The sequence below is a fragment of the Periplaneta americana genome, chromosome 9 (genome assembly GCF_040183065.1).
Source record: "Periplaneta americana isolate PAMFEO1 chromosome 9, P.americana_PAMFEO1_priV1, whole genome shotgun sequence".
NCBI classification, from domain to species: domain Eukaryota; kingdom Metazoa; phylum Arthropoda; class Insecta; order Blattodea; family Blattidae; genus Periplaneta; species Periplaneta americana.
In genome coordinates, this window is record NC_091125.1 from 159547897 (window position 1) to 159775817 (window position 227921).

General features: G+C 35.5%; 1 protein-coding gene and 1 non-coding gene across 2 annotated transcripts; one reads left to right on the forward strand and one right to left on the reverse strand.

The window, feature by feature from the left end:
* Positions 1-20629: 20629 nt before the first annotated feature.
* Positions 20630-221506, forward strand: LOC138706664 (CD109 antigen-like). Its single transcript, XM_069836220.1, has 28 exons — positions 20630-20961; positions 150501-150693; positions 162130-162298; positions 164015-164085; positions 164484-164535; positions 166868-166998; positions 167099-167275; positions 169505-169729; positions 171956-172432; positions 177463-177660; positions 182645-182832; positions 183123-183283; positions 185490-185603; positions 188550-188611; positions 189914-190084; positions 190169-190399; positions 195102-195233; positions 195392-195560; positions 196900-197164; positions 199137-199323; positions 199575-199717; positions 200133-200269; positions 202621-202856; positions 204119-204280; positions 205875-206071; positions 215036-215207; positions 217847-217952; positions 221078-221506. Exons 1-28 carry the CDS (start codon positions 20834-20836, stop codon positions 221266-221268), a joined length of 4845 nt encoding a protein of 1614 aa, XP_069692321.1. The 5' UTR covers positions 20630-20833; the 3' UTR covers positions 221269-221506.
* Positions 55327-55399, reverse strand: TRNAN-GUU (transfer RNA asparagine (anticodon GUU)). The gene has a single exon. It is a non-coding gene; the product is annotated as a tRNA-Asn (tRNA).
* Positions 221507-227921: the final 6415 nt, after the last annotated feature.

A 227921-nucleotide genomic window follows, 5' to 3' on the forward strand; every position in this document is an offset into this window, starting at 1 on the left:
GCCTAAACACTCGGAAAATACAGGCTCTTCAATAATTTGATCAAAGACAAATATCATAATCTGTCTGGGACTAAACTTCCGTATCGGCCTGCAGAGTGAAATCCTTCTGGAAGTCGCGTGGGCAGACGCACAAAGACACCGGAATTCCAGTCACCAGATCCAATCAATGCGGGTCGGAAGATTGAGCACATGTGAATTTATGACGGACGGAACTCACAGCATGCATCAATAACTTGGCGGCCGTAATAAGAGCCCGGGCCTTGTCAACCCTAGAATTTGACTGCCCCCTTCCACTGCATTGTAAACTGACTGTGTCATTTGCTGGATGAGCACTCCGTCGTGTCCTGCGACCTGCTGTTGTTTTCTTTACGTTGTGGATAAAGATAATGATGGACAAAGGATAATACATACTTGTATAAGAACACAAGGCAGAAGCACCCTTCATGCCATAAGCTACCTAATAGAACAAATAGAGAATACCCTAAGACACCCTGGGAAGAAATACCATGTAGTCTTCGTCGACTACTGCAAAGCTTTCGACCTAATAAACAGGGAAACACTAATTAGAAAACTAAGCAACATGATCGGCGAATCACATGCCTTAACAACAATAATTGCAGACATTCTAAGCTGCAACTACATTCAAATATCAGACGAAATTATACTATCTAACAAAATAATACAGACAAATGGGGTACTACAAGGAGATCCTATCAGCCCGGTCCTCTTCAATATCATGACCACAGACATAACAAAAATCACAGAGGACACCACAGCATCGATGATAATGTACGCAGACGACATGGCGATAGGCTCGTCCAACATAGAAGAACTACAACAGGTCCTAAATAAACTCGTGAGATGGGCCGAGGAAAACAGCCTACAGATAAACCACCAGAAAACAAAACAAATGAACTGCAGAAACGGCGGCAAACAAAGAAAAAAAGACACCCTAACACTGCAGAACGAGCCACTTGAGGTAGTGCAAAAATTTAAATATTTAGGAGTAACACTTCAAACAACACTAAAATCATACAGAATCCACATTCAAGAAAGAGCAGCCGCTGCAATAAAAGCTATGTACAATATTAAGAATCTGCAACAACTAGAAACAAAAACGGCAATGACCTTATTTAGGTCAGCTATAGCACCAATAGCAACCTACGGACTAAATATCATATGGGGAAACTTAACAGTCAGCGACATGGGAAAAATTGAACGAGTCAAATCATCCTTCATGAAAAGAGTACTAGGAGTAGGAAGAACAACTCTCTCGAGACTAACATACGAACTAATGAAGGAACGCTTCTTCATCGAAGATATTAGAACACAACTCTGCATGCCGAACACCCCAGCATACGAGAAAGCCCTGGAAGTACTCAGAGGAAAGAAGAACGCCATCTGGAGCGAGTTCTACATAACAGACGCCATGACAACCAGAGACTGGGCAAACACAAACTACGAACTGAGACACATAGTGACCCGTTACGCAGTACATGGTTTTCACCATAAGATCTGTACCACCAAGAGATACCACGAACCCAACGACGAATGTGTGTGTGAACTGTGTCAGAAGCCATGTGGACGATATCACGTTGAAAACTGCCGAGAAAGGAAAACCTCGCTCACAAACTTCTGCAAAGACTAACCTACAAATCCTATGCACATTGTGCGCATTTCATTTCATTCATAAGAACACAAGAACCGATACTACCCTTCACTTTTGTTGAAAGTAACAGACAGTGTACCTGGGAAGGTACATTTAACAATGCTTCACTCGACATCTCTCATGTACAGAGGCTACTGTAAGGCAATAAGAGAACTTTGTGAGATAATATAATGATTACAAAGTGGCAAGTGCGAAGTTGTACGTTAATTTACTTCTTATACATGTTAGTGAAGGGATGACATGAATTAACTACAGGAAAGCAGGAGTGGAAAAATAAAAATTAACCAAAACTTATCTTTCATGTAGGCCCTAAATTACAATTGAATTCGCCACGATTTGACATTCTGTCTCCGGCGCAAAAAGCAGACGTTCTAGGCACCCCCCATTAGTGGTAAGCCTAATTTAGCCGATGTATTATTACTTTCAGTAGCAGACAGCGTATTCCGAATCTCACCGGACCGCAATGAAGTCACGCTGCAGCGAAATAGGAACAAAACTGCTGGAAGGATCGATGGCTGTCATGGCGACTGTATAAGTTGTCTGCGCTACGCTAGCAAAATTTTGCGAAATTTCCAGGGCCCGGATTTCGATGACTTTGCATCTTTTTTCTGATGATGCTAGGACAATGCTCTGTGGAAGATAAATGTAGCTCATATCATCTTCAGTGAAATTAAACCAATTTGATGGGTCATTTTTTATGCATTTTTGAACATTTTTGTCTGATAGGGCATTTTTTACGGATTATTACTTTCTATTAGTCATATTTTAAGAACAAATCCGGGTTTTTGTCATTTTTAGCGATTTTGATTGCATTATTGTTAATATTAATAAAATTATGTTTCTGAAGCACGAAATCTATGAATTCTTGGAAATCTGTTGCATTGTGGCCTCCCCTATTCATGTTCTGTTAAACATTTGAACTCGTCCAACTAACCGGTCATGTCTATTTTAAGACAGACTTTGTCCTCTAAGGGAATGTGGGGGTGAAATTACCTGCTTGAGGTTCGCACTGTCACGGGTTCTTGTGTACTGGTTACAATTCAGTCATTCACACAGTGGAAGGTAGTCGTTTAGAGGTACTGAGAGTAATATTTCTGTTTTGCCATACCGAAATTAAAAACAAGCAATTCCGCGAAATTAAAACAGTTTGTATCGGAGTATGGCGACACTGTATTTTCTAGTTTTTTTAGTAGGTTATTTTACGACGTTTTATCAACATCTTAGGTTATTTAGCGTCTGAATGAGATGAAGGTGATAATACCGGTGAAATGAGTCCGGGGTCCAGCACCTAAAGTTACCAAGCATTTGCTCATATTGGGTTGAGGGAAAACCCCGGAAAAAACCTCAACCAGGTAACTTGCCCCGACCGGGAATCGAAGCCGGGCCACCTGGTTTCGCGACCAGACGCGCTAGCCGTTACTCCACAGATGTGGGCTGTATTTTATAGTGATGGTACTATATTGTACTGTAAAATTTGTGAAGTGAATTTTCAACAGAGAAGAGATTCACCGTGGACCAACATGTGGACAGAGAGAAACATAAACGCGATCTTCAAGCAGGAGAAAGAAAAAAACAACAGATGCTTCTAGGGCAGTGCACTATCAGCGAATTCAGTGTTTTACGAACAGCTATGTCAAGCTTTTGTCTCGGCAAACATCCCATTCCAAAAACTCAATAATAATGCCACCAACTATGATATCTAATGCTGTATTACATTACCATCCACAAGGAAGACGTCTACCTGATCGTCCACAAAAATTACTCTTATACCCTGTCTAGCTGAGACTGAAACAGGTCAACTTATGGCCTAAATTCGTGTTTGGTGAATGACGATGATGAAATTTTTCTGTAAGTGCCAGCTGCTATAAGGGCTCTTAAATTGCCACATCCCCAATTGAAATAATTTAAATGCTTTGGTACCAGACAAGTTTTATTTCATTATATGAGTTGTATTCATATTCAAGAATTTCAGATTTTTACCTGACATTTTGATTTTTTATAACAAGACCCTCCATGATTAATTTTCAAGTGCTATCACTGCATATTATACTTTCGTTTATAAATTTAATTCATTCTTTGATAAAATTTTTACAATTTTTATACGAGGCGAGGCAGAAATATTTCCCCATTTTCAACTGTACATAAAATAGACAATATTGAAGTTAATATAAATGTATTCCTTATGGTATGCCATTTAATCCTTCAGTTCAATTCCGCACACACTTTCAGATTCCACGTTAAGGCGTGTTCCTAGCCGCAAGACCATAAAATTGTGGATTACATCATTTTGGAATACGACTTCAGCACTAAAACACCATTTTCACTTTCAAAAAAATTATCGTCCAATAAACCCGAACTGTGAAACACAACACCAGACAGTGACGCGTTCACTATGAAGCGGTCGCATGTTGATCTCTTTCGGATTTTATTCTGCCCAGTACTGGAAGTTCTGTTTATTTACACTTTTAAACAAATGAAAATGTATTTCGTCTGACATTAACAGAACAATATTGTTGGACAGGATTTCAAGAAACTGTTTAGCAAATCTCAGACGATTTTCCATATCACAATGTTTAAGTTCGTGGACCATTACAATTTCATATGGATGAAAGTTAAGTTTTCCTAAGGCTGCAATTACTTAATTGCAAAGCTGCTGCATGTTTTCTCACCAAATGTTGTGGTCTCCTTACGAATGCTTGACGCAAATTGTAAGTGTTTTACCAAAGGAAACTAATTTATTTCTTAAAACACACAGAAACAGCTTCATCATAAAATTATGAAATCTCGTGTGATATATTATGTATTACATTTTATGCATCATAATCCATAATAATGTCTTCCGAGATTTCCTGCAGAAATACACTGGAAAGTCCATCCCAGATGAGTCGACAATTAGAAAAAATTATATTGAATCATGTTACAACAAAACTATTGATGCCATACGAGTAAAACTGGACGGGGAAAAAATCTGGGTCTCAATTGATGAGACCACAGATTGCATGGGTCGCTATGTTGTAAATGTAATTGTTGGGGAAATGAATGAAGAAAACAGTGGTGACATTTTCCTTTTAAATTGTGAAGTCTTGGAGAAAGGAAACTTCTCCACCATAGTCAAATTATTTGACAAATCAATGAACTACAGTATCTGTGGCCTAGCGGTGTTCAACATGATTCTGTGCTTCTCTTTCTTACGGACGCAACGCCATATTTGGTTAAGGCCGCAAACTCCCTTAAGGCGCTGTATTCAAAGATGGTACATGTAACCTGCTTGGCGCATGCTTGCCACAGAGTTGCATAAGAAATAAGGGGTAATTTTCCAGACGTGGATAAATTAATCGGAAATGTGAAAAAAGTATTTCTGAAATCACCATCTCGTGTGAATATATTCGAAAGTGAAGCCCATGGGATACCTCTTCCACCAGCTCCAATACTCACTAGGTGGGGAACCTGGTTAGATGCCTGTAATTATTACTGTGAACATTTTGAAATTGTGAAAAAAGTCATAGATTCTTTTGATAGTGACAGTGCAGCATCCATAAAAATATCCCAGGACCTTCTCTCTCACTCAGAAATTCAAGGGAAATTAGCCTACATAAGATCTAATTTTGGATTTCTGCCACGAATTATCACTTCCCTGGAACAACGTGGATGTCCCATGTCAACTCAAATAGAATTGGTGAAATCAGTTGTAAGTAATTTAAGTCGTGTGAAAGGTGAAGTGGACAAACTTGCCTTTGCTAAAATGGAAAATGTGTTGAACAAGAACAGTGGATATGACACAATGTGCAAGATTTCTGATGTACTGTCAGGCAAGAAGTATGCATTCGTTGAAGAAGAGCTGGAAGCCGGCGATATTTGCTGCTTTAAGTATGCTCCTGTATTTTCAGTCGATGTGGAAAGAACCTTTTCCAGGTTTAAGTCCTTATTAGTTGATAATCGACGGTCCTTCAAATTTGAAAACTTGCAAAACGTGTTTGTAAGTTATTGTAATGCAGTGTTGAGTGATAAAGTGTAAGTGATATTGCCATATTGCGCAAGGAGGTCGACAAATAAAGGTAATTTTTAAGTCATTCTTTTTTATTTTTAGGTCATTTTTAATTGATTTTAAAGTCATAAAGTCATCATTTTAAGGTCTTTTTTTAGTATTCTTTAGGTCATCAAAATCCGGGGCCTAATTATTACTATCAGTAGCAGACAGCGTAATCCGAATCTCACCGGACCGCAATGAAGTCACGCTGCAGCGAAATAGGAACAAAACTGCTGGAGGGATCGATGGCTGTCATGGCGACTGTATAAGTTGTTGTCTGTGCTACGCTAGCAAAATTTTGCGAAATTTCCGTACTGCCATCTCGTTCAAAGGAAAGAGATCATAAACTATTTATTTCTTGAACCGGTAGTAATAACTGGTTCGTTGACATGTTCGCTCATAAGCCATTAACATATTGTTTTTACGTTGTGCTCATTACAAACAATACAGCAGAACTAAAGCAGAACACACCGCCATGACACAACAGTGCACGATGTCATTCGTCTGCTAATTCTCGCCCCATACAAGAACAAATCAGATTCAATGATGGCGGCTGGTGGAGACTGCCACCTCCTCTGCAAGCTGATGGCCCCGGTGCGACACCGGTGGAGCAATCAGTCACGCCATCGGTGAAATTCGGAACACCGTGATGCCATCGGATTGCTCAGCGCTGAGATTCGGAATATGCTGAGAAGTAATTTTACTAAGAAATAGTATATCAACAATCTCTGATTGAGGTTCTGGCTGATATGTAGCCTACATTTAATCACTATTCAGACAGTACATTTCACTTGACGATAAGTGTCAGAGAAGAGCAATTGAGGAGAAAATATTCAAAAGAGAGTTTGTCCTTGAAATATAATTTTAGGGTATGAACATAGGCGGAGAGAGAACCGTTTCCTTAGGGGGAGGGGCAAAATAAAACCATAGAGTCCCCATATAACGGGATTTTGGGGTACATCATTTACCTCCTCCCCCTGTTATAGCTTAAACTTGGTAATCGGAATACGATCGTTTAATAAAGGTATTTTCGGGGGCATGTTTCTTACAGTGTTACATCCATATCCGCAATGTTTCGGACCGAGATGTATAGCCTAGGGCTTCAACTGTAGACCTACTACAAATTATAGTAGGGCATAATTTAAAACAATCTTTCTTTTTCCCTCTCTCGTACAGAAACACATATACATCAATAAAACTACGTAACTGTGCTAACAGAAACTTTTTTATATGAAGCTTTTCTGAAGATATCGTATGAAATGTAAACTCTAATTAGCCTATTTTATTTTAATCTCGTCTTTAAGTTTACACATTATACCGGGATCACTTTTCTTTTTTCTGCATTGTGCAATATTCAAATTCAAATTTATTTACAATTTACATTTGAAATGAATACATATGAATAGATACCCGAAATGAGCGTACGCTCGTGCTCGGGTACAGTCCAGTAGTCTACATAAATTTTACAGAGATCAACTAATAATGCTGATGATAGAAATAATAGCAATAATAATAATAATAATAATAATAATAATAATAATAATAATAATAATAATAGAATAGAATAATCGTGGCGGAGATGATACAAAGATAGTAACACAAAATAATTCATTAATAATAATAATAATAATAATAATAATAATAATAATAATAATAATAATAGTAGTAGTGATAAAATAAAAATATTTACAATAATAAAATAAATACTAAGACGGATAAAATACAATATAAAACCACTAGCGAGAGTTAACTCAACTTAAATAAGCATATAATAACCGGAAAAAATGTTGTTATATGTTATTCACATTTCTTCTGAATTCAATATTTCCTGACGTTAATAAAAAAAGAGTTTAGACAAGTTTGGATGGGAGGGGGGCAGTGCCCCCCCATTCTCCCCCCATAACTCCGTTTATGGGTATGAACAAAAAAAAAAAAGCATTTTATTACCTTCCAAATGTTAAAATTGTGTACTGACTATTTAATTATGAATATCAAACTGTTCAGAATGTAGTAAAACTAAGTATTCAAATCAATTTAAATTGCAATTGTAGAAATTTAATATAAAAGTTTGGACAGAATTGCTTTTAATTCAACAGATTGGACATTGTTGGTATTTGCTTGTCATAATATCATATTACCTTTTGATTGGAGATACACGCCAAAAGTTTATTGCAGTCGTTTAATGAAGTAGCTTTGAAATCAAGTTGACCTAAGTCAAAGAAGACGTACAAAAATCACCTTCTTCTCGGACGCCATTAATCTCTGTTCCTCTCTCAAAGTGAGAGTCCAAGTTTCACAAACATACAAAACAACAGGTACCGGTAATATAACTGTTTTATAAATTCTAACTTTCAGCTTTCTTGAGAAAGAGATGACAAAATCTTCTCAACCGAATAATAACAGGTATTTCCCATATTTATTCTGCTTTTAATTTCCCTTCTTCAGAAGATAAATTTCCAGTTCTTATATTTCCATTTCGTACTATATTCTGGTCATGAGACATAATCATATACTTTGTTTTTTCGGGGTTTACTTCTAAACCTATGTCCTTACTTGCCTCAATCAAAATTCCCCTGTTTTCTCTAATAATAACTTATTATCAGGGAAAGGATTTATATGTAAATACATATTTACTTATAAAGCTAATATAATTTATATTTTGCATTATCTTTATGTTTCACAATGTGTAGGGTTGAAAAATCCTACTTTTATTTTCCATATTTTTCCATATTTTAGAGTTTAGTACATATTTTCGTTAATTTCCATATATTTTCCATATTTCATATAAAACAGTCCATATTATATTAGGTTTAACAATAAAACAAAACAAAATTCCATTAACTTTTAAAAATACATTTCAACAATAGAGATTTAAACACATGTTCAGTAATCCCTTTAACATCAGAGTTATTTGAAAATTAGCAGTCCTATCAACAATGGGAAAGTAAGTTACAAAACTGTATTAATTTAATTTAAAATTTTTAACAGACTTCAGTTGTGCAGCTCAACAGTTAAATGCCAGTCAGAGTACACATAGGTTCAGTTTTGTAAATCATACTATAAAGACGGTAAATATGCCAAAAGTACGTCATTCAGTCAATTTAAAATCAAAACTAACAAGTTACATTTCAGAATTTAAAGAAGATGGTTTATCAACTGACAATAAAATATTATTTTGTAATTTGTGTCAGTGTGCAGTATCATCTACACAAAAGTTCCTGGTGCAACAACACATTACAACTAGTAAACATCAGGCCAACAAACAACTAAATTCCAAGCAGAGACAATTGTTTTTAACACAACCAACAACATCGAATGTAAGATCTGAGTTTAACATCGACCTGTGCCGTTCTCTCATCTCTGCTGATATTCCTCTCTACAAACTAAAGAATAAGGTCTTCAGGGAATTCCTTGAAAAATATACTCAACATACAATCCCGGATGAGTCAACACTTAGGAAGACGTATGCTCCATCCATCTACGATGAGACAATACAGAAGATAAGAGATGAAATTAAAGATAGTTCAATTTGGGTTTCCATTGATGAGACTCCCGACAAAGAAGGTAGACTTGTTGGTAATGTAGTTATCGGTTTGTTAAGTGAACAATATTCTGAACGAATTCTTTTACATTGTGATGTTCTAGAAAAGTGCAATAACAAAACTATAGTTAAACTGTTCAACGAAGCTATGGGTATCCTGTGGCCAAAGGGTATTATGTACGATAATGTGTTATTCTTTATTAGCGATGCTGCCCCTTATATGGTCAAAGCTGGACAAGCATTATCTGTTGTATATCCTAAATTGACTCATTTTACTTGTGTGGCGCATGCATTTCATCGTGTGGCAGAAGTGGTCAGAGACAATTTCCCTAAAGTAGATTTGTTGATTTCATCAGTGAAAAAAGTATTTCTCAAAGCTCCCAGTAGAGTTAATGTGTTGAAAGAAATGTACCCTGAAATTCCATTGCCACCAAAGCCAATTTTAACTAGATGGGGTACATGGCTAGAAGCAGTTGAATATTATGCCGAACATATAGACTCTATTAACAATGTTCTCCTTGCATTGGACTCTGAAGATGCAGTCTCAATTGATACTGCGAAAACAGTTACCTGTGACATAAGTGTGAAGAATGACTTAGCTCACATTCAGCATACATTTTCATGCATCATAAAAACGCTCAAAAGTCTCCAAAATAGGCACCTTTCACTATCTGAAAGTTTTGAAATTATAAATAGTACTGTGGAACAACTGAATCGTGGTAGAGGTAAAGTTGCAGATGCAGTAAGAGCTAAGGTGGACACTGTACTTTCAAAAAACCCTGGATATGAAGAACTACAAAAGGTTGTTGCTGTGATGAGTGGTGAATCAACAGTGAAGATTAACTTGGACTTATCCCCAGCAGACATTGTGAAATTGAATTATGTACCAGTTACTTCTTGTGACGTCGAACGCTCTTTTAGTCAGTATAAATCTATCCTCAGAGACAATAGAAGAAGATTCACTTTTCAGCACTTGAAAGAAATGTTTGTAACCTATTGTTATGGTAACAGACAATAAAAATTGTGTTTTGTTGAAACTACATTGGAAGATAAGGTACGTCCATTATATTTTTTGTTTAGTTTGATTAAAATGTACCAATATTTAACGTACATAGTCATTTTTTTATAATTTTAAGTCCATATTTAATTCCATATTTTGGTAAAAATCCATATTTAATTCCATATTTTGGTAAAAATAACTACATATATATTTACATATTTCATACATTTTTAGTCCATATAAATCCGTTCCCTGCTTATTATTATTTGATATGGAAGTACAACTTCTAACGGGACTGAACATCATTGTTTTCCCTCACGAGTGAAGTCAGCAGCCTTCAACCCAATTCACAGCTTGAGCGAAGAAGAGGTTTGTTTTTAGACCGTTAAACTGTTTTGATACATTAGGTTATTACGCCGTAAGAACTCACTCTGTCCAATCTTTCTCCCGTATCTGTGCCACCTGAATGCGGGTGTCAACGCATGTTGGCCGATGTTTCATTGCCAACTTTCGAGTATTCGGAAATTTCGTACTAAACTGGCAGTCTTTACCTATCTTCTCTCTCTGTTGCTATGTTACCAGCAGAATGAGAATGAGAGCACTTCCAGAAAAAAAGAAACATTTTGGTCTAGAGACTCTTTCTGAAGGGGAGAAAAATATATTTTAATTATTTTTTTCCTCTGATGTTTAAAGATTAGTCTGCAAAAATTGTATTAGAAAATTCCATTAGGAAATGCTCCAAATATTTATTAAATCGTGGTATCATGCCACCATCTCCGAAAGTTACAATTTTCTACTTACAAGGAGAGGACACGCTCTGTATATCACCGAATTAAATCATATTTTGTGACATGAAAGTGCAAGACACACTGTTTAAAATCATACCTGGTATGGGTGGCCAATGACCCCTCGTTTTGGAAATATTGGCTATTGTTTATGACATACTTCCCTTAGGTGCCTAATAGGGAAGCATTATACTGTTTAAGGGCGTAGCTCATGTGGTTGGATGCTGAGCTCTCATCCAAGCAACCCGAGTTCGAATCCTAATGCCTTCTCATTTTTTAAACCTTGATATTATTATTATTATTATTATTATTATTATTATTATTATTATTATTATTATTATTCACTTTCAGTTGTCAGTTCCTATATTCAAAGCCATGTTGAAATATGCGTGGTATGCATCAAAATTGATAAAGAACGAGAAGTGTTTGTGAATGAAAAGGATATCTGTTTCGCAGCAGAAGTGCGGAAAAATGTGTGTGACTGTGGACAACCTTCCTTCATTTGCTGTGCATGGTGCAGGAAATATGTATGTTTTGTGTGATTTTATGACATCATAATGAATCGGGTACAAAATGAAATGGAATAGCTGCTACACAAATAGAACAGACGCCAGTGACACATCTTACCTTCCTACGTGAGCAGTATTTCATTGTTTATTCTTTACAATGCAATTAGTTAATTAGTAATTTGTTTAAAACATGATGAAACATTCAATACATTGAGAAATGTGATATAGATATGTAAATAGATAACTGTGATCACAATATTAATTATTATCAAAAGAAAAAAATATAGAACCAGTTAAGATTCGAACTCAAATTGCCTGGATAACAACTTAGCATCCAACCATATGGGCTGCACTGTTACATAGGCTAATGCTTCCCTATTAGGCACCTAACGGAAGTATGTCACAAACACTAGCCAATATTTCCAAAACGAGGGGTCATTGGCCACCCATACCAGGTATGACTTTAAACAGTACGTCTTGTACTTTCATCTCACACAATCTTATTCCATTCGGTGATATACAGAGCGTGTCCTCTCCTTGCTAGTAAGAAACATTTCATCAAAAATTATTTAAGATAAAGTAATGACATTTTGCACATCTCTCTATTATTGAATAATGCAAATGTTCTTGTAGAGATTGTTTTTGTGTCTCAATTTAATGTACTAATGTACTTTAATACTTCGGATTTTTTAGATATAACATAGGGCAAACGTGTACAAAATTCTAGACCCATGTGTGTAACAGGTCATCAGAAAATGATCCTTATCGTCTGTAATGTCAGACTAGGATAGGGCAGTTTATAACTAGACTTGCTGTAATGCTGCGATATCTCAAATGATACTCGAAATACACAAATTCACTTCAAGTAACCATACTAGATTTCAAATCGTTAGCTCAAAACTGTGGGATCTGTGATCAATCAAATATAACAGTGCATTTGGATTGACGTCTCCCCTCAAGTTCTGCAGTGGCTCCTACAGTTCTCACTGGACGGAGCTTAATCTACACGCCCCTGCCGAGACACGAAATCAAGTTCCCTGGAAATGTAGCTCTCACCGTTTGAGTCACAAACCGGTATTTAAGCATCTAAAATTAATAAGCAAATAGGGAAAAACGTACCTTAGAAATACAATCTTCAAAGTAGGTCTGAAAGTCAATGTTCCTATAAAACATGACGAACAGGATTTACGTACACACTTAGGCAGCTAGACGATTCGTTGCCGGGAACAATGGCCTTTGAGTTACGCAAGAAAAGCATATACAGAGTGTCCACAGAAAATCTCCGTGATTATAATCAGTAGAACCCGGATCTTTAGGCATTTATTTTGGTTAAAATAGGCAGGCATAGAGGCACTAAAATATTAAAAATAGACAGTGAAATAGGCATTTATTATTCATGGGAACAGACAAAAAAACAGACAAATACTTAATAAACTATCCCATACGGTACTCACTTTCCTTGGTTACATGTCACAACAAGATACTTTTGTGCGAGATCGTGCGTATTTGCTTGGTTTCCGCACAAAACCAATACGCGGTAAGTGTGAAATACCATATTCAGTATTCCCAACGTAACACACATAACAATTTCCCTATTCTTACCGCTTAAGCGTCATATTGATTTTACTGCTTTAGGCTTTTAACATATTATTTTTAGAGACGTTCAATATAGTAATAATTATAAACTGGAAACTTAACACTGCAACTTCACCTAAATTGCACTGTTAATTATTGTTTTTAAATATTTGCAAAAATTAAGTAAACTGTACAACTCCACTAAAGTTACTGCATTTGTAATGCAAGTAATATTAAGGAAGCCGTGAAAAAATCAACAAGATTCCAGACTCATCATAGACTGGAGGAAAAAAAAAAAGACAGACGTATATCACGGCCTGCTGCAGTATAGTAAACACAGAAAACATTTTATAGGTACAATGTTGAAGATAGATATATTTGTTTTCCAAAGTTGCCGTCACTGAACAGAAACCAAGATGGAGATTTCATTGCGACTAATTAGAAATTCCTCTTTCAGATATGTAATAAACGATCTTCGCACAAAATAATGTACGATACACGAGCGGTATGTTTGTTTTCATGTTCTCGGAAATTAAAAAAGCTCAACTACGTTTCGCTTTTTCAATCTTTTCCTCGAACATGAAAACGTCAACATACCGCTCTTGTAACGCAAATTACTATTTTAAGTTGTCATCTGTCATAGTGAGCCGCCTGTCAGAGAGAACTTTTTCATGGTGGAAAAAGATCTTTCTACTTCTACTGAAGTGACTGGAGCAAACTTAAAACAACTTATTTCAGAAGGACTGTCTGTACTTTCTTTCAGAGATCGGAAAAAACAGACTGTGTATTGTCTCAAAAAGAGGGATATGAGAAGGAATTAGAGACTTCAAAGTACGCGTGACTTGTGCGTGCAAGCGACAACAGTAACGGGACCTGGAGACTTGCTTATAATGCTTCCCTCATCCCCTTTCTTTCGCTGGTAAAGCCCGAAGTGACCTGAGTACTGAGGGTTATACTGTTAAGTGACATAAAAGATGGAATCGTTAGGGGAGAAAAGTTTACGACTTGTTGGAAACATATGTATTGCTGGAGAATAAGATTCTCAGCAAATATTTGTGTGAGGTGAATATACATTTTTAATTTGGACAACCGTTCTTTTTTGTTTTTTGATATGACTTATGTGCGGTTTATTTTAAATGCATTAATAGTACATTATGCAACGAGCCTATAATGAAGGTAATTAAGAAGCGAGTATGGATATTTATGAAACGAGCGCAAGCGAGTTTCATAATTTTCATACGAGCTTCTTAATTACCATTATAGGCGAGTTTCATACGACTTTTTATGCTCGACCATATTTCTAACTTGATATTATTAATTTTCTTTGTATCTGACCTTGACCAATGTCCCGTATGTTGTGAGATGTTGGCAGACGCGAAAGTATTGATTTTTTCCCAGGAACAGATGTCCACATTGACCTTGCTAGGCCATAAGAACCTACAGAGATAACATTGAAATTAAATTAGACATTGAAAAACGAGATGACAAATTGAATTTATTTGAATATTATTTACAATTAACGCTAATTATTATAGTAACAGAACATAACCTTCTGCGACAGTATTGGATTTCCAGCCTCCGTGACTTTTCGCTAATTCTCTTTCGATTGCATATCCGAGAATAATCGATACTTGCGGTTTTATAACGGTAGAAAGCTGACCTGTGATTGGCTGAACAGTTGTAACTTGAGTCGTCACTGGCTGAAAGACCTGACCTTTAATGAGTAGGTGTACTTCAATGACATGCATTAAAGGTCTGCTACCAGGTGTATAATTACTACATTTCCGCATGGTCGAGCATAAAATATAAAAAATGTACAATAACAACGCAAAAAGGCTAAAAAAAAAGGCATTTAACCTTAAAATATGCAACGGGAGCTAAAATAGGCAAAAAAGGCGAAATAAAAATTGGGCTTATCGTCCCCAAATGTGTGGAAATGTGTTTATCTCTAGTAGGTCTTTCATACATACAATCAGGTTAAAAAAGGCATTTTGCCTAACATCCGGGCTCTAGTAATCAGATATAGCATCGCTGTCGGTAGTCGCATATACATGAAAATGGAGACACCAGAAAGAGAGACACACAAATGTTATAGTGCGTATCTCACACACACGCAATGTGGACCCCGCGTGTCACACAGCAGACTCAAGGCGACATTCCACTTTCGTCATATACGCTACATTGCCACATGTTTACTGGAGTGAACTCGTTACGATGTCATAGAACTTGTAGTTTCTGAGGAAATCTTGTTCACGGTCCCCCATTAAGGGACAATATCAGTAAACCTCTGGTCATTTTCGAGAAAGAAAGCAATTTTCGATTTTTGCAGGAAAAATAACACTGAACAGCATGAAATTTATCCTTTTTTTTTTAATATATGTGTATTCCATGTATTTTGTGGTAGCAGAAACTAATATGCACTTAATTTCTTGCCCAGCACGTACTATTTCTCCAAAATAAATAGTAATATGCGTTACAAGAGCGGTATGTTGAAGTATTCATGTTCGAGGAAAAGTTTCAAAAAGCGAAACGTAGTTGAGCTTTTTTAATTTCCGAGAATTGAAAGAAAACATACCGCTCATGTATCGTACATTATTCTGTGCGAAGATCGTTTATTACATACCTGAAAGAGGAATTTCTAATTAGTTGCAATGAAATCTCCATCTTGGTTTCTGTTCAATGACGGCAAAATTGGAAAACAAAAATATCTATCTTCAACACTGTTACTTTAAAATGTTTTCTGTGTTTACTATACTCCAGCAGGCTGTGATATACGTCTGTCTTTTTTCCCCCAGTCTATAAATGCCGTCATGATGAGTCTGGAATCTTGTTGATTTTTTCACGGCTTCCTTAATGTTACTTGCATCACGAATGCAGTAACTTTAGTGGAGTTGTACAGTTTACTTAATTTTTGCAAATATTTAAAAACAATAATTAACAGTGCAATTTAGGTGAAATTGCAGTGGTAAGTTTCCAATTTATAATTATTACTATATTGAACGTCTCTAAAAATAATATGTTAAAAGCCTAAAACAGTAAAATCAATATGTCACTTAAGCGGTAAGAAGAGAGAAATTGTTATGTGTTAGGTTGGGAATACTGAATGTGGAATTTAAGACTTTCTGCGGATTAGTTTTGTGCGGAAACCAAGCAAATACGCACGATCTCGCACAAAAGTTATTTAATGTTAGTGAAATATTGCACTACTTTCACCTTATAGGATGCAACATGTCACTTGATAGCCACCTGGTCTTATTTAAAAAAACTTGGTGCTGTAAGTGATGAAGGCGGGGAGAGGTTTCGTAAGAAATATCTACCTTCGAAAAGCGCTTTAGGCCCGTAACACACTTGAAGAGTTTTCGCTAGCGAGAAATGTGTTGCGATAAAATTCAAAGATTGATAACATGGATTCGAATGGACGTTCACACATTGGAAGAGATTCTCGTTCGAGGCAAAAACCTCGCGCGAGTTTCTCGCTGGAATCGGTAGCTCAGCGAATTTTCTTGACACATTTATCAAAGATGTTTGACATTTACACTCTTTATAACGATTGAATGTAGAAAAAGATATCACAGGTGGCGATGAATTGTATTGTTTTTATTTGGAAATGAGGAAAGATGGCTGATAATTGGAGTCAGAAACTTATCGAACTTGTACGATGTCACCCGTAGGCCTATTTATATGATACACGGGATGAAAACTATAAAAACACGAAACTTAAAGAAGAACTCTGGAGACAAACATCAGATTAACTGAAAATAAATAGGGCTATATTTTATTTTGATGACATTTAATAGTTTTAATTAAAAATTTGAAATAATGTATCTATATGTCTTAACAGTTTACATAATTTTAATCAGAACATAGCAAAGAATCCTCTATTATATCATAAATGGCAAAAAAACTGTGGTCCATTCAACCTGAAATAATGCCTAAACGTATCTTCATTTAAATCGAAACCAGTGTCCAAAACTCGCCCTTATTTTTGTAAGATACAATGTGATTTTCAGATATTTTTGGCTTTAATTTTTCGCCTACTTTTTCTTTTCATTAACAAAATATGTTCATGTAACTCCATTTCCTCATCATCTGAATACTCACATTCAACATAGCGTTCGTACGTAATTTGTAAAATACGACAATATACTTACAGGTTATATATTTAAGTACGACAATATACCTAAATACATAACCTATAATATTTCCCCCAACAAGCGATTACTATAATCAGAAAAATGCTTTCTGCATGAAGGCAGTGCATAGATGATCATAGCGAGGTGTGATCTGTGATAGCGAGAACTCGCCAAGTGTGTGGAGGAAGGCTCTTCGCCTCTTTCTCGCAACACATTTCTCGCTAGCGAAAACTCTTCAGGTGTGTTACGGGCCTTAGTGGAAGGTAGAATGTAAGTATGCTGGCTGAATATTGCTGGTCATTCATTAGAGAGACAACAGAAGCTGTCTACAAACGTAAAAGATCAAAAAAGACATTTTGATTTGTGAATTTTGGCCAAACAAATGTTGCTTGATGTGCCAGTGTAACAAATTTGCGTAAATAAGTGAAAAGCGTGTACCAAAAAATGGTATGAGTTAGAAAATGTTCATTTTCAGAAATGAACTCAGCACCTCCCATTTAGTTAAAATTACATAGTTTCATCTGAAGGACAGAAATAAATGTTAAATTTATTGTCCAGTGTAATCATTCACCTTCCATTTACATGTTCACCAAATTTATCACCAGTAATCTCTCTAGAGGTTTTGATTTATCTAGAAAAAATCAAAACTCGAGTTGAAGTTAGCTATTACACGGTTAGAAGAAAATATATAAAGATTAGAAGAAATAAAATACTCTAATACAATAAAATATGTGCCAACTATACAATCTTTATTGAACTCTATAGACGATTACTAGTCAAGAAGACTTTGTTGATTCAGTTTCATTTTTATTAAAATAGTTGTATTCCACTTCGACTATCAATATTTATATTAAACGATCTCTGACAATGAAACAACGAGTCAAAGTCAGGATAGGAAACGAAATGTCAGAAGGAAGTGACATAGGGAGAGGAGTACGACAAGGATGTCCTTTATCACCTAATCTGTTCAACATCTACTTGGAGGATTTAGTGAAGAACTGTTTTCAGAACATGGGAGGAGTGATAGTAGGACGAAGAAGAACCAACTGTATAAGATTTGCTGATGATATGGTGTTGTTACCAGAAGAGGAGATGATACTAAGAGATATGCTACTGGAGCTAAATGACAGCTGTGAGCAGTATGGGATGAAGATAAATGCCAACAAGATGAAGACCATGGCCATAGAAAGAAAAGTAAAGAAGGTAAACTTGCGAATTGTGAATGAGGCAGTAGATCAAGTGGACAGCTTCAAATACTTGGGGTGTACTATAAGCAGTAACATGAGCTGCTGCCAGGAAGTCAAAAGGAGGATAGTATTGGCAAAGGAAGCTTTTAATAGAAAAAGGAGCATCTTCTGCGGACCTCTGGAAAAAGAACTAAGGAAGAGACTAGTGAAATGCTTTGTGTTGAGTGTAGCATTGTATGGGTCAGAAACATGGACATTACGACGAAGTGAAGAGAAACGAATAGCAGCATTTGAAATATGGATAATACATTGCTCAAAACAATAATAAAGGAAAAATATGAGTTATTTAAATATTTTTTCATTGGATAAAGGTGCAGTCATGAAATTAATAAAGTACATTATTTATGGTTATTTATGGCCCCATTTATCTCCATGTCAATAAAAACAAATGAATAATGTCAACAAATAACTTTTTAAAACATTGCACTATATAAGGAATTGAATTGTATTTGAACTTTTCCACCTTTCCAAAAGATAAATTTCCAATTTTGATATTTCCATTTCGAAAATAAATTCATAAGTAAAAAATTCATTAATAAGTAAATAAATAAATAAGTAAATAAATAATAAATACATACATATATAAATAAGTAAAAAATTTATCATCATCATCATCCTTCACGAATTAGGCATCTGTAGACCTGTTTCGGCCCCATCTAGCAGTCTTCTAAAAGGTCTTCCTGGTCGACGATGTTCTCTAGGTTTATACTGCATCATGATTTTTGGGATTCTTGAATTTTCCATTCTTCTTACATGATCTAGCCAATTTAATTTGTATCTGTTGATTTTTTCTTCTACTGACTCTAATTGTTCTAAAATTTCTTCATTTTTCGGTCTAAAAGAGTATATCCTGCTGTCCTCCTGAAAAATTTCATTTCCGTTGCTTTGATTCTGTTCATGTCTTTTTTCTTTAATATCCAAATCTCGCTTCCGTTTAAAAGGGAGGGTAATGCTAGTGTATTATATATTTTTATTCTTGTAGATTTTTGTACTAATTTAGCTTTTAATGTATTGTTTATTATTCCTAGAATTTGTGTAAATTTGGTAATTTTCTTGTTTACATCTTTTTCATTTTGATGAGATATTTCGCAACCCAGATAATTGAAATTTTGTACTTGTTCGAGGCATTGGTTATTGTGCATTATCTTACTTCTGACTGGGTCTTGTCCTAAAAATGCCATAACTTTTGTGCTGAAATTTCCATCCCAAAATCTTTCAATATCTTATTTAATGTATAGCCTATAATCCTCTTTGTAAATTATCCTCTGAATTGGAAATTATGACTTGATCATCGGTATAGAGTAAGGTACGAGTATTTAATGTTACAGCACTGGTTATTTTGATTCCTGATGCGTAGATTTGGTTCCATTTTAAAATAATTTCATTTATATAAATAATAAATAAAGTGGACAACCTTGTCGAACTCCATTATTAACTAATTTTCTTTCGGATATACAGTTATTTATTTGACACTTATTTTGATGTCTGTGTAGATTTCAATTATATTTTGTAATAGCAAATTTGGAATATTTTTATCTTGTAATATGTCGAATAAAACGTCTCTTCGGACTTATCAAAAGCTTTCACAAAATCAATAAAAGCTATGTGGGTTTCTAAATTAAATTCTATTCCTTTTTCTAACAATAGTTTGATACTAAATAATGGATCTACATATGAACTTCCTTTTCTAAAGCCATTTTGACATTCCAGAAGGAAAGTTTCAGCATGTTTTTTTTGTTTTTTTTTTTTTTTTAGTTTTTCATTTAAAATCCTACTAAATATCTTATAAATAAAAAGAAATAAATAGGCCTATATAAATAGATAAACAAATAAATAATACATACATAATTAAGTAAATAAATTCATAAATAAATAAATAAATAAATAAATAAATAAATAAATAAATAAATAAATTCATAAGTAAATAAGTCAATGAATGAATGAATAAATAAATAAATAAATAAATAAGTAAATAAATAAATAAATAAATACATGATTTAAAAGCCGAGTACTATCCTTGAATGAAGGAGCATAATTATTAACTAATGAAATGAAATTCAAACAGCACTAACTCACAGAATACACCAGGAGAAGCAGCATGATGTATTTGCCGCTGCGCAGTTGGCAGCACTCGTGGTTGTGAGGAGCGCCGCGGGGTGTCCCTGCCGACGACTTTCGTCTGCTAGCGTGGCGGGACTTACAGTGTAGTGAATGGGGGGCTGCCCACCGCAAGTGTCGGCTAGGCTCCGGCCGGAATCTGCAACAGTGCGAAAGACGTCGGGTTCAGGATGACCGCCAGCGTGCTCTGACACCTTCGCCCTTCCATGAGACGGATCAGAGACCAAAGATGAGAAATCCGGCGTTCCTCGTGCTCAAGGTGCTAGTGATGGAAATGCTGTGGTGGAGCGGGGGTTGGTCGCAGGATATCAACGAGCTGTCATCGTACATCGCAGCCTCGAGGAACGACGATCGCCCGTGAGTACCACCTTCCATAAATCACGCTCTGCCGTTATTGGAGAGGTCATGTGTCAACCTACTGTGTGAAATTCCGGCCGTGCAGGTACGTGATGACACACATACGAACTGGCGATGTTGCACTGCTTCAAACTATCGTCTCCAAGTACATTAAGTGATTACATACACTTTCTAGGGGCATCGGAACGCAAACATTTCCAATCAATGAACAATATTAAGTTGAGAGGACGGTATTTTTCGGTGAAAAAAATGAGTAAATTAAAAAAAATTAATACTCTGTGACGTGTGGAATACATTGCGTAACATCTTGTGGGTATTTGTGCCCTTATCGGATGTTGAGACGCCTGCGTTATGGATTTTTAAATCACACGCCCTCTTTGTTGTTTCAGATAATTTCATTTTTTTGCTAAATTGCCAGACAAAAATGGATATAATTTCTGAACTATTAACGATACATGCATGAAATTTCGAACGCACATTCTCTACACTATCAGGAAACTTTTCTCTGTAACAAAATTTTGCTAATTGATTTAATTTTAAAAATATGTGTCTGCTTGCAAAAAAAAAAAAAAAAAAAAAAAAGCAAATAAAAAAAGTGTTATTAAATTTTAATTGTTTATTTTACAAATGTAGGGACTAATATCAAAATTATGTTGCAGACAGTTTGTAGAGAATGCTTTTACAAGTAAATTGTAAAAAACTGTTTAAATTTATCTTTAAAAATGGCTTAGATATTTCGGTTTTACTAAAATCCGCATTCGGTACTTTTTTTTTCAAATCTGGGCTCCCAAATAATTTTTTCCAAAATATTTATATCTGGTTGAGTTGCTATAGTCATGAGCTTTCTACATACAAAAATTAACATTTTACATCAAATAGGAAAAACAATTAAAAATACAGTCCTCTCCCGTTAATAAATAAATAAATAAATAAATAAATAAATAAATAAATAAACAAATAAATAAATAAATAAATAAGTAAATAAGTAAATAATAAATAAATAAATAACAGTTTAAACACTTATCTTTCTTATAATAAATTTAATTATTTAACTTTCTTTGTTGTGAGTACTAATGTTTTCAACTAACTGGTAGTCATTTTCACCATGTATGGTGGGTCCCTATCACCACGGCATGGCGCGTCCTCAGGTTGCGGATAGAGGAGACGGCCTCCAGATATGGAGGGTAGCTGCGAATATATTGAATAAGCAGTCGTGGACAGCCGGTAAGGGGTGGTCCTCCAGCTTGGGGGTTGGGCGAAGGGCTAACAACCCAACACCGTAAAAAACAGCTTGTTACGAGTCCCTACAATAAGACGTTTGAGATGGGCAGGGCATGTAGCACGTATGGGCGAATCCAGAAATGCATATAGAGTGTTAGTTGGGAGACCGGAGGGAAAAAGACCTTTAGGGAGGCCGAGACGTAGATGGGAGGATAATATTAAAATGGATTTGAGGGAGGTGGGATATGATGATAGAGAGTGGATTAATCTTGCACAGGATAGGGAGGGCTTATGTGAGGGCGGCAATGAACCTTCGGGTTCCTTAAAAGCCATTTGTAAGTAAGTAAGTAAGGTAGTCATTTTCAGGTCCTAGTTTACATATGCTTGCATAGTGAACACAGGAATGTATGATGTAAGATTTTCATATTAGCACAATGTTGTACAATTAGAAGTCATTAGGTTAAAATTAAAGGTTAAAATTACATGAAGATAAGTGACCACACTCAATGTTGGTTTACCATCAACAGCTGGATAAAAAAAAAATATTTCAATATTCAACGAGTTCTTGAAAAAGATGATAATTAACAAATTACAAACAGTAGAACTTCCTGCTTTATTTTAAAAACGTTACAACGATTTAAATGGAAGGATTAGGTTATTGGGAGATTGTTAATGAATGCAGGTCTGGAGTAACTTGTAATGCATTTTAAATTGTTAATCATGCAGTTACTTAAATTATATTATATTAAATTTAAAACTTGTAATATACGGATTTTAAGGAACCCGAGGTTCATTGCCGCCCTCACATAAACCCGCCATCGGTCCCTATCCTGAGCAAGATTAATTCAGTCTCTACCATCATACCCGACCTCCTCAAATCTATTTTAATATTATCCTCCCATCTACGTCTCGGCCTCCCCAAAGGTCTTTTTACCTCAGGTCTTCCAACTAACACTCTATATGCATTTCTGTATTCGCTCATACGTGCTACATGCCCTGTCCATCTCAAACGTCTGGATTTAATGCTCCTAATTATGTCAGGTGAAGAATAGAATGCGTGCAGTTCTGTGTTGTGTAATTTTCTCCATTCTCCTGTAACTGTATCCCTCTTCGCCACAAATATTTTCCCAAGCACCTTATTCTCAAACACTCTTAGCCTCTGTTCCTCTCTCGAAGTGAAAGTCCAATAATAATAATAATAATAATAATAATAATAATAATAATAATAATAATAGTAATAATAATAATAATGATAATAATAATAATAATATTTTGTTCGCGGTCCCCAATTAAGGGAGGAGATGTGTGAAACTCTAGTCACTTTTCCACGAAAAACTCATTTTCGATTTTTTGCAGAAAAATTAATCATTGACCTTTCATTTGTATGTTGGCCAATTTCATCAATATAATCGTCCTAAAAATGCATGATTCAGTTATATTTCACATTTACAAACGGATTCTCATTACGGAAAATTGACATTTTAAAGTCATTTTCCACCCTTTTATTTTTGCTGCATTTACCCACATTCAAATACAGTAGGCCTACTACAAGTTACGAACAAACTTCATGCTAAAGTTGCGTGTTCGAAATATATAATTAACAAAACAACAGGTCCTTTTTTGGATGAAGTAAATATTTTAAAAAGTAAAAATCGTACGTCCATTGGCTAGATAGCAAGATAATGAAGTTGAAGAAGGAGAAGGAGAAGGAGGAGGAGAAGAAGAAGAAGAAAATATTATATATATTCCGGATACTAAAGAAATTAATTATTTAAACTCACTTTCAAGTCATTTATACATTCAAAATTCAAATTATGGCTCTGCTGCTAAATTATATGCATGTGAAAGACACCGTACAATTTTTTTTTTTTTGCAGTCGTGTAACATTATTTTGTGGGAATAAATACATTTTGAAAAAGTAAAAATTAAAAAAATAAATAAATAAATGTAATAACTCAAAAAAGTATTAAATTTGCGGATATTAATACTAGTAACAATAGATTCTGTACATAAAAAAATTAAATCTCTAGACTGAAAATGTATAAAATAAAAATTTCATCCACCTTAACTTCCCTTTAACTCCCCTCCCCAAAGAGCCGCGGTCCGTGGTTCAGAATCACTGTTCTACTCTACATCGTACGCCCGGGGACTGTACTAAAGTAAACTGAGGTAAAGGGGTCCTCATCATCAAAAAGTTTGAGAAACACTGTGCTATGCAACGTTCTTCCAGGAATGCCAATTTTCAAACCTAAATACATCCTCCAAAAATATTCAGTTTAGTTGTTCTACTAATGCACACCGTCTGTAGGATGTTCCATACATTATTGCACAAAGTCTCACTTTGAATAAAACTGTTTCTTACAACGTTGTTCTCGGGCGCGGGTTCGATTCCCGCTTGGACTGATTACCTGGTTGGGTTTTTTTCCGACGTTTTCCTCAACCGTAAGGCAAATGTCAGGTAATCTATGGCGAATCCTCGATCTCATCTTGCTAAAATATCATCCCGCTAACACCAACTCCATCGACGCTAAATAACGTCGTAGTTGACACAACGTCGTTAAATACTAAGTAAAAAAAACAACGTTATTCCGGAAGACTCCTCAATTTCTTATTTTTTTATAACTTAATTCAGAAACGGCACAGTTTACCGTACCTGGATTAATTTCAAACTAAGTCAGACATTTGAATATATGGCGACAGTTACACAATACGTTTTACTATGTCACGTAAGGCAATTAAATAATATTAAATCTCAACTTTATTCAGATGATATAACATATTCTAGTGAACAAATATGAATATTTATTTTTAATTAATTTATTTGTTTGTTTATTATTTATTTATTTAAATGGTAGAGTTAAGATCATCAGATTTTCTCTTCCACACTACTAGAAAATACATTTATTTATTTATTTATTTATTTATTTATTTATTTATTTGTTCGTTCATTCATCCATTTATTTATTTATTTGTTCATTCATTCATTTATTTATTTATTTATTTATTTTATTGTTAGTAAGTTTAAAATGAATACAAGTTAATAAATACAATGAAAGATAAACTAGCCTAAGTCGACCTGGTTGGCAAGTTGGTATAGCGCTGGCCTTCTATGCCCACGGTTGCGGGTTCGATCCCGGGCCAGGTCGATGGCATTTAAGTGTGCTTAAATGCGACAGGCTCAGTAGATTTACTGGCATGTAAAAGAACTCCTGCGGGACAAAATTCCGGCACATCCGGCGACGCTGATATAACCTCTGCAGTTGCGAGCGTCGTTAAATAAAATATAACATTTTTTTTTTAAACTAGCCTATACATAAAGGCCTATAAGAAAATTCAGAGAAAATAGATTAAATTAACAAGAAAAAGAAAGAAAAGTACAAATACAAATACAAAGATGAAATATATAATTAGGCCTACAGGGATAAAATCACAATAGATACGACAGCAAAATGCACAAGTAGGAAATGCCTAATATATTTTGTGACTTAAGTAACTAAACTTCTAATGCTAAGTAAGTAATTGACTGTACAGTTTTGCAGAGAAACAAAACAGTAGTGATATTATTAAAGCTTTTACAATAAAGTCACAATTTTCAGTCGACTGCTTTGCACTCTCCTCAGTAATAAAATGCTTACAAAGTTTGTTTTTGAATACTATTAAATTCCGCTGGGTAGGATATTCCACAAGCGCGATAGCGAGATAGTGAATAATGATGGATACGTAGGTGTTTTTTGTGTCGGTATGCCCAGTATAACGCTGTTTTGCTTGCGTGTGTAGAGATTGTGATATGATGATATGTAGGCACTGAAACAGGAGGCTAGATATGTGGGTGTAAGTGTGAAGAACCATATTGCTTCCATCTGATTGTTGCATATTTCATCAACGAAATCGAAACAAATTTTAAATAGTTTGATGTATGAAGAATGGGATACAAGAGAACTGAATCACATTTTTTTTTTACATATTCTGTATCTAATAACTTCTTTAATATGGTACTCAAACATCTATCGAACATTTCCTATAACTTGAGAAATTTAAGTAGTTTAAGTGGGGTCGGAAGATGTTCAGGTGGGAGGTTTTGGTTTAATCATTTGTACTTTGAATAATGATTAAACCAAAACCTCCACCTGAACATATTCCGACCCCACTATAGCCCATTGGCTTGTCGTCAGCACGACATCTCATCCTGCTCTAGGTTTTTCCGTGGTTTCCCTTGAGCAATAAGACAAATGTCGGGATGAGCCCTAAAAGAAATGGGCCACGGACCACTTCCCTTCCCCCACTCTTTCTCTTCTACTATCACAAAGAACTTGCTAATTTCTTAGATAACAACCCTGAATTATGATAATAGGGGAACATAAATATATTGTAAGTTCACAGGCCTAACGGCTTCGAAGCTGGGTACCTGGTTCTAATGAAGTGCACTGGTAGCAATCTAAAACATGGGGGCATGAGATAGTTACTCTGCTTGCCATTAAAAATTCATTTCACTAAATCCCCAAGATTAAAAAAAAGTTTATAAAGGTTCTTCCAATAAGAGCATCACATTTTTAAAATGAAATAAATTATATAAACGAAAGAGATTTATTTATTTTATTATATTATTTTGAAACACACTTAATGCCATTACGCATGGAAAGAACGTCAGTTAAATGGCCGCCGCGGCTTCTTTGGATTGGCAGTATACGGGTTTTGCAATTTTCAATAACAAACGTAAACCAGGCTCAATTTCACTAATAACGCAAGTGATATTGTTCCTTAGGTCATTAACTGTTTCTGGCTTGTTGGCATAAACCTGTTATTTAACATAACCCCATAAGAAGTGATCCAACGGCGTTAAATCACATGATCTCGGGTGCCAGTTAACATCACCACCACGCGAAATGATGAAGCCTCTGAACTTCTCCCTCAAAAGATCGACTGTTTCGTGAGCAGTATGACACGTGGCGTCATCCTGCTGAAACCAGACGTTTCTGAGATCCACATCTTCCAACTGAGGCCAATAATAATTCCTTATCATACCCCGATATCTTACACACATTGCACACTTCACGTAATGCACGCAATGCTTGACGAACGGATGATATTTTTTTTAATAATAAATGTTAATAATTTCTACGCGTTATGGAATGGTGTAATGTTCCATGATTACTTGTCTACAACAACTGTAACCATGGAAAAAATATGACTGCTATAGCTTCATAAACACGGCAGCTGTTATAGGTTAAAAGTAGGACACTCTTATTGGCAAACTATTTACTTCAGGCTCTTAAAACTTTTAAAACTTTCTGATGTATTAATTGGATCTCATATAATTTCTAATTTTAGAACAGAATCATATAATTCAGTAAAGGACATTTTTGTGTATTGGTAGTAGATGTTTGGCCTAACAGTAGGTATATTAAAAGACTACAGGAGAAATACATCGTATTACGCATATACTGTTTATTTCGTGAATACAAAAGTATATATTTTATGTTGTCAAAGTGTAGGGCTCTATATCACATTTATTAATTTACTTAAAATATCGATTTTGATGAGATTTTCTTCATTTAGCGCTGTATAAGGAACAATCCCGGTTTTGCAAGACAAAATGTCAAACCTACCTCCTCCAGTTATACTTCTTTCATAAAAGGCGTAATTCTTATTTCATAATTCTATTACTACTTTTTCATTAATGAAAGATATTATTGTGATGGTTTCCTTAATTGAATATTGAAACAGAGATCGAAAATATTTTATAATTAAAACATCAAGTACTGTATCCTTTAGGCTCTAAGCATTTACCGGTATATTTTTAGGATGTACTAATGTAACTTAATACAGGTCTACTGTCGAATTTTTACATACAGTAATAATATTCAATACAGAATATTTTCATAATTTAGGTGTTCTGAGAAGAAAGAAGTCTTTTTTAATTCCTTTATTTTACGACGCTTTATCATTTGCGACAGTTATCTAGCGTGTGAGTGAAATGAAGGTGATAATGCCAGCGAAATGAGTCCAGAGTCAAGCGCTGAAAGTTACCCTGCATTTGCTCTTAATGGGTTGACGAAAAACCCGGAAAAACCTCAAGCAAATAATTTCTCACAATCAGGATTTGAACTCGGGGCCCCCGTGTTTCACGACCACACAAATACTTCTTATTAAACGTGTATTGTTTATTTCGTGAAGGGAGTCAAAATATATTTCTCTTTTCAAAATAATTTTTATTAATTTATTCAAAATTGATATTGTAATGATTTTCCCCTATTTATAGCGCAACCAGGGATAACCTCATTTCTTCAGGATGGATGACAATTCTGCCGTCACCACCAGTACCTCCAACTGTACCATCACGACCATCACCACGACCACTACCACTACTACAGCATAATAATACTGTAACATTAAAATACATTATAATGTTTGTACAAGATGAAGAAAGATTTTAAGTCACGGCATTTGTAGAAGTCAATGTTGCTCATTCAGTTTGCTGAAAAACTCTTTCTTACTCTTTGTCTGTCTGCTTGTCTCTCTCTCACACACACATTGAAGTACTAAATTACACCAATAATGGACTCATGAAAGTTAAATAAAATTATATTAAAATATATTCAATGGAGCAGAAATATTTTTAAGAAAAATCACAAGTTGTACAACGATAAAAAATTAAGAAGTAGGAAAGCTATTATGATTATATTAATTGGGAAACCTAATAAAAGAATTAAGGACCTAATGGCAAAATCTCTTGAATTAATACACGAACATTATTAGTAAACTATGATGGAATATAGGTATACATTGGTTTTTTTTTTACATAAGAAACAATTAAGCAACTATGCAAACAGGAGATTATTATTATTATTATTATTATTATTATTATTATTATTATTATTATTATCATCATCATCATCATCATCATTAGGCCTACTATTACCATTAGTAGTAGCAGTAGTTTTTTAAAATGGTTTATTTAACGACGCTCCCAACTGCCGAGGTTATATCAGCGTTGCCGGTATGTCGGAATTTTGTCCCACAGGAGTTCTTTTAAATTCCAATAAATCTACTGACATGAGCCTGTCGCATTTAAGCACACTTAAATGCCATTCGACCTGGACCGGGATCGAACTCGCAACCTCGAGCACAGAAGGCCAGCGCTATACCGACTACGCTTAAGCCGACAGTAGTAGTAGTAGTAGTAGTAGTAGTAGTAGTAGTAGTAGCGGTGGTGGTGATCGTAGTAGTAGTTTTTTTAGTTGGTTATTTAACGACGCTGTATCAACTACGAGATTATTTAGCGTCGATGAGATTGGTGATAGCGAGATGAGGCAGAGGATTCGCCATAGATTACCTGCCATTCACTTTATGGTTGGGGGGGGGGGGAAACGTCGGAAAAAACCCAATCAGGTAATCAGCCCAAGCCGGAGTCGAACCCGCGCCCAAGCGCAACTTCAGACCGGCAGGCAAGCGCTTTAACCGACTGAGCTAAGCCGGTGGCTCGTAGTAGTAGTAGTAGTAGTAGTAGTAGTAGTAGTAGTAGTAGTAGTAGTAGTATTGCAATAACGGATTGTTTTTAAGAAAAGAGAATTCAGTCCTCAAGTGAATATAGCTATGGGAATATGTTTATCTTAAAAATATATTGCATCATAAAAGTTAAATTTTTTAATGAGCCCTTGAAAAACAAATTACGGATAGAAATACTTCACTGAACTGAATGACGTGTTTCAAACGTCAAGTCAACAACCATTCTTGAACTCTCTAATTATATATACACAAGTCTACTTTTTATTCTTCTTTGAAACCGGTTTATCGTTCTGTGTGACCAACAGAATGAATTGGCAGTGTTCCCAAATTAATTTTACTATCAACGTCTCGTATAACACTAATTTCTTATCGTCTTTCAGTGGTTTTTTTGTATAGAAACTAAAATCTTCAATTTAGGCCTACGGTAAAAATGGAGACTCCGTCATTCTGTTTGTTTTCTTCTCCTGGGGTTTTAAAGTTACTCAAGTTCTATTTATGTGTAGGTTTTTCTTGACCTTGCTTGAGTAAACGAGTTAGGTACAAGCCAGTGAATTAAAAAATACCATTCTTCTCTCTCGGTCTCATTTTTTACATTCTCAATACAGAAATTGCACCAACTCTTTGAAATCAATTCCTGAACATCTATTGCTCAATACATTTTTGAACTCTGCCCATGCCATTAGCATTTCATTTAAATTCAGATTAGTTCAAACACATCTCCGATTTAATTTTTTCTATTGCCACCTTCGTTTCCGAAGTCCAATGTGGATGTCGCATTTTTGCACATTTACATTCAAAGTTTGTTGCAAAATGCGATAAATGTGACTCTGCCTTAAACCACAGTCTAGTCACGAAGCTTGAGTTGTGAGGGTACTAGGAACAATAGACTGTGCCGGTACTATTTCGCATTGTCTGTAATGAAACGATAGTAGCGACCCTAGTAGTTAGCAACTATCTATGGATGCATATTTACCACGTATTGAGCTTCGTGACTATATATACTAGACCATACCTGCACAAACAGCGCTCAACGAGCGCACGCGCTCCTTCGGAGCGGGAGAGCCATGTTTACCGCTCGCTGAAACGGGGAGGAAGATACGTCAGAATGACTTGCTATAGGTAGAGGAGAGGGAAACGACCACTCAGCTATCTAGTGGAGTGCAGTGTGTAGGCCTATTCTCAGTAACTGTTTACGTTGCTTACCTACTGCTACAGTACAGTATGGAGGAATCTAAAAGACGGAACATAACATTTAACATTTAACGATTTACAGCTCGAACTTATTGATCTTCAATGTGACATAAGGGCTAAAGATCGTTTGAATAATACTATTAGCCTGGTTGAGTTTTACAAGACTAAACATTAGCAATAATATCCACGACTACACAGGCTGGCTGTGAAAATGATTGCTATGTTTGGCTCAACATTTATATTTGTGAGCAACTGTTTTCTATAATAAACTTTAATAAAGGCAGACATCGAACATGTGTAACTGATGTTTCATTATGATCAGTAGGCTACTGTTCCTTTCAGCTGTCAACAGCATAAAACCTCGTTTTGATGTACTGATAAATAAAAATACCCATAACAAAATGATGATGTATATTTAAGTAGCTATAGAATTTATATTATTTCTGTAAAAGAAATATTTCTTTATTAATTAATAATAGTCCAAGATAGTTTTGCAACACTGAACGGGAATTCGTTTCATAAACACTGGTAATAGTACTTTCTTTTGTGTATATTTTGTACGAAATCACCTCTTCTTCCAGTCCACCCTTATACAGAGCGCAGCTAATATCTCCATTCCGCTCATGAGCTGAGAGCCGGCTCCGACAGCGCAAACCTTGTGCAGGCCTGTATTAGACTATGCTAAAACCGTGGTTGAAAGCCAGTATACGCTATAAAATATAGTCCCATAAATATTTGATTATAACTAACGTTTTTACACTTAGTGTATTATGTCAATTCTAATCAGTACAATGTAATTAAACATTATGCTAGATTAGAAGAAAAACCTAATGTAGGCCTACCTGTACATTAATGTGTACTTGATCTTTTCTGTTTACCACGACGTAGTGATACATTAGTATGATTCTTGGCTTGGATAGATAATGAACAGTACAATTATTAAATGAAGTAAAATATTTTAATTTTGTAATTATAAAAAATTCGTTTTTTGTCTACAATCCAGACAACTATATTTCATCATTGTTATTTGAGTTCGTATTATTTAACATTATATACAGTATGTATGTCTTTTGAAAAATAGATGTACGCCTGGAAACAGGTTTCACTTAAAACGGCGTCACTCGAGAAGTGACATGAGCAAATAACATCCAGCTTAGCCGTGAATCAGCGCATAAGCCTTCATCAATAAAATCTCGCGACTTATACTTCACATTACAGACATAATTTACTGGCTTACTTTAAAATGAACGCTGGCACAGTCCATTGGTGCAAAAATAGGCTAGTACGACACTTTTTGTACGATTTCTTCATAATATACTATCATAAATGAAGATTCACTATATTAATGTGTACTGCAATGCCACTAAATAAACTTAATTGCACTGAATGGAAGTCAGCTGTATACTAATGCTGTAACCTTTACGTCCCTTCAGCCTGTATTGTCTGTCGACAATATACAACGCCAAATCTTCCCAGGAGAAATTACATACTATTTCCTCATCAGTCGCGATCTATAACAGCAAAATTCCGACGGCATTTATCTGAACCTGGCGAACGCTGTGTAAGTTACTATGTAATGAAGATTCTTGAATAAAAAAAAAATCCAAACTCTCCTTCACGCGGATGATTAAGTCATACTCATATCAACCGAAGATGATCTGCAAAGAGCAGCATACCAATTAAGTTTAATTAATGAAGAATATGGTATGGTCGACTCTACTTCTAAAACGAAGGCTATGGCTATGTGTGGCAAAAATATTCAAAGAGTAAAAAATTGAAATAGATTGCAAAATAATAGAACAGGTGTCAAAATTTATGTATCTAGGAATAATAATAATAATAATAATAATAATAATAATAATAATAATCCGACGCCCTACTGCCCGTGAAGAGTCTAGACTGACCAGCCGGCTGCTGGCCTCACGCCCACATGCCGAAGCAGAGGAGGACGATCATCCAACCAGAATGGAGGTATCGTGTGGTTAGCACGATGATCCTCCCAGCCGTTATAGCTGGCTTTCGCAACCGGATTTCGTTACCTATCGTAGCACCCCAAGTGCATCACGATGCTGGGTGGCACCGGTCCCATACACTGGCCGAAATTTCATGAGAAAATGTCTTTTCCCATGAGGACTCGAACCAGCGCGCATTCCGTAACGCGAGTCCTAGGCAGGATGCCTTAGACCACGACGCCACGGCGCGGGACATATGTCTAGGAAACAATCTCAAATAAAGACAGAGATTTTTATGTCAGATTAAAAATATATTTTAAAACAAATGGGGTTATCGAACGAGATTTCGGAAAACAAATGTTACCTGAAACAAAATTATGATTCCACAACATTACCTCCAAAGCATCATTGTGTTACGGAAGTGAAGCCTCGATACTTAATAAAAGAGGAACTAACTGGGAGCAGCACAAATTAAATTTTTGAGACCATTATTAGGAATTTCTAGACTGGAACATAAAACAAACATAGATGTTAGAAAGACATTAGAAGCAAATAACATAGTAGAAGACATACGCTCCATCAAATAGAATCGTTAAAAACTCATAAAACTCCTGGCGAAGACGGAATATTCCCACAACTTTTAAAATACGGAGGGAATGTAATCACTGAACAAATTAATTTTAAACATAGGGGAGAGTTGGGTAGTATCGGACATCGGGTAATATCGGACAGTGAGTTTCTTTCATCCACCACACGATGATAGTACCTGATTGACATGGTTACATTTCTGTGATGTCGCATACAGAAACGTAACTATGTCGTTCAGGTACTACGATCTGGTGGTAGATGAAAGAAACGCACTGTCCAATATTACCCGATGTCCGATACTACCCTACTCTCCCCTAAGTTATGGCGGAAAGAAGTCGTACCAGAAGACTGGAAACAAGCTCTTACAGTACCTACCGTATCTTAAAAAAGGGGACAGATTAAAATACGTAAATTACAGAGGCATTGTCCTCTTAAACACCACGTACAAAATATTTTCTAATGTGCTCTTAAACAAATTAAAACCTTCAATAATTTCAAGGGAAGAATTGTTACGGCGCCAGGCAGCGAACCCGGGACTTCTGGCTGAAAACTGAACAAAACGTCCCAGGTTCGATGTCCGACCCGGGAAAAATTTTTGCCTTGAAATTATTCAAATCTGCTTTACAGGGAGGCCAGATTTGCATAATACATGTTACTGTTCGTTAACAGAAAACCATAAATTTAAGTCACACACAAAGTGTGCACTCAATGTTGGGTCTCTGACTTCTTGTCAACCCATTTGATATATATGGATATAAATGGAATAACTGAATCGGGGTCTGGTAGAGTTTCTGGGAAGCTCAGTCGGTAGAGCGTTGACGCGTTCAGCCAAAGGTCCCCGGTTCGATGTCCGGCCGCGAAATAGTTTTTCTCTTGAAATTATTCGAGTCAGCTATACCTTAAAGCCAAATTTGTATAAATTAAAACCTTATGCTGCAGAACGTATTGCATACCACCAAGGTGGTTTCATGAGAACAACGATTGGCCAAATCTTCGCCCTCAAACAAATATTATCAAAATACTGACAATATAATAATGATCTAAACTTATTATTTGTAGATTTTCAAAAGCTTATGACAGTGCGTTTATAACTTAAATATGGAGTGGTTTAGGAGGAAATACAATACCAAATAAATTAATCAGATTAATAAAATTGTGCTCAGAAGATTCCCAATGAAAAGTAAAAAATTCAGGACAATTATCGGAGATTTTTAGTGTTAACATTGGTGTACAACAGCGTGAAGGATTATCACCACTTCTCTTTAATTCTGTCTTAGAAAAAACTCTGTAGCACACACATGAAATACAGTTGGGGATAAATTACAAATTTACTTCAACTATTACATTTTTACTACGTCACACTACTTTTGACCAATAAAACGGTACGAAACGATGTCTTTCAACCAATCATGGCTGCTTATCGCACAATTTTATCGCTTCCCTAGCATTTGTTTAATTTTTAATTTTATCGCTTCCTTAGCATTTGTTTGTTTTTGTCACTACCCTAGCATTTGTTTCTTTGCTTGCCAACATTTCAAACTGCAAATTCTTTACAGTACTATAACACATGCTTTGCGATCGTCATTTGTTTACAACATAGACAGTCAACTGAAAATGGCGGTTCCGTTCGATTGTTTTGGTGAAGCTAACACTAGTGAAATATAATTTCAGTAAGTCAATTAATATTTCATTGTATTAGATTACTTTATTTCTTCTAATCTTTATATACTTTCTTCTAATCGTGTAATAGTCAATTAAATCCCACTCGAGGTTTGATTTTCTCTAGATAAATCAAAACCTCTAGTGAGATTACTGTTGAAAAAAACCGCCTCCATAGCATTAGATTACATATATGAATATGGACCGGATTTTTATGTAATTACATATTATATTCCTTTCAACCTAACCGTAACAATACTAACAATACCATCCCATCGCACCTCCTCATACTCATCTTCTTTCACAATAGCCCTGCCAAGACTCTGGAATTCGCTACCTGCTAGCATCAGGGACTGTCGAAATAAAATTGAATTCAAACGAAAACTTACTAGGCACTTGGTCAGTAATTGATTACTTGTAAATAGTTTCTTTAATCTATCACAAAATATTTCAATATTCAGTAATTTCATCACTATACAATTTTGTTATTCTAGATTTAATTTGTAATTCAGTAAATATAAAATATTCTTTGTTTCTCTATGATAAATTATCTAGCTTTAATTATTCAGGTAATCTTTTCGTACTTTGATTTTATTGTAATTGTAAATTTAATACTAATTGTAATATTGTTTGTAATTGTAATTGTAAATTTAATACTAATTGTAATTTTATTGTTGATATTGTAGTTGGAATCTCCTGGTAGAGGGGCAGAGAAGGCCTGACGGCCTTATCTCTACCAGGTTAAATAAATAAATAAATAAATACTACTAAATACTATATAAATAAGAAATCTTTGTGAATCTTTCAATTACCATTAATATATTAAAATTTGATACTACATATTTTTACATATTTATCCCACATTACATATTATAGCTGGGTATTACATAAATCTACATATTTAGGGGTTTTCTTCATTTTTACTTCTCTAAAAGGAAAAAAAAAAAAAAAAACTTCCGCTGGAGAAATTTACAATTTGAAATGCACAGACTTAAAAAGCCTTTTTACCTATCAAGAAAGGATATATTTCGGGACGAAACATAACGTCCTTTTTTCCAGGAAGTAACAGAGGCACTCACCCCATACCGTCCACTATAAATATGAGTGAACAAAAGGCAACCTTTCTCATACAACTACCATGTATTGTAAAAATCACTCAGAAAGTAGCGTTGTCTTCATGCGGTGGAATGAGACGAGGCTGACATGATTTGTCTCGAACTATAATTGTTCTGCACGTCTTAGCAAGTCCTTCCCTTATTTGCGCCCTTACCCACCCTCTTCTTAATTCTTCCAGGGAAAACCCGTGTCAAGTCTGACATGAGCCGCAATAAAGTAGCCGACTTTTGAAAAGAAGCTGGAATAAAGGAACAAACTGGAAAGATGTTGAAAGATAAAAATAAATAGCTTTTCAGGTTATTGCTTGATCTCTTTACTTTAAATTTAGTAGACCTATACGGAAATGGGATTTTCCGAGCGATTAGAAAGTTTGGTTCTCGGCTGGAATAATCTTACCCTTCTGAATGAGACAGGAATGTCACTTTTCAAACATCAGTATGTAAATGCCTATAGTTTGAGGTTTTAGTAGACACTATTTCTTACAGGGAGCAGGTAAAATGGATATGTCCCACATCTCTTATTTTCTCCTAATCTAGTAAAGCGAAACAGTGCTTGCAGTACTGTTGCATCACTCATTACACTCAGTTCTCTAGTTTTAGTACTTACAGTATAAAGTGCAAGTGAGTTTATTTACTGCTTTCAACCAAATGTATACTCAACCCTAACGACAAAAATAAAATCATGAATTGCGGTGGACGAAGCTTTCCCTACAGATGGAAAAATAGTAATGTGTCAAGTGTGCGGTAAAAAGTCGGGTGCTCTATGAAATCACAACTGGAGAGTTTTACCTATCCTATACCTGCCAGATATTGATAATAAATATTTTCATGATTTTACTTATTTTGGTACATATTCAGCTTTTTTTTCTTACATAAATATATACATATTTCACATCTTGATAATACATAAAAATCCGGTCCCTATATATGAATAATATTATTACGACCAAGATAACGTTCCGAAGAGCTCCGTAAATGTTCAAGGGTCACGTACAATAACTGTCGGGGGCAGGATGTTTGCTAGGTGAAATATGCAAATGTGTCATTGCTTGTAAATGTTACGATATTGCGTTCCAGAGATGCCAACATTGGGAGAACAATAGAGACGGAATTGAACACACACACGAACAATCTGCTATGCCAGCATCCAACGCCACACGACTCGTGTACTTATGCAAGCGGTACAAATTTTAAACAAAATCGGCATTGCAGCGACTATTACCAAGTTAATACTGTAGAGTTTAACTCTTTAATAACGTAGTCATTACAAGACCGTTAGTCGGCACGTGGTTCTCCACGCCGAAGGCAGGAATTCGAACCTATGAAACAACTTTCATTATAACTTGCATTCAGAAACTAAATTAAAATGTCAATTTCAGACTTATAAGATACATCACTCTTATTGTTCATGATTTATAAATCGTAGGCCCAAATGTCTATTTTTTTAAGAAACTTCACGAGTTAAATACTTGCTTAGGTATTATAATTAATCGATGGGATAAACATGTGTATTACGTTTAACAGACTCCGTAAAACCATTTATAAATTTGTTATTCTCCGAAACTATTTACCCATTCATAGGCTATTTTAAGAATGAGATATTTAGCAATATTTGAGTCCACACATAGATATGGTAATTAGAAATTTATCCTTCGAAGAGATAGAAAAATTCAAATATCTTGGAGCAACAGTAACAAATTAAGAGTCCACTGCAAGAATGATGGATGTCACTTCTTTGTCGAAAATGAACCAACACTGTCAATGCATAGCTTAAGACATATAGAATGTACATAGAGAGTTACATGGCATTAATACTGACAGTCATTGTCCAGTAATGATCGGAAAATCACAGTTAAGCTTTGAGCGCTAAGCATTTCAAACTTTCAATCGCTTCTCCTGCAAAATGTATTCCAAATGACATCCATATTTCTTGCAGTGGACTCTTCAAATATAAATCACACTCGGGAGCAAATTAAACGCAGAATAAATATGGGAAATACCTGCTATTATTCGGTTCAGAAGCTTTTATCATCTAGTCTGCTCTCAAAAGCCTGAAAGTTAGGATTTATAAAACAATTATATTACCGGGTGTTTTATATGGTTGTGAAACTTGGACTCTCACTTTGAGAGAGGAACAGAGAATAAGGGTGTTTGAGAACAAGGTGCTTAGGAAAATATTTGGGGCTAAGAGGGATGAAGTTACAGGAGAATGGAGAAAGTTACACAATGCAGAACTGCACGCATAGTATTCTTCACCTGACATAATTAGAAACATTAAATCCAGACATTTGAGATGGGTAGGGCATGTAGCACGTATGGAATGGACGAATCCAGAAATGCATATAGAATGTTAGTAGGGAGGCCGGAGGGAAAAAGACCTTTGGAGAAGTCGAGACGTAGATGGGAAGATAATATTAAAATGGATCTGAGTGACATGGTATATGATGATAGGGGCTGGATTAATCTTGCTCAGGTTAGGGACCGATGGCGGGCTATATTTAATTATTATCTTTAAAAACAATTGCTTAGACGTAAAGCTAAGGGATTATTCTCTAGTAACATATCTATATCTTGAAATGCACAAAAAAAATAATAATTGTGGCGTGTCACTTATAAAATGCTCATTTAGTTGTTTTATTTAAGTCTAAATCTACCGCTTATGCCTTATGAAGAGAATAATCCACGAGTCTAAACAGAATCATCACTGTTACATGATAACAAGGGGTCGGATTTTTATGTAATATCAAGGTGTGGAATATGTACATATTTATGTAAGAAAAATAAGCTGAATATGTACCAAAATATGTAAAATCATGAAAATATTTAATATCAATATCTGGCAGGTATAGGATACATAAGATTCTCCAGTTATAATTTCATGGAGCACCCGACTTTTTACCGCATACTTGACACATTACTATTTTTCCATCTGTAGTGAAAGCTTCGTCCATCGCAATCCATGATTTTATTTTTGTCGTTAGGGTTGAGTATACAGGGACCATTTTAGCTAGTTAAAAGCAGTAGATAAACTCACTTGCCTTTATGCTGTAAATACTAAAACTAGAGAAGCGAGTGAAATGAATGACACAGCAGTACTGCAAGCACTGTTTCGCTTTACTGGATTAGGAGAAAATAAGAGGAGACGTGGGATATATGTATTTTAGCTGCTCCCTGTAAGAAACAAAGTACCTACTAAAACCTCAAATTATAGGCATTTACAAACTGTTGTTTTTAAAAGTGATATTTCAGTTTCATTCAGAAGGGTAGGATTATTCCAGCCGAGAACCTTACTTTCTAATCGCTCGGAAAATTCCATTTCCTATAGGTCCACTAAATTTAAAGTAAAGAGGCCAAGCAATAATCTGAAAAGCTATTTATTTTAATCTTTCAACATCTTTCCAGTTTGTTCCTTCACTCCAGCTTCTTTTCAAAAGTCGGCTACTTTATTGCGGCTCATGCCAGACTTGACACGGGTTTTCCCTGGAAGGATTAGGAAGAGGATGGCTAAGGTTGCAAATTGCATGGGAACAGCTTGTTAAGACGTGTGCAGAACAATTATAGTTCGAGACAAATCATGTCGTCCTCGTCCCACTCCACCGCATGAAAGCAACGCTACTTTCTGAGTGATTTTTACAATACAAGGTAGTTGTATGAGAAAGGTTGCCTTTTGTTCACTCATATTTACAGTGGGCGGTATGGGTTTGAGTGCCTCTATTACTTTCTGGAACTAAGGACGTTATGTTTCGTCTCGAAATATATTCTTTCTTGGGTAGGTAAAAATGATTTTTAAATCTGTGTATTTCAAATTGTAAACTTCCCCAGCAGAAGTTTTTTGTCCCTTTTAGAGAAATAAAAATTAATAAAACCTCTAAATATGTAGATTTAGGTAATACCAAGCCATAATATGTAACATGGGGGTAAATATGTAAAAATATGTAGTATCAAATTTTAATATATTAATGGTAATTACAAGATTCGCAAAGATTTATTATTTATGTACGGTTAGGTTGAAAGGAATATAATTAATTACATAAAAATCCGGTCCCTAATGATAACGAACCTATCATTGTTGTGAGAATCGTAAACGCTTATGCTGTCGTGAGAAAGTATGGGTCATGTTAAAATATAAAATCAATGTGATGTGTAAACATCATAATATTATGTGGAAATTTAAGTTACCTATTTTGTGACGATTTCATTTCATTTGGATTAATGTTACTGAATTTTTGGATTGCATCACAAAAGCAAAGTCATTGACATCAGTAGGAAAATAGTAAACATGTTCCGATGCAGAAATTCCAAAGACTCTTCTGATAACTAAATCGCGGCCTTGTGTTCTACTACTTTCACCGACAAAACATATCGTTTCTCCAGTAACAGCACGGTGTGTTATTCGAGTAACTGCCATTTAATGCTAACTGTAGTGTATGAAAGATATGTAGCGTTAATTGCAGGGTCTGCTGGGAAGAGATAGTAATCTTGGGGAAGATAAACTTAGTGTTTCGAGAAATTAGGTTGGCAAGGCCTTCTTGCAATTCAATCTGATAACATAATAAAATCCTTCCTCCGGTAAATAATTGTTGCCTATGAATAGAAACGATCTGATAATGAAACTGATGCAATCGCTTCAAACGTGTTTTTTATGGTACAGAACTGCACTCTTCGATTAAAATTGAATGCTTAAACAGATCGTTATTATTCAGGAATTAAAATGTGTTAAAATTAGTGTAATCGTCTTAAAATGTAACATTTTGAAATCATATTTCGCGCTACACGATTTTCACTTTTTTTTTTTAACACGCAATGTATAACGTAAAAGGGGGATAAGCTCTATTGGTATATTATTATAATTTCTGTTATTTTTAATTGGTGTTGGTTTTATAATAACTATCATTTTACGAGGGGGATCCAGGAAATAACGACAGTTTTGTTGTAATAATTAAAAAAAATATATTTACTTGAAAAAACAAAGTCTGTTACATAACTGAAGCTTCCTTTACTTCTCTACATAATCACCACCTACATTTAAACATTTGTCGTATCTGTTCACTAGCTTTAGAATTCCCGTGTTATACTCCTCTGCCGCCAGTTCATTAAGCCAGGTGTTCACTGTCTTCTTCAACTCTTCATCACTTCCAAAACGCGTACCACCCAGAAAGTCTTTCAGCTTAGTGAAAAGGTGAAAATCGCTAGGAGCAAGGTCTGGACTATAGGGCGGATGATCAAAGATTTCCCAACCGAATTGATCCAGCAATGCTCGAGTTGAAGCAGCAGTGTGCGGGCGGGCACAGATTTTGTGGTAGCCAAGATGTTGCGACACAATTTCACCAAGCAAAGAACGAGAAATGTCAGGAAAGGCAATATGCAATTCGTCGAGTGATGTGCACCTGTCTTGCAAGATTCTGTCGTTCACTTTAGTCTTCAGGTCTTCTGTGATGAGTGATGGGCGTCCGGGTCGAGTTTCATTGTGGACATTTGTTCGCCCATTGTTGAACATTTCGCACCATTTTCTCACATTTCTTTCATTCATTAGAGTATCACCATACACTTCTTTCAATTGCCGGTAAATTTCTGCAGGTTTCAAATGTCGGGCATTCAAAAATCGAATCAAACTCCTCACCTCACAGTCGGCGGGATTATCAATCACGTCGTTCATTTTGAAGTAACACAAAATGCACAATGGCGACTTTTTGCCACCAGTACTCATAACATTATGAGAACATATGTTAAGGAAGCCAGTTGACCTTCAAACATGGAAGGGGAGTCAGCTGCACGGCGGGTTTTCGCGAACGGTCGTTATTTCCTGGATCCCCCTCGTAAGTTTGTTAAAATTTTATTTTTTTATATTTTGATTTACTAATATTTCATTATTTTATTGGAATTTTTTATTAAATTATTATTTATTTGTAATTATGATGAAATTAGTAATTTTTTATTTATTTTATTTAATTTTTGTTAAAATTTTAAAAGGATCTAAGAGTACAGTACAACAGTTATTCATAGATTTCAAAAAGGCATAAGACTCAGTTATAAGAGAAGTTTTATATAACTTACTTATTGAATTTGGTATTCACAAGTAGTTCGACTAATTAAAATGTGTCTCAGTGAAACGTACAGCAGAATCCGTATAGGCCAATTTCTATCTGAAGCTATTCCAATTCACTACGGGCTAAAGCAAGGAGATGCACTATCACCTTTACTTTTAACTTTGCTCTAGAATATGTCATTAGGAAAGTTCAGGAAAACAGAGAGGGTTTGGAATTGAACGGGTGAAATCAGCTGCTTGTTTATGCGGATGAGGTGAATATGTAAGGAGAAAATCCACAAACGATTAGGAAAAACACGATAATTTTTTTATTTCAAGGAAGTAAGAAGATGGGTTTGGAAGTAAATCCCGAAAAGACAAAGTATATGATTATGACTCGTGAACAGAACGAAGTACGAAATGGAAATATAAAAATTGGAAATTTATCCTTCGAAGAGGTGGAAAAATTAAAATATCTTGGAGCAACAGTAACAAATATAAATGACACACTCGAGAGGAAATTAAAAGCAGAATAAATACGGGAAATGCCTGTTATTATTCGGTTGAGAAGCTTTTGTCATCCAGTCTCTTTAAAAAAAAAAAAAAAAAAAAAAAAAAAAAACTTAAAGTTAGAATTTATAAAACAGGTCATATGTTCTTTATGGTTGTGAAACTTGGACTCTCACTTTGAGAGAGGAACAGAGATTAAGGGTGTTTAAGAATAAGGTTCTTAGGAAACTATTTGGGTTAAGAGGGATGAAGTTACAAAAAATGGAGAAAGTTACACAACGCAGAACTGCACGCATTGTATTCTTTACCTGACATAATTAGAAACATAAAATGCAGACATTTGAGAATGTAAGGTCATGTAGCACGTATGGGTGAATACAGAAATGCGTATAGAATGTTAGTTGGGAGACCTGAGAGAAAAAAAAAACTTTAGTGAGACCGAGACGTAGATGGGAGGATACCATTAAAATGGATTTGAGGGAGGTGGGATATGATGGTAGGGACTGGATTAATCTTGCACAGGATAGGGACTGATGGCGGACATATGTGAGGGCGGCAATGAACCTTCGGGTTCTCTAAAAGCCATTTGTAAGTAAGTAATGTATAAAGTACTGCCATTTTGCAGGAAGTCAATTTCTCATAATTAAAATCCTCGATACCCAAAAAGTAGGAAAAATTAGTGTAATTGAAGTTATTTTTCAAATCTGCAAAGAAACAAAATCTTCTCATTCCCAGAGTAAGATAAAAAAATTATTCTAGCTTTCAAAATTAAATTTTATATAAGCCTATCTGTAGACTGAGCAAAAAAAGGCCAAAAATAATAATTCAGATCCTTTCACTAGTTTATTAGAAAATCTGGCATTTATATATCAGTGTTTTCAATGGATATTTTTAAACTTTCTAAAATCTTTATATGTTCAGTACAATATTAAAAGTTGCGGCGAAAGAGATGGGTGACAATGTAGATAAGAGTGAAATAATCAAGCAAGGTATTTGGAAGAATGCCTACGTCCTGGGATCCTGTCAGCACGACGAAGGTCTGCGAAAAGCTAGACACCACCAAGTACGACCAATTATAGCCACCGCCCTTAAAGATGCCGATTACAACACCTTTGAAGAAGTACATGGTCTCTCCGTCACTGGCAGTACACGGCGCATAGATATAATAGCTTTCAAGGAATCTACAAGATCTGGATTCATAATATTGATCCCACTGTGCGTTTCGAAACGAATAAGGAACAGCCAGCAGAAGTGGATAAGGAAAAAAAGAATATCTACAATCCTACCATTCCATATTACCCCCAAAAGTACCAGCTAAAAGAACTTGAAGTAATCGGACTTTGGTTGGATCACGAGGTACCGCTACTCTCTTCATGAAAGATGTGTTTAAGAGGCTTGGAATACCTACATCTATTATTCCGATTGTAACTTTAGCTGCATTGAAAGGATCAATTGCTCTCCTGAAGCATCGCCTATATTCGAAATGAAACCAAGTTCATTAGCATTCTTTACTTTTTTGTAACACTTGCCTCTCTAAAACTAGGTTATATGTCCATCAATCATAAAATGTATTTGCAGTTATGTACTTGTAGGAGTTTCATTGTGAAAACAAAATTAATGGTTCACTGAACTTGTAAACATTTATATGGTTAAGTACTCTTTGTCCCTTGTGGCAGCTCACGAATAGTGAGAAGATTTCTAAATTTCAAAACATACACGCTGTTTATAGCCTGCCTCAGAATAAAACCAGACTTCCCTAAACTAAACTTTTCCAACAAGACATGATTTCAACACCATTAGATTAAGGCCCAATTGTATAAAACTCCCTGACTAAAGATCAACTTTGATCGAAGATCGAAAAGTGAACCGAGTTCAGATTCTTCTTCTATTGTATAAAATTTTTCTGCGATCAAATTACCTTGGTTCAAATGCAATCTAAGTTCACGTGAAAAGGATTTGGCAACATCGCATAAACAGGTGAAATATGTGATGCGCCGACCATGTTGTACAAGTTTGTTCAGTGTTGCCAATCTAGCGACTTTAACTCTTTTTCAATAACAATTTCTTTTAACTTTTGTATTGCTTAAATAGGGGTTTAGCGAACTTTTTAGCACCCCATAGTGACAAAATTTAATCTTTCTTTGTTGATAATGAGAAATCTAGCGACTTTACAACTACTTTTTGGCGACTTTCCGTACACACTGTTGGAGGCACTGGTTTATTTGTGCAATGTAAATAATGGCGAACAATAAGAATAAGGTTGACTGTTCTCCAAATTGTTATCATGTTATGGTGTTTGATACTGCTAAACATAATAAAGCTTTATAAAACGACAAATTGAAAATTTATGAATGTACCTATCACAATCATTAATAATTAATGGTTGTTATAAACATAATATAATTATAGGTTATGTTACTTGATACTGCTGTACACGATAGAGCCTTATAAAATATAAGATTGTTTGTGTATTAAGGCAAGAAATTGAAAAAAAAAAATATATATATATATATAAGTGTAACTACCATATCTATTAATATTAATAACAATGGTTATTCTATTTGCACAGTCTGCCACTCGTATATTTCAAACAGAAAAGAAATAGGCCTAACTTAACTTGGATCATCTAACTTAATCGGAGAAATTTCTTCAGTCAAAGTTGACTTTAGTTTGAGACAAATTAATCTCAGATTAGACTTTATACAACACAAAATTCCAAGTTCAGCTAGAACAAGGATCAATTTAACCTCTGATCTAAGATTAAATGGTTTATACAATCGGCCCTAAATATATATTAAAATTAGCAGGAATATATTCATCTGAGATTTCCTAACCTGTCTTAAAATTGTTAACTTAATAGCTTTAAAAGTTGATGAGATGCAGAACAAAATGTGGACTGCTGTATTTTATAGTTGGCTATATTTACGCTACCTTATGACCTTAAACTTTTCTGTTTGAGATATCTCAAAGAATAACCCCTGAAATAAATTACGCGACGTATGGTTCAATCTGTATATTATCATCTTCTTGCTCGGATTTCTTATTTGCCACTTAAGTTCATTCACCTTGCATAAGTAAGCAAATAAACTTGAAGCCAATAGGTCTACAATTTTATGAATGAACTCTATTTCATACGTCATTATCATTTGATTTCGTGTTTTCATTGTCCATGTACGTCACAGTAAATTAGACCCAAAAATACAATACAAACTTTTAGGCACGCAGTTTAATGTTACACAATATCCTCCTCATTACGCAAATATCTTTTATTACCCCAGCATGTCATTACCCTTGCACCAGCTTTGGTATACTACATTTCCGGCAATGTTGTTTCCCAGAAACAATCTATTATACTCATATTCCCATAGACATACTTTTTTCACAAGTTTTGTAGGAAATTCTTGTTCAGAGAGACAGAATAACATAAGACAAAGTATTGTTGAACCTGGAGCGAAGAAATCCTAGCATTATTATGCACAATAAACTGAAATATTACAAGAAAGAAAGGTGGATTTATTAGATGAAGGTTTAGCGATCGTAAAAGTTATTACCTTGGTTTCGAATCCCGCTTAGGGCATTAAAGTTTGTGCGTTGTCAAGGTGATTCTTTTATGTTGCAAGAGAACTTCCAGAATAGTCAGGTCAAAATCCTCCTTTAAGTGTTATGTGCAAGCAGATGGTGCGTTGCTGCTGTAGGCAATTTTCAGCAAGACGCCAAAATGTGCATGACGAGGAGCGCAGTGGGAGGCCAACCATCATCACAGACGACCTTGTGGAGCAACGCACCACCTGCTTGCTCATTACGTTAGGCCCATAGACCTGGCACAGCTGACGATCAATTTCAATCGGCGCTATGCCCTGTGCATTCAAAAACTTTATCACTGACCACACTTCACGCGGCGGGAGCTGGAATAGGAACGTCCATCTTCAACCAATGCAACGAAGTTATTCAGAGCACTCGGGAAGTTCCGCTAGAGCATGCGCCATGCCAGGACATTACTCTATCACGTACACGCAGTCGCTTCGCGCAGCATATGGTTTGCTAGCTGTAGGACGAGTGGGAAAGTTACTTTATGGACGCGCCTCGTATGTATGTATGTATGTATGTATGTATGTATGTATGTATGTATGTATGTATGCATATAATCCAATTTATTTGTTACAGAAAAAAAATGTCTTCATAAACCTATTGATTTTCCATCTCAAAAATTGTTTTTACACTTTAATGTTCTTAAAATAAGACAAATTTATTACAATGTATTAATAAAATTCATACATAAAAATCGAAATAATTTTGAATTGTATTCTCATAGTTATGAAACAAGAGGTATCTATTCTTTAAGATTGCTTGAACCAAAATGCAACACTGCTACAGTATTTAATCATAGTAGTAATTTAGGCCGAAGAATATAAGTGGAGATTTATCCTTCGAAGAGGTGGAAAAATTCAAATATCTTGGAGCAACAGTAACAAATATAAATAACACTTGGGAGGAAATTAAACACAGAATAAATATGGGAAATGCCTTATATTATTACCGGTTATTCTGTATGGTTGTGAAACTTGGACTCTCACTTTGAGAGGGGAACAGAGATTAAGGGCGTTTGAGAATAAAGTTCTTAGGAAAATATTTGGGGCTAAGAGGGATGAAGTTACAGGAGAATGGACAAAGTTACACAACGCAGAACTGCACGTATTGTATTCTTCATCTGACATAATTAGGAACATTAAATCCAGACGTTTGAGATGCGCAGGGCATGTAGCACGTATGGGCGAATCCACAAATGCATATAGAGTGTTAGTTGGGAGGCCAGAGGGAAAAAGACCTTTGAGGAGGCCGAGACGTAGATGGGAAGATAATATTAAAATGTATATGAGGGAGGTGGGATATGATGATAGAGACTGAATTAATTTTTCTCAGGATAGGGACAATGGCGGGCTTATGTGAGGGCGGCAATGAACCTTCGGGTTCCTTAAAAGCCAGTAAGTAAGTAAGTATTAAATTTAAAAAACCTAGGTATGGATTTTATAAATAATGAAAAATTGTAAATTTAAATTTATATATTCTTATTGCGTAGTAGATATAAGACAAATTGTATTATATACTTCTTAATTTTCAATTCAGAAATCCATCCCTGAGCACGAGTTCTACTCTTTCAGGGGTCAGCTAAAGTTTTTTCTGTTTATATTATATTTTATGTTACGATTATTAGCTAAATAAATAAACAAATAAATAAATAAAATGAATGTATGTATGTATGTGCACTACGTATCAAAGGTTTCTATATTCCTTGCCAATGTTATCCTTGGCATAATTTTTGGTCTTCCGCAGAGTGGTCAAAATTCCAGGACGATGATGATACTCCTCCCACTTTGTTTTCAAATCAAGTACGAGAGTGCAGCGGACTACAACACACAACTCAAACATGTAATAGTCAAGTAGTGGACGATCGACCGAGCTTATGGCAATATCTGCGACGCAGCCAGCATTAGGATCACTCTTTTATCGGTTTATTGATATTTTTTATTGCCGCTGCTTAGCATAATGGCAGTTGTTGCAGTTTTAAAGGCGGTACGAAACGACTACTGAAAGTTATGTTACGAGAATATCTTTACCGGCAAAAAAAGAGAACAGGACTGGCTCAGTGAGTCAGGTACTGACCCATGCATTCTTTCAGCAATTATACAGGGTGCGTCAGAAAGAACGGATGGATTTCACATGGCAAGAAAATTGTAAAGATTCATCAAATCAAAAATTTATTGTTATCAACATATTCACCAATACATGCAGTTTATTTATGGAAAACAACATTATCCATATGATGTCCTTGGCTTTCAATACAGGCATCGAGGCGTTTTCTGATGTTCGCCATCACTTTCACAGTCATAGCTGGTGCAATTGCCACGATTTCATCACGAATCGCTGTCTTCAGTTCGTCCAGTGTATGTGATCGATGTTTACAAACTTACGCCTTCAAATGGTCCCAAAGAAAGAAGTCGCAGGGCGCGAGATCTTACCGTAGCCTCGGACAATCTCAGTGCAATAGAATTTCGTCCAGGTGATTTCTTCTTTAATGTTGAACCTGTGATACGAAATGAAGCCACCCACCGCAAAATTGTATTCCGAGTTGGAATCCTAGCGTGACATCCGATGTCGAAATGAGTCCTGAGTGGCGATCACAGACTCTTCATTTTTCAAAAATGTCTCTACGATGAAAGCACGTTGTACACCAGACCAACACCATATTCTCAACTGAAACTGCATTCTATGGCTGACCCAACAGTCGTGGTCCCCCTCACTACATCTCTCTCCTCGTTGCGTATCGATAGTTTGAAATCCATCCGTACTTTCTGACGCACCCTTTATATATATAATTCTTCTCCTTCTACTTTTCAAATATTAGACCGCTAGGCCTGTTACGGCCTCAACATTTTTTTATCCATCGCTTCAAAGGCCGACCTAGAGATCTTTTCTCCTGTAGACGGTACAGCATTGCATTCAGGATTTTGCTGACACTCATTCTTTGAAGATGGTTTCTCCAGGTAATGGGAGATGAAACTTAAGATGCGTTGAATGTTGATTTCCTTCCTAATGTCTTCAGTTCGTTTGAGATCCCACTTTGTACAGCCGGCTGTTCTTCTCAGAATCTCAATTCAGAATCTGTCAGCCTGCTTTCATCTTCTTCCTAACAGTCCAAGCTTAACTTCCGTTTCACAGTAGGGTCGTGCCAAGGTTTACTATAGGTGTGTTCTGATCTGTTTTTGTTCCAGTGAAGGTCTCATTACATCGTTCATGATTCCCATAGTCTTGTTAAATTGAGTAATTTTCCCCGATATATCTTCAAGGATAAATTGTAACCAAGATATTGAAAAGTACGTACATACACTTTTTACACTGTACTGTTACAAATATTGTAGGCCTACTCTGAATTGGGGATCAAAATAGTAATTTATGTATGAAGGCGAAGTGAAGATGTTTACAGCGATGGCCTCTGGTCCGAGGGTGCAAGTGGCCCGAGATTTAAACATGAAATTTCGCAAAAAGGTTTTCACACATTATTTTGTGGAGCTCTAGTCGATAACTGAATAAGTTAAAACTTTTTGATAAGAGTTTTAAGTTAAAAATTCGCTTTGTGTTTGTATGTCTTGTTTAGCGTGTTTTGTTTTGGTATCTAGGGACTGTGTATACCTGCGAATAGGGATTATAAAGAATGGACACTGAGCGAATTTTCCTGTGTTTTGTTTCTCTGTGCGCCGGCGTTTAGTTCCACTTTCAAGCGCTAGAGTTTAGTGTAATCGAGCATACGCTAAGATAATAATTCAGTATAAAGTTGAGACACAGGATCCAAACATCGCCTACCTTCTTGCATAATCCAGTAACGCTTTGCTTAAAATAAATTCAAGTTAACAGCTTTTCCTTATTTCTCAGTGGCAAACTAGTTGTAATAATAATTTTTTTATATTTAAGATATAATAAATTATACTGTATTATAAAATAATATAATACATTATAAAATTAAGTATCGAATTCGTTTAATATTTGTATATAATATGGTTTTACTTCTCATAAGAGTTTTGTTTTTCCATTTTCAGTGCTATCAAATCATTACATATTTTAATTGTTGTTGGGGTCAACGTCTCAACTCTCATTATGAAGGAACTCTAGATTTTTTTTTATTTTGTTAGGTTATTTTACGACGCTGTATCAACATCTAGGTTATTTAGCTTCTGAATGAAATGAAGGTGATAATGCCGGTGAAATGAGTCTGGGGTCCAACACCGAAAGTTACCCAGCATTTGCTCGTATTGAGTTGAGGGAAAACCCCGGAAAAAAACCTCAACCAGGTAACTTGCTCCGACAGTGATTCGAACCCGGGCCACCTGGTTTCGCAGCCAGACGCGCTGACCGTTACCCCACAGGTGTGGACGCATAAAAGTTTCACGTTAAAAAATATACTCGTAAGAAGAAATTATTAAATTTAACTTGAAGACATGTCAGAAAAAAAAGACATGTCGAGATCCTGAAATGACCCACGCACGGGTCACCGTTTTACAAATACAGGGACATCATTTTATTTTTACTTCAAATTTTATTGTACCTGAATTTTTTAATGTACTTCACTCCCACCCTTTCTACTAACTAAGTTCCAACTGTCCACACAGAACTAAGGCCGCAGTACTGAGTTAGTGATTAGAGTACGTTTCAGAAATATGTTCGCGTTTTCCAGTGACGAAAATTTCCAATATTGAATCATATTTTCGCACAGGTACTGTCGTCCGTTTGCCTACGTCGCATCCCGATTTCCTCCACCTGCTTCTGCTCGCTCCACTGTAAAGACTAGTGGCTGGGCTTTCTTAGCTCTTTTCTGAAAACATTAATTTCTGTTAGAAATAAATTGGATGTCTACATAATATTATGCAACTGTTTAAAATAATTTAAATAAAAGGGCCTCGTTAAGTAATTAACTGTCACGTGATTCTCCCCCTTTCTACGATCCTGCGACGTAACCACTTGGACGGACAGTAGATAGCATGTCTGAGTAATTTTATCTGTGCGGCTCGGGCAGAAGTGAAGATTGAATTTACAGTACGTAAGGTACTCTTTCATAGAGTAGGTACAGAATCATTTCAACATGAGTTACTAAGTATGAAGGACGAAACTGGTAATTGGAATTAGATGCAATAGTCTATAGTGCGATAATAGGCACAAAAGAACTAAAGCCTGTATCGAAATGAACGGCCACCATTTACAAAAATGTGTTTAAATATCCATATTATGATTATTTTTCATTTTAACTTCATTCTCAATATCGTACGCTAATGTGCTGTAGACAGTATAATATACACTGCATAATGAATACGTTTGCATGGATAACTCAGTTCGTGAGTAAAAACACTTACTGTTAATACTGTAGTGTGTTTTGATTAAACAAAACCTAATGAAAACTATCACACCCAAAATCGCGATATTTCCTACTCCCTCCTATACCTAGTAAAGTGATTTGTTTGTATTTTTCCCCAGTACCATCGAACTCCAGTCGTGGAAGGAGGTAGTAAACGGTGTTTCCGGGTATCAATCATTAATCCAAAGGTATAGCCAGGTTAATATTAGAAATGTTAGTAAAAATAAAATGATGTCCCTGTATTTCCTGTAGTTGCAGAAAGAACGTTGAATGAAGATCTGCCAATAATTGTTTGCTGCAGACTACAAGAGGGGAAAGCTCGGCACAAATTGTGAAAGCGTAATAGTTCAATTTATCACTCTTGTTGTACTGTGGAGGCGGTGTGGGCGGAGTTCGAATGCCGACATCTTGCATTCCAGGTCGGCTGATTAATTGCAATGCCAGGCGCCGCGCCGGAACTGGCTTCACGCACTGCCGGATGCGCGTTGTATCGTCGGATCTTTCGCGATCCGGATGCTACCTTCAGTCGCGGTAAACGCGCCGTTATTAAACAACAATGACGCCCCAGCCTATTCAGCTGCTGTCTTTGTTGTGTGTGAAAACAGACATCCATTCAAGGCGCTGCTACCCCCACCTGCTGCGCTGTGACTACAAAGCACAAATAATGTTTTATCGGACATTTTCTCATTTAAGAATCGTTCCGCTATACTATATTGTTGTTAGGCCTTGAAAGTTAGAATTCTCACACACAAACTTGTTGCTAGGAAAAATAAGAAGTGTGCGCACTCCTATCTGTTCAGCATTGTCGACGGTGACCAAGAGAATTAGTGGCGCTGCGATCGGTATTGCTCAGTTGGAAGCGAATATCCATAAAAGAAGCAGTAGAGTGTTCGTTCATTTCGTTTGCTTTTTTAGTGTAATTAAGTGCGTTAAATACTTTAAGTGCCAATACACTAATCTGCAATTATTCGTACACGAGTGACAAGTGAGTAGCTTTCACGATTTATTTATTAAAGGACGAGATTATTATGTTTTTGTCGTGTTATATTTGAAGCAATGCCTTCGTGTTTTCTTCCGGGTTGTAGGGCGTGCGTGTTTCATTTGCTTATGCAAACAGAACAGACAATAAAAGAAAAAAATTTGCGATGGAATGTGGGGCGACGTATTTCACGAGTGCATAGACAGTATTACCTCAATTGTAATTCAGCCACCGGGAACAGGATGCTGCTTGGATCATGCCATGGATATCATACCGAAACTAATTTTTCACTATATGAAATGTCGGTTCTTCTTCCGACGAGAACTCCAAGCTCCGAGAGCCGCCAAATCATCTCGTAAATTCTCCAAAGTGTCGGACAAGTAACTGTTGGTGAGTACATATTGCATGCCTACAAGCAGCCCTAAGTTAAGTTTTACATATTAAACTATTATTTGTTTTACAGTGTGATGTATATGAATGTGTTTTTCTTTCAAATAGTCTTAATGTTGTAAGTAGAATGCCAGTTACGCACGTATATGGAGCGAAAGGTAAACAGTGCAACTTACGTTAAATGTATTTACGTACTTACACACGGAACAGACTGAGCGAACTCTGCACTAGCGCCGCGTGGTATCGGCCGTTTGAATTAACAGAGTGCGACCACTACTTCTTTCTATTCGTTATGATAAAACTATACTGAAATAGACCCCAGTGGCGTAGCGTCAATGTAAGCTAAAAAGCTTAGCTTCCCCAGTTAATAATAATTTCATAATAAACTGCAGTTTATGGAAAAAATTATTTATTAATTTTAATAGAATCTATATTTACGCGTCCACACCTGTGGAGTAACGGTCAGCGCGTCTGGCTGCGAAACCAGATGGCCCGGGTTCGAATCCCGGTTGGGGCAAGTTACCTGGTTGAGGTTTTTTCCGGGGTTTTCCCTCAACCCAATACGAGCAAATGCTGGGTAACTTTCGGTGCTGGACCCCGGACTCATTTCACCGGCATTATCACCTTCATATCATTCAGACGCTAAATAACCTAGATGTTGATACAGCGTCGTAAAATAACCCAATTAAAAAAAAATATATATATATTTACGCGTTAAATATTGTGATGCGGCAGCTCAGGATGATTTGTGATGCAGCAGTAAACAAGATGCCTGCACACACCAGCTTCCAAGCAGACTGGTTTCTTCTGTGTAATCCACCCCGCAGATTTTCCATCCCTTTCTAACCAAACTACCCTAGTCGCAAGGCTCGCAAGAAGCTAGCTTTAACATTTAAAATAAGTAGTTTCCGAGTTATCCCTTTTCGTCAGTTGTGTTCAGTTGAAGTGTTAGTGTGCTTTGTGGCTGATATAATAAATGATGAGCGAAATAACAGTTCCTGACACTAATTTACTTGAATTTTTTTTAAGGACAATTGTATTATCAAGACTGACTTACGAACAAAAGTGTGATTTAAAAAACAAATGACCGACTCCCTTTTTGTCAATAAAGGACACAACCAAAAGACAGAAACATACTTATGTATTTTTTTTTTTATTTATTTATTAGGTTATTTTACGACGCTTTATCAACAGCTTTGGTTATTTAGCGTCTGAATGAGATGAAGGTGATAATGCCGGTGAAGTGAGTCCGGGGTCCAACACCGTAAGTTACCCAGCATTTGCTCATATTGGGTTGAGGGAAAACCCCGGAAAAAACCTCAACCAGGTAACTTGCCCCGACCGGGAATCGAACCCGGGCCACCTGGTTTCGCGGCTAGACGTGCTAACCGTTACTTCACAGGCGTGGACCATACTTATGTAATGGTACTAATATTGTGATTTCTCTAAGTATGACAGGGAGTGAACTAATGTTATACGTATACGTGTCTAATTGTTAGAGATATGTGTAAACTGTGAATTTACTACGTATCATTTAAGGTCATGCCTTATTGGTGTTACGAGGTTCCAACCAATCTTCGACTGTTGACTTGACATTGAGTACTATTTATTTTAAGACTGTATTTTTGTAATACGTTTTCTCATATTGCATGAAAGACAACTTGAGTTAGCTTCCCCTGCTCAAAATTTCATGCTACGCCACTGATAGACCCATTACAGTGCACTTATTCTTACTTAGGGCCGAATTCATAGTCAACACTTATCATAAGGAAAACCTTAAGCAGTTGCTTATAATCATTTCCAATTCATAAATCCCACTGAAGTGAACACTTATTCAAATAAGGTAGCTTGTCAGCTTACTCAAGTGTTTCCGTATATGCACTGTAATCAGCTGATTCAGTGTATAATGGATGATGATTATGATTTTGATGAATTTATTGAGTTCTATAATGAAAATGAAAATGGGTTTCGGCAAAACAAAAGATATATCAGAGATATGGAAAACCCTTTAGAGATGTACAATGACCAACAATTTAAGAGGAGATACCGTTTCGACAAGAACACTTGTGAATATTCTGGTGTCTCTCATTGAAATTCACAATACAACCATGAGGCTTACCGATTTCACCAATGCTGAAAATACTGGTCGCTTTGAGATTTTATGTTACAGCATCATTTCAGATAGGTTTGAGTGGTATTTTTTTTTTCGAACACGTCCCAACAAAGTGTTATTTGCATTTTTCGTTTGTATTCTACCCAAGGAATAAACTGTTAAAATTTGCGTAACTATATAACTTCCACTTTGAATAATTTCGAGGTAAAAATTGTTCCGGGGCCGGGTATCGAACCCGGGACCTTTGGTTTAACGTACCAACGCTCTACCAACTGAGCTACCCGGGAACTCTACCAGACACCGATCCAATTTTTCCCTCTATATCCACAGACCTCAAAGTGGGCTGACAACCGTCAAGCAACCAACATTGAGTGCACACTATCAATTTTTCCCTCGAAATTATTCAAATCAACTTTACAGGGAGTTACACCTGTAAGCTTGATTTGCATAATACACGTCACTGTTCGTTAACAGAAAGCCACAATTTAAGTCACACGGAAAGGAAAGTTCGGTGAAGGAAATTTTATATTTGCCAGGAGACACGCCCGACGCGGTGTTGTACACTGAACGTAAATATAAGGGTCTCAGCCTTTTCAAAGCTCAATGGAAAGCATATTTACAGCATCTCAATATTTGCAACACATTATTGAGAACCTCGAATCCTCTTGTCGTTTCTACAAGGAACGTAGCAGCAAAAAAGAAAGTCTGTTCAAGGAAGTTAAAAATTCCACCTGAAGATCTGGATATAAGTAACATCAATGTCCATAAACTACGACAAAATCTTAGGAAACATAAGAGGGTCTGTCTTTCTCTGAATGGCGGGGCGCAATTAAGATGAATGCTAACGTAGCACCAGTGAGAAGTCTTCATGGAAGATCCTTGGACGGTTTCCGTTGCAGATACTGCAACGAGATTGAAACCTTAGCATACGTCCTAGGATCCTGTCAGCATGGAGAACTCCTGAGAAATTCACGCCATCATAACATCCGAAAACTAATAGTACAAGCCCTTTGAAACAAATCCTTCGAGGTCCATGAAGAGGTGCACTGCGTTGCGTCTGAAGGCTGCGGAATTAGAAGAGCGGACATCGTGGCTCTAGACAAGACTAATAGTAAAGGCTTTATACTGGACCCACCTGTTAGATTTGAGATGAGCCAGACCCAACCATCCGAGGTCAACAAAGAGAAACAACAAATTTATGAGCCTACTATTCCGTATTTTCGAGAAAAATATCAGATGGAAGGCACCTCGGAAGTACATGGTTTAATGATCGGAGTGAGGGGCACCATCCCACGATCAACTGTAAACACTATCGAAACATTTGGAACCCATGACATCATTCCAAAAATAATTACTTCAACCATTAAAGGGTCTGTAGAGTGGATGAATTTAAATACCTGGGATCAACAGTTACTCATTCTAATGATATTTCATATGAAATAAAGCAGAGGTTAATGGCTGCCAATAGAGCTTACTTCGCCTTAAGAAAATTACTTTGTTCAAGAATTTTATCTCGTACCACAAAGATAACTATCTATAAAATACTTATAAGATCTGTACTAGCATATGCTGCTGAGAGGTGGTCCCTAACAAAAAAGGACGCTGGAAATTTGGATGCCTTTGAGAGGAGATACTCCGCAAAATAATTGGCCCAGTATTCGAGAGAGGAAGATGGAGGAGGCGATATAATAATGAGTTGTATTCCATCTATAAAGATCCGCCTATTAGAAGAATGGTAAAAGCAGCAAGATTAAGGTGGGCTGGGCATGTGGCACGGATGAATGACGTAGAAATTCCTAAAAGGATATTAAATGGAAATCCTGGGGGCCAAAGAAGCCGTGGACGACCAAGAATAAGATGGCTGGATGGAGTTGAGGAAGACATATGTAAGATGGGATATAGGAATTGGAAAGCAATTTCGCAGGATCGAGACAACTGGCGGAAAATTGTGGAAGAGGCCAAGGTTCACAATGAGCTGTAGCGCCAAGAAAGAAGAAGATTAAAGGGTCTGTGGCAATTCTGAAAAATCATATTTTATACGGAATATCATGATCCCCCCCCTTTTCTATTCGTTAGTGTGTGATTGTTACAAATATATGTACAAATTTATTATTTATTAAATTTAAGCTCCTAGTTCACATTTCAATTTGACTCATCTATTTTACTGTAATCGTTACTATATGTGTGTTATTCTGTGTTTTTGGCAACCCAGGATGCTAGTGCATTAAAGAACTCATGGAAAATTTTGCTACGTTTTGTATGATACGACAAATTCTTAGTCTAATTTTGCGGACGACAGATAGACACTGAATCCGTTTATAACAGTTGCATTCAACTGGTTGAAATTAAAAAAGGAAAAGACTTATTGAAATCTCTGGTTACTGACGGAAGGTTAAAACTATAATTTTTTCACAGCCTAGATTAGTTTTAGATCAAAAGAATGTAAGAATACCTCGAACTTGCAAAAGAAACTCTTACAATTTTGATAGCATTTGCAAACTCATATTTATGCAAAATAAGTTTCCAGTCTATTTATCAATTTTCTTACAGTCCGTCCGTCATAAACTTATCTTGTATAAAAGTGTGATATTTTTTTTATTTCATTCTACAGCCCAGTTACTTTATGGTGACAGCTCGTCGACGCGAGAGAGGAGAAGGTTCGACTGTGGGAGGGAGACCGATCCGAGACGGAGCGAATGGAGGGAGGGAAATACAGTCATATCAGAAATGAAGTTTCACGTTGCAGCGTCTGCATAATTTTGAGCTCCTGTCACTGTGTTCACTTCATACTCCGGAACAATAGTCACTAATACACACTAATGTGGAAATACAATGATCAGCAATCGAATCACTATATTTAACAGTTAATCACAAATTAACAATGAAATATACTCTTGCGGAAATAACGGTAATGTTCATCAGTGCTTCACTGTTACCTTTCCCATCATCATCATCATCATCATTATCATCATCATCATCATCATCCATGTAAAAGATGGAGCGGCCTTCTTCCCTGTACTTCTTTATTTTACTCAAATACTGCAAACTTTTGGCCCTAATGCAGTGATGCTCCACCAGAATTTAGCGATTATTTTGTGTTTTTTTTCTAATGAAATCCTAATTTCATAATAACTTTCCTCAAAGTCGAGATACCTCCCTGAAAGTAGATAGTCTTTCAATTTCAATAATATATGTTTTTAAGTGTGGGCCGCTGTTCTGTGAAATATAGAACTCGTGCTTTGGTTCGTCTTATGACAGCTTCATTAAAGTTGTTCACAGTTGATTTTGGCGCCAATTATCAATGTCTTTAGTCTCCCTTATTATTTGGCTAACACAGCTCTCAGACACAGCGGTAAACTCTGCTACAAGTTTTCCAACATTTATTACGTTTATTCTTCCGACGCTATCTTCATAAAGCGCTACACGTTGTTCACGACTTCTCGCGACTGCGAATGCAATACCCGAGCTTTCAGTTTACTTCTAACAGGCAGCATTTTCACAAACAGAAAATAGCAGTGAATCTAGACAATAAATACTACACACTAAACAATACAAAACAGAAGCACTACAACTGTTTAAGGGGAATTGGACGTTATCGCATGCAAAGTAATGGTAAAAATAGCCTATCTTCAAGCAGTTATAAATGTAATACTATTTATTACAACTATTTCACTTTTTTAGTGATATATGTATACAAATTAAACTTTAAAATGAAAAAAGAATGGTTAATCTAGTGTAAATCTTACCCTTAAATTAATTTTTGAATTTAAACATATTTTTTTTATATAAATTCACTACATACCTGTGATTAGGTACACTCTATTCACTTATCATAGCACATATTGAATTAAAATTTTTGTCACTTACTGCTAATAGATACTAAAGCATACCCTACTAAAATTATTAAAATATCTGTAGTATTATGGGCATAGGGTTTATACTAATGTTCAATTTTTTTTTAATTTATTGACGGTGATGATTACTATAAGCCCTATGCCCATAATATTACAGATATATGAATAATTTTAGTAGGGTATGTTTTAGTATCTATTAGCAGTAAGTGGTCAAATTTTCAATTCAATATGTGCTATAATAAGTGAATAGAGTGTACCTAATCACAGACATGTAGTGAATTTATAAAAAAAATTGTGCTTAATTAAAAAAAATTAATTTTAGGATACAGATTTACTCCAGAGTCACCATTCTTTTTCATTTTAAAGCTTAATATGTATACACACATAGCTAACAAAAATGAAAGACCACTGATAAATAGTAGACTATCATATTTATGACTGCTAGAAGATAGGCTATTTTTACCATTATTTTGCATGCGATAATGACCAATTCCCCTTAAATAACTAAATGAAATGTACGTAACAAACACACTAAATTGCAACACACAAGACAGTGGTGGTGTAGTACGTCCTTAGCGCGACTGTACACCCATACTAACGCCCCCGAGATGTGACCGGTAACGCAGCCGGGGGAAGACTAAAAGGAACACCCCTTCGAACAAACAGTGAACTCGCCCAAACCACTGCGTCGCCAGGCCAGAGCTGTCACTATAAAGTAACTGGCCTGTACTTGATGAACGTTTTCGGTTTTTATAAACCATCTTCAGATCACATTACCTCTATTGAACTGTTATACTGTTGTGCAATAGGTTACATTAACCATATTATGTTGAAATATAAAATATAAAATACAAGATATCATAATTACTTAGTCATTCTGTAGACGTAACGCCCTACCGCATTTGTGGCACATCCGACTTCAATACAGTACACACCTCTGCCATATCGTAAGTAAAGATTTTCAATTAAACAGCCCTACCCATCTTTTTGATATAATTAGACAACGTAATCATAATTGTTTTTAAATGATTTTAAATCGTTTTCAAAATGTTAATATAATAAAATTTTCACACGTGCTCCTGGGCGCTGCCTAAAATCAAAGCATGACGCTGCATACTCATTCCATTGGATCTCAACGATTCATAATTTCTAATAATTTGTAAATGCAGTTTTCATGACAGTTACTTCGTAACCGTTTACATTTGAAAGACTATATATGCTGCAAAACAACCTTCACTTGAGACTATTTTAATTTAATTTGTTAGCATTTTAAACATGTACATTCATTAACGTTTTATGATAGCTTGTATTTTATATTTTATATTTCAACACTAGCCGTACCCGTGCGATCCGCTGCACCCGTTAGAAATAAATATAGAGTAATTGCATAATTAAAATAGGACATTTTACCCAGGGAAGATTCGTGTTTGATAGAAGGATAACTTATTTAATATGTTTCTTAATTTAAATTGCATCCAAATAATTAAAATGCGATCATTTTGGTCCGTTTAGATTTAATGTGTATATTTTATTTCACTTGTTATAGGTTTCCATTGAATTATGGTAATAACTTAATTTGAACCCTTGTTTTCTACGTATTCAGTAAATGGCGCTTGGCCCACTATGGTTCTGAACCCTTCAAATAATTTAAATTATATTACATATTATATTATATTATATTATATTATATTATATTATATTATATATTATATATCATATATCAGAAGTTACTGTAATAACATTATGTCTATCTAGAGAAACTACACTTTCCAATGGTGAAATAATAATTAATTATACAAATCGGTTAATTTAGCTTCCGATATTACTTCATACAAACACAGAAACATTCTCTGTAGGCTATCTTTCATAGCTTTCGATTGTTGTTGTCCAAGGCCCCTTACAGACGAAGTCATTTGTTTTTTAATTCATTACACGGCCTTAGATGGCAGTTATTTTAGTTTTAAAACTCATTTATCTCATTAAATATTAGTCCTATCAAACTTTTTCAAGGAATAAAACTTATCCCAAATTATTTTTAAAGAAACTTTTGTCATGTAACATTTTTCACAAAAATCAATAATAAGCGAGGTATTTCGATTTATTTAATTCAGATCCCCTTACAACCCCCCTTTTAAATAATGTATTTTGAATGCCATATAGCCTAAAATCTAAGTTACAACGAACTTAATTTATATTCCAATTTTCATCGAAATCCGTTCAGTTATTATCGCGTGAAAAGGTAACAAACATACAGACAGACATACAAACAAAAATTTCAAAAATGCGATTTTCGGTTTCAGGGTGGTTAATTACATATGTTAGGACCAATTATTTTTGGAAAATCGAAAATTACCAGAAAAATTTCGGCTACAGATTTATTATTAGTATAGATAATATGATTAATGTAACCTATTGCACAACAGTATAACAGATCAGTAGAGGTAATGTGATCTGAAGATGGTTTATAAAAACCGAAAACGTTCATCAAGTAGAATAAAATAAAAAAAATATATCACACTATTATACAGGGACATCATTTTATTTTCACCAACATTTTTAATATTAACCTGGCTATACCTTTAGAGAACTGGAAACACCGTTCGCTACCCCCTTCCACGATTGGAGTTCGATGATACTGGCGTAAAACACAAACAAATCACTTTACTAGGTATAGGAAGGAAGAAAAGTACTTCAACCATTTAAGTAAATAGGAAATATCGTGATTTTGAGTTCGTTAATTTTCATTAGGTTTTTGTTTAATCAAATTGCAGTACTGTATTAACAATAAGTGTTCTTACTCACGAACTGAGCTATCCATTCGGACGTATTCATTATGCAGTGTATATTATACTGTCTACAGCACATTAGCGTACAATATAGAGAATGAAGTTAAATTGAAAAATAATTATAATATGGATATTTGAACACGTTTTTGAAAATGTGTGGCCGTTCATTTCGATACAGGCTTCAGTTATTTTGTGCATATTATCGCACTATAGACTATTGCATCTAATTCCAATTGCCAGTTTCGTCCTTCGTACTAGTAACTCTTGTTGAAATAATTCTGTACCTACTCTATAAAAGAGTACCTTACGTACTGTAAATTCAATCTTCACTTCTGCCCGACCCGCAAAGATAAAATTACTCAGACATGCTATCTACTGTTCGTCCAAGTGGTTATGCCGCAGGATCGTGGAAAGGGGTGGAACATCACGTGACAGTTAATTACTTAACGGGGCTTTTTTATTTAAGTTATTTTAAACAGTTGTATAATATTACGTAAACGTCCAATTCCTAACAGAAATTAATGTTTTCAGAAAAGAGCTAAACAGCCCAGCTTTTACAGAGGGGCGAGCAGAAGCAGGTGGGGGAAATCGGGATGCGACGTAGGCAAACGGACAGTACCTGTGCGAAAATGTGATTCAATATTGAAAGCTCTTTCGTCACTGGAAAACGCGGATATATTTCTGGAACGTACTATACTCACTAGCTCATTGCCGTTTACTATATGCGGCCTTGGTTCTGTGTGGAGGACAGTTGGAACTTCTTTAGTAGAAGGGGTGGGAGTGAAGTACATTCAAAAACTCAGGTACAATAAAAATTGAAGTAAATATAAAATGATGACCCTGTATAAGATAAGTTTATGATGGACGGACTTTAAGAAAATTTATAACTTATCGGAACAAAAATGGGTACAAAATTTCCAGTCTATGATTTCCATCGAAGTAAAAGTGAGAAATCTCCTTGAAATTGGAAATGATACAATTGTGTGCATATTGAATACAGATAGAAGATTTCAGAAGCCACTTTCTCAAAAACAGACACATTTATAGCATTAATTATTTTTTAATTTAGGTATAACTACTGAAACCTTTTAATTTTATTTATGTTCAATTTAGTTTATGTTTCTGAATACAACATAAATGTGTTAATAAGGAATGTTTTGTTTTATTTTCTAAATCATCTCGAGACTAGTGATGGAGGAAATAAATTACATACCGATATATTGATATTGCAATATATTGCAAACCTAATTTCGATAGACGATATATATCGTAGAAATTATATCGATATATCGAACGATTATCGATATATCGCTATTCCGTAAGCAAATAGCATTTTAAGGCGTACTTTACTGTATTACAATAAAATTACTTAAATGTTAATATTCTTTTTTACAATTGAAATTAACATCATAACAGTCAAAAGCATAAATCTAAAATTGTAACAATAAACAATACATTTTCAATACTATATGATGTAGATCCTAACCTAAATTAAAATTATGGTGGAGGCAAGGGAGCTTAAATGATATAGTGGGAAAGATTTAAGTGAAGTCTTCATAGTTGAGTATTTGATATTGGAACACAATTCAATTATTCCAATATATAGGATTCAAACCAGGACACAGATATAATGCTCTTTTCTACCTAACAACGTAATCATTTTTAAATGTAAGTAAACAAAACTTTTAATTATTTTTAAATGTAAGTAAATCGTACTTAGTATGTTACAAGTTTTAACAAACTTCACTGTTGATTTGATACATTCCTTCTGTACTAAGTTGCCATTGCAAGTTATTGTTACACTCCAATATTCCAAACAACATAGAATTATAGGGATAGAATTTGTATGCACTAAAATGTACAGGGACATCATTTTATTTTTACTTGCATTTTTATTGTACCTGCATTTCTGAATGTACTTCACTCTCACCCCTTCACTAATGTCCTTGCTCCCGTCAGACACACAAACTTACGGCCGCTGTTGCATTCGAAGTCTTCAAGCAGTGAAGTAAACACTGCAGTGTATAGTGTGTTTCATAAATATGATTGCGTTTTCTATAGAAGAAAGAACCTATATTAATAATATCGTACTAAAAAATTATATTCAAGAAACGATAAATTCAATTTCAGAGAATATGCTTCAAAATGTTTTTAATAATATGCGTACTGAATTGAAGCCTGCATTGTAATGAACGGCAACTATTTTCAGCAACTTGTTTAAAAATTCAGATTAGCTTTTTTTGAATTGAGGTGGCTAGAAGCAAAGGAATGCTAGTGGCATTTGTAATAACATGAGTTGAGTGCATCCAGTGTAAGCAAAAGTATCTAAAATTTTAGTGGCAAAGGGATATTTTAATCGCATCACACATTAAAATTTAAATAAAAATTTAACCGATTTTACGAAAGCTTAAATATTTAAACCCCATTTTCTCAAAAGTAACTTAAGTGCACTTACAGCCCTTTACTTATGACCCCCTCAATTTAAATGCACTCTCTATATTGTATGATAACATCAATAATTAATATGCTAAATAAAGTAGACATTACATAACGAACATAGCCGCCTGAAAAGTTGAGTTAAAAAAAAATGTTACTACTCTACTGTATTTTGATAAATTCCTTAAAAGTGATGATCAAACTGAAAATCGTAATATCGTATTTCCCTACAACAAAAATGGATACACTACTTTTCTCTCCTCCTATACCTAGTAAAATGATTTGTTTACATATTGCACTAGTAACATCAAACTCCTGTAATGGAAGGGAGAAACAGTGTTTCCGAGTATAGCCAGGTTAATGTTAAAAATGTTGGTAAAAATAAAGTGATGTCCCTGTATAAGAAAACAGAATGTTAGCACTAGGTGCATAGAAATCATAGACGTCAATAAATGTCACATCGGTATTAAATCCTTGTTTCTCTCTCCATTTCAGAATACAGAAATAAAAGTTTTGACACCCGTTTTGAGGTCAACGGTTCCCTTTCAGAGTGGAGAACATTAATAGCAATATTAAAACAGTAGTAGATAAACCTCCTGTCTGTCTCAAATTCGCACACGCTGCATTTTGAATTTGGTGCTGCATATTAAATTCGAATTCCAGTCCAGCCAATTACATCAAGATATTAAGTGAGGTTGCACAATTATGTAACTGTCCACCTTCAGTAGCACCATCTCTCGGGAATTATCGGAGTTGTCTAGTGTGGATTCTGTTGTTGATAATGATAATAATTCCACAAAAAAAATCGATAAATGCATGAGAAAACCGATATATTATACGATATATTGAATCAAAATTTCGATATTGATATATCGCTATATCGAAACGAAAATATCGGTATTTCGTAAAAACCGATATATTGTTCCTAGAGATGGGACGAATATTCTGGAACTGCTATTTTGAAACTGTTACAAAAATGAAACTGTTTCGAAATGAAACTGTTTCGTGTACCAACCTGTTCCAACTGTTCAAAACAGATTAAAGTTGCTTTCTATACTCTTTGGTTCCACGAAACATCTTGTTCTTTGTAACAGGTTCATAAAACAGTTTCATGCAACGAGTTAGATACTATAGAGAGGCTAAAGATCTCTGATAAGCGCTCCCTGCGGAGGCCAACAGTACTATGGATCGTTCCCTAAAAAACATGGCGTCTATAGTACCGCCAGCCTCCGCAAGGAGTGCTTATCAAAGGTACACTGTAACGAGTTGGTACATGTATTATATTTTTCAGATACATCAATATTTAATTTAAACATTTCGCTATAGGTTTTGTAAAAAGCTGATTTATAAATGAAAAAGTAATAATTAAGACTTTAAAATTTCCAAAAATGTCTCATTCCCTCGGATTTAAATGAAATGTACCGTAAATCATAATATTCGTTGCTGGATAATTAAACTCTCTCATTACAGGTACCACTGCCGCAGAGAATTATAAGATAAGACGGACTGAGCATAAGCGAAATATCTGTATTAATAAGTTTGTACCCTCAAGAGTTTAGTATTTATTGTGTTTATAGGGCCTACTCAAATTTTCTTTTTATTAATGCGTTAGGGCTCTTTTTGTTACCAAAGAGGAAAGTTAGCACTTGCATCACACACAATTTGTCATTATTGTTCAAAATAATGTAAGAACAGTTTTATTCTGCAAAAGCCTCTGCTTAGTTGTGTAGGTGGTATCGTTGTTGAGTTCCCACGTTGGACGCCATTTGAGGGTGAGTGGTTATTGTGACTACACGTTGGGCGCCATTTGAGGGTGGGTGCGTCTCGGTGTTGCGTGAGATTCACTCAGGGTAGCCGAGGTACGGTTGTGGTGTAGGTTGATGTCGGGAATAATCCCAAGCCGGCTACTTATATAAAAGGCAGTGTAAATTCCAAAACTATAAATTTATTGTCGTATTCACTTGGTAAACCCTAGAGTATGTATTTCCGGCTGACTTATAATTCAATCGTTGGTCGCAATTCTGTATCGACTCAGTTGCAGCTCTGAATAAGCTCTATCCGATACTATACATTCAATACTCTGTCCCGTACACTACGATCGAAGCTCCTAAACGTTGGCGAGTAGTCTCGCCGATGACAAAGTTCAATCTATCGAGTCTTCGCCTGAAGAAAGACTATTAAGTTGGGCCGCCGACACGATGAGATGTTGTGATTGTGTCGACACGAAGCGAAATAGTAGTCCTGTCGACACCAAACGAAGTAGTTATTGTGCCCTGTATGTAGGGCCGCCGACACGATGTGAAGTTGTTTTGATGATCTCCGCTCCCCGTCACCCTTATTTATAAAAACCTATCCTACGCTAAAACTAACTATCCTATTGGCTAACAACTACGTCACTTAACCGGCCTAAAATCTATTCCCTATTGGTCCAAAGTGACCTCATAAGCTGGACCAAGATCTCTTCTTATTGGGCGCGAAATATGTCATCTCTAAATTTAGACTTTGGATTTCCCATAACCTCAAATTAGTTTGTATATCTCACAAGAATACCCGTTCTTTGGAAAACCCAAGCTTGGCAGTATCTTTCCCACGGGTCTAGTCCGACTTCGGCTTTTATGCTTCATCGAGTCTATACGAAACCCCGCTCAAGGTGACCCTAAATCTGTCCGATGCTGACAAGTGACGAAACACCTGTGTGGGGAAGCTAATCCTAACGAAGTCGCCAGAACATCCCCGCGAATACATGTAATAGAAATATGGAGATATCACTTCGCTAATAAATCGGTCTCTCCCTCTCCTAATTACTGCTTCAGTTGCGAGACACGTGTGAGATCAATGCTTGTTTCAAATTATATTAGACACACGATGTCTCCATCACGCGAAAAGAAGTGTAGCTAGCTTTGGCTCCTGTTGTTTCTGATAACAATGTTAATCGTAAGTATCTTATCGTTTCAATGAATGTGGTGAGTTATGATCATGAGTAACTTTCTATTAGTATCATTCTTTAATTATTATGTTGCATGCTAAGAGGTTATTTGTAGTTTTAATAATTTCAGTTTTCAAAAGTTCTCTGTGTTAATTCCAATTTCAAATGAATTTTTCTCAATAACTTAATTACTGGATATTTTTTTTTTTAATTTTCGCCACTACCTTTCCTATATTTTATTCCTATTAGTTACATACGTCGTCTCTCTTGAAATCACCTGGTGAGCACTGAATTACATGATTTCATATTAGGTTAGACTAGCTGTAAGGTAATTAAATTTCTGACGAAGTCAAAAAATTATTTTTCTTCTGCCGATTAAATTCATCCGTCTTTAAGTGCTTTGCTTTGGTTGCATCGAGTATAGCTTGTCATTTAATATCTGGGCTATATTTAGTGAAACTAATAAAACATAGGCCTACAGCTGCTATAAAACGTAAAGTTTTGTGTGTATTTTACTTTTTACTTATTAACATAGTCTTAATATGTAACTCAATTCACAATAATACTAACTTCATCACAGTCATTTCCTACAACATCCGAGCCACGGCCCTTTGTTTTGACTAACCGAAACATGGCGGACCAATGTTGAATTGTCTTCAACTTTCTGAGGTCTTTGTCCTCTCTATAGTATCTAACTCGTTGGTTTCATGCAACATAATGTAAAACGTTACATGCTACGAGCTTTGCTCGCGCTACTTTCGACCTCTGCTTGAAAACGATACAGCGATCTCGTAGGCCGCGAAATTCAATTTAACTAATCTCTTTCATTCCCTCCCCATTAACAATATTAATTAATACCGCGAAAATAAATTATTGGGTACAGATAAAGAAATACAGTATTACATAGGCCTAATCATATATTTAGACGTACACTAAATATTGTTTATACTATTGTAAGTTAAATAATGCGGGAAAACTTAAGTATATGGTTCCCTTACTGACAATTATCTTAAAATAGGTACTAAAAATTGTATTTGTGTTTGTCGAATATGAGGAATCGGTTACTGTAATTTCAACTTTCAAGCACACATTTTTGTGCAACATAACCTAGAAGACTTGGAATGGGTGTCGTGAAAATGTAGGCTACAAGTATTGTACCGGTAAGAAACATTGAAATTGTCTACGAATTTCAACCAATTATCTATATATATATATAATTTGAACTGGTAATGGAAATTACGGGAAAACGGCTGAACGGATTTTAATAAATGGCCCCACATTTTGAAGCTTGGAACCCAAAGTTTTTCGGAAAAGTAGTAGTTTTCAGTGAAATGTCAATTTTCCTATACAATTTTCCTATTTTCCAAAATCCATCTGTTGTCAGTTTTGAGAATTAATTTTATCGAAACACGGCCGACTTGATTGACTTTCAGAACAAAACACACACTACAATAAACAATAGGCTATTACACGAAGGCCATGACCTGCAGGATTGCCGACATATTTAGAGCTGAATTCAATTTGTTATTAAAAACTGATTCTGCAGTGTATAATAATTTTCTGAGTACAACTGTGTATTGGATATTCAAATCTACGAAACTTGAGGTGGTTTGATGACATTATTATCATTAGAAATTAAATATTATTATAGTTAATATCATGATGCATCTATTTTTCATTAATTGTACATAATATTGATGCTATATTGATGACATGAAAGTGAAACGTTTTGAGGTTATGTAAGTAAATGTAGAGAATATCTTAATTTAGATCTTCATTTCTATAATTTACTGAGTGGCTGCTATAGGCCTATATACGAGTAACTACAAAACTTAAGTAAGATAATAATATTGTTATTAGAAATCAAATATTTTTATACTTATTAGTCCAGTGGGGTTGGGTCTTTTTCATATACTTAATGGCGGTGTAGTGTAGATCTTGATATGTGTCATTGCCTTCAGTATTGGCTCGAGAGAGCGCAAAAATTACAGTTCCTAAGGAAAGATAAAAAGGTATTACTTACTGATAAAATAAGAGGCCTAGAAAATTTTGTAGTCTCCAGGTCATTTCAGCAAGATCTCTTAGAAGAATAAAATGATTTTACGCTCTACATTTCAAGTTCTACATGCAGCAGCTATACGAAAATGCTATTGTTCGAAATCTTAGCAAACCTGACATTTTTTTAACTTTTGCCTACAATCCACAATGACCCGAAATAGCTACTGCTATCGTCCTGACATTGATACTTGCGTTATCGCGTTGAAGCTCAAAAACTGAAGTTGGATAGGTTCAAGAAAAAGTATTTGGCCTAAAAAAATCCATTCAGAGGGAGTATGTTTCATTATTATGGAAGCAAATAACTATCAAAAAGAGAAGTATTCTTCATTGAAAATAAATCTGAACAATTTTTATTTGAACGTCTAACGAACATAGTTTGCAGCAGTATTTGCTGCACAAGCCACTAGTTGTATATAATTTTCTGAAACGTAAATGTTATGTTAAATAAATCATGCTGTGAAAGTTACACACGAACTTATAAAATGTGATTTGAGATGTACGCCAATGAACAATGAAAACCTCAAAATTTGAGAATTCCTTGTTTCAACATGTTGCAGTTGTCATTAGAATTTCTCAGAAGTTTGTTGGGATTTCTTGTCCAATCTTTCGAAACTACGAGTATAACACGGAACATGGCCGTTTGAAACAGGTACGCTACCTCGATCAGTGCACTGAAATCGATCGCAACAAATATATAGATGCCTCTTACGAAACTATTTTTTTTGGAACTGTTTCTTTGTCGAAACAGTTTCAAGTAAAAAATAACAGTTTAGCCCATCTCTAATTGTTCCCATTTCTACTCGAGACCCCCTCAGCTCTTTACACGACGCCCCAGGGGATCGCAACCCACACTTTGGTAAACACCGGATTAAAGAAATTTGGTTTAAAGATAAAGGCATGTAACTCAGAGTGTTAAAGTTTGGCCTTAATATTTTCCTATATCTTATACTGAATTGTTCATTTTCGGATTAAAATGTAATTGGTCAACGCGTACTATGCGCAAGTGATAAAAGTTGGACAAACGTTACACATTTTTTGTTATATATACATAGTGTTTTCTTTTATATGGATATCTAATTTACATATTTCTCCACTAAATGAGACTATGCTAATGATCTATTCATATAATCAAAATTCGGCCAAAAATAATTAAATAACAACTACAGAAAATATTTCTTTCTACAAAACTAATTTAAATTAAAGCCTGCTCATCATTTTGTTTACATTAGTCTTTTAAGTCCAAAATAAAATTTTGTATCTCATGTGATCATTTTAATGGCATATATAAAAACAATAAAATATTAAAGAATTAATATCTAATTATACAGTACATCAGTTATTCATAGATTTCAAAAAGGCGTACGACTCGGTTAAGAGAGAAGTTTTATATAATATTCTTATTGAATTTGGTATTCCCAAGAAACTAGTTCGATTAATTAAAATGTGTCTTAGTGAAACTTACAGCAGAGTCCGTATAGGCCAGTTTCTATCTGATGCTTTTCCAATTCACTGTGGGCTAAAGCAGGGAGATGCACTATCACCTTTACTTTTTAACTTCGCTCTAGAATATGCCATTAGGAAAGTTCAGGATAACACAGAGGGTTTGGAATTGAACGGGTTACATCAGCTTCTTGTCTATGCGTATGACGTGAATATGTTAGGAGAAAATCCACAAACAATTAGGGAAAACGCGGAAATTCTTGTCGAAGCAAGTAGAGCGATAGGGTTGGAAGTAAATCCTGAAAAGACTAAGTATATGATTATGTCTCGTGACCAGAATATTGTACGAAATGGAACTATAAAAATTGGAGATTTATCCTTCGAAGAGGTGGAAAAATTCAAATATCTTGGAACAACAGTAACAAACCTAAATGACACTCGGGAGGAAATTAAACGCAGAATAAATATGGGAAATGCCTGTTATTATTCGGTTGAGAAGCTTTTGTCATCCAGTCTGCTGTACAAAAATCTGAAAGTTAGAATTTATAAAACAGTTATATTACCGGTTGTTCTGTATGGTTGTGAAACTTGGACTCTCACTTTGAGAGAGGAACAAAGATTAAGGGTGTTTGAGACTCAGGTGCTTAGGAAAATATTTGGGGCTAAGAGGGATGACGTTACAGGAGAATGGAGAAAGTTACACAACGCAGAGCTGCACGCATTGTATACTTCACCTGACATAATTAGGAACATAAAATCCAGACGTTTGAGATGGGCAGGACATGTAGCACGTATGGCCGAATCCAGAAATTCATATAGAGTGTTAGTTGGGAGGCCGGAGGGAAAAAGACCTCTGGGGAGGCCGAGACGTAGATGGGAAGATAATATTAAAATGGATTTGAGGGATGTAGGATATGATGATAGAGACTGGATTAATCTTGCACAGGATAGGGACCAATGGCGGGCTTATGTGAGGGCGGCAATGAACCTCCGGGTTCCTTAAAAGCCAGTAAGTAAGTATATATAATTATAATTATAATAATTTAATTTAATTTTGGAAAACAAGCTTTAAAGAATACACTAACCTTATTAGTTCATTCCAGGACTTAGTTCACACTTGTTTTAGAAATGGTTAGAGGGAAGATAGAATCATGATACATATCAAATTAAACAGAAAAAAATTTCAAGAATTTTTGCCTTTCCTTAAAGCCCGTTTAAAACGAGCAAACATTCTGATGGGGACAGATAAAAAAGTTTTTTTTCTTCCTCCATGTTAGTAATGTCAAATGAAGTACTTATACAAATTTTGGCTACTGGACCGCAATTACGACGGACGTATAAAAAAAATTAGTTCACTAGGGGCCGTTAACAGAAAGAAAATAAAATTTCATTCGAAAATTTTGGAACAGACACAGCAATTGTTAAGACATTGTTTAAATATTCCCCACCGGAATTGAGACATTTGTCATATCATGGGATCGACAGAGAGATGCAGACGGCTGTCACACATTGGTTCCGATCCCAGGCCGTAGACTTGTGCGACACAAGGATACAATAATTGATCCCATGGTATGACAAATGTCTCAATTCCAGTGCGGGATATGTTGATAAATAGCACAACAATTCCTATATTTATTTCAATAAATCTTTCCATGCAATTGTGTTTTTTTCTGTAAACGACCCCAGGCAAAAATAACTTTCTCAACGGCCTCGTAATTGCGGTCGAGTGGCCAAAATTTGTATAAGCACTTCTTTTGACATTATTAACATAGTGGAAGAAAAAAATTAAATTTTTTGTCTGCCTGCATCAGAATGTTTGCTTGTTAGCGGAATCGAATCGAACAGAATTTCTCTTCACAATGTACTGTATTTAGATGGAAGATAGCAGAAAGCGGCGCGTCGAATCGAATAGAACAGAAAAAATGCATGAGCTAGAATATTTTATTCCACTGCCGAAATAGAATTTCTTGTTTCGGGTATGAATCCTTCGTGAAAAATTAAATGAACCACATCCACTCTTAGTGGCTTAATTCGTTTACTATTGAAAGTTATTGCTGAAACAGTACGTATACAAAAATCGCAAATTAATATGAGCGAAGAAAAATTAATAAACTTTGTTCAGAATTATCCTTTTTTGTGTGACAAAAAACAAAACAAAAATTGTGTTCGGTTTGATTCCACTAGATGTGAGCGGCAGCAGACTTTTCGTTTCGATTCAGTTCGATTCCGCTTCTTCTTTTTTATCGACATTATTTTGTTCTTTTTTTTTCTCATAGCTACTCTGACGTGCTGTACACTGCAATTTGGTATTTTTTAATCTCTTAGCGATTGAAAAATTTACACATCGTTCGGTGCATTAAGGATGCAGCTCAAATATTTAAAAACCCGTTCTACTTTATGAAAAATATATTTGTGCGAGCTCGTGCGTATTTGCTTGTTTTCCGCACAGAACCAATACGCGGTAAGTGTGAAATACCACATTCAGTATTCCCAACGTAACACACATAACAATTTCCCTCTTCTTACCGCTTAAGCGCGACATTCATTTTACTGCTTTAGGCTTTTAACATATTATTTTTAGAGACGTTTAACATAGTAATAATGATAAATTGGAAACTTACCACTGCAATTTCACCTAAGTTGCAATGTTAATTATTGTTTTTAAATATTTGCAAAAATTAAGTAAAGTCTACTACTCCACTTAACTTATTGTATTCCTGATACAAGTAACATTAAGGAAGCCGTGAAAAAATCAACAAGATTCCAGATGCGGATGTTATTACTGCAATATGTTATATAAATAATATTGTTAAAATATTAAAATGAAAAATAAATCATTACATAACCTTACCGTTTGTTTTAAATTCGCATTTATAGACTGGGGGAAAGAAAGACAGACGTATATCACGGCCTGCTGGAGTATAGTAACCACAGAAAACATTTTATAGCAACAATGTTGAAGAAAGATATTTTGGTTTTCCGAATTTGCCGTCATTAAACAGAAACCAACATGGAGATTTCATTGCAACTAATTAGAAATTCGTCTTTCAGGTATGTAATAAACGATCTTCGCACAAAATAATGTACGATACACGAGCGGTATGTTTGTTTTCATGTTCTCGGAAATTAAAAAAGCTCAACTACGTTTCGCTTTTTCAATCTTTTCCTCGACCATGAAAACGTCAACATACCGCTCTTGTAACGTATATTACTATTTTATTTATGAATTTTGCTGAATAATGTGTTATTACATGGGAAATATGTGGACAAAAAATTTTGAATTCAACTTCAATAATGCCCTTATATCATCTACCCTGTTCAACACCTACTAGCAATAATTAGTTAAGAACAGTTTTCAGAACATGGGAGGGGTAATGGTAGGAGGAGAAAAACGAATAAAGCGCGTAAGATTTGATGATGATATGGCGTTGTTAACAGAAGAGTAGATGATACTAAGGGATACGTTATTGGAGCTAAATGACAGCTGTGAGCAGTATGGGATGAAGATAAATGCAAAGAAGATGAAGACCATGATTATCGGAAGAAAAATAAAGAAGGTAAACTTGCGAATTCTAAATGAGTCAGTAGAGCAAGTGGACAGCTTCAAATACTTGGGGCGTACTATAAGCAGTAACATGAGCTGCTGCCAGGAAGTCAAAAGAAGGATAGCAGTGGCAAAGGAAGCTTTTAACAGGAAAAGGAGTATCCTCTGCGGGCCTCTGGAAAAAGAATTAAGGAAGAGCCTAGTGAAGTGCTTTGTGTGGAGTGTAGCGTTGTATGGGGTAGAAACATGGACGACTAAGAGGCATTTGAAAGATGTGGAGATGGAGAAGAATGGAACGCTTGAAATGAACAGACAAAATAAATGAAGCGGTGTTAGAAGGATTGGGTACGCCACTGGCGTGACTCAGTCGGTTAAGACGCTTGCTTGCCGGTCTGAAGTTGCGCACGGGCGCGGGTTCGATCCCCGCTTGGGCTGATTACCTAGTTGGGTTTTTTCCGAGGTTTTCCCCAACCGTAAGGTGAATGCCAGGTAATCTATGGCGAATCCTCTGCCTTATCTCGTCAAATACCATCTCGCTATCACCAATCTCATCGACGCTAAAGTCCACACCTGTGGAGTAACGGTCAGCGCGTCCGGCCGCGAAACCAGGTGGCCCAGGTTCAAATCCCGGTCGGGGCAAGTTACCTGGTTGAGGTTTTTTCCGGGGTTTTGCCTCAACCCAAAACGAGCAAATGCTGGGTAACTTTCGGTGCTGGACCCCGGACTCATTTCACCGGCATTATCACCTTCATTTCATTCAGACGCTAAATAACCTAGATGTTGCAAATCTAGTCCGTCAGGTAAAGCTCCCTGTAAAGCAGATTTGAATAATTTCAAGGGAAAAATTGTTCCGGGGCCGGGTATAGATCCCGAGACCTCTGGTTGAACGTACCACACACAGAGATTGTGTGCACTCGATGTGGGTCTCTGGCGTTTCGTCAGCCCACGCGAGTTGTGTGGATATAAAGGGAAAAGTTGAGACGATGTCGGGTGGAGTTCCCGGGTAGCTCAGTTGGTAGAGCGCTGGTACGTTCAACCAGAGGTTTCGGGATCGATACCCGCCCCCGGAACAATTTTTCCTTTGAAATTATTCAACCTAGATGTTGATACAGCATCGGAAAATAACCCAATAAAATAAAAAAAAATCGACGCAAATAATCAACTAAAAAGAAAAAAAAAAAAAAAGATTGTGTGAAGAACGATTAATGCTGAAAGTGATCAGGAAGAGGAAAAGGAATTGGCTGAAACACTGGCTGAGAAGAAACTGTCTACTGAAGGATGCACTGGAAGGAATGTCGAAGGGGAGAAAAGTTCGGCGCAGAAGAAGATATCAGATGATTGACGATATTAAGATATATGGATAGTATGCGGAGACTAAGAGGAAGGCGAAAAATAGGAAAGCTCTGTCCTTTGGTAGAAAACTATGAATGAATTGAGTTCAGTATATAATTTTAATTAATTATTTCCAGTTTCCGACGTTTAGTAAACCTGGACCTTCCTTCTTTTTCCTGCAATTTCTTCAAGTTGTCGCTTTTCATTTAAACTGTTACTGAACTGTTTTTTCCTTCTATGCCAATATTGCGTGGACCGATTTCTTTATTATCCATTTGTGCGAGATCGTGCGTATTTGCTTGTTTTCCGCACAAAACCAATACGCGGTAAGTGTGAAATACCACACTCAGTATTCCCAACGTAACACACATAACAATTCCCCTCTTCTTACCGCTTAAGCGCCATATTCATTTTACTGCTTTAGGCTTTTAACATATTATTTTTAGAGACGATTAACATAGTAATAATTATAAATTGGAAACTTACCACTGCAATTTCACCTAAATTACAATGTTAATTATTGTTTTTAAATATTTGCAAAAATTAAGTACACTCTACAACACCACAAAAGTTACTGCATTTGTAATGCAAGTAACATTAAGGAAGCCGTGAAAAAATCAACAAGATTCCAGATGCCGATGTTATTACTGCAATATGTTATATAAATAATATTGTTAAAATATTAAAATGAAAAATAAATCATTACATAACCTTACCGTTTGTTTTAAGTTCGCATTTATAGACTGGGGGGGGGGGAAGACATGTATATCACGGCCTGCTGGAATATAGTAAACACAGAAAACATTTTATAGCAACAATGTTTTCCAAAGTTGCCGTCATTGAACAGAAACCAAGATGGAGATTTCATTGCAACTAATTAGAAATTCCTCTTCCAGGTATGTAATAAACGATCTTCGCACAAAATAATACGATACACGAGCGGTATGTTTGTTTTCATGTTCTCGGAAATTAAAAAAGCTCAACTACGTTTCGCTTTTTCAATCTTTTCCTCGAACATGAAAACGTCAACATACCGCTCTTGCAACGCATATTACTATTTAGAGACGTTTAACATAGTAATAATTATAAATTGGAAACTTACCACTGCAATTTCACCTAAATTGCAATGTTAATTATTGTTTTTAAATATTTGCGAAAATTAAGTAAAGTCTACTACTCCACGAAACTTATTGCAGTCCTGATACAAGTAACATTAAGGAAGCCGTGAAAAAATCAACAAGATTCCAGATGCGGATGTTATTACTGCAATATGTTATATAAATAATATTGTTAAAATATTAAAATGAAAAATAAATCATTACATAACCTTACCGTTTGTTTTAAGTTCACATTTATACACTGGGGGAAAAAAAGACAGACGTATACCACGGCCTGCTGGAGTATAGTAAACACAGAAAACATTTTATAGCAACAATGTTGAAGAAAGATATTTTGGTGTTCCGAAGTAGCCGTCATTAAACAGAAACCAACATGGAGATTTCATTGCAACTAATTAGAAATTCGTCTTTCAGGTATGTAATAAACGATCTTCGCACAAAATAATGTACGATACACGAGCGGTATGTTTGATTTCATTCCTCGGAAATTAAGAAAGCTCAACTACGTTTCGCTTTTTCAATCTTTTCCTCGAACATGAAAACGTCAACATACCGCTCTTGTAACGCATATTACTATTGTCGAGTCTGTAAGTGCCTCTTCAATGGTAGCACAAGCAGCGCTTGCCAACCAGGAAAGCGCGAAATGAAATAAGTAGAACTAGATGCGAGAGAGGGAATGACGTGTTTGGAACATGACGCAAAGGTACACGTGCGGGCGGGTGGGAAACCATCGAGATGGTGTTGGCACAGCGTGGCACGGGTGGGCGCAGGTGAAGGGATTGTTCTGACAACACTTGTTTGTCATCTCTCGTCAGGTTGTTCCTTATTTAAACAAATGAATGGAACATTATTTTCAGCAGTTGTGCTTCAAAGTTTCTGTGTTATTAAAATATAGTCAGTTTACATAATAAGGCAGGGATGAGATGATATTAGCTCCCAATCATGGTACAAGAGCCCGACCTTGATCACGAGCGCATAGCGCATCCACTACGTAGCGTCGTAACGTAGACAACAGGGATGCACAGTACATGCACATGCAGCGAATAAAGGCAGCAATTATTACAATAACTTGGGTTACTAAATTTCTGGCTATGTAATAGGGCTAATTACTAAGTTATTTAATATACATGTACATATATAAACAAATCGCAAAGGAAAGGGTTTTTTAGGAAAAAAAAAAGAGAAATAGGAAAAGTTAATTGTATGTAAACCATTTTATTGTTAAAAGCAATTATTTATTATATACATACTTCACTTCATTAGTTAGGAGAAACTAATAGGGTCTACCTGCTCGACGTGTGTGATCTCTAAGTACTTTTGAGTATTTGTTGAAAAAATAATAATGGCAATATTGATTGAAATAGAGTATATTAATTGTGTGATTGTGAAAATGTAGTCCTTACTCTCCAGTCGTGATTATGTAATGAGTTTTCTTATAGTGATTTGTGAGATGCACATAACACGAAAAAAACAAATTGATTAAATTAAGATATTGAGAGCCATCGTAATTTTTGGGGTCAATCATTTAGGGGGATATGTATGACTTTTAAAACTTCCACAATTTCGGCCAAAATTTGTGAAATTTAAAGTATATACACAGATCTATAATAATATCATCTGTACAAAATTTGGTGCAATTAGATTTATTAGTTTTGAAATTATATTTTTAAGTATATTTTATATTGACGTTACTTAAAAGCTCCTTGCATCAAAGTTTTCAAAATGTTTAGTTCATATTTGCTCAAAATCCTGAAAATAGTTATTGGAATAAAAGTGAATTAGCATTTTGAGCTTAGCAATAGTATAAGTTAAAGTGCAATCAAAGATAAAATATTATGTCTAAATCAAAGAAACACGTAGTCTAATAAAAGTAAATATCCAGAAACAAGCAACAAATAAAACATTTGAAATAAAGAAATAAAAGAAATCTAGATACAATCTACTGACCCAAATGTAAATTAATTTACCTTCGATATCAATTCCGAAGTCAATTTATTTCTCTCTTCTCCTGAATAATGCCTATTTTTTTCCATGTTGCGTCTCATAATGCCTTTTATGTGGCTTTTTTTGCAAATGATATTTTTTTTTTACACAACAAACACTGGACTTCATCACCATGTTCGAAGCATAAATATTGTATCTTCCACTCTTCCTTGAAAGCTTTAAGCGCTTCCGTTCCGTCATGATGCGCTGTGTTCTAAGATCTGTACATCCTTTAGCAATGTTTACAGGTAAAAGAGCTCCGCGCGCGCAGCGGGCATAAAAGAGCTCTCGCTCGCAATTATTAGTCACTATCGCAAGACTGTAATAAGGGATGCAAGGGAAAACAGTTTATCACGTTGCGTTTTTATGGAATTACAGTAGAATCTGGTTTATACGTACAGTTCTTGTTTGTAAATTTACAGACGCCGACTTCGGGGGAAGGAAAGGCACTTTCTACCCCCTTAACTTACAGAGCCAGGGGCATCGCCCCTAATAAAAATTAATAGGCCTCATCCCTACAAATAATTCGAAGACCTCATGTTAAAAAATAATTAAATTCCGAACAAATGTAGCATTGCAAAATTACTTTTCAGTACGAAAAGTTACATTTGTTCTGATCAAATTTCTGCACGTTTATAGGACAAAAGTGATATTGTTTCAATCATTTATTATCATAATAGCCTACACTGCTTTCTTCAATTGACTGATCAAAATGTTATGTTTTATTTAACGACGCTCGCAACTCAGCGTCGCCGGATGTGCCGGAATTTTGTCCCGCAGGAGTTCTTTTACATGCCAGTAAATCTGCTGACATGAGCCTGTCACATTTAAGCACACTGAAATGCCATCGACCTGGCCCGGGATCGAACCCGCAACCTTGGGCATAGAAGGCCAGCGCTATACCAACTCGCCAACCAGGTCGACATTGACTGATCAAATTGGAAATTAAATCAATGGCTTTCTCAGAACACATTATGAAATATTTCATATAAAAAAACTGTTATATCGAAAAGCAAGCAAAAATGAGCAAAATTGTATAATTTATTTTTTAATATCTCAAAGAATAATCTCCTCAAATTAATGACAGTATGGTTCACCCTGTATACGGGGTAGAAGTGAAATAGCCTTGTAGAACTTCAGAGCAATTACCTCATGTTGTATATAACAAAAAAACTGTATCATATTAGTGCAATGTTAATACGAATAGTTCTTTCCTCTAATGTTTAACAACCTCTTGTTCGGTAACTTTTGCTAGTAGTATCGAATTTAAGGAGCAACCTGATATTGACATTTTGTAGTCATTGTATGATTATTTTGATATATTTCTATCCATTGATGAGGAAAATAACATAATTTATTTAATATAATATAGGTAGTATATTTGACTTCCAATCAAAAAGTTTGTATAAAAAAGATATCCATAGCCTACCGATAGGAAATAAATAAATAAACGAATAAATAAATAAATAAATAAATAAATAAATAAATAAATAAATAAATAAATAAATAATTTATCCTTCTGGCGTATTTCAATAGCGTGGATGGTTTTCGTGTAAATTTATTTTTAAAATCCTCTAATTTCAAGTCACTGCACGATGCGAGCAAGTTGCAACGTCGCACCAAAGAACAGCCCACCTTGTGAGGCACACCGACTTCGTTGAATTCTTACATCTGTATCACGAGAAGAGTGTGTTAGCGGCGATGTTGCCGGACTGCTGAAACATCCAACTTAATTTTAATTAAAATTTAAAACTTTACATTTCCCTGTTTTAGCTAACAAAAGTATGACTAAATTTAAACTCAAAATTAAAGAAATTTCTAAGGGAACTTAACATACGTTTAGATAATTAATTGGTAAATATTAGTGTTATATTATTATATTTGTGAATATTGGTTATAAACATTTTCAATTGTGAATGTTCTTTATCATATAGACTCTCATTTAATCTGTGTTATTTTATTGCTTATATTAATTTGTTTATTTTGTCTCCTTTCTGCTTATCTACAGGTCAGTTTACTCCCGACCACGAGCGTTTGCTCATACGGAGTAAATTCCTTAATTTTTATTTCTGTTTTATGTAGACAATACCTTCTTAATGTAAATTGTTATTGTTAGAACATGATACTTTAAGAATTTTTAATTAACCGTGTATTTAATCACAAAACGTAGTATAGGTTTTTTATTCATTTAAGTGTACCCTATCGTCCTTTTCAATCAGGAAGGTTATTTAACTTCCACCCTGTATTTATGAAACTTGAGTTCTGACCCTAATGGGATTATACACTTCATTCAATATGTGTGTCTATAGACACACTCACACATATAATTCTTGTAAAGTAAAATTGGATGTTAAACTCAGTAAAATACTACCAACAAATAAAGGAATCCGTCAAGGAGACTCTCTCAGCCCACTCCTTTTTAATATTTTAATGAATAATATAATTTTAGAATTGAAAGGACTTCGTGGTTTTAAAATAGGAAATAAGAACGTAAATTTATTATGTTATGCTGATGAATGAAATTTGTTTAAACAAAAGCCGCCCTAAATAAGGGTTAGATAGATCGGCCTACTAATCAATTCATAAAGAATAATAAGTAAACAAAACAATTCTGTGACATTTGGAAAGAAAAAGAAAAAACATTAAGATAAGAAAACGTAGGAAATCATTTACAATAAAAATTTTGTTGGATACAAATGATTATTAATTATAGTTAAGGATTATTTTAACACGTAAGATCCTATGGCATCAATCATTGCATCAGAAATTTTATATTGTTTAAGTTGATTTAAAGTTTCACGTGGCATCGTGCCACGGGCACCGAACATGAGCCCAAAAACTGTCCAATGTGTAATGTGGTATTGTGCTCCAAGATGCTGACAACAAGGCTCATATATGACTTGTTTTTCACGACACACCTCTTGTGGCTGTTGCTCATGCATCTCAAAACGGATTGTGGGATCAAGAATGACACCCTTATCCTTATGCCGATCAATTATGATGATATCAGCCCGTCTAGTAGAGTCATCAGAAGAGACGCAACCAACCTCCTCATAAACCTCATAGGAAGCATTCTGACGGATTGAAGCTGCGATGAGAGAACGAACCGTATTATGTCTGTTGATTCGGAGCAAATCTCCATGATGGCAGAAACCCAAGACGTGAGGAAGCGTTTCTTGCTCGTCGCATCTTCTGCAACGGGTTGAGTCAAGAGTTCTACCAGGGAGAGTAAGTACAGGTATTGTATTACAGTTCATCTTAATGGCTTGCGTCCACTGACTGCTCGAAAGTCCCTTTTTGGTTGAGATCCACGAATTACCTTTCTTCCAGTGAGAATAGAAAACAACTCCCAAACCTTTACTTTTCAATTTGCTCCATTGATGAAAAGAATCTTCACGCAATGCTTTTCTTAGTTTTTGAGAAGAAATAAGTTCAGAGCAATCGAAGGTAATTGGTAATTGTTTGATGCAATATTCAATTTCGTTTGGAAGATTTCGAGTGGCTGCTACATGAGGGTTGTCAACGTGTAAAAGTCTTTGACAAATATTTACGTGCTGAAGGTAAGCTTCCCACTGGGCTTTAAAGACTCCGAATCAGAGAATTCGCTTCAACGACTTCTCTATAAATTTGGTCAGACATGCGACAAATGTAACTTGAAAATATCTACGAAGAAAACTAAAGTATTAACTGTTTCTAAAGAACCAATCAGATGTAAATTGCAGTTATATGATAAGGTTGTAGAACAAGTGAATCACTTCCAATATCTTGGTGTTATGATAACAAGCTATAAAGACCTAATAGCTGGAGTTAATCAACAGATACTGAAAGCATCACGAATCTCAGGATCCCTGAACGATACCATCTGGAATAATAAATATTGTAACTTTTCATTTCAACTCAACAATAATAATTCCTTTCTACAATTCACATTAAACGCTCTCGGCAACAATGGGATTTGCTCTCCACACCGTAACACAGTATTCGTTAGTGCACTCCACTGGCGACAATGACAATTTACTTGGATTAATACGAACAACAATGAACTGTTAATCTTAACTAATATTTACAAAGCACTATTTACAAATCAGAACTGTCAGTTCTCAGTTCACAGTTCTTCTAGCACAGTCACTCGAGTTCACAGTATCTCGAACCACAGACCTTCAGAGACAGCCCACTGTACTCGAACTCAGGTCCCTCCAACTGCGGTCCACTGCACTCGAACTCAGGCCTTCTGATGCTGACACAGTTGCGGACGCACACTCAAGTCGAACTCCGGTACATAAGACTGGCTGGCTTGCTCTGTTCACTGGCTTACTGACTGAACTAATCATGAATCACACACACACACTCCTTCGCGTCCGTAATTTATAACCACAGCGACGTAACCGAGAAACTTCGAATTCGCGATTTTTCCACTTCGACGGGCTTCTGGAAGAGTCGGGAGGGTCCGTCCCCCCTTCACTCCGCACGCAGCAGTTGCGCGCGCACCCTCCCCTCGTCGCGTTGACGTAATACACCCCCTCTGCCCTTCAGCATGCAGATGCTCCCCGTACCAGCGTTTCGGCTGCCGCGCGCCCTGTCGGACGCGTGTTCAAACCCCGTTGCAGCTGTCACAATATCTACAATTAGAGACGAAAACCCGTATATATAAAACAGTAGTACGGCTAATTTTAACTTATGGTGCCGAAACCACTAGATCAAAACAATTGATAAATATTGTAGAAATGAAAACATTAAGGAAAATTGTGGGAAAAACAAGACTGGATAAAATAAATAATGCGGACATAAGGAACCAATGCCAAATACAAGAAATAGGTGAATGGGTAGAACCACGAAGATCGCAATGGGCAGCACAAGTGTCAAAGATGCCTGAAGATCGTATAACTGGAATAGTAAGAGACAGCATACCAGTCGGCAAGAGGAGTCCCGGTCGTCCTAAAAGAAGATGGAGCGACTCCCTGGAACTAACAAGTCTTTAGGCATACATGAAGAAGAGGAAGAAGAAGAAGAAGAAGAAGAAGAAGAAGAAGAAGAAAAAAGAAGGAATCCTGACAAAGAGTGATAGAAAGAAATTGGATGCAATGTAATGGACAAATAAGGAAATAAAACCAACAAGTAGGTAAAATAAGAGACACTAATTAAAAAAATTGGCAATAGAAAGGTATCCTTTTCTGATCATATATTACGTCATAATTTCTTTAAAATTTTGTTTTTGGGGCGAAAACAAAAGGAAGAACTCTAAAGACTGTTCTTGAAGATACGACGACACTCATAGGATGTAAAGACTATCAAGAACTCGTATAAAATTTTCCATTTCTGTCGCAAGTTCCATTTATAAACTTCTATCGACATCTAGTAGAATGTTGACGAGAAACCAGACTCATGTCACAGCTATGCCAAGTATTCCGATTGGAATGTACCTGAACAGAATGGAAACGTTTGGCATTTGAAGGTTCTGTAATCTTATCGCGCTATAGATTGCAGTGATTTCTTTTATTTCTTGAATTATTGATCTCCTTGCTTTTAATTGGAACGATCTCGGCGCTCGGAATAACAATATAGCTGCAACCTTGTCGTTAATGGCCAGATCGTCTGTGGAAAATCAGCCACAAGGTAAGGAATCTTTGTTTTCTCTTTGCCGATCATGACTCACCGTGTTGAGGGATGCAGGATGGTGAAAGCGCATTGCTAAATCGGTTGCTATGGCGACCTCTTGCCTCGAGGTACGATGCAAAATTGCATAGAATCAAAACCGCAACAGTAATTTATCAATTTTCCTGACCTGCTAATTATTTCTGCAATGCGCCTTTGATTTATGGCAGACACAAAACAGTTTCTTTTGACGTGACTACGGCTTTATTAGGGCTGCAAACTGTCACATGTTTAGATAAACTTTGTTCACTCGCAATTGTTCATATTACAACCCCGTAAACTACTTACTATCTCTCCTAAATCACCCTGTATTTTGTTTCTTCATGTTATCATTTTTCACACTATATATATCTAAGCACAACGTGTTTTTTTTAATCTAGTATTTAACGATTCTATAGCAATTACGAGATTATGTAGCATGGAATTGGTAAGGACAAGATAAGACCAAATATTTGCCTTACGGTTGGAAAAGTCTCAGAAATATCTAATCAGGTAATCAAGTCAAGCGAGATTCGAACCCACAAGTTAGCGCAATCTCAGATCAACAGTACTTGTCGTAACATCGAGCTACGCCACTGACTTGTTCTCTTATTAGAAGAAAATGAAAATTTATAAAAATATTATTTTATTATTTTTGTTATTATATTATTATTATTATTATTATTATTATTATTATTTTCAGTAGGTTATTTTACGACGTTTTATCAACATTTTATGTTATTTAGCGTCTGAATGAGATGAAGGTAATAATGCCAGTGAAATGAGTCCGGGGTCCAGTGTCGATAGCTGCCCAGCATTTGCTAATATTGGGTTGGGGAAAACCCTGGAAGTACCTCAACCAGGTAACTTGCCCCGACCGGGAATCGAAACCGGGCCACCTGGTTTCGCGGCCAGACGCGCTAACCGTTACTCCACAGGCGTGGACACTATCATCATCATCAATTTCTAAAAAAAAAAAAAAAAAAAAAAAAAAAAAAATAGATTCTCCTTCAGATTGACCAAATACCTAAGTCTAGGTCTTCCCAGTGATCTTTTCCCGAAGGCGTTCCAGTTAACATCCTTTTACTGTTCTTTCTTCTGGAGCTCTTAGTACTGTACTTGCCCCATCAATAGCAGTTTTCTTGCTTTAATTCTGGGCACAATATCAGGTGGATTGTAAAAATCATAAATTTTTTTATTGTGTAGTTTTCTCCATTCCATATCTGCATCTCGAACTGCTCCCAATATTTTTCTCAAAATGTGTTGTTTAAAAATATTCAGTTTATTCTCATGTTTTTTTGGGTGTCAAAAGTTAAAAGGAGGATAGCAATGACAACAAAAAATTTTAATAAGAAGAGAAGCATTTTCTGCGAACTTCTGGAAAAATAACTAAGGAAGAAATTAGTGATGTGCTTTATGTGGAATGTGACATCATATTGGGCAAAAATATGGACATTTCAACGAAGTGAAGAGAAAGGATTAGAAGCATTTGAAATAAAAAACATGGAGAAGAATGAAGAGTGTGAAATTAACAGATAGAATAAGAAACGAAGCTGTACTAGAAAGAGCGGATAAATAAAGAACGATGCTGAAACGGATCAAGAAGAGAAAATTAAATTGGCTGGGACACTGATCAAAAAGAAACTGCCTACTGAAGGATGCACTGGAAGGAATAGTGAACGGAAGAAAAGTTCGGGTAGAAGAGGGTGTATTTTTATTTTAGTAGGTTATTTTACGACGCTATACCAACATCTTAGGTTATTTAGCGTATGAATGAGATGAAGGTGATAATGCCGGTGAAATGAGTCCGGGGTCCAGCACCGATAGTTATCCAGCATTTGCTCGTAATGGGTTGAGGGAAAACCCCGGAAAAACCTCAACCAGGTAACTTGCCCCGACCGGGAATCGAACTCGGGCCACCTGGTTTCGCGGGCAGACGCACTAACCGTTACTCCACAGGTGTGGACAAGGAGATGTATAATAACCAGAATTAAGATTTATGGATCGCATGCGGAGACTAAGAGGAAGGCGGAAAGTATGGAAAATTGGAGAATGCAGAGTTTTCAGTGAAAGACTTACCTTGGCAGAAAACCATGAATGAATGAATTCCAGTACCGTAATTCCTGTGTACATTACACCCCACACAATCATAGGAATTTCAAGTCTCCAGTCACTCATTTTTTCGACAGTAGACTTCGATGAGAAAGGATGTTGTGATAAAAAAAGGACTTATATTAGGACTGACTTACTTACTTATTGTCTTTTAAGGAACCCGGAGGTTCATTGTCGCCCTCACATAAGCCCGCCATTGGTCCCTATCCTGAGCAAGATTAATCCAGTCTCTATTATCATATCCCACCTCCCTCAAATCCATTTTAATATTATCTTCCCATCTACGTCTCGGCCTCCCTAAAGGTCTTTTTCCCTCCGGCCTCCCAACTAACACTCTATATGCATTTCTGGATTCGCCCATACGTGCTACATGCTCTGCCCATCTCAAACGTCTGGATTTAATATTCGTAATTATGTCAGATGAAGAATACAATGCGTGCAGTTCTCTGTTGTGTAACTTTCTCCATTCTCCTGTAACGTCATTCCTCTTAGCCCCAAATATTTTCCTAAGCATCTTATTCTCAAACACCCTTAACCTATGTTCCTCTTTCAAAGTGAGAGTCTAAGTTTCATAACCATAAAGAACACCCGGTAATATAACTGTTTTATAAATTCTAATTTTCACATTTTTTGACAGCAGACTGGATGATAAAAGCTTCTCAACCGAATAATAACAAGCATTTCCCATATTTATTCTGTGTTTAATTTGCTCCCGAGTATCATTTATATTTGTTACTGTTGCTCCCAGATATTTGAACTTCTCCACCTCTTCAAAAGATAAATTTCCAATTTTTATATTCCTATTTCGTACAATATTCTCGTCACGAGACATAATCATATACTTTGTCTTTTCGGGACTTACATCTCTTTACTTGCTTGAAGTAAAATTCCCGTGTTTTCCCTAATCGTCTGTGAATTTTCTCCTAACATATTCGCGTCATCCGCATAGACAAGCAGCTGATGAAAAAAAAAAAAAAAAACCTCTCTGTTATCCTAAACTTTCCTAATGGCATACTCTAGAGCAAAGTTAAAAAGTAAAGGTGATAGTGCATCTCCTTGCTTTAGTCCATAGTGAATTGGAAACGCATCTGACAGAAACTGACCTATACGGACTCTGCTGTACGTTTCACTGAGACACGTTTTAATTAATCGAACTAGTTTCTTGGGAATACCAAATTCAATAAAAATATCATATAAAACTTCTTTCTTAACCGAGTCATATACATTTTTGAAATCTATGAATAACTGATGGACTGTACTCTTATAGTCTCATTTTTTCTCCATTATCTGTCGAATACAAAATATCTTGTCGTTAAAACTGAATAAGACATGCAGTGGATAAATGCGACAGCTCTTTGACGAGATTCTTGTTAGTATCTCGGAGCAAGGACACGGAATGCAGTTTGCTCGCTGGGTGCGAGTTTTCCTCCTGCTGTGGGAGTGGCGCGGGCAGCCCACAGACCCGGATGACACAATGCTCACAGCCCGTCTTTTACGGTCATCGAGGAGTTCGCCGCCAACTTCTACAGCATGACATCATGAGGGTGAACTTTCGCAAGTGGATCAGGATAAGTTCAGATCTTGACATTCGCAAACTATAAACATAGTTATATGTGTAGACTTCTCTTCATTTAGTAGGTTATTTTACGACGCTGTACCAACATCTTAGGTTATTTAGCGTCTGAATGAGATGAAGGTGATAATGCCGGCGAAATGAGTCCGGGGTCCAGCACCATAGTTACTCATCATTTGCTCGTAATGGGTTGAGAGAAAACCCCGGAAAAACCTCAACCAGGTAAAGGCTGGTTCACAATTAACCGGGAACGAGAACCAGAATGAAAACGAGAAGCAGAGGACGTGAATATGAAAATTGTTGATTCACAATAAACCGAGAACGTAGACGACTATGCATATCGATATAAATGTCAATAACGATATGTAAAGTCGATATTACGCATTCTGATGTTATTTGTGTATAATTGACCAATGGCGTTCTCTCATGAGTACAAGGCAGCCAACATAAACACAGGTTAAGCAACTTCGAAATTTCAACTGAAACATTTCATTAGACACGGTACTATAAATATGCCCATGCATCTTTATTATCACAACCTATTTTAAGTCTACCATAACGTAAAATAATTAGAGAAGAAACATTTGTAATAGAACAAAAATGAACACAACGGTAGTTATTGAATTGAAGCGTGAATATATAGTGTGTAATACAACCAATACAGTAATAAAATATGATTCGCTTCCGATCGGTGTTCAAAGATGCAGGTATTGAAAGCCACGTATTCTCCTTCATTTTCTCATCTTTATACGAGGCGCGCCGCTTATCGTAAATATGAGGATTTCAATATTAGAATCTCATCAAATAAAAGTTGCTCCATGATGCACAGCACAGAACAAAATAATGCATAGGTTATGTCACGGTCTTCTTGCTACAAAATATACGACGACAAAATAGCTTTTAGATGGCAATAGAATGAATCTAGTGGGCTGTGATCGGAAACGTGAACGCCAAAGTTGAAACTTGGCCAACTCTCCGTTCCCGATCTCGGGATCCGGCAAGCTTTTCGTTAATTGTGAATGCTCACATTTAAATGTATACATTTTAACAATTTTACCGTTTTCGTTTTCGTTCCGATTCTCGTTTTCGGTTTATTGTGAACCAGCCTTAACTTGCCCCGACCGGAAATCGAACTCGGGCCACTTGGTTTCGCGGCCAGACGCGCTAACCGTTACTCCACAGGTGTGGACGATACTCATCATTCACCGTTTCAATTTCTCGTCATTGGAACTCCCTACATCGTACTTTAAGACTTTTAGGGGCTGTCAATTTTCCTAAAATATAATTTTTCTAATATATGACTGTATTTTTAATACGAGTACATAAATCTTCTCTTTTGTTTTAACAATCACTTCGATTCACATTGCTGCAATTTTTTGATTCTCAGAATTACATGTAACGAAACTTGGCTAAATTTTGCTATTATTATTATTATTATTATTATTATTATTATTATTATTATTAAGCTTATTATTATTATTATTATTATTATTATTATTATTATTATTATTATGCACCACATAACTAAATCTCACAATAGTCATGAAAAGTTTTCATCTTTATTTATTTGAATAAAGCATTTTTAGTTACTCGTATTTCCGATACAGGAAGAGAAACAATGAGAAATGAAGCAACCCACAAATTCCATTGGTATAGTCCCGTCGCTCTAATTTCCGGCAGCCAATCTCGTTGCAGGTCGGCTACATTTAAACGTGTGCGTCTTGTGATTCGCTTATGAAGACGTTATTCATTTCTTAAGGCTCGATAAATACTTAATATAATCGCCCACCATTTTGGCTCTTTCGTTGGCGTTCGCAGAAAGCACACGAGGACGTTATTTGCCGCTCAATTATTTGCTCAATTACAGTGCGTTTGATTTATTATCATAGGAGCTACGACATGATAATGTTTAACGGTGTGGCAAATAGATTCCTCGTATGGTAGCTCGCCAACGAAAGAACAAAAATGGCGAACGATACTACCTACCTGGACTTTATAGAGCCTTCACTTCCTAAGACGTAAGCAAAGAGGAGGAGTCACGCCGGGAATAACAGCGTCGCGACTTATAATTTCTTCGCAGAGGATACATCCCACAAGACGTAGGGGAGAGGTGGATAGTATCGGACATCGGGTAATGTCGGACAGTGAGTTTCTTTCATCAACCACCAGATAATAGTACCTGAATGACATGGTTACGTTTCTGTGATCTCGCATACCGAAACGTAACCGTGTCATTCAGGTACTATCATCTGGTGGTAGATGAAAGAAACGCACTGTCCGATATTACCCGATGTCCGATACTACCCAACTCTTCCCTATGACTTTGTGTTTGTGGATATGTTAACTTGCTATACACTTCGAAGTTGTAAGACAATAGCACAATTTCTTAAAATAATATAAGAAAAATGAAAGAGCTTATTTTCCTTGATAACACATAATTGCACGTTTCTTGGAATTCACGCACCGTCTCCTGCTTATAATTACAAGCTAAAAATGTTTAATTGCACGGCGCACTTCCTCATTATGGCTTCAATCCCCTCTCCTTGTTTGTTCCTCCGGAACATGGCATTCTCTGCCACACCGATACCATCACGTCTCAAAACACGGCCCGTACCTCCAAATTACACCATTGTGTCCTCGCATGCTTCTATTTTGGCGACATGATACTATACGGTGCTTTAACAGCTTACTACTTACTTACTGGCTTTTAAGGAACCCGGAGGTTCATTTCCGCCCTCACATAAGCCAGCCATCGGTCCCTATCATGAGCAGCATTAATCCATTCTCTATCATCATATCCCACCTCCCTCAAATCCATTTTAATATTATCCTCCCATCTACGTCTCGGCCTCCCTAAAGGTCTTTTTCCCTCCGGCCTCCCAACTAACACTCTATATGCATTTCTGGATTCGCCCATACATGCTACATGCCCTGCCCATCTTAAACGTCTGGATTTAATGTTCCTAATTATGTCAGGTGAAGAATACAATGCGTGCAGTTCTGTGTTGTGTAACTTTCTCCATTCTCCTGTAACTTCATCCCTCTTAGCCCCAAATATTTTCCTAATCACCTTATTCTCAAACACCCTTAACCTATGTTCCTCTCTCAAAGTGAGAGTCCAAGTTTCACAACCATAAAGAACAACCGGTGATATAACTGTTTTCTAAATTCTAACTTTCACATTTTTTGACAGCAGACTGGATGATAAAGGCTTCTCAACCGAATAATAACAGGTATTTCCCATATTTATTCTGTGTTTAATTTCCTCCCGAGTATCATTTATATTTGTTACTGTTCCTCCAAGATATTTGAACTTCTCCATCTCTTCAAAAGATAAATTTCCAATTTTTATATTTCCATTTCGTACAATGTTCTCGTCACGAGACATAATCATATACTTAGTCTTTTCGGGATTTACTTCCAAACCGATCGCTTTACTTGCTTCCAGTAAAATACCCGTGTTTGCCCTAATCGTTTGTGGATTTTCTCCTAACATATTCACGTCATCCGCATAGACAAGCAGTTGATGTAACCCGTTCAATTCCAGACCCTCTCTGTTATCCTGAACCTTCCTAATGGCATACTCTAGAGCAAAGTTAAAAAGTAGACTAAAGGTGATAGTGAATCTCCTTGCTTTAGCCCACAGTGAATTGGAAACGCATCTGACAGAAACTGACCTATACGAACTCTGCTGTAAGTTTCACTGAGACACATTTTAATTAATCGAACTAGTTTCTTGGGAATACCAAATTCAATAAGGATATCATATAAAACTTCTCTCTTAACCAAGTCATAACAGCTAACCTAATGAAATAGGCCTAATAATAATAAAAAAATGCATACAGCTCTTGTTTGACCTTCAGTCTCTTACGCTGTCGAAATCTCAGCTTCGGTTGTAAATGAAATAAACTTGGTCTGTACGAGAATAATATACAGGGTAAATCGGAAATATGACTACACATTGATCGCTTCATGTGATTGTAAATAGAGATCGTATTCTGGCCCAGGGCGTACGAAGATAAGGTTAAATGTTCATAGACTATATTGACGTGACTTCATATTTGGCGCGTGGCGCAAGTCCTATCAGGGAAAACTTGCATCTTGTTTGTGCTGCAGTTAACGTACTATTCATGATTCAAAACTACTCGTAGATCTCGGAGACTGTTTACAATGCATTATAGTGATAAAAACTGGTACTACTATGATATTATTTGTTAATTTATTTAATTGATTTATTTTATTGGCAGAGTTAATACCATAATTGTACGAAATGGAAATATAATAATTGGAGATTTATTCTTTGAAGAGGTGGAAAAATTCAAATATCTTGGAGCAACAGTAACAAATATAAATGACACTCGGAGGAAATTAAACGCAGAATAAATATGGGAAATGCCTGTTATTATTCGGTTGAGAAGCTTTTGTCATCTAGTCTGCTATCAAAAAATCTTAAAGTTAGAATTTATAAAACAGTTATATTACCGGTTGTTCTTTTTAGTTGTGAAACTTGGACGCTCATTTTGAGAGAGGAACAGAGATAGAGGGTGTTTGAGAATAAGGTTCTTAGGAAAGTATTTGGGGCTAAGAGGGATGAAGTTACAGGAGAATGGAGAACTACACGCATTGTATTCTTCACCTGATATAATTAGGAATATTAAATTCAGACGTTTGAGTTGGGCAGGACATGTAGCAGGTATGGGCGAATCCAGAAATACATATAGAGTAGTTGGGAGACCGGAGGGAAATAGTCCTTTGGGGAGGCCGAGACGTAGATGGGAGGATAATATTAAAATGAATTTGAGGGAGGTCGTATATGATGATAGAGACTGGATTAATCTTGCACAGGATAGGGACCGATGGCGGGCTTATGTGAGGGCGACAATGAACCGTCGGGTTCCTGAAAAGCCATTTGTAAGTAAGTAAGTAAGTAAGTATACTTCGCTTTCTAGATGCACACGTGTCGTCCGTTACAGTAAATATTCCAGTAATACTTAATCTTGTAGCCTCCCAGGACAAAGTACGGTCCTAATTATGACTACGGGATTTTCCCCAACCATAAGACGAATATCAAGTGAATCCTGGGTCTCATCTCTCCAAATATCATCTCGCTATCACCAATTCTATCGATGCTAAATAATCCAGTAGTTGATACAGCGTCGTTAAATAACCAAGTAAAAAAAAAAAGAATAGACCGTCTTGGACTCTGCTGGAACTCCGTTCTATTTTGTAAAAATACTTCATGAACTTCTGGTAGATACCAGTGACGCAAACAGACGAACAAGAACATTGCTTATTTCAACAGGACGATGCACCACCCTTTCATTATGCTATTGTGGAGAGGGAAATTTCGAATCGCCAATTGCCAAACAAGTAGTTGGGAAGTAGAGGACCGACAGTATTGCCAGCCCGCTCTCCCGATCTCACAGTCTGTGACAATTTGTTGTGGGGTTATATGAAGGATAATATTTACGCTTGAAAACTGTGAGACATCGACAAACTGAAAACAGCAAATGAGGAAGAAATTCGTGTTATTCAAGTGGACATGTATCGTAAAGCAATGAGTGACTTTCCAATGGGTTGCCGATTATGCTTGGATGTGAACAAGCAAAATATCAGATACTAAAGTCTGTGTGATATATCTTGTCTCACTGTGAAAAGAGAGAGAAAGGAGATATGTCTTAGTTCGTCTGTATTGTTATGGCGATGGGGGAGTGGAGCGATGCCGTCCATCCATCCAGTGACGGAAGGGACTAGTTGATACATTCTGTAGCGCAAAATAAAATAACAAAATATCTCTCTTCGTACTGTGTACTTCCGTCACTGAGCTTGTCTTTCAAGAAATTGAGTTCCGGAAGCCTGTACAATAACAAGGTTTTGAAAGGAATCCTGAAAATTTATAATCCACCTATAATCTCCACCCTTATTTGAAGGGACTTGATTTTATTGCTACTGAGACAAGATAAACCTTACCAGGTATAGACGCTACAAAATCCATTTCTCTTCCATAAAACGACTCTTCATAGCGAAAGTCACAGTATGGTGTGCAGTCAGTGCGTTTAGCAGGGGCGGCTTTTGGGGTAGTGCCAGTGTGCCATGGCACCGCCAATGAAATAAACAAAAAATAATATCCTAAAAAGCAGTTGTAATAGTTTATTTCTACACTTTTATTCTTATTTCATCTGAACGAGCACACGCACAGATCGGGACGCACTCTTGCAGCGTTTTTCCGAACTTTGGAGCCACTTCTGTGTGGCACTGCTTACGTCCATATAACACTGTACAAAAGGCTACTGATTCTAGTTTATATGCGTTTCTTATGGCAGACTTTGAGCCGAATTCAGTTTGACTCAGCAGTTAATATTCCGCCCGCTAGAGCACAGTAGCTTAATGCAGAAATTTCGCTAGATGGCAGGGTTGTTGGAGACGTTAGGCAGGAACCATCAACCGCAGACTTGCACGAAGACACAAGTTAAAGTTCCGCGCCAAATGTTAATGTAATGTTGCCAATTCAAAACTAATGCACATAACTTGGATTTGAATATGTAAATTATTATCCATTTAACTGTATTGAACGCAGAGATAGTCATGGTTCTTTTTAGAAAGATAAATATTTTTTTCATATTATGTAACACTGTTTGTTAATGTTATGTAATATTTGTTTTATTTTGCGGCAACTAAATATCGCTACACTGTTGCTATAGTATTGATGCTTTTGTTTACGATACATGAGATCTGTGCAGGACATGAACATGTGTTATTCAGGCCTCTGCCTTGGATTCATCGGCCTGTTAAATAAAGTGCAAACGTGTTCGTTTATTATTTATATCACTGTTTATCTCGTGTGTTTTTGCCAGTAATTTTATTAGTTATAAAATTTATTTGTATTTGACTAACAATACTGTGAAAGATTTGCATTATCTGTATCTGTAAATTTCGTTATTAGTTTCGGAAATGTTATTGTAACTGTTACTAGATGCATTATTAACTGTACGCCTGGTAAAATAGCTGGTTTAATTAATGTGTTTTATTTAACATAATGTAAATGTGAGCTGCGATTATCAGTTTCACTAGGGTAATTTGCGTAAAACCTTTTTTCATTTTTGGCACCACCACCAGAATGCCCCACCAGCCGCCACTGGCGTTTAGCGTTGTCGGTCCATGCTTCTTCTAGAATGTTGATGATAAATCAGTGAAAGTAACATCAGATCGCTACGTGTAGATGCTAAGATAATTTCTAAGGAGGGAACTTCGTTAAAGAAGTACCGAGACACATAAAAATTTGGTTCCAACAGGATGGCGCCACTGCCTATATACCGAAGAATAATTCTGCAGTGCTTGGGAAAAGTGACATAAGTCAGTTTCCACAAACCTTTTTTTGATAATTTATTGACAACTTACACTGGTTTATGTCGATATGATTTTTTTTTTTCTGTATGAATTATTGTAATGGGAGAAATACTTATGTATTTTTTTCCAAGCGAGCAGATGTTCCGTAAGTTGTCAGTAATATCAATTAATGATAAATATAACACTAACATTATAGCCTTATAGATAAGAACTTTAATAATGAAAAGTGCCGTCCATATTTGTATAACTTGGGTCAGAGGGCACACTGGGATAGTTGGAAATGAGAGAGCCGATGAATTGGCAAAGATGGCAGCCAACTCTGATGTGCCACTGTCGTACAATTTATGTCCGCTATCCTATATCAAAAAAATAGCCAAAGAACATTATATGCAAGAATGGAACGAAAGATGGGTCAATAGTGATAAGGGAATTCTTACAAAAGAGCTGTATTTTCCAACGGTCTATGATCGTAATAAATGTAAAGTAATAACGCCAAATTTCGTACTGACACAGTTTTTGACTGGGCATGGAAAATTCGGGGAATACTTAAATAGATTCCATATTAAAGACGATGCAACTTGCATTTGTGGGGAGGAATCTCAAGATGTCAAACATGTATTATATGATTGTCCAGTCTTTTGCTGTGAAAGATACGAGCTTGAGTTGTTACTGAACACTTTAAATTATACATTTACCAAACCGTTAACCAATATACTTACGAACTCCAAATCATATAAGTATTTAATATCCTTCTTGAATAGAATATTCATGAAACTGTAAAATGTTAAATTATTACGGGGGAAAAAAATCGTATTAGTTCTAATCAATTATAATGAAACTGTAAGTCTTCAATTTCGCATATTATAATATTGTACTATTGGATTTAATTTTTATTTTAATTATGCATTTGATTTCTAATTTTGAGCCATTTCTTGTAATACCTGATTATTGCCAATTGTTGTTACTAAATAATGTATTTAATTCTTAAATTTTAAGCCATCTCTTAGTATAGCTATTTATTGCTTCTAAAATAACATGTTCAATAGCTATTATATATATATATATATATATATATATATATATATATACACACACATAAAAATATTTCTTCCTATAACCATTAGATATAAATATAGAGACATGCCTTGAGGCTTTATGAAACGACCCATTCTTTCATTAAGGTGCATTCTTGTACAAAATTCATGTGAATTGTAACCGTGACAACAATTTTGTATTATAATTTTATTATTGTTTGTTACTTATAAAATATATTTTGGTGCCAACTACAACCCTAATATACCTCAGGGTGAAATAGGGTTTATTAAATTGGATAAAAAAAAAAGTTGTCAATATATTATCAGGTTTGTGGAAACTGACTTATGTCACTTTTCCCGAGCACTGCAGAATTATTCTATGCTGTCTTTAACAGAAATGTTCCCGCAATACATGATTTCTCGCTTTGGTGACACAAATTGGCCTGCACGATGACTTGATCTATCAATAGCTAATATTTTTTTTTACTTGGTTATATAACGACGCTGTATCAACTATTGGGTCATTTAACGTCGATGGAATTGGCGAGAGCAAGGTGGTATTTCGCGAGATAAGGCCAGGAATTCGCCATAGATTACCTGTCATTCGTCTTACGGTTGAGGAAAACCTCTGAAAAACCCAAACCAGGTAATCAGCCCAAGCGGGAATAGAACCCACACCCGAGCGCAACCCCGTATCAGCAGGCAAACGCGCTATCGCCTGAGGAACACCGGTGGAAGTAGCTGATTTATTCCTGTAAGGCTACCTCAAGCGAAACATATATCAAGAACGACCTTACAGGATTCAAGATTTGAAGGGAAAACTTCAAACCGAAGTTCAAGAAATCCCGCGAAATATGCTACAGACAATGATAGACACTGTGAAGCGCCGTGCAGAGATTTGTGTCAGGTCCGATGGAACTCACCTCAGTGAAGTTATCTTCAAGAAATGAACGTAATAGTAATATGCGTTACGAGAGCGGTATGTTGACGTTTTCATATTCGAGGAAAAGATTGAAAAAGCGAAACGTAGTTGAGCTTTTTTTAATTTCCGAGAACATGAAAACAAACATACCGCTCGTGTATCGTACATTATTTTGTGCGAAGATCGTTTATTACATACCTGAAAGACGAATTTCTAATTAGTTGCAATGAAATCTCCATGTTGGTTTTTGTTTAATGACGCCAACTTCGGAACACCAAAATATCTTTCTTCAACATTGTTGCTATAAAATGTTTTCTGTGTTTACTATACTCCACCAGGCCGTGATATACGTCTGTCTTTTTTTTCCCCCAGTCTATAAATGTGAACTTAAAACTAACGGTAAGATTATGTAATGATTTATTTTTTCATTTTAATATTTTAACAATATTATTTATATAACATATTGCAGTAATAACATCCGCATCTGGAATCTTGTTTATTTTTTCACGGCTTCCTTAATGTTACTTGTATCAGGAATGCAATAAGTTTCGTGGAGTAGTAGACTTTACTTAACTTTTGCAAATATTTAAAAACAATAATTAACATTGCAATTTAGGTGAAATTGCAGTGGTAAGTTTCCAATTTATAATTATTACTATGTTAAACGTCTGTAAAAATAATATGTTAAAAGCCTAAAGCAGTAAAATGAATGTCGCGCTTAAGCGGTAAGAAGAGGGAAATTGTTATGTGTGTTACGTCGGGAATACTGAATGTGGTATTTCACACTTACCGCGTATTGGTTCTGTGCGGAAAACAAGCAAATACGCACGATCTCGCACAATAGTAATATGCGTTGCAAGAGCGGTATGTTGAAGTTTTCATGTTCGAGGAAAAGTTTGAAAAAGCGAAACGTAGTTGAGCTTTTTTAATTTCCGAGAATTGAAAGAAAACATACCGCTCGTGTATCGTACATTATTTTGTGCGAAGATCGTTTATTACATACCTGAAAGAGGAATTTCTAATTAGTTGCAATGAAATCTCCATCTTGGTTTCTGTTCAATGACGGCAAATTTGCAAAACAAAAATATCTATCTTCAACATTGTTGCTTTAAAATGTTTTCTGTGTTTACTATAATCCAGTAGGCCGTGATATACGTCTGTCTTTTTTTCCCCCCAGTCTATAAATGCGAACTTAAAACAAATCCCGAAATCCGTCAAAATCAGTTTCAACTAGTAAAAACTGACTTCAGCAAACAAATACATGAACAAAAAGCGTACATGCAAAATCCACCAAAAGCCCAAACAAACCAAACCTAACCTGTCACTGATTCTAGACCTCACGAAAACTCGCTTTCTAAAGCCTCGCTTTCTAACTACATTTGTTAAAACTAGTTTTTACTAGTTGAAACTGGTTTTGGGTTTTAACGGTAACGTAAGTAATTGGGTTTTAACGGTAACGTAAGTAAACTAGTTTTTACTAGATGAAACTGGTTTTGACGGATTTCAGTTTCAGTTTTAACGGAAACATACGTATCACAATCTTCAATCTTAAATAAAAAGCATTAATTGCTAAACCCGTAAAAAAAACCGGTAAGGTTATGTAATGAGTCTGGAATCTTGTTGATTTTTTCACGGCTTCCTTAATGTTACTTGCATCATGAATGCAGTAACTTTAGTGGAGTTGTAGAGTTTACTTAATTTTTGCAAATATTTAAAAACAATAATTAACAGTGCAATTTAGGTGAAATTGCAGTGGTAAGTTTCCAGTTTATAATTATTACTATATTGAACGTCTCTAAAAATAATATGTTAAAAGCCTAAAGCAGTAAAATCAATATGTCACTTAAGCGGTAAGAAGAGGGAAATTGTTATGTTTGTTAGGTTGGGAATACTGAATGTGGAATTTTAGACTTTCCGCGGGTTGGTTTTGTGCGGAAACCAAGCAAATATGCACGATCTCGCACAAAAGTACATTACATACTTTAAGGTATATTTTCAGTTTTGTGTACAATATTATTTTTCCAATTAAAGCGATGTTTTCCAAACCTTAAGTCGTATAGCTCTTTTTGCCGCACCCTGTACTTTACGGCACAGTTCATATTCTTCTAATGCGTTTCAGAATACAATGGAATAAATGTGATTGTCACATGTTGGTACAGGTTGCGCCGTAAACAGCTCCAGTCCCCAAACTTCCGCCCCCCTCCCCCCATCTGCATAATTGCATGAACATCCCACTGAAATGTGTCTCCATTTTAGAGGCTACTGACCTGCCACCTCGTCTTTCCTTTCAGGAAGGGTTGCACTCAGGAAAGTAGGGCGTACCGGCTGCTGCACTGCTCGTTTACCTTCTCCTTTCACATCACGATTTACTGGCTTTTAATTAGGAGTGAGATTCCGATCGACAGTTGAAATAAATCTCTTGAACAAGCGATATTACCAATAAGTGCAACGAGGCACGCCGCTGGAACAATTATGAGCCCACCGGCGTAGTCAAGGGTAGTGGACTAGAGACCAGAAATTACATATGGGCGTTGATTCGGATCTCGCTTGGATCGATTACCTGGTTGGGTTTGTGCTGAGGTTTTCCCCAACTATAAGGCAAATATCGAGTAACCCCATAGTGAATCTTTGGACTCCTCTCAAGAGACTGCATTTCTGTATCACCAATGATGGAATAAAAAGTTTTGTTCGTAAAACATCACAATATCGTTTTCGTATAGAAGCTCTTCCCCATCCATATCCATCACCAAACTCTCTTCCTCAAGTACTCTGGATATCAGCAAAACTGTTGGTTCTTGTTAAACGCTCAATGCTAAATATACGTTGTTGGACCGGTCACCTATCCATTGCTACAAAATTCCAACATCAATATGCGGTCAGCGCGTCTGGCCGCGAAACCAGGTGGCCCGGGTTCGAATCCCGGTCGGGACAAGTTACCTGGTTGAGGTTTTTTCCGGGGTTTTCCCTCAAACCAATACGAGCAAATGCTGGATAACTTTCGGTGCTGGACCCCGGACCCATTTCACCGGCATTATCACCTTCATATCATTCAGACGCTAAATAACCTAGATGTTGATACAGCGTCGTAAAATAACCCAATAAAATAAAATAAAAAACATCAATATGTCACAAAACTACACTCTCTTGATCACCAGATTAGTTTGTCATCAATGCTTTTCCTATTGTGATTTCTATTTAAATTTCCTTTTCTATTATTTCATTGCATGATATTTATTTTATTCTTCCTTAAGTTTTCCGTCTTAACTATGCGTAGCAATATTTAGTTACTAATGTTGTATTCCAATCCATAGATTTGTATGTACTTTCTTGTATTGTGATATTATTTTCATTTTGTATTGCCATGATGATGTTATTCTTTGTAATATGTTAGTGTTTTTGTCTTTTCGCTTTTTGTTAAATTTCACTGCTTGTGTATTTCGTGATGTGGTGGAGAGTAAGAGAAGACGCTATTGGATTAACTCCGCCAATATAAAGAGAGAAATGAAGAAAGAAAGAATTAAAGAAAGAAATGAAGCAATGAATAAACAAATAAATGAAGAAAGAAACAAAGCTAGAAATGAATAAATAAATAATTAAATAGGCATAAATAATTAAAGAAAGAAATAAATAAATGAATGAATGAAAAATAAATAAATAATTAAAGAAAGGAATGAATGAATGAATGAATGAATGAATGAATGAATGAATGAATAAACAAAGGAAAAAAATGAGTGAATGAATAAATAAATAAATAATTAAAGAAAGAAATAATTAAGAAAGGAATGAATGAATAAATGAATGAAGAAATAAACAAAGAAAAAAATGAGTGAATGAATGAATAAATAAATTATTAAAGAAAGAAATAATTAAGAAAGGATTGAATGAATGAATGAATGAATAAACAAAGGAAAAAATGAGTGAATGAATGAATAAAGAAAGAAATAATTAAGAAAGGAATGAATGAATGAATGAATGACTGAAGAAAAAATTAAAGAAAAAGAAAGATATGAATGACTGGACGAATAAATAAATGAAGAAATAAATAATTAAAGAAAGAATGAAATGAATGAATGAATAAATAATTAAAGAAAGAATAAATAAAGAATGACTGAATGAACGAACGAATTAATTAATTAATAATTAAAGAAAAAGAAAGACATGTATGAATGAACGAAGAAATAAATAATTCAAGAAAGAAATGAATGAATGAATGAATGAATGAATGAATGAATGAATAAATAAATAATTAAAGAAAGGATAAATAAAGAATGAAAGAATGAATGAATAAATGAATAAATAAATAATTAAAGAAAAAGGAAGACATGAATGAACTAATAAATAATGAAGAAATAAATAATTAAAGAAAGAGAGAAATGAATGAATGAATAAATGAATGAATAAATAAATAATTAAAGAAAGAATAAATTAAGAATGAATGAATGAATGAGTGAATGATTAAAGAAAAAGAAAGACATGAATGAATGAAGGAATAAATAAATGAAGAAATAAATAAAGAAATGAATGAATGAATGAATGAATGAATGAATGAAAAGAAGAAATGCATAATTAATTAAAGAAAGAATAAATAAAAATTAAATAATTAATTAATAATTAAAGAAAAAGAAAGACATAAATGAATGAACGAAGAAATAAATAATTAAAGAAAGAAATGAATGAATGAATAAATAAATAATTAAATAAAAATAAATAAAGGATGAATGAACGAATTAATTAATAATTAAAGAAAAAGAAAGACATGAATGAATGAATGAATGAACGAAAAAATAAATAATTAAAGAAAGGAATGAATGAATGAATGAATAATTAAAGAAAGAATAAATAAATAAAGAATGAATGAATGAATAAATGAGTAAATAAATAATTAAAGAAAAAGAAAGACCTGAATGAATGAACGAATAAATAAATGAAGAAATAAATAATTAAAGAAAGAGAGAAATGAATGAATGAATGAATGAATGAATGAATAATTAAAGAAAGAATAAATTAGGAATGAATGAATGAATGAATGATTAAAGAAAAAGAAAGACATGAATGAAGGAAGGAATAAATAAATGAAGAAATAAATAATTAAAGAAATGAATGAATAAAGAAAGAAAGAAAGAAAGAAAGAAAGAAAGAAAGAAAGAAAGAAAGAAAGAAGGAAAGAAAACAAGAAATACATAAATAATTAAAGAAAGAATAAATAATGAATGAATGAATGAATGAATGACAGGTGGGCTATCTGCCTCACCTCCTTGATAGAGCCAGGTCCCATCCGCACACGAGTAGCCTGATAAGACCCAGAGGCCCGGAGCCCCAAGCCCTTCATAACAGCATCGGAAACCGGTACTACACCCAACCTGTTTTACTATTGCAGATGATAGGTGAAATAAAGGGGGAGTGGGGAGTGTTGGTAAAATGATAGAGGGAAACGGGAGTACTCCCAAAAAAACACTGCAACGTTTACTTTGTCCACCACAAATTCCATCACGACCGGCAGAGATAGAACCCGGACCTACTTGATAGAAGACCAGCGCGGTAGCACTTGAGCCATAGACGCGTCTAATGCCTGGGATATCAGGACTTACAAACACAGATTATGTAATCTGTAAAAGTTCACCTGAGCGTGTGAGTTCAGTCTCCCTGCAGGCAACCTCGTCACTTTCCTCAAAACCTCGTCTGGGTATTTCCTCCTCGGTAGTTCTCGGTATAATGCAGCAGCTCATGTCTTATATTCAGACTTGTTCCAAGGAAATTTCCTTATGTGGCCTCTCGACTGAGAAGTCAACGTTCGATGTGAGCAAAGGCTATTCTTGTAAACAACTACAGAAAAGAAATAAAATTAATACAACTATAGAACGATTGTCTGGCACTCCCACACATTTCATTATATATGATCGATGAGGAGACAAGCAGAGAACACCAGGAAGCTTGACAGCCTTGATTTATGCGACTTTTAAAGCAGGGCTAGAAAAATTGAATGAACATTTAGGATCCAGCAATTTTTTTAAGGAGTCAGGCATAAAATAATTTTAAAATTCACTTGGTTCCCTCCAGAATGCAATCTGGTTCAATCTCACTGCATTCAGCTGTTTACTAGTATAGCTTATTTCCTGTTGGTTTATCTAAATATGTATCCACTCCTTTGTTTGGAAACCAGTACTCTACGGTACTATTCGTACTGAATCGAAAAATTAAGTCATTCATATTAATCATCATTATATTAAGATATATGAATCGTATGAGGAGACAAAGAGGAAGGCAGAAAATAAAAAAAAAGACTGGAGAATGCTGGGTTTGCAGTGAAAAACCTGTCATTGGGCAGAACACTATGAATGAATGAATGAGTGAATGATTCATGCCGTCTGTAATAAAGAAAACATGAAATTATTTTTCAATGGATTCGTAACACAATATCCCCTTCCAAATGATGTTGTTGACGTTGGTAACACTGTAACAATACAGATGAGTTTGCTTAGCAAGGGAAATATTTCATTCACGGAGACAATTTCATGAAGAAGATCATGAAATGCTATCTTCTACACATAAGTTATAATCTGAATTCATACCTTTCTCCCATTGTATCTTTCAATATTTCTTTCTTTTCTTCAAAAATCAATTTTGCCTTAATGTAATTAACCAATTTTTTTGTGTTTTTATCAACAGTAATCTCACTAGAGATTTTATATTTATCTAGAGGAAATCAAAACTCGAGTAGAATTTAACTGACTATTACACGATTAGAAGAAAGTATATGAAGATTAGAAAAAATAAAGTACTCTAATATAATAAAATATTAATTGTCTGACTAGAATACTAAACTGTCTTGAAAATGTATTATTGTACCACCTCACCATTACAAATATTCCGCTAGATAGCAGCAGTGTGTTATGATTAGCCGTTTTCTTGTTACCAGTTGTGCCAACTATACAATCTTCATTGAATTCTATGGACGATTACTAATCAAGAAGGCTTTGTTGATTCAACTTAATTTTTATTAAAACAGTTGCATACCACTCCAATTATCAACATATATTAAACAATCTCTGATACGTGACTATCCATAATCTCATACAGCAGAAGCTATAACATAACCTAAATAATATAAACAAGATAAATGATAGAAAAGTTTTAATTAAGGATGATGAAATAAACATGAATTATTTTAAAAGGTACACTTATTGAAAGTATAATGTTGGCAAACAAAGAAACAAATACTAGGGAGATGATAGAAACGAATGCTAGGGAGGTGATAAAAATGGTAGGATAAGCAGCCATGATTGGTTGAAACACGTCGTACCGTACCGTTTTATTGGTCAAAAGTAGTATGACGTAGTAAAAGTTTAATAGTCACCGATATCCGTAAAAGTAGCTAATTAACTTTTATTATAATTTTTGTTGTACTATATCTAAGGAATAAACTGTTAAAATCTACACCGCTGTAATACTTCCATCCTATATAGTACCTATTCCCTAAATTTCACTTCTAATTTAGGCTGTATTTTATCACGTCTCTATGATCTGATGATACTAAAATTATTATGTTTTATTCTGGATCTCGATGTTTAACTGCAAAGGCACTCGGACATCCTAATAAAGGAATTTGTAGTACGAGGTTCCTACAAGAGACCTTTCCGATTTCGAACGCATGTAATTTACAATCTATGGATCTGAGAGGCATTAAAATAATACCAATGGAAAGACAAACTCAAAAAGTTTAGTCCCTTGCTTTAAGGATGTTCAATTTGTCCCCCCTTGGTAACGCGGCACACAACAAGCCTATAGTCAAGTTCCACGTAGGTACGCGGATTTTGAGGTTATGTCTGTTCACCTTACCAGAAAGATGAAAAGTGGCTTCGTCAGAAAACACCATGGAACGAATAAATTCATCTTCGTTTTCAATTAAAGTCTGCATACTTATGCAGAAATTTCTTCGTAGCACTTTGTCCTCCAGTTCTAAGGCTTGCAGCAACTGTAGTCGGTACGGATGAAATCGCAACCGCTTGCGAAGAATCTTGCCTTAAAATCAGTGTACCATTTACGGATTGTAGGCCCACTGGGTAGATCTACACCATACTTTGTTCGATAATGCCGTTGCACATTAATAACCGACTGGTTCACATGAAAATCAAGCTTTTCTGTCCTCTATAGCAGCCATTTCGCCTCAACAATGAACAAATTTGTTTATATGCGCTATTATGAGGCAGTTTTACCAACTAGAAAAACAATGTTGCCACAACTAAACTTTTTGAGTTTCTCTTTCCATTGGTGCCATTTTCATGCATCTCAGATTCATATAACATAAATTACATGTGTTCGAAACCGGAAAAGTCTTTTGTAGAAGTACTGTATAAAACAAGTATCTGAATTTCTTAAAATACACCTAACCTCCAAGATAAAATTACATAGGCCTACTTTTCCTCTTTCTTAGGAGAGCCCGAAGGCTTAGGTCTGAAATTACAGTACAACAAAATAATTACAAAACTATTATAGTTTCAACATTGAAATTATTTCGCTCATTCGTTCACTAAATATTTCAGAATGAAAATATTCTTTCCACAACTGCATTGTATTTAGATATGGCAAAATAGTACTGTACTAGTCTTAACAATTTATCTCATCCAACAGAACATCTGAGAGAAAAAAAAAACATTTGTTATAATTTAGTTTCGTTATACAACTCAAACATATGGTTTGTATTTTCTGCATCTTAAATTTGTCTGTTTGCTGACTTGAGAGATCTTACTAACTGCAAACATACATTCCTCTCTCATGTTACCAACAAGCATTGCACAATCATAACGCCAACTCAGGGCTGTTGCAAATTCTGAATGGATTGTTTTGTGTGTATGCATCCGGCATGAATGGTCGATCAAGGTCTGAATCCAGAGCAATGTCTCTGAAATGCGGTTCATAAACTCAATGGTAACTAGATATTCAAGTTCCCGTTGTGAATAACATAGACTACAGAGAGATACTAACATTATGATATGACGATAATGGAAAATGGCAGGAATAACACGTAGCCATTTTGTTCTAGTTTCACAAGATACGATCTCAGACCTGTATGGCTACAAACACGGAATTTAATTGCTATTTTAATCTTTCATTAACGTCCTATTGGCATTTAAAAGCTGTACGTAAGCGATGAGGCGATATCTCTATTGCAAATGTAATTCTTTATTTAATGTTAGTTTCAAGTACAGAGACGATTAGATAGCAAACTATGTACTTCATTATTTTATGGTTCTTTCTAAATACAAAGGGCACTCAGAAAGCAGAAGATAATAAAATTGTAATTGTAATTATTTAAAGTATCTTTCAAACTTCGGGGACTATCAACACACCATGAGGTAATAACATTAATTCTTTATTAGAACAATTCTTTTTGTACAGACATCTTGATTACACAACTTTTAACACTACATCACTTAGGAATATATATTCTCGTCTTAAATTATATCATACCTGGTTAACATGTTTCGACCTTGTATGGACCTTCTTCAGAATTGATTTTTGCTGGTCTCGGCTCCTTTTGTTTTGTTTCCTGTGGAGGTGTATTTGTGTAGTGTAATATGGAGTCAAAGAGTGTGTGTGTTCTGAAATTGAGTTGTATATTGAGAATTTCATTTGGATGTGTTTTTGTGTGTCTGTATATTTCGTATTGTTCTAGTATGTTTAATTTCTGGTTGGATGTGTAGAATTTCCATGTCTGTGTTGATGTCTTTGTAGGTGTGGTTAGCATTTGTGACGTGTTCTGCATATGTGGATGTGTTTTGTAATTTTGTTATGGCTGTGATGTGTTCTTTGTAACGTGTTTGAAACGATCTGCCTGTCTGTCCTATGTAGAAGTTGTTGCAGGTGTTACATTTGAGTTTGTATACGCCTGTGTGGTTGTATTTGTTTGTTTGTGTTGTTTGGGTGTTGAGATGTTTTTGCAGAGTATTATTTGTTCTGTGTGCGATGTTGTAATTTAATTTCTTGAATGAGGCTGCAATCTTGTGCGTATTTTTGTTTTCGTATGTTATTGTCATGTATGTTTTGTGTTTGTGTTGTATTCTTATGCTTTTTGTGCTTATGTTTTGTCTTTCGTCTTTCTTTTTGACTATATAGCTAATTCAGGCACATAATATGGTAACTGTAGTACGAGTATAAATTTCTTGCAACTTTGTTCATTAAGGAAATACGAGTAATGACTCCACTTGTCTAAATTACATCATGTACATTTTATTCAATGGATCAATTAACCTCTTCAATCCCTGTTAAAAATGTAGGACAATGTGCCATTCTAATAAACAAAACATTGAGGGATAAAAAAGAATACAGAACTCTCAGTGTACTGCACGTTTGAAGTAAAATGTCACTTTCTAGCACTGAAATGTCATTATTAGACCTTCTTTTATGATACACTAAAATATGGCAGATTCTTAAGAACCATCTTCCCTAATATTTTGGAGGCAGTACCTTTGAGGAACAGAATGATTATAGGTCTCGCAAGCAGGGAATACCGACGGCAGGAATGCGAACGAAACTATGCGATAAGGAAGAACGGGTGATAGGAAAGGTCACGAGATAGCTTGAATGATATTCAAGAGTACATTCGGAAGAGAAACGACAACGATAGAATCACTCTTGCGTTGTGATAGTTTCATTACTATTTTATTCCACTGCATCTGACCACACCTCTGGCTGCGAAACCAGGTGGCCCGGGTTCGAATCCCGGTCGGGGCAAGTTACCTGGTTGAGGTTTTTTCCGGGGTTTTCCCTCAACCCAATACGAGCAAATGCTGGGTAACTTTCGGTGCTGGACCCCGGACTCATTTCACCGGCATTATCACCTTCATATCATTCAGACGCTAAATAACCTAGATGTTGATACAGCGTCGTAAAATAACCCAATAAAGTAAAAAAAAAAAATCCACTGCATCTGAATACGTGTGTTGTTCCAAGTGCGTTTATTTTATTATAATATGTAGTGATGAAGCGTTCCCCTCGCAGGTTATCATTATTTTATTAGTAAACATATGCTGCGCCTTTAATTCGCTTCGGATTGTTCTCTTGCTACGCTCTTTATTTCTACAGGCGATGTCCCCATCTGTTCATCTTCTATCGCCCCGCACCTCTCGCTCCCTCGGCGTGCCTACATACACACGTCAAAACAAACAGTAACGCCACCATTGCTTTTCAGTAATCGTTCCTTGCACGAGCTATATGTGGTGCCAGCATCATGGATGCCCAGCACATAACGCTTTAAAAAGCTTGTCGTATTCTGGACCGAAAATATCCTGGTAGATGAATTGGACGTGGTGGAGCAGTGAGTTGGCCTGCTCGTTCTCCTGACCTTACATCACTAGACTTCTTTCTTTGGGGAGCGGCCAAGTAAACTGTCTATTGAAATCTTTCAACAACAATAGAGGACATGCATCATTCTATTTATTTATGCTTGCACATCCTTTCAGCAGGCGACAATAGAACAATTTAGGGAGTCATTCATCTAAAGATTGGACTTATGCATTAATTCCAATGGTCAACACCTGCAGCAGAACATGCAAATGTTCTGTTTCAGGAGAAGTATCAAAGTGCCACAAAGTGACATTTTACTTCGGACTTGCAGAAATTACATACAGTACAAGTTCCATATTTTTTGCACCCTTCAATGTTTCGTTTATCAGAGTGGTACACTGTTATACATTTTTCAACAGGCCTTGAAGAGGTAAATATTTCATTAAGTAAAATGTACAGTAGTGGCAAAAAAAAAAACCGGACCGACCCTTGTAGCTGATTTCCTGCCTGGGAAGGAAACTTTTTTGTTGTTCCTTATTCAAATTTATTCCCAATATTTTTCGATTACTGGTAAAATTTATGTACTGGGAATAATAAGTTAGTTAAGTAGTAAAATATCGCTGCAATCGAAAAGTACTGGGAATAAATTTGAATAAGGAACAACAAAAAAGTTTCCTTCCTAGGCAGGATTCGAACTACGAAAGTCTAGTTACCAGTCTCTCGTGCTCTGGAGTGAACAAGGCTCTGAAATCAGAGACAAGGGTCGGTCCGGTTTTTTTTTTTTTTGCCGCTACTGTACATGACGCCATTTAAACAAAATGAAGTCATTAACTCGTTTCTCCTTAATAAGGTTAGAAGAAAATTATATCCATAGTGTTAATTCGACACTGTACTAAAACAGCTTTTATTTGAAACAATTTTTCATTTGGCGTCTATGAAAAATGTATTTTGAGTAAGCAAGAAAAATGGGACACTCTGTATACCGGCACACAAACATAAATATAAAATTCGAAAGGATGTAGTAACTGGAAGCTTTTCCATTCTCTTTCTGTTATCTGCTCTTCTTGCAGAACGGACTTCCGTATATAATTTATGCACTATTAAATCTGTGTATGTGACAGACGTGAAAACGCGTCTTAATCATAGAGCTGTGACTGTCGTCATGGTGCCGATATTGTCACGCTGTGTGGATAATCGGGAACGTAAGATAATATCATGAAGCTAGCGTGCGAACCAGGATTGTCGCTACTCAGCATTAACAGTTACGAAGTGACTCAGAAGTCTACTTTAGCATGCAGTGATTTTATCTACATACAAGTCTTTGAGATTTTCTCAGATGTAACCCAATGCATTGTTACTTATTTGAGTACATAGGCAGGGTTGCCATATTGCATTAGTTCAGTAAAATCGAAATAAATTCTAAATAGATGACTATCTAAATATATTAAACTGTTTAATACATGGCAAAATATCGAATTTTTCAATGACATCTTTTGACACAGAACTAGATATTTCTCCTCACTACATATGGGAGGTAACTTGGAAATTGTATTATATTCCAATTCTTCTCCTTGCATTTCCCTTGTTCTTCTTGTATCCCCTTCACATTCTTACAGTTACTTTGTTTTCCTTGTATTCCCCATGTTCTTCATGCATTCCCTTGTTCTTCTTATATCCCCGTGTTCTCCTTATAGTTTCTTTGTTTTCCTTGTATTCCCCATGTTCTTCATGCATTCCCTTGTTCTTCTTATATCCCCGTGTTCTCCTTATAGTTTCTTTGTTTTCCTTGTATTCCCCATGTTCTTCATGCATTCCCTTGTTCTTCTTATATCCCCGTGTTCTCCTTATAGTTTCTTTGTTTTCCTTGTATTCCCCATGTTCTTCATGCATTCCCTTGTTCTTCTTATATCACCGTGTTCTCCTTATAGTTTCTTTGTTTTTCTTGCATTCCCCTTGTTCTTCTTGTATTCCCCTTGTTCCTTTGTTTTCGTTATATTCCCCTTGTTTTTCCTGTATCCCCTTCTTCTCTTTATAGTTCCTTTGTTTTCCTTGTATTCCCCTTGTTTAACCTGTATCCCCTTGTTCTCTTTATAGTTCCTTTGTTTTCCTTGTATTCCCCTTGTTTTTCCTGTATCCTCTTGTTCCCTTTATAGTTCCTTTGTTTTCCTGTTTTTCCTTGATCTCTTTATAGTTCCTTTGTTTTCCTTGTATTCCCCTTGTTTTTCCTTGTTCTCTTTATAGTTCCTTTGTTTTCCTTGTATTCCCCTTGTTTTTCCTGTTTTTCCTTGTTCTCTTTATAGTTCCTTTGTTTTCCTTGTATTCCCCTTGTTTTTCCTGTTTTTCCTTGTTCTCTTTATAGTTCCTTTGTTTTCCTTGTATTCCCCTTGTTTTTCCTTGTTCTCTTTATAGTTCCTTTGTTTTCCTTGTATTCCCCTTGTTTTTCCTGTATCCCCTTGTTCTCTTTATAGTTCCTTTGTTTTCGTTGCATTCCCTTGTTCTCGTCTAATTCCTCTTGTTCTCCCTGTATACCCCTTATTCTCCTTACATGTAAATGTATGTATGTATGTATGTATGAATGTATGTATGTATGTATGATCGGCATAGCACTCTTTCATGTTCAAAAATGTGTAAAATGGACCCCCGTCTTCACTTCCACTTCGAAGACTAAAGGATAATTTCGTTGCCTTCCGTGAGTTTCTGAAACCGCTGATTTTATATTTGTAATTATTGTTACATACTACAATGAAAAATGAATAAACTGAATAAACATAGCGCACACCCGTTTCAGAAAGCTCGTTTTCGGGGGAAATTCCCATAAATAACAATCTTCTGGTAAAATATATTTTTTTAGTGTGTTATTTTACGATGCTGTATCAACATTTTAGGTTATTTAGCGTCTGAATGAGATGAAGGTGATAATGCCGGTGAAATGAGTCCGGGGTCCAGCACCGATAGTTACCCAGCATTTGCTTTTATTGGGTCGAGGGAAAATCCCGGAAAAAACCCCAACCAGGTAACTTACCCCGACCGGGATTCGAACCCGGGCCATCTGGCTTCGCTGCTAGACGCGCTAACCGTTACTCCACAGGTGTGGACGTGCTAAAATATAATATAACAAAAATCCAATAAAATTTCGAAATTTAATACAATAATTACAAAACAAGAATTACTAATACAAAAATAGCGAATCAAATCAAGAACAGAATATAAGTTTGAATGAATAAATACAGGTACTCCTTGATATAATGAAAAGAAAAAAAGCGATATTATTTAAAAACTTGCTTAATTTTATTCTTAAATTAAACCAAATTAAAATTACCTACGTAGGTCTGAATTTATTATCAAAATGGAACTGTATAACCTTAGTAGTTGTGTAACATTTAGGTGGAGCTAACGGGCATGTCAAATTTCTTGTGGTACAATAAACACGCGGTTGTTCTTTATATTCTTAAAATAATATTTTATAACGTATATTTACATATTTGTTCCATTTGGAAAACATTGAAATCGAAATAAATCAAATTTGTTGGAGAATCAATTGAAGAACGTGATTTCAAAATGCATTCAGTCCATTTTTATGAAAGGACTGGGCTAGTTCAGTCTACGCACTGAGGAAGTTATGAAGTGTTCTGCACAACTTTTAGACAAGGATTGGCGTATCTTATATATAAAAGTCAATGTGACTATGTATGTATATGTATTCTATACAAATCTACACGCTTTGACCGATATTTGCCAAAGTTTGCACATTTAACCTTCATAACCAGGAGAAGAACATAGACTACATTAAAATCTGACAAATGGACGTTAAGGTAATAAAAAAATAAAAAATAAAATTATATAGGATCGAACATTCATGTATAATATTAAAATGCAATATACTGCAGTCAATTTTGTTCTTTATTATTGTCTGTTATATTCAACATCGACTTTCACGAGGTCATGGAAATTATAACACGAAATTAAATAACATTGTTGATACACATCATGAAGGCTAAAACTAGATAATTCATGCAATAAATATCTTTACTCAGCCCAGGAACGTATTATGAATTTCTCAATGCAGTTGTAGATAGTGAGCAGACTGTTTTATCCAACTGAATTCTTGAATTCTTTGAAATCACAAGGATTGCTGCCATATAATTTAATACTTAATATTGAATCATCAATAGTACTATTGTGAAATACTGACCCACCATTATTATGCAATGAAACAAGAATTGGTGTGAAAAAACTCATTCAGAACGTAGTAATAGAAGTGACAATGTTAACTGGCAAAACGAAAGATGTTTTTATCCACGCATTCTTATGATACCCACTAACATGCGTTTCGATTTTAAGTAACAGCAGTTTCAGTGCGACTAGCATTTGTAATGGTCATATTAAAATTAAGCTCAAGGACAGTCGCTCAAAGTTGCAGACATTAACTTAAAAAATCCGTGTTTTTCACATTCTCAAATATATTTTATACAAAGAAGTAGGAAAAAAAAATTTTACATCAAAAAGAAATCCAATGATACTTTTGTCATATTGCTAATGTAGTACGTAAGCCGACTGAAAATAACACTCAGGTCAGATAGTAAAAATAAAAATAATATTATATGTCTCTCAAAATATTGTTGTTCATGTTCGAAAATGTGTTACTGCGAAATTCTAACTGTATAATCACGTTGCCAATGTAGTATGTCAAGCGTTGTGGAAATAATCTCTTAATTTATATTAAAAAAAAACTGGTATAGGCCTACGTCTCTCAGAATATTAGTCTCTATGTTAAAAAGTGACTTATTTCGAGTTTATATTGTATCTGTATTCTGTGTATGAAATAAGAATTAATGTAGGCCTGGTATGTTCTGAATTTGTGAGATATAGTTTCTCAAGTCATATTAAGGGGACTGGGTAGTGATGCCCGTGCGATTAAAGAATTTAAGTACAAAAGTTTAGTTCAGTATTTCTAGGCTTCTAGTGTTCAGAGTTGAATAAAAATTTTCATAGTTATACAATCAATCATTCTGAATTTAGTGGTATAAAAGACAACTAATTGGTTTTGTATCCAAGTACAAAAGAAAGGCCCTAACTGAAACTCTGTTTTCCCACTTTGCTAAATGTACCTTACTCTTCAGGTTCACATAACTTGGTACAATCTTCGCTCATGTGCCTTCTATTTTTTTCAGTTATCAAGTAATATATATAGTAAATTCTAAAGCAAAATTCAGTTAAATATTTCACCCTTAGTGAAACAGAAAAAAATATATTGAATTTTGATTGACAATTTTTGTCATTTTTTAAATGCATATCTATTTTTTTTTCGTGTTATGTATATGATACTCATAAACCCTTAGGTCTACTTTGCATAACACAACTTGCAGAAAACATTGTAAAAATTTCATGTAAATTGATTCAATAGATTCAGAGAAAAATGCACTTAAGTTTGAAAAATATGTACTTATGGAAAACTGCATTTAAAAAAGAAGGATGTATGATTTACATGTACCGCCAAATTTAAAGTGGCCATTTAAAGGCCTTATCTGCAGAGATACTCCCACAATCTATATATTGTTTTAAAGAGCAAGTTTTTGTACTTAAAAAAAAAACAAAATAAAAATTCGAATTCTTGACTCCTATTCACTACCCAATTCCCTTAAAAAAAATAGGCCTGCAGACGTCAAGGGGTAAAAAATCTTCCAATATAAATTAAATGAATATGTATATATTGATTCTTTGGTACGACCGAAAAGTCTAACAACCAGTTTAATTTAAAAAAAGAAGCAAAAAGAACAACTCGGGCAACGCCGGGTGCTTTCAGCTAGTAAATCTTAAAAATGACCAAATGGACTAAACGAGTTACGGGATCACACTCTCCAATTGACTTCAAGCAAATTTTAATTATCCACAATATCAGTGGAGAAAATGTAAATTTTGTTATTCCTCCCAAACCGACTATACCATATTGGACGACCGATTGAACCAAACCCACATAAACTAATCGCACAATATTTGTATTTTTCTCGTGTCTAATGGCAGCACTGCAGCAGTCATCAGCTGACTGGTCGAATACAGGAGCGAGTTCCACTGCATTAACTGTACTTGGAGTGCAACCCACCCCGCGTCGGGCTGTTTATCACAACAAGATCAATCTGCATGACCGGCCGGCCGGCCGGGTGTACAAGAAGCCAATTTACCGCTGCATGCATCAGGAAGTCGTGCAAAAACTGGACTTCGACCTGAAAACTACTCCATTTTACTCCTTTTTGATCGGTTCTGTCTCCGCGTATAATGCCACTTTCCTTGACACGAATCGAAGACGTGCAACGGAAGCAGAGTCTGATACAGAGGAGATGAAGTGTGAATCGACTGATAAATCGAAACTGGCCATTCCATTACCGAGCCACTTTTATAACTACAGGGAGTTTCAAAGCAGAATGGGATGACGCCATATTAATGTATGTAATTGTGGAAAGAAAGCTTTGATAGATTACTTAACGGTTATGAGAATTTTTTTAGAACGAAATCTTCATTGCAATAAGTTACATTTTAGTTGGAAAAAACACAGACATATAGGGTGTAACAAGACCTTACCGACAAACTTTCAGGAATTATAGGTCACACAGAGAGGATCATCCTATGTTCAGGAGCATATTTCCGTTTTCTGTTCTAAAGTCTTTATTTAGTGTGCTCTAAAGCCTTTATTTTTTTTGTGCTTTTTGTATTTGTGTTTTGTATCTGTGTTGTTCCTTTGTATTTGTGTTACTGTCTTGTAGTTGCATTATTACTTACTTACTTACTTACTGGTTTTTAAGGAACCCTGAGGTTCATTGCCGCCCTCACATAAGCCCGCCATTGGTCCCTATCCTGAGCAAGATTAATCCAGTCTCTATCATCATATCTCACCTCCCTCAAATCCATTTTAATATTATCTTCCCATCTACGTCTCGGTCTCCCTAAAGGTCTTTTTCCCTCCGGCCTCCCAACTAACACTCTATATGCATTTCTGGATTTGACCATACGTGCTACATGCCCTGCCCATCTCAAACGTCTGGATTTAATGTTCCTAATTATGTCAGGTGAAGAATACAATGCGTGCAGTTCTGCGTAGAGTGTCGTCTTTCTCATCTGTAGGGGCATGAGCATTTATGACTACGATATCGCACCATCTACTCTTAAGTACTAAATACGATAACCTACCACTGATAAATTCGACCTTTTTTACTGCTGATTTTATTCTTTTATGAATAAAGAATCCTGTTCCTAATTGGTGATTATCGTTTCCTCCCCATAATACAACAAATAATCTCCTATTTGTGTTATGCCATTCCCGTCTAACCTAACCTCCTGTACTCCCACAAAGTCTATTCTATATCTAGCTAGTTCTTTTGCTACTAATGTTACCCCTCCTGTTTTATATAGACTTGTAACATTCCAAGTACCAAATCTCAAAACCTTATTCCTTTGCTGTGGTCGTGCCAGAGAATCAGTCCCATTCCGAGGCTTATTTGAAGGATTCGTAACAAGCTGTTTTTTACGGTGATGGGTTGTTAGCCCTTCGCCCAACCCCCAAGCTGGAGGACCACCCCTCATCGGCTGTCCGCGACTGCTAATTCAATATATTCGCAGCTATCCTCCATATCTTGAGGCCGTCTCCTCGATCCGCAACCTGAGGACGCGCCATGCCGTGGTGATAGGGACCCACAATAGATGGGTAGTTGCATTATTGTCTTTTTAATTGTGATGTTTGATTTGTTTTGTACTGGCGTGTCATTTTGAGTCTTGTTTTGCATTGCGATTTGTTGTGTTCTTTTTGTTTTTAATGTTACATTTTGTATTTATTTTTTGTGTAAATTGCGTTCGTTCCCTTTTGTATTGCATTAACATTACCACCGGGTATTTGCCCATTTGTAATGAAGTGTACAAAATGTAACTCAATTCAATATGTTTCATGACACGTCCTTAAGGAGCTATACATGCGAAAAGTTAGATATTTTATTCATAGTGTACTGCTCAATGGCAGGTCTTTCAATGCAAACTCTCCATTCTCCAATCCTTCCTATTTTCTGCCTTGCTTTCCTCTTTGTCTCTGCATATGACCCATATATCTTAATGTCGTCTATCATCTGATATCTTCTTCTGCCTCGAACTTTTCTCCCGTTCATCATTACTTCCAGTACTTCCTTCAGTAGACAGTTTCTTCTCAGCCAGTGACCCAACCAATTCCTTTTCCTCTTCCTGATCAGTTTGAGTATTATTTTTATTCAAAACCACTCTTCCTAGCACAACTTCATTTCTTATTCTGTCTCTCCATTTCACACGCTCTATCCTTCTTCATATCCACATTTCAAATGCTTCCAATCGTTTCTCTTCACTTCGTCGTAATGTCCATGTTCCTGCCTCCATACAATGCCAGACTCCACACAAAGAACTTCACTGGTCTCTTCCTTGTCCACAAAACATGCTCCTTTTTCTATTAAAAGCTTTCTTTGCCATTGCTATCCTCCTTTTGACTTCCTGGCAGCAGCTCATGTTACTACTTACACTACATTCCAATTATTTGAATCTGACAACTTGTTCTACTGCCTCATTTAGAATTCGTACGTTCACCTTCTTTATTTCTCTTCTGATAACCATCGCATTCATCTTATTTCCATTTATCTTCATCCCATACTGCTCACAACTGTCATTTACCTCTAGTAGCATATCCCTTAGTACCATCATCTCTTCTGCTAACAACGCCATATTATCAACAAATCTTATACACTTTATTCTTCTTCCCGTCGGCCTGGTTGGCGCAGTTGGTATAGCGCTGGCCTTCTATACCCGAGTTGCGGGTTCGATCCCGGGCCAGGTCGATGGCATTTAAGCGTGGTGATATAACCCAGGCAGTTGCGAGCGTCGTTAAATAAAATATAACATTTTTTTCTTTCTTCTTCCTCCTACCGTCACTCCTCCTAGGTTCTGAAAACAGTTCATTAAATCCTCAAAGTATATGTCGTATAGGGCAGGTCACAAACTGCATTCTTGTTGTACTTCTCTCTCTATTTCACTTTCTGGCATTTCTTCTCCTATCCTGACTTTGATTCGTTGTTTCATATAAAGATTACTGAGCAGTCTTCTCTCTTTCCAATCCACACCAATTTTCTTTCAGGATCCCCATAAGCTTATTCCAATCCACTCTGCCAAAGATTTTTCTAGATCTATAAATACTAGGGGAGAGTCGGGTAGTGTCGGACAGCTTGTAATATCGGACAGTGAGTTTCTTTCATCTACCACTCGATGATAGTACCTGATTGACATGGTTACGTTTCTGTGATGTCACATAGAGAAACGTAACCATGTCATTCAGGTACTACCATATGGTGGTACATGAAAGAAACGCACTGTCCGATACTACCCGATGTCCGATACTACCCGACTCTCCCCTATATACCTTCTTTATTCTTCTCTAGGTGTCTTTCGCCGATTGTTCGCAGCAGTCCAATTGCATCTCTCCTACGTTTTCCTTTCCTGAAGCCAAATTGCTCTTCTTCCAACTTTCCTTCCATCTTAGAATATAAACGTAGATTCAATATTCGAAAGAGAATCTTCACCGTATGCGATATCAAGCTGATAGTCCTGAACTCCTTACATTGCTTGACATTATTTTTCCTCGGTATTGGCAGCAATACTGTCTCTGTGAAATCTTCAGGACATTCGCCTTTTTTTATTCGGTTATTTTACGACGCTGTATCAACATTTCTGGTTACTTAGCGTCTGAATGAAATGAAGGTGATAATGCCGGTGAAATGAGTCCGAAAGTTACCCAGCATTTGCTTGTATCGGGTTGAAGGAAAACCCCGGAAAATACCTCAAACAGGTAACTTTCCCCGACCGGGATTCGAACCAGGGCCACCTAGTTTCGCGGCCAGATGCGCTGACCGTTACTCCACTGGTGTGGACCATTCGCCTTTCTCATATGCTTCGTTGCATAATGATAGAATTTCCTTCTTGTCTTCACCCAAGCATTTCATTAAATCAATGTGGATTACATTAACTTCTGATACTTCTAAGCACTAACTCAACTTCTTCCCTTAGAATAAAAAATCCTTTTTCGTCTTCTGCTTGAAATCAGTGTTGAGGTTTAAAATGAGGGATACGACTATGGAAAAAGTGTTGACTTATTCTCAGGAGAAATCTTGAGGGTCGTCAGTCCAAATGACCCTTATTTCCATCCCGTTGTGTGTAAATATTCCTCAAGGTTGAGGCATTGTGTTGAAATGTACTGCAGGCTGCCGCCAGAATTAGCATAACAACGTACCATTAAACACAGAACAGATCTGTTCACAGATACCATCGTTACGCATGCAAATCATCCACTTACTACGGTCCATGAGCCCCGCTTATTCTGTATGTATTGTTTTTGTCCAACAGTATGCCTCATGCCACACATCTCTATGAATAACAATTGCACGGGATCTCCAGTAGGCCAATAAGCTGAAAACGAGTCTTACGGCCGGTTCCTCGAACAATATTTAAGTGTTCATTAAAGATAATGAGTTTGTAAATATTATAAACAACTCTCTAGCGTTCACGATATATAGGACTTTCATTTCAAAACTTTTTTTTTATTTTATTGGGTTATTTTACGACGCTTTATCAACATCTAGGTTATTTAGCGTCTGAATGAAATGAAGGTGATAATGCCGGTGAAATGAGTCCGGGGTCCAGCACCGAAAGTTACCCAGCATTTGCTCGCATTGGGTTGAGGGAAAACCCCGGAAAAAACCTCAACCAGGTAACTTGCCCCGACCGGGATTCGAACCCGGGTCACCTTGTTTCGCGGCCAGACGCGCTGACCGTTACTCCACACTGTGGACTCCACTGTGGACCATTTCAAAACTTCCCAGTCTGAATAACTAATTATTTAAATTGGATTCAATTTAAACAAAAAACACGTCAATTTAGATATTGATGGGGAAGTCTGAAACCAGGCTTAATTGCATTTTAGATTTCACCCCCACCCCCTGCCACCCCTTTAGAAATTTCAAATGGCACCCCTATATTTTTATACTTAAATATGAAAGAGCATTCAATTATTTATACACTTCATTCATTTATTTCACATATTTTGTTTTATATCGTTGCCTGGCAACCTGGATTGTTGTTACTGTTGATTAGAGCTGAAGCTACAAATACCAGTCCACACCTGTGGAGTAACGGTCAGCGCGTCTGGCTGCGAAACCAGGTGGCCCAGGTTCGAATCCCGGTCGGGGTAAGTTACCTGGTTGAGGTTTTTTCCGGGGTTTTCCCTCAACCCGATACGAGCAAATGCTGGGTAACTTTCGGTGCTGGACCCCGGACTCATTTCACCGGCATTATCACCTTCATATCATTCAGACGCTAAATAACCTAGATGTTGATACAGCGTCGTAAAATAACCCAATAAAATAAAATAAAATAAATACAAATACCATTGAACATTCTTGTAAAAGCTGTGTTCATGTATTAAATTATTGTAAAATGGTGTATATCCTTCAAGAGAGAACAGAAATGATATTTATTTATGGAGCTGAAAACCGTTATGCTCGCCAGGTTTTCTTCAATGAAAATCGATCCAACAATATCATCCCCAAAAATTCCAACCCACACATTTATCTTCTGAGGAAACTGGGTATTATTTTCTCGAAACACATGAGGATTTTCAATGTCCCAGTACCTGTAATCATGTTTGATGACAAAACCCATTTGAGAAGAAAGTCGCTTCATCACTAAAGCAAATACTTTTTGTCAAATTTGGATCATCTTCAATTCTCTGAGACATCTATTCACAAAATTCTACTCCTCTATCAAAATCGTCTTCGCTGAGTTGTAGATGACTTTGTCTTTTGTAGGAGAAAAATTTTGTTCATTTTCAGCACTTTATGTATGGAACCAACCGAGATGTTTGTTACAGCAGCTACTTTTGGAATGGAGGTGGTGGGTTCATTAATGAAATGACCTAGTATGTCATTCTGCTAAGTTTCATCGAGTTTTCTAGGTTCGCCATTTGCTTTATTGCACACAGAATCAATTTCTTCAAACTTCCGTATTAGATCGATGATATATCGGTGACACATTTTTCTCAGGATGCCTCTCGTTTAAAGCTCTAGCAGTTCTACGAGCACAACGGTCTCAGCTCTATAAATAAATATGATTTCTGTTCTCTCTTGAAGGGTATAGACGAATACAAGAGCTATAATATATGCACACAGTTTCAACAAATAAAGTTCAATAGTTAATGTTTACAGTATTTTTATTTTATCCATGCCCAAATGGATCACCCTGTAATTTTTTTATTTATTTTATTGGATTATTTTACGACGCTGTATCAACATCTCAGGTTATTTAGCGTCTGAATGATATGAAGGTGATAATGCCGGTGAAATGAGTCCGGGGTCCAGCACCGATAGTTACCCAGCATTTGCTCATATTGGGTTGAGGGAAAACTTCGGAAAAAACCTCAACCAGATAACTTGCCCCGACCGGGATTCGAACTCGGGCCACCTGGTTTCGCGGCCAGACGCGCTGACCGTTACTCCACAGGTGTCACCCCGTAAATCTCGACCACTTTTAGCTAATGTTTTTATGAAACTGTTGGCAACAAGTCGTTTAAGTATTTTGTCGTTTATGAAATTAAAAAGTCCCAAATAAAAATAAAATTCCAAAAATAAGCAATACTAAAACAATTTTACATAATTACGTATCTGTAAGTTTGTTTTTCCCATAATCTTTACCACCAGCAGCACTGAAATGACGTCTTATATTATAATTTTTCTATTGTTTATAAATGATCTTGCCCCCCTTATAAAAGATGTAGGTCATCCCATATTATTTGCAGATGACACAAGTATAGTAATTACAGCTAATAACTCCAACACATTCCAATCTTCAACAGAGGAAATCCTCTTCAAAATATGTGACTGGTTCTCAGTCAATAAATTAGTATTAAATTGTAACAAAACTAACATAATTCAATTTAAATCCTGTCCAAATTCAACGTCGCAAATTTCTAGGCAATAATTAACAATAGATCCCTATTAAAAACAACAACAACCGAATTTCTTGGCTTAAAAATCGATAATGTGTTAAATTGGAAAAATCATATTAAAGAAATTACCCCCAAACTAAATTCAGCTTGTTTTGCTATTAGATCTTTGCAAAAGATAGTAAATATCAATACCTTAAAAACAATATACTTTGCATACTTCCACTCGGTAATGAGTTTTGGAATAATATTCTGGGGAAATTCCACAGATAGTAACAATATATTTCTATTACAAAAAAGAGTAATTAGAATAATAGTAGGTGCCAAATCTAGGGAATCGTGTAGGACTATTTTAAAAAAACTACAAATAATGTCCATGGCTTGTCAGTATATCTTTTCATTAATAGTCTTCCTCGTATGTAATCGTGAAAACTTTGTAACTAATTCAACAGTTCATAGCATAAATACACGTCAAAAAATTACTTTCATACTCCATCGGCAAGTCGATCGTGCTATCAAAAAGGTGAATTCATGACATTCAATAACACTTCATGAAATTGATACTAAAATTATGTGTTGTACTAGTAGACTATATTGTAAATCTCGTGTGTATATATTTCATCTAGACTGTGACTATAAATTAAGATTTTATAATAGTATTAAGTTTTTTGACTTGAACCATATTCTAGCTGTAAGCATGTATGAATACCATGGAATGTTAATAAATGCAATACAATACAATACAATACAATACAATGCCGTATATAACAAAATTGAACGGAACATAATCGTCAATTAGCTTTATTGTCCCCTTCCACAACAAAACAACCATATTCCCATTTCTCACTGAAGTTGTATCTTTTCAAATATTCTGTAAACTGCTTGAAACTGATTGTTTACGTTCTGCAGCTAACGACTGACTGAACAAAACGAAAATAGAGTCGCGGACAGGGGGTGGAGAAAATAGGGGTTGTAAACATTGCGCTCTAGGGAGCGCATGTTTGACATCTCTGGTTTACCTACTGCGATGACCAGTAACTTTGATTATGTTGTTAACAAAACTCCCCCAAAACATGTGCTGTATCAGGGATACTACGTCATCCCCTTTCGGAAAAGAAACTACAGTTATGTTGGTTTGGATGTTTTATTCTTGTTTCGGCTTACAAATTGAAAAAAGACCTATAGGTTTGTGATAACAGAAGTAATTAATGAAGGGCATGCAATATATCCAGAATCCAGAAATGCATATAGACCAGGGGTCGTCAGCACAGAGCACGCTGGGGCTAGCCTCTCTTACCCGCGGAAAACGCAGTGCACTATACTGCTCTCGTAGCTGCTAGCGGGTATGCTCTCTATCTCTCTCTGTTGCACGACAGTGCACACGGGACGGCACCGAGTACCCATTGCACATTTCAGCGAGTGCTGACGACCACTGATATACGGGATGTTTCAAAAATACGGAGCATAATTTCAGGTATGTATTTCCCACATGTAGACAATCAAAATAGTTCATTACAACATGTGTCCGGAAATGCTTTATTTCCGAGTTATGGCCTTCACAACATTGAAATTCACCGGAATGTTTTTCTTTCCGCAGGTCGTTGCTGTCAAAGGAGACATTAAGAGGGCACTCTGACAGTTCATTCCGAGGCGAAGGTTACATTCAGTGTTGTGTAGGCGTTAGACTGTGCGACATGTATTCAAATCAAGAGCTGGCAGAGATACACTTCATGTACGGTAAGGCGGACGGCAATGCTGCGCTGGCTCGTCGTTTGTACCAGGAGAGGTACCCACAACGACAATGTCCAGATCGGAAGACATTTGTACGTCTCCATTACCGTCTGTGCGAGTATGGAAAATTTAACTCTCCTGGTTTGGGAAGGGGACGACCAAGATCTACAACTCCAGAAGTACAGGAGGAGATTCTGGAGGCGTGAACATGACTCCTTCTATCAGCACACGAAGGGTAGCGTTGCAAGTCAATGTTCCTCATACGACTGTCTGGAGACTGTTGAAAGAGTATCAACTGTATCCTTATCATTTGCAACGTGTACAGGCCCTGTCACCAGCAGATTACCCTGCACGAATTAGGTTCTGTCAGTGGTTCTTGCAGCAGTGTGGTGTAAATCCGAACTTTCCTGCCTTAGTATTAGAGAGGTCTGTATTCAAGCAGGAGGTGGACATTTTGAACATCTTCTGTAATGACAACGACCTGCGGAAAGAAAAACGTTCCGGTGAATTTCAATGTTGTGAAGGCCATAACTCGGAAATGAAGCATTTCCGGACACATGTTGTAATGAACTATTTTGATTGTCTACATGTGGGAAATACATACCTGAAATTATGCCCCGTATTTTTAAACACCCTGTAGAGTGTTAGGTGGGAGGCCAGAGGGAAAAAGATCTTTGGGGAGGCCGAGACGTAGATGGAATGATAATATTAAAGTTGAATTCAGAGAGGTGGGATATAATTGTAGAGACTGGATTAAACTTGCTCAGATTAGGGACCGATGGCGTGCTTAGGCCTATGTGAGGGTGGGGTTGCCAACTATTTTTCAAGAAAATGCGGGAGACTGAGTGGTCTATAACATTTCACATAGGAAACTGACAAATTATTCAATTCAGTTAGCGGTACTAAAATAGTACATTATGCAACGAGCCTATAATGGCAGTAATTAAGACGCGAGTATGTTTGTTTATGAAACGAGCGCAAGCGACTTTTTATGCTCGACCATATTTCTAACTTGAAATTATTCATAAGTTTTCATGTTATGGTTATGTAAGTGACGAATGGAACTGACCTGAATTGTGAGATGTGTGCAGACGCGAAAGTATTGATTTTTTTCCGAGGCACGAATATCATTGACCTTGGTATAACCTAGAGAACATTAGTCTTGATATAACCTGGAAATTGATTTAGAATTGAAAAACGAGATGACAAATTGAATTTATTTGAATATTATTTACAATTAACGCTAATTATTATGGTAGCAGAACATAACCTTCTGCGACAGTATGGATTTCCAGCCTCCGTGACTTTTCGCTAATTGTCTTTCGATTGCATATCCGAGAATAATCGATACTTGCGGTTTTATAACGGTACAATAAGTAAAAAGGTGATTTTTCATTGGCTAAACAACTAAATTTTAATGAATAGGTGTACTTTAATGAGGTGCATTAAAGGGCTACTACCAGGTGTATAATTACTACATTTCGGCATGGTCGAGCATAAACAATTTTATTGTATATTTAGGCAGTTAAGGTTAAATTAAGAATATTTTGAGACATTTTGCCTCGCTTAATAGTTTCAAACAAATTGTAAAAATTTCCTACATGAGTAGTTGAAGTTGACTGTGATTTGCAGTTCTGATTTGATTAGATGTGTCGTGTTCCTGTGTCGAACATCTGTTCACTTACTGTTCATAAGAGAAAACTCTCTCTGCATGAGTTTTGCTGCCTGGTATACTTACAACACACCTCACTATTTTCTTTTTAATTTGCGACTTTGACATAGATTTTAAAGTAGTGAGCCTTGAAACTATTTCTGGCAAGTATTACCTTCTACAGAGACTGCACATTTCAGAGCATCTCTGGAACAACAGAATCCATCACATAAATCACCTTCAACCAAGTAAAATTTAAATGTTCCAAATAAATTTTTACATTATGCAAAAATAAGGGAGAAAAGAGACTCGAAGAGAAGGAAAATATGGGAGTCGGAAGATTGTTTAAAATTAGGACTAAATACGAGAGATCCCGGGAAATACGGGAGAGTTGGCAACTCTGGGTTCCTTAAAAGCCGTAAGTAAGTATGTATGCAATATATTTTCTCTTCGTATGTAGTGATATTCCAAAATTAGCCACAGTTCTCAACAAATTTTCACTATAGTATCGTAGATATAAAAAATGCATATATTTATTAACATTAAAAAATTAGTTTAAGGCTGGATCACAATAAACCGGGAAGGAGAACCAGAATGAAAACGAGAAGCAGAGGACGTGAATATGAAAATTTTTTATTCACAATAAACCGAGAACGTAGACGACTATGCATATCGATATACATGTCAATAACGATATGTAAAGTCGATATTACGCATTCTGATGTTATTTGTGTATAATTGACCAATGGCGTTCTCTCATGAGTACAAGGCAGCCAACATAAACACAGGTTAACCAACTTCGAAATTTCAACTGAAACATTTCATTTAGGTACGGTACTATAAATATGCCCATGCATCTTTATTATCACAACCTATTTTAAGTCTACCATAATGTAAAATAATTAGAGAAGAAACATTTGTATTAGAATGTCATCAAATAAAAGTTACTCCATGATGCACAGCACAGAACAAAATAATGCATAGGTTATGTCACGGTCTTCTTGCTACAAAATATACGACAAAATAGCTTTTAGATGGCAATAGAATGAATCTAGTGGGCTGTGATCGGAAACGTGGACGCCAAAGTTGAAACTTGGCCAACTCTCCGTTCCCGATCCCGGGCTCCGGCAAGCTTTTCGTTAATTGTGAATACACACATTTTAACAATTTTACCGTTTTCGTTTTCGTTCCGATTCTCGTTTCCGGTTTATTGTGAACCAGCCTTTACACTTGACCTTCAAGAGCACAAAATTTATCGCCTATTATGATTTTAATATTGCAGAAACCGCGATTACAAATTAAACCAATGGTCGCAAAGGTTTGTAGCTGTTATCGATGGTTTGTGTGCGTGGGTGTCCATAAACTGTTCCCTCCCCTATAATATACCATACCTATTATAAATACGTATAGCAGGGGAAGTTAAAGATACAAACTGTGTACCAATTCCGCTGCCTACCGGTAATCAATCCCCTGATCCGTTGGTGGGAAGCACACTGTTTGACTTAAGATCTGCTATCAGTCATAAATACAAGTCCTCTGTCATAATCTATCATGCATCTCATGTTTATTTCATTAAACGTTTAATGGCCAGTTACAAAGGATAAATTTAACGAGGTAACGCATACTATTTCCCACGCCTGTCTCAATGCGCCGTGTCCAGTTTATCTGATCCACACTTAATTATTATCATTAAAACACAAAGCGAAAAGCGTAAATAATGAAGTTACGTAACAGTCCCCGCCATTCATTTGTTTTGCCTCCCTTCCCAGCAGAACGCTAGAGTGCATGTTGCGTTATTTTCTAAGTAAAATATAATTCAGCATTGTAATTAAAAGAAAAAAAAAGAATGATGAAAAAGCGGAAAGCTTCTGTAACCAAGGATACTTTCATTAATTACAAGATACTGTAAAAAAAAGAGTCAGGAAGGTGACATTATTATACATTCCCACTGCACGTTTTACGTGTTTCATAACAATTCACTTCCTTCAACAGGTTGCGGGTGATATTGTTTTCATTTCTAGTGCAAATGAAAGGCGCTTTGGGTTTACTATGTGCAATAGATCGGCCAAAGTTCACTTTAGTAGTATTGGCAAATGGTTGTAGACTTTCTATGGGTAGGTTGCTCTTAATAAATGGAGCTATTCACATAGCAAACCTAAACCTCATCTCGCAGAATAGCATCTCGCTAATACCAACTCAATCAAGTCTAATTAACCGAATAGTCGTTAAATAACATACAAAAAAATAATTAGACAGTACTACATCATAAGAACACGTACAGGGACATCATTTTATTTTTACTAACATTTTTAATATTAACCTGGCTATACCTTTGGATTAACAGTTGAAAACAGAAAACACCGTTTGCTACCCCTTCCACGAACGGAGTTCGATGATACTGACGTAAAATACAAGCAAATCACTTTACTAGGTATAGGAGGGGAGAAAAGTAGTTCGTCCATTTATGTAAACTAGGAAATGTCACAAGTTTGAGTTTGATAATTTTCATTAGGATTTTGTTTAATCAAAATACAGTACAGTATTAACAATAAGTGTTTTTACTCACGAACTGAGTTATCCATGCGAACGTATTCATTATGCTGTATATATTAGACTGTCTACAGCACATTAGCGTACAATGTAGAGAATGAAGTTAAATTGAAAAATAATGATAATATGGATATTTAAACAAATTTTTTAAAATGGTGGCCGTTCATTTCGATACAGGCTTCAGTTTTTTTGTGCATATTATCGCACTATAGACTATTGCATCTAATTCCAATTGCCAGTTTCGTCCTTCATACTAGTAACTCATGTTGAACTAATTCTGTACCTACTCTATAAAAGAGTACCTTACGTACTGTAAATCCAATCTTCACTTCTGCCCGATCCGAAAAGATAAAATTACTCAGACATGCTATCTACTGTCCGTCCAAGTGGTTATGTCGCAGGATCGTAGAAAGAGGGGAAATCACGTGACAGTTAATTACTTAACGAGGCCCTTTTGTTTAAGTTATTTTAAACAGTTGCATAATATTACAACAGAAATTAATGTTTTCAGAAAAGAGCCAAGACAGCCCAGCCACTAGATTTACAGAGGCGCGAGCAGAAGCAGGTGGGGGAAATCGGGATGCGACGTAGGCAAACGGACGGCAGTACCTGTGCGAAAATATGATTCAATATTGAAAGCTCTTTCGTCACTGGAAAATGCGAACATATTTTGAAACGTACTATACTCAGTAACTCAGTACTATATGCGACCTTGGTTCTGTGTGGAGGACAGTTGGAACTTCATTAGTAGAAAGGATGGGAGTGAAGTATATACAAAAACTCAGGTACAATAAAAATTGAAGTAAAAATAAAATGATGTCCCTGTATAATCAAACTTTATGGTTTGAATGTTTTAGGACTGAAAAGCAAATTTCCATATACAGCCCTTGTTATGGCGTCATCAGCATCAATATTCTTGGAACAATATGTGTGAATAATTAATATGTAAGCCTACTTAATTTTGATCTTAATGAGGACAGATGACACAAACTGTTAACAACTTGAGCACTGTAACCGTCATTAAAGATTAGTATTTCAACGACCTCTACAAAAAATAATAATAATAAGGAAAACAAAGAATTTGCTGGCCATCTCCTACAAACAAGAGATCTTGATAGAGTACACAGTTACGTAATGGAATTAAACGTACTCCATACTCCACAACACATGCAAACACAATCTTGTTCCTAGCGTGTCTAAGAGCTTATATAAAAGCATGGATGACCACAAATTTGTGTTTTGAAAATTCAAGCGTCAGTAAAATTCTGATTGAGCATTTCCTCTAGCATGTAAGATAACAGACGAAGGTCACATCAGAAATGACCTGCATTTTCATATCACGATCAAAGGAGGAGCCCACTGGAACAAACCTTTCGGAGTCAAAACTTGTACGTTCCTCTTTTGCCTTCTCACGATATCCGCAGAGATTGATGGGGCTGGAAACGGTGCACAGATCATTCGGCATCCAGTATTAGGAATGATTCAATGAGCCACTGATGCTTAACTATCAGAATGGGAAATCATATCCATCCCCAACCTTTCACGAATCCACGATTCTAACCATTTCCCCTCAATTACCAGGAAAGACCGACGGGGCTGGACTTGGCACATGGCTTCCGCGGCATCCAGCATTGATTTGAGGCGCCACTGGACATGGACCGTTGAGACTGTTACGGACTTGGCTAGAACTGACTTAAATCGGCTGGGCTGCTGATCCGGAGCTGCGTTCGGGCTTGGGTTGGATCCCCCTTTGGACTTTGGTTTCTTCGGAGGTTTTCCCCAGCCGTGGGACTGAAGCCGGATGGTCTATGGCGAGTCCTTGGCATCAACCCCTTTGATTTGATTACCTGGTTGGGTTTTTCCGAGGTTTCCCCCACCGAAAAGGCAAATGCCGAGTAATATTTTGGCGAATCCTCGGACCTCATCTCATCTCACTACATCTCGCCAAAATGTAAAAAAATGTAAAAAAATTGTACAAAATTGTAAAAACTGTAGAAAATTACTAAATTGTAAAACTATAAAAATTTGTAAAAATTGTAATTGTAATATTGTAAAATGTTGACATGTTCCACATCTTAAAGCTTCATTGCTCATGTAAGATCTATGGAATAAAATAAATGAATGAATGAATGAATGAATGAATGAATGAATGAATGAATGAATGAATGAATGAACTGACCTTACGGTAATCCAGATATCATAAAGAAATGTATAGGTGCAACACAAATTTAGTTCGACCTGAACTCAAAATCTTCAGAATCTGAATATTATTTTGTTATAAGGAGTATCGTATTGTATTGTATTTATTAACATTCCATGGTATTCATACATTGCTTTACAGCTAGAATATGGAACAAGTCAAAAAACTTAATACTATTATAAAGTCTTAATTTATAGTCACAGTCTAGATGAAATACTGTATATACAGACGAGATTTACAATATAGTCTACTAGTACAACACATAGTTTTAGTATCAATTTCAGGAAGTGTTATTGAATGTCATAAATTCACCTACAGAATAGAAGGCGTGAGAAATTAGGCACTTCTTTAATTTGGCCCTAAATAATCTTATGTTTTGAGTTTCATTTTTTATATCGATAGGGATGCTATTAAAAATTTTTACTGCCATATAACGCACTTCTTTTCGATAGCACAATAGACTTGCCGATGGAGTCATGACGAAGGGAATACGATGGTTAAATCCGTATATGGAACAACAAAAAATACATAGGCCTACATTACTGAGCTATTTGACTGGATAACAATTTAAAGAAGAACTTCCGAAAAAATAAAGACGATTTAATTATCTTCGGAATCTGATAGCTTCTTAAAATTGAAAAACTCGATTAGAACAATAGCTAATTTAGCTGTACGTTTCGGAAAGATACATAAATTTGTTAGATATACAGGGTGATTCACGAGGATTTACCGCCACTTACGGAGCTTATTTCTGAAGACATTGTGAGCAAGAAATGTTATATAAACATGTGTCCTAATCTTAATATTTTTAGAGTTACATTAATTTGAAGTTGTTAATAAAATACCTTTTTTGTTTAGTTTTAAAGATAAAAGAATATTACAAATAGAGAATGAACTTTAATTGACTAGTGTTCTGAAACTAAAAATGTGTTGTCAGTTGCTTTGCACAGATTTTGTTTTTCAATGTTTAACTAAAAATTACATTATTCTTACGTACGACAAAAATTGTTTCAAATCGTACGATTTTAGGAACTTAATTCTTTACAGTTTAATTACGCATCTTAATGTACAGTCTTGAAGAATTTACAAAAATGGCGTGATTTGGAACAATTGTTGTTGTTGTTGTGTTTGTAGTTAAAAATCGGCAAAAAAAATCTGTACGAAGCAACTATGGAATTCACAACACATTTTTAACTTCAGAATACTAGCTAATTAAAGAAATGATACTCCTGAATAGTTAATTCTTTATCTGTAACATTCTTTTACCCTTTAAACTAAAGAATAATGGTATTTTACAAACAACTTCAAATTAGTGTAGTCTGAAAATATTGCGATTAGGACAAATGTTTAAATGACATTTTTTGCTCGGAATGTCTTCCGAAATAACCTCCGTAAGTGACGGTAAATCCTAGTGACTCACCCCGTATATATTATTATTATTATTATTATTATTATTATTATTATTATTATTATTATTATAAATATTATTATAAATACCTTTGGGAAGGCCGAAACGTAGATAGGAGGATAATATTAAAATGGATTTGAGGTAGGTGGGGATATGATGATAGAGACTGGGTGGGTAGGTAGGTAGTATCGTTCGCCACTTTTGTTCTTTCGTTGCCGAGATACCAGACAAGGAATCTATTTGCCACACCGTTAATCATTATCATGTTGTAGCTCCTATGATAATAAATCAAACGCAATGTAATTGAGCAAATAATTGAGCGGAAAAAAATGTCCTCGTGTGCTTTCTGCGAACGCCAACGAAAGAACTAAAATGGCGGGCGATTACATTAAGTATTTATCGAGCCTTAGAAAATGCATAACGTCATCAGCAGCGAGTGACAAGAAGCACACGTTTAAATGTAGGCGACCTGCAACGTGATTAGCTGCCGGAAATAAGAGAGACGGGACTACAGATAACTTCCTTTAGTTTTTTTTTTAACTACTGATTTCATTAATCCATATTGTATATTTAGTATGTGGATATGGAGAAGAATGGAGTGTGTGAGATGAACAAACAGAATAAGAAATGAAAGTATACTAGAAAGAATGGGTGAAGAAAGATTGATGTTGAAACTGATCAGAAAGAGGAAAAGAAATTGGTTGGACCACTAACTAAGAAGAAACTATTATTATTAATATTATAGATTTATTAATTTGTCCTACAGAATATTCTCTGTAATAATGACAATTAATATTTGAGGAGAAAAATTCGCTCCGGCGCCGGGGATTGAACCCGGGTCCTTGGTTCTACGTACCAAGCGCTCTGACCACTGAGCTACGCCGAATTCAATCCACAGCACCGGATCTAACTCTCCTCCTTCAATGTTTCCCTTTGTGGCCTGACTCCAAGTTAAGCATATATGTTGACGTATATGTCCAGTGTCAACTGCCATTATACTAGGAGCGCACCCAGCTGAGTGACTTGTTTGGCCGGGAATCCGCCTACTGAGGGAGTCACTGGAAGGAATGGTGAACGGAAAAAAAGTTCGGGGCAGAATATAGCAGATAAAAGACAACATTAAGATACATGGATCGTATGCGTAGATTAAGAGGAAGTGTGAAATAGGAAACATTGGAGAATGCTGAGTTTGCAGTGAAAGACCTGCCCTTGGGCAGAAAACTATGAATGAATGATTTGTACTATAGTCCCGTCGCTCTAATTTCCGGCAGCCAATCACGTTGCAGGTCGGCTACATTTAAACGTGTGCGTCTTGTGATTCGCTGAGGAAGACGTTATGCATTTCCTAAGGCTGGATAAATACTTAATATAATCGCCCGCCATTTTTGCTCTTTCATTGGCGTTCGCAGAAAGCACACGAAGACGTTATTTGCCGCTCAATTATTTGCTGAATTACATTGCGTTTGATTTATTATCATAGGAGCTACGACATGATAATGTTTAACGGTGTGGCAAATAGATTCCTCGTCTGGTAGCTCGGCAACGAAAGAACAAAAATGGTGAACGATACTATCTACCTAGACTTTATAGAGACTTCACTTCCTAAGACGTAAGCAAAGAGGAGTCACGCCGGGAATAACAGCATCGCGACTATAACTGATCCTTTAATGCCTGAAATTTTTATTTAATGTTGGAAAGACAATATTGGTTATAAATATCTTGAAGACTGTATCTGCACCATGCAGTTTCATTTAGTTATCCTTCCCGCAATAGCGGAAGAAAGTCCTGTCACCAGACTTCATCTCATTCTGCGCAGGCGTCTCAATTATTCATTTGAATGTGTATTTTTTTAACGACCGGCATTACAGACTTGATACGATTTCTGTCAACTCATCTTTGTAATGAAGCTTTTTTTCGTCTGTAGATCATCTTTAATTCTGTACGCTCTGTCTGAAACTTTACAGAATACCCACAAAGAGGCCAGACTGTCTTAATGACTGAAGTTTTCTCCCGTGACCTATGCAACCGCTAAGGCTGAATTTAACGTTGGGTATTACAATCTCGCACAGGTCCTTCACCAAATGCAGATGACACAGTTTTACTTTTTGGTGGAAAAACCTGCTATGATTCATGTAATAATTCAAATAATGGACTTAAATTAATAAAAAAAAAGTGGTTTGACATAAATTATCTTTCTTTCAACGAAAATAAAACCATCATTATTCCATTCTCATTATCTGAAAAATGTAACAAACCTCCTACATCTATATTAAGTATTAAATTACATAATTCTGATTGTTGCCTTATACAGTGTAAATGTCCGATTATTAAGGAGTCCTCTGAAGTTAAGTATTTAGGCATAATTTTCGACAGTCATTTAAAATGGAACCAACACATTAATTACATTTGTAATAAATTACGTAAAATAATATAATATTTTGTTTTATTGAGGAATTACTTGCCATTAAGTTTATTACGTACAATATATTTAACTTTATTTCAATCGGTAATTATATATGGAATTATAGGATGGGGTAGCTTACTTAAATCGAATTTTAATCCACTTTATTTATTACAGAAGAAAATAATTAAAATATATCTTCATAAACCTGTTGATTTTCCATCTCAAAAATTGTTTTTACATTTAATGTTCTTAAAATAAGACAAATTTATTATAATGTATTAATAAAATTCATATATAAAAATCGAAATAATTTTGAATTGTATTCTCATAGTTATGAAACAAAAGGTATGAATTCTTTAAGATTGTTTGAACCAAAATGCAACACTGCTACAGTATTTAATCATAGTAGTAATTTAGTCCCAAGAATATATAACACATTTATATTTAAATATCCTAATCTTGTCAATTCTAATAATTCCAGTATTAAATTAAGAAAGTTATGTATGGATTTTATAAAAATTGAAAAATTGTAAATTTAAATTTATATATTCTTATTGCGTAGTAGACAATAAGACAAATAAATTGTATCATATACTTCTTAATTTAAATTCAGGAATCCGCTCCTGAGCACGAGTTCTACTCTTTCAGGGATGAGCTAACGTTTTTCTGTTTATATTACATTTTATGTTATAATTATTAGCAAAATAAATAACTAAATAAATGAAACAATTCCATCTGAGAGAACAGGAGCTGAAGTGGGAAACTTCTGTAGATTCGATATAATAATAATTATTAAGGAGAGATTGTACGTCCATATCTTACAATGTGAAATTCCTCAATTTTGAGTGCACTTTTCTCAGAAGTTATAAAAGATACAAATGTAGAAAAAATAGGGCATATGTAACATACCTTTATGTATTCACCCGGTTAAATAAATTTAAAATTTTACTGAGCAGTTGGAAAAAAAAATATATATATATATTATTTTCGTATATAACATTTTTTGCATTATGAATTGCTACAAATTATTTTTTATTTTTGCTGAAAATAGAAATAATCTTAATTTCTTAACCTACTGTGCAAAATGCCATCGCATTGAAATTGTATATTAATTTCAGCCTTCTGGGTACAATACTTTCTGAGAAAAGTGCACCAATGTCACAAAAATAAGAACGTGCTGAAAATGGTGTCAAAGTTTCCATATCATGCAATGTTAAATTTCTCAATTTTGGGAGCACTTTTCTCAGAAGTGATAAAAGATACAAATGTAGAAAAAATAGAGCATAAGTAACATATTTTTATGTATACAATCGGCATCCAAGATGAGCCTCGTAGCGGTCGCCCTCGAACTGCCTCCACGAAACGCAACAAGGAAAGAGTTGAAGAGTTCTGGGATGCATTTTGGTTGAATTTCTTGAACCTGGACAGAACATAAATGCTATCCGCTATATTCAGACAGTTTTGAAGCATTGCGCGAGAAACGCCCTGGAAAGAAGATCATTCTGCAACACGATAACGCGTGGCCTCACACTGATCGTGTCACTGTGGAAAAAATCTCGTAACACTGCTGGCGCCCATGCACAGATCTCCGTATGCACGCTAAAGTCTGAGGTGAATTTCAGCAGCAGATTTTTCTTCTTTAACAAGAAATTAATGACAGCACGCTGTCGAAACGAACCATCGTTGTCGACCATTTTGCAAACATTTCCTGTGGTCACATGATAGAAGTTAATGACGTCACAATATGTCAATACATGTTGTAAAGTCTGTAGATTATGATCATATAATCGTTTTTGTTACATTGTTGAAATTGAAATTATAGCAATATGTTGCTCATGACTTTCAGTACGACCCTCTACACCAGCCATCAACTGGCCTGCATACTAGTTCGGAGCGCCAAAACGCTGGCTGAGGAGGTAGTAGCACAGTCTACTATATACAGTCGCGAAGCTTGAGGTGTTTTTTTGCAAATCTCGTGATAAAGCGCTCCAAGCGGTTAGCAACTAGAAACAATAGACTGTCCATGGTCGACTTTGGACTGTGTCGTATTTCTATCGAGTGATAGCTCATTGCGTATTTCACATTGATGCTTGTGAAATGTTCGTTATTGGTTGTAATGAAAATGTTAATGGCTAAAATATAATAATTGGAATAATAATATGGGACAAGGGAGAGACGTTTGTAATGCTATAAATTGTAGCAACAGTAAGAGAAAGAGGCCAGAGTTATCCTTTTTCCGATTTCCGAAAGATTCAGAAAGGTTCCTGGGTTTCCACAACAATGCTGTGCAGAAACAAAACTCTTAATTTTGAAGTTCTTTGTGACTGTTAGTATACATTATATCCTTAAATTTCTCAATGAAATGTTTCGGTCTAAGCGAAAGGACATTAGATACCGGTTAAAGTTCTGTCACTTAGGCTGCTAAATTTCCAGAGAAATAAAGTTTAGGTCAATTTTTTTTTTCAGAGGATATATATTTGATTGTAGCTATTAATTTTGTTATTATTTTTATGTGTTATTTTACTAAAGACGTAGAAAAATTAAGTTTGTTTTAATGAAATTTATTGATCACGTTTTATTTTCAATTCTGGTGGGATTATTACTGCTCAGGCCTACTTTTTTTTTTTCAAAGGATATGTTTTTAAATATAGCTGTTAATTTTGTTGTTATTTTTATTTGTTACTACTAGACACGTAGAAAAAGTCTGTTATAATAAAATTTATTGATCACGTTTTATTTCCAATTCTGGTGTGATTATTACTGCTTAACCTCACCCCACTTTGTTAACTACGTAAGCCTACACTACAAGTACCGGTACACGTAAGTTACTCCATTAATTCATATTTCCATTATTATTATTGTGTAAAGGAAAATGTAAATTAATATTTATTGGTTTCATATTTAATTATCGCTCTAATCTTGAATGAGTGAAGCTATTATAGTAAATTTCAGTTCGTTTTGCACAAACAAAAATTATATTAACTTATTTCTTGCAGGTATCTTCGAGTTTATGGTGGAATTTAATATACTTCATTAAAATAATAAATTAACTTTATGCATTTAATATTTCAATAATGGAAGGAAGGTGTTAATTTTTCCAAAAGAACACAGCGAAAGTGTAACATATTTTGTCGTCTACTAGGAGAGAGATCTGCGATGATGAGGCGATAGTAGCGATCCTAGTGGTGGGCAACTACCCATGTTTGCATTTTTACTACATATTGAGCTTCGCGACTGTATATAGTAGACTGTGGTAGTAGTGTGCAGTGTGTCGAGCCAAGCCAACGCATCCCATCACAGAAGCAAACTTTCTGACCATAATAATTCACAATGCCTTCTTCGATTGTGTTCTACACGAGCATTGACACATAACATAAACCAGTTAGTGAGGGAAAAACGAATTAAAAATCCAGGAAAACCAATGCTAATGATCGGCGAAAATAATTTTTATCATTTGTTATTTACATTGTAATAAAATAATTTAGGCCTACTTCAATCTTGTAACAGAAACGACAATATGTTATACAAAATAACAAATAATTGGTTGTTTTGTGATGTATAGTGTCAGATAAAAAAATGGATAATTAATTTTATTTTATTGACGACACTTAAGCAAAGGAATAGGATGACAGGATTTAAATATTAGTAATGGGTTCGATTTGTTTAATATTTTGTAACAGTGAAAATGCATTATAGGTCTGTAAGTTCTCAATTACTTTAATATGAAAAAAAAACTATTAATTGTTTTCAAAACCGCTGCAATACATAACGAAAAAGTACAATTTGCTTGTTGTCTTAAACTAAAAAGTGATTTAAAAATCCAGGAAAACCAAACAGCGAAAATAAATTTTATAATTTTTTATTTACATTGTAATAATAGTACATTATGCAACGAGCCTATAATGAAGGTAATTAAGAAGTGAGTATGGATATTTATGAAACGAGCGCAAGCGAGTTTCATAATTTTCATACGAGCTTCTTAATTACCATTATAGGCGAGTTTCATACGACTTTTTATGCTCGACCATATTTCTAACTTGATATTATTAATTTTAATTGTATCTGACCTTCAGCAATGTTCCGTATGTTGTGAGATGTGCGCAGACGCGAAAGTATTGATTTTTTTCGAGGAACAGATATCCACATTGACCTTGCTAGGCCATAAGAACCTACAGAGATAACATTGAAATTAAATTATACATTGAAAAACGAGATGACAAATTGAATTTATTTGAATATTATTTACAATTAACGCTAATTATTATAGTAACAGAACATAACCTTCTGCGACAGTATTGGATTTCCAGCCTCCGTGACTTTTCGCTAATTCTCTTTCGATTGCACATCCGAGAATAATCGATACTTGCGGTTTTATAACGGTAGAAAGCTGACCTGTCATTGGCTGAACAGTTGTAACCTGAGTCGTCATTGGCTGAAAGACCTGACCTTTAATGAGTAGGTGTACTTTAATGACATGCATTAAAGGTCTGCTACAAGGTGTATAATTACTACGTTTCGGCATGGTCGGGCATAAAATAATTTAAGCCTATTTTAGCCTTGTAACAGAAACGATAATTTGTTTCATATGTTATATATAATAACAATTATTGGTTTTGTGATATATAGTGTCAGATAAAAATGGATAATTAATTTTATTTCATTGACGACACTTGAACAAAGGAATAGGATGACATGATTTAAATATTAATAATGGATTCGATTTGTTTAATATTTCGTAATAGTGAAAACTCATTAGGCCTATAGGTCTGTAAGTTCTCAATTACTTTAATATATAAAAAAAAACTATTTACTTTCAAAACCGATACAATACATAACGGCAAAATACATATTGTTTCTTGTCTTAAACTGTAAGTGGTTTACTTATTACACAGTTCCTCTTAAAATAAATTACATACATGCTTCTTCCGTGTTTATTATAATTATTAGAGACTGATTAAAAGGGTTGAACAAGTGAACGGACGCCACTGCCATCCCCTGATTCCTTCCCCCCACCTCCTGCTGCACAGTTGATGTCTAAGGGTAAGCACACGTTGGAGCGACGATAAACGATAAAAGAAGCAGCGATGCTATATCAGAGAGAATTGAAGCATGCATTGTCATTGAGGTGTGCATATTTGAGTAACGATAAAAGCGAAGATACACGATAAAAGAAGCAGCGATGCTATATCAGGGAGAATTGAAGCATGCATTGTCATTGAGGTGTGCATATTGGAGTAACGATAAAAGCGAAGATACACGATAAAAGAAGCAGCGATGCTATATCAGGGAGAATTGAAGCATGCATTGTCATTGAGGTGTGCATATTGGAGTAACGATAAAAGCGAAGATACACGATAAAAGAAGCAGCGATGCTATATCAGGGAGAATTGAAGCATGCATTGTCATTGAGGTGTGCATATTGGAGTAACGATAAAAGCGAAGATACACGATAAAAGAAGCAGCGATGCTATATCAGGGAGAATTGAAGCATGCATTGTTATTGAGGTGTGCATATTTGAGTAACGATAAAAGCGAAGATACACGATAAAAGAAGCAGCGATGCTATACCAGGGAGAATTGAAGCATGCATTGTTATTGAGGTGTGCATATTGGAGTAACGATAAAAGCGAAGATACACGATAAAAGAAGCAGCGATGCTATATCAGGGAGAATTGAAGCATGCATTGTTATTGAGGTGTGCATATTGGAGTAACGATAAAAGCGAAGATACACGATAAAAGAAGCAGCGATGCTATATCAGGGAGAATTGAAGCATGCATTGTCATTGAGGTGTGCATATTGGAGTAACGATAAAAGCGAAGATACACGATAAAAGAAGCAGCGATGCTATATCAGGGAGAATTGAAGCATGCATTGTTATTGAGGTGTGCATATTTGAGTAACGATAAAAGCGAAGATACACGATAAAAGAAGCAGCGATGCTATATCAGGGAGAATTGAAGCATGCATTGTTATTGAGGTGTGCATATTGGAGTAACGATAAAAGCGAAGATACACGATAAAAGAAGCAGCGATGCTATATCAGGGAGAATTGAAGCATGCATTGTTATTGAAGTGTGCATATTGGAGTAACGATAAAAGCGAAGATACACGATAAAAGCGACGAAAAAGCAAAGTTCCATTTTCTTCGCTCTTGTCGTTTATATGATCTCTGATTAAGATAATATTAATCTGTATAATTACCGGTGTTTATCAATATATCCGAATATTAATCGATTTATTATTATTTCGGCATATTAAATTAATTATTGTAGTTATTGGAAAATTGATCAGTTGTGTATTTATTGGTCATATGTGATCACAAGAACCAATCACAACACAACGAATTTATATTATCTTTGGGATGAGAAACTTGTTTAATTTTGTACGTATTTAAGTTATATTAACCTTGGACTTGGCAGCTGATATTTCCTATATATCTTCTTTCATTAAGTGGATGCATGGAACATCTTCTACTGATAAATCAAAATGTTCGTTTCCCGCGTTCTCGTTGCTCCGATATGAACACTTGATTCTTTGATAATACCAAAGCGTCGCTAGATCGTTTCTTTTATCGTTTATCGTTGCTCCAACGTGTACGTACCTAAGGGATAGAACTGAGCAGCGAGCAAACTGTGCCTGCATCATGGTGCACTGAGTTGACGACTCCTGCTCTACACCTTACAACAAAGATGTGTATGAATCTGATCTTAAAATCTTGTAATTTGGTGAAGGTTTAGTTAAAATGCCAAGTTTTCTGCTAGCGGCCTTTCCTTGTCAGATAAAACTGTACTTACAGAAGCTTCCAAACTACTGCCTTTAACATCTGGGTCGTCTCCTTAATCTCCGAGCCTGTCTTTATACAGCTTTATTCTCAGAAAATTACTTAATTTTATGGTGATGCTTGTCCTGCCAAATTGGCGTCTTTTGTGACAGTTGGGAGGTCGCATCGTGACATTCGACGTCAAACAATCTCCCATACCGTTACAAAATATCAACATACTGGAAGACGTGGGAACTTTTCTCGTGGGACAAATAGCCCCGTCTCACTATGGGAGAATTCTGAAATGCATGATTGTAGATATTTGGAAATTTAATATACGTTATACGCGTGTACAACTTTATATTATCATCATTTGTGGGAAAATAGAACTGCACCTAGATTTTACCTATGATTATTACGAAAATGTTCTCTCTACGTATTTTAAGAGATGAGAGAGTAGGCCTAGTGGTTCAAATTTGATTTTAACTTTAGGTCTATTTTTTTTTATTAAAGTAGCATATTCCCCTGATTGAGGTTCTGGATAATACATCTAGTACTGTACCTGAAAAAATTAAACTTTGAGAAGGGTACTGTACCTGAATAAATTGACCTTTAAGAAGGTATAATTATGTTTAGGAAATAGTGTTGTCACTTCAGACCAATATACTGTAGTTTTGTTAATTCGGCCATAGAAGACGGTGATATTATGTTAGTCATACAGAGAATGAAATTCATGTCCGTAAAAAATGCTGCTTGAAAGCAACATCATATAAGTAGCAAAACTTGATTTGTTATATTGAATTATTTCAAAGTTACAGTGGCTTGTTTTGTTAAGTATGTATATGATGAGGTTATGCAATTTGTGTTCTTTTGTTTTCTGTGTTTTTATAAAATATAATTTCAATTAATGCTCCGTCATAAATGTTGTAACTAAAACCTTGTGCATCCCTCGTGTTTATCGTACGGCTCGTCCTCCCCCTACACGTTACCTGCGCCTCGTTTACGTTTTCACTGTGCCTAAACGAGACGCTCTACTGCAGCCGTGGCGAAAATGTGATCGTGCGCCGAGCCACTGTGTAACCTGCAACGTGCATTGCACCTATGGAGGGAGGCGGACACCCGAAGGGGAAGTGAAGCAACTGTCTGACTTATTAACGGATTTTAATTTTCCTTACGTCAAGCACTTAAATATAATTTTATACAGTACAAGGTTACAAAGTAATGTTTAGTACGTGTAACGAAGAAAGAAATGAACAATAAATTAACAATATCACAACCTAAAATTAACTGTCTTCAGAATGTCTCTGCGACAGACTTTCAAAATCAGGAATTATGTCACTTACTGCCAATCGTAGTTGATCACGAAGGTATTTGTCTGTCACTCGTGATCTAAATTTGGTTTCTAGTATTTTCATTGTCGAAAATAATTTTTCACAAACGTGAGTTTTAGCGAACATGGCTTCAAAAGGGCAAGCGAAAGAACGAAGCTTCGGATATTTATTTTTTGGCAAAGATTTCAAAAGTTCAACATTTGCCAAGTCCTTACATCTAGCTTTCATTTAACATCACATTGTAAATCTGAGAGTTTAAATTGAAGATCTAACCGCATTATTCGTACATCTGCTGAAAAAGGATCGATGCAGAGAGATAATAATAATAATAATAATAATAATAATAGTAATAATAATAATAATAATAACACTTAACCCTTTAATGTTTCATCAGTAACATGTAGTATAATGCCGTTTTATGTTATACAACCGTTTTCCTCCTAATACTTGTGAACAAATCATACACTTAATATTCTCATCATATTGGCAGCAAAAAAATACGTCCTCCCATCCTACTTGAAAATTTCGTTTTTGTAGATGTACATGTATTCGAGAGAGAGACATTGCGACGATATGCCACTCGCAGATCAGAGGCGAATACAAATGGAACGGAGTTTGACTCCAGTGAGTGAGAGGTGGGGGTTGTGGAAGGTAGAAAGCAAGATAAATGCACAGCTATCATGGCGAGCCACAATGTGTTCGTGAGTCACATTTTCGCCACGGCTGCTCTACTGTATTAAAATAGCTGATGGAGGAAGACAAAATATAAATTTTTAATTTTCATCGTATAAGAAATATCCTTGGCTAACAGGGTGTTGAGACAAGTAAGTTATGTTGTTATATATGTATTCTGTTTGGGGGTGAAAATGAGAGGTCATCATCTTCTTGCAGAGTCTGTGTCACAAAAAAATTTGATACAAAAGGCGAGAAACATCTCTCTATAAAAAATTTAAGCTAAGCAGATTTTTCAGCCTACGCAGTATTTACAACGGGAATTTTACTGGAAGCAAGTAAAGAGATAGGTTTGGAAGTAAATCCCGAAAAGACAAAGTATATGATTATGACTCGTTACGGGGATATTGTACGAAATGGAAATATAAAAATTGGAAATTTATCTTTTGAAGAGGTGGAGAAGTTCAAATATCTTGGAGCATCAGTAACAAATATAAATGATACTCGGAAGGAAATTAAACACAGAATAAATATGGGAATTGCCTTTTATTATTCGGTTGAGAAGCTTTTATCATCCAGTCTGCTGTCAAAAAATCTGAAAGTTAGAATTTATAAAACAGTTATATTGCCGGTTGTTCTTTATGGTTGTGAAACTTAGACTCTTACTTTGAGAGAGGAACATAGGTTAAGGGTGTTTGAGAATAAGGTGCTTAGGAAAATATTTGGAGCTAAGAGGGATGAAGTTACAGGAGAATGGAGAAAGTTACACAACACAGAAGTGCACGCAATGTATTCTTCACCTGACATAATTAGGAACATTAAATCCAGACGTTTGAGATGGGCAGGGCATGTAGCACGTATGGGCGAATCCAGAAATGCATATAGAGTGTTAGTTGGGAGGCCGGAGGGAAAAAGACCTTTAGGGAGGCCGAGTCGTAGAAGGGGGGATAATATTAAAATGGATTTGAGGGAGATGGGATATGATGATAGAGAATGGATTAATCTTGCTCAGGATAGGGACCGATGGCGGGCTTATGTGAGGGCGGCAATGAACCTTAAAAGCCAGTAAGTAAGTAAGTAAGTAAGTACGCAGTATTTACAACTTAGCTTCGCCATTGTAGTCAATAGGAAAATTCCCAAACTAATTTTAGAAGTTAGTCGGATATGCGACATAGCTAGGAGTCTTCGCGGAGTCCATGGAGAACAGTATATAAAACATTTCGCTTCAATACGAGCCGACACATAAAGTTTTTAAGGCGTGAACACAAGATAAATACTTAACACACTCGATCTCCAGTGCTGGAGGCTTTATGACGTCTACGTATGCAAGATCAATAATGCAGCCCATTTAAGAAGAGTCAGTACTTGCATAGGAAACGCTGACGGTGTCAACTAGTGTCACTTGGCTGGGAACCGTGCCAAGACCTTGGTCAAGACCCCTCTCTTTTTTTGTTTTGTGTTGCACTTTTCAAATACTTATAGAACAATCAATTATTTAATTTGTGTGACCCAGTTCCTGACCTTAGTCTAGCAGGGTCGTGAACCTGGCACCCACAAGCTGATAGAGCAAGATGCAACATAATTATTATTAATTACGCACGCCTACCTAGTCTGCTTAACATAGTCACGTCGCCTGGTGTAAAAATACAGCCGAGAGCTGCCGTCTTAACAGCAGAAACTGAAATGCGGTTTAGATGTCAATCTGTGAAGTCGTTTTCCCGAATTTATAAGTCACAGCTTTTGAACTAACTGAATGAAGAGTAAAGCAATGGAGCAAGCCAATCTAGGTTCTAAAACAGGGGTTGGAAAACTTTTTTCTCTGAGGGTCATTAGAGTAATTGGAATTAAGAGGTACTATTAGAAAACCAAAAAGACACCTTGTGAATAACTAGAATAATATGACGTTGTACGTTCTAGTACAGTAGCGTGCAAATTAATCCGAACAACGTAATTACTTATGCAAAAACACTCAAACGGGATAAAAAAAAAAAGGATCTAAGACATACCTCAGTAATCTATGTGGCCTCCCTTGTTCCTAATAACAGCTCTGAGACGATTTGGCATGGATTCCACTAATTTCCCACAAATATTCTTCATTTCTTCATCGCGAAACCATACACCAATGAGGGCAGAAATCATCTTCTCCTTTGTAGAACAATCCATTTTTTGCATTCTTCTTTAGCAAATTGACCACAAGTTCTCAATGGGGTTGATGTCGGGTGAGTTGCCTGGCCAGGGGAGTACCTGAATACTCTTCTTGTTGAAGAATTCTGTAGTTTTTCGAGACGTATGGCATGGTGTCAGGTTTTGTTGGAACACACCTCTGCCATCCGGAAATGATTTTTGCAGCTGGGGTACGATTCTGGTTTCCAATAAGTGAATATATTTGTCAGAATTCATCATTCCCTTGATAGGTATTAATGCTCCAGGCCCTTCATGTGTAAAACAACCCCAAAACATTACTTTGGGTGCTTGTTGGAGATGAGCTGCTGTTACTTTTTCGGATCCTTTCCGTACGTAAGAAACACGGTGGCCGTGGACCTCGAAATGAGACTCATCGGAAAAAAGTACATTCTTCCAGTCATTCACTGTCCAGTATTGATGTAATTTTGCCCACATTAAGCGTTTTTTGCACATAACAGGGGTTAGCAGTTGCTTCTTAATAGACTTACGAGCCCTTCGTCCAGCTTCCAAAAGCCTACGCCGCACTGTTGTGACGTGAATATTCGCCCCAGTGGTAGCCATTAACTCGCGGGTTAAGTCGACAGCAGTTAGTCTAGGATTTAATTTACTTTTGCTGACAATTAAACGATCATCTGCAGATGAATTCTTCCTTTTCTGCAGCAATTTGCCTCTGTATCATAGAAGAATGCTCTGCTAATGTTATAATTTTAGACCGTTTTCGTGGAGTTGTATCCATTTGTGAAGACGGCAGAATGTACACAGGATTGCAGTATTAAGTCTTCAACACAACTGAAATGCTTATAAGTACAAAACGACAGGCAAAATGTCACATATTATAAAAAAATAATGACAGACCTTCAACAATAGAATTACACGTACTACAGATGTCAATTAAAGAAGTATGAGGCCAACAATGACAGAAAATGTAAAAATATGTCGTGTTCGGATTAATTTGCACGCTACTGTACGAGTCAATTTTCAGGGAACGAGCGTAGCAAGTTTCCTGAGGAGCAAATTTCCTAATTTTGAAGAATGCAGTAACTGTAGGCCTATAGCGTTATATATTATATTTGTGTCATACATTATTTTTGTACGACAGTATCACAAACAATTAATAAAAAAATAACATCAGATTTATAATGATGAGTAGTGTGATATCATGGTCTATGACAGAGTACTGCATTGGAGTTAAATCGCTCGCTTGAACTCGGTCGAGTGTCGCACCCTCGAGTGAAATAAGATCGGTCGTGATTCGCTCGTAATAAATAGAAGCACAGTACAAGGTCATCTCACCGACATGTCTTATCTTGTATGGAAGGCGACAGATAAGATACACATATGTTTTGCTCACACGGTAAAAATAAGGCTTTATTTTCTGCGTTTATGACAAACGTTTAATGGAACAGTCAATAGAACGTACCAAAACAGTAACATGAAGTTATACATAAAATAGTATGAAAAACTTCGATATACAGTTATTATTGCTAATTAATAATTATTCAATATTTGATTTACCACATATATAATAAGATAGGTCCATACATAGTGTTCCGCCTATATACTGTGACAATGTAGAAACGTTATACAAAATATTATTGATATAGCAGTAGATTAATAACAATATTAGTACAGAGATAACGTCACAGAAAATACAATAAAACGAATAATCATGCTGCACAACTGTTACAGACGCAAAGATTGATTCACTAATTATTACAGATTATTATTATTATTATTATTATTATTATTATTATTATTATTATTATTATTATTATTATTATTATTACTAGAAAACTTGATACGGTTCTTGCATTATCGTGATTGTGTTCTCCGTTTATAATAATTACATTTACATCCAATAACATCTATCAGATATGGCAAAAACAAAATCACTTCTGTGTGGAAAAAAAAAACATTTACCTGCAACATTTATATTACATTTTAAAGAAAGTTTTGTAGTTGTGGAGAGGTTAATTAAACACTGCCAAGTTTTGAAATGATAAACATCTATGATGTTACTACACAGTCCATCACTGTAACAAGAACGAATGTCTAACGCTCGGCTTATACCGTTGGAGGATTTATCGGTCGCGACAATTTTGCCCATCATGCATGCGCGCTACCTATCGGATTATGCTATGAACTACTTGGCGCTCGAGCGAAAACGTCCGATGCAAACCTCTGGTCTATGAAGAAAAATGTTGCTATGACAACAATGATGTATTAAATATTATAGCATACCAAATCGTTTCAGAATGTTAACTTTATGGCACAAGTTATGCCGTCATAATAGAAGTCATGACGTCTTAATTGGCATGGTAATATTTTACGACTCTGGTACAATAATGTGGCTTATTATCCACGATTTTCACTAACGATAGTACATATTTGCGATACAAGTGGGATAAGAGCATTATTAATGAACACGTGTGAACGTTTGCATGACGAATGGGTAAGCACGAATCCTGTGACCACACAAGTATATTAAAGGGCGTTATATCACACATAATGTACAATATTTTATCTATACCCGTTCAAAAATAAAAAAAAAATAAGGAAAAATAATTTGACGTTTATAAATGTATCTTTTTTTGTGAGAAGCATAAAAATGAAGCTAACTACGAGTACTATAGGCAGCAGTTGAAATAATGTATTGTGACGCTATAAATCCATGACAATATCAACAATTGAACAGATTGAACTGAATTTTGACGTGACTGCTTTAAGCGTTTATCTTGGACTGTCCTGTAAAGACGTTCGGTAAGAATGAAAGAGTACATAATAATCTTTTAAAGCTGATTTTTCTAGACATGCATTTCTCATATACTGCAACCATTCTGCAATAAATTTTAGCAGATGTATGCTGTTCTGCAGTTTAAAAACGAATTACAGCACGACTAACCTCGATTCGAGAATTCGATAAAGAAGAAGGCTTAATACGTAATGTTTTGTTTCGGAAGAGGTGATACTTTTGCAAAAATCGTGTCTTCTATATCTTCGTCAATAAATCAATTTTTAATACATGCTTATTATAATGCAAATTGCGGCTTAAAATTAATAAAAAAAGGTTCGATTTAAATTCACGTCTAATTAATAAAGATAAAACAATAGCTATTCCATTTTCTTTAAATAATAAAGGTAATAAACCAATTTCATCTATACTACAAATTAAAATGCATAATTCTGATTTTTCCGATATAAATTGCAATTATTTAGTTATTAATGAAGTTAATGAGGTTAAATACTTAGGTATAATTATTGATAATCATTTAAAATGGAATAATCATATTCATTATACTGTATTTGTAATAAATTACGTAAAACATTAAGTTACTTTGTTGTTCTAAGAAATATTTTGTCAATTAACTGTTTACGTGTAATTTATTTAGCATTATTTCAATCTATATTTATGTATGGTATTATAGGTTGGGGTGGAACTTATAAATCCAACCTTTATCCGTTAATTTTACTACAGAAAAAAGTATTGAAGATTTGTTTAAAAAAGCAGAAAGATTACCCAACTGAATTGTTGTTTAAACATTTCAAAGTTTTCAACATTAAACAAATGTATTATTTTATTTATTAAAATATTTTCATAGAAATTTTAATAACTTTGAAAGGTATATACATAAATATAGAACTAAAAATATGAAATCTGTGCGTTTGTCTGAACCAAAATGTAAAGCCAATGTAGCTTTTTATCATAGCATGAGTCAAGGTCCCAGATTATTAAACAAATTTTATTCCAATATTATTTTAACTACGAATCCTCTCCAAATTAATAAAATAATAAAAAAAATTGTATTGGACTTATAGTTTGGGTTTAAACATATTAAACACTATTTAATCTGTATTCACTCTCAATTTTAATTTTATTTTTGTCTGTATTGGAATCCCCTCCTGAGCACGAGTCTTACTCATTCAGGAGTGGGATAGTTTATCTTTCATTGTATTTATTAACTTGTATTCATTTCAAACTTACTAGCAATAAAATTAATAAAAAATAAATAAAAAAAAAAATAAACGCTGAAGGGAGATGAAAGGAAATTCTAATAAAAAGATAAATTACAACACAGAACAATTTTGTGATTGCAATCTGGCAACACTGGATCTGAAGCCGTTTGTCCTGCATAATAATATACAGTTTGAGAATTGTTTCCTGACCATTTTTATAAGTCAACAAAGAACATGTTTTTAGAAGCGATATTAATGTCACTTTGATCTGTTGCACCACGTCCTGTGCATTGTATTTTCAAATAAGACGCATGACAGCTGTCAAGCTAGAGGAAGAGACACGAAGTGGGGACACGTGTTGCTTTGGAAACAACCCATATTGCCACGCTTAGCTTGTGAGACACGAGTTACTATGGAAACAACTCATGTTGCCGTGTTTAACGTATTAGAATTGCCAATTTAGTTATACAAATCACGAATTACAAATTCTCTCTCCACGTCCATATTCTTCAGCTCTTTTTCCTGATGTGTATCAAATATTTTCTGCTTGGTTCTGTAAATCGATTAACTACCAACAATTTCTTCACTTACGCCTATGATAAATGGTTAATTGCAAAGACTCTTAAGATAAAGTCTGAAACTGAAAGCCTATAGCACATAATTGAAACAGACTGTATTAGCGACTGAATAATAATAGAGTTTTTGCATTCAAAAGGGGAAAGTGAATTTCCATATTTACAATCTAGAAACTAGAAGAAGAGAAATCATTTAACAATCTTCTAATGCTTGTCTAAAATACAAAGGCTCGTCTACTTAAAATAGAGATAAATTATTGTAAAACAAATTATACAGAGCTAATAAGAAATCTGTTAATGAAGTTATGTAGAAACTTCCCTCAAAATTTGAACACACAACTCCACACCAGATATACATAAATGATATAATAGACTAGAGGTTTTGATTTATCTGGAGACATTCACTATTATACAATTATAAGAAGGTATATAAAGATTACAAGAAATAAAGTACTGTAATACAATATAATATTGACTCACTAAAATTCTCTAATGTTAGCTTCACCAAAACATTTGAACGGAGCCGTCATTTCCAGTTACTGTAAACAAACGATGATCGCAAAACATGTTTTATAGTACCGTAAAGAATTTGCAGTTTGAAATGTTGGAAAACAAAGAAACAAATGGTAGGGAGGTGATAAAAACAGAAGAAAGTATATAAAATGTAGAAGCAATAAAGTACTCTAATACAATAAAATAGATATTAATTGACTTACTATGGAGGGGGGAAAGGAACTGGCCACCCTACCCCATTAACTCCTGGCCTAGTTGCCTCATAAGTGGAGCCTTCTTGGTATCACTTGTGGGTTTCAGACCTGTCTTCGGACAGTTGACTAAACAACAATTGACTTACTAAAATTATATTTCACTAATGTTTCATCACCAAAACTTTTGAACGGATCCGCCATTTTCAGTCGACTATATAATATGCAGGAAACAAATGACGATCGCAAAGCATGTTTTATAGTATCGTAAAGAATTTGCAGTTTGAAATGGTGGCAAACAAAGAAACAAATGCTAGGGTAATGATAAAAACAAACAAATGCTAGAGAAGTGATAAAATTAAACAAATGCTAGGGAAGTGATACAATTGAGGGGTTTGCCGGAAAAAGGGCGTATACGTCAATATGGCGAATTGAGATACATGCAATCTAAGATTTTAAAACGCACCTGAATAAAATGTTACACACGAACGCAGCCCTGTCCTGCAGGTATGTACAGTACAATCAAAACAAAATTTCGCTACTATAATTATTCACTACATTTTAAACCGTTTTCCCGAAGAAGGGCGTATAGGTCTATCCGCCTTTCTTCCGGCAAAGCCCTCAATTGTGCGATAAGCAGCCATGATTGGTTGAAAGACGTCCGTGCCGTTTTATTGGTCAAAAATAGTATGACGTATTGAAAGTGTAATAGTCATTTTAAATAACTTCATAGTTCTTAGTAAAATTTAATGCAGCCCCCTGAAGAAAATATCCAATTTGTACCCTGAGTATCACACAAAAGGTATTAATATTACTGTATTCATTATTTTGTAAATTCATTGCTGAATTTCCATTCAAGCTCATTATTCCATCTTATACTGATTGTTTCAGGCGCTACGTAATTGTCGCGCCCAAAGTCATCCACCCGGCAACCCTGTACGGCGTCACTATAACAATACTGGAGGACTCGAGAATAGAGTATCCCTTCATTTCCGTGAGGATAGAGATCAGCAGAGATGGTCTGGAAGTGTTGTCAGCCACCGAGACGGTGTCTGTTCCCAGCACGCAGACCGTGTTTATGCAGGTGAGTGGAAACAATCAATTGTACAGGCGACCATATTCGCAAACACAAGTGTGCCTTTGTGAATCATAACTAGAGCTCCAACACAACCGAATGCAAATACTCGTATAAAATTTCTAAAACATACACTAAGAGTATGGAAATACTATCAACACACGAGGGATATTTCGGAAATGAAGAAGTTAGGTAACCTTACAGCAGTCAAATTTTTGGAAATGTTCAACATTTTTTTCCTCCATCATTACTGTATCTTGTACAATAATGAAAATTGGTGCCTGAAAAACACTGTCCTTGTATATTATTATTATTATTATTATTATTATTATTATTATTATTATTATTATTATTATTATTTTATATATATATATATAATTTAATGTACCGAAGTGCATATGACGTTTCCATGCTATATGGAAAAAATATTTTTACGATTTAAAGAAAATATTTATTTATTTTTTCTCAAAATCGAAAATGGTGGTAGTCTATTGTGCAGTGATGAAGAGTTTCCCTCATAACTCATAAACTTGGTAACTTTTTCATATTCTTTCTCTTATATTTTATTGCTGAAACTCATATTTAAAATATCATGCTCTTTCAACTACATTCCTTAATAAATAATATATTTTTTAAATTTTGTGTTAGAAGAAAATACTGATATTTGACCATTTTTTCAAATGAATTTATTTTTTATCAGATAATCTATCAAAGAGAGAGAAGTGATCTTGCATGATATTGTATGTATGTATGTATGTATGTATTTATTCACACTGCAATGGGTACATACCCGGTGGCAGTGGTACTAATTACACTCAATAATGACAATAATAAACTAATTAATTAAAAATACAATTAATAATAATACTAATAATTAATACTAACAACAACAATAATAATAATAATAATAATAATAATAATAACAGGGAATATCCTAAGATATGACATGCATAAATACACACAAAAAATTTCACCATATAATGTTGGATATTTTTTTAATTATGTGGGAAACGCTTCATCACTACAGAGTGAACTGAATTTTGAAAAAAAAAAAAAAAAAATGTAAATATTTTTTTAAATCGTAATTTTTTTTTCATATAGCAGAAGAACAGTGTATTACACATACTAATTTTCATTATTGTACAAGATACAGTAATGGCAGAAACAAATGTTGAATATTTCCAAACTTTTACTGCTGTAAGTTGTACCTAACCCCTTTAGGGCCAGTCGATCATTAAGAGTATAATATACGTGAAGAAGTACAAAATTTTTCGAAAACGAACATTTTTTCACTATTAGGTTTTCATTGACAAAAAAAATTAGGATGTGAACAAGAAAGTTACTTCAGTTTGTGAGTGGGATCAAAAACATAAAAGGCTTGTAACAAAAGTTTTTCATTTTAACAGTTATTAAAAAAATTCACCACTGTATGAACAAATGAAGGATGCAAGTACAACTTTAGATAAATATAGATCTCTTTAAACTCAAGTGTAATCTTTAATTTTTTCAGCGGATGTAAAAATAGTAGGCCTATGTTATGAAAAAAGTTTATACTGTTATACTTTATTGCATGGGTCAATGTTTAGGAAGCGAGCGAAGTCAATTTCCCAATTCTGACGAGTGCAACAACTGAATAACATTATAAATGTGTTCCATACGCTATTATTTGTACGACAGAATTATCAGCTATATCATAAAGAAATAACATATCAAATTTGTAATTAAGAATGGGCTGCTATGACAGCAGTGACGTATTAAATATTACTGTACGACAAACTGTTCCGTAATATTAATTTTACGACACAATTATGCCGTCATGACGTTTTAGTTGTCATGGTAATATTTTACGGCAGTGGTACAATAATGTGCCATATTATGCACCATTTTGACTAACGATAATAGTACATTATGCAACGAGCCTATAATGATAGTAATTAAGAAGCGAGTATGGATATTTACGAAACGAGCGCAAGCGAGTTTCATAATTTTCATACGAGCTTCTTAATTACCATTATAGGCGAGTTTCATACGACTTTTTATGCTCGACCATGTTTCTAACTTGAAATTATTCAGATGTAACTTATACATTTTATTTGTATCTGACAAGATCGGAAGTGACCTTGTTCTAGGTCGTGAATTGTGAGATGTGCGCAGACGCGAAAGTATTGATTTTTTTCCGAGGAACAATAATGTCATTGACCTTGTGTAATCCCGTTAAACTTGTTATAACCTTGATTATTGAATTCGACATTGAAAAACGAGATGACAAATTGAATTTATTTGAATGTTATTTACAATTAACGCTAATTATTATAGTAACAGAACATAACCTTCTGCGACAGTATTGTATTTCCAGCCTCCGTGACTTTTCGCTAATTCTCTTTCGATTGCATATCCGAGAATAATCGATACTTGCGGTTTTATAACGGTACAAAGCTGACTTGTTATTGGCTGAACACCTGTAAGCTGGGTTGTCATTGGCTGAAAACACCTGTACTTTAATGAGTAGGTGTACTTTAATGACATGCATTAAAGGACTGCTACCAGGTGTATAATTACTACATTTCGGCATGGTCGAGCATAAAGACTCTTTATAATGCTGCTATACAAAGAAACGTATAATTCTACACAGTAGACATATAAGGTAAACTTACAGTTTGCATGCAATACATTTTTTAACTTTGTATTAAAAAATAAAACTATATGGACATAAGTAATCATAATTTTCTTAATTTCTAAAGATATGACCACGAGTACATTCTATTTTTGCTTCACTATTATATAGAATCAGTATGCCAATCAGTCCTCAAGGTTTAATGGTTCGTGAGTTATGAAAAGATGTGCACTTAAAAAAATAAATTAACTCGCTGAAAATGCCATTAAAATAAATGTTGTAGTTCTGACCCGGGGCGGATGCAAGGGGGGGGGATTAAGGGGATATATCCCCTCCAGAAATTTTGAAAAAAAAAAAATACGAAACAAGAAACAAAAATAATATTAATTTTAATTCGTGAATGTACATAGGAATTAGAGAGTTTTCCACGTAAATTCTCTTTGCTAAAGTGTTAAATTCCAAGAACTGCAGGGAGACAAACACAGCATTCTTACTTCAAGACAGAGAGTCATGAAGAGTATTTTAGGCTTTTAATTTTCCTTCTCTTCTTTGACTATTTCATTAGTCAGCTCAAGGACAGGTTTATAAATCATAAAGGAATCCTAAAGTCCATACAAACTTTACTGCCTAAAAACATAGTGCGAGCATCAGATGAAGATTTAGAAACTGCTGTTGAGGCTATAGTAAATCAGTGGCCCAATGATGTTGATGCATCACCAGAGTCTTTCTTCAATGAATTGAAGATGTGGCGAAGAAATTTTCTTGATCAGAAAAATCTTCACCTAATACCTACTGATTTTATATCATCTTTGAACAGGTGCAATGAAATTGTTTTTCCCTGCACTCGCAAGGCGCTGAAACTTTTCTGCACGTTGCCTGTAACTACAGCAACACCAGAACGGTCGTTCTCAACATTGCGGTATTTGAAGACTTACTTGAGGAGCACGATGGGAGCAGACAGATTAAATGGACTGGCCTTGATGTATATACATAAAAATGTAGAAGTAAAAGCTCATGAAGTACTGGATGAAATGTCTAAGAGGCCTCGTCGCCTTCTTCTGTAAATATCATTCTGTCATTCTTTTTGTATTGCAGTCATTGTAAAAGTTAAAATTAAAAAATTATGGTTTATTTAACAACGCTCGCAATTGCCGAGGTTATATCAGCGTCGCCGGTGTGCCGGAATTTTTTCCCTCAGGACTTCTTTTACATGCCAGTAAATCGATTGATATGAGGCCTGTCGCATTTAAACACACTTAAATGCCATCGAGCTGGGTTGAGGTAGAACCCACAACTTCGAGCACAGAAGGCTATACCGACTACGCTACTTGTAAATGTTTGTGACTTGGAAATAAATTGTGAGAATATAAACTTATTTCTCATTACTCCATTTTTAATATCTCCTCAAATCCCTCCCCGAAAAAAAATCCTGTGTCCGCCCCTGGTTCTGACTAACCTGAACTTTATTAATACATTACAGTAACATACATATTCGCCTAGATGCTGAATTTGACAGTCTTAGGAAAACTTTTTCTCGCATAGATATTTTATAAGTCCCAGAAAGGACGCAGTGCGCATGATCAGACATACAACAAAACAAAATTAATTTTATTACCTCAACTAATCCTTCTCTTGTGAACCAGGTCGCTCGTCCTCTGATCATGTGCACTGTTTCCTTCCTGGAACTTAGAGTATAAAGTATCTGTGGGACAAAACTTTTTTCTAAGACTGTATGAATATGTGTTTCTTTTGAGAAGATTAACTCCTTATGTAGATGAAATTATTGGGGATCATCAGTGTGGTTTTAGGCGTAATAAACCACCTATTGATCATATATTTTTTATTCGACAGATAATGGAGAAAAAATGGGAGTATAAGGGTACAGTGCATCAGTTATTCATAGATTTCAAAAAGGCATATGACTCGGTTAAGAGAGAAGTTTTATATGATATTCTTATTGAATTTGGTATTCCCAAGAAACTACTTCGATTAATTACAATGTGTCTCAGTGAAACGTAAAGCAGAGTTCGTATAGGCCAGTTTCTGTCAGATGCGTTTCCAATTCACTGGGGGCTAAAGAAAGGAGATGCACTATCACCTTTACTTTTTAACTTTGCTCTAGAGTATGCCATTAGGAAAGTCCAGGTTTGGAATTGAACGGATTACATCGGCTGCTTGTCTATGCGGATGACGTGAATATATTAGGAGAAAATCCACAAACGATTATGGAAAACACGGGAATTTTACTTGAAGCAAGTAAAGAGATAGGTTTGGAAGTAAATCCCGAAAAGACAAAGTATATGATTATGTCTCGTGACGAGAATATTGTACGAAATGGAAATATAAAAATTGGAAATTTATCTTTTGAAGAGGTGGAAAAATTCAAATACCTGGGAGCAACAGTAACAAATATAAATGATACTCGGGAGGAAATTAAACGCAGAATAAATATGGGAAATGCCTGTTATTATTCGGTTGAGAAACTTTTATCATCCAGTCTGTTGTCAAAAAATCTGAAAGTTAGAATTTATAAAACACTTATAACCGATTGTGCTTTATGGTTGTGAAACTTGGACTCTCACTTTGAGAGAGGAACAGAGATTAAGGGTGTTTGAGAATAAAGCACTTAGGAAAATATTTGGGGCGAAAAGGGATGAAGTTACAGGAGAATGGAGAAAGTTACACAACACAGAACTGCACGTATTGTATTCTTCATCTGACATAATTAGGAACATTAATTCCAGACGTTTGAGATGGGCAGGGCATGTAGCACGTATGGGCGAATCCAGAAATGCATTTAGAGTGTTAGTTGGGAGGCCGGAGGGAAAAAGACCTTTGGGGAGGCCGAGACGTGGATGGGAAGATAATATTAAAATGGATTTGAGGGAGGTGGGATATGATGATAGAGAGTGGATTAATCTTGCTCAGGATAGAGACCGATGGCGGGCTTATGTGAGGGCGGCAATGAACCTCCGGGTTCCTTAAAAGCCAGTAAGTAAGTATGAATATGTAAATGATAAGTTATATCAATTAATTCAGAAAATATAGGATAATTTTTTTGTTCTATAAACAAAAATTCGAATTTTTCAGAAAAATTTACGTTCGTGTACAATGGTTAATATAACATATGTAAGCATTCATCTTGCTGTGTAATCATCATGACAAACGAAATATCGTCAAGCTTTTAAGCGGTAACGTATTTATCTGCTAATTCAGAGAAGCGCTGGGGCTTGTATACTATTTGATTTCCACTTGAGTTAGATTACTCAGCTGGGTTTTCCCCCCGGGGTTTTCCCCAACAATAAGACGAATCTGAGGTAAACATGAATTTTTGACATTGGTTTAAACAGAAACTTTAGGAGAATAAACAGTTTATTCAAATTATCCAATGTCGATTTATCCTACTGAATCGACAAAAGCATAGTGAGGCCGCGTCTGTGATTCAGTTCTACCGCGTTGGCCTTCATTCAGGCGACCCGGGATCGATCCCGGTCTGGCAGTGATGGAATTTGTGATGGATAAAGCAGACGATGAAGAGGGTTTTTCTCGAGATATTCTCGTTTCCCTCTATCATTCCACCGACACCGTCCAAATTACCCTCATTTCATCTATCATCTTTAAGGGGAGACTTCAGTAAAAATCATAAAAATTTTCCAAAATATTTTATTGACTATTTCACTTCCTTAAAATATATATTGTCATACGCCAAGTGGATTTAGTTCAATTCTGATTGTAAATATGATTATTTTTTTAATTGAGGCTATAAGGAGACGTGGCATTAAAGAGCTGTCAAAATTATTTTTCCATCAAAGAATTCTTTTTTTCTTTTCTTTTCTAATTACAAATCTAGTAATTTTTTTTCTAAAGTTGGCTCCCTGAAGTTACTAAATGAATGTAGCGGAGAAGAATTTTAATGGGTATTTGTTATATAAATATACGTTTCACTTTCAAATCTATTTTTCCGTAAATTTACTTTTCTCGGTTCAACACCTACTCTTTTAATGCCAGATATTAATCAATCTGGATGAAATTTTAATTGCAAGTATTTATGAGGTAACTGCATGTTCCTATATATTTATTTCGTAAGAAATTCTGCTAGTTTATTTTATTAATATTTTTTATGGATTATAAAATAAATAACACTTTCAAAATATCAAAACAATTTTTGAAAGTGAATAAATGAGATATTTCATAAAATGAATGCATGGAAATGTTTCTCTATGACTTGTGAATGCAACAAAAAAGAAACGAAGCTTAAAAATTGAGGTCTTCTATTAAAAACTTGGGTTTGAAGAAAAATAAAAAAACCAAAAACATTTGGAAGTTCAAAATTCGGATTTTGTTAGTCTTTATATATTAATCATGCTCTCAAAATTTGGTTGAAAAAATTAGGAAAAAAGTTGTCACTTTTAGTGGAGTATCCCCTTAATAGTCAGAAATAGCGTGGGGTAGCTACCGGCGTGGCTCACTCGGCAGAGGTGCTTGTCTGTCGATCCAGAGTATCCCTCGGGCGTGGGTTCGATTGTTGCTTGGGCTGATTACCTGGTTGGGTTTTTTCCGAGGTTTTCCCCAACCGCAAAGCGAATGTTAGGTAATGTGCGCCGAATTCTAGGCTTCATCTAGCCAAATATCATGTCACTTTTACCAATCCCATCGACGAAAAATAACTTCATAGTTGATACAACGTCGTTAAATAACCAACTAAAAAGTAACCCGGGGTAAAATCTAGGCGGCAATAAGAATCTCCTAAGCTTATGTAGAAAGGGCTTGGGGCTCCAAACCCTCGGACTTAGGCGTTTGACAGTGAATTGGAATAAACTGATGGGGATCCTAAATAAAATTGGTGTGGATTGGAAAGAGAGAAGACTGTTCAGTAATCTTTATATGAAACAACGAGACAAAGTCAGGATAGGAGAAGGAATGTCTGAAGGAAATGAAATAGTGACAGGAGTACGTCAAGAATGTCCTTTATCACCTAACCTGTTCAACATCTACTTGGAGGATTTAATGAAGAAATGTTTTCAGAACATGGGAGGAGTGATAGTAGGAGGAAGAAGAATAAAGTGCATAAGATTCGCTGATGATATAACATTGTTACCAGAAGAGGAGATGATACTAAGGACTATGCTACTGGAGCTAAATGACAGCTGCGAGCAGTATGGGATGCAGATAAACACAAACAAGACGAAGACAATGGGTGTCGGAATAAAAATAAAGAAGGTAAACGTGCGAATACTAAATGAGGCAGTAGAGCAAGTGAACAGCTTCAAATACTTGGGGTGTACTATATTTTAAGCAGTAACACGAGCTGCTGCCAGGAAGTCAAAAGGGGAATAGCAATGGCAAAGGAAGCTTTTAATAGAAAAAGAAGCATCTTTTGCGGACCTCTGGAAAAAGAACTAAGGAAGAGACTAGTGAAGTGTTTTGTATGGAGTGTAGCATTTTATAGAGCAGAAACCTGGCCATTACGACAAAGTAAAGGACAGCGATTTGAAACATTTGAAATGTGAATAGGGAGAAGAACGGAGCGAGTGAAATGGATAGACAGAATAAGAAATGAAGCTGTGTTAGAAAGATTGGGTGAAGAAAGAATAATGTTGAAACTGATCAGGAAGAGGAAAAGGAATTGGCTGGGTCACTGGCTGAGAAGGATGCACTGGAAGCAATGGTGAACGGGAGAAGAGTTCCAGGCAGAAGAAGATATCAAATAATAGACTACGTTAAGATATATGGATCATATGCGGAGACTAAGAGGAAGGCAGGAAATTGAAAAGACTGGAGAATTCTGGGTTTGCAGTGAAAGACCTAGCCTTGGACAGAACACTATGAATGACATCTGTGGATGGAACCTGACTCTGTCAGGACGGAGGCAGGATGGCTCATATCTGAGCACTGGAACTCATTAATGTCACCTGGGCCACTTTTAAGACTGGAACAATAAACGTATGTAGGTCGCACAATGTGAGCCGAAGTACAAGGATCCATCCAGGAAACAAAATTAAATGTTATGTTTTATTTAACGACGTTCGCAAATGCAGAGGTTATATCAGCGTCGCCAGATGTGCCGGAATTTTGTCCCGCAGGAGTTCTTTTACATGCCAATAAATCTACTGACATGAGCCTGTCGCATTTAAGCACACTTAAATGCCACCGACCTGGCCCGTGATCGAACCCGCAACCTTGGGCATAGAAGGCCAGCGCTATACCAACTCGCCAACCAGGTCGACTTCCAGTAAACAAACATGACATAGGCCTAATCTCATAATAGACTACAAATTGGAAAAATTAAGAAACATTTATCAAAATGTAATGCCATAACGTTACTAAAATGTCAAGTAATTTGAAGATTCCACTTCATTGGTGTGATGTCACGATGTACCTACCTACATCAGCAGTATTTATTCAATACAGACATGGTGAAATTTTCCGCTACTTGTATTCACATTCCTGTCAGTTCCTTATGCGTTTGCTAGTGTGGAAATTTACTGTGGTGAAGATATGCACACCAAACATTCTTCTGTGTGATACAGTGTGCCATTGTACAAAAACAAACCGCTTTCGTCACCTGTGCTCAAGACTTATTTGTCTCTTCAAAATGTAGCTACTCGCCACCTTCTTGATTGACTTTGATGTATCCTATAACAAGACCGCGGAACTACATGCAATTGCATGTGTTTATTGATTTCGCATATTGAAAAAGTAAAAGTGCATCTTTTCCGATCGCGGTTTTTACATTCGAGTGAAGCTAATTTTATTTAACATAAATGCATATCTCAAGGGTTTTCCATTTTAAATGCATATATATTTTTATGCCATCCTAGCATTATAAACAGGTTGATACCACATCCAAAATCGTGCATAATCGCCTTATTATAGCATGCGTGCCAATAAAAGCTATGATGTATCCACTATGACGTAATACCGGAAAGCTTGCTATCTCGCTAACCGCTTGTATTGTACGCGCGAAGTAACAAGAAATGAAATGCAGGAACTTTAATAATCTTTAATCACTTTTGTAACATCACATAAAACAGTTTTGTGGTTCAGAGAAACTATATTAAAAAATAAAGAAACATTTGTAACATAACCTGCAAGGTCATCCATTTGTCTTTATTCAGTATCAATGCTAGGCGCAACTAATCGATACGAACATATGAAGACTGTCAGCTATGGAATTTATTTCATAATTTATTTCCTACAATTTATAATGCTAAACTGCCATAAAGTGTTGTATCCAACTCGTGGATTATCCACTTGATGCATAAATAACTATTATTTTGCATATTTAAATGCATATGCAGTATACGCCAACACAAACAGTACTGAAATTATCGCTCATCTGCTGTCCACGTTTCCTTAGCAACGAAGTATTTATTTATCGTATACAATAGTTTCACATAATATTGTGAATTCAGCGTTGTGTTGATTTCTCACAACAGAAGAGAAGGTATTTATTGTCGAGCATTATTTCCGATCATACGGAGTACTGAAATTACAAACATATTCTGAAAATCAAGATAAGTCATTATAACATGCTAGACGACATAAAACTGATCCCATACGACAGAACTTCTCGATGATAGCTAACAATGTTAACCGTTCAAGCAAGACAGCTGTTTTTTACAGCCAGCTGATGAACGCATAAAATAAATCAAAATTTTCGCTCAAAATCCCCTTATGATTGCCTTTAAAATAAATCAAAATTTTCACTCAAAATCCAATTTCGTTTCCCCTTATGATTCTCTTTAAAATAAATAAAAATGTTCACCCAAAATCCAATTCCGTTTCCTCTTAAGATTCCCTTTAAAATTATTCAAAATTTTTACCCAAAATCCAATTCTCTTTTCCCTTAAGATTCCCTTAAAATTAATCAAAATTTTCACCCAAAATCCAGTTCCATTTCCCCTAAGATTCCTTTTACAATAATTCAAAATTTTCACTCAAAATCCAATTCCGTTTTCCCTTAAGATTCCCTTTAAAATAAATCAAAATTTTCACTCAAAATCCAATTCCGTTTCCCCTTTAAAATAAATAAAAATTTTCACCCAAAATCCAATTCCGTTTCCTCTTAAGATTCTCTTCAAAAAAATATTAAAAAATTTCACCCAAAATCCAATTCCGTTTCCTCTTAAGATTCCCTTTAAAATCATTCAAAATTTTCACCTAAAATCCAATTCTGTTTTCCCTTAAGATTCCCTTAAAATCAATCAAAATTTTCATCCCAAATTCAATTCTGTTTTCCTTTAAGATTCCCTTAAAATTAATCAAAATTTTCACCCAAAATCCAGTTCCATTTCCCTTAAGATTCCTTTTACAATAATCCAAAATTTTCACTCAAAATTCAATTCCGCTTTCCTTAAGATTCCCTTTAAAATAAGTAAAAAATTTCACCCAAAATCTAATTCCGTTTCTCTTTGCGATGTCCATTACTATTATCCTAGATCATATATATAACAGATAACTCCTCGCTACGTTAAAATCGGAAGCACTTTGAAGAGAACAACCCCCAGGATCGACACCCGTCCGCCGTAAACGAACACGAGATGGCAGCACAGTCGGTAATGCAATTCAAATGGGTATTATGACGTGACTCCTTATGTAACAACTAGATGGCAGCGTAGTAAACCTGACAAAAGTTGTTAACCTCAAAGCCTATAACCCCGACATATCTGTTACATATATGATCTAGGCTATTATTCAAAATTTTCACCCAAAATCCAATTCCGTTTGCCCTTAAGATTGAGAAACAATAAATCCACAGTGTAATATTAGAATGTATCTGCATTTAATGTTAATTATTCAGTTTGTGAAGTGTTGTGTGTTGATTGCAGGTGCCTCCAACAATCACAGCCGGCAAGTACATGCTGAGAGTGGAAGGCAACATCCCACAAACCAGCCGTGGAACAGTGTTCCTCAACGAGACAGAGGTCACTTTCTCTCCTCGCTTCCTTTCTATAGTTATACAAACTAGTCGCCCCGTCTACAAGTCAGGACAAGTTGGTAAGTTGCCACTTTGTTTTAAAAAGTCAGTAATGCGGTAATTTAGAGTGCCAAACATTAATATAATTAATACAGTTACTGTATGGCTTTAATGAAGAACAAATGTAATTATGATGACAGACACTTTTCACAATTTAACGTTTTGAAGATCCAGCAAAACGGTCACTAATAGAATTTGCACAATAATCTAATTTGACGGTATTAAATACTATACGACGGTTTGTACAAAAGACGACAGTCGAAACTAAATTTTATTTTAAAATAAATAAAAAAACGAAGTGTTTAATAGAATAAGGAGCATCTTCTGCAAAACTCTGGTAACACAACTAAGGAAGAAACTAGTGAAGTGCTTTGTGTGAAGTGTGGCATTACATAGTGCAAAAATATGAACATTACGATGAAGTGAAGAGAAACGACTGCAAGCATTTGAAATGTGGATACGCAGCAAAAGAATAGAGCGTGTGGAATGGACAGACAGGATAAGAAACGAAGCTGTGCTAGAAATAATTAGGCAAGAAAAAATAATGCTGAAACTGATCAGGAAGAGAAAAAGAATTAGGATGGGTCACTGGCTGAGAAGAAACTGCCTTCTCAAGGATGAATTTGAAGGAATGGTGAACGGGAGAAAAGTTCGAGGATTGTATGCGGAGACGACTAACGAAGGCAGAAAACAGGGGAGACTGGAGAATGCTGAGTTTGCAGTGAAATACCTGCCCTTGGACAGAAAGCTATGAATGAATGAACTACAGCCACATCGTTAACCGAAAATATTAAAATATGTATACAGTCTTAGAAACAATTGATGGCGCGACTCTTGGTGGTGAAAAAGTTTTCTCTCACTTATTTACGTTAAATTATTTTCCTTGGCACTTATGCTAGCTACTTAGGGACAACATACAACGAAACAGAATGAATTTTATTACCTCAGCCATTGGTTTGCTCGTCATCTAATCATGCGCAGTGCCTCCTTTCTGGGACTTCAAAAACTTCTGTGCGCCACCAATTATTTCTAAGACTGTACATATTCTTGTGAGAAAACGTCGGCTAAATGTCGGCTAAGCTCGTATTAATGTTGTGTTAAGCGTTTTTGGTTCTTGAACACATCTTAGATGCATAAATATCCAACGTTTTGATATGTATCGGCTCCATCATGACAGAAGGCAAGGAAAGGGAAACATATCTATTGAACCCGGTACTAGGAGCTGTGATGTAAGCTACTAAAACTTTAAGACTTTTTCTATCGGTACCAATTTTTGTGCATCTTAGTTTCATTAAATTTAAATTACATGCGTTCGGAACCTGAAAGACCATTTATGGGAATTCTGCATAACTCTAGTAAACGGATTCAAAAGATAGATTTCTTTTTCTCGCCTTCTCTAATGACGTAGCCGAGAAGTATCTCCAAAACGCTGGATATTTCTGAATCTGTTACAAAATATACAAAAATTAAAAACATACCATGTTGGACATCTTCCATGTCATAAATCGTACTCCTACGAGCTTTCCCCCGTATTATGTGTTTATTTTGTATAATAAAATGTTAAGCAGAGTGTACAGTTTTGTGCAGGAATAGCGATAGATGTAATAATAATTTATAATAAATTCTAAAATACAATAAATAACATTCTACTTCGCTTCAGATTAATAAATCTCACACATTTTAACTAAGACTTGCACTGAATTTTCAATTACTATTTTCATATAATTTTGTTTCAGTTCATTTCCGAGTGGTGCTTCTTACAACAGATCTGAAACCGTTTGAAGACACCGTTAATGTCTATGTACTGGTAAGAATATAACATACTTCATTGTGGAAAGAAAATACAAGTGCAACTTACATGAAATTAAATATCATGAATTTCGTTATCTAGATCTACAGTGAAAATTTTAGTATAAGACTTTATTTTCCTTTCGAGTTTATATTATGCTATATAAATCTACAAAGTACCTGGAAACTTCACGAGAATGAGATCTGGTTCTGACTTTTTTTCCGAGATATATTGAGAAAATGCAAATTTATTCGGTATTATGGTCATAAGCACCAATTTTTCGGGTTTCGTAAGTTACAAAAAATATTAAATTCTGTCAATTAAATTTTTATCTTTGTAGTTTAGTCTATAGGGTAGTCATATACTAACATGCTAAACGTACAATATTTTAACTTCCTTAATAATTTCTCTTATAGAATGAAGAAGGACTGATTATGAGAAGATGGGTTTCATTACAAATAAATAACGGTGAGTCTGTTGTATATTACATTTCCTAAATATAAGAACCAACCCCCGTGAAGTGTAATATCTTATCATTACGTAACTATTCCATACATATAACTTTGGGTTTAATGTTAAGACGTAAATCCTGTCATCAGGGTATGGTAACAGTGCCAATTCGACAAAAAAATTTGGGAACTTGTACATTCTGTCAGTGAGTGACAACAATGCGAAGTCGATACAAACTTCGAGAATTGTAGGTACTTGTAAATTCGGCCAGGATGTAGCAACAATACGAAGTAAGCATAAATTTTGGGGCTTGTAAATTCTGACGGTATATGACAACACAAAGTTGACACAAATTTCGGGACTTGTGAATTCTATTAGGGTGTGGCAACAATACGAAATCTACACGAACTCTGGGTCTTGTAAATTCTGTCATTTTGTGGTACCAAAACGAAATCGACACAAATTTCGGGACTAATACATTCTATCAGGGTACGAAAACAATGCAAAGTAGACACAAACTTGGAGAATTACAGGGATTTGTAAATTCCATCAAGGTATAATAACAATACGAATTGGATACAAATTTTGGGACTTGTAAAATCAGAGTGTAGCAATAATTCGAAGTCGACACAAAATAAGGGACTTGTAATTTTTGTCAGTGTGTGACAACAATGCGAAGTCGACACAAACTTCGGGACTTACAAATTCTACCAGTGTATGACAACAATGCAAAGTCAGCACTGTTCGTGACTCGTAAATTCAATCGAACAATGGAAGTCGACACAAACTTCGAAATTTGCAAATTTTGTCAGTGAGTACGATCAATGCGAAGTCGACACAAACTACGAGAATTGTATGGACTTGTAAATTCTATTAGAGTGTGGCAATAATACGAAGTCGATAAAAACTTCGAAGCTTGTAAATTCAATCAGAGTGAGACAACAATATGAATCCGACACAAACTATGCTACTTGTAATTTTTACGGTGCATGACAACAATAAGAAGTCGACACAAATTTCGGGACTTTATAAATTCTGTGAGGAAGTGGCAACCAACAACACGAAGTCAACACGAAATCCGGGTATTGTAGATTGTCACTGTGTGGTACCAATGCGAAATCGACAGAAATTTCGGGACTTGTAAATTATATCAGGATGCGAAAAAATGCGAAATCGACACAAACTTTGGGACTTATAAATTCTGTCAGTGTGTGGTAACAATGTAAAGTCGACACAAACTTCCAGAATTATAGGAACTTGTAAATTGTATTATGGTGTGGCAACAATACGAAATTGGTAAAAATTTTGATTGTGACTTGTAAATTCAATCAGAATGCGACAACAATGCGAAGTCGACACAAAATACGGAACTTGTAAAATTCTGACGGTATGTGACAACAATATGTATTAGAAACAAATATCGGGACATTCTGGGAGGTGTGGTGATAATACGAAGACGACACGAACTTCGTATCTTGTAAATTTCGTCACAGTATGGTACCAATGCGAAATTGACACAAATATAGGGTCTTGTAAATTTTGTCAGGGTGCGAAAACAATGCGAATTTGACACATACTTCGGGACTTGCAAATTCTGTCAGTGTGTGACAATACGAAATGGACAAGAACTTCGGGACTTGTAAATTCTAACATTGTGGCAACAATACGAAGTCGACACAAATTTTGGGACTTGTAAATTCTAACAGGGTACGCAAACAATGCGAATTTGACACAGACGTCGGGACTTGCAAATTCTGTCAGTGTGCGACAGTACGAAATGGATAGAAACTTTGGGACTTGTAAATTCTGACAGTTTGGCAACAATACGAAGTCGACACAAATTTAGGGACTTGTAAATTCTAACAGGGTACGCAAACAATGCGAATTTGACACAGACTTCGGGACTTGCAAATTCTGTCAGAGTGTGACAGTACGAAATGGACAGAAACTTTGGGACTTGTAAATTCTGACAGTTTGGCAACAATACGAAACTGACACAAATTTAGGGACTTGTAAATTCTGTCAAGGTGTGAAAACAATGCGAATTTGATACATACCTTCGTTACTTGCAAATTCTATCAGTATGTGACAGTAGGAAATGGACAGAAACTTTGGGACTTGTAAATTCTAACAGTTTGGCAACAATACGAAACTGACACAAATTTTGCATCCATAGCAAACTTTTGATTATACGCTGAAACTTACTGCAAACTAATATGTAGAGAAATAAACTTTATTATAATTTGTTCGATAATACGTGCAATTCAGTTGCCAAGACAACTGCAACCAATTAATAATTTTTTTTCGCTTGCATTAACATGTATAATTAATATACAGTCTTTCATTTTAGGTGTGATAAGCCACAAGTTTACTTTACCCCAGCTTTTAAATGACGGATTTTGGAAGATTCGTGTGGAGGCCTCAGAACAGATTGAAGACCAAAGTATTAGAGTAGAGAAATATTTCAGTCCCCTGTTCGAGGTATGAGGTACAGTATTGCTTTTCTCTCACTGTTCTGATATTCATGATCGCTAGCCAACAAAAGCTTCGTAACTCGTATGATTTATTGAAACTTGTGCAGGTCCACGTCTCCATGCCAGCGTATACGCTGGACACCGAAAAATATGTCAGAGCAAACATATCGGCTCATTCAGTACTGGAAAGGATAGCCAGAGGCAATGCAACGCTCAGGATGTACGGCAAATATTTAAAGCAAAATCACACGCAGAAGTTAATCTGGGAGGATAAAGTTCACATGGTAAGTATGACTGTTTTTCAATTTCTTTCAATAAAATATTTTTCAGCCAATTTTCGTAGGGTGGAGGAGAGTGAGGTTTTTCGCATGACATGTCGTTCTCACTAACCGCTGGTCCAAAACCCACCGAGGGCGATACAATCCTTAACATGGCATCCTTCAGGAGGAAAGTAAAGCTGTGAGTCCGTGTCATAGATTCCCGACACGTTAAAAGACATTGTCTCTGAATAAAGGTTACAGGCAAAATTTGTTGGTCAATTCCAGCCCTCGTCGAAATTTGGAGATAGCATAATGTGTTCTTATGAGAAGCCAAAGAAATATTAAACTACGTGAAATAATATACTGACATGAGAACTGTTAATGAACTCATGTAAAAATATTCCCTCAAACTGCACACCGTGGGACTGAAGCCGGATGGTCTATGGCGAGTCCTTGGCATCAATCCCTTTGATTTGATTACCCCCCTTTGATTTGATTACCTGGTTTGCTTTTTCCGAGGTTTCCCCAACCAAAAGGCAAATGCCGGGTAATATTTTGGCGAATCCTCGGACCTCACCTCATCTCACTACATCTCGCCAAAATATTGTACAAAATTGTAAAAATTGTAGAAAATTACTAAATTGTAAAACTATAAAAATTTGTAAAAATTCTAATTGTAATATTGTAAAATTTTGACTTGCTCCACATCTTAAAGCTTCATTGCTCATGTAAGATCTATGGAATAAAATGAATGAATGAATGAATGAATGAATGAAATAATGAATGAATGAATGAAATAATGAATGAATGAAATAATGAATGAATGAAATAATGAATGAATGAGTGAATGAAATAATGAATGAATGAGTGAATGAATGAATGAAATAATGAATGAAATAATGAATGAATGGATGAATGAATGAATGAAATAATGAATGAAATAATGAATGAATGAAATAATGAATGAAATAATGAATGGATGAAATAATGAATGAATGAAATAATGAATGAATGAATGAAATAATGAATGAATGAATGAAATAATGAATGAATGAATGAAATAATGAATGAATGAATGAAATAATGAATGAATGAATGAATGAAATAATGAATGAATGAATGAAATAATGAATGAATGAAATAATGAATGAATGAAATAATGAGTGAATGAATGAAATAATGAATGAATGAATGAAATAATGAATGAATGAAATAATGAGTGAATGAATGAATGAAATAATGAATGAATGAATGAAATAATGAATGAATGAAATAATGAATGAATGAATGAAATAATGAATGAATGAATGAAATAATGAATGAATGAATGAATGAATGAATGAAATATGAATGAATGAATGAAATAATGAATGAATGAATGAAATAATGAATGAATGAAATAATGAATGAATGAATGAAATAATGAATGAATGAATGAATGAATGAAATAATGAATGAATGAATGAAATAATGAATGAATGAATGAAATAATGAATGAATGAATGAAATGAATGAATGAATGAATGAATGAATGAAATAATGAATGAATGAATGAAATAACGAATGAATGAATGAAATAATGAATGAATGAACGAACGAATGAATGAATGAATGAATGAATGAATGAATGAATGAATGAATGAATGAATGAATGAATGAATGAATGAATGAATGAATGAATGAATGAATGAATGAATGAATGAATGAATGAATGAATGAATGAATGAATGAACAAAGAAATATTAAACTACGTGAAATAATATATTGACATGAGAATTGTTAATGAACTCATGTAAAAATATTCCCTCAAACTGCGCACATCTACTTGACTGGAAAAGAAAAAAAATTGACGCTCCTAGCGCCTGCATAGGTTTCTTCAAATGGATCTAATCAAGACAGAATAATCTGTTAAATAAACTTACACAGTTATACATGGGCTTCAAAACAATAAATTAAAACGTAAATAAAATAGTTAAACTCTTTAAAAAATTACTTAGGACACTTTGAAATCCACCTCTTCAATTTTGTGGAACAGAAAGAAACAACTCCATACTTCACAATAGTTTTCAGTAATTGTAATTTTCCATATTTTTATGGAATAGGGCCCAGGATTGCACTGTGTCTGAGAAGGAAACAGTAACTTATAGCGAAAATATTAATTACCGAAGATTTTTGTATCCTTATTCTAGAAATCCTGTGTTAGGTGCTTTGATATGCTTTTCTAATAATGCTATGACATGTTTAACATTGCAGAAAGACGGTAGACACGATGTGTTAGTACCAATGGAAAATGTGGAAGGAATGATGGGCTCTCTGAAGGACTTAGAACTCCGAGTGGAAGCAGAACTCACGGAGTATCTGTACGGGGAGACAGTGATGGGCTACAGCCACACACGAATAATCAGTGGTTCCATCAACGTGTACTTCCTGGGACCGTCACCAATGGTCTTCAAGCCGGGAATGTTGTTCGAAGGGCATGTATGTCATGGCAATACGATCTACATCATAGAATGTGACGCTGTTACTCTCAAGTACCATAACTAGAACTGTGGAGTCCATGTCGGAAGCAATTCTGGGTGAAATCAGGAAAAATGTACCGAATCTCACACAATACAAAAGCTTATAATAATAATTATTATTCTAAAATAGATTTCTTAACCTGTAAGGTATGCTTCTAAATGAGAAGTGCGATAGGGTTGCCGTGGAGATATGGAATATCTTCCAGAAAACTTTCGCAACAGATTTCTCAGTGAAAAAATATGCAAGTTAATATATAGCCTAGTCAGTAAATAATCTACAAATTGAAGTAGCGACCTATATTTTTAACGAGGTGCCCGAAGCTATCACCACTAGATAGTAGTATTATCCAGGCGTCAATGTGATCAATGTGCACACAAGTGAAACAAAGAAGCAGCAGTTGCAAGATGTCGGTACATCTGCACGAGTGTAACAATGTCAAGCAGTGCTCCATTGTGAGACTTTTCTGGAAAAAAGTTCCGGCAGTAAGGAATTTTCACAAAGAAAACGGTAAGCATTGTGTGTATGTTAACGTCAAACTCTCTACAACGAAGGATAAGTAAGTGGTGGTAGCTTCAGGTATCCCATTCAAAATATAGGTCGCTACTTGAAGTTATAACTCACTTTTGACTATCTTTCGTATATTTCATAATTATTATTTTAGTATTTTTAGTATTTTAGTATTTTATGTGTATTTAGATGGTGTTATAGACCTACACGAAGAAGACGAGTGGGAAGACCAAAGAGACGTTGGAGAGACCAGTTTGATGGATAAAATTCTGGAGGCGGAACAGGCCATAGGCCTAAACCTTCAAGTTATTGATGATGATGATGATGATGATGATGATGATGATGATGATGATGATGTGTATTTATAATGAAAATACCGGTACCAAAAATGCAAAAGTACTCAACAACTACAAAAATGTTATTTAAAAATGTAAAAATAGTAATATGCGTTACAAGAGCGGTATGTTGACGTTTTCATTTTCGAGGAAAAGATTGAAAAAGCGAAACGTAGTTGAGCTTTTTTAATTTCCGAAAACATGAAAACAAACATACCGCTCGTGTATCGTACATTATTTTGTACGAAGATCGTTTATTACATACCTGAAAGACGAATTTCTAATTAGTTGCAATGAAATCTCCATGTTGGTTTCTGTTTAATGACGGCAACTTTGGAATACCAAAATATCTATCTTCAACATTGTTGCTATAAAATGTTTTCTGTGTTTACTATACTGTGATATACGTCTGTCTCCCCCCCCCCCCAGTCTATAAATGCGAACTTAAAACAAACGGTAAGGTTGTGTAATGATTTGTTTTTCATTTTAATATTTTAACAATATTATTTATATAACATATTGCAGTAATAACATCGGCATCTGGAATCTTGTTGATTTTTCCACGGCTTCCTTAATGTTACTTGCAACAGGAATGCAATAAGTTTCGTGAAGTAGTAGACTTTACTTAATTTTTGCAAATATTTAAAAACAATAATTAACAGTGCAATTTAGGTGAAATTGCAGTGGTAAGTTTCCAATTTATAATTATTACTATGTTAAACGTCTCTAAAAATAATATGTTAAAAGCCTAAAGCAGTAAAATGAATGTCGCGCTTAAGCGGTAAGAAGAGGGAAATTGTTATGTGTGTTACGTTGGGAGTACTGAATATGGTATTTCACACTTACCGCGTATTGGTTTTGTGGGGAAAACAAGCAAATACGCACCATCTCGCACAAAAGTATCTTACAGATATGTGGCTGGTACGTACCAGTTTCTAGCCGACGTAAACATATTTATCGTTGGTACATTTGTAATTTAATTCATTATCATTGTCAAATATATTTGTTTCTTTGTTGTTATTTTATTATTTTATACTCGTCATTTTGTTCTCGCGACGTGATGTTTGTTTAGTTTCGAAACATACAGACAGATCGCGCTCGCATCAAATATCGGAAGAGTAAAATACGAGTATATGGCAACATTCCTCTCAGGATGCATCAGTTGGAGATCAGAAAATAATTTTTATCCACATGTTGTTATTTCAAAAGACAAATGAAGAATTAGTTCCAACTTCCGCTAAAACAAAAACATAGCATTCAGATCTTTATATCGAAATAATCGTTCAAGTCGGTATACGGTGAAGATCTGACAGAAATTTAATGACCACTTTTTTGTCCACAGGTAATAGTAGCATACAATGACAAAGAGCGCATATCGAGGAAGAAACTGACTCACTCGTCATTAAGAATTGAGATTAACGCTCAGTTTGAAGGTGGCAGCAATACCCAGCTGCCTGAGATTGTAGCTTTATCAAAGGGGCATCATTTGATATCAAATGAAGTAGAAGATCAGGAGTGGAATGGTAACAAGAAGTACACAACAGAGTACGCTGATGTTCTCTCTGTAGAACGCTACAGGAATGAAGGGATTCTGTACTTCAAATTTGAAGTCCCACCCAAGGTGTCAGAATTGACGCTGAGGGCGTTCTACGAAGACGCCGAAGGAGAGAATGCGCAGGCCAAGATGAAAGCTGTCCAGTACTATTCTCCACGCAGGAAGTACATCAACGTGCGGTCAAGCACCAACGACGCAGAAGCTGGAGAATTTGCAGTGTTCCACGTCAAGACGAATTTTCTGATTGACAGCTTCCAGTATATGGTAAGTTCGGCTGCTTTGCTTGTTCACGGCAGGTGCATGAGGCCAGAGAGTCCAGGTTGAATCCCAGTTTCTGGCAAGCATGAAATTTAGGGTTAAGTCAAGGTTTTGGAAGTTTTTATCGGGAATCTCAAGTATTCCTCTCTTTATTCCACTAACTTCTCCACCAACTCATAATCATTTCCGGTTATAAATTTGGCATCATACTTCGTATAGTTCATTTTATATCCTGGAGTGCAGTTTAACAGGAATTACTTTGCCGATAGAACTTCTACTGCCACTTTTGGGTTGCCAACTTTTTTTGAGTAAAATACGAGAGAATGCCTGAAGTCAAGGGCTGCCGAACATTGTAATCTTTCAAATCCAAGTTAGAAAATTATCTTATGACGAGTTGCCAAACTAACTTACTATTATGACAAGTGTTGTATTGCATGTTTCCACGTATTCACATTTTTTTTTATGTTCTAGTGATAGTCTATTTAACTTATTTTATATTTTTGTTTTCATATTTTCCGATAATGGTATATCTCTAATGTGATAAGTTGAGCTATATATAAACATAATTTTCCTTACTGTGTATACTTAAAAATATTGTATTCATTGTATGCTTTGTACTGCACTATTGTATTACTACTATTAGTATTATTATTACCATTATGCCTGTTATTATTATTGTATTTATTATTATTAATATTATTATTATCATTATTATTATCATTACTATTCTTATTTATTATTATTATTATTATTATTATTATTATTATTATTATTATTATCAATAATTGTCTTATTTTTTATACTTTGTAGGCCTCATTTATTTTTGACCTGCTGTTCACATTTTATTATGCTTTTTTCTTTCTTTCTGTATGTTATATATTATGTCTGATTTCTTCTTACTTGTTGTTTACATTTTATTATTATTATCTTATTCAGTTTTGTGTGTACTTTGTAAATTTGTAGTGTTTCTATAACGCAGTTTTTACTCCTGGTTGAGTGTTAGAGAAGGCCGTATGGCCTTAACTCTGCCAGGTTAAATAAATCATTATTATTATTATTATTATTATTATTATTATTATTATTATTATTATTATTATTATTATTATTATTATTATTATTAAGGAATCAACAAAATTTCATACAGAAAATTTACAAATCATTCAGTTAAGTTACTACTAAAAATAACTTTATTCTATAATTTGGCAGCTAGGCTTAGAAGGTATGGACAGCCGATAAGGGGTGGTCCTCCAGCGTGAGGGTTGGGCGAAGGGCTAACAACCCATCACCGTAAAAAACAGCTTGCTACGAATCCTTCAAATTGGATTTGAGGGAGGTGGGATATGATGGTAGAGACTGGATTAATCTTGCTCAGGATAGGGATCAATGGTGGGCTTATGTGAGGGCTGCAATGAACCTCCGGGTTCCTTAAATGCCAATAAGTAAGTAAGTAAGACTTAGAAGGTATACACCTACATCGATTCTAGAAATGTTCTTCAAAATTTTGGTAAAAAATGTTTTTGCCTCATTTGGAAGCTCATTTCTTCTAGTTTTCAAAAATATATAACTTGTACCCATTATCTCAATAATTGCATAGTTATTTGAGCATTTATAATATAAGCACACTATATTTTCTATATCTTACGCCATTGTTAGTGTCTTGTTTACTTCTATTTCACATTTTATGACATTTATTATCTTTCCGACGCACAAAATGTAGACTTCCAGTTGGGCAAAAGACTTCATTGCGGAACCAAGTTAAAGCTTAAACATGTGGCTATGTTGTAAACTAAAATTATTATTTTCAATCGATTATAATTATTTTATCTAAAAAATATAGGGCTACAAATATATAAGTGTCATATAATGTGGCATATCTTTCAAATTGTTCAAGATAAATAAATAATTTTAGTATGTAACATACTCCATATGTAGGGGATCATTTTGGCGAAAGACGTTTTACCCTAGGTCACTTTCTAATGGAGTTATATCGGTCCAAAATTTTGTCAAATGTTTTGCAAAAAAAATTCTTTGGGCCCCCAAATTCGATTTTCAAGTTTGAATTATACAGGGACATCATTTTATTTTTACTTCAATTTTTATTGTACCTGAGTTTTTTAATGTACTTCACTCCCACCCCTTCTACTAATGAAGTTCAACCGTCCTCCACACAGATCCAAGACCGCATATAGTAGCCTTACGGTCATAGTAAAGAGTACGTTCCAAAAATATGTTCGCGTTTTTCAGTGACGAAAGAGCTTTCAATATTGAGTCATTTTCGCACAGGTACTGTCGTCCATTTGCCTACGTCGTATACCGGTTTCCCCCACCAGTTTTATTCGCCAGCTAGTGGCTGGGCTGTCTTAGCTCTCTTCTGAAAACATTAATTTCTGTTAGGAATTGGACGTCTACGTAATATCATACAACTGTTTAAAATAACTTAAATAAAAGGGCCTCGTTAAGTAATTAACTGTCACGTAATTACCTCCATTTCTACGACCCTATGACATAACCACTTGGACGGACAGCAGATAGTATGTCTGAGTAATTTTATCTTTTCGGAACGGGCAGAAGTGAAGATTGAATTTACAATACGTAAGATACTCTTTTATAGAGTAGGTACATAATTATTTCAACATGAGTTACTAGCACGAAGAACGAAACTGGTAATTGGGATTAGGTACAATAGTCTATAGTGCGATAATATGCACATTAGAACTGAAGCCTGTATCGAAATGAACGACCACCATTTTAAAAAATGTGTTTAAATATCCATATTATGATTATTTTTCAATTTAACTTCATTCTCTATATTGTACGCTAATGTGCTGTAGGCAGTATAATATACACTGCATAATGAATACGTCCACATGGACAGCTCAATTCGTGAGTAAAAACACTCATTGTTAATACAGTACTGTATTTTGATTAAACAAAAACCTAATGAAAATTATCACACTCAAAAGCGCAATGCTTCCTAGTTTACGTAAATGGATGAACTACTTTTCTTCCCTCCTATACCTAGTAAAGTGATTTGTTTGTATATTACGTCAGTAGCATCGAACTCTAGTCGTGGAAGGGGTAGCAAACGGCGTTGTGTCAGAGGTATAGGCAAGTTAATATTAAAAATGTTAGTAAAAATAAAATGATGTCCCTGTATAAATTGCTTAGTTTACTCCCAAGAATCATATCACCAAAGTTTGAAAGACATTAAGTAAAAAATGTGGATTCTTATGCTAAGAGACGATGTATATCCTATCTTAAGAATATTTTGAGACAGATTTTGTCTCGCGTAACAGTTGAAGTCGATTGCAGTTTGCAGCTATGGTTTCATTAGTCTATATGTCCCGTGCTTTTGTTTTGACATCTGTCCGCTTATTGTTCATGAGCTGAAACACTCTCTTTATTATGATCATTACTATTTGGTAGCGGAAGAAGAGTTCGGAGCAGAAGAAGATATCAGGTGACAGACACATTAAGATATGGGGATCATATGCGGAGACAAAGAGGAAGGCAGAAACTAGGGAAGATTGGAGAATGCTGGGTTTGCAGTGAAAGTCCTGCCCATGGACAGAACCGTTTTGTATGTACCATTTGGTATGCTTAGAACAAAACTCGTCAGTTTTTACAAAATTTATAATATTAACATTGTTTGATTTTTTAAATCCATTTCTGGCAAGCATTCTTTTCTGAAAAGACCGCACATTTTATTGCATCTCTTGAACAATAAAATTCATCACATAAATCACCATTATTCACAACAAAATCAAATATTAGACTAACAATAAGGATTTTTGTATTAAGCAGAAAAAAAGGGCGGAAAATGCTCGAAGAGAAGAAAAATACGGGAGTGGGGAGAATGTTAAAAATGAGGGGCAAATACGAGAGATCTCGGGAAATACGGGAGGGTTGGCAACCCTACCCCTACTAATTGGTTGTCATAAATAAGCGTCTTCCATACTGTGCTGGAAATCTCGTCTTCATCTGTTAGTAACCAAGTTCCTCCTTCACACTCTAGTCTTTCTTCCGACTTGCTTCTACCGTCTCTGAATGCATGGTTTCTGTCACATACTTGTCACATAACTCCAATGAAATTACGCCCAAACCATCAGTGTTAGGCAACAAATCAATGATAAATTCGTTGGTATTTGCTCAACAAAACCCAACCTCCTCAACGTCTCCCGTTCTTCTCGAATGTGCATTCCAAAATTCAATTAAAGGCACTACTTTTCTCAAAATCCGTTTACAAACCACCACAGTAATATTAGACTTAGTTTGCCTGCTGATCAGGAGTTGTGCTCATGCGTGGGTTCTATTCCCGCTTGGACTTATTACCTGGTTGGAGATTTTCCCTGGTTTTTCCTACCGTAAGACGAATGTCGAGTAAGCTATTCACGGAGAATCCTCGTCCTCATTTCGCTAAGAACCATCTCACTATCACCAATTTCATTAACTGTAAATAACGTTGTAATTGACACAGCGTCGTTAAATAACACTTACTTACTTACAATGGCTTTTAAGGAACCCGAAGGTTCATTGCCGCCCTCACATAAGCCCGCCATCGGTCCCTATCCTGTGCAAGATTAATCCAGTCTCTATCATCATATCCCACCTCCCTCAAATCCATTTTAATATTATCCTTCCATCTACGTCTCGGCCTCCCTAAAGGTCGTTTTCCCTCCGGTCTCCCAACTAACACTCTATATGCATTTCTGGATTCGCCCATACGTGCTACATGCCCTGCCCATCTCAAACGTCTGGATTTAATGTTCCTAATTATGTCAGGTGAAGAATACAATGCGTGCAGTTCTGCGTTGTGTAACTTTCTCCATTCTCCTGTAACTTCATCCCGCTTAGCCCCAAATAATTTCCTAAGCACCTTATTCTCAAACACCCTTAACCTATACAGCTTTTAAAAAAAACTTGAAGAATAAAATTAAATAAGAGTCCAGTAAGTTCTCAATAACACTGTAGGCATTTGAAACCAACCAGCCAATTAACAAAAGACGTTAATTTATTTCGTAATCTTTCTGTTGCAGGTATTGTCTAAAGGCATTCTACTCTACGCTGACCAACAGATCGTACGAAGTTCAGGCCCCACAATAACAACTTTCGCTCTGCCCGTAGCCCGGAACATGGCTCCCGGCTTCAGACTCCTCGTCTACCATGTTACTTTGAAAGGAGAGCTAGTTGCAGACAGCACATTTGTCCCCGTCAATGGATTCAACGAGTACAACGTAAGTTATACAAGCCAGATTTGTGTAATATACGTTACTGTTCCTTAACAGAAAACCACACAGAGTTTGTGTGCACTCAGTGTTGGGTCTCTGGCGGCCTGTCAGGCCATTTGAGGTATATCGATATAAAGGAAAAAATTGAGCCGGTGTCTGGTGTAGTTCCTGAGTAGCTCAGTCGGTAGAGCGTTGGCGCACTCAACCAAAAGTCCCGGGTTCGATATCCGGCCCCGGAACAATTTTTCTCTTGAAATTATTCACAACGCAAGTTAATAGACTTGCAAATTATTAATTCAGTACTTTAACCTACATCTCTCTTAGACCATTTTAGGGAACGCACAGGTGAAATTTGGCCAAAATCTATTAAAGATGCAATTTTTTGCTTTTTTATATGTATTAACTTCCTGGTTTCATTGCCTTTATTACTTTCTTTTTTTTTTATCTAAGACGCATTTTTAAGACATCACGCCTTTCAAAATATGTCCGTGCGCACGTATTCTGCTATCCTTTAAATAGGGTATAGTCATCTATCTATCTATCTATCTATCTATCTATCTATCTATCTATCTATCTATCTATCTATCTATCTATCTATCTATCTATCTATCTATCTATCTATCTATCTATCTATCTATCTATCTATCTATCTATCTATCTATCTATCTATCTATCTATCTATCTATCTATCTATCTATCTATCTATCTATCTATCTATCTATCTATCTATCTATCTATCTATCTATCTATCTATCTATCTATCTATCTATCTATCTATCTATCTATCTATCTATCTATCTATCTATCTATCTATCTATCTATCTATCTATCTATCTATCTATCTATCTATCTATCTATCTATCTATCTATCTATCTATCTATCTATCTATCTATCTATCTATCTATCTATCTATCTATCTATCTATCTATCTATCTATCTATCTATCTATCTATCTATCTATCTATCTATCTATCTATCTATCTATCTATCTATCTATCTATCTATCTATCTATCTATCTATCTATCTATCTATCTATCTATCTATCTATCTATCTATCTATCTATCTATCTATCTATCTATCTATCTATCTATCTATCTATCTATCTATCTATCTATCTATCTATCTATCTATCTATCTATCTATCTATCTATCTATCTATCTATCTATCTATCTATCTATCTATCTATCTATCTATCTATCTATCTATCTATCTATCTATCTATCTATCTATCTATCTATCTATCTATCTATCTATCTATCTATCTATCTATCTATCTATCTATCTATCTATCTATCTATCTATCTATCTATCTATCTATCTATCTATCTATCTATCTATCTATCTATCTATCTATCTATCTATCTATCTATCTATCTATCTATCTATCTATCTATCTATCTATCTATCTATCTATCTATCTATCTATCTATCTATCTATCTATCTATCTATCTATCTATCTATCTATCTATCTATCTATCTATCTATCTATCTATCTATCTATCTATCTATCTATCTATCTATCTATCTATCTATCTATCTATCTATCTATCTATCTATCTATCTATCTATCTATCTATCTATCTATCTATCTATCTATCTATCTATCTATCTATCTATCTATCTATCTATCTATCTATCTATCTATCTATCTATCTATCTATCTATCTATCTATCTATCTATCTATCTATCTATCTATCTATCTATCTATCTATCTATCTATCTATCTATCTATCTATCTATCTATCTATCTATCTATCTATCTATCTATCTATCTATCTATCTATCTATCTATCTATCTATCTATCTATCTATCTATCTATCTATCTATCTATCTATCTATCTATCTATCTATCTATCTATCTATCTATCTATCTATCTATCTATCTATCTATCTATCTATCTATCTATCTATCTATCTATCTATCTATCTATCTATCTATCTATCTATCTATCTATCTATCTATCTATCTATCTATCTATCTATCTATCTATCTATCTATCTATCTATCTATCTATCTATCTATCTATCTATCTATCTATCTATCTATCTATCTATCTATCTATCTATCTATCTATCTATCTATCTATCTATCTATCTATCTATCTATCTATCTATCTATCTATCTATCTATCTATCTATCTATCTATCTATCTATCTATCTATCTATCTATCTATCTATCTATCTATCTATCTATCTATCTATCTATCTATCTATCTATCTATCTATCTATCTATCTATCTATCTATCTATCTATCTATCTATCTATCTATCTATCTATCTATCTATCTATCTATCTATCTATCTATCTATCTATCTATCTATCTATCTATCTATCTATCTATCTATCTATCTATCTATCTATCTATCTATCTATCTATCTATCTATCTATCTATCTATCTATCTATCTATCTATCTATCTATCTATCTATCTATCTATCTATCTATCTATCTATCTATCTATCTATCTATCTATCTATCTATCTATCTATCTATCTATCTATCTATCTATCTATCTATCTATCTATCTATCTATCTATCTATCTATCTATCTATCTATCTATCTATCTATCTATCTATCTATCTATCTATCTATCTATCTATCTATCTATCTATCTATCTATCTATCTATCTATCTATCTATCTATCTATCTATCTATCTATCTATCTATCTATCTATCTATCTATCTATCTATCTATCTATCTATCTATCTATCTATCTATCTATCTATCTATCTATCTATCTATCTATCTATCTATCTATCTATCTATCTATCTATCTATCTATCTATCTATCTATCTATCTATCTATCTATCTATCTATCTATCTATCTATCTATCTATCTATCTATCTATCTATCTATCTATCTATCTATCTATCTATCTATCTATCTATCTATCTATCTATCTATCTATCTATCTATCTATCTATCTATCTATCTATCTATCTATCTATCTATCTATCTATCTATCTATCTATCTATCTATCTATCTATCTATCTATCTATCTATCTATCTATCTATCTATCTATCTATCTATCTATCTATCTATCTATCTATCTATCTATCTATCTATCTATCTATCTATCTATCTATCTATCTATCTATCTATCTATCTATCTATCTATCTATCTATCTATCTATCTATCTATCTATCTATCTATCTATCTATCTATCTATCTATCTATCTATCTATCTATCTATCTATCTATCTATCTATCTATCTATCTATCTATCTATCTATCTATCTATCTATCTATCTATCTATCTATCTATCTATCTATCTATCTATCTATCTATCTATCTATCTATCTATCTATCTATCTATCTATCTATCTATCTATCTATCTATCTATCTATCTATCTATCTATCTATCTATCTATCTATCTATCTATCTATCTATCTATCTATCTATCTATCTATCTATCTATCTATCTATCTATCTATCTATCTATCTATCTATCTATCTATCTATCTATCTATCTATCTATCTATCTATCTATCTATCTATCTATCTATCTATCTATCTATCTATCTATCTATCTATCTATCTATCTATCTATCTATCTATCTATCTATCTATCTATCTATCTATCTATCTATCTATCTATCTATCTATCTATCTATCTATCTATCTATCTATCTATCTATCTATCTATCTATCTATCTATCTATCTATCTATCTATCTATCTATCTATCTATCTATCTATCTATCTATCTATCTATCTATCTATCTATCTATCTATCTATCTATCTATCTATCTATCTATCTATCTATCTATCTATCTATCTATCTATCTATCTATCTATCTATCTATCTATCTATCTATCTATCTATCTATCTATCTATCTATCTATCTATCTATCTATCTATCTATCTATCTATCTATCTATCTATCTATCTATCTATCTATCTATCTATCTATCTATCTATCTATCTATCTATCTATCTATCTATCTATCTATCTATCTATCTATCTATCTATCTATCTATCTATCTATCTATCTATCTATCTATCTATCTATCTATCTATCTATCTATCTATCTATCTATCTATCTATCTATCTATCTATCTATCTATCTATCTATCTATCTATCTATCTATCTATCTATCTATCTATCTATCTATCTATCTATCTATCTATCTATCTATCTATCTATCTATCTATCTATCTATCTATCTATCTATCTATCTATCTATCTATCTATCTATCTATCTATCTATCTATCTATCTATCTATCTATCTATCTATCTATCTATCTATCTATCTATCTATCTATCTATCTATCTATCTATCTATCTATCTCCGCATTTAGTTTTTCCTATATTTTGTAGTATTCAAAATGTTCTACACGATACAATTTCCATTCAATTTTCTTCAAATTTTCAATATAATCTCAAAAAGTAATAAAGTTAAAAAGTTACCACATGATTTTACTGAACACATTTTATTTTTCAAGATATGAATTTATTAATATGATCAACTGTCAAAATGTGAGAAATAATAACATTTAAATTTAATATTTTTAAAACAATAAAAATGATATAAAAATCCATAACGGATAATTTAATCAATATTTATTTAAAGTAACATTATTTTTACTTTTATAAAACGAAAAATCCTTCATCGTTGCATAACAATAGTATTAAAATATTTTTTCTAAAAAACTATATTCTTATAAACATATTTTCTTTAGGTATGCGTATATAGCAGTATGATAGATGCTTGAAAGTTGCATGATTTAGAAATTTGACCTGTGAGTTCCCTTCTCACAGCAATTTTGCAGAGCTTCCGAGTGGCTCTGCTGTAAGGTTCAAGGGCCCCTTCGATTATCATACCTCATAAATTCATTCTCTGTGTTGTGTGAACAACTCCAAAGCTCTATCAGCTGAACTGTGCAAGGCTACGTGGTATAACTTATTTACAAAGATATATTTATTAACAAATAACGGGCGATTATTTTGTTTCTTTCTTTTTAGATAACACTTACAGTAAACCTCGGGAAAGACCATACGAAGAAGACAGCAGAAGCTATAATGACTGCAAACGCTGGATCATTCATGGCAATAAATTCAATGAGGTCTTCTTCTTATTTCATGCAAGCAGGAAACGAAATGAGTAAATCTCGGATGATAGAGAGCTTCTTTGAATTCGAGAACTTCACAAGGTAAAACCAAAGTCTAGTATATACAGTCACGAAACTCAATACGTAATAAATATGCATCCATAGATAGTTGCTAATCACTAGGATCGCTAACATCGCCTCATTACAGACAATGCGAAATAGTACCGGCACAGTCTTTTGTTCCTAGCACCCTTACAACTCAAGCTTCGTGACTGTATATATTAGACTGTGGTAAAACTATTATCACAATTAATTTGTGTGCTGATAATTCCCGACAACGCAAAATGGTAATAAGTTCTTAATTTTCTGTTGTTCTACTTTTATCTTTTCAGATCTGAACCTAAGGTAAAATGGAGGTCAAGACAGGGTTTATATCCTGACGAGGTTGCGTACGTCCGAAGTATGAGCCATGGAAAGAATAGCAACGAGACATTTATAAACGCCGGTGTTATTGTTTTCACAGATGCAATACTGCCTGTCAAAGAAATTTCCAGTAAGTTGCCTGTAACTACGTCATAAAATGAAGTTTCATAACTTCCAACATAACATCATCCTATTTTGCACTTTGCTTCCTTTAAAATTAAGTCACTTACGGTCTTACTAATAAAAACTCTATATACAGATGTTTAACTGTCTTATACTTATACAATGAGTAGCTCGTTTATAAGTCGTGTGTAAATTTCTTACTAATAATCACTACACACGTCCTGTATAACAGTATAACGTCATAGTTTCGTCATTACTTCGTAACGAAAGGTAATAGAATATCTGAGGTTCTCTATTGCATCCGGTAGAGTGCTCTACTGTGGAGTGTGAAATATCGATAGTACAACTAGCTCTAATCGATTACCACACTATATTTTGGCCAAAGAGTACAAGCTACAGCAATATTATTCTACTTATTCTGTGCTCTTTGGTGTGTTCTTCTGTGGTTACAAGGCATCCATCATCATAAAAAGATAGTCGATATGAACAGCTGTTAGAGGGGCGGCCATTTTTTTCTCTGTATACAACGCTTAAACAAGGGGTTTCATGTATATAACTACTGCAAAGCAATTCCCATTGTATAGTTGCAGCCTGTTTATACATCCATCGCTTATGCATGGTTTATTAGTAACGTTTTCTGTCTCAACGCTGCATAAGTCTCGTATATAAACTATACACGGTTTATTAGTAAGACCGTTAAATTATAAAAAGCAATTCAGACTGAGATAAGCGCCCTAGCGGCTTGGAGGTGACATAACTTTTCTAATTCTTTTGCAATAATCATAGTAACTTTTAGATTTACTTCAATGCTTTGCACTGCTATTGTCACTGGTTAAATTTCTAGCTTTGTTTCCGAAAAATCACTATACAGTATGTCTAAAGGTGCCGTTTTGTTTTTTTATTATACTTTTAAGGAACCCGGAGGTTCATTGTCGCCCTCACATAAGCCCGCCATCGGTCCCTATCCTGAGCAAGATTAATCCAGTCCCTACCATCATATCCCACTTCCCTCAAATCCATTTTAAATATTATCCTCCTACCCAAGTCACGGTCTCCCCAAAGGTCTTATTCCCTCCAGCCTCCCAACTAACGCACTATATGAATTTCTGGATTCTCCCATACGTGCTACATGCCCTGCCCATCTCAAACGTCTGGATTTTATGTTACTAATTATGTCAGGTGAAGAGTACAATGCGTGCAGTTCTGCGTTGAGTAACTTTCTCCATTCTCCTGTAACTTCATCCATCTTAGCCCCAAATATTTTCCTAAGAACCTTATTCTCAAACACCTTAATCTCTGTTTCTCTCTCAAAGTGAGAATACAAGTTTCACAACCATACAGAACAACCGTTAATTTAACTGTTTTATAAATTCTAACTTTCAGATTTTTTGACAGCAGACTAGATGATAAAAGCTTCTCAACCGAATAATAACAAGCATTTCCCATATTTATTCTGCGTTTAATTTCCTCCCGAGTGTCATTTATATTTGTTACTGTTGCTCCAAGATATTTGAATTTTTCCACCTCTTCGAGGGATAAATCTCCAATTTTTATAGTTCCATTTCGTACAATATTCTGGTCACGAGACATAATCATATACTTTGTCTTTTCGGGATTTACTTCCAACCTATCGCTTTACTTCATTCAAGTAGAATTTCCGTGTTTTCCCTAATCGTTTGTGGATTTTCTCGTAACATATTCCCGTCATCCGCATAGACAAGAAGCTGATGTAACCCGTTCAATACTTTCATAATTAAATCAATAACTCATTTATACAGTAATCCCCTCTCAACCTCGACTTTTAAACGCGGTACTGGTACGAGCTCGAACGGAAGAACAGGGGACGCGTCCCTGAGGGATATAATCGATGTGCGTTGGAATATTCTACAGTAGTTTACTCCCATCAAACATGAACCAATCCAATACTATACAATGAAATAATTGTGTGTATACATATATACAGAGTGTTAACCAATATCTGAGAAACCACAGAGGACTGGATAAAGGACTTAAAAAACAACAAACAAAGAAGTTCATGTAAATTTATAGTCAATTTCAATGAATCCCCTGTAACTTTTTATCGTATCTGGAGATATTGGAAACCAGGTCAATAATGTTTGTTGACCTGAAATATTTTTCCACTTTTGTTAAGTAAATTTGTAATAATGAACATAGACGTCATGGATGGATAATTTTATGTGCTTTATTCACAGATCTCTGCGATGGAAAGCCAGGCTTCAAACCCTGTTTTGTTGATGGCTGTTATCCTGAAAATAAGAAGTGTGATGGATATAACGACTGTGGTGATTGGTCCGATGAAAATGGCTGTGAGTATTGCTTGTGTGCCAAAGGACGAGTTCTATAGCAAACAGGTCGCTTATTCAAAAAATAAGCAAAGAATCTGTTAGTCAACCTCTCTGTAGGTCTACTCATACGGGGCTTATGACCATAAAAAGTAATCTTTCTTTTTCTAATTGGACGGAGTTACGCAATAAGAGAACAAGCGCCAAAAACCTGTTTCGAGATTCTTTTTTTTTTTTTTTTTTTTTTTTTTTACAATTCATTTTGTCTCAGATAAATCTAATTTAATATAATAAAATATTTCAAGTTCAATCTATAAGATTTATCTATTTTGCAAATGTTTATTTGCTATAACATTGTATATAGAATATAATATTAACGTTTTCGCCTTTTCGGCATCATCAGATATTGTTAAGTAACACGTAATCTAAACCTTGGACAAATTAAAAATGTACATTGTAATATGCATGACAAAAGAGATTTTCATGAGTTTTATGTAGTATGTCTTATAAGTAAAAAGGTTTATTTAGAAAAAGATTTCCAGGAAATATAAATTTGGAAAGTCGATATGATTTCAGATACATATAACTCATGTTACAAAAACACATATGAAATGACAAGCGTGTTATATTATATCTTGCATTAAATTATTAACAAATACGAATATCGGCAATAATTAAATATTGGTGGAAAAGATTTAATTGTTGAATTTGTAATTAATTACCGGGGAATTATGAGTAGAATGGTGATGTGATATCAATACATTATTTAAATGACAATTTATAAAATCGATAATAGGTAATTAATAAAAATTTCCTGGAAATCTTTTTCTAAATAAACCTTTTTACTTATAAGACACACTACATAAAACTCATGAAAATCTATTTTGTCATGCATATTACAATGTATATTTTTAATTTGTTCAAGGTTTAGATCACGTGTTTCTTAACAATATCTGATGATGACGAAAAGGCGAAAACGCTAATATTCTATATACAATGTTATAGCAAATAAACATTTGCAAAATAGATCAATCTTATAGATTGAACTTGAAACATTTTATTATACTGTTTCGAGATATTGGTCATTGAAATAAATCTGTTTTTTATAAAACATTATATTCAAGAAGTATTGTAACATTTATACTATTACAAAAAAAACAGCACAAATAATACTAAAAAGGGCTAGCAGATTTTTAATAAGAGACCAGCAGTTGAATTAATATTTCAAACCAAAATAAATAAATGAATTTTATGCAATAAACGAATTTTCGCTTATAAATAGCAGCAAAATTCAGATATCGCGTTGTTGATTTTTTTCCGAGTTAAATTAGCCTGCCATCAACATACTTGTGCAAATATCTCTCTCTCTCTTTTTTTTTTTTTTTTTTTTTCAAATTGTCGGTTGGTCTATTATTGCGTAACTCCGTCCAGTTGTCAGTTATCTTTTCTACATGTGTGTACAGTTTATGGTTATGTCGTCTTCTAAATTTCTTTTATCGGACCCAAAATCTTTCTCGCAATTTTCCTTTCCTTGGTTTCTAGGCTTTCAATCAGTCCTTTTTATTAATTAGGAGGCATTCTGTTCCATACTAGGCCTCTGTGCGAATAACTGTACAATAATGTCTTATCTTTGCTTTGAAGAGCAATGATTTTTTTTTATTATACAAGGTGGAAGTGAAATAGCCTTACAGATTTTCAGAGCGGATAGTTCATATTGTATGTAACAAAAAACTATATCATCATATTGATGGAAAGTTAATACAGTAGTCTTTTCAGAAAAAAATGTTTTTTCCCAAATGTTTAACAATCTCTTATTCGGTAACTCTTGCGAGTAGGATCGTGATTTCTGTCCATATCGATAGGAAATCTAGTAAAGAATAATTTATCCCCGTGGCGTATTTCAATAGTCTGGACGGTTTTCGTGTAAATTTAATTTTAAAAACCTCTAATTTGAAGCCATTACACGATGCGAACAAGTTACAACGTCGCGGCAGAGAGCAGCGCACCTACCGATACACATCGAGTTCATTAACCTCTTACATCTGTATCACGAGAATAGTGTGTTCGCGGCGATGTTACCGGACTGCTGAAACTTCAAACTTGATTTTCTAATTAACCGTGCATTCAATCACAAAACGTAATATAGGTTTTCCATTCATTTAAGTGCACTCTATCGTCCCTTTCAATCTGCAAGGTTATTTCACTTCCACCCTGTATAGGCGTACTCCTTTAGTTAGTTGGTATGCCATTTCCATCTTGTTGATTCTTGATGGGAAGGCTTCTTTTTCTGAAATATCCATTCTCCTATTTAAACTTCTCTGCCTGTTTAATTTTACCTTGATTTAAACTTATCTCTCTAGCTGCCGATTTAATATTCGTTATGAACTCAGTTTCCTCATATGAAATCTGGAGACCAGCCTTTACCGCTTGTATGGCGAATTGCTTGATTACGATTATTATTATTATTATTATTATTATTATTATTATCCCCTACTAAATTCCTATCTCTCGCACTTCATCTCTCGTAGGTTGGCAGTTCTAATGTTACATGCGCTCTGCAATTATAAAGAATGACGTAAGATGTTTTGTTCAATAATATTCGCCGATATGGCTCAAAGCTTGGTCGTTCATATATGTCAATGAATAATCAATAGTGGAAACCAAATCCGCAGAATGGGGAATATCGTGTCATTGATATACTTAGTTGGGGAATCGAAAAGGTTTTCAAATTCCTCTATCTTACTCACTTTATATAGGTGTAACAAGTAGGAAAGAATATTTTGACAAAAAAATTACCTACTCTTCAAAATCCATTAGCTTAATTTTCACAAAAAATATTCTCTATAGCCCTCATGAATGCATTTCTTTGCTATTGGTTCTTCATAAGCTGCAGTTTTACTAAAATGCTCCTATTTACCTTGTTGAATGTATTTTAATTAAAAATAATTAGTGTGGAATCTTTCTTTACAGGTCCTAAAGAAGATAAGAATGACCAATACGAATACAAGATTCTGAGAAGAAGTCGGTCTGATGTAAGTCTCACATAAAGAATTGAGGGTTTCTGCAATTACAATTACACACTTCAAATCACATTTAATATATTACAATAAGAACTCAATACTTCAAGACTTTGACTAATACATTCAACAGACGAATGACCTTAAATTTCACGTTCCATTCAGACGATAACGGCTCTTGTTGGCTATAGTTCAATAGGATGTAGCCTATCCTAAACACGTGATTACCCGTGGTAATGGATTCTTACTCTGAAAAATGACCTGATCTATTAGGAAAAAGACGATGAACAGATATTCTGACGTTCATAGAAATTAACAAAGAAGTAAAATAAAAGTTTAAGAGGGGAGGTACACTTAGCGGCAAAAATAATGAGCCGCTGACAATTTCTAAGTTCCAGAGACATGTTTGATATACGTCCGGTTTTTTAGGATGTGAAACAAGTACCTATTTTTGTTTATACAGGCCAGATATCGCCTATTAATAGCCCACAGATGACGGGCAATAATACCTTTACAAGGCAGACATAACGAAGTTTATTAACACTAGAGGGAACCCAAGAGTTGGAGCTTAATCTGAGACGATTCTAACCGGCGTCGGAGTTGTATCCGGTGTGGCTTAGTGGATAAAGCATCAGCACGTAGAGCTGAAAACCCGGGTTCAAATCCCGGCGCCGGAGAGAATTTTTCTCCGTTCCATTACTCTTTCATCGTATTATTAACAAATGCTATTTCACATTTAAACTAATAAATTAATTAAAAACTAAAATTAAAAAAATAATAATTTTATCGTACAGGGAGGCGATCTCACAACCTCTGGTATGGAGGTCAGACATCTTACTACCGGGTCACACACAGCTCATAAGGTTGACTACATTGTAGACGGACGACTTTCAATGAAGAGACACCACAGCAATGGTCCACACCTGTGGAGTAACGGTTAGCACGTCTAGCCGCGAACCCAGGTGGCCCGGGTTCGATTCCCGGTCGGGGCAAGTTACCTGGTTGAGGTTTTTTCCGGGGTTTTCCCTTAACCCAATATGAGCAAATGCTGGGTAACTTTCGGTGTTGGACCCCGGACTCATTTCACCGGCATTATCACCTTCGTCTCATTCAGACGCTAAATAACCTAAGATGTTGATAAAGCGTCGTAAAATAACCTACTAAAATAAAAAAAAAACACAGCAATGCCTTGAAGTGCAGTGCGTTTACACTAGTGAACCTCGCGACAGAACTTAGCATTTCTATCGACCAAGAGTCGGCCCATTCTTTTTGCCGTTAAATGTACATCGTTTACACTCTGCATAACATCTCTCGTAGGAACTTTACGACACCGCAGGCAACGACTGGGGCTGGAAGGAGATGAACGGGGAGTACGGAGGAGAAGAGTTCTTCACCATGGACATGCCAGCCGTGTCTGACGACTGGTACTTCATGGGCTTCTGCGTCAGCAAAGTCCGGGGCTTCACTGCGATCGACACTCCAAATGCAGCAAGTATTTAATACTGCAGATAGCCGCGCTGTGTCGTTCACGTGATTGGCTGGTTGAGCAGACTGTAAGTGGCCCGTGTTCAGTTTTCCAGTACGCGGCCCTTCATCATGCACGTGGAGGGGCCATCCGCCTGCCGCCGCGGGGAGCAGGTGGGGCTGCGGCTGCTGCTCCTCAACAACGAGCCCTACGAGATGTTCGTGGTGCTGACCCTCCACGCCTCGCCCGACTACAAGTTCGTGCACGTGGAGGAAGGGGGCATTGTCACCAGCTTCGGGGCCAGGCTGTCGGGAGGTGAACATCAGCATCTCGTTTATGTAAGTGCGCCAACCTGCCTTTCATCTGCCCACTTAACGATTCATCCACTTCTCTTTCCATTAATCCCTACGTATATTTACTTATCCATCGCTCCAACCAGCCAACATTTCATTCATGTATATCCATCTAACCTTTATACTTTATTATACTTCCGCGTCGTGGCGTCGTGTCTAAGGCATCCTGCCTAGGACTCACATTACGGAATGTGCGGTGGTTCGAGTCCTCATGGGGGAAGAAATTCTCTCATGAAATTTCGGCCAGTGTATGGGACCGGTGCCCACCCAGCATCGTGATGCACTTGGGGAGCTACGATAGGTAGCGAAATCCGGTTGCGAAAGCCAGCTATAACTGCTGGGAGGATCATCGTGCTAACCACACGATACCGCCATTCTGGTTGGATGATCGTCCACCTCTGCTTCGGCATGTGGGCGTGAGGCCAGCAGCCGGCTGGTCGGCCTAGGCCCTTCACGGGCTGTAGCGCCAAGGATTATTATTATTATTATTATTATTATTATTATTATTATACTTCTCTCTCTCTTCCGCGTCGTGGCGTCGTGTCTAAGGCACCCTGCCTAGGACTCGCGTTACGGAATGTGCGCTGGTTCGAGTCCTCATGGGGGAAGAAATTTTCTCATGAAATTTCGGCCAGTGTATGGGACCGGTGCCCACCCAGCATCGTGATGCACTTGGGGAGCTACGATAGGTAGCGAAATCCGGTTGCGAAAGCCAGCTATAACTGCTGGGAGGATCATCGTGCTAACCACACGATACCGCCATTCTGGTTGGATGATCGTCCACCTCTGCTTCGGCATGTGGGCGTGAGGCCAGCAGCCGGCTGGTCGGCCTAGGCCCTTCACGGGCTGTAGCGCCAAGGATTATTATTATTATTATTATTATTATTATTATTATTATTATTATTATTATTATACTTCTCTCTCTCTTCCGCGTCGTGGCGTCGTGTCTAAGGCACCCTGCCTAGGACTCACATTACGGAATGTGCGGTGGTTCGAGTCCTTATGGGGGAAGAAATTTTCTCATGAAATTTCGGCCAGTGTATGGGACCGGTGCCCACCCAGCATCGTGATGCACTTGGGGAGCTACGATAGGTAGCGAAATCCGGTTGCGAATACCAGCTATAACGGCTGGGAGGATCATCGTGCTAACCACACGATACCGCCATTCTGGTTGGATGATCGTCCACCTCTGCTTCGGCATGTGGGCGTGAGGCCAGCAGCCGGCTGGTCGGCCTAGGCCCTTCACGGGCTGTAGCGCCAAGGATTATTATTATTATTATTATTATTATTATTATTATTATTATTATTAATATACTTCTCTCTCTTACTGGAAGTGGCATGGGCTGGGACTTCCCTCACACGTAGCCTGCTTGATGGGTCTATTGTGCTACCTGCGATGGAATGATGTGCCCTCGCGCTCTACAGATCCTTCTATGGTCCGTCCCAGAACTCCCCCCTACAGCCTGCAAAATCCCCTTACTTTTCCACATAGGTATCACCGCGGTCCCTCAACTCCGGCCCCACGAGATACCATGAGCCCACGATACATGGTATTACCACCAGCAAATAATGACCACTTACCACGGCCCGCAGTCGACTCTGCATCCGTCTGTCCATAAATCTGTGCGGCTCTCTACTCGTCCATAAATAAATCTATCCATTTAGCTACTCGTCCGTCCACCTATCCATACAGCTAGTCCAGTCATCTATAAATTCATCTACTCGTACATATATCTATTTGTCCATCCATAAATATACCCGTCCGTCTACCGTTCATACATCTATCCATCCTTCTCTTCGTCCATCCATTTAGGAGATTTATCTTTCGAAGAGAAGGAAAAATTCAAATACCTTGGGGCAACAGTAACAAATATAAATGACACTCGGGAGGTTATTAAACGCATAATAAATATGGTAAATGCCTTTTATTATTCGGTTGAGAAGCTTTTGTCGTCTAGTCTGCTGTCAAAAAATCTGAAAGTTAGAATTTATGAAACATTTATATCACAGGTTGTTTTGTATGGTTGTGAAACTTGGACTCTCACTTTGAGAGAGGAACAGAGGTTAAGAGTCTTTGAGAATAAGGTGCTTAGGAAAATATTTGGGGCTAAGAGGAATGAAGTTACAGGAGAATGGAGAAAGTTACACAACGCAGAACTGCAAGCATTGTTTTTCACCTGACATAATTAGGAACATTAAATCCAGACGTTTGAGATGTGCAGGGCATGTAGCACGTATGGGCGAATCCAGAAATGCATATAGAGTGTTAGTTGGAAGGCCAGAGGAAAAAAGACCTTTGGGGAGGCCGAGACGTAGATAGAAGAATAATATTAAAATGGATTTGAGGGAGGTGAGATATGATGATAGGGACTGGATTAATCTTGCACAGGATAGGGACCGATGGCGGGTTTATGTGAGGGCGGCAATGAACCTGCGAATTCCTTTTAAAAGCCATTTGTAAGTAAGTTGTGCTTGTCAATTCAACTAGATACATTCACCTACTCGTCCTTACATATATATCCGTCCATCTACTCGCCGTCTATACGTTTATCTCCTCGTCTGCCCATCCTCCAATATCCGTTCATCTATTCGTCTTCACATCTTCTAACTACTCGCATATCCATAAATCCATATAATCATCTATACGTCCTCCTACTCGTCCATCTATCTACCCATTCATCCATCCGTTTGGTGATCTGTCCAAAAATATATCTTCATCTACAGGTCCATTCTTCTATTTTCCGTCCGTCCATTCATTCACCCAACGGCCTGACTCACCTCTCCAGCCAGTCATCCATTCAACTGTTCATCTATCCATTTATGTGTTTATCTATTCATTTAACTATTGGTCAGTCTATCCACATAAATACATTTCGTGTACTTATTTATTCATCGTATTTCTAATATATATATATATATATATATATATATATATATATATGGTATATATATGGTATATTTCTCAATATACTCGGTCCTGCTGGCCCTTCACATTTCTGTATTCGGGCCAGCATTCCCTTACATTATTTACAATTTTAACAAAGCCGTGATGTGACCTTTGAAGCCTGTTCATGTTCCTTTCACTTTCACTTAATATTCATTTCTTGTTCTATTCCTACATTCAACTCCATTCTCCTTTTCTCATAACTAACTAAATACTGCCGTCTTGTAAATAACATAATACATTTAATCTTACGTATTTAATATAGAACCCTAACCCTCGTTGACTATTTCCCTAAAAATTCACCCTATTATTAAATACACTGACTAAACACTTCATATACTACACATTCGCGCTCGCAGCCTAGCACATTTGTTACACTTTATTTATAACCCTATTTGAACAAAACTATTATTCAATAACCCTGAAAAAATGTCGCAGTTCAATTTGAATTATCCATTACATAACTTACACCAGCTATTATTTGAACCCACTAATACACCACTTTCTGAGATTATAAACAGTTTTTTCTTCTCTGTTGTCCCCACGTTTCGCACTCGTAGTACGATTTGCACTCTCAATATTTCCCCTTCTATTCCCCGCACTTATTTCATTTCCTCGATCACTACTCTCTTCTTTCGATGGTTCAGCATTCTTCTCTCCCCCCTTCTGCCTTCTAACTCCAAGGTCTCCAACTCTGTTGCTATTTGATGCTTTGCTAGCTTTGCCGACTTGGCCTTGGGGTGACGTCATTCCTGCTCGTCTACTTGATGATGCAGCCACTGCCTTCGAGTTCATCGCCTGAATGGAATCTGATGATAATGCTGATTTTCTCCGACATCCTTCTATCGCAATCTCCTGTGTCGCTGCCCTCTTGCCTTCCGCAACTTTACCTTTTCTATTCATTCCGCTATTATTTACAATTTCTCTTACTTTCTCCTTTATCTCTAATCTTTTTCTTTCATCAATGTTCTCATCATTTGACGGTGCATTTAAGTTTTCTAAACAAAATTCGACATCGAATAACTCTCCATTAATTTTCAATTTATCCTTGATTAATTTAGCGTAATGTCCATTTTGTCTAGCTGCTTTCATAAATGGCACTAAGACACTCCTTCTACACCCCATCTCGTATTCAAAATCTTCATCTATACTAATGCTCGAGTCTTTCAATGATTTCTTACTATACATGATCTTCTCTTTAATCATCCTGTTTGCCAGTTTGACCAAGATGGGCCTATTTTCCCCATGACCCATTCTATACACTTCTTTCACTTCTCCATTTCCTATGTCAATACCTAACCACTCCCAACACACGTTCACTATCACTTCATACGTGTCCCAAGACTGTTCTTGCACTTGCTCTTCAACACCAAAGAAGATCAGATTGTTCCTTCTTTTCTCTTCTTCTAAATATTTGACCTTCTTTTTTAATAGAATATTTTCCTTTTGAAGATCTTCCAGTTTGCTGTTAATGCTATCGATGGTCGCCTTTAGACTTAAGGTATCCATACTCCACAGATTCTTCACCTCACTTGTTATTCACTATAAAACGGCTTCCGTCTACTACTGAACTTTGCTACGTTAGCGGGCTCGCAGTCAATCACGTCTTGCTCGGCTAATTGGTGATTGAGAACTGCGTATTTCTAATAATGCATTAGTGCACTGTTGAAATAAACGGAATTCTTGGTTTGTAGTTAGTGTTGGTCGACTATAGAATTTGTGCAAGGCTGTTTTGTTTCGTAGCTAGCTCCTGAAACTCAACAAAACGTGGACATGCCTGTAGCACCGTCAATAGAGCAAGGAGACGTCGATGTAGTGATATCTGCGATGACTCAGGTTGGCAGAAGCGAAGTGGTACACACCATTACTGTATTAGTAAGTATTACTCCAATTTAACACTCAATTACCACATACAATTAGAAAAATCTGTGGTAGTTTAGAAGTCAGTCAGTTCTTACTAACAAAGAGAAGTTGTTATATTAGAAATAATTAACTTACAATCAAATATTGCAAAATCAACATTTTAATTGCAGGGTGAAGGTGCCATGGTGAACAAGCACACATCCGTGTACCTGGATCTGAAGAGCAGAGCGCTTGTCCTCCAATATTTGGACATATATGTGGAGGAAACGCCCATAGTTCCATACCAGCAATGGAGACGTTACGTTTATGGCAGTACCAGTGGCTCCATTACACTTACAGGTAACTGTCCGTCCGTTGTAGCGTAATACAACAACGTTTCTAGATTTTATTTTTTCTTGGCCTTTCTGAGTATTTCGCACGATTGACACAACTACATATTTCCTATTACGCTGGTCAACATTGATTTTGTTAAATGTAAAATTTTTGTTATTTTGTATGTAATGTATGTATGTATGTATGTTCATTCCAAAAATAAAGTCAAAACTTTTCTACCACCCACCATTTTTTCTTATTTTAGAAAAATTGATTTATTTGTATTGCTATATATACAGTCCTTAACATGATATTGGAAACAAAATATTTCAAATATTTTATTTTATTGCTTTAAAAATTTACCTATAACTTTAGATCACAGTTGTTTATGAAGTTAGAATTCATAAAAATGAATTTTATTTCTCACAAGACTGTGAGAGTTGGTATTAACTCTCAATTGATTTGGAACTTAAATTCACGAAACAAATTTCATAACCCGTGTTTTCTTTGTCCTAATTTCAAGTGTGATAAAAGTATCTTATAAAGTGAACCATAGGCCTACCTTCAAAATACTGTGTAAATCATAAACAATTTTTTTTTTTTACGTTTGTGGTTAATTAACTTTTAAAGCACCCAAGTGAATTTTACTGTACTATTTAAAAGAGCTTACGAGTGTTCTTTTTATTGCAAAATAGATGAGGACAGGAACTGGGCCCCTGAAAGCTGTTGTGCTCCAAGTAATTCTATTAGCCTAATTGGCTGGCTAAAACGATCCCATCTTATGCCTTTTCCAGTTCCAATGATATGCCGGGAACCTAAGGATTATTCAACAGACTGTTACTTTCTATAGAACCACAGATCAGAAGATTACAGAGAACTTGTCAGCGAGCTGATTCAGAACAACGAGATGTGGTGTCATATCTTTCAAAATAACTTCTTCGATTCTCGTTTATTTTTTCTACCAGGAAAAATGGAGCCCAATTGTTCTGTCAGACTACTGCTGGACACTCAAAAAAGATGTTTCTCAAGCGAAGTATAGCCTAAAATATATTCCTATTTTACACAAATTTTAGGTAAATACATATGGTTTTAGGTCAAATGTTACAAGGTATCAATACTATAAAAGTCTGAAGTACATTTCACTCAAAAATCTTGGGTGGTAAAACAATTTTGAAAACAGATCTGAAATCAGCACGAAAAATGCTATAAGAATACCCACTCTTTATCGTTTATCAAAAAATATGTTTAATTTTGTTGACCAGTGTTATTATTGTTATTATTATTATTATTATTATTATTATTATTATTATTATTATTATTTCTGTTGGACGCTAAGTATGTGTACTAAGTTTTAACTTCTGTTTAGGTGACATCATAGGGCCAGCATTTCCCGAAATTCCCCTCACATCTGGAGTCGTGTTGGGCAGAGAGCTCAAGGGCACGGATGGAAGGATATTCGAGCTCGGCGTCAACATCTGGACCCTCCACTACCTCCGTCTTACCAATCAGTTGCAGTGGGACGTTGCCAAGCGTGTGCTTGAGGACGTGAACATGATATTTGCGCAAGCAATGAAGCGATACGATAAAAGAGGCTGGTTTAAAAACTGGGACACTTCTGCACCTAGTGTCTGGTAAGTACTGAATCCGAGACTCCCGAGTTCAAATCTAGAGGACGGTTTGAAGTCTTCCTTTATAAAGGAAGTAAGTTTATGGAAGAGTTCGATATAAGAGTACCTATCATTTCCGCCACCCCAGCATTTTTGGTAATTTTTGTGATTTTGAGAAAATGGAAAAAAAAAATGAAAAAGTTATAAATGATCTAAAATCACATAGACCTATTTACGCTTACGTTAGACGTTGTGTTTACGTTGTTTTATGTTAAAATACTTTGGGTGCTATTCATAGACATTTCGCAGCACGCGCTACGAGCGTACTAAGCTAGCCCCGGCTATCCACTGGTTACTTGTACAGAATTCAAATCATATCCTATCGCTAACACTGGTTTATGAATACGAAAAACGCTGATAATCCATCAGAAGCCCGCACTAAAAAGTCTATGAATACGGCCCTTAATGTTAAAATATTTTGTGTTTTATTTGTGTTGTGTTTGTATTACGTTAAAATAAAATAAATTAAATTTATATATATATACATATATATATATATATATAAATGGAAAACTATAAATTCTGTAACAACTCAAAGACTGTGGAAAAAATATAGAAAGTTTTTATAGTAACGGTGGATATTGTAAAAATTGTAGTAATGCTATAGCTTCGGAATAAATTTATTAAAAATTATTTATATATAAAAGTGGAAAGCGAATGTGGTAAAGAAATTCTAAAACTTAGTGGTCACTTAAAATCTGAGAAACATAAAATATTAATGTTAGTAAAAAAATATATATATATATAATATACAAAAAATACACTATCTACCAAAAAGTAATTGGACATTGTTTTTGCCTCTTTGGAACTTCGCGGTACCATCTCTTGTTGCTATAACAGCAGCCACCCTGTCAGGCATGCTCTCCACTAGTTTGTGTAGGATATCCACTGGAATGCTTCGCCATTCCTCTTGCAACATGGTACTCAGTTGGACAATGGAAGTTGGCCGCATCTCCCGAGATCTCAGTCGCCGGTCCAAATTCGTCCCAAAGATGCTCAATGGGATTGAGATCAGGACTCTGTGCAGGCTAGTCCAACCGGTGAACATTATTGTCTCCATACCACTGCATAGTTGCCGCCGAAACATGGGGCCAACTTCCATTGTCAAACTGAGTGCCATGTTGCAAGAGGAATGACGACGCATTCCAGTGGATATCCTACACAAACTAGTGGAGAGCATGCCTGACAGGGTGGCTGCTGTTACAGCAACAAGAGGTGGTACGACGAGGTTCTAAAGGTGCAAAAACAGTGCCCAATTATTTTTTGGTAGATAGTATACAAAACATACCTTGGTCATTTTTAAATCTTCCACCAATAATGTGTTAATTACAGGAAAAATATGTTTATAAAACATTTAAATTTGTTAGAATTATTTCCTTAAGCAAGTTTTAAGGTGTAATTCGACAAATTTGTATAAAATTTTGAAAATTTAGAAGTATTTTTAATAATACTATTCCTTCGGCTTTACGATATCTTCAGTGAGTTTAGAAATGTCACTTTGTGTTCAGAAAATTAATTGACTTTTCTGCTTTAGACCAATGTATTAGAAAACAATGAAATATATTGATTTATGTACATGATTTATTGTTTAAATACAATACCAACCAAAGATTCGTGATTTATTCACAAACCAGTGCATGTTTAGTGCAGGGATGCAAAACTGTGGTCCAATTGAAGCACGCGTCATAACCCGAACACGTAACTCATCCCTTCCCTTCAACTCTCGCGTCATTGTACGGTAGGGGGAGAGGAGAAGAGAGAACAGTGTATATGCCAAACGTCATTGAAAGCTCCGACCTTGTGGGTGGAGGAACGAACTCTTTCCCCATGTTTCCACCACTCTCTTCCCCAGTTCTGCAATCCTGGCTTAGTGTGAGAAAAAAGCACTGTCTATTAAAAGTTTATAAAATACAGATGTACTACTATTATTTTACAGGCTTACAGCATACGCTGTTCGAATATTTAAACACGCAACTTTCCAAGACTGGGAGAATCACTTTTACATTGAACCACAGATTTTTACAAAGAGTATGGAATGGATTTTGAAACACCAAACAGATCTAGGAAGTTTCATGGAAACTCCATGGTATCATGAACCTCTGGATGCCAAAATGACTGGAAAGGTACAGTAGTCCTGTATATTTTTATATAAATAAATACACGCAGATACATAATCATGTTTATAATTTTTTACATGTTCCTGAGCTCTGGTTTGGATTTCGAAGTTATCTAATGTTCATGTCATATTTATGTATGCTTTCATTTAAGTGACTGGAATTACGTCCAGAATTTTTGGTCCTTTCCTTCCATAAGGAGCAACTGTCCTAAATCTAACAATGCTATGTAGTTGATAACATTTAGCTCTTTGTTCTAGACTCGCGGAAGAATTAACGACACAATGGAATACCGCAACGTTACACTGACTGCGCATGTTCTGATCACCATTCAAGAAGTGATGCAAGTCATGCAAGGTGGAATGAGGACTGAAGTTGCCAAAGCAAGTGTTAAGGCCATGAGGTTGGTATAGAAAGCAATTTGGTTACAGCGTCATCGAATGGACTAAAGAAATTATGTCGAAAAAGACCAGTGTCGCTATAAGAAAAAGATACAGTAAATAAAATTCAAAGAATAAATATTTTCACAATATTAAGTATTTTTTAAACTAATATAATTTAATTTGTAATGCAATATAGACCTATATTACGAATAATACAACTTTTAAACATTTATTTTGGTCTCCTTCATTAACCCTAAAAGTTTGAGCATGGAATTTGTTAACACCCTGTATGCGATTGCACTGTGCACTACTCAATTAACTGCTCAGAAATAAACATAATTTGAAAATGTAATTACATTTCCTTGTATCTTAAGTATGTGTGCTGTAAATTTGTGTTACATAAACAGACTACTAAACACTGTTTTTGATTTTCAGGTACTTGGAACGCCAGTTGTCTTCGATGACAGATTCATATGAGATTGCTATTACAGCCTATGCGCTCACCCTGTGTGATAGCATCGAAAAAGAATTTGTTTTTAATTTGCTCCGCTCTAAGGGAATAGAAGTAGGAGGTAAGTGAACTTTCAGTAACTAATCCATGTTCAATCTTTCGTACACTACTTTTAACATTTGAATATAAATAATTGATTAAATGGCGATCTTACTCGTGTTAATTATGTAAGCATGTGCGGCTTACAGCTGTTTCGGTGCTACTTGACATCATCCTCAGAGCCTTCTGTGTCTCGGCGCTATCTCAACTTCGTTGCCTGTTGTGTGGGTGCGTTCGTGTGATGAATAGTTGTGTCAAATAGTGTGTGTGTGTTCTGAAATTGATCTGTGTGTTGAGAATTTCATCAGGGTGTGTTTTAGTGTGTCTGTATATTTCATATTGTTCTAGTGTGTTGAGTTTTTGGGTTGTATGTGTAGGATTTCCATGTCTGTATTTATGTTATTGTGTGTGTGGTTAGCATTGGTTATGTGTTCGGCATATGTAGATGTATTGTGTCCTCTGAGATGACGCCGAGACACAGAAGGGTCTGAGGATGGTGTCAAGTAGCACCGAAACAGCTGTAAGCCGCACATGCTTACATAATTAACACGAGTAAGATCGCCATTTAATCAATTATTTCAGTAACTAAGTCATCAGTGTTTATGTTACATGAATAACTGCATAATATGTCATGAAGTTACACGAAACTATGAGGTTTTCCACATCCGAATAATTTGTTAATATTTGCAGTGATACAATACCATTTATCAAGTAAACCATCAGAAATTAGTCACATTCATAGCAATATCTGATAGATTTCTTATAAGTATACAGCGTGTTTAAAAATAAGTTCAAGAAGAACATGAAGTGACAAAGGAAATCAAAATATACAGAGTGATGCACAGAGATCGTGCAATACTCTAGAAACTGATTTGTGATAAAATTGTGATGAAGAAAGTTAATATAAACGTATGTCATAATTTTAAAATTAACTAACAATAAATTATTACCCCTTGAAAGTTGAACATGAACTTTATGTTGCTGTCATTCTCCCGACAGTATTGTATCTTCATTGTAAACAATTAAAAATGATAACATATACATAAGTGTTCTGCCCATGGGCAGGCCTTTCACTGCAAACCCAGCATTCTCCAATCTTTCCTATTTTCTGCTTTCCTCTTAGCCTCCGCGTATGATCCACATATCTTAATGCATCATTCTTTCTTCACCCACTCCTTCCAACACAGCTTCATTTCTTATTGTCTGTCCACTTCACACGTTCCATTCTTCTCCATATCCACATTTCAAATGCTTCTATTCGTTTCTCTTCACTTCGTCGTAATGTCCATGTTTCTGCTCCATACAATGACACACTTCACACAAAACATTTCACTAGTTTCTTCCTTAGTTCTTTTTCCAGAAACTCCAAAAGGAAATAAAATTTCAATGGATACCTTGTCATTGTGGTATACCTGGAAACGAGAAAGTCAATAATATTGCAAAACAGGCAACATATTTGCAACCAAGACCTCTTCAAGTAATATCTCTATCTAGTGCTTTTGCTTCAGTAAAGTCTCATTTTATAAACCTATGGATCAACAATTGGCTCTCTTCTGACAAAGGAAAAATGTTACAGTCTGTACAAAAGAAACCAAATGACCTGGAAATGTACAAAAACTTGCTCAGACATGTTCAAACATTTTTAACAAGAGCCAGAACAGGTCAAATTGTCACACAATTGTACCTACACCGGTTTCACATTTCTGATAATCCTACTTGTCTGTGGTGTAATAATCATGATGAAGATCTGGAACACATTCTTCTATATTGTCCGTCCATAAACCACAAAAGAAGTAAATTAAAATCATCAGTACCAGTTGCAGAAGACACAGTCCTGCAGTATATATTGAATACATCCCAACTCTGGCTACTAGTAACAGGCATCTGTAATGAATATCGATCAAAATACCCCTCATTTCTCGTGAAAAATAACAACTGAATAGACTACAGTGGACTATAGTGGACCCTATGTTGTCAGCAAACAGCTGGATACATTAAGAAGATTGATTCCCGAGCTTCGCAGAAGATGCTCCTTTTTCTATTAAAAGCTTCCTTTGTCATTGCTATTCTCTTTTTGATTTCTTGACAGCAGCTCATGTTACTGCTTATAGTACACCACAAGTAGGCCTATTTGAAGCTGTCCATTTGCTCTACTGCCTCATTTAGAATTCGCAAGTTTACCTTCTTTATTTTTGTTGCGACAATCATGCTCTTCGTCTTGTTGGCATTTATCTTCATCCGCTCACAGCTGTCATTTAGCTACAGTAGCATATCCCTTAGTATCGTCCCCACTTCTACTAACAACGAAAAATGATAACTTGTTCTAGTATTTAATTTTCATTTAGTAAATGAATTCTTCAAATAACGTTGCAGACGGTCTTCTGCATTGGTCCAGGACGCCCATTCCACCGTATGTGATTCGGTACGAGAATCAACGGCCTTTCATCTGTCCCCGAGACTACCAGACAGATGACTCTTTGGCGGTGGAGGCCACCTCGTACGCACTGATGGTGTACCTCATGAGAGAGGGGCTCACCGTCATACCGGAGAAGATCATACGGTGGCTCACTTCAGTCAGAATGGCCAGCAGTTCCTTCATCTCCACCACGGTCAGTACTTCACATCAGGGTAACGGTTTTAACACAGAGGAAACGAAAAATTACTTAGGTCCGGTTCCTTCAACCTTTGTTAAATTATAACAGTGTGTTATTTCATTTTAACTGTAAACTGAACAGTTGAAGCATTTCTTCAACTACTGTTAGTACTAACAGGCTGTTGAAACCCATGTTAATTTAACTGCCCAATTTCATGCAGTGTATTGTGGGTCCCTATCACCACGGCATGGCGCGTCCTCAGATTGCGGATAGAGGAGACGGCCTCCAGATATGGAGGGTAGCTGCGAATATATTGAATAAGCAGTCGTGGACAGCCGATAAGGGGTGAACCTCCAGCTTGGGGGTTGGGCGAAGGGCTAACAACCCATCACCGTGAAAAACAGCTTGTTACGAAACGTAACAATAAGCCTCGGAATGGGACTGATTCTCCTGCACGACCACAGCAAAGGAATAAGATTATAAGATTTGGTACATGGAACGTAACTAGCCTTTATAGAACAGGAGGGGTAACATTAGTAGCTAAAGAACTAGCTAGATATAGAATAGACTTCATGGGAGTACAAGAGGTTAGGTTAGATGGGAATGACATATCACAAATAGGCAATTACTTGTTGTATTGTGGGGAAGGAAACAATAATCACCAATTAGGAACAGGATTTTTTGTACATAAAAGAATAAAATCAGCAGTAAAAAAGGTCGAATTTATCAGTGACAGGTTATCGTATTTAGTAAAGTTAGAATTTATAAAACAGTTATATTACCGGTTGTTCTGTATGGCTGTGAAACTTGGACTCTCACTGTGAGAGAGGAACAGAGATTAAGGGTTTTTGAGAATAAGGTTCTTAGGAAAATATTTGGTGCTAAGAGGGATGAAGTTACAAGAGAATGGAGAAAGTTACACAACGCAGAGCTGCACGCATTGTATTCTTCACCTGACATAATTGGGAACATTAAATCCAGATGTTTGATATGGGCAGGGCATGTAGCACGTATGGGCGAATCCAGAAATGCATATAGAGTGTTAGTTGGGAGGCCGGAGGGAAAAATACCTTTGGGGAGGCCGAGACGTAGATGGGAGGATAATATAAAAATGTATTTGAGGGAGGTGGGATATGATGCTAGAGAATGAATTAACCTTGCACAGGATATGGACCAATGGCGGGCTTATGTGAGGGCGGCAATGAACCTGCGGGTTCCTTAAAAGCCATCTGTAAGTAAATAATGTATTAACCATGACTATAATTTCTTCCTCGCAGGATTCAGTGTTTGCTCTGCAAGCTATGACGGAATATGCTTTCCGAGCTCGTCTGAAGGACATCACTGATATGTCAGTAACAATGGAGCTTCCAAGCACACCTGGCTACAGGAAGACCTTGTATGTGGACAACACGAGCTACTCCGAAGTGCAAATGTTGGATGTAAGTACTGGGGCGTTGTCAGCACGTCTTGCCAAATTCCTGCGATTACCAGGATCCGGATTTGTATATTGTAACATATTCTTTCACTTCCCTCCTATTTTCAAAATTTCAACCTATTTTTCATCTTATCTTCCGTCGGGTAAAGTATACGAAATATATTAAGCCTTAATTAGGTTAAATTGGTTTTTAAACATAAAGAGGGTCACCATGCTTACACATATTTTCTCATCATACATTGTATGTATTTCACAACAATTCAGTTGTCTTATCACGATCACCTCAAGTGGGCTGACAAGACGCCAGAAACCCAACTTTGAATGCACACAAACTCTGTGTGACTTGAATTGTGGTTTCCCACTTGAGGTGTGTGGATATAAAGGGAAATATTGGGACGGTGTCGGGTGAAGTTCTTGGGTAGCTCAGTCGGTTGGAGCGTTGGTTCGTTCAGCCATAGGTCCCGAGATCGATACCCGGCCCCGGAACAATTTTTCCCTTGAAATTATTCAAGTCTGCTTCACAGGAAGCTATACCTGAAAGCCAGGTTTGCATAAGAAGTGTGTTACTTTGTTGCATTTTAAAAAATATGCTTCCATATTTCTACACACTTACCTAACTCTAAAATTCATTCTTAAAATGTAATTGTTTAGGATTTATGACTTCTCACATTTTGAAATTCAATATCAAAAGTGAATTCAAGGCATTTTAAAGAACGTGTTTTTAGGAGTAAAATGTCATAAAAATTTTCATTTAACTTAGAAAATGGTTGAAATATATCTATTATAGTGAATTACTATATCCTCGTATTTTCCCCAAAATTTGGATCCCAGAATTTTTTTCAAAAACTAATCTCGAATTTTTGTTGTTGCAGTAATGATATTTCTACATACAACAAATGAAAACTGTGGATCAATTGGACGGAGTTAAGCAATAAGAGACCAAGCACCAAAACCTGTTTCGAAATATTGATCATTGAAATAAATCTGTTTTTTTATAAAACATTTTATGCAGGAAGTATTATAACATTCATACTATTACAAAAAATATCACAAATAATACCAAAAAAGGCTAACCGATTTTTAATAAAAGACCAACAGTTGAATTAATATTTCAAAGAAAAATGAATGAATGAATGAATGAATGAATGAATGAATGAATGAATGAATGAATGAATGAATGAATGAATGAATGAATGAATGAATGAATGAATGAATGAATGAATGAATGAATAAGTAAATAAATGAAGAAAGAAAGAAAGAAAGAAAGAAAAAATAAAGAAAGAAAGAAAGAAAGAAAGAAGAAAGAAAGAAATTTTATGCAATAAACGAATTTTTGCTTATAAATAGCAGCAAAATTCAGAAATCGCATTCTTTATTTTTTCCGAGTTAAATTAGCCTGCCATCAACAGATTTGTGCAAATATCTCTCTTTTTTTTTTTTTTTCTAATTGTCGGTTGGTCTACTATTGCATAACTCCGTCCAATTATGGAATTTTTTTAAATTTCACTCTCTTTCCTTGTAAAACAGGAACAAGATATGTTTTTAATACTTTACTTATTCCTACGAAGTGTAATTTATTTCGACTATTATTGCTTCAGGTACCGAACGTCTGGGGCCACGTGAATGTAATAGCAAGAGGCAGTGGACAGTCTGTCATACAGATGGACATTAATTTTGGAGTCGATTATGAAGGATTTAGAGAGCTGGCAATCATTGACACTTTCGAGTTGGAAGTCAAAGAATACTATTCCACTTTCAGAAATAAATCTTTCATAACAATTCAGAATTGTTTTAGGTAAGTAAATCGGATTGCATTAATATGTTCTAAGATTAATCAGCCTTGTTATATGTACAGCCTCACAAACAAAAAATGGCCCGAATCTTGAAACTCCTTATAGAACACGATTCACACCATAACGATTTAACAACGGTTTTCAACCAAGTATTATTTGAATAGTATTACAAAAAGGTATTTCACAACTAATGCAAAAAAACATCAAATTAATCTGACCCAATTAATGCCTAAGAATCAATATGTAAAGAAAACAAACACGATAGTCTAGAGCAGCCGTGCCGAAAATGTCATCGTGCGCCGAGCCACTGTGTAACCTGCATCTACGGAGAGAGGCGGACACCCGAAGGGGAAGTGAAGCAATTGTCTGACTTATTAACGGATTTCATTTTCCTTAATCAAGCACTTAAATATAATTCTATACAGTATAAGATTACAAACTGATGTTTAGTACGTGTAACGAAGAAAGAAATGAACAAAAAAACATAGGATATATTATCACAACCTATTAATTGTCTTCAGATTGTCTCTGCAACAGTTTCAAAATCAGAAATTATGTCACTTACTGCCAGTCGTCGTTGATCACGAAGGTATTTGTGTCAGTCGTGATCTAAATTTGGTTTTTACTATTTTCATTGTTGAAAATATAATTTTCACAAACGTAAGTTGTAGCGAACATGGCTTCAACAGAACAAGCGAAAAATCGAAGCTTCGGATATTTATTTTTTGGCAAAGATTTGAAAAGTTCAACATTTGCCAAGTCCTTACATATATATACACACACAGTAGCTTTCATTTAACCTCACATTGTAAATCTGTGAGTTTAAATTGAAGATCTAACGGCATTATTCGTACATCTGCTGAAAAAGGATCGACGTACAGAGATGATGATGATGATGATAATAATAATAATAATAATAATAATAATAATACTTCATGTAGTATAATGCCGCTGTATGTTATACAACAATTTTCTTCGTAATACTTGTGAACAAATCGTACATTTAATATTCTCATCATTAGACTTCGTGGAATTGCCACGAGAATCGTAAGGTTTACTGCGCACACGGTATAGACTGTATGAGAAGGGGACGTGTAAAGGATAGAGTATGCCTCTAATGTAAACACTGAGCAGTATACTGTGGTTACAATAAAACCTGTATCCTGCATTCAAGAAATATAATGAATGATCATTGAAGTAGGAAATGTCTAAACATGTAAATACACAATTATTTTATTGTGAGATATATCAACTCTTAAAATTTAATGTAAGATACTCACATCATCCTTGAATATGTGCATTGCAGTGAAGAGTTACCTACATTTTGAGCGACTGCAAAGTAATCTCCTCCGATGGTCACTTAAACAGTTTTTATTTTGGAAAAATGTACGTTCAACATCACACGATGTAATACGTACATATTTGAAGAACGGAAAGTCACTGCTTTTTAGTACACCAACTTCAGACGTATTGTCGTGACCTGATGGTACATCATATTTTATAATACGAAGTTGTGAATAGGCAGAATTTTTAGTAATAATGTTTCTGAACTTACATTTCACTTTTTCTGAAATTAGTGAATTGTTATTTTGGATAACGGTTTGTGATACTTTATCCACTATATTAAGGGCTTCTGAGAGTTGTAGTTTAGACGATTCTAACAGGATGATGCTTTTGAACACGATTTTAAAATTATAATCAATGAACAGAATATCTTCCAATAGCTGTTCAGAAGGCAATGATTTTACAGCTGCAACAGCGGAACTGTCTGTGCTATCCAATGCATCAATTACCCTCATTATTTTGCCGTAATATTATGCATAATAATTAACAGCATCCAACCACGTTCCCCAACGGGTCAAGACTGGCTGCGGGGGTAAGGGTATACCAGGGGCAATTATTTGGAACAGCAACACTCTTATTGTAGTATGTTTGATTGAATTCTTGTCTGCACTGAACAAATGTTAAGCTTTGACTATTCCAACCACAGTAATGCAAAAACAAGTGCTTACATAGGTATACATTAGCTGTAGCTGCTCTATCTATTTGGACCGGTCACAACTCTTAACATGAACTGCTTATACTACGAGATAGGGCGGCCGCTCACCTCCTCTATACTACCGTACATCGGCAACCTGATTGCATGCTGCGTGTGGCAATTCAACGAAGTCTACTCATCATATTGGCAACAAAAAATTTCGTCCTCCCATCCTCCTTGAAACTTTCGTTTTCGTAGAGGTACATTGATTTCGAGAGAGACATTGGACGATACGCCACTCGCAGGTGAGAGACAAATAAGCAAATGGAACGAAGTTTGATTCCAGTGAGTGAGAGGGTGAGGTTGGGGAAGGCAGGAAGTAAGAGAAATGGACAGCTATCATTGCGAGCCACACTGTGCTCGTGAGTCTACAGTACGACAACCCCGATTGTGACAATTCATCGCAAGCATTCTAATATCGTCAATCCAAGCCAAGAACCACACTAATGTATCACTACGCACGTGGTAAACAGAAAAGATCAAGTAGGCCTACATATTAATGTGTATTTACATTAGGTTTCTTTTAATCTAGCGTAATGGTTAATTACATTGCACTGGTTTGAACTGACATAACATGCATAAAAACGTGTGTTATAATTATATTTACGGGACTATATTTTATAGCGTATCTTGACTTTGGCCTTCAACCAATCGTAGATCAGTCATTGACATACTGTTTTGGTCTGTTTTGTTCTAACGTGTTTGCTCACAGATTCGGATACTGTTGAGAAAAGAGATTTTTAAATTAATAATGCAGGTTATTTTCGTTTACCATCATTCTATTTCACTGCACGTTTTATAAACATTCATCTACTACTAAGAACAGATAAATTTTCATCGCATTTTTTCAAATGTCATTCGGGCTACAACAATCGACGTAAAATCAACTTCAATAATCGCCAAAGCGATCTCGTGTGCAGCACCGAGCATGCGCAATGCGTTGAATCTGCAACTTAGAAATTCAGCCGGGCCAATTTTTTTCTCAACTTTTACATAGTCGTCATAGGTGTCCCAGTGTTTCACAATGCTTTCCATTAGCTTTAGTTAAAGGCGACGAAATGTTTACCCAAATAAAAATACAGCTGGAGGCTCCATGTCTTAGTGCAGTGACACATAAACAAAACTTGTTCTTGAATGAGAGAGTTCGAGGAAAAATTTACTGATCGCCTACGTCAAAGTCAATTCTGCTAAACTTCACCACAAACTATAATCCTGTCATTTAAATGAGGACGCCTAACTGGCGAGACCCGCTGATATTAAATATGGTCTATAAAATAACGTCCAATAACAGTTAAGGTCCTGCCTGGATCATTTCTGTGATATGTTATCGCCGAGGTTTAAAAATAAACAATATGGATTTTCATCATCTCCACTACATCCCGGGGACTATATACATGAAGGATTGACATTCCCTGTAGGAGAACATTTTTTTTCATCCCCTCCATACATAAGCCCGCCATCGGTCCCTATCCTGAGCAAGATTAATCCACTCTCTATCATCATATCCCACCTCCCTCAAATACATTTTAATATTATCTTCCCATCTACGTCTCGGTATCCTCAAAGGTCTTTTTCCCCCGTTGCCTCCCAACCAACACTCTATATGCATTTCTGGATTCGCTTATACGTGCTGCATGTCCTGCCCATCTCAAACGTCTGGATTTAATGTTCCTAATTATGTCAGGTGAAGAATACAAGGCGTGCAGTTCTGCGTTGTGTAACTTTCTCCATTTTCCTGTAACTTCATCCCTCTTAGCCCCAAATATTTTCCTAAGAACCTTATTCTCAAACACCCTTAATCTCTGTTCCTCTCTCAAAATGAGAGTTCAAGTTTCACAACCATACAGAACAACAGTAATATAACTGTTTTATAAATTCCAACGTTCAGATTTTTTGACAGATGACAAAAGCTTCTCAACTGAGTAATAACATGCATTTCCCATATTTATTCTGCGTTTAATTTCCTCTCGAATGTCATTTACATTTGTTACTGATCCACCTCTTCCAAGGATAAATCTCCAATTTTTATATTTCCATTTCGTACAATATTCTGGTCACGAGACATAATCATATACTTTGTCTTTTCGCAGTTTACTTCCAAACCTATCTCTTTACTTGCTTCAAGTGAAATTTCCGTTTTTTCCCTAATCGTTTGTGGATTTTCTCCTAACATATTCACGTCATCGTCATAGACAAGAACCTGATGTAACCCGTTCAATTCCAAACTCTCTCCATTATCCTGAACTTTCCTAATGGCATATTCTACAGCGAAGTTAAAAAGTAAATGTGAAAGATATGACACTGTTCTATAAGTAACCATAAATAGAGGCAACCAGTACAATATGAGCACTCCTCCATTGTCTACCTCTCAGCTGTTAAAGCAGTCTTTCTCACCTGACCCCAAATCTTTGAAAATAGCACATTTAAATTGTCAAAGCATTATTCCACACTTCCAGGAATTCTCTTCTATTTTCACTAATATGGATGTCCAATGTATTCTTGTTAGCGAGACGTGGCTAAAACCCTCATTGTCTTCCTCACTCGTTCACTTAAACGGCTATACTTTATGTAGAAATGACAGACTATACAAACGAGGGGGTGGAGTTTGCGCATATATTAGGAATGATCTGCACCCTAAAATTATTCTAAAATCACAAGGCGATGCATTACGACCCGAATATTTGTTCGTAGAAATACAAGCAAGTCTTCATAAATGTCTCTTAGCAGTTATTTATAAGCCTCCCAAAGCTGGACATCTATCCGATTTAGAAAGCCCTTTAGCCGATCTTTTACCGCAATATGAACATGTCTTGGTTATGGGGGATTTCAATTTAAATCTTCTGGCAGTCAGATCAAATGGGACTAATCAACTCCGTAATTTGTTCGAAACTTTCAATCTAACAATTCTTCCACTCAATCCTACCCACCACACACCTACGTCCGATACTTTAATTGACCTAATCATTACGAATAATTCTGATAGAATTCTAACTTCAGGACAGTTACCAGTTCCGGGGATATCTGGTCATGATCTTATTTTTGCCGAGTACTCTCTTCAGTGCCCAAAAAATGCAGCTAAGGTAATTACTTACAGAGATCTAAAAGGCATTGACAACGACCAACTAACTTCTGACGCCTTACAAATGCCATGGCATACTATTTTTAATTTAATCACAGTTGACGAAAACGTTGCCACCTTTAATGACATGATAATACAATTATTCGACAAACATGCACCTTTAAAGAAGAGACGAGTCACCCACCGACCCGCCCCATGGCTGAATGACAGTATTCGTAATCTTATGACGTCACGTGACGCTGCTTTCCGGAAGTGCAGAAACAACAAATCTGCCGAAAACTTTAACAACTACAAAAAACTTAGAAACAAAACCACACAAAGCATTAGGAATGCTAAACGCCGTCACGCTCTGAGTCTCGTCGACCCGTCCGTTCCCCCGCGGTGTCTTTGGAATAACTTACGTGGTATGGGAGTAGGGAAGAAAGCATCAGAAGCTGAAGTTATAAACATACCACTTGAAAAACTCAATGAATACTTTACCTCACCTCCCACTATACGACCTGAAAAACAGTCAAAACTAAATACAATTAATACTCTCCTAGCTAATCCTCCTCCTTCTCGCGAAAAATTTTTCTTCTCGCACATTACTGATTCTGAAGTAAGAAGGGCTCTTAAAAGCATTAAATCTAAAGCACAAGGCTCTGACAACATAAGCATAGTCTTTATCAATAAGTTAGTTGATATCGTGCTTCCTGTAATAACCCATATTTTCAATTCTTCAGTTATCACGTCTGTTTATCCGCAACTCTGGAAAACAGCTTTGGTACGCCCACTTCCTAAAGTAAATTCACCAACTTCTGCAAAAGACTATAGGCCAATCTCCATTCTTCCCGTTTTATCCAAACCCCTGGAACGCATCATTCATAAGCAGTTGTCAGACTACCTAATAGAATTTAATCTTTTAGACCCTTTACAATCAGGATTCAGAAATGGCCATAGCACTTCTACTGCTTTGTTGAATGTTACTGAGGACATACGCGCAGCCATGGATAAACGACAGGCTACTGTACTAGTTTTATTGGACTATAGCAAAGCCTTTGATTCTGTTGACTTCGATCTACTATTGACTAAACTACAAACGCTACACCTTTCTGATAGTGCTATCACCTGGATGTACTCCTCCCTTACTGGCCGCCAGCAGCGTGTCATATCTAATAATCGTTTCTCATCCTGGCGTACTGTAGATACAGGAGTTCCTCAGGGATCAGTATTAGGCCCCTTGCTCATCTCTATTTATATAAATGGAATTTCTAAATCATTTAAGCACTGCAGATATCAAATATATGCAGACGACGTTCAATTGTATATTTCAGCGCGTCCTGATGCACTAAATGATAGCATTAATAGTCTTAATGAAGATCTTGATTCCATCTCTTCCTGGTCTCAACAATTTGGGCTTAACCTAAACGCATGTAAATCACAGGCTATTCTGTTCGCGAACCGTAGATTAATTCCTGAAGTCAACGACCTGAATATTTCACCTGTGAAACTGGATAAAACAATCATCCCGTTTAGCTCTACCGTAAAAAATCTCGGAGTGCATTTCGAATCTAATCTTAGTTGGGATACGCATATTAAATATACATGTAAGAAGGCATTCTCTATTCTCCATTCACTAAAAAGATTGTATCATTATCCATCTAAATTAAAACAGACGCTAGTACAGACACTCATTCTACCTCACTTCGATTATTGCGACGTTTTGTTCAGTGATCTCAGGATTGATTCCGCCCAGAAACTACAGCGTGTTCATAACGCGTGCGTTCGCTTCATTTGTAATGTTCGATACTATGATCATATCTCACCTTCTTTCGAGAAGTTATCATGGCTTAGGTTACATGAGAGGAGAAATCTGCACTCACTTTCTCTCCTATATCGAATTATGCACACTTCATCCCCCTATTATTTATTCGCTCGTTTTCATACTCTCTCTCGCTATCATAATATTAATACTCGATCACAACGCGATAACACGCTAGAAATTCCACTTCACACATCATCTCTGTATTCCTCATCTTTCACTGTTGCTACCTCTCGTCACTGGAACTCTCTGCCGCCTGAAGTTAAGGGCTGCCGAACATTGAAATCTTTCAAATCCAAGTTAGAAAATTATCTTATGACGAGTTGCCAAACTAACTTACTATCATGACAAGTGTTGTATTGCATGTTTCCACGTATTCACATTTTTTATGTTCAAGTGATATTTAACTTATTTTATATTTTTGTTTTCATATTTTCCGATAATGGTATATCTCTAATGTGATAAGTTGAGCTATATATAATCATAATTTTCCTTACAGTGTATACTTAAAAATATTGTATTCATTGTATGCTTTGTACTGCACTATTGTATTACTACTATTAGTATTATTATTACTATTAGGCTTGTTATTATTATTTTATTTATTATTATTAATATTATTATTATCATCATTACTATTCTTATTTATTATTATTATTATTATTATTATTATTATTATTATTATTATCATTATTATCAATAATTGTCTTATTTTTTTATACTTTGTAGGCCTCATTTATTTTTGACCTGCTGTTCACATTTTATTATGCTTTTTTCTTTCTTTCTGTATGTTATATATTATGTCTGATTTCTTCTTACTTGTTGTTTACATTTTATTATTATTATCTTATTCAGTTTTGTGTGTACTTTGTAAATTTGTAGTGTTTCTATAACGCAGTTTTTACTCCTGGTTGAGTGTTAGAGAAGGCCGTATGGCCTTAACTCTGCCAGGTTAAATAAATCATTATTATTATTATTATTATTATTATTATTATTATTATTATTCTTGCCCCAGCAACTAAAACTTACCCTAGTACAAACCCTAGTAATGCCGCACTTCGATTATTGTGACGTTTTGTTAAGTGACCTAAGTTCTGAACTGTCAGTCAAGTTACAACGAGCTCAGAATATGTGCGTCAGATACGTGTGCAACATCCGACGATATGATCACATATCACCGTCCTTCGCAAGTCTCTCGTGGCTCCGATTTAAAGAACGCAGAACTTTACACTCTTTGTCTTTACTCTTTCGAATTCTGCACACCTTAACACCAAATTACCTTTCGTCTCGTTTCTCTTATCTATACTCTAACCACGACGTAAATACCAGATCACTTATCTGTGGCACGCTAAGTATACCTCTTCATAGAACGTCTCGTCATTCATCATCTTTTACAGTATCCACCTCGCGTCAATGGAATTCCTTGTCACAAAGTATTAGGGGTTGCAAGACAATAAACACCTTTAAGAACAGCTTAAAAGATAACCTTATTAGCATTTCACTCCAATCATACCGATTTAAACTATCACTGACTACATTGTTACTTCTTTCTTTAGACATCATCCTGATAGTGCTGTACTTTCAAAATTTTCTCATAATAATCTCTTTCTATTATCTAATATTATTTGAAATATATTAACATTCTATGTAATTTAGTTCAATTCTGCTACACAGTTTATTTCAGTGTTTAATTAATAGTTCATAGTATTTTGTTGTTTAATTCGTAAATAACTCTTGTATACATGTAACTCTCATCTAAATCAAATTGTTGAATTCTTTGTAAGTTCATGCATATGTATATATACTTTCTGCTGGTTGAGTGGAAGAGAAGGCCTTACGGCCTTAACTCTGCCAGCTAAAATAAATCATCATTATTATTATTATTATTATTATTATTATTATTATTATTATTATTATTAATATTATTATTATCTTCAGTTTATAAGGATACTCAACAGTTTATACAATGTCAAACTGATTTGATATTCTCCTTATTTCTTTACACTTAAAATTTATGTCATAAACTGTGATCGAGCAACTTTCCGCAGATGGATACTGGACGACCCACCAGTGAGCGGTCTGTCCGTATTAGAAGTTGAGATTCCAACAGGCTACAATCTGGTCGAGTCCGAAGCTGAGCAGCTAATAGAATCTGGGCTACACCCCACTCTGAAAGACGCCAGAGTAATAGAGGGCAAAACATTCTGGTTCTTCGAGCGAGTAAGTTCTCATTGCAAACTTATGTCAATTATATTAATATCATAAAGGATGGTTCAGGACGAACAGTAAATATTTTAGGTGTGATAGTATGCACTATTCTGAGTAAAAAGTTCATATAAACATGTGTCCAGTTTTCAATGGGTGTGATGATACAGCTGTTTGAATATTACGCATAACAAGCCTTACAAACGGTATGAAGAAACGACAAGTGAGTACGTATAAAGAAATAGTGCGTGTTGCTTTTCTGATATCGTCTGAGGATAACACTGTTCATAATGGGGCTATTCCATATGAAATCGATCAGTAAAAAACCTCGCATTTTTTTATACTCTAATTTTTTCCCTACTTATACAAGGTGCTGAGGAGAGCGCATTTTCAAAAATATACTATCGAAAGTCAAACGGTTTTCGTACTATTGAGCGACAAATTTAGCGTATTTTATAAAAACTTGCCTCTTTCAGCGCTCAGAACTCTGGAACCGTTTACTGCAGAACATTGAACGAGAGCATATTTTGAAGCTGACATTTGGTAGGTTATGTTAAGAAATAATCCTTATTTTTGTTGTACACAGAGAGACAGATAATCTGATTTTACTTACTTTTAGGCTTTTTGGCCATTTGTAAAAATGTAAAAAAAAAAAAAAATATTGAGAAAAAACCTTGCATTATTAAGAGGGATTCGGCATTGTTTGCTTAGTGGTACGGCAATAAGTTTCGAGGGTATTAAATAGATTATTTTCACACGCCTGGACTTGAACGGCGCAGTACCGCACGCACTGGCCGAGAGCTGAAGATAAGCGAGCATTGGGCGTCATTTTACTCCTGTGTTTATGAAAACCTGTGATAAAGCTAGCACAGCCATGCACTGCTAGACGACACATCACGTGTTTGTCTCCTGGCCTTGCTTGTCTCGGCTAGCTCCCGCCTCACAGTCAGCGTTCACGCGCGTACTATTTATTTTCTTTATTTGATATTTTCAATACTTTCTTATCAACATACCATCAGTAAAAAATATGTTTATTTGTATTTTCAATGCGGAATCTAACTATATATTTTTAAAATATTTTTTCCTAGCCAAAGCCGTCTTAATGAGGAAAAATCTAAATTTCTCCATTTCCATAAAAAGTAAGAAAATCTGTTTATATGTCAATATAAACTTTAATTTCTCAGCATGAAATAAACCATGATTTTGATCATTGGGTGAAAGGGTTACGGAGCTACAACAGTTTAAAGTTGCTAATTTTATGAAAATACGACAAATTTAAATATTTTTAATTTAAACACTATGAAGTTCTGATGCCTCAAACTTTGCACAAAGCAATGTATCACAGTTCTCTACGTATAAAAAAGTTTCATTGTATTTAGAAATTGTAAGTTCAATTTTCTCTATATTTCGGTCGATTTGAGATGGAATAGCTCATGGGTATAACTGTTTGTAGTTCCCTGGGCTACAAGGATGGACATGTTCTTCCAGCATGACGTAGCACCACAGTCTAGTATCAATCACGAAGCTTGAGTTGTGAGGATGCTAGGAACAATAGACTGTGCAGGTACTATTTCGCATTGTATACAATGAGGCGATATTTGCGATCCTAGTAGCTAGCAACTACCTATGGATGCATATTTACTACGTATTGAGCTTTGTGACTGTGTATACTAGACTGTGGTAGCAGCCTTTATTTTAACCGTCAGGAGACGCATAATCTAAATATCACATTCCCCGAACGATGGATCGGTCGCGATGGTCACGTGTATTGGCCACCAAGATCTCCAGGCCTTATTCCTGTCTATTTTTTTCTGTGGGGGTGGATGAAAGACAAACAAAGTAAACACATGGAACGAATCGATCGCTCGCATTATGAATATAGTGCTGTCCTCATAAAAAGAAGAAGACGACCTCAACTTACTGTTGTGAACAGGGAAGAAAAGTGAATTGAACTGTTCAAATGTAACGATTCTATTTAAATAAGCAATAAATGTAATCACTATGTTGTCTTTCCTTGTTGCCACTTGTAACACTAGTTATGTGTAACATTCAAAAAGCTGTACTTCCACGCCCATTGAAAATTGAACACATGTTTATATGAACTTTTTAATCAGAACAGTCTACACTGTCATCTCCTAAAATATTTACTATTTACTATTTTTTAAATGGCATCATGTACTTGCTTTTCCATTTTTGGATTCTCCAGGTTTCAGTACATACAAAATCATATATATATATATATATATATATATATATATATTGTCATTTATAAACTATTCTTCTGTAAAAATTACCTCTTTTGATGGCAATGTATGTGTACTGAATAATTAGTTGTTTAGACTAGTAAGTTTTGAAATGAAAGCTCTGTATATTTTACACAATAAATAGTAAAACTGCTTGTTTACATCAACTTGTGTCAAGCCACTATGTAACATAATTACGTCCTCTCTTTGCAAATTTACAAATTTTTCATAATTTGAATAATACAGCTACGCAAAAAGAAGAAAAGAAAATAGCTAACTGAAGATTCTTTGTCTAAACTAACAACTTGATATGGATTTAATTAAATATTGTGTTTCCAGGTCACTATCTTCCGTTGTCAGATGATTTTGTAGGTAGAGTACAACTAATAATCTTATTTTTTTTACCACTAGATCACACGCGAGTGGACATGTTTTAATCACACTGTGAAAAGATGGTACCCTGTGGCAAACATCTCTCTGTACCGACAAGTTCAACTTTACGAGACACATGCTAAAGGTAACAAAGCTCTTTATAAGGTACTGTTTTATACAGTTCTGGCGTAAGTAATCTAGTAGGTAAAAATCTAAATGATGATGATGATGATGATGATGATGATGATGATGATGATGATGATGATGTTATTGTTTTCTAACGCCAGGCGTTTGACAAAGTCATTTGACCTCTTGCACTCCAATATTTTTCAAAGATATTGTCATGGCCAGCCACTCAAGCACAGATTTTGAGGTGCTCCGAATCCATTTCTTGGTTTGAGTTGCACAATGGGCAGTTAGGGGACTGATATATTCCAATTCTATGCAGGCGTTTGGCCAAACAGTCATGGCCTGTTGCTAATCTAAATGCAGCCACAGACTATTTGCGTGGTAAATCGGGAATTAACTGTGGATTATGATGCAGAGAGTTCCATTTTTTCCCTTGAGATTGTGTTATCAAATTTTTTTTGTTGAAATCTAAGTATGTAGATTTAATTAATTTTTTCACAGAGTAATACGTAGATTTAATAACAGTTCTGTAAGTAATGACTGGCTCCGTGGTCTGTTGGTCAGCATGCCAGATCCGGAGGTCCCGGGTTCGATTCCCGGGCTCTGCTCTCGGTGAATTTTTCTTGAAGAAGAACAGTTCCCTGGGTGTCTAGAGTCAGGAAATTTGTATGAATGTGAGTGTGATTGTGAGTGTGCCGGGTTAAAATTAATTAACCAATCATCACAAATATAAAAATACATCAGGACTGTCGCTGGGCAGTAACCTAAACACACGTTTCAGCATCACATTGTTGACAAGTAACTCCATCTGTTAGCACAACCATAAAGCATCTAATAGATGCTATAGAGTTACCAACAACGAAAAAAAAAAAAAAAAAAAGGCTGTAAGTAGCAGTGCTGGCCTTCTTTGCTAAAGTATCTGCATTCTCGTTTCCCAGGATTCCACAATGGGATGGTATCCATTGGAATACAATTCTTTTATTGAGTGATATTAATTGAGAGAGCATATTAGTTATTTCTGCTGTTTGAGATAAAGGTGTGTGTCTAGAGACTATTGATAAAAAAGGTGCTTTGGAGCGAAAGAGCTTTAACAAAGATTATGTCCTCATTTACAACCACAAACAACACAAAAGCACGCTTTGAATCCAATGCTCATGGTCCTCCTCACACGTATTGATGTACTGTATATTCAGGAGGCGGTGATGATTGTTTCTTTTCTCTAATTGACGAAACAGTTGAAAATCAACTCGCTTTACCCATGAATTTCATTCATGTTTCGTGATGTTGCCACGCATTTTACTGCAAATATCAGTTAGTACTAAACTTAGTTTACATATTCATAAGTTGGTTTTACACAACATACGTAAAAACTAACCTAGAGTTATTTACTGACTAGTGGCTTGTGCAGCAAATGCTGCGAACTAAGTTCATTAGACGTTTTAATAAAAATTTTAAGATTTATTTTCAATAAAGAATACCAGACATTTTGAAAGTTATTTCCTTCCGTAATAATGAAACATACTTCCTCTGAATGGTTTTTTTATGGCAAATACTTTCTCTTGAACCTATCCATCCACCTTCAGGTTTTGAGTTTCAACGCGAAAACGCAAGTAACAATGTCAGGACGATCAGTAGGTTTTTTATGTGGGAATAAAGCAATAGCTATTTCAGGTCATTGTGGATTCTAAGTGAAACTTAAAAAAATGTCAGGTTTCTTATGCTTTCGAACAATAACATATCATCTTGGTATAGCTGCTGCATGTAGAGCTTGAAATGTAGAGGGTAAAATCATTTTATCCTGCTAGGAGATCTTGCTGAAATGATCGTGAGACTACAACATTTTCTAGGCCTCTTATTTTATCAATAAGTAATACATTTTGGTCTTTCCTCAGGAACTGTAATTTTTGCGCTCTCTCGAGCCATTACCGAAGAGAATGACGCATATAAATATCTACACCACACCGCCATTAAGTATATGAAAAAGATCCAACCTCACTTGATTAATAACTATAAAAATATTTGATTTTTAATAACAATATTATTATCTTACGTAAGTTTTATAGTTATATACTATATAGCCGTCACTCAGTAAATTATAGAAATGAAGATCTAATTTAAGATATTCTCTATTCTATAACCCCAAAACGTTTCACTTTCATATCATCAATATAGCATTAATATGTATAATATTAATGAAGAGTAGTCACATCATGGCATTAACTATAATAATATTTAATTTCTAATGGTAATAATGTCATCAAACCACCTCAAATTTTGTATATTTTAATATCCAATACACCACAACTCTATTCAGAAAATTACACACCGCAGAATCAGACTTGTAAATTATTTTTAGTAATTCTTGAAGTTTTTAATAACCAATTGAATTTGAGCTCTAAATATGTCAGCAATACTGCAGGTCATGGCCTTCGTGTAATATTCTATTGTTTATTGTAGTGTGTGTTTTGTTTTATATTGAAATCCAATTAGTTCTCAAAACTGAAGAAAGATGGATTTTGGAAAATAGGAAAATTATGTAGGAAAACAAACGCTTCACTGAAAGTTACTATTTTTCTGAAAAACTTCGGGTTCCAAGCTTCAAAATGAGGGGTCAGTTATTGAAATCCGTTCAGCCGTTTTCCCGTAATGTCCATTACCAGTTCAAATTATATATAGATACTTAAAATACGATCATTTCGGTCCATACAGCACTCATTTCCTGCAAGAATAATTCCTTTAATGTGTTTCTTAATTGTTATTACTTGCCAATAATTAAAATATGATCATTTGGTTCAGAGAACATCCGTTTTTAGTGCAAGGATAATTCGTTTAACATTTTTGTAAATTAATCTTGAATGCATCCTTTAATAAATCACTCCAAATTAATGTCAGTAAAGAGTAGATTGTGTACGAAGATAATTTTTATGTTAACCTCACTGTGCATCTTTTTTGTTTGTTAAGCTTATTTATACACACTATAACATATGTGGTCATGTCGCGTGTTTAGAATGTGTGGATATACCAGTAGGCCGTTTTTACTCTTGTTGAGTTATTTACTAATGTTCAGTTAAGAATAATCTATAGTTAGTGACTCTTATACAACTGGGCTTTAAGTGAATTAATTTTTCTTGTTTGTTCCAGAAAACTTCATAATGATTCTAGTGAACTCGACGCCTCTGTACATCCTGAACATTTGTGAAGTGTGTGGGTCGTATCAGTGTCCCTACTGCCCTTACTATAATCGGACGGCTACGTTTGTAGCAAGTGCTTTCATCACAATCGCCTTTGTGGTCATACTACAAGTCCTGCAGAGATATATACACATCACATGACAGTCTGACAACACCAACTTCCAACGCTGTCACAGAAAATGGGAAAAGAAATGTCTGTGGGCTTTCTAGACAGAAATATAGTGCGTGTGAACATTCCGAAATACTGTTCCTCCCATATGATTTTTTTTCCACTCTAAGTTCTAACTGTAATTAGTTTACTGTTTATATAGGTATTAAGAGATGTGGTATTAATATATATAAATAGTCAATAGTCATACTGTGTAAACTCTATGATAGTGATACTCTTACGTAAGGCAGACTATATAGCCTAATTCAATGTGTTCAAACGAAATTTATTCATTAAGGGGACGTGCTACTGAGTTTTCGTAAATTTTGTTCATTTCCTTCATTTCTATGGGATCCCCGCATTGGCAAGAGATCACGCGGAAGACCAAGAAGAATATGGGCCGACCTCTTCACTGAACTTGTAGGAAGCCATTGGTCAAGCAGAGCAAGAAATAGAGAAGACTGGAAAAACCTAAGAAGACAAGTGAACAGCGACTAAAACCAGTGCGACAGAAACAAGCGATCAATATCAAACAGTGCAGAATGTGAACCAAGTGAGCAATTCCAAGGTTGTAAACATCTCTTACGCGGAGTAGCTCACCGCGTGAGACAAATAGAGCTCTCCCTGTATAGGAGGAGGCCTTTGCCTTCAACGGGACATTTTTAGGCTAACCATTTCACTTCATTTCCTTCATTTTTTAAAATATGGTGCCAAAAAAATCTACGGCTTTTTGAGGAATACTGTATTGAAGATTTCATCGCGATGTCTTTATTCTAAGCTAGAAATGTATTCTGTTTATATTATTTTATACAGGGTGAACCGTAAGTAATGTCATTAATTTCAAGGGGTTATTCCTTGAGTTATTTAAAACAAAAAAGTTTAATACAAAGGGTCAAGAACGAAGATATTAGAAGACTTGTGCATAAAGAAAAAACAGTCATCGAAGAAATGCAAAGAAGACAGTTAATTTGGTACGGACATGTTCAGCGGATGGAAAACGAAAGACTGCCGAAAACTATCTTGAAATGGTTCCAAATGGGAGAAGAAGAAGAGGGCGACCGCGAGATACATGGCTTAAAGGAGTTAATAATGCTATGTCACAGAGAGAGTTACAAGACGGTGATTGGGAGGACAGAAGAAGATGGCAACTAGGATCCGGAAGGCGACCCTTCTCGCTGTGAAGCCGGACATATATATATATATATATATATATATATATATATATATATATATATATACAGGGACATAATTTTATTTTTACTAACATTTTCAATATTAACCTGGATATACCTTTGGAGTAAGGAAAAAACCGTTTGCTACCCCCTTCCAAGACTGGAGTTCGATGATACTGGCGTAAAATACAAACAAATCACTTTACTAGGTGTAGGAGGGAAGAAAAGTAGTTCATCCATTTACGTAAACTAGAAAATATCGCGTTTTTCAGTTTGATAATTTTCATTATAGGTTTTTGTTTGATCAAAATACAGTACTGTATTGATAATAAGTGTTTTTACTCACGAATTGAGCTATCCATTCGGACGTATTCATTATGCAGTGTATATTGTACTGTCTACAGCACATTAGCGTACAATATAGAGAATGAAGTTAAATTGAAAAATAATCATAATATGGATATTTAAACACATTTTTTTTTAAATAGTGGCCGTTCATTTCGATACAGGCTTCAGTTCTTTTGTGTATATTATTGCACTATAGAATATTACACCTTATTCCAATTACCAGGTTCGTCCTTCGTATCAGTAACTCACGTTGAAATAATGCTGTACCTACTCTGTACGTACTGTAAATTCAATCTTCACTTCTGCCCGATCCGAGAAGATAAAATTACTCAGACATGCTATCTACTGTTCGTCCAAGTGGTTACGTCGCAGCGTCGTAGAAAGGGAGGAAATCACATTACAGTTAATTACTTAACGAGGCCCTTTTATTTAAGTTATTTTAAACAATTGTATGGGTATAATATTACGTAGACGTCCAATTCCTAACAGAAATTAATGTTCTTAGAAAAGAGCTAAGACAGCCCAGCCACTAGCATTTACAGAGAGGCGAATAGAAGCAGGTGGGGGAAACCGGGATGCGACGTAGGCAAATGGAAAATGATGCAATATTGAAAGCTCTTTCGTCACTGCAAAACGCGAACATATTTTTGGAACGTACTGTTTACTATGACCGTACGGCTACTATGACTGTATATGCGGTCTTGGATCTGTGTGGAGGACGGTTGAACTTCATTAGTAGAAGGGATGGGAGTGAAGTACATTAAAAAACGCAGGTACAATAAAAATTGAAGTAAAAGTAAAATGATGTTCCTGTATAATCTATCCTTATTCTGCTTTTTGAGGCTTGAAAGTAATGTAATTTTCCCTAAGATAGGTTACTAGCCTTATCATTAGGTAGTCCAGTAGTGGGGCTGCCACTTTTAGCCTCTGGACAGGCTTACAAAGAGGATTATATACATTAAATAAAATATAAAAAGATTTTGGGATGGAAATTTCAGCACAAAAATCAAAAGTAATGGCATTTTTAGGACAAGACTCAGTCAGAAGTAAGATAATACACAATAACCAATGCCTCGAACAAGTACAAAATTTCGATTACCTGGGTTGTGAAATATCTTATCAAAATGAAAAAGATGTGAACAAGAAAATTACCAAATTTACACAAATTCTAGCAATAATAAACAATACATTAAAAGCTAAATTAATATAAAAATCTACAAGAATAAAAATATATAATACACTAGCATTACCCTCCCTTTTATACGGAAGCGAGATTTGGACATTAAAGAAAAAAGACATGAACAGAATCAAAGCAACGGAAATGAAATTTTTGAGGAGGACAGCAGGATATACTCTTTTAGACCGAAAAAGGAATGAAGAAATTTTAGAACAATTAGAAGTAGAGTCAGTAGAAGAAAAAATCAGCAATACAAATTAAATTGGCTAGATCATGTAAGAAGAATGGAAAATTCAAGAATCCCAAAAATTGTGATGCAGTATAAACCTAGAGGACATCGTCGACCAGGAAGACCTTTTAGAAGACTGCTGGATGGGGCCGAAACAGGTCTACAGAGGCCTAATTCGTGAAGGATGATGATGATGATGATATATATATATATATATATATATATATATATATATATATATATATATATATATATATATAATATTGCATGATACACACTCGTGCCAAAATGAGAACCTTTACGAACTTGTATCGTAAATAATTATTTTCTAAGCATATTTTTCAACATGAAAATCTGATAAAAATTTGTGGATTTGTATTTTAAGCAATACCGGTATCTAACTGATGTAAAATTTTCAAGAATATATAATGAAAATTGTAGGAATTACAAAAACTCAGTAGCGCGTCAATTTAAGAAAATAACTGTAAGGCTAACTAATATTCATTCACTCTCATTTTAGCTAGAGTGGTTGGGATAACTTAATAGTAATTTTCAGTGAAACATCTACCATTGCAAGACTATATAGAAGAGTATGAACATTTATTTTGAAAAACAACTACTGTAGATTTGTGAATTATCATTATTAAAAATTTTAATTGTGTTCAGTTATTACTCTGTGTCACCCATGAGAACCAAGACCTCAAAGCATTTATAGCGATAATGAAGCCTGCTCTCCTTTCAGTTGGACGCGAAAAAGCCTGTACGAAAATAGTCAGTCCAAAGTACTCAAAATTACTATTAATAGCTACTTTAAAAATGAGGAAAACAGTAACAAAATCCACTACAAAAAAATAGTGCTATGACAGATGATGTCAACGTTGAAAAGAATTGTTTACCTAGATATGGAAAAATATTCTACTCCGACAAAAAATTAATAAAATTGAAAACACAAAAAGAGTATTCTACGAAATCGATTGTTTCAACAATTATGTATTACTGACACGGTGTGATGGGTAATAGTTGAGATGAAAAAAAAAATTGCCGCAATGTTTTCGCGTGGCTGACACGTGCTCTAGGAACAGGAATAGGAATAGCATAGCTGTAACATATCCTCAAGACATTATAGCGTATATAAGTAGTGAGAAAAGTATTTCTTTTGACTGTTGGAAAACAATGTTATTCACGCGGAAGAACTTAAAGGCCTGTCGGTCTTCTTTGCGCTAAATTCAAAGCACGCCACCTGTCGTCGATGATAGCGACCCGATAATAACATACACGAATGTTACACAAGTGAAACCGCCCTGATGTTAGACAATATTCTTCATGCTGTTCTCAAAAAAAAAAACACCATGGATATTCAATACAGAGTGGAAGTATATAAATGTGCAGATTGAGGGTAGGGTGACCAGATTCACACAAAAACAAAAGAGGATACAAAGCTTCAAAAAAGGAGGACATTGTTCGAAAAAAGAGGACAGAAAATGTAGGTACTTAAATTTAGGCTTAAGCCTATATTATACTACAAACTACGTCAATATCTATTTTCTTACAAAATATTTACAGTACAGTACAGATTTAGGCTTCTATCATACTTAAAATTATATCAATATCTAGGATATTTTATTAGAGCATCTTATATATAAAAGTCAATGTGGCTATGTATGTATATATATGTATGTACTCTATACAAATCTACACGCTTTGACCGATATTTGTCAAAGTTTGCACATTTAACCTTCATACCCAGGAGAAGAACATAGGCTACATTAAAATTGGACAAATGGACGTTAAATTAATTAAAAACATAAAAAGTAAAAATAAATACGATGAAACTTTGATGTATAATATTAATCTTATACAGTCAATTGTTCTTTATTATTGTCTGTTGTATTCAACATCGACTTCCATGAGGCCATGGAAAAATAACACGACATGAAATAAGATTGTTGATACATCATGAAGGTCAAAATCTAGACAATCTAGGTTCTGTGACTGTAGCCTGTATATATTTTCGTTTGGTTTTACTTTGTTTATAATTTGATTTTCTATTATTTTATTCGTATTTCTGGCGGTGGAAGAAGGCCTAATGGCCTTAACTACGTCAGAATATAAATAAACAGATAGATAGGCCTAGATAAATAAATAAATAGATAAATAATCAAACAAACAAATAAACAAAACCAAATAAACATATATTAAAAACAGTTTAACGTAAGGTATATGACGAAATGTTTTCTTTTCGCTGCCTGATCTACAGGTGATTAAATTGAGTTAACCCTGGCAGGCATTTGGCTAAGAAGTTCATTAATTCAAGTACGTGAACGCTATAGAAAGATTCATATTTTAGGGATGAGGAAAGCTTAGTAAAGACAATTCGTTTTAGTTGTCTGTAGTTGGATTTCCGAGATTTCCGAAAAGCCTAACAACCAGTTTAATTAAAAATAGAAGCAGAAAGGAAAACACAGGCAACGACGGGTGATTTCAGCTAGTACTTATAATAAAACTTAATAATATAAAATGATTTTACAGTTAACTACATATGAAAGCCAAGAGAACTACAATTATTATCAAAATACATAAAAAGACCGCACAAAATGTGAATTTAATATTACTTGGTAAGCAAAGAGAGTTATGATCGTTGGCAAAGAGTATATTCCGTCGATGCTGCTGCCACCTACAGGCAAATTACTTGAAAAAGGCGTCAAATTTGAAAATTTCAAAATATCAGGCACACAAGTTATAAAGGAGGGCATTTCTTGATTTTTTAAAAATCCGCCCGGACCCCGGACAAAGGCCTAAAAAGGAAGACATGTCCGGACAAAAGAGGACGTTGTCACCCTATTTAAGGGGGAAATTGATTAAAATAGATAAAAAAACTATTATGCGTTTTATAATTAAGTGCATGGTTAATTAAAAAAATAAGCTAAAGTTGTTTGGCAACAGCGCATCGCTGGCTCAGTACGAAAAGACACATGCATTCGATCTGAACAATAGAGTTCCGTTCCTTAGTCATTGTAGTAGGACTGCCAGATTTGTGAATGACAGGAAATAACTATACTTGTTGATCTTTCTATTTACTTTGTAAAATTTAAAAAAAAAAATCAATTTCATTGAAAAACTGCAAACAGGTAAATAATCTTTCCTATCAGCTTCTCTAATGATAAGGGTAAAAATCAGAATCGTACGAATGGTACTTATCAAATAGAACAGTGTCATTTAGGGACAAATTTGTTTTTCTGCAAAAAGCATTAATTTGGGACTAATATGGTATTTGGATTTTTTGTTCTATCCAAGGAATAGGACCTTAAAATCTGCACAGTTATTTACTTCCACTATAACGGCTGAGGGATAATAGTGTCGAGAACACGTTACCCCTGTACTGATTGGATGATAATTCTCCTCTGTTCAGGTATGTAGTCGTGAGGTAATCAGTCAGCTGATCGGTCTTACCCCTTTATGGCCTATCGCGCCAAGGATTAAAAAGCATTGTTCCTGATAGAGGGCTTCTAGCAAAATATGTCGACCATTACTCGCCCACCTAGAAATTTGGAGGTAGCACAATGGGTCTATACATACCATTAGCAACTAGTGTGCCTAGACTTAACCCACTCTCCACGTCCTGAGCTACCAATAGGAGTGGGTTAGATGAGGGATAGGAGCGAGAACAGTGACAGAGTTAGAATGGGTTAGATGAGGGGATAGCTAAGTGGCAGCAGACTG

What these genes read in the sequence shown, in the direction of transcription:
- LOC138706664 (XM_069836220.1), top strand. Translation starts at nt 20,834, where the DNA reads ATGAGAAATCCGGCGTTCCTCGTGCTCAAGGTGCTAGTGATGGAAATG. An exon ending in TGAGAAGAAGTCGGTCTGAT is followed by an intron (nt 188,612 to 189,913) that starts GTAAGTCTCACA and finishes CATCTCTCGTAG; the next exon opens with GAACTTTACGACACCGCAGG. An exon ending in ACAATTCAGAATTGTTTTAG is followed by an intron (nt 206,072 to 215,035) that starts GTAAGTAAATCG and finishes AACTTTCCGCAG; the next exon opens with ATGGATACTGGACGACCCAC.